At 43.0% G+C, this 253,897-nt stretch overlaps 2 protein-coding genes, 2 long non-coding RNA genes and 1 pseudogene across 10 annotated transcripts; 2 read left to right on the top strand and 3 right to left on the bottom strand.

Annotated features, from left to right (window-relative positions):
- Positions 1–30,337: 30,337 nt before the first annotated feature.
- Positions 30,338–61,353, bottom strand: LANCL1 (LanC like glutathione S-transferase 1). 4 transcript variants are annotated; one of them, XR_014557918.1, is made up of 9 exons: positions 55,200–55,750; positions 51,212–51,329; positions 41,131–41,338; positions 37,106–37,241; positions 36,409–36,555; positions 35,739–35,921; positions 35,034–35,269; positions 33,100–34,012; positions 30,338–32,400 (listed from the first exon to the last, which is right to left on the bottom strand). XR_014557918.1 is itself a non-coding variant. In XM_083712411.1 (9 exons), exons 2-9 carry the CDS (start codon positions 51,270–51,272, stop codon positions 32,324–32,326), a joined length of 1,062 nt encoding a protein of 353 aa, XP_083568537.1. In that variant the 5' UTR covers positions 51,273–51,329; positions 61,256–61,353; the 3' UTR covers positions 30,338–32,323. The 4 variants fall into 4 exon arrangements, 3 of the variants coding, with proteins under 3 accessions (XP_083568537.1, XP_083568536.1, XP_083568538.1); XM_083712411.1 differs by lacking the exon at positions 55,200–55,750 and adding an exon at positions 61,256–61,353 and having other exon boundaries at positions 33,100–33,172; positions 35,093–35,269; XM_083712410.1 differs by having other exon boundaries at positions 33,100–33,172; positions 35,093–35,269; positions 55,200–55,751.
- Positions 54,224–249,752, top strand: CPS1 (carbamoyl-phosphate synthase 1). 3 transcript variants are annotated; one of them, XM_083703940.1, is made up of 38 exons: positions 54,224–54,825; positions 82,561–82,670; positions 110,211–110,355; positions 117,093–117,182; positions 118,903–118,959; positions 121,800–121,892; positions 132,208–132,297; positions 132,980–133,108; positions 133,642–133,748; positions 134,518–134,659; positions 137,203–137,280; positions 139,978–140,076; positions 142,946–143,041; positions 146,093–146,282; positions 147,567–147,724; positions 149,617–149,745; positions 154,500–154,644; positions 155,923–156,133; positions 156,799–156,997; positions 171,075–171,251; positions 173,738–173,856; positions 202,927–203,068; positions 207,305–207,370; positions 210,361–210,424; positions 211,335–211,516; positions 213,323–213,517; positions 214,638–214,705; positions 220,505–220,580; positions 222,425–222,502; positions 223,493–223,600; positions 224,168–224,257; positions 231,736–231,906; positions 233,618–233,692; positions 239,801–239,899; positions 245,444–245,503; positions 246,386–246,498; positions 247,417–247,546; positions 249,332–249,752. In XM_083703940.1, exons 2-38 carry the CDS (start codon positions 82,600–82,602, stop codon positions 249,428–249,430), a joined length of 4,341 nt encoding a protein of 1,446 aa, XP_083560066.1. In that variant the 5' UTR covers positions 54,224–54,825; positions 82,561–82,599; the 3' UTR covers positions 249,431–249,752. The 3 variants fall into 3 exon arrangements, with proteins under 3 accessions (XP_083560066.1, XP_083560064.1, XP_083560065.1); XM_083703938.1 differs by lacking the exon at positions 54,224–54,825 and adding an exon at positions 71,264–71,529; XM_083703939.1 differs by lacking the exons at positions 54,224–54,825; positions 117,093–117,182; positions 118,903–118,959.
- On the top strand, positions 83,181–83,641 carry LOC310837506 (anaphase-promoting complex subunit CDC26 pseudogene; annotated as a pseudogene). Its single transcript has one exon. The product of its transcript is annotated as an anaphase-promoting complex subunit CDC26 pseudogene (transcript).
- LOC310833710 lies at positions 134,864–135,924 on the bottom strand. Its single transcript, XR_014558891.1, has 2 exons — positions 135,305–135,924; positions 134,864–135,162 (listed from the first exon to the last, which is right to left on the bottom strand). It is a non-coding gene; the product is annotated as an uncharacterized lncRNA (long non-coding RNA).
- On the bottom strand, positions 164,347–166,277 carry LOC310852140. Its single transcript, XR_014567992.1, has 2 exons — positions 165,815–166,277; positions 164,347–164,670 (listed from the first exon to the last, which is right to left on the bottom strand). It is a non-coding gene; the product is annotated as an uncharacterized lncRNA (long non-coding RNA).
- Positions 249,753–253,897: the final 4,145 nt, after the last annotated feature.

The raw sequence follows: 253,897 nt of genomic DNA, 5'->3' as shown, positions 1-253,897 counted from the left end.
GATCCAGCAAAGAGTATGGTGGGGGGGGGGGTTAAAAATAAAGGCAGGCGTATATGGAAAACCCATCCTGCTTTAGCCTCTCTCTCCACTCTCTCATTCTCTCCAGTCCAAGATTCTTCCATCTGTTCTTATTAATCTTTTAATAAAGCTCAGAATCTACAATAAAGCTACTCTGAAAAGCCAGAAGCTCTCCGCTTAATCCAATTTCATGTATTTCATGTATTGTTGGCTGACATAACCAAGCCCAATTTATAAAGGAGACAGACATGCCAATTTGTAAAGGAGACAGACATGTATTTTCCCATAAAGGCAGGAGACTCCCTTCCCTCACATCATTTATAAAACCAAAATAGCTATCAATCAAGGATAGCAGTTGTGTTTATTGTTTCTAATTTAATTGCCAGTCTTCTGTCACGTATTTAGCTCTCTTCACTTCCAGCCTCACAGAGACATTTCCCCTTCTCATGCTCTCCCGTTCCTTTCCTGAGCAGACAAGTGTTCAAGCTCTTATTAATCACTTCTGTGTTGCTCAGAAGGGCTCTGCTCTCATTGTTAATTAAACCCATATTCGGTTACTATACTCTTAGATCCGAAGGATTTCTGACCTCTGCAGCCATCTCAACTGTTGCTTTGTTCAGCTTACTGTGTTGAAAATCATTTAGATAGATTTCAGGATCCTGGTATCTTTCCAATAATAAGCTCAAAGCTACCAATAAAAATCATTTATATCCTTGCAGATTACAAGTTGGGTTGTATTAAATGTAGAAAACAACCAAGATTCAAGTTAGTTACTTTCCATATTAATTACTGAACTTTCCCTCCCGCAGTAGTTTGGTCTTCTTGAAAGTGTGATCACCTGTTTATCTTCCTCAGAGGGGTTTACCACACATTAGAAGCAGATGTGGCAAAATGATCAATTATTTGGACTCATGGTAACCTTAAAACATACCCACTCTCTTCTTGGGCGGCAGCGGGGGGGGGGGATGTTTCTATATTTTAAGGAAAAGAACAGCTGGGAAATGGTCTGACATGGCTGCCAGCTGTATTTACTTAAAATATTGTCCACCCATGACTGGAACCGCCTATATGGAGTGCAAAAGGTCTTCATTTAATTTTGTTTTCTAGTTTTTGGTCACAATTAGGCCACACAATGTAGCCTAACATGGGGTCACACACACAAAACCTATTTGGTTTGTATCCAATGCTGCTGTTATGTTTGCAAAACAAGACTTCTTCTTGGACAATGGTACTGAGCCTTCTCTTTCCCGCAGCCCCCAACCCCTTCCAGGGTGTTGGAAGACCCTTTGGGCACACACAGGGAGAAAAGAGGAAGGGGAGGTATCCTGCTCCATGAGTTTAACTCTGCTCATGCAGTGTTAGATGCAACCCTTTCTGATGTTTTTATTTTTTTTATTTCTATCTTGTCCTTCCTTCCAAAGGAGCCAGGATTGCAGGAGGACTGTGCTAAACACTGCATTTGTCCCTGGTTTATTAAAGCTCTGTACATTTGCATAACATTTAGTTCACATTACTGTGAATCTACACCTTGCAGAACTGTGGTTTATAATTTGCGGCAAGCCAGTATTCTTCATAATGACTAAGGGTGATATTCAACTACATTTTTGCACAACTTGAGGGGGATTCTGATCTCTCCTTCCACCCCCCCCCCATGCCCAGTGCTATACCCAAAACTGCTCTGGAAGGTTGGGGGAACCCCAGGACAGATTTATGGAGTGCATTGGGGCAGGGAGGAAAGGGGGAAGTGATTCCATTGAAGCCACATGCCTAGCACTTCGCTGAATACCATCTATAAATGAGGTTTGCACATTGAAGTTAAAGCAACAATGTAATGGGATTATCACCTCCCAGTTTGACTCCACTTCTTAGGTAATTGCCTACTGTTAAGTAGTAGCCCAAGAAAACCAATCTGGAATAGCAGTTTAACACATTGAAATATCAAATGCTAATTAGAATGACCTATAACCAGCAAAATCCAAGAGGGAGGCAGCAGTAGCATAAGACTTTTATTAGAACCAGCTAGAAGTCACAAGGCAGTGAACTAGCTTTGAGTTTCACAAAATTCTTCCTCAGGCTGGATGTTGAACAAAAAATGGAAGTGGGGGAATGTTGTCTCAAAAGGGCAGAGCAAAGGCCCATCTGTAAAATGGGACCATCTTAAGATGGTGTCCCAGACATGCAACCTGATCCTTTGCAAGTTTACTCAGCAATAAACCCCACTAAGTTCAGTTACTCACAAAGTAGGTCAAAGAGCAGCACCAGTCTCGAGACAAATAAACATGTCAGAAACCATCCTCAAAGCCCATTTCATTTTCAGCTTTCTAAAAGCTATTGGCTTCTTGGATGTATACACAAACCAGACAAAAAGATATACGAACAAATGCTGCAAATCTGGGTTCCACAAAGAAGGAAGAGACTACTTTGCAGTATGCATTAGTGTTGTGTGTTAAGCAACTGAGGCACAGGTTTAGGTCCCACAAGGTTTATTTAGAAAACCAGAGCTTGTTTTATTTTATTGGGGGGGGGGCTTCACAGAGAGCAGTTTTTTAAAATATATAATATTTTATTAAGTTTTACAAGAGAAAAACGATACAAAAGAAAAACAATACATATTAAAACACCAACAAATACAAACAATTAAAGCACAACAAAAAGGAAAAATATAGCAAAACAGGAAAAAAGAGAAAGATATTAAAAAATTTAACAAAAAAGAAAAAAGAAGAGAAAAACCTCTTTTCAGATTCTTATCATTCATTACCTTATTTTCCTGACTTCCACCCGCCTCCCTTTCTTGTATTCCACTTTAAAATTGATCAGCAAATTCATTCTTATTAGTTTTATCCTTAAGTAATTTCCCTCATGTATTATACTTTGCCGATTTTCATCCAATATCTATCCCTTCTTTCATACTCTTGTTTCCCTTATTTACTAGAACCCCTTCATTTCATTTCAATGTCATCAGCATTCAAAATTTTTACAGTGTTTTTGTAAGTAGGTTTTAAACTTCCAATCCTCCTCCACCCGCTCTTCTCCTTGATCTCGTATTCTGCCGGTCATTTCTGCCATTTCCATGTAGTCCATTACTTGCATCTGCCATTCTTCCAAGGTGGGTAGATCTTGTGTCTTCCAATGCTTTGCAATAAGTATTCTTGCTGCTGCTGTGGTGTACATAAAGAAAGTCCTATCCTTCTTTGACACCAATTGGCCGACCATGCCCAGGAGAAAGGCCTCTGGTTTCTTCAGGAAGGTATACTTAAATACCTTTTTCATTTCATTATAAATCATCTCCCAGAAAGCCTTGATCCTTGGGCACGTCCACCAAAGGTGAAAAAATGTACCTTCAGTTTCTTTACATTTCCAGCATTTATTATCGGGCGAATGATAAATTTTTGCAAGCTTGACTGGAGTCATGTACCATCTGTACATCTTTTTCATAATATTCTCTCTTAAGGCATTACATGCCGTAAATTTAATTCCAGTGGTCCATAACTGTTCCCAGTCAGCAAACATAATATTATGTCCGACATCTTGTGCCCATTTTATCATAGCAGATTTTACCGTTTCATCCTCAGTATTCTATTTCAACAGCAAGTTATACATTCTTGACAATATCTTGGCATTGGGTTCTAACAGTTCTGTTTCTAATTTTGATTTTTCCACCTGGAAGCCAATTTTTTTGTCCAAGTTATAGGCTTCTCTTACTTGAAAGTAATGTAACCAATCTCGCACCTTATCTTTAAGTTTCTCACAACTCTGCAGTTTCAATTTATCACCCTCCTGCTCCAAAATTTCCCAATATTTTGGCCAATTAGTCTCCATGTTAAGTCTTTTCAGGGCCTTTGCTTCCATAGGCGATAACCACCTTGGAGTTTTATTCTCCAATAAATCTTTGTATTTAATCCAGACATTAAATAATGCTTTTCTGACAATATGATTTTTGAATGCCTTATGTGCTTTAACCTTACCGTACCACAAGTATGCATGCCACCCAAATACATTGTCATACCCTTCCAAATCTAGAATATCCGTGTTCTCAAGAAGTAGCCATTCCTTCAGCCAGCAAAAAGCTGCTGCTTCATAGTACAAAATAAAGTCCGGCAGGGCAAATCCCCCTCTATCTTTTGTATCCGTAAGTATCTTAAATTTTATTCTGGGCTTTTTGCCCTGCCAGACAAATCTAGAAATATCTCTTTGCCACCTCTTGAAACAATCCAACTTGTCTATGTTCTGCAACGATTGGAACAAAAACAACATTCTCGCCCCATATCCCTGCTTAATGTGGATTACAAAATTTTTGCTGATATCTTAGCGAAGAGATTGAAAAAAGTACAAGCTGGCTTTCTCCCTGGTAGACATCTATCAGACAATATGAGGAATATAATTAATATTTTGGAAAAGCTACAAGTGAATATTAATTCAAAAGCAGTTTTGATATTTATAGATGCAGAGAAAGTCTTTGACAATATTTATTGGAGTTTTATGAAGAAGAATCTTTTTTTTTAAAAAAGATATTTATTAAAGTTTTCAAAAAAATATATAAAATAGAAAAAACAAAAAAACAGAAAAAGCAATAAGACATACATACAAAACACATACAGTAACAAGTATAATTTCAATCCCTTATATTCATAAAACTTACTTTCCCGACCTCCTCATACCTCCCCTTTCTGTATTCCAGTCTCTAATTAAATCAATTCAGCAAATCCTTCCCCTAATTTCTGTTTAATTTTTGATCTTTCTTTTCTTAATTACATAATCATTACAGCTAAAAACCCCTTAATTTCCATGGGGTCACGAAGAGTCGGACACGACTAAATGACTAAACAACAACAAAATCAGGTGAAATGGAGGCACTGTCGGTGGGTGGTTTCCCAAGTCTGGGAAGTATGGAGACTGTTCTAGATGGGGTTGCATTTCCATGAAACAGCAGGTTTTATGTGAGGCTGCCATTGAAGATGTTCTAGAAGTTGCAGTTGGTAATGTATAGCGCCTCCAGAATGCTGCACAACTCACCCAATTCAATTCATATTGAATCTGTTTTCTGTGATCTGCATAGGCTGCTTATATACTTCCAGTTCAAAATGTAAATATTGACTTATAAATCGCTAAGTCATTTGGGGGCCAAATACTCTCGCTACAGCTGCTGTCCTAGGCCCTAAAGTTCTGCAGGGAAGGTCATTCTCATGGTTCCAGTGGGCATGGTCTTTGTGGTGGTGCCCTATCTTTGAACTTATTCCTTGAGCTATGTCAAACTTCTTTGATATAGAGTTTTCAGTGTCTATTAGAAGCACATTTTTACTTGTACTTATGAGGTTGTGCTAATGGGTGCTATATTGGTTTCATGAACTGGAAACTCTTGGTTTTTAACATTTTGATGTACCGTATTGTGGTTTTATTGGTGTCAAGTATATTATTCAGTTTTTAATATACTGCAAACCACTCTGGTTTTTCACGAAGGCATGTCTATAAATGGAACAACAACACCCAGTTTATCTGAGAAAGAGTGACTTGTGGTGCCTCACTCAAAGTATATGGCCACCTCTGGCCCTGAAGTTTCCATTAATAGTCTAAATCCTACAAAGGTAAGTTTGCTTAAGCCCCTTTAAATCAATTGGCTTAAACATGCCTACACTGTGTTGCATTTAAGCCAATGATCCCATATAACTTAAACCTCTCTCTTAGAAAGCTTTATACACCCAACCATGTATCATAAATTGGGCAACATGTGCCCCAGAGTGAATGATAGCTAAAAGGCCAGTGCACATGGATGTGAGAGCCACTTATCAAGCAAGACAGTCTGGTAGCAGTTCAACAGGTAGAGAGATACGTGCAAGCCTCAGTATTATGTATAGTTCAATAACTTTTGGCTCACTTAGTGAGGTGTTTCGAAGCAATCTTGGAAATGATGCAGAGGTGAAAGGAAGCAGGAGAAGAAGAAGAAGAGTGGGAAACATAGTGACAAACATTATTTTTTAAAAAACAGAGTCAGATGGCGAGGCAAGCCTTAAAGTGGGGAAAGACTTCATAATGAGGCATCTAATGAGGCATCTAATCATAAGCCTGCATTTTTTATCAGAGCTTATATATTTTGATCAGGGCCTGAATCTTAAAATGAGCTTAAAGATTTTCAAATGTTTCATGCCAGGCAGAAGACTAAAAAACCTTGGCAAAATGTTTTTCCTCCTAAGACAAGGGGGCCCCCTGATTTATAGCAGAAAACAATTCTCAAAGTCATAAAAAGGGAATTACAGGCTGAGAGCGAGGACACTGACCTTGCATGTTACAGAAGATAAAAAAAGCAGAGATAAACAAATTAAGGGTTGGTAAATAGTAAAATAATACCATGTGCCTCCCAGTAAAATGAGCCATATCTTCTTCCTAAGGTTAAAAAGGCCAAGAGCAGTGAAAAAGGCAACTGGCTTGGCTGGAGAAGAAGAAGCTTCTTTCTATTTTATTTTGAGGCTGGAAACTGTTCCTTCCTTTTCACTTTGAGAAGGTTTAATTCTTTTAAAAGGCTACCTATGATAATGTATGAAATATATTAGCTTAAATGTAATTATGCAAAGGATTTAAGAAATGCTAGATTCTTATTTCATAGAGTCATATTGCAATAGGAGACCAGAAGGGCAAATGAGCCCAGCCTCCTGCCAGACAGGAGACGCCATTGAGCACTCCTGATATATAGTTGTCAGGCCTTTTTGTTTAGACACCTTCAAATGAAGGAGATCTTTCAATGTTGATGTGAACTAAAGATCCTTGAAGATAAAAATTTAAGATTAACCATCTGTTTTGGAAGGCAATAGGGCAAGGAGGGCAAGAGGTGAGCTGGTAATTAAGATTCCTTGTTGAGACACATGTAAGATATATTACTACTTATTTGTCATTTATAGATGGAAGAATATATAGCTCTTTGTGTCCCATAAAAGGACAGAAGGAAATGGGTGTATCTTTTGTGATTGGTTCTAGCAAACAGCCAATAGGAATTTCAACCAGGCTGATTGGACAGAGGCAGCCAAAGGAGGAGCAAGGGGGCTGGATTAAGGAAATATAAGTGCTGGCCAGAATGGCAGGAGGCCAGGCCAGAGCTTGGTAACCATATACCACTGTGCCTCTCATTTATTTGTCTGACAAATAAATTACTATTTTAATTTCTCTATTGCTGCGTTGAATATTTCATTCCAGCTAAGCGTTAACCACAAGCAGGGTGCTACATTTTATGGTGCCCCTGTGACTCGGATAAGTGGTCTGCTGGAACGCAGCTCCTTCGCCCTACTGGGCAGGGTACAAGAGAGAGGATCTCTAAACTGCTTACCCAGCGCGCACTGGTAAATTTTTCCAGGGGGAACGCAGAAGTCTCGTCTGTCTCATACCCTGCTCACTGGCGGCGACGGACCGGGGGGAACCAGAGAAATAAACAGGGAACCAGCCAAGGGTAAGTGCACAAAGGGGTTTTTGGCCCTCCAATTAATTGGGAGGAAGAGAAGTCTTGATCAAACTTCTGCGTCTCAGTAAGGGGGAACTGAGTACGCTAGGTGGTTGGGTACATCAGATGTTGGTCTGGTGGAGGAAAAGGGAAAAATTGGGAGGTAGAGTGTGGTGAAGTATCCAGCGCATTGTATGTGTGAGAAAGTACAGAGCAATCTGTAGCTGACCTGAGTGTGGAGTGGGCAGTACTTCGGTTCCCAGTAAGGCGACTTCATCTGGGCAAGGAACCTCACAAAGCGCATGTTTGAGTGACTGAGTGGATACTTCACAGGGCCATACAATGGGAGTTGGGGGTTCAAAGGGGGGAAATACACCTCTTGAATGTATGTTAAATAATTTTAAGAAAGCCTTCTCAGGGGCATATGGAGTCAAAATGACGCCAGAGCGCTTGAGAACGTTATGTGAACTAGAATGGCCAAAACAAAATACTGGATGGCCATCTCAGGGAACCTTTGATATAAATTTAGTAAGCAAACTTTGGTCTAATATCGCCAAAGAAACTGGAGGGTGCCCAGAACAATTTTCATATATAGATTCTTGGCTGAGCACATTAAATAATAATCCTCCATGGATAAGGAAATGCAAAGTCAAACGATGCAAATTATTGGCTGTAAAAGCCGAAGCTAGGAAAGGAATCTTGCCAAATAAACTCAAACCCATTTTTGAGGGGCCAGAGGAAGAGGTGCTTTCACCTCCACCCTATGCGCCACGCCGAGGGGAGCCTAATCCAAACACTCCACCAGTTGTAACCCCAAGGCAAGAAACTGGAATGAATAATGGGGGTGGAGTCACAGAGCTTGATTCCTTGATAGATTATGATAAATATCTTCAGGAGGCATTGGAGTCCTATAATAAAGCCCAAGCAGAAGTGGTTATTCCACCTGTGACTCCTAATAGACCTCCATCTACAGTCTCCTTTAGTGGAACAACTGATTGCCCACCCCAAACCCCTGTACATCCAAGTCCCAGAGAAATATTACAGAAGTTACAGGGAGACCTTGATCGGTCAGCAAGCAATACAGCCAGGCGTATAAAGCTGCTAAAAGAACGCCTTGGGACAGATACCATCCCCTATGATTTGAGGCCCCTAGAGCAAAGTGAAGAGAAAGGTCACGTAGTAGCCCCTCTTAGAAGAGTATTTGATGCACTTGAGGAGCCTGTGCTGGTTAATGGGCAACCCGGACCACGGCCACCTCGAACTTCGACCCTGCAATATATTCCATTCACGACTACGGATCTGATGAATTGGAAAACACACACCCCATCTTTTGCAGAAAAACCTCAGGCTATGATGGACTTGGTGACTTCAATAGTAAATACTCATAGCCCTACTTGGACAGATTGTCGCCAGCTCCTAAATACTCTCTTCACCACTGAGGAAAGGAGAGACATAATTGAAAAGGCGCAGAGATATGCTGTCCAAATTGCAGGCCCAAATCACCTTCACTCCTCGAGGTCCAGAAATGAAACTGCCATCAAAAGCAGCAGGAATAATTACCCTCTCAGTACCTAAGGAACAATCATGGCGTCTAATGTCAGCCTTGCAAGTCCAACCCACATTGGATACAGAATTAAACAAGCTCCTCCGAACTCTACAGGTGCCACCAGGAGTATGGGCCGAAAATAGCCCACCAGGAATGGATAAGAATATAGCTCCAATTGTAGTAACCCTAAAACCTATGGCTACCCCTGTATCTGTAAAGCAATATCCCTTACCCCGGCGAGCAGCAGAGGGCATCCAGAAACATTTGGACCGCCTATTAAAATATGGTCTGCTTAAGCCCTGCCAATCAGAATGGAACACACCCCTTTTGCCTGTTCGAAAACCTGGGACAGATGAATACAGGCCAGTACAGGACTTGAGGCTCGTAAACCAGGCTATCGAGACCTTGCACCCAAATGTACCAAACCCATATACCTTGCTGAGTTTGATCCCACCAGAAGCAACATTTTTTACTGTATTGGACTTGAAAGATGCATTCTTCTGTTGCCGGCTGGCACCACAGAGCCAACCTATATTTGCCTTCCAGTGGGAAGACCCTTTGACAGGAACAAAAGGCCAGCTAACCTGGACAAGATTGCCCCAGGGATTCAAAAATTCCCCAACTTTATTTGGCACTGCCTTGGCGAGGGATCTAACAAGTTACCCCTCAATACCGGGAGAAAAGGTGGTTCTGCAATATGTGGATGATCTTATACTAGCGGCAAAGGATTTTGATACCTGTAAAGAAGGGACAGAGGAACTGCTCCACTTGCTCTGGGAAGCTGGCTACCGAGTTTCCCAGAAAAAGGCACAGTTATGTTTAGAAAAGGTCAAATATTTGGGCTTTGACATCTCACACCAACAACGAGCATTGAGACCAGAGAGGAAAGAAGCTATTTGCCTTATCAAGGAACCTACCACAAGAAAACAACTTAGAGGATTCCTGGGAACAGCAGGGTTTTGTAGACTATGGATACCTGATTTCAGCAGTCTGGCCAAGCCCTTACATGAAAGCACTCGAGGTGCAGAAAAGGACCCCTTCATATGGGGACCTGAGCAGAAACAAGCCTTTTTAGTTATCAAACAACGACTTATGGAGGCCCCAGCCCTTGGATTGCCTAATTCGGAAAAACCCTTTCAGCTGTATGTACATGAACAGAATGGGATTGCAGCGGCAGTCCTGACCCAGAGATTAGGAAGTTGGAACCGTCCAGTAGCTTATTTGTCTAAACAATTGGACTCAGTAGCAAAAGGATGGCCTCCATGCCTAAGGGCAGTAGCGGCCACTGCAAGCCTTGTCAAAGAAGCTGATAAAATTACCTTCGGCCAGACGATGTATGTGAATGTACCTCATGCTGTTCTGACACTCATGGAATATAAGGGTAGTTATTGGCTAACGAACCCAAGGATGGCTAGATACCAAGGCCTATTGTGTGAAAATCCCAGGATTCATCTACGAGTAGTGAATATGCTCAATCCAGCGACTTTGCTGCCCCTACCAGAGGTAGATGATGAAGAATCACATGATTGTCTCCAAATAATGGATGAAGTTTATTCCAGTAGACCTGATCTGAAAGATGAGCCATTGAAAAATCCAGATGTTGTATATTATACTGATGGTAGCAGTTACCTGCATGAAGGTGCCAGACGAGCAGGATATGCTGTGGTCACCAATGAGGAAGTTGTGGAAGCTGAAGCTTTGCCTGCTGGCACCTCAGCACAAAAAGCTGAACTTATAGGTTTAACTAGAGCTCTGCAATTGGCAGCCGGATGTAAGGCAAACATCTATACTGATTCTAAATATGCCTTCTTAACCCTGCATGCACATGGAGCTCTATGGAAAGAAAGAGGTCTAATCGGAGCCCACGGGAAGGCCTTGAAATATGGACCTGAAGTAGAAATCCTGTTGGAAGCAGTATGGGCTCCAGAACAGATTGCTGTAATGCACTGCAAAGGTCATGGACGAGGAAGGGATCCAATAACCAGAGGAAATCATGCTGCTGACAAAGCAGCCCGAGAGGCAGCCCAAAAGCCTGTGGGAGGATTTATAGCAGCCCTCATACCAGAGGTAGTTCCAGAAGAAGTCAAACCTCACTATACCCCAGAAGAGAGGAAGTGGGCTGAACAGGAAGGAGCGGTTGTGAAGGATGGTTGGATGATCCTGCCGGACAATAGGATTTATGTACCTCATCATCTAGCAGGCACAATTGTAAGAAATTATCATGAATCTACTCACCTTGGCGGTACTGCAACCAGAGAGAGTCTCAGTCGGAAGTTGTATATTATTAATCTATCACAATTAGCAACTTGCATTTCACAGAAATGTGTTCTTTGTGCTAAAAACAATCCCAGGCAGGGACCGGTACAACCTCCTGGAATTCAGCATGTGGGATACGTCCCCATGGAAAGCCTAATTGTGGACTTCACAGAGCTGGTCCCTTCTAAGGGATTCAAGTATCTCCTTGTGTTTGTAGATACTCTTACCGGATGGGTTGAAGCTTTTCCCACCCGAACTGAAAAAGCACGAAAGGTAACTAAGAGACTCCTCACTGAATTAATCCCGAGGTTTGGATTACCTAGATGCATTGGAAGTGATAATGGGCCAGCATTCATTGATCAAGTAGTACAAGAAGTATGTCGAGTCCTACAAGTGAAATGGAGACTGCATGCAGCATATAGGCCTCAGAGTTCAGGGAAAACTGAAAGAATGAATCGGACTCTGAAAACCCAATTGGCAAAATTAACCCAGGAAACGGGATTGGGATGGGTAGATGTGTTACCCATAACACTGTTTCGTGTTCGGTGTGCACCCACAAAAAGACTTAAGTTGTCACCTTTTGAGCTCCTGTATGGGAGGCCGCCCTCCTTTGTTCAGGATATTCCAGCTGACCTTAAACAAATAGGAGACCATGTGACACAGGGACAAGTGCAATCTCTCTCCCGTGTTTTTGTTTCTCTTAACAAGTGGACCCTCGAACGCACGCCGTGCAGCATTGCCGAGCCGATTCATCAGTTCCAGGCTGGCGATAGCGTATGGGTGAAAGAGTGGAAACGCGATCCACTTGCACCTAAGTGGCGTGGACCTTACACCGTCTTGCTCTCTACTCCAACAGCGGTGAAGGTAGCTGAGGTGACCCCCTGGATTCATCACTCCCGTTTGAAGAAGTCCGAAGGCAGTTGGACGTGCAAAGGTGACCCCTCTAATCCTTTAAAACTGACTCTCTCCAAAAACCCCTGTATCTAGCCCTACCGGGAACGGGCTAGGTCACGGGCAACATTTAGACGACCGGCCTGCTGCAGCCACAACCTGGAAGCTGGCTGACCTGCGCACGCCTGAAGCTTGAGGAGCATCTGAACCAGCGACTGTGAACGGGAAGATTCTCTTATACAATTGATTGACTGCCCCCTTGTGGAACAATTATAAGGGATATTACTCATTGGGGATCCTCGGGATATATGTTTTGGTCTTGGTGGTTCCCCATTTCTGTCACTGGGGGAATTATATTGGGGCTAATATTTATTTGCTATCACAATAAGGTAATCTTTTGTGGAAGGAATGCATATGCTAGACATCAACATGATTTTATTATTAATCCTGATCCCTTGGGAAGGGGAAGGGTCCTTGAATCTGACCAAATTTGCTAAATATGGATTCCGCCATGACCACAATATGTGGGTAGGCTTAGCTGAGATGGTAGCCAATGTTGCAAATAGGACTAATTGCCTTGTTTGCTCTCTTGGGCCAGATGATTCAGAGGGAGGTATGCCCCTATTACCAATACCATTAAGTGCCATTGGTATGGTAAGCGAAATGCCACACCAAACAGAAGTACAGAATTTCCCCGGATGGAACTCAACTAAACCAATACGAGTTATACCTGTGCAAGGGGAAATCTGTGTGCATAAATCATCAGATGCAGCTGATCCTACCATGATAGGCTCTTCTCATTGCCACTATACTTGGGATTATATTAAGAATAGTCAAACCTGGGCAAACGGTACTACGTATCGAACTCGGAATACCTTGCCCTGTGCACCTCCTTTTATTCATGCATGGAAAGTGGTATGGAACATAACTGTGACAGAAAAAGGCAATCTAACATACTGCACAGTGAATTCTGTACCCCTTTTGATATTTCGCCTTATGCACTCCACGTACCAAAAACCTCAGACCCGATGGCTGTGGTGGATATGTGGAGAATGGGCATACAAGAAACTCCCTTCCAAATGGAGTGGGACTTGTTTCTTGGGATGGGTATTACCACCAATGTGGATTATGCCCACTAGTTCGGCCAAGCGTACACGAAGAAACGCTGATATTTCTCATATAGCAGGAGGAAGTACCCAAAGTTGGAGCGATACTGATGATTGGCCACCAGAGCGCATTATAGCCTATTATGATCCTGCCTCCTGGAATCCTGGTGAGCTCATACAAGGGGCACGGGATCCTATTTATAATCTAAACAGAATAATTCGATTGCAAGCAGTAGTGGAACTTGTAACCAATGCAACGGCCCAGAGTTTGAGACTTATTGCACAACAGTTGGATGAAAGTAGAGCCGCCATTTTGCAGCTGAAAATGGGAATGGATTATGTACTTGCCAGGCAGGGAGGCCTATGTGGAGTCTTGAACTTGACAGGGAATGCCTGTTGCTTTAACATTTCTGATAACGGTGAGGCAATCCGTGTGTTGGCCACAAAGATGGAGAACATAGCACATGTCCCAGTACAAACATAGAAAGGATGGGATATGGGATGGCTCACCAATTGGTTACCTAATGTCGCAGGACTCAAAGGGATACTATTGTCTTGCTTGTTTTTCTTGACAGTAGTAGTAATGGTTTTATGTATGATGCCATGTATCATTTCGTGTTTTAGAAGTACAATTAGCAAGATGATTTCAAATGAAACTTTACCTCATATCATGGCCCTATACAGAGCTTTACCTCAGGAATATGATGAAGGTCAAGCTATCAAGGACACTTGGGATGAAGGTCCTTGAGCTTGAAAGGGGGGAATGAGGCATCTAATGAGGCATCTAATCATAAGCCTGCATTTTTTATCAGAGCTTATATATTTTGATCAGGGCCTGAATCTTAAAATGAGCTTAAAGATTTTCAAATGTTTCATGCCAGGCAGAAGACTAAAAAACCTTGGCAAAATGTTTTTCCTCCTAAGACAAGGGGGCCCCCTGATTTATAGCAGAAAACAATTCTCAAAGTCATAAAAAGGGAATTACAGGCTGAGAGCGAGGACACTGACCTTGCATGTTACAGAAGATAAAAAAGCAGAGATAAACAAATTAAGGGTTGGTAAATAGTAAAATAACACCATGTGCCTCCCAGTAAAATGAGCCATATCTTCTTCCTAAGGTTAAAAAGGCCAAGAGCAGTGAAAAAGGCAACTGGCTTGGCTGGAGAAGAAGAAGCTTCTTTCTATTTTATTTTGAGGCTGGAAACTGTTCCTTCCTTTTCACTTTGAGAAGGTTTAATTCTTTTAAAAGGCTACCTATGATAATGTATGAAATATATTAGCTTAAATGTAATTATGCAAAGGATTTAAGAAATGCTAGATTCTTATTTCATAGAGTCATATTGCAATAGGAGACCAGAAGGGCAAATGAGCCCAGCCTCCTGCCAGACAGGAGACGCCATCGAGCACTCCTGATATATAGTTGTCAGGCCTTTTTGTTTAGACACCTTCAAATGAAGGAGATCTTTCAATGTTGATGTGAACTAAAGATCCTTGAAGATAAAAATTTAAGATTAACCATCTGTTTTGGAAGGCAATAGGGCAAGGAGGGCAAGAGGTGAGCTGGTAATTAAGATTCCTTGTTGAGACACATGTAAGATATATTACTACTTATTTGTCATTTATAGATGGAAGAATATATAGCTCTTTGTGTCCCATAAAAGGACAGAAGGAAATGGGTGTATCTTTTGTGACTGGTTCTAGCAAACAGCCAATAGGAATTTCAACCAGGCTGATTGGACAGAGGCAGCCAAAGGAGGAGCAAGGGGGCTGGATTAAGGAAATATAAGTGCTGGCCAGAATGGCAGGAGGCCAGGCCAGAGCTTGGTAACCATATACCACTGTGCCTCTCATTTATTTGTCTGACAAATAAATTACTATTTTAATTTCTCTATTGCTGCGTTGAATATTTCATTCCAGCTAAGCGTTAACCACAAGCAGGGTGCTACAATAACACAACTAGTGTGTCATTATTATTCATATTATAAAGAAATAGAAAGCGGAAAAACACACGTTTGCCCAACCCAACTCCGATCACTGTTTTTCTTATTTTACAATTGAGAACTTGGGATAAGAAAATATTTGGATGTTTTTATAAAGGATGTCCCAAGTTTGTACATCACAAGGGATCCTCCACACACGCTGCAGATGTCATTCTCAGCATGGCAACTGAGGGGGGCAGGAAGAGCAGCACAACTCCAGGGCAGGGCTAAATGGCGAGCTTTGCAGCCTATTTCACCACGCTTGCCATCTGTATGTGAGTAACATGTGAAGGTGGCATAAGGATTGGATTAGAATGATGTTAGTTGCTGCCAGACTTGTCATAACACAGCTGTGGAAATCACTGTTGTGGAGAAGCTTATGCATCAACTCTGTGCCGTCAAGGGACAAGCAAAACAGAATACTGTACTTTTTTGCTGAATGCAGTAGTTTGGGCCCCCCACCCCGAACACTAAGACTGACAGTTCAAGGATACTCCCAGCCCAATATGCAACAATTTGGAAAAAATAATTAATGATTCAAGTGTCCAGGGAATTATAATCAACTGATGTTGTTTATGGTGCCTTAAGTTTCTGCGACTTTAAATATGTGCGCTCCACTTAACATAGCCATGTGGACTGTGCTGGGGAGTAACAGTGGGATGTGAGGCACACAGATATAATATACATGTAGATCTCAGTAAAATAAGAGAACGTGGTGGTGTCTGTGTAAGAGACTGTGCAATGAGGCTGGGGAGGGGCAAACATTGGAGGTGCAATCCATTGATTGGGTCAGTGGGCTGTGTGGAGAGGTGGGGGGGGGGAGAGAAAGCAGGAGCTGGAAAAGTTAACTTAAAAACAAGCAAATTACGTACAGCTTGTTTCTTTTTGCTGCTGCTCTGAGGCCAATTCATCTTCAGGAAGAGAAGGGCTGTGAACTAGCCCGGTTCTGCCAGGTAACAGAGGGTTAGAAATCAGCATAAAGCTTTTCTTGCCTAGCTTTCACACCTAGTAATAGGCACATATCAATTTGCTGCTGAAGTTTCAAGCGCTGGCATGGGAGGCAGAGACAAGCTGTGGACTGCTAGCTGCCTTGTTCAATCAACATACCAAGCTCAATCGTCATAATCAGCAACAGCCAGCAAACACTATTGGACAATAAGACCTACCTTCCTTTTCCAACTCACCATTGCCCTAGACTTCATGTAGGAGAGTCAGTTTTCTGTGACTAACTTCTTGGGTGCCTAGGACAAAGTTTAAGTACTTTAACCATGCGGACAGGAGCTGACCACAGAACTGGAGAGCTCCACCAAGATCTACTTTAAGAAGCCCTGGCTTAGAGGTGCTTTGTACTTTTCAAAGCCCCTGAAAGAAATTGGAACACATTGAGGAATTCACACCAATTGTTTAGTATGTAAAGCTTAAGATGAACAGCTGTGGATTTAGATGCTTTCCCTTATGATGGCATGAAACAGAAGCATTGAGTGGCATTTGGGAAGCTGGCTAGCGCTCCACTTTGCACTGGGAAAAGACATGGGAAACTGCTTAACACTGACAGTCCAATGTGAACAGTGACAGAGGCTTATCTGTTTCCAGGTGTTACAGAAACAGAGTTTCTCTTCTGCTTTTAACATAGCAAATAACTAAATATGATCACTGTTTCACTCTGTCATCCCTGGCAGTGTGACTTGACAAACTTCACTTGTAATGGAAAGCAAAGGCAACAGCTGAGGATTCGGGTGTTCCATAGCAGCTGGCTTTTTATATGTTCTGCTCCTAGACAATAGACTCCTTCACTTCATCATAGGGCTTGCTGCTAAACTCTCTGAACTGGGGCAAAGGAACTTTGCTTATTAGAAGCATTGCATACTTGCTTTGGAGTTAAAATTGTTATAGTATTTCCACAGAAGCTAGAAAGCTGAAAATTGTCCAAAACACTATTACTGTACTAGAAGAGTCTGGAAACTGAACATCTGTACTTGTCCTCAAAAATGGAGAATATGAAGTGCTCCCAAGAACAGACAAGGCACTTCCACGCCACCTAGAAGCCTGACTTGAACATCTTTCCTTCAAAACAGGGCATGTTCAGAACTGTTTAAGGACTTTTACACTGGCTAAAACGCTACTTTCAATACATATATTTATAAATAATAATTAGTTGCTTTGAATAAGAGTTTTAAGCTACAACAGTAAGAGCTGTTCGACAGTGGAATTTGCTGCCAAGGAGTGTGGTGGAGTCTCCTTCTTCGGAGGTCTTTAAGCAGAGGCTTGACAACCATATGTCAGGAGTGCTCTGATGGTGTTTCCTGCTTGGCAGGGGGTTGGATTCGATGGCCCTTGTGGTCTCTTCCAACTCTATGATTCTATGATTCTAACCCCATACACACTTATCTGGGAGTACCGGTAAGTCACACTGAGGTCACTTGAGTATACTCTGAGTGGAAATGAAGAGGATTTTGCTATGAGTCATTGATGGAGAATTTTGAAAATATTTGCATCTGACATCCTCAAAAGCTGTTTGTGTGAGGCTGCAATTCTGTACACATCCAACTGGGAATAAGCCCCATTGATGACAATGATGAAGCTTCCTTCTGAGAAAACATGACATGGGCTTAGATTATGAGGGTGCTTCCACACAAGCAGTTGATCATTGTTGGGGTTATGCTGTACTGTTACCATGAGGTTATGCTGTACTGTTTCCCCATGAGGAGAGACAGCCCTCCAGACAGAGAACTGTCCTCTGTAAAGTAGGACATTACATGGAAAAGTAATTATGAAACATTCTAATGAGCTCTTGCTCCTGCATCTTTTAATTGCAACCTGTTCTGCAAATAACTGCAGGTGCTAATGTTTACTTCCATGCTGCTGGTTTCTGTTAAAAGCACATTATTTTGAAGGTAGAGCTTGGATTTTCAGAACTATGTTTTCCATTGCAGCAGTTGTGTTATTCCACGCGAGAACCTAGCTGAATTACAATTCCATCATGGGTTGGCTTTCTTATCATAAAATCATAGAACTGTAGAGTTGGAAAGCAACGTGGGGGTCATCTAGTCCAGGCCCCTGCAATGCAGGAATTTCTTGCCCTGAGACTGAGCTATTCTGCAGCATCACAGACAATGAGAAAAACACCCATTCATGATAAACTGGATGAATCTGAGACATGGAACAGAAGAGTGGCTATTGAAGTCTGACCGTGATTTACAGATACAAACTGAATTGTTAAGTATTGGCACTGATGTATCGTTAAAAGAATAAGAGAAGTAGCCCCAAAGAAAGTGATTTTATACTTAAAAGCAGAGAGGGTGAGAAAAAAGAAGGAAAAGATTCAGTTAGAAGTGTATAAAAAGCAAATAGAAAAGCAAACCGCGAGAAGAAAGTACCTCTTTTCTCTCTTATAGTTTGGGATATGTGTTTTTCCTTTGTGTGACGTGGGGCTGGTGTGGCTGCGTCCAATCGCTAAGAGGAGGAACGCCAACTGCTGTGCTGCATATAGCGGATGGCTGACTTTGCAGTTGTGCCTCATTGCCCTCTCACTCAAGGTTTTCTAATTCTGTCTCAAAGCAATATCAGTGTCTCTAAGCGATCAGCCCTGAGGAATGCAAATTATTCCTTCTAGAACTCTCCAGCACCTCAGCCTCTCTCAAGGGGACATAGCATGCCCAAAGAGAAATGCCTTCCTACCACGGCAGTTGTTTACTAGACACCAGAGCAGCACCCAGATTCAGATGCAAAGAAACTAGTATTCGGCGTTCTTTTCTTTAATTAAGGTTTTCTACTCAGGGTGGGGGGAATTACAGAAAATTTGAAAGAATTGATTAGTATGCATTGTGCTGAAGTTAATACCTGAGGTACTTTAAAGACTAGGGTTTGTGTTCTAGGATTACTTCCCAGCAATACAAATTAGAAATTTGTTTTAAATTAAAAATGGGGAGTGCTGGGAATCTTAAGTGCTTTGCTCAGATACCAGCTTACATGAAGAATTTCAAAAGAAGCATATCCATGTATACACAGCTTTTTCTCTGAAGAAATGTGCATGCTTGTGGATGGCCAGGGATATGTTTTTCCTTCATTTTCAACAATCCTGAAAACTTTCTCCCTTTCCTCTGTTTTCGTTAAAAAACTGACCTCCTCAAAGCATCCTTGGTTTATTGGTAATCCTGGTACCGCTGGGACTATCAAATGTAAGCAAGCACTATAATGTAACAGGAAAATTTGTGGCAGCCACTTTGCCAGCACCTGTTCACAGCTTCTTTTGAGATATCCGCAGTCAACACAAAACACATATAATAATGATTCACATTATGCAGAACCCTTCACAGGGGAAAGAGTTTAGCTGACAGGCCCAGTGGGGTAGTTCTCACTGGATAGTTTAAAATGTGAAGATTAAGCTCTGCGCAAGATGCTAATTCCAGCATTGCTTGCACTGCGCGTGTTAAAAATAAAATCTCTCTGGTAATTCTTTGGACAATTTGAATTCTTGCAGCTTCAAGGCCCCTACAGTCCGTGCATTTACTGTAAAAAGTTTCCACTTCAGACTATTCCCTGGAATGCTGAACAAACAATTCTATTGTATTAATTCTCATTTAAATGAACTGTGTCTTCCTTGAGTCTCATTCAATATTTGCCTTCAGTGACTTCCGGGTTAGAATGAGCATTATAGGATGGAGAAGTAAATAGTGCATGGACCCTCAGAAGTTCTGTATTTCCATATAAATGTTCCATATTTTCTTTCTGATATGTCACGTCCAAGCTACACTCCCCATCTCTCTCTCCTGACATAGAGAACATACAGGGCATAGGGCAGGGGTAGGCAACCTAAGGCCTGTGGGCTAGATCCGGCCCAATCGCCTTCTCAATCTGGCCCACGGACAGTTCGGGAATCAGCGTGTTTTTACATGTGCAGAATGTGTTCTTTTATTTAAAATGCATCTCTGCGTTAATTATGAGGCATAGGAATTCGTTCATTCCCCCCCAATATAGTCCGGCCCCCCCACATGGTCTGAGGGACAGTGGACCGGCCCATGGCTGAAAAAGGTTGCTGACCCCTGGCATAGGATGACCAAGACAGTCTCCATGCTTAAACTGGGGTGAAATCCTAATTAAAATTGTTCTATAAAATAATTTTGCTCCAGGAGTGCCTGAATCTGGTCAGCCACCACCCACCTTGTTCAGGAAAATATTCTGTGTCGAAGGCAGGGTTTCCTTTCACAACTGTAATTCTGCAGCCTCTGTTTAACATTTCTAGCCTTCAGTGGCCTCCTATCTCTGCAGCCTAGATAAGTAGGGATTTTAAATTTAAAATAAATCTAAAACTAATTTTAATATATATATATATTTAGAGTTTTCCCAGTACTTGTCCATTTATCACTCTGCAAGACCATGGTTTATCATCATGTTTATAGGTAGTGGTGATGTCTCCTACCGCATCACAAAGAGCTTGGGTGCCTGTTGGTTTAGTATTTTAACCTCTGCTGCTTTGAAATTTATATACATTATGCCACTGTTTTGTTCTCATTTTGTTTTCTTTCTGAGTAAAGGCAGGATGAAAGTGTATCATTATGCAAATTTATGTTCCACTTTTATTCCCTGATGGGACTCAAAGCAACTTACAGGTAAAAACAAGAATTGCTAAAATATAGAATAAGCAATCATTAAAAACCAATTAAACATGGATAGGATGAAATCTCTCTCTCTATCAACCATCTGTTTAAACCAGGCATAGGCAAACTCCGGCCCTCCAGATGTTTTGAGACTACAGTTCCCATCATCCCTGACCACTGGTCCTGTTAGCTAGGGATGATGGGAATTGTAGTTCCAAAACATCTGGAGGGCTGGAGTTTGCCTATGCCTGGTTTAAACCATGCATCTATCATCTGCTTATAGAGGTGGGCTGGCCATCCGTCATGGATGCTTTCGTTGAGATTCCTGCATTACAGGGGGCTGGACTAGATGACCCTCAGGATCCCTTCCAACTCGAGAATTCTTTGATTCTGTGAAATAATTACAATAAAAACAGCACAACACCAGCCCTTTAATTAAAAGCAGTCAGTTCCCAAAGGCCTGTTGGAACAAAAAGGAGGGAGCCAGTCTAACTTCTCCAGGGAGGGAATTCTTGAGTCTGGGAGCAGAAATCTTAACCAGATCATAGGGAAGCAGGTGTTTGGCTCCCGTCTTCTTTGAGAAAGAGCAGAATGGAAAGTAGTGGTGCTTCACCTCCTGCCCCAAATGCGTTACAGAAGAATAGGAGCTTGCCTCTCCCACATTATTTTATCTACTTGTTGATTATCTACAATTCTTTTAAAAATGCATTGATTACGTTGGAAAGATGTAGGATGAAATGCAGCTATTGTTTTTATCAAAAATATTCCAAGAAGCCCCCTTCATTTCTTAAGGCAGCCCTATTCCAAGGCAGATCTTTTAACCTTCCTTAAACACCCATTGCCACCCCCTCAATACCCTATTTAGCAATAGAGGCAAGCGGCATGTAGCTAAAGAATGTTGTTCTACTTCTCATATATCTTACGTGATCAGAGATTGTTAAGAAGGAAACTAACAACAGCTTAGACTGAAATATAGATCTATAAATCTTAAAGAATAAGACAGCAATTCAGAACAGGGTGAAGTCAGACTCCAGAGACTGGATCCAAAGAACACACAGAGTGTGTGTGTGTGTGTGTGTGTGTGTGTGTGTGTGAGAGAGAGAGAGAGAGAGAGAGAGAGAGAGAGAGAGAGAAGCAAAGGCAAGAAGTTCAGATTATCCCAAAAAAGTTTTGTTGTTTAAAAGTATAAACTGATAAGAACAAATTAATTCAAGAGGATTTTTTTTTGTTATCATAGAAGCTCGACTGGACTGTTTACTAAAGATCAGGAAGCGTACCATGAGAGCCAAGAGGATTCTGGTGTTCTCAAAGAGCAGAGTCAAAGAAGCTATTACAGGTGAGAAGGCTTAATTCAAAACATAGAAGTCTTGTCCAAATGCAGAAAACGAAAAGCGTAGTGGCCAGATACAAAACTGGACAGGGCTAGTTGTGCAGAAGAGGAAATTCCAACAGGTGCTGCTGCTACACTTGCTGAGATTCCCTCTGCTGTTAAAGGTACGGGAGTCCACTCCCCTCTAAGCTAGGCTTAACTTTAATATATTGGTCTCTGGCAGAAAGGAATTTTGCATTTTAAAATGGCTGTGAACATATGGTGCTGCTGTAAAAAAGTACATAAATAAGTTATTTATTATATTTTACATGTATTATGCTAACAACGGTGTAGAGGGCCAGTATGTGGAAGCTTTTGAGAGCTGTGCAATTCAAAAGCTGTGTAATGTGCACCTGTACCATTTGTTTTAGGGACGTGGGTGGCGCTGTGGGTTAAACCACAGAGCCTAGGACTTGCCGATCAGAAGGTCGGCGGTTCGAATCCCCACAACGGGGTGAACTCCCGTTGTTCGGTCCCAGCTCCTGCCAACCTAGCAGTTCGAAAGCACTTCAAAAGTTGCAAGTACTGCTCTGGCAGGAAGGTAAATGGCGTTTCTATGCGCTGCTCTGGTTCGCCAGAAGCAGCTTAGTCATGCTGGCCAGATGACCCGGAAGCTGTACGCCGGCTCCCTCAGCCAGTAAAGCAAGAAGAGCTCCACAACCCCAGAGTCAGCCACAACTGGACCTAATGGTCAGGGGTCCCTTTACCTTTACCATTTGTTTATTTGCTTAATTTAGAGCATTTCTACCTTGTACAGTCAAAAAGGCTCCCAGAGCAGCTAACAGGCTAACATGAAATCAAAACAAGTCACTGCCTACACGCACGCCTATATTCAAACAAACAACCAACCAACCAACACACAAAGGAAAGGGGACATGGAGGGAAGAGGAAAATACAACTCAAAACTCAGGCCTCAGTTTCTAGACCATTGTCCTTTCAGCTGATTCCCTGGTGGCCCGCTGGAATGCGGAGTTAACCAGGGCTATTGACTGTTTGGCTCCGAAGCGCCCTCTCCGATTGCATGGAGCCCGGAGAGCCCCGTGGTTTTCCACGGATCTGAGGGCAATGAAACAATCGTTGAGACGGCTAGAGTGCCGGTGGCGGATAACTCATTCCGAATCTGATCGGACACAGGTTAGAGCTCAATGTCGAGCCTACCAAGTGGCGATAGCGACGGCGAAGAAGAATTTCTTCATCGCCTCTATTGCATCTGCAGAAAACAGCAGCAGGAGACTTTTTCAGGTGGTTCACAATTTAGCGGAACCATCTGTAACATCGGGGCCCAGTACGGGCCACATATTCTCCTGCAATGATTTTGCAAATTTTTTTGCAGATAAAATCGCTCAGATTCGGGAAGAAGTAGACTCCACCGTGGGAGCAGGGCCAGGGCGGGAGAGTGCTAGAGTTCTGTCTAGTCAAGTTGAGTGGGATCAATTCCAATCTGTTACCTCCGAGGATGTGGACAGGCTGCTTGGACGAGTGAAACCAACCACCTGTCTCCTGGATCCTTGCCCATCCTGGCTTATAAAAGCTAGCCGGGAAGGACTGGGCGATGGGCTTCGTGGGGTGGTGAATGCTTCCCTCCGTGAGGGAGCCTTCCCAGACCCGCTGAAAGAGGCGGTTATCAAACCTCTTCTTAAAAAACCATCTTTAGATGCGGCCACAATGGCCAACTATCGCCCAGTCTCAAATCTTCCATTCTTGGGCAAGGTGATTGAGCGAGTGGTTGCTGAACAACTCCAGGCACGCCTGGAAGAAGCGGACCATTTGGATCCCTTCCAGTCGGGATTCAGGCCTCATCATGGGACTGAAACTGCCTTGGTCGCACTGGTTGATGATCTCCGGCGGGCTAGGGACAAAGGTGAGAGCTGTTTCCTAGTTCTGCTGGATCTCTCAGCGGCGTTTGATACCATCGACCATAACATCCTTCTGGACCGTCTTGAGGGGCTGGGAGTTGGGGGCACTGTCATACAGTGGTTCCGCTCCTTCCTCCGGGGCCGTGTTCAGAAAGTGGTGGTGAGTGATGAGTGTTCAGACCCCTGGGCTCTCACTTGTGGGGTGCCTCAGGGTTCTGTCCTCTCCCCCATGCTTTTCAACATCTACATGCAGCCGCTGGGAGAGATCATCAGGAGGTTTGGGCTGGGTGTTCATCAGTATGCAGATGATACCCAGCTCTACCTCTCTTTTAAATCAGAACCAGTGAGGGCAGTGAAGGTCCTGTGTGAGTGTCTGGAGGCGGTTGGAGGATGGATGGCGGCTAACAGATTGAGGTTGAATCCTGACAAGACAGAAGTACTGTTTCTGGGGGACAGGAGGCGGGCAGGTGTGGAGGATTCCCTGGTCCTGAATGGGGTAACTGTGCCCCTGAAGGACCAGGTGCGCAGCCTGGGAGTCATTTTGGACTCACAGCTGTCCATGGAGGCACAGGTCAAATCTGTTTACCAGCTCCATCTGGTACGTAGGCTGAGACCCTATCTGCCTGCGGACTGTCTCGCCAGAGTGGTGCATGCTCTGGTTATCTCCCGCTTGGACTACTGCAATGCACTCTACGTGGGGCTACCTTTGAAGGTAACTCGGAAACTACAACTAATCCAGAATGCGGCAGCTAGACTGGTGACTGGGAGCGGCCGCCGAGACCATATAACACCGGTCTTGAAAGACCTACATTGGCTCCCAGTATGTTTCCAAGCACAATTCAAAGTGTTGGTGCTGACCTTTAAAGCCCTAAATGGCCTCGGTCCAGTATACCTGAAGGAGCGTCTCCTCCCCCATCATTCTGCCTGGACGCTGAGGTCCAGCGCCGAGGGCCTTCTGGCGGTTCCCTCATTGCGAGAAGCAAAGCTACAGGGAACCAGGCAGAGGGCCTTCTCGGTAGTGGCGCCCACCCTGTGGAACGCCCTTCCAGCAGATGTCAAAGCAATAAACAACTACCTGACATTCAGAAGACATCTTAAGGCAGCCCTGTTCAGGGAAGTTTTTAACGTGTGATTTTACTGTATTTTTTGTTTTTATGGAAGCCGCCCAGAGTGGCTGGGGAGGCCCAGCCAGATGGGCGGGGTATAAATAATAAATTATTATTATTATAAAATTATTATTGTTCCTATACTGATCGGCTGGCATAGTTCAGTGGCAGGAGGTGCCCAGTGGCTAAGTATATGTATATATTAATTTCAAGTGGGAGCAACTGAGGTCATGTTGGCTCTTCTCAACTCATAAAACATCTCTTCTTTCTAAGAGCATGGTAGTACTTAATTTCTAAAATGAGACGAATGTACTCAAGCATGCCAGGAAGACCTACTTTTGATATGTGAGCGCAAGCATCCTAATCCTAGAAGTGGGGATTGGTGTGGTGATGGAAATGCACTCTGCACATGCTCATAGGAACCTGTTGTTGGTTCGGAAGGCTAAGCTTATACCGAGCGCTCAGAATACAAGAAGGCATATTAATGAATGATACAGTGGATTGTGAGGAGGGTAAATAGGTTGCAGCCAATGCAGGAAGAGAAGCAAATAGTAAAAGTAATCACACTGCTCTGTCTGGGATGAACCCTAATAAAATAAAAACACCTGAGGGGAATTGGTGCAGAAAGCCATGTGCAGATACGATTGTTCTCCTCCTCCCATGATTACTTGAGGGAAGGGGTTTGGCACTTATAATAAAATGACGGCCGATACAGTGGATGCTCGGGTTGCGAACATGATCCGTGCAGGAGGCACATTCACAACCCACAGTGTTCACAACCCGCAGCACCATGCCTGTGCATGCGCGGGTCACGATTTGGCGCTTCTGCGCATGCGTGAGCGCCGAAACACGGAAGTAACCCGTTCTGGTACTTCCAGGTTCGGCGCAGAACCCGAAAACACACAACCCGAAGCGTCTGTACCCCGAGGTCTGACTGTACTGGAAATTTGATCAACTCAAATAATCCTATTAGAGCAACAGTCGTGAAACATTTGTTCCAGTTCTGTTCACTGTTGCATGCTGAAGGGTAACTATTTATGCGTCTGTCTCCAAATGGATTTACAGATGATGAGGAATCGCCCCTGGTTTCAGTTACAGTCACTGAAAAAAAATGCAACAAATTGTGGCTGCTGTGAACACCTCTAGCACAAACACGTGTACCTGTTTCCGGAAATTTCTGAGCCATGTGGAAATGCTTTGGGAGAAGAGCTAGTTCATATTTCTTTGCCAGCCTCAAATACCATCCTTGTTTTCTCGAGCAGGCGTCTCCTAGACACCATGTCACCATTTTTACAGACTCTTTACAGACTCTTAAGATGAATCAAGGTCTGAGCAGCCACCTCTTGCTGTGGACCTACTTCATAATTCGTTTCCTCCCAACTCAGTGGCTGCCTTCTATGTAACCAGCTGGAGCAGGAGACTGTAAATCAGCCTAGCAACAGTTGGGTAAATGAATGCACAGTGCACAATCTTTTCCAGCTAACCTAAATATTTAAAAAGCTCCCAGTTCATGTGCATGTAAAGAAGAACCTTAGCACTGAATTTGATGTACCCTTACTTTAGAGGAACACACAAAAAAGCCAGTAGAACATGCATAGAAATGGACTGGATTCCGCTGCACAAATTGAAGAGCGTGTTGCTGCTTGCTTGAGATTAGATGTGTGGGTCTTCTGAGGGAGAGGATCCCACCCCCCACAACAGCATTTCATGTATCCTATAATAGTTGACACACATATAATGGTCAGCGGTTCAAATCCCCGCAACGGGGTGAGCTCCCGTTGCTCAGTCCCTGCTCCTGCCAACCTAGCAGTTCGAAAGCAAACCCAAAAGTGCAAGTAGATAGATAGGTACCGCTTGGGCGGGGAGGTAAATGTCGTTTCTGTGCACTGCTCTGATTTCACCAGAAGCGGCTCAGTCATGCTGGCCACATGACCCGGAAAAACTGTCTGCGGACAAATGGCGGCTCCCTCGGCCAGTAAAGTGAGATGAGCGCCGCAACCCCTGAGTCGTTCGCGACTGGACTTAATTGTCAGGGGTCCTTTCCTTCTTTTATAATAGTTGACACACATATAATGTAGCATATCGAGATCATAGATTTTAGCATGAGCTTTCTGGATTGTAACTGACAATATAGGTCATTCTTCTCTAGTCACTAAAATTGTAGATGGTGCAGATTTGTTTTACACAGGGCTTTTTTTCAGCCAGAACTGGGTGCCATTGCCATTATAAGAGGCAAGGGTGACATTCATAGTGAGCTCCAGCACCTATTTTTCTAGAAAATTAGCTCTGGTTTCACATATCTGGACATGCAGAAAGGAGGACTAGTTAAGCAATCTCCAAAATTTCTCACACTGGAGATGGATACATATATGTTTAAATTTTTATCTTTAAACAATTTGCAGAACTGCAAACTATCCAAAGAAAGAATGGTAAAGTTCCCCAAATAATTTAGATTATCTTTCTCACCTCAGTGCATATAAACCTACAGATAACAAACTTGTCTCTGTCAGCCAGCTACCATCTAATTTTGAAATAATCCATTGTACCTTTAAGGAAATTCTGAAACAGGTATATCTATCTCCAGTTGAATAGCATAAAGGGCAGTACAAGCACACCAAGTCTTTGATCTAGCCTGATCGGCATACTGAAATGCAGTAATTTGTTGGCCCTATAAAAAAATACCAGCTAGATATTCTGCGGACATAGTTTGAAACCTAAGTTACGTAAACATTAACAGGGGGTGGCATCCACAGATAAACGTTGTTGTCTGACGTAACTTTAACATATCAAGCCAAAGACTTTGAATTATGCATGTATTTGGTTTACTTTGGCATTTTTAGCAAAAATTACACCACAGATCTCTTGACCCCCAAAAAGCCCTATTCAGGCATCCATTGTGTGAGCGGGGGCCTGTTCCCTGGCCTTAGATTCCACCTAAACATTAGGAAGAACATCCTGACAGTAAGAGCTGTTCGACAGTGGAATTTGCTGCTAAGGAGTGTGGTGGAGTCTCCTTCTTTGGAGGTCTTTAAGCAGAGGCTTGACAACCATATGTCAGGAGTGCTCTGATGGTGTTTCCTGCTTGGCAGGGGGTTGGACTCGATGGCCCTTGTGGTCTCTTCCAACTCTGATTCTATTCTATGCTGCACCCCTCCACATATTGGGGGGCTTTATGTACGCTTTAGAACCCCTTAAGGGGAGGATGAGGTTAAATCACGTGGAGGGCCTACAATGAGTAGAAAAAGTTTCCCACTGTAGACATTCAGCCTGCAATATATAGAGGCTTGTTTGAAAATGGCACCATGTAGGGTCAGGGAGCGCAGCCCCCCATTCTGCCCATCATGTGATGGCAGATGTGTGAGGGGAAATGTCCGAAAAGCCCTAAAGAAGAAAGGGGTACCCACAGATACCAGTGTTATCGGAGGTGCCTTGAGATGCAGGCGATACCAAGTCTCTGTGCTCGAAGCTGTGGTCTGCTAGCCTCCTACTAGTCTGATATAAATCCATTTTGCCTAAAAAAAGATGCCAGTGATCTCTTAGGTGTTTGCCATATAAGGAAAAGTGCTGCCATTTTTTCCTTGTGTTTGCAGCTGTTGCTAATAAGCACTTATAGCATGCATGGAATGTGGAATGCGGCTCAGCCATTCAGTCTGTCTCAAGGGGGGTGGGACGTAGAAGAATTTTCAAGAAGTCGTCTGAGCAGAATGTTAGACGTAGCAGCTGCTATGAAGCAAAGGGTTAACGTTGGTCATCTGACATATCTGAAGATTTATCAGTCTTGCTTATCTCTGCATGCCTCTTGCAGAGTATTCCTTTCCCAGGGGTCATCTAGTCCAATAAAGCGAGATGAGCACCTCAACCCCAGAGTCGGTCATGACTGGACCTAATGGACTCTTTACCTTTACATAAGCTTTATTCCTAGGAGCTTTTCTGGCTAAAGGATGGGGTGTAAATAACTGGAATAAATGACCCACACAACTATGGAAATGTGTGATGCAACCACTGTTTGCCTTCTCCTTTATGTAGGATTCCATGATAGAGGTTGAGGGGACGCTTAGTATGGATGATAGTTCCTCAGAACAGGCTCTCACACTCCCCACCCCCCAATGATTCTGTTTCAATACCTTTAAAAGGACCCTGTTACACATAAATTTAGCAGGGGTTTTCCTAGCACAGAGAGAAAAGGCTCACACGCTAAACTTCTGCAACCATGCTGCTGTTAAAATCAGATGACCTGCCCATTTAAAATCAGCAGCAGTAAATCCTAAGAGCCAAGGAACACTGACACTCTGAAAGGGGGCAGAATCATGCAGCACTTGAAAGCCTAAGCATTGAATTGTTGCATGACTGAACAGCTTTTATACTTCACAAGATGCTCTCAGGGGGGGGGGGGAGGCACAGGGCTCCACAGTTTTGACTTAAACAGCCTAACAGATTTTTGAATCTGGTGACTTTAATGGTTTACATTATCCTTAAGACAGCGTCCCAGTGTTTGCTCATGAGAGGGAGGAACCCACCAGATGGCAGCACCACCTGCTGGAGAAGCAGCAGCCCATTAAGCGCACACACATATACATGGGCATGTGAAAGATGAAAAATAAGAGTCTATTCTTCAGGGTTGAACTTTATTAAATGTCTCACAGCTTCCAGCCAATGAGCCATTTCCCCCTGCAGTTTCAAAAACATTCAAATATAAGCTGGTACAAATGTTTCTAAATTAAAAGCTGTAGCCATGGTGACTCTGTGGCACACAGGTTCCCCCAAGCTGTCGTGGTGAACCTCCTTGGTTAAAATAAAGTTGTAGCTGAGGACATAGGCAAGCACTAGGCACTGCCTGCTCTCATCTTGGCTCTGGCGTCAAATAGAGGGAAGCAGTTCTCAAAGCAGGAACCCATAAAAGGGCTTAACAACCAACTTCGTGAGTGCACGTGGGTGCAGCTACTGATTTTGAGAGGGGTATGTGTACCTCTGTGCTCTATCAATGCATGTTGGGCTGGAAGAGAGAAACTGTGCCACTCTTGACAATTGCTTGTGTCCTTTTGGGGAGACTCACTGCATACTCTGAGGGCCAGGGAATCTATAGTTAACGGGAAGATGCAAGTTCAGCGCAGGCTGTAATCTCTATCCTTGGAAGTGCAATTTTAACTTATTCACAACATAGCTGATGTTCAGAAAGAATATAAGACAAGATACTGGTCCAAAGCGGTTTTAATTGTGACAACTGTGACATCTGGCAACAGGCAAATTAGCTTTATTGTGTTTAAAAGGCTTCAATTTAATTGTCCACACCAGTGTGGAAATGCTTTGCCTGAAAGTCAAGGAGATGGCAACGTCTTCAGAACAACTGGTCTAAAACAGGACAGGGTAAACTTCAGGTTTTTCAGATCTACTTTGTATTTTTGCTAGATCCCGAAAAATCTACAACCCAGAGGCAGACACAAAAGATCTGTCCTTAAAGTTAGCTCATAGTCTTTTAATGCTCCTGGTTAGCTTTCTTCATTTCAGCATATTAAGTTAGATGGGAAAAGTTGTTTTGTTTTGTTGCTACTATTAAAACTTATCTACTTACTTATCTACAGCAAATCTACTAGCAGATCCCAATCAACCTTTGGCTGCTGCTCCTCTGAAAGTATTTTTAAGCTGCTCCATTATAATATACACTGGAAAACCTAGTAATTTATGCTGACATGGGATGGGGAAGACTACAGAGTTGTCAGTCGCTTCCAACAATCAACTGGAAGGAGCCAAGCAGTCAGCTATCAGTGGCACTTACCAGGCTGACTCCAGGATTTTGGGGCTCTCAGGCAAGTCCCCCTCAGTGGGTCCCCCTAACCTCGGAGAATCGGGACGTGCAAACCTAGAAATGCTTTAGGCTAAATCTGATCATATATTGGATACACTGGACAAAGGGAACATAGTAGCAGCAATAGAGCAGCAGGCACTCTGGGCATTTTCCAGAACCCCGAGACCAACTATCTCGTCATCCTCTGAAGCAGAACCTGAATTTGAGCTTTCCATATCACTTACACAGCCCCAGATCAGTTGAGGTTTGCTGCCTACCTGACTTCATACGGGTACTTTCCACTTTTAAGAATACTTTGAGAATCTACTATTAAGTCAAGCTTATGCCACGTTGCAGTCTGACACCAAATTGCGGTTTAGATAGCCCTTTTCACAGAGATCTGGTAGCACACTGATGCGCTATAGAGGATGCAAATTAGTTCCAATCTGTTGCAGATTGAAAAATACATGAGGTAACACATGCAAATGCACAATGTCTCTGTTAGACTAGTTTGCCACAGATCTCAAAGCATTCACTGAAGAAACTGCATTATCACTTCAAGGGGTTATAAGCTTATGTACTGGGTGCTGATGCAGCAAGCAGCAATAAACAGAACGACAAGACTTTGGTACATTCCTGTCATAGCTACAAGCCTTTGCAGAGATATTGAAGAACGTCATAAGCAAGCACTGCTGCTATTCAAGAACAACCTGTCCTGTAGCTGTAGCTACTTAAAAGCCCCCACCAAGGTTCCAGCTTGAAAATGAGAGTATCATAAGACCCTGAGGACAATACCTCTTAACACAAGGGGGGGGCAGGAAATAAATGTTATTACCCTTCAATATTAATAATTATTCTTGAAGATTATGAATGCAATAACCCCAATTTACACCTCCTTTTTTCTCTGTATGTTTAATTCCAACTGTATTTTCCCCTCCTTATTTCTTACATGTTATGTAATTTGAAAGATAGAAGGGATAACACACACACACAACAAACAACTGGGCTCCATATATTTTATCCCTTCTATATTTCCAAAACATTAACCAAGTTGCACCCTTATCATTAAAACTGAGAAAGATATATTCATAATGGGAAAAGCCTCCCTTCCTCAAAATAAGATACATAAAATAGCAAGGTTTTTTAAAAAAAATACTCCAACAAAATATAGTGCATTTGCCAGCTTTAAAACCCTGTTCCTTACCTGTAAACCTAAACAATGCACATAATAAAATGGCTAGTAACTTTTAAAAGCAGATTGGACACTGAAAAGAATGTAAAATACTGATAAACCCCAAAGATTTTCCCATGTTAGCCAAGATATGAGATGAAATCTATTTAATCTGCCTTTTCCAAAGATATGAAGTGCAACAAGCTTCATGCTGGGATGGAATTTACAGTTCAAAAGCTGGGAACCTGGCCTTGGCTGGTACCAGCAGGTCAGCAAGAAAATATATTGTTCCAGCCATTCCTGAGGAGACAAAAGACAGAGAATAGCAATTACTTATAGCATAAGGAATGTGGTGTTTCCTTAGCTCTAGAGCAGCATACGCAACGGAACTTGCAGAATTGGTTTCGGTGGTTCTTTACTGAGCCTGGTGGCAGCCAAACAATCCCTGCAAAGTCTTTAGAAGTTTGTTTGGATCCTGGAGAGTTAGCCGATCAATGGTTCTGAAAGCCAACGCGAGTGGGAATCCAATTGGAGCAGGATCCCAGATCCCTGGATGTTAAGGACAACCCGCAGATCCAGCTGAGCTATGGGGGGCTTCAGCCTAAAGTACTGGAACAAGGGAGGCCAAGCCTACCACAGCTAGACGTGACAAACTTAACTTCCTCTACAGCAGGCACCCCCAACCTGTGGCCCTCCAGATGTTTTGGCCTACAACTCCCATGATCCCTAGCTAACAGGACCAGTGGTCAGGGATGATGGGAATTGTAGTCCAAAACATCTGGAGGGCCGAAGGTTGGGGATGCCTGCTCTACAGTGTTTTCCTTTTCAGTATAAGCTTCGAATGACAGTGCTTCAGCTGATTTGAGCAGGCCCCACATGTGCTTAATTTCAACCACATGCTCTAGTGAGCTGATGCCAAATTCTGGGCTGGGAGAACTGTGCAGTAGATACATTCACATCTGAAAATCGTTAAGGAGGAACAAGCTTAACAATGATTACCTTCAAAGAGAGAAAATGGAGTGTCTGGTGTCCGACAACCATGCTGCCCATAACTCAAGCACCATTCTGCAAACTAAGAAAAGAAAGAAGTTAAGAAGACTAAGGCATAATACTGTATTAAAGATCCCCTATATAATCAGGGGTTATATAATCACCAGAATGCCTCTGATACGCCAGTGGGCCCTGGGACAAATTAAATACTGGGACTGAAAGATGTGAGGCAGAGTAGCATTAGACATAGATCACCACAGATCTGCCATAGGTGGCAGGAAGAGAAACATGGAACAGGGACATCGTATTTTTCACACAGCTACCACTACACTTTAAGTATCATCATATCAAGCATTTTAGAAAAACAGGTCATGCACTTTTAATTACTGTGACCTGTATATGAGTGACTCATTAATAGAAGCACCTTGCGCACAGAAGTTTTGCAACATGTGAAGGCCAGCTTTCCAATTATTATCACATTTCATGATTTCCTAAGTCTGGGGAAAACCCCGAAGCAGAGACGGGCCGCTCAGAGCTCATGATCCAGAGGCAACAAATAATCTTCATTTGGGGCAGCCTGTGAGCTCCTTTCAAAATGCAGACAAGCCTTTAAAAAAAGAAAAGTATTCCACATCCCAGGAGTAATATCAAACATCTGTCATACTCAGAATAGATTCACTGAAATCAAGGGACTTAAGTACATTGATTTTAATGGATCTATTCCAAGTATGACTAAAGTTGAGGATCTCCCCGAGTCCTTAGCAGGCTGGCATATGAAGGCTGATCACATACGATTTTGTCATGTGCTAGGATCAACCTTCAGTTAGTGGATACAGCTTAGTTTCTTCTCAGGATGTTAGCATGCCCTTTTCTTTATCCAAAAATTGCTTTTGACGACTACCTCAAAAGAAAACATGCTCGACTGGCTGCATTATTTCCAGATCAATGACATGTTTAGGAAAGATACTAAAGATAAAGGATATGCCGATAAAAATTCCAGATTCCAAAATGAGATATTGAACAATAATATAAAAACCTTGTCTAAAATGTACAATCAGTTACTGGATTGGAATTTAATTGACGAGGAAGTTAAGTCAGTAATGACATACTGGGCAAGAGATTTAGGCCGTAACATCTACTTTGAAGAATGGGGAAAACTCTGGAAACACCATCTTAAGTTCACTGCCTGTGTGACATTGAAGGAAAACTTAATGAAAATGTTCTACCGTTGGTATATGACCCCTGTAAAACTAGCTAGGATGTATGGATCCTGTAATAAGTGCTGGAAGTGCAAGAAAAGGGAGGGGACCTTCTACCATATGTGGTGGGAGTGCCAGAAGGTTAAAGGGTTCTGGGAGAGTATATATAACGAAATGAAGAAAATTTTGAGATACACCTTTGTTAAAAAACCAGAGGCCTTTCTGTTGGGATTGGTAGGAAGGGAGATAAAGAGGGAAGATCACAAGCTGTTCCAGTACGCAACAACGGCAGCAAGAGTCTTATTGGCTAAAAACTGGAAATCAGAGGGTCTACCGACAATCAAGGATTGGAGATCAAAACTATTAGAATATGCGGAGATGGGTAGGATGACAGGGAAAATCAGATATTTAAAGGATCAGAGGTTTACTAAAGATTGGGAAAATTTCACGAACTATCTGGAAGATCTAAGCGATGGACAGATAACTCTAGTGGGTTTTAAAGGAGCTCGGTAAAAAGTAAAGGGTACTGTCTAAAGAGAAACGGGAGAACTAGGATGAATAATGGCATTACAAACTAAGAACTGCGAAATTACAAAAAAGATTAGTATGGATGATTTGTGGAAAGGTTGAAGGAAGTCACATTTAAAAATCTGTGAAAGTAATAATTGAATCTGTATATTTTAATTTTGTATTTTGAATTATGTAAACTAATAAAAATTATGCATTGAAAAAAAGAAAACATGCTCATCCCAAACAAAGTTCGTGTGTGTGTGTGTGTGTGTGTGTGTGTGTGTGTGTCACACCTTGCAGGCTCTGTAGAGATATTTCATGTCTTGAGTGAGGTTGTAAAGAGTCAGGAACGCATATGCATTGCCAGCTGTACCGTGACACAGCCCGTAACCTTTCTTCAGCAACCCCCACTGCCAAATCACTTCAGCACACTGCAAGGCATCGCTGAGGTACTTCTGTTCGCCAAACACCTGCGGAGACAAGAAGCGTTTTGCCCTGCGGCGTCATCATCCGAGACTGGAACAGGGAGGACTCGGGCATACTTTTGCCAATTAGCTCTTTTATCAAGGAGTGGCCTCTCTCTCACACACACACAAACTTGGACAAGAACACAGTGACTTTGCCTTACCTTCAAAGACTTTTGGAGTGATAAATGGAAGGAGCATGGCCATTATTTAAGTCACAACTGGCTGTCACCATTAGTCAATCGCCACAGAACAGGACACATGGCCAACTCTGAGCAATAGGAATGTCCCGCATTCAGGATGCATGACAAGGACGTCTTCAGGAATCATTTGTAAAAGTCTAATTTCCATTTCAGAAGGGGGCAGAGGAGTTATTGCATTTAAATATTATAATCTCCTTGTAAGCAGGGGTGAAAACGTGTTAGGTTTCCTTACTGTTATCGCCCATCTCTCTTTGGCAAAGCCTCCTGCTTACCTTATAGGCCTGAAGGAGCATGTAGATAACACCAGGAGCACCGTGGCACCAATGGACCAGCAGGTCTCTCTTATCTTCAATGCATGGCGGGTAATTGCCCGATGGGAACTTCAGCTGGCAGACATAATCCACACTGGGCTTGACCACATTGTGCAGCTTTGCCTGACTCACTCCAAGGCCAGGCTGAGAGATAAAAGACAAGCACCATGTTAAATAACAGATGAAGAACTGCTTCAGCCAGCTTTCAATGCATCAAATATGCTAGCTTTGTGTCTTTTCTCATTTTCTGTCTCTGGGGCTGGAGGGTAGCAACATGAAAATGCTCCCCACCCCCCCGTGGCTCCCTATTTGGGGAATGCTCTCCCCAGGGAGGCTCACATGACACCTTCAAGGCACCAGCAGAAAATGTTCCTCTTCAACTAGGCCTTTAGCTGATAAACATCCTAGGTCCATTTAAATGTGGGGCTTGGGGGGGGGTTATGGTTTTCTTTTGTTTTTATTATGTCTTTCGTGTTTCTATTTTGTATTTTTATGTAGTGAACTGCCCTGTGATCTTCAGATGAAGGGTGGTATACAAATCAATCAATCAATCAATCAATCAATCAATCAATCAGAAGTTTCATACAGTACAGACAAGTGGACCTCCTCCACTCTGAAGGATGCCTCTCACCTGCATGAGATAGTAATAGATCCCTGCTAGGCCATGAGCAGCTCCTACATAATATTCCTGGTACCATTCATACATCAGGGGGCTCTTAGCTGTGAAGTTCCGTCTCTTGGCTAGGTTCTCGCCAGATGCCATGACTGCCTCACAGACCTGCAGGAAAATCAGAAATAAATGGTGGATGACAAAAACAAACAAACAAACTGAAGTGGCCAATGGCAACCTTCTGAAGCTTTCAGTTTAGAAAAGCAGTCAATTATTTCTGCTTTTCTCAAGTGGCTACTGTTCTGAAATGGATGCTTTGAAATTTTGTTTGTCACGGTCAAACTTAGGGCTTATCCACACTCCCTCAGGCTCCAGCACTTTCTCGGGGTGGGAACACTCTTTAGCAGTCAGCTGGAGCAAACAGCAATCATGTCTTCCACACACTGGTGTTTGTTCTGATTTAGAGCTAAGGAGTGGATTTTCTCTGGCAAGGGGGAAACCGCTTGGACCTGTGTTTTCCAGGCACGGGGAACCCAAAAGTGCGGACAAGCCCCTATAAAATAATAATCATGGACTAAGTGTGCATAGCATTCAACTACCGCATCCCATCAGATGCACAAGGATTTCTGCTTGTACAACAGGACCCCCCCCCCTCCAGAAGGCAGAGAAGATGAATAGTTTAAATGGTTTAAGGTGGAAGAGGAAATGGGCACAGTACCTGTTGAATATGGTTCTGAGGAATCTTTTCCTCTCCAAATTGTTTGTTCACAAATAGCAAAGCATACAAGTACCCCATACGTCCATAGAGCATCTCGTCAGGGACCCGAGGGTCAAGTTTGGGCAGATGAAGCAAGCTTGAAAGATAAAACATGAGACTTATACATCTTAAAACACACACACACACCATGTACAAATTCAGTGATATACACATTTTTCAATTTGTGGGTACAATTCTAAACAACAAAGTTTGTTACTCCTCTTGGTTTGTAAATCTGGAATTCTACCCACTAAACACTGATACTGTTTGCATGATAATTTCTCCCCAAATCACAAGTGAATAAAGTATAAAATCAAAACTTCAGGGCTATTTTTGACTTTAGTTTCTGGAGGATAGCTGTGCTCCCAATGACAAAGCCAGCAGATATTTTTTTTGGTGTGGGGATAGCTTTGCTGCCTGCCATTTGGCATTATGAAATAGAATAAGGCTAGGAGATCACTCCTAGCTACAGCTGCACAGTAAGGGAGCAGGGCCTGAAAACAGACCCCCCCAAAAAAACCTTCTTAAAAGTTGAGCCAAGACAGAGAATACCTCTGCAGCCTTAAGTTTAACTTTCCAGCTCTGTAGCCCAATCCTTCAAGATGCAAATTAATTCTCAAAGTATTGCTTCTTCCTGTTGTCCCTGACAGCGAGATATAAAGAAAAGTGATCCTCCCTCCTTACTCAGAGACAACAGCCGTTGTTCCAAAAAAGTGGTTGCAGCACTTCGTATTTTCCCTTCTTGGTGCTGCTTCAGCAGATTTAAGAGAAAGCTGGAAAGGAACCTTAGTGAAAATGGTTCAGCAAAGCAGGGCAAAGGGCACATGGAGAACATCTGTCCTTTGACAATCAGCATGATTCTGTTTTTACCAGCTCTGATTTCCACTGCACTCCTTGATGGTGGTGGTTTTAACCTACCACCTGCTGGCTCAGACCAACAGTCCACCTAGTCCAGTCTTTTCTTCCCAAAATGCTTCTAGGGAGGCATGAAGGAAACAAATCTTTCTCTACCCCTATTTATTCCCTTAGCATATAGTAGTCAGAGGAACATTTTGCGTAGTTGTAGCAACAGAAGGTGTGGGGGGAAACAAGCATCCCTTCATCAGCTTGGCTGGGACCAATGGTTACTGGAAACTGAAAATGGTGATGATAATCTGCTTAGGTTAAGGATAAGAACCACTACGGGCTCTCTGGCCAAAGACGAGTAAACCCATGTCTGGGCTATATCACTTCAGACTAAATGACTTCCTTTAAAAAAAAAAAAGGCACACCACAAAGTTTATCACCCTTTTTCTGACACAGTTGTTTTCTATGCACACTGATATTTTTGTCTAGAGGAGCATTCAGTCATGTGAACCCCCCCAATGCAACCTGAAGTGGTACAGTGTGCACACAAATTTACTACCTCAGTGAGAACAAGGCCTGTGTTATGACTAGTTTGTACAAAGGGGTGGGGAGGGAGGGGAATGTAATGCTCCTCAGTGTCTCTGAAAATTCCTGGTTGGGGAAGGCGGGTGTAAATGTTAGTGCTAGTCCTAGTAACTTGAAGAGGAAACAGAACTGCAATATACATGAAATTATCAGGAGGATAAAAGCGATTCCCCACGGAGAGAGCTTTCAAAAACAAACAGAACTCTTCAACTGACAAAATAAGCAATGAGAAAAGAAATCTTCTAAGTTAACAGCTGTTTTTGATCATAAGGCCTAAATCTTAATCACCATGCTAATCTTGACCAAGTAAATGTGCATTACTTGTATGCCAATTACATGTGAAACATCACTCTGACATGTATGGCTATACTAACTAAAAGTCAAATCTGAAGTGGCCTTTAGTGTAGATATAAGGGGAAAGGGCAAATGCACACAAACAAACAAGGGACTCCTTCAAGTAGACCTTCTGGAACTGTTTTTGACCAAAAGACAGGCTTCCCCATTGACTGCTCAATATGGCCTAGTGGCAAGAGAACCGACCAGTGAAAGCACATGAATTTATCATAGTTTCCAACATACTTCTTTTTATAGCATCTCAATACATTTCAGGAAAAAATGAAATTCCAGCAAGATTAATGTAAACTAGGCCTTAAAATGAAGAGACAAAAATCCCACTGTCTATTTTTAAAAGAGGCAAATGTGCACATGGATTCCATCTAACAAAATAATTATGTGCTAGGTGTGAGAAGTATTTCCTAACAATATACTTGGCACTAGCTGGTGGCTCAACTGGAGCACATGCTAGATGTTATGGTCACATCCACACCAGTAAGGATTGAGAGAAGAAATGAGTCAAAATCATGTATGAGGATGGCATAAAGTGGATTGTAATGGACCATGGTAGCAGTTTTCTGACACAAAATAGAACAACCACTAACAGGAGCAAAACTCCAGAGGGTTGGGAGAAGATGGAGACAGGACAAGCTGCAAAAAGACTCATGATGAATAAAGATGCTTAGGATCGAAAGCAAGAAAGCAAGTCAAAGCATCACACATCCAGATGTTCCTTTGAGGTTTTAATCTCCTGCTATAGAGCAGCTATATAAAAGCATTAAAAGTAAATAAAGAGAATGCATATTTGACAACTGCCAGTTCAGGATGCTTTAGACATCCTTTTCCCAAAGGGACTCTTATGCTCCCTTCCCAACACTATGATATAAGGCTGCTTACCCTCACGATACCATAAGATGGCAGTGTGGGATTATACTAAATTCCCACTCTGCAGCACAACTGAGGTTAAGTGTGGAAGGAACAAAGGAGTACCGGTATTTTCCAAAATGAAACAAAAAGTGGGATTGCGTTGGAGTGAATATTCTTATTATGGAGAATGTGTTTCTATCTCTAGTGATAACAGGCCCATGCCTTTTGTAAACGCCAGAGCCACATCAGGAAAACAACATGAAATATGCAGAATCACAACATGACAAATGGGAAACAGCAGGGAATATTGAAATCCATGTGGATAAGAATAAAACAGGAAATACAAACATAGGGAATATATAAAGATGACATGCAATGCACATCATATGTTGCCCAAACGGAAAAAAGTTTAAAGTAGCTTTAATTACAAAATGAACTATAATACCGGTCAAAGTCAGTAGCATAACTGATGAAGAATAGCAAGAGTGTATTTTCTATTCATATCAATGGCTTTTATGCAAGTCCTAATAGTATGACGGAGTGTTGTGCCCTATTAGGTGGGCTGTGGCCAAGATGTGTAGCCAACACCAAGGCTCTTCTTCTCATACTCCTGATTCACCTGAAGTGATACATACATTTATACCAGTAAAACACATAATAAACTATCTAAGATGCAGAGACGAGGCAGCAACGTCCATCTGGGACCAGCTGCCTAAACTGTCTCTAAGTGCTCATTCCACCCAGTCATAAACATTTATGTAACATGATTTAAGAACCAGTGGGTGAATTTGCTTATTGTCTCTCCAGCCTTTTTTCTTCTCATGTTGTGTCTGTTAGATTGCATGCCACTATTAAAACTGTACACTTCACTGAATGCATTAGCAGAAACACAGCATACAAGTACGGCAAGTAAATAAAAATATACCTGATGGAACACACCTAGGACAGAGATGCTTTGGGCTGCAATACTATACACTTACTTGGGAGTAAAATCCCAGTAAACTGCAAAGTTAGACATGGATATGATTTGTGACTTTTGCAACACTTCCCTGACAAACCATTTGGTCAAAATAAATAATGCAAAATGTTTCGCAGTGTATTAGCAGCCCTTTCCAAATTTACGTCAATATCAGTTACAGTGGCAACAGAAAACACTGGCTTTTATTGAGGCTGAAGTAATGGGTATTGCATACTGAATGGAGAACTCCCTAAACGTTATTGCGTTTTCATGGAAACGGTATGTGAGTGACCTCTTTGACTGCCTTCTCCTTTCTAGATATTACAGTTTACCCTGGCTGAGATGATAAATCCTAGTGTGGTGAGGAATATCAGCTGAAATACCCTTCAGGCATTACCGGGCAATGCAATCTTCTGCTTGCTTCTCGTTCTGCAGCTTGTGGAATACCACAGCAGCCACTGCCAGAGGTCCAGCATCCCCACATAAGAAGGTGATGGATCGCTTTGTCAGGCAGCTCAGGCTCTTCTTGACATATTCCTGGGCCATCTGGAGGAAGGATGGGTCTCCATAGACATTATACAGATGTAAGTATAGCAAAGCAATGCCTGCAAAGAGATTAAAGAAGTTAACCCAAGTTAACTCTGATGTTGTGTAACATTTTAATATCTATTTCAGCAATTATGCGCTGGTGCAGATCAGAAATGCAGCAATTGTTGACACCCACATGGGCATGCTGACAATTGCAGATTTATTCAGAGAGTGTCTGGAAATACAGAAATGCATTTAGGTGAATGCGAGCGTTGTCCAGTGAGACTGTAAACATTTGCTGCCATGTCTTTAAAAATATATATATATATATATAAATGGAGAAATAGATATGCATTTTGTGGTAATTCCCTAGTGTAATGCCTACAGCTGTTTCATTTCTGACATTCCTTGTGCATGTAGTTTTTGTGGAAACTGACAATTGCTGAGGTTCTCAGAACATTACTTTAGATGCAACCACTTTTCTACTTTGAACTGGAACCTCAGTCTCCTGCACCATCACCACACACACTTTTGAAGCTTCCCATCAGTTTCAAACTTCAGCTTCATCAAGTAGTCACATTTCTAGCTCCTGTTCTGCACTGTAGGACAAGAAACCACCATCAAAAGACTAGCTCATAAGACTGTGGCAAGGATAAGGAGACGCAGGACCTTGAAGCTGTCCCAGAAACTCCAGCGGGTGCAGAATGCTGCAGCGAGGCTCCTCACGGGGTCTCTGCCATGGGAGCAGATTCACCCAGTGCTTTTCAAGCTGCACTGGCTCCCGGTGGAGTACAGGGTCAGATTTAAGGTGCTGGTTTTGACCTTTAAAGCCCTTCACGGCCTAGGACCCTCGTACCTACGGGACCGCCTCTCCTGGTATGCCCCACGGAGAGCCTCAAGCTCCATAAATAGCAACACCCTAGTGGTCCCGGCCCTAAGGAAGTTAGATTGGGTTCAACCAGAGCCAGGGCCTTTTCACCTCTGGCTCCGGCCTGGTGGAACGCTCTGCCTCATGAGACCAGGGCCCTGCAGGATCTGATTTCTTTCCGCAGGGCCTGTAAGACAGAGTTGTTCCGCCTGGCCTTTGGCTTGGAGCCAATTTGATTCCCTCCCCCCCCCTCTCTCTTTTTCCTCCTCTTTCTTTCTTTTCCTTCTCCTGCGATGAGGCTACATTTTAATATTTTAATGTTCCATTATTTTAATGTTGTATTTTATTTTTGTTTTTAAGTTGTAATCATTCATCTTGTTTTTATTATTGCTTGTAAGCCGCTCTGAGCCCGGCCTTGGCTGGGGAGGGCGGGGTATAAATAAAAAATTATTATTATTATTATTATAAAAAGAGCTGGTTTGGTAAAGTGGACAAAGACTGAGCTGAATCAGGAAGCCTACAGTTCAAGTATTACTTCTTCCAGGAACTCACCATGGCCTGGTTCACACATAATGCTGTACTATAGTTCATTATACCATGGCTCAGCATTATGTATGAACTCTGCCTAGTTGCTTAATTGTGGTTTGCCTATTGCAAGCAAATCTCAATCTGAAGCTGAGGTTTGTTGTTGGCTTACTAAACTGTGCTTGTTTTAACGATGTCGGCATCACACATGAACACATCCAATGTACAGGACTGTTGCAAGGATTACAGTAATATTAACATACTGGAAGGCCTTTGAATACCTTTAGAATGCTTCATAAGCACTTAGTTTTCTTATTAGGCACAAAGCAATTATGAAAGTGCTATATACGTTATAAATGGAAATAGTTAACAAGGCAGTATTTCTGAGGGTGTCCAGGCAACAATCCTCTTTTGACAGCAGCCATACTGGAGCAGGAGGAGCTGCTGAGGCCCCAAATAAGCTAAGCTCCTTTAGTTATTTAAATAGTAATGTAGAAATCTAAAAACAAATTCAAGCAGTGCTTGGACCAGTGTGGTTTAATCATGAGCTGAACATACAGTGAACCACCCTCAGTGAATCCAGTAAGAGCCAGCGGCTTGCATCAACTCCAGAATTCTCATTTTATCCCTAGCAGCGTGCTTTCCATCTCATTAACCATTTTTAAGATGACAGAGGTCTCTGTATTTAAGCCTAAATTAATAGAGCCAATGTCTTCAGATTTCAGTGCAGAAAAGAAAAAGGAAAAAGAAGAACAGCCTTCAAAATTACCTTTCAATATACAGGGGATCGTTTTAAATTTAGATCATTTTCTCATTTTGCATGGGTAATCTCCAAAGCTTCACACCACAGACAATTCAATTCAGCATGTATATTAAGGGCAAATTTCCATTTCTTGCTAAAGCTAATAACCTTGTCTGCTCTGTAGGCAGCTTCAGTGTTAGTATTTCCAATGAGGGCAGCTCAGATGTATGCTACTATCAGTCATGTCTGCAAAGGTGTGCACCTGAAGCTGTTTTTAAGAAGGGAAAACCTTATGCTGGCAGCCAGCCCGCCACTTTTCTAGAGTTTGCTAAAGCAAAACACTGCAGCACCGAGTCCTTGACAGACAGAAGGTCCACCTACAGCTGAGTAGTTGCTTCCCCTGGCAGCACAAAATTGCCACTGAGGAAAGTATCTCAACAGTCAGTACTTTTTTCTTGCGCCTAAAGGAAGACCTGGCGATAATGTCATTGCAATTCCTCATCTTTTAAAGACTGGGGGAACTGGTGACAATAACTTCCTTCCCTAGAAGCATTGGAGCTGCCCCTCTGGACTCTTAAAAATTTTCTTTGCTGATAATGCTCTGCTGATCTTTATATCAGTTAGTGAGGCTTGAGGATGTGGACAAGGTGCTTGGATCAGTCAGGTCAACCACTTGTGTTTTGGATGCTTGCTCTTCTTGGCTGACAAAAGCTAACAGGGAGGGAACAGCTGGCTGAGCCAGGGAGGCAATTAATGCCTGTCTATGAGAGGGGATGGTCTCTGGCTGCTTGAAGGAGGCAGTGATAAAACCACTCCTCAAGAAACCCTCCCTGGATTCAAAAAATCCAAGTAACTACCAGCCAGTTGCTAATCTTCCCTTCTTGGGCAAGCTTCTTGAGGAGGTGGTTATGGACCAGATCCAGGTACCCTTGGAGGAAACGGATTATCAAGATCCATTTCAATTGGGGTTTAGGACCAGTTTTAGCATAGAAACTGCTTTGGTTGCCCTGCATGACAACCTCTATCAGGAGAGAGACAGGGGAAATGTGTCCCTTTAATTCTCCATGGCCTCTCAGCTGCTTTCGATACCTTCAACCATGGTATCCTTCTGGAGCAGCTGTCCAAGTGGGAGGTGGATGGCTCTGCTCTGTGGTGGTTCCAGTCCTACTTGTGTGGGCGTTCCCAGAGGGTGATGCTTGGGGAGTGCTCTTCGGCCCCAAGGAACCTGCAAGGTGGGTTTCTCAGGGTTCAATTTTATCCCCTGTGCTGTTTAACACCTACATGAAACTGCTGAGTGGGGTCATCTGGAGTTTTGGAGTATGATGTCAGTAATATGCTCTCCTTCTGAGGCAGTGGATGTGGTGGACCTTTGTCTTGCCCCAGTAATGGACTGAACGAGAGCCAACAAACTGAAGCTCAGTCCAGATAAGACTGAGGCACTGTTAGTGGGCGGTTCACTAGACCAGATGGATGGGAGTTCGCCTGCTCTTGATGGGGTTACACTTCCTCTGAACGTGCTCCTCTCTTGTATTTAAACAGGCCAGACTCCCTGTCAAACACTGGCATGGAACATAACATGCAGAAGGAACTCCACTAGATGTTTCCACACAGTAAGAGCTTCACAAAAGGATTTGCCCAACTGTGACATCGTTTTTTGTGTATAGTTGTTTTAATAAAAAGCTTTTAAACCAAAACATAACAAATACAAAAAGAATGTACAAAATAACTCAATACCAAAACAATACAACCATAATTTAATATTATGCCAAAAGAAGTTGTGCTGCGGATAAAGATATCCACTTAAATAAGACACCAAACAGATTTTCATTTAAGATGCAAATAGGATTTGCCACCTGCAATCTTATTTTGGCAGCAGACACTGCATAAGAAACAACTTGGCATGTAAATATTTAGATTGCTTTAAGTAGCTGTTCAGTTTGTTGCTTTACAGATAAAAAGTGATCCAGTCCAATATTGGATTCAAGAACTAATTCCTGATCTTCACAGAAAGTATGCTGCTGCCAACGAAATGCCAGGATCAGACACAATCCTTTTTAAAACAACAATTTTGTACCATAGTCAACATGCTTTTAAATTTCAGGTATTTCAAGCATCTGTATCAAGGCAAGATATGAGATGAAGGGGAAGAGCATGGGAAATTAGCATCAAAGGACAAAGGAACGAAACAATAAATGAATTCACTGGTCCAGTTTTCCCTACCTGTTGGGAAGGAAGCTTTCTAGCCAATATTCTAAACAAGCAGCGTCTCATGTGGCAAGATGGGCCTACTTTCAATCCCACTTCTCTGCAGATTTAATTAGCTTCTTTATGATGCCGGCTCACCTGGTTAACTGAGATCAACCCAGGTTCGGTGCACCTTGGTTTGATGCCAAATGCAAGCAAGCTAGACTCTCTCTCTGTTGTATCTACAACAGATATAAATCTTCTGGAGCTGAAACTCTCCCCCCAGAGTACTTGCAGGCCAAAATTGCTTACAAACAGGCGCAGAAGTCAGCCAAGCACGAGTGGCAGCTAAGACGCTGGCAAGCGCTGATTGCTGCCTCTAAGCCTCGCAGCTCTCGCGGTTTTTGGAATTTAATCAACAAAAGATCGAGGAAATACCCATTGACTGTTATCCCAGCCCCGACATGGGAACAATTTCTAAGAAAATATTTCTCCCAGACAGATATCTCTAACACTCAATCTGATACTCTTTCAAGTCACTTGCCCATATGGCCAGATACTGACCCGGAGGAAATAGTAGATTTAATTGCTAAACTGAAAACTGATAAAGCCCCAGGGCCCGATCTGATCCCGGCGGAAGCTATTAAACAACACCCAACATGGTGGGCTAAAATTCTTGCAAAAATCTTTGATGCAATCAATGCCACGGGCCAGATTCCTAGATCATGGAAGGAGTCCATCATAATTCCTATATATATAAAAGGACCACCAGAGGACGCAGGAAACTATCGTAACATCAGTTTATTATCAATCATCGGGAAAATCTATACTCGCTTCCTGCTAACCAGACTAACCCAATGGGCCGAAGATTCCAATCTGATAGGTCATGAACAGGTCGGGTTTAGACCAAATCGCGCTTCTATTGACCATGCTACAATTCTATATCATTTGGCGCGGAAGTATTCTTTCCCTCCTCATGGTCTTCTATGTGCCGCTTTTATAGACCTGAAGGCGGCTTTTGACAGTATCTCTAGAGAGCTGTTATGGGAAAAACTGGCAAAGTGGGGCATAGATAAAAGGCTGTTGTGGCTTATGATTAAATTACATGAAGGGACGGCCGCTAGGGTGAGGTTAACACCTGAGGGCGATCTCACAAACTCTGTACCAATAAATAAGGGGGTACGACAAGGGTGCATCCTTGTCCCCTATCTTTTTAACCTCTATATTAGTGACATGAGAACGCCCCTAGCTGAGGCCAAAACCTCCGTTCATGCACCCAGCCTTGCAGACTATCACTGCCCCTTATTATTGTACGCTGACGATGCGGTGATCCTCTCTTATTCTCGAATCGGTTTGAGGGCCCTTAAGATTTTTGCGTTATACTGCCAAACAAATTTACTTACTATTAACCATTCCAAATCTAAAGTCGTAATTTTTTCCAGGAGTCGTAAACTGTATAGATGGGAACTCGAGGGGAAGCCAATTGAACAAGTTTACAAATTTCAATATCTAGGAATTTACTTCCAGTATAATATGGGATGGAAAGCGCATATCACATATTTACAAAATAAGGTTAAAGCCCTTATCTATGCTCTATTACGCTTCTTCTTTACTGAGGGGGCTATGCATGTCCCATCCGCCTTAAAAGTTTATAGTGCGAAAGTGGTTGCAACTATGGCCTATGCGGTCCCTTTATGGGGCGCCTTTGTAAACCTCTTGCCTCTGGTGACATTGCAAAATCTTTTTCTAAGACGCCTTTTGAAACTACCCTCCTGTGTAAGCAACTCTGCCATTCGCCTAGAACTTAAGATCCCCTCCCTAGAGATTCTGATGTGGAGACATGCATTTAATTATTGGCTGTCCCTTTGGCATAAATTGCCAAACTACCATCTTATTCCGTGCCTTTGGAGAGATGAATTCACCAGCCCATGGGCAACAAAAATCCATTCCAAACTGTTGTCTTATGGAATCTCTCCTTCCGATATACTTAATTTAGATCTAATTACAGCAAAAAAGGTCATCAAACAAAGATTGGAGGAGGTAGATTTGCAACAAAATCTTACTACAGGTGGAGGTACATGTTCCCCGATAAATCAGGGCATTACATCTATGTCCCAGATACCTCAATATCTGTCTACTTTATCGGCTGCGTCGCATAGATTCGCATTTGTTAGAGCCAGTTTTAATGTGTTCCCCTCAAATGTGCTGAGCAATAGATTTTCTAACGGTAAAACCTCTGTTTTATGCGCATGTGACAACAAATCAATAGAATCCCTCTATCATATCTTGTTTAATTGCCCCTTATACATTGTTCCCCGATCAAGGATCCTGAGTTCAATCATTCTGGAAATTGCTGCTAAACCACCTGAATTACATCTAGCTTATCTACTCCAGGACATTGACTCCTATAGAACATTACAGGTTGCTAGATTCCTGATTTCAGTTCTTTCATATAAAAGACTTCATGGAATGCTGCATGACTATTAAAAATCCAGTAAACTCTATGCACCATCTTGATCTTCAAGGCCATAACACGGTTCATCTAGAGATTGTAAATAATGTGAAGGAGATTATGCGTTGAAATATTTTAGTTGATATTTTAGATTGTAAAATGCTATTTTATCCCTTGATTTGTTTTACTTTGTGGGCTTATAGCCGAATAAAGTATTATCTATCTATCTATCGGGGACGCAGGTGGCGCTGTGGGTTAAAGCCTCAGCGCCTAGGACTTGCCGATCGAAAGGTCGGCGGTTCGAATCCCTGCGGCGGGGTGCGCTCCCGCTGCTCGGTCCCAGCGCCTGCCAACCTAGCAGTTCGAAAGCACCTCCGGGTGCAAGTAGATAAATAGGGACCGCTTACTGGCGGGAAGGTAAACGGCGTTTCCGTGTGCGGCTCTGGCTCGCCAGATGCAGCTTTGTCACACTGGCCACGTGACCCGGAAGTGTCTCCGGACAGCGCTGGCCCCTGGCCTCTTGAGTGAGATGGGCGCACAACCCCAGAGTCTGTCAAGACTGGCCCGTACGGGCAGGGGTACCTTTACCTTTTTATCTATCTATCTATCTCATGTGGCAAATATAGCGTGCAAGCCAGGCACTTTTAACAGGTGAAAACCATTCCCACAACACTCTATAACAGCACCACCTTCTGCTGTGCCAGTTAAGGGGCTGAAGGCAGAAAGCCAAGGCCCTCAGTACAGACCAGGTGATGCAAGTTGCTCCCATCCACCTTTGGTCTGTCAACTGCTCTTTTCCAACACATGCAGTGCATGCTGGGACTTGGGAGCAGGGAGGAATACCTGATCGGTGCCTCTGCCATCCATCAGAGGATGGGAGAGCAGTAGCGTGTGATCAGTGGACTAAGGTGACTTGGCTAGTCTCCTAAATGTTCCTGGTAAATTAGAGTATTAAAAGCCTGGTGCCTCCTTCCCAAAGCCCAGAAAGCTTCTGCCCAGCTTAGGGGAGGAGGCGTGATGCTCACATGTGCCCTCACATGCCAGTGCCTCTGGCCCTAACTGTTCCCTACAAAAAAAATCATGCCACGCCACTGTGGGATAGGATCCCAGAAGAGGCTAAGGAACATCCATCCACTGAAAGGATGGTAACAGAAACCGTATCTGTGAAGGAAAGGGGGAAATAGATGCCTGGTGGCACCGGGTAGCAGCCTAATGACAAGACTCAATCAGAGGAAAACTTGCTTCCGAAGCCCAGCGCCAGCATATGCCAAATCACTGCCACCATGTCTCAGCCAGTTCCCTTTTACAGAGGAGGAATTGTGAGGAAAAGAGCCATGACCATTCCTTCCCAACATCTCTTATTAGCTGCCACACAAGCGCCAATTGATTTCGGATTGCCAGGAGATTATCTACATGAGGAGATGCTCAACAAGCCTTTTCCACAGAAGCAATTAAGATGGAATGCTGTTGCCTTGGCCCGATTAATTTCTTATAACCTGAAACCACACTGAATAAATTAACAAAAATAGGATTGGGTGGGGTGTGTGGAGAGCAAGCAAGCCCTGGAACAGCAACACATTCCAGTTCCCTGGCTGTGACCCAGAGGAAATCCTTCAGAGACTCACTCTCAATTCCAAACATGTTAGGCAAACCTGTGAGTTCAGAATTCACAAGCAGAGAATCAAGCAGCAGCAGAAGCAGAAGCAGCAGCAGCGTTGAGGCACTTCTCTGCCCCATTCAAGTTCAATTCTGCCTCTCTGGTGGCAAAGCCACTTCTCCCACTACAAGTGATGCCTGCAGAAAGTTTAAAAATTCCACAGTAAATAAATGCCTCCTCAATCACACATTTGCTTCTCCTGATAAGACATGGATTAATGATCCAGGAAGCTGCAATTAAGCTCAGTTTCAAAAGACGTCAAGGCAGGATCGTGGTTTGTTTCTGCATAACAAGTCAAGATTCCTACCCAGCCCTAAACCAAGGTTTGCAGTTGACTTTTGGACCTTGGCTTATTAGCTATCAACAAATCACAATCCTGAATTCATACATCACAGGAAGCCAAACTTAACTGCTCACAGGAGGAGGAGCAAAGTCAGAGTGATTGGGCACCGTGTCCCCCACTAAACCAGATTCACACTAAACCACAATAAACCAGAAGGCTGCACATTTTTGTCTACTGATCAGTTTAATTTATTTAAAAAAACCCAGATTTTTAAAAATGCCTGGCAGATGACTGTTTTTAAAAGAAAAAAAATAGTACATATATTTACAAATCTCCCCCAACTACGGTTTTATTTATAACTAGCAGCCTTGTAGTCAGCATTGCTCAGGAATCCTAAGACACATCCCCCACCCCCAAAAAACTATATAGTTTTGAAACCAGTGAGTAAAATCAGGGCAGTTTGAAAAGGTTCAGTCCACCACCTTGATTCAAAATGGCATCCAACTGTATTCATAGGCAAAAAAAAAAAAAAAGGCTCATGAATCTCGAGAACCATCTAGGCAAAATGTGGTCATGATATCATAAGAGATGTCCAAATGCTCTGTGAACAAACAACTCTTCCCAAATACATAGTCAATTAAACAATTATAGCTGCATAAATTTGCATGTACTGAGTTATCTTTAACTGAGCAATAGCTCCAATTCCTAGGCTTTATTAGCACCTTGATATGAATGCCAATCTTTTTGTTACAAGGCCAATCCAAGACACCTGATTCACACAAAGCTAAGCCAGGTTTTATAAAGTTGTGCTTTATTAAGCTATGGGCTGTTGGTGTGTGTGAACCCTGCCCTGCAGATTAAATATGATTTGTTTCCTAACAGTTATTGGCTTAAAAACCTTCGCAACAAAAGGTGCATGCTTGAGCTGCAATCCTAGGCACAGTTTCCTGAGGGTAAGAAAGCCGCTCTGCACACAGAAGTACAGTGAGGGGGATCAAATACTTTCCCCCCTCACTGTATAGAAATGAAATAAATCTTGGGGGGGGGAGAGATGGCACCTAGACATTCTGTTGTGGCGACCGTAACATAGTTTTATAGTGCCATATGGCAATTACCTTATAAATCTGAGTTTCTTACCCTGCAGGATGTGTCCCTCAGCTGCTCTTTAGCCTAATATCACGTTTTTCTCTGAGTGGCAAATGTATTTCATTCACACGTTTTCAGGTGCCACCATCCTACCTGCCCAGCCGGTGTAGCCAGTGCAGTCCCTGGGGTCCGCAGACTTCAGGCCCCTTTCCATCTGCTGCAGAAGCTCCCTGATCTTATTGTTCAGGTGCTGAGTGAACTCAGGAGTCAGCTGTGAGTGTTAAGAGAAATACTGTTGTTATGTCTCAGCAGACACACTGTGGCTTATCAAGTTGCAGCAAAACAGCATAGCGGGATAAGTGCTTTAAAGCGCTCAGCACTTTTTAAAGAAAACTGGATCTCTTTCAGCAACCTCGAGAAAATAAAGAGCTTATTACTCAGGCAGCAATAATTAGAGAGAGACCGAGAAAAGCCCTACTCACGATCACTCCATACCTAAACTCATTCACTTGGGAGTAAAGCCCCACTGATTTCAATGAAGCTTTTGTCCAAATAACTATGATTAAGAACCCAGACATAAATATTGAAAGCCATATTCTCTCCCCCAATGGTAACCTGCTTATCCATGCCTTTATTACCTTTAGGCTATAGCACTGCTGTGCTATACCCTCAGGGAACCCTCTAGCCTACTCAAATTCTAAACAGTAGATTCTGCTAGTTGACTGCAGTTTGACAAAAAAGTATGGGAATGGTACATTACAATGCTGTTTGACGGTCTGCGCTGACTCGCCACATATCTACTGCAAGTTAAGTTGCTGCGTGGGACATTGTGGGATACACCAGTGTTTGCTGTCGTAAGCATAGTCAAGGGTGCCAGGGGGCGTCAGCCAAGCCCTATGCCAAGTCCACTGCATTTCCCTAACTGTATCAGGATATGTGCCTCCCCTGCACACTTTAAATGTTCACTGTAGCAAAAAATGACGTCTCTGTGCTGCTGTGTCTAATGGTTCTGATACTCAGGGCCCTGGAAAGTGATTGCTACACCGCAAAACTTTGAAAGACAAGAACCGCATATATGGTGGCGTTTACATGCCAAGGAAGCAATGGCCAAGGTTCTGTGGCTCCTTCCTTCACTGCTTAGGATCACTGGAATCTCCAACTTCCAGGAAACAGCAATGATGGAGTTCCCACACTGCTGAACTTAACACAGAAAGGAACTCCTGAAAGATTAGTCGCTACGGCCAAACTAGATATGATGGGACAGTTTGTTCCTTTTTCTTTTTCCACATATAAAGCTGGGAGTGGGAGGGCTCTACTTTATACTTGTGGAAGAGGATGGCTGATCTTTCTCCCACATGGCTCCCAGTTTGGTTCAGTTCTGGCACTGGAGGCAGGGAGTGCTTGAAGTGATGGGAGTTGGAGGAGGCATGGCAGGGGAGAATTCATCTCCACTCACCCACATGTAGTTTTTGAGACAAGGATTCCCCTGTTTTATAAGAGCAGATATGTGGTGAAACACAGCCGACCCATCACATCCATATCACAATTTTTTGAACATCTGTACTCAGTTATTCTGCTTTTAATCATACTTTCTGAAAATGTGCTAAGTAATGATTTCACTTTTGAATAAGCCAAGCATTAATCAAGATATTATTATTATTCTTTTGCTGTAGTTTGTCGAGCTGCAAAAGTTTACTACTCGAACCATAACATTTTGTTTATTCCTTTTCGCTTTAACAAAATATAAATAAATTCTGACTTTGCAGAATTTTACAGAATGACTTTGCAGGCCATGGTAAAACTCCTTAAGAACAATCTGTCCCAATGGAGTGATCCTCTCAGCCCTTCCCCACTGAAGCATCTATGTATCTGTTGCCAAAGGCGAAAGTGGTGTCAATTAAATAATACTGATGAGAAATTTGAAGATTGGATGGGTCACTGCTGTAGCTCTTGCCTGCTAGAGACCCGAGCTAACAGTTCCAAAAATCTTTGGCGAGTCCATTCGGTTTAACACTCCCCGCCCCCCCCACCCCAAGCACTAAACTTATGATGCAACCACTGAGCAGTCTCAGCAAGTCCTGCGTAATGCCATCAGTTGGAAGGCGTTACTGACACAGGAGAAAGTTTGCACTATGTTTGTGTGTGCGTGTTTGAACAGGACTTTTATTAGGGATCATATGCAGGCAACCTGTAAGAAGCCTCAAATTCAGCTAGTATGGATTTCAAATTAATGGCTGGTCCATGGACAAAAGGCCTAAAAATAAATGCTTGCATTACATTGCATTTTTTGCAATAATCCTGATAATATCATAATATAGAGTAGACTACCTCACTGTTGTGACAACAGAATGTCCTAAAAGTTATTATCTTGAGAGATATGATATTAAAAAGGAAGAAGTGCCATTCTGAACAGCAGAGCAATGCTGTAAAAAGAAATATATTATTCTCTTTACATTCGGATTCATGAGAATCACAGGCACTCAGCACAGCACATTTTCCCCCCAAGTGATGTTATAAACATTCACTACCCTGGCCAAAAATCCTATGGCATTTTTTTTCCTCTATGGGAAATTTGAAGCGGTGATGCAGAGTGTCATGCCCAGAGGCAGTGACGGAACAATTACAATTTCTAGCTTATTGAACAAGTTCTCATGCCACACCCTTCTCTGAAGGTAATTCATTCTTTTCATCTTAGCTTTTCAGCAGTTGTAGTAAAATGGAAACCATGTTCCTAATCTCAAATTCATTAAGGAATAAGCAATATATGTAGGCAGGCCTCTTTATTCTCAAGATTAATGCTTAGTGTGAAGCTAAATGATTATATGACCTTTCCACTGAACTTGTATGGTGGCTTGTTCTAAAACCGGCTTGGCTTAGATCAGGCTTCCTCAACCTCGGCCTCATGTTTTGAGACTACAGTTCCCAGCATCCCTGACCACTGGTGCTGCTAGCTAGGGTCATGGGAGTTGTAGGCCAAAAAACATTTGGAGGTTGAGGAAGCCTGGCTTAGATAAAGGGGCTTTGAACACTTCACTGGGAAACCAGAACTTTCCCTTTGACTCCTCCTTTTCGTTGTAAGCAAACACGTGCACACATACAGGTTGGCACATGCCGACATACTTACGGGGCAGGAGGAATAGTTGAAACCCACCACTCCTAGTCTTTATTAATTTCACCCCTTTAGAACTATTAAAGCACACCATTTCTCTGATCCAGGAGCCAAGGCTAAGATTTAGCTTCATTAGTCAAAGAGGTCTTTTGAGCTTAACACATGCATCTGACAGAGCCTTTCTTCTTGACGTGCAAAACCTCCTAGCAGCTTGAAAACTCTTGCCTGCCAGTCCCTAAGGGACACACATTTCCCCCTCACTAGTGGATCCGTAATGGAGTGATCAGCACCGGTACTTTTGAGAGAGGAACCGAATGGTGGTGGTGGACAGGCAGGACCAGCTCAAGACATGATGGCACCTGAGGAAAACCAGAAAATGGCACCCCTTCCCAGCGACAAGGAAGAAGAGGGGAGTGAAAATCTACCCTGGGAACGAGGGTGGAGGGAGACAAGCAGCTCCTCCTATTCGCCAGGAGGCCAGCATGGCGGATGCTCAGAAGAGCCAGCCTCCAAGGTGCCAGGGCGGCAGCCGCAGCACCAGCAGGCATTCCCGGGAGGCTGGATCTGCTGCCCTCGTGGGTCCTGCCGCCTGAGGCAGTCACCTCATCTTGCCTCACGCGTGGGTTGGCCCTGAGGACAGGGCAGATGGTTCTGGAAGGTAAAGTAACAGGTTTCCATTTCTAGTTAGAAACCAAGCACCTTGTGACTCTGTTGATGAAACAAAAAGTGAGGTGGTTAGAAATTACTATCTGAGGCGGCAGTATTCAAAATAAGACAAGAAAAGAGGCTTCAGGATTAGATCAGGTCGATTATTTCTAATCCTGAATCGAAGTGTTGCAAATAGCTCAGTGGGCACCACGTTGGGCAAGATCCTCCTGCATTGCAGGGGCTGGACTAGAGGACCCTTGGGGTCCCTTCCAACTTTACCATTCTATGACCTTCTCAAGCATCACACAAACCACTTCTTCCGCCTTGTTCCCCCGCCACAGATTACTGTAAGAAGCGAAGCTTTAAAGCACCACCAAAACTCACCCTCCCCGCAGAGTCAAAGTATCCCGCGGCCAAGGATTTGTCATAGTCTGCGAAGGGATTCGGGAAGGCCCTCTGGGCCATGGTGGAACCAGCAAACCTGCCAGGAAAGAGAGAGAGACACACACACACACACACACGGGCATGCACAGATCTATGCGCAGCAGGGAGACCACGGCGGCGGCGGCGGCGGCGCAGCAGCGCTGCCACGGGAAGGGGGCAGGGGCAGGGGGGTCCGGAGGCAGCGCCGCCCCTCCCGCCGGAGCCCAGCGCCCAAGCGCCTCTCCGGCCCCTTCCTGCCACGCCGACCAATCGCCGCGCCGACCCGGCCTCTTAAAGCGACAGGCGCCGCGCAAACGGAAGCTGGCAGGAAGGAGCGCAGCAGGCGCGCAGCTGCTCTGCTTCGGGGCTTCGCTGGGAGGCTGCGGTGGTTGGTCGCAGGCCCTGAAGCCTCCCCGCCCCTGGCTCGGAAGCCCGAGGCCCAGCGAAGCCCGCCAGGCGTCACCCGAGCAGGAGAGGCTCGGCCCGCTGCCCCGGGTCAAAGGCTGGGTCCTCTAAGTGGGGTGGAGTCTCCTTCCTTGGAGGTCTTGAAGCAGAGGCTTGACAACCATATGTCAGGAGTGCTCTGATGGTGTTTCCTGCTTGGCAGGGGGCTGGACTCGATGGCCCTTGGGGTCTCTTCCAACTCTTCTAGGATTCCATGAGAGCGCTGCAGAGTACCTGCAGTCTCTTACTCTCATAGCTTGTGAAATGCCATCCTGGGCTGAGCTCAGTGATATGGGCTGTTACTGTATTTGAATGGATTTATGCAGCAAGTAAAATTCCTGCTGGTGATTTTTTCCTCAAACCATGACAGTTTTACAGAAAACTAAAATAAAACCTGGTAACCAATCCAAAAGTATGGCTTTTACACACAGTTTTCTGACAAGTGACCAGGAGGTAAAAAAACCAAACCCCTAAAACTGGCCCACCCCTGGTTGACTGGCAGGCCCTGTGGGCTACCTGGGGATTGCTCAGAAAATAATTCAACTGGATTTTTTTCCATCTCAGGCCCGAAGGTTGAAGTAGTATTTAGCTTATATTGTTTCCTCAGCACACATCAGAGATCTATCAGATCTGAGGAATAGCATGCCAAGTGGAAGGAGAGCTCTTCCTTTGGCCTGGTCTGAAGAAACTGAAGAAAACAGGCTGTAGGATTGTTGTTTTCTAAGAATCACTCCTTCAGTACACACAAGGAACTCAGGTAAATAAAGGCTGCCCTGTTCTTTTCTCCTTCAGGGAATATTCTACTTGCAATGGATAATTCCCATTGCCTGTATGTGTTCAGCAGTGTTTTCTCTCAGAGAAACAGGAAGGAGGGAATGGTTTCATGTGTAGATTGGTGTGACTCTGTGTACATTGGAGCCTCATGCAGTCTGACGTGTTGGCTACTGGTGTTTCATGAGCTGTAGAATTGGAGAGAATGTCTGAAAATTGATTTGGTGGTGAGGATCATTGTTTCTGTGCCCTGTGCAGCTATGTGCCACATTTTCATGATCTCTGCTCAGAGATATATATACACTTACCTCGTGCATATATTCACAGTTTCTTACTATATTACACAGTTTCTCCCTTCGCCACTTCTCTGGAGCAAATTTCACAAAAGCTCAATTATTCTGGCAGAAATAAAAGAAGATGACTGAACCAGTTTAGGAGCACATAACTGTAGACTCTCCTTCACTGGAGGTTAGAGGTTGGCTGGCTATCTGCCATTGATGCTTTAGTTGAGATTTCTGCATTGCGGGGGGGGTGTGGACTAGATGACCCTCAGGGGCTCTTCTTGCTCTTCAGTTCTATGATTCTATATTATTAACTAGCATCACTTTATTTTGAGTGCTGCTATTTGGATCACCCTGGTTTAGAACCTCAACTGCTGTGGCTGAGGTTAAAAATGTCCTGGGCATTTGCTCTTCTGCAGATGTTGAGCTCAGATCACTATACTTCAGCTCTGCTGCTGATTTATACAAATAACCTTCCATGTCATATACTTGGATTAAAGCTGGATGTGCATTATTGGTATTTTCAAAGAGATTGCATACGTACTTCCTGGAGCGGATCCAGTGTAGCTGCCTGAAATTGGGACAGCTGCCAGAACCTCGGTGCCAAGATAAGACTGCTGTGCTAGCTATTAAGGGGCACTCAGAATGATGTCTGTCAGAGGGTTCTCAGTCATGTGTGAGGTGGTAGAATCATAGAACCATAGAACTGTAGAGTTGGAAGGAACTCCAAAGGTCATCTAGTCCAACCCCCTGCAATGCGGGAATCTGAACTAGATCATACATGACAGATGGCCATCCAACCTCCATTAAAGGAGAGCACATTTATGGCACCAAGAACTGGACACAGTATTCCAGATGTGATCAGACGAAAGCAGAATAAATCAACTGATTCTGGATTGTATCCAACTAAGTTCTACTCAGAGTAAACCCATTGAAATAAATGCACCTGTTAGTCCAATACAGTAGTACCTCTGGTTACGAACTTAATTCATTCCAGAGGTCCGTTCTGAACTCGAAACCGTTCTTAACCTGAGGCTCGCTTTTGTAATGGGGCCTCCCGCTGCGCGTGCACCTCCAACACGCGACTTCTGCTCGCATCTCGAGGCAAAGTTTGCAAACAGGAGCATCTACGTCCGGGTTAGCAGAGCTCATAACCCGAAATGTGCGTAAGGAGTACGGTTCGTAACCAGAGGTATTACTGTAGTTAAATTAGGGGAAAGACTGTAACATCTGCTTTGCGCGTTGGAAGGTATCGAGTTTGATCCCTAGTGTTTCCAGGTGGGGCTGGGAAAAGACTCCTGTCTGAAACCCTAGACAGCCACTACCAGTTTGAGTAGAATCATAGAATCAAAGAATGGTAGAGTTGGAAGGGACCCTGAGGGTCATCTAGTCCAACCCCCTCTAATGCAGGAATCTCAACACACGGTACCCCCATCCAATCTGAAACCATACCAAACCCTGCTTAGCTTTGCAAATGTGCTAGCAGTGGATAACAGTGGGCTAGATGGACCGTTGCTCTGGCTTGGTATAAGGCAGGTGCCAATGTTCCTAATTTCAATGACTCAGCTCCAAGTATGAGTAACTTGGAATGCAACCCTCTGTTTCAAGTGGTGGTGTATTCAGCACTGAAGCTCTTCTGAATTGTCTTGGTTTTGAAGCATTAGATATGGGGAAAATTGTGCCGCCTCAAGCCATTTATGCCCTACATGTCTCTTTTTTCACTCATTCCCTTTTTTATCTAATATTTCAACTCAGCTGAGTGTGATATCCAGGTATTAAGAGACAGCTGGCTCCTAGCAGTACCCAGACATTGTTGTTCTGTAAGCTGCAACCAGAATTACAAGTGACTTTCCACACATATTTTTCAAGTATAGTACTTTTTCACAATGCCTTGTTCTGTTGCACTTGTGGGTATAACATGGCTATATGGATGGGAAAGTTAAAATTCTCTGAGCGCACTATTTCTCATCCCATTTTTAAAAATCAATCATTGTAAGAAAAGAAGAACCAATGATGTCATTATTTAACAACAATGAGTAAATACTTGCCTTTAGAGTGCCAAACACTTTAAAATGTTAAAACAAAAAAATTCCTTCCAGTAGCACCTTAATGACCAACTAAGTTAGTTCTTGGTATGAGCTTTCGTGTGCATGCACACTTCTTCAGATACCAGTCAAAACAAAAAAATTCCTTCCAGTAGCACCTTAAAGACCAACTAAGTTAGTTCTTGGTATGAGCTTTCATGTGCATGCACACGAAAGCTCATACCAAGAACTAACTTAGTTGGTCTTTAAGGTGCTACTAGAAGGAATTTTTTTGTTTTGACTATGGCAGACCAACACGGCTACCTATGTGTAACTTTAAAATGTTAGAAAGACTTTTAGGGGCAAACAAACAATGCTGCAACAATGGTCGTGACCAGAAGGTCAGGGTTTTGTTTCTTGAAAACAATATATTAAAAAAAAATTATTACTTCTACACAGTATTTCACAAACGTGTTTGTTTAAAAATCCCATCTAGCATTAATTGCTAGAAAACAAGAATACAGAGATAAAATGACACTCACTGGAAAGGTCAAAGTGTAGGTGTGGCAAAATGATGATAGTGGCAGGGAGTGGAGATGGCACAAAAAAAGTGGAAGGAGGTGGGAGAAGAAAACAAACAGGCAATTTGAGATAGAACCCAGGGAGGTGCAGAATTCAGGAAACACCTATAAAAAGCTAAAAGGACACGAGAGAGCTAAAAGGACTAAAGAGTGCAAAGAAGGAGGTTTGGGCAGTTCTGGGTGAAAAGGCCCAATGGCACACCAGCAAAAGAGAATAAGATTATTAACAGAGCTAAAGCCTGTGGTGAGAGGGATCCCTAAATCTTTCAGAGATTAGGAATCTTCTAGGCAGACTTGGAAGTAAGAAAGTGCTCTGGGGCTTTGAGGGATCCCCTAAAAAGAACATTTGACACTTGACAATACATCACAGCACACTTCAAAAACACACCTGCTTTAAAAGACCAAAGAGTAGAGCTAGGGCATTTTATATCTGCCGGTTTTGTGCCACAATGCTGTTCTTTCACAACAGATGACAAGAACACAAGGAAAGCACAGGTGGTCAACAGTTTGATGATGGCACCATATACCTGCCCAGTAAATGGCGAGTGAACAAAGTGCAACAATTCCACACTAAATGTGTAATGTGGAAGCACCCCCCACCCCTCCCCTCACACACAAAGGGAGGGAGCTGTAATATATTTATCTTTTGTGAGTAACAGTACTGACTGCACCTGTGCAGTTCCAAAATTCAATACTTTCTCCAGCTGTTTGGGCCCATTGTGGCTAAGGCAGAATTTCTTTTCCTATCCATTGTAAAATATGTGCATGCAAGTGATGTGGCACGTATTGCATTTAGTTGATCTCATTTAAAACCAGGTGAACTGATATCACATCATGACATGACTAACTAAAATCCATTGATTTAAGTAGAAATCAATGCCAAGTATGACATAGTTGGATATAACCCTTAATCTTCATCTTTACCAAATCTTAAACGGATCAGCTGTCTTCACATGGTACAAGGGCTGGGGACTTCCGGGTTAGCGCCAAATGGCGGAGTTCCTCCGACTGGAGGAACGGGCTCCGTGGAAACTGGGTCTTCCCGCCGCGGCGAAGGTGGGGACCCGCTAGAAATCCCAGGTGGAGGAAGCCTGGGAACGTGGGGTTCGGCAAGGCACCAGGAGCGCCTCCCCTACTCGCAGGGAACCCCATTTTGGGGCTCCGGAACGAAGTGGGGTGAGCGGCGCGATGCTGCGAACTGATTGCTACTTTCACGGAGGGAAGCCGCATAGCCATTGCCGGAGAGTGCTGACTTTTTCCTGTCGACAATTGGACTCTAAACAAGTACCCGCGAGTAAAAATGGAAAATTGGATCAAGAAACATCCTAATTTGGCACTGAAGCAGGAAGGTTCAAAACAGGAAGTCCGCCCTCCGCTTTTTGTAAATAGACTGAAGCAAAAACCTTGTAAGCTAATAGCCTGGAAAGTTGTTTGTAAAGGTCAAAATTTCCTTCATCTATAACCACTAAAACCCCCTTGGAAGCAGGAGAAAAGGGGGGGGGGGAATTTGACTGTTTAAGCCTGCAGGAGAGGGAGTAAAAAAACACACATGGTACAAGGGCTTTATCCTCACATACCCCAATGTAAATCCACACACCTCCCCTTTTTTCCAAGTCTTTCTTATTTGCTTCTCAAGTATACCAAACTGGTGAAAATGCTACTTCAAATTTTCTTCTTTCTCTCCAACCCACTCACCATATGTATGGTGATCTCATAATTTTTCCCTGGACTAATTCATCCACAATCAAAATGAACCCATCTTGGTTCTCACCCTTAACCAGTAGGGATTAGCACTCCACACCTTAAAATAGATGCTGAAAGAGCAAGAGAAAAATCCAACCTTATGTTGTGGGGACAAGGGTGGTTAAACTGCATTGAGGGTCAGCCACTTTCATTCACAGTATGTTGTCACTTACCTATTTCTTGGTGTTGATGCAGCAGTAGCCAGTTGAAAAAGATCTTGGCAAAGGAGCCATTGACCACACCTAGCCAGCATGACCCAACTGCCATGGAATGCTGGCCAATTTGCTCTTCGCTTGTCAGCCTTTTCATGGAGATAGTTTCTGTTCTGTTACATCTACCCAATGGAGCCTACAAATCATAATTCTCCTTTAAAACCTCAGTTGCTATATTTTTCCAATATTTATATTTTTCAAATAGGCACGAGAGAAGATAAGAACATAAGAAGAGCCTGATTAGTCAAGTATTATGTGGCCAACCAGTTGCCTATGGGAAGCCTGAAAGCTGATGAAGATACATATTTTTTATTTTGTTTGTTATTAAACTCATTATTTTTTAATTTTGGGGAAAGTTTATTATATCTATATGATATCTAAACACTGCAAACAATAGACCAAAGTGAAAAAACACAAGAAAAATAAAAGCTGAAGAACCCCAGTGAACCATTTAAAATAGAAAGTTCAGAACAGATAAAGTCAAATATTGTGCGGATATGATAGCAAAATACTAATAAACAAAAGTGGATTACTATTTTACAGTCTGAAAAATAGCTCCAGAAGAGTTATTGACAAACTAAAAATGAGTCATAAGTATTATTTTTGGTGTCCAGCTACTTTACAATGATGTGTAATTTCCTAAGCAATCAAGAACATCTATTATTTCCTATACAAAGATATCTCTATATATTCCGTCAGTAAAAAGACCAACACAGCTTTCAAACTGTTTTATCTTAAAAAGACAACAATCACAATTTAAAATTATGCCAATGTTTGTAACTAATGCTATTAGCAAACAGAGAGTTGTCCCAATAGCCTCTGGATAAAATATATGGTGCAGGTGAGAAAGGACAATGCCTTCCTACTTACCTTTGCTACAAACAAGTAAACTCACAAGGAAGTTTCAAAACTGAGAGCTAAGTCCAGTGCATGACCTACCCTCCTACATTCCTCAGATGAAAATAGATACATTATATTCTACATCAGTATCACTGTTAGTTGACTGCTATTTATTGATTTGGGGTTTCCTTTTCCCCTCAAGCTTCCCTAAAAGCAATACATAAGCTCAATGATTTCTGTGCTTAAAATACAGCAGTTTCACATGTTTCCTCTAATAATTTTTGTACTTGACCAGCAGGAAATGCTGCAGCCGTGGTATCGTATGATTGTCTCCGCAAGGTGGTGTTTGGTGAATGTTGTTCAGACCTAAGGTGCCTCAGGATCGGCTCCTCAGCCGTATGCTGCCCAGTAGCTCAGCAAAATGTGCATTTCCTTTCAGTCAGTACAGTTCCCCAGGGCTGGCCCACCCATGAGGTGACTGCCCCAGGCAGCAGAGTCCACAGGGGTGGCAGATCCGGCCTTCAAGGAACGTTTCACCTGCTGCTGCCTCCGCTGCCGTGGTGTCAGTAACAGCTGCCGCATGCGCCTTGGAGGCCGGATCTGCTGCCACCTCAGCGGCCCCCACCATGCTGCCTCTGCAGCAGCCTCTTGGTGAATAGGAGGCGCTGCTGGTCTCTTTCCACTCTTGCTCCCTTATTCCTGATATAGATATTCTCTCGCCCCTTCTTTCCTGGCCAAGGGTGGTAGTGCCATTATATGGTTCTCCTCAGGTGCCGAAATGCATTGGGCCAGCCCTGAAATTAATACATGCGTAGCCCCCTATGGTACCAGGGCAAGTCCTTGCTTGCTACCCTCTGCTGTGAGGGATATTTCTCAAAGATGGGTAGGTTTTAAACTCCTTGAGAAGCCATTTAAACTCTATGCTATTTTCCTGCAAAAGCAAGGGAGTCTCAAATATATATATATATGCACTTCTTCATGCCAGGATCCAAGTCAGACTATTAATCTACTTCCATATATGCAGATTTTTGAAGTCCTGACAATGGAGGGCGCTGTAGCTCCATGCCTTTAAAAGACCTAGTAAATGTTTTGAAGAAGGATATGATAGTCACATGAATACATCCTCACACACAAGGTTGCTTCACGTACTGTGTTAAAGCTCCTCAGAGAGAGGACAAAGATAAATTTCTCAGGCTAAAAATCGGAGCAGCCATTTGGCTGAGTTAGTAGATTTGTTACATTTCCCCCCTGAGAATGTTTTACTGGCCGATGAAAATTCACCTCCTTTCTTGGTAAACAGCAGTGTAATGGAATGTATGCAGCAGGAATTTGCTGTCCAATTTAAACAATTGTCCATGCCCCGAGGCACATCTTTGCCTACTGTGTATTTATGTGTAAGTTAAACCAACAAGCTGGATGTATGCACACTGAACCTCAGCTGCAGCTTGTTATCAGCTTTTTCTGGGGCAACCAAAGAAAGCAAACAAAATGTTGTAATTTTTGCCTCTTCTGGGGCAAAAGGAATGAAGCTTTGGGTGAGGTGATAATTGAACAGTCTTGATGCATAGACAATGGGGAGGGGAGATATTCAACCCACAAAATGCTCCTTCCCTCAGACATGTGGGAAATTACCCTGTGGTGGGCTGTTCTAAGCCTTAACACTTGGAGAGCAACCACCTGCAGCCCATCATTTTGTGAGGAGAGAAGCATTAGTAAATGGCACAGTGGTGGGCAACCAACTCTATGGTGAGAAAGTTATTGGTGTCTGAGTTGGAACTGCCATTTTTACTATGTCACCATTCAGGAAATTTCCCATTGAGCACTGCAGGCTGGTCCATTGAGGCTTAGCCTTGAAGCTGTGCTAATTGGAGTGGCGGAAAACATATCCGTTTATAGAACATAGATGTTACTCTGATTGAAGGAAATAAAATTTGACGCTTACAATACAAGCACTAAGTCTGCCTTTTCAGTCATGTTAAGGACTCCTACTTCTTCACATCAGCCAAGTGAGGTAGGCCGAGTGGCCACAAGGCAGTAAGTGAGGAAAAGTAATGATGGGTAAAGACAGTTTTTAAAATGTGGAACTGTACATGCTCAGAGTATTTTTGATGTTGTTTATCAAGGCATTGTGTGTGTGTGTTTATTACCAGTTTCCCATCACCTTTTTTCTGCTTGTGAATGTTCTATTTTATACAGTCACAGATGCTTGTTTTCTCTATTTTAGAATTTAAAACGGCAGCCAGCTTTCAGCCAGCCTGCCCAAAATGGATCCCAGTCTCCCTTCTTTTTCTCCTCCTCCTTCTTTTTCGCCTTCTTCCCAGTACACCTTGCTCTAAAGACTCTCTTTTCCTGTGTGGATGTTCGAATCCACATCCCATCACAATGGCAACCTCTGTCTGCCAGGTCCAGGCTCTCTGATGGGCCACAAACTCCTTTTATAATGTTAATGCCTCTATCCCAGGTGAGACCCTGGCTTGGACAGAAAGCTTAGTCTGTACTTTCCCACTGGCCTCCAATCTTCCCTTCAGTACTCCAAGTAATCAAAATCCTATCATTTATTAATTTCCAGGGTTTAGCCCCCACCTCAACTGATAACAGTATTCTGTGTGTGATCTTGCTTAAAAGTTATATAGATATCCTTTTACTGATCCTTTAACACATCTTTTTTATATTCTTTATTTCAGAGGTTTCCTAAACATTTTCACCGGTGCGGTTTGCAGGGGTCAGCAATTTTTTCCGGCAGGGGGCTGGTCCACTGTCCCTCAGACCTTGTGGGGGGCTGGACTATATTTTGAAAAAAAATATATGCCCCACAAACAACCCAGAGGTGCATTTTAAATAAAAGCACACATTCTACTCATGTAAAAACACGCTGATTCCTGGACTGTCCGTGGGCCAGATTGAGAAGGCGATTGGGCCGGATCCGGCCCCCGGGCCTTAGTTTGCCTACCCATGGTTTAGGGACATCCAGAAAGCCTGCTTTTCTCCTTTGGTCTGTCCTTATCCAAGGAATAGAAAGCCATTGCAGGAAAATTGCTTGCCATGTACGAAGGACAGTAGTCGGTTTCTTGAACTTGTTCTCCCAGCTAGGCTTCTTAGGAGAAATACTGGCTGATATGAATAAACTATTCATGGCTGGGCCTCCAATATAGGTAAATACTCATTTATTTAAAGTCTAGTCAAGGACAGGATTATATTGTTTCTGCATGCTACAGCAAACAAGCCAAGGAGATCCCTTATTACAGCCTTCCAGACTTAAGAAAAGGAAATAAAATAGACCTTGAACAGGATGTGGAAGGACACATTATTCTTAAAGCGTAAAAGGAATGCGTAGCTTCAGGGCAGACATCTCTCTCCTTTTAAATGCTGCATACGGAATGCCTCCCAATCTCCCAGTTTCTTATTTGAGCAAAGTCCTTGCTTCCAAGATAAGCCAGTATCAGGAGAAAAAGGTCATGCAAACTATTAAAGCAGAATGCACTTTGTTTTAAATTAATCAGTGCTATAATCACAAATTGTCATTATTGTGATTGTCTATTTATGTATAAATGAGTTTCCACTTGGAAGAAAGGCTTCAATGGGCTGCTGGGAAAGATATATAGTTGGAGCAAGGGAATTAAAGGTTAACGTTCTGCTACAATGAATGGCAAAGGATCTGATGTGAGAGTGTTGGGGCAAAGGAGGAGCCTTATCACTTGTCACCATATCTATGACTAGTAAGAAATTTTACCAGGATGAGATAGCTGCTGATTCTGCTGGCTTTCTGTGAAAAATAGATTACGATCTGTTTGCTTAAGTATATTTTACCAATAGCTTCCCAGATTGCAGGAAACATACATTATTGCTGCTCATGTTTAAAATTCCTGTTATGTTTTTAAATAAAAAATTATTAATTGTACCCTGCCCATCTGAATGGAGACAGCAATTGTTGACTGTCTTACATGTCACATGCATTCAATATGGTAACTGCTTTGAGGTTTTATTACCATCAAATAGTATATAAATGAAATAAATAATTGTGGGTGCCATTGTAGTTGGTAGCCTATGTTGGAGAATATATTTGCCAGGGGCAATTGGGCATGGTTTTATTTCAGGCCGTTGAACTAGATAGATTTTGAAGCTCAGTTATATACCAAGCCATAAGGCTGAGAATAATAAATGGTTGAGCTAACAAAGTTTTGGCAGCCTTGTGAGGTGCCTTCCTATGTGTGGTTTGCTATAGACTTTCAAAGATCACCACACAGAAACAATCACTCAAGTATTTCATTGAATGTTCATTCACGCAACCCACAGACTCAATGTGCCAGTTTGACCACACTGGACGCTCGCTTGCTCCAGTTCTCTGCTATGGCTGTTCTTGAAGGAAGATGAAGTTTGGGGGTTGTTAAGCCATTTTGAAATCCTTACCTACTTAAGTGTTCTTTGAATATTAGGAAGGTATTTCATGTATCGTCTGTGTCATCTGACTCTGCTAATCCTATTGGCAATGGAGTTTGACCTATTTCTGGGACCTTGGTTCCTTCTCTTATGATGAAGATAAGAAAAGAGTCTTATCTCGCTTGCGTTTGGAAAGACCACAGGTCTCATGTGCATGGAGGAGCAATTGGCTTAGGCCCCTAATACCAAAAGCACTGCAAACAAACACCCTGGTCATATTTGAAAACAGATTTTGCTAACTTGGGGAAGAAACACAGCCACAAACACAACTGTGATGGTTCCAGCTAGGTGGTCTGTGATTTCAAATTCATCTACAAGTAGCAATAAGCTAAATCTTAAATGTAGAGCTTTCCTCTGTGTTTACACATGCTAAGAAGCTGAAAGTTGCTGAAGTTTCTTAGCATGTGTAAATTACATGTTCACACAGCAAAATCAACCCCATGTGCAAAACGGTGGGATCATCAGGCTAATCCCTACAACAAAGTTTTTCTTCTTAAAGTGGGTGAAGTGAACGAAAAAGAAGAATATAGGTGCAGAGAGGGGGAGAATAGGAGCTCTGAGTACACCCAGTGCCCATACTATATTTATTTAATATTTGTTAGCAGAGGATAGTAGAGCTGAAGTCTTTGGTGGTGGCATAGGAATACTATATTCAGCTGTAAGCTTTCAGAACAAGTTTGGGATTTTGCTCTCATAACATTGTGAGGGAAGGTGTTCTGATAGACACACCCTCCTTCCTTGGCTCTCTCTGTTTAGCAACACTCCTTCATCTTTGGCCCTAACCCTTCTTTAAATAAACTGTATATGAGGTAACATCATATACTCAACAAATGTACCCCTGAGCATGTGCAGAATGCTTTATCCCCACTCAAAGAGTGCTTAACTTTTAAAAAATAGAAACAGGAGGGCTAATTGGAGCTTTTCCCATCTTCACTGGGAGTCCTACACCTTCTTTCTGAGTGGAAATACACCTGCAGTTGTAAAGTCTGCACATTCTCAAAGGTACATTTATTTGTTATGTATTGTTAATAATAATACAATTTTATTTCCTATATAGTTTCTTTTAAAAGGCGGCATGGCTACACTGGAGAGCCAGTGTGGTGCAGTGGTTAAGAGCGTTAGATTTGTAATCTGGGGAACTGGGTTCGCGTCTCCGCTCCTCCACATGCAGCTGCTGGGTGAACTTGGGCCAGTCACACTTCTCTGAAGTCTCTCCAGCCTCCCTCACCTCACAGAGTGTTTGTTGTGGGGGAAGAAGGGAAAGGAGAATGTGAGCTGCTTTGAGACTCCTTCGGGTAGTGATAAAGCGGGATATCAAATCCAAACTCCTCCTCCTCTTCTTCTTCTTCTTCTTCATTGCCAAAAATGGGAGAAAATGGTGCTAAATGGAAGTTCCCAAAATCTGCAGGACCCAAGAGCAACAAAGAGATTTTTCTCCTACTTCAAGTGATTCTCTTGCATGAGATTTTCTTTCAATGTACACCATTATTTATAAGTGTAGACTAAAACTGGAGCAGATCACTAATTGTCACATGAATGTAAAATGCATTAGCATCATCATATGTTTAAAAGAGAATAGTGGCCCAATTAAAAAAAAAAATTCAGAGAAGACTTGGGGGGGGGGTCAAAACAAGAAACCAGAAGCACCAATTCATGAACGTTATTACTGATCCACAGTAGCTCTAACTAGCATGTCATTTTAGTACCAGAATATTTATGAGAGTCATTTTTCTTGTTACTAGACCAGAAAATATGCCTTCTGATTTAAATTTATGTTACATAAGAATATGGTATTTCGTGAGTGACCTTTTAATTAATGTTTTAGAGGAACATATCTACTATTCCCACATCTCCTGTATGAAAATTACACTAATATTCCTTGTATCATGCATATTGTATACTGCTTGCAATATCAGTGTTTCATTCTACTACTGTTATATGCATATATGCTCTCCACTTAAACTTCTAAACTGTTTGCGTGAATTTGGTTGGATTTTGTCCCCTCTTTAGTCACTTCCATACAACCGGTTTATTGAGCTTTCATCCTGATTTGCTGGCACAAATGTCGCTAAGAGGTTAGATGATTTTGATTCCATACCTCCACCCATAGCTGTCAACTTTCCCCTTTTCTTGCGAGGAATCCTATTTGGAATAAGGGAATTTCCCTTAAAAAAAGGGAAACGTTGACAGCTATGCCTCAACCCCACCCCCAGTTCTGTTCTGCCGCCTTACTTGTTCAACATTCTGTGTCATTGATTTCTTTTGGGGCTGTTTCTGGAGGTCCCCCCATGTTGTTGTTTTTAATGGAATTCATACTGTGCCCTGGAACAATCTAAAGTTTTTTTAGTGCCTACAAATCTTGATTCAGGGTGTGTGTGTCACTCGCGGTGTCAGTGGCTTTCCTGCGCCGGGTGTTGGCAACCCACACTATGTCGCTGTTCCTTGTCCCCCACCCCAGCCAGTGTTCCATGTCCAATGAACACACCCAGTTCTCAATTGGCCTGTTTTTGGTACCCCTTCCATTTTATTCTTTATTTTTTTATTTGTCAGTGGGGAGAAGGTGGGGGGGAGTTCTGAAGCAGATGTTTCTAGACTGAAGCACAAAGGGGGAGGCTGGGAAGCAAGTGCAGAAGTCCTTAAATTTAAAAAAGGGGGTGGGGGGAGAGAGCTTTGAAAATATATTGCCCCCTTCTCCACAATTCTGGAGTTGCAGAATAGGAAGGAGAGCCATGGTGCACCCGTTGTGGTTGCTATGCTACTCACTGGGTTAGCGATCTGGTCTTGCCCCTAAGTATGACTCTCCTTGCTCCACTTGTAGGAATTCTGATGTACCAATATGTTGCCTCCAGAAGTTGTAGGCCACAACTCCCATCATTCCTGCCCCAAGGCCACGCTAGTTGGAGTGGATGGAAGTTGAAGTCTAACTCAGTTCCAGTTCCAATAACATGTTAGCTGTTATTATAATACATATTTCCCCCTTTCTTGTATGTGAAAAAAACATGAGCTTGAGGTCTGTCAAGTGGACTTATTTAATTTCACTGTTAGGAAAGTGTTGATGTTGCTCAAAATGCAATGCGTGCCATTGCTCTCTGCAATTGATGGGCAGTGTAGGAATATGTATCTCTTTTGCCTCCCAATTCTGAGTGGACCGGAGTGTGTTGTTGAAGATACAGCTTTTCCCCCTCAAATACTCAATTTCTGAAGAAGCTATTAGTTTCTTAAGAGGAGATCTCCTTGGTCAATCTTTGAAATTCCTACCTATTTATTGGCAAATTCAAATAAGAACATTATCAGATCTATGACTGGCTCCATATTAACTGTATGCAGAAGCTGCCAAAGTGTTTGGGCTGCGGATGCTTGTACTCTTGATTATATTGGGTGTGTTTGTGTGATGACCTTTTATTTGTGAGGATGTTTTCACTTTTGCATTGCTGTGCTCTTTATTTCTAATGACTTTTATTTACAAATGACTTGCAGGAGGGGAAAACCAGAGGATTCCTCAACCCTAAAGAGAGGCTTTTGGGGGGAGCACAAGGGAATATATTCAGGGTGGTGCAGAAAAGGCCCGCTGCGTGGAGTTCTGCTTGTCTATCTCTGGATCCAGATATACCAATATAATATAAAATTGGTATATTTGCACAGATTTATTTGATGTGCCCAATAAAAGCATATTTACCTAGAGAAATATCTACCTAGGTTTGAGAAGGTACAGGAATGCACTTAGGGAAACTGTTGGTATTGGTGATCTCAGATTGTGGAATGAGGCAATGGGGAAGGGCCATAGTTCAGTGGTAGAGCATCTGCTTTGCATGCCAAGGTTCCAGGTTGAATCCTTGCCATCTCCAGGTAGGGCTGGGAGAAACCTTGCAGAGCCGCTGCCAGTTAGTGTAGACAGTACTGAGGCTTAGATGAACTAATGGTCTAACTTGGTATAGGGCATCTTCATAGTTTTTGTATATTCAGCTGTGTACCAGATTGCAGGTTGTATACATTGTCCCACAGAATTTAATGGGAACCCATGTGGTTCTGTTTCTTCATCACAGCAGAACAAAGGTATGCAGAAAGTAGACTGTGGTCCACCAGTGGACAACTGGTCAGCTTCCACAAGATGATGTATTGGGCAGCTGGGATCTTTGCAAAAATGTTGGAAAAGGTTCTTCTTGGTATACACCAGCAATACAATTTTAATTCTCTTAGCCAAAGAATGCATGCTCAAGACACAAATGAGCTCTGCCTTAACGATTCTGTCTATGCACTCTTACTTTGCTGACTTAACACACATTGTTGAAGGATGTGGACTCTAGTAAAACAATAAAAGAAAAAGTAGACCTTGCTATGTAATGCTGTAGCCAGACAGACTCTTTGGAACTAGCCAATATAGCAAAATGTTTTCTATCTAACATAATCTACAGTCTGTAGTAAGTGCCAGTTGTAAATTGTCTCTAATCAGCATGACTAACATTAAGTGGAACTTCCTTGTCTTCTGATTTCACAAATTTACACAGCTAGCCTAATCCAAAGCAGCGGGACAGATAGTCCCTTGCAGTTCCCTGGTGCTTTCCAGCAGGAGTGTTGCTTCTGCTTGGCCTAGGACGCATCTTCAGGATACCCTTTTATCTCTCCAAGAACTGTGTCAGACACTCCTCTAAGGAGGAGCAGAGAGGGTGGAGTCAAGCTGAAACCTTTTAATGGAAGAATGAATGAAAATGCAAAGCAAAAGCTGCCAGCTGAGTCAATAGACCAACCGCCCATAAAACTTTGCCTCCATATACATGGTGGGTAGTCTCTATCCACCTTAAGAAGATCATTTTTATTTTGCCACTTTCCCCAAGATGACAAGAATTTTGACAACTTGCAAAATGGTGAAAATGGTGAGAGGGGGATTTGGTGTTTTCCATAGGAATGCTCAGCATAGCCGATATTTTTCAAGAATTGGTATCCGATCACTGAGTATGAAGGTAATTACAACTTCACATCATCTAATTGATTAATTCTCTCTCTCTCTTTACCTGAGTCTGTAACTAACATGCTAAGAAATAACTGACCAGATAACCTTGTGTATGTCCAAACAAATCTTTGAGCAAAAGTAGGGTTCCAAGTTCCAATTTATTAGAGCCTGTTGACTGCAAAATTGTTGACATAGCAGATATTTCTTGTGTGTACCCTGATTTATAGGATAAATTATGCAGGACTGTGAAGGTTCACAAACCTTGTTAAATATGCAGAGGTCTCCAAATAACCCTGGGAAGTCTTTGGGTGAACTAGCAGGCTGTTGCTACAGAAGCACAAAAATACCCGCTTGTTTAATCTGAAGCCACTTCTTAAGAACAATACAGGAATACTGGACATCAGGGGTAGCAATTCCTTTTTCACACACAGGTCTTCAGCAGTAACTTTTGTGATGCATTTACACACTGTGCCATCAATTGGCGCATGGAAGAATGCCTGCTTCTATAGGCTCTGTGTTTCTCTGGTTGCACTATTTATTATTTTTTAATTTCATTTATTAAAAAATAACTAGAGACCACAGGGTGATTTAGAATGTGCTAAAAATATAATATACTTTGTAATATACTTACAAAGATACCTCAAAACCATTTTTTGAATCATCACAACCAGTATAGCAGTTGGCTACCTAAATGCATAAGCATAGCACAGCATTTAGGAGGACTTTAATCCTGTTTGATTAAACCAGCCAAAGCAGAGTTAAAGGGACAGCACAGATGGTTCCAGCATCCAAAGTCTACTGGGCAGTGGCCAAGCCATCCTCCTTGCATACTGCTTCCTTTCTGTGCACTTACCGGTACCTTATATGACGGCATATGATTCAGCCATCTTCAATCTGAATTGGTGAAGGGCTTGAACTTCCCAAAACTAATGGTCCCAGTGTGCTGGTAGCAATTAAAAGATGCAATATTAAAAATAGTTTAAAACAAATAGGGTGGGCTATATAAGCAATTAGCCTATGAAATCATATGCAGAGACCATCAATCATATAGTCATGAAAGCCTGGGAGAAAGATGAATCTTCACATATTTTCTTTTTAAAATCCCCATTATTGGAGGAAGATGTACATCAGGAACCAGGGGCCAGGCGTAAGAGTTGTTGCGGAGGTGTTGATATAAGGGTGCTTCCCAGATTTATTTATCTAGTACAGACTGAATTCAGAGGAAGGGCAAGTGGCTTGGTTTTAGGGATTGAGGGAAAGTGTGCAGACTTTCCATGGCTGCTTATTCCTCGGGTCTTTGTGTTATTTTGCGGTTAGCCTCTGTTGGCTGTTCCTGCTATCTGCTGCTGTATGAACATAGAACTGGCGTGTCTTCTGTTTTTCCTATCCTCTTAGTATAAAGCAACAACCAACACCATTAGTTAACTGTGGGTAATGAGTGGGGACAAGTTGGAATGTGGTAATTTGCAGTGATAGGGAGGATGCCAATGAATGGAACTGTAACTTCCCCTGTCCACTGACCATGAACAACACACACACAAACACACATGTACTTGAACATATGGTCTCATATACACCTGTGCTAAACACTCTTCTATCATCATTACATATGTGCTGCTTTTCCATGGTAAACCATGGTCAAAGTGGCAACAGCATCTAAAGTTTACATAAGACAACCTAATTCACTATCAGTAATTAGAAGGCATAACAGAATTTAAATAGTTACATAAACAACAGGCTGATGAAAACATTTAATATTAATAAATGTAGAATATTAAACAATCCACTGATGATTCAAAATTAAGTCCCAACAGTGAAAAATAAGAAAGAAAATAATGCAGGTAACAGCAAAAATAGTGCATCCCTGAAACTAAATCTTGACACCATCAACAATTCCTTAAAAACACCCCACCTCGATGATCTCTAGGCACTTTAAACAACAGGAACCGTCTTTACAGCTGGAGTCAGGCAGGGCCTCACCCCACCAGGAGATGTGGGAATAGATCAGACAGAGAATAGAGACCCAGTCCTGCTGGAATGCATTTATGCACACCATGTATTGCACATTTAAAAAATACTGGTGAAGGGAAATAGATCAGAAGCAGGGCACCTCTTTGCCCTTCCTCTCTACATGCCTGTTGCTCGGTCCCAGCTCCTGCGAACCTAGCAGTTTGAAAGCACACCAAAAAAAGTGCAAGTAGATTAATAGGTTCCGCTCTGGCGGGAAGGTAAATAGTATTTCCATGCTCTGCTCTGGTGTTGGTGTTCCATTGTGCCAGAAGCGGCTCAGTCATGCTGGCCACATGACACGGAAAAACTGTCTGCGGACAAACGGCGGCTCCCTCGGCCAGTAAAGTGAGATGAGCGCCGCAACCCCAGAGTCGTTCGCAACTCGATTTAACTGTCAGGGGTCCCTTTACCTTTACCTTTACACACACTTGTGGAAATAGGACAGAAGGATATCCTTCACCTACATATGAGTAGTGCAACACAGGAGCTGCAAACTTACGCAAGATTGTGGCTCCACTTCCACTGTGATTTTTTTCCAGCTCACAGCAGAGAAGGGGGCAATCTTGCGTACTAGCTGTTCTAACATTGCACTGCTCACATGTCAGCTGCTTGCATGATCAGTTTTCTTCCACAAAAAGTATAGCCAGAAGTTACTCTCAGTTTCTAACACTGCCTGCTGCAATTGCGTTTGCCTCACTGGGTCCATATTCATAATACACGATGGTCTCTTCTATTATTTAGACTGCCTTGCTCCTTTCTAACCTTTTGGAATATCAGAAGAGATAGAAACGATGGATGGTGACACCAAGGGGGCTGTGAGCTGCGTGGGAATAGGATTACAAAGGCTGATCAAGCTGAGCTATGATTTCCTGGCTGAAAGAAAAAGTGCTGAGCACTGTAACAAGTTCCTAAATGTGTTGTGACAGGTCGTTTGCAATTGTAGTCATGTCTTCTACACAGCCTGCATCTGGATCTACTTCACAGATCCGCTTTAGTGTCTCTCCAGCTAGCATGTCAAGAAATATACGAGCTGAAGGAGAGGTGTCATTGCAAGCACGCCTCATGAATAGTAAGGGCTACTAATGTGCGCTTTCATAGAATCATAGAACTGTAGAGTTGGAAGGGACCCCGAGGATCATCTAGTCCAACCCCTGCAATGCAGGAATACACAGCTGTCCCATGCGGGATCAAACCTGCAACCTTGGCATTATCAGCAACACCCTGAAACCAGCTGAGAGCAGCAGGGGGACAGCCAACTCCAGCCTGGAGCTTTTGTCAAAGATCAAAAGCCAACTGTGTCCTTTTAATCCTCTGCCCATAAACTCCCTCTCCCAGACTCAACTCCCTTGTGGAGAACTTAAAGGGCCGACCCTCTTGCCTGAAGATGGAGACTGTAGCCTCATGCCCCGTGCAATCCCTGCAGTGCTGGACCACTGAGGTGTGGTGGGAGACATTTGGTTCCTCAGAGGAGGGTACCTTTGAGGGTCCTGGTGCTACAGGAGGCTGTTCTGTAGGCAATGTCAGCCAGCCCCAGGCTCACTGGTCTTCTGATCTCTAGTAGCAAGTTCAGAGCCCTGAACCTGGTCTCGCCTCTCAGCTTGTGACGCTGCAGCCTCAGAAATTGTGTCTTCATCATTGCAGGAACTCCAGGGTCATGACACGTGCTAAGAATTTCCTGTGATATCCTCTTGACCACCAGCCCCCATGAAAATGACACAGTACAGTTAAATCTGTGGCGTTTGCCCAGATTACTTCTCCAGGCCTATGTGTTTTCTACCTTGTCTTCCCTTAGGTTCCTGTATCTCAGGCTGTTGCTGATTTTTTCAAATAAAAGATTGTTATTGATTTTCTACAAAGGCCATTGCTGATTTAAAGTCTCTTTTGCCCCTCCCCCTTCCAACCTCTGGACTTCCTGCCCATTGAGGCCAAGCTACATGGTAAGTGGAGAAACGTACTTAAAATGCAGCCAGGTTGTTCTTTTGGATTGAAGCTGGCTTGGGAGAAAACACAGCTTCTCCTAAGAATCTACAGGATAGACATGGTTTGTGGCTAATGTTGTGTGTACACTGCTCCCCAAACCCTCGGTAGGAGTGCACTGAATGCGGAGTAAAAATGAGTATGTACACAAGCTCAGCGTGTTTCTCTTCCCCAACCTTCTTTTACTTTCGGTGGAGATGGGAAATGGTCCCACGATGGCACCACATGATGCTTTTCACCCCTCTGTCCCCAACCACTGTTCCCAGGGAGTCATGGGATGTATAGATGCAGATCAGGAGGGCCTACTTGTCTTCCTATAATGGGCTGATTTGGGTCTTGGCTTCCCTGACTCTTTTCACTTGGCCTATCTTGGCAACTCAGCCCCTCCTGCCTCCTAGAACCCATGTGGTGTTTTAGTTCCAGCAAAATCCCCTTGCTGGAGAACATTTCATACTTCCCAGCCTAATTTTCAAGCGAGGTGGGCAAATAGTAACTGAACTTAAGTTTACAAGTGGAGGCTCACATGACAGAAACGCACCTCCATGCAAAATAAATAAATAATTCCTGCACATAGATGTTTCAATACAAAGGAGGAAAGTCTAGGCTTTATCTTGATGTACTGTACGCAATTAGTCTAGCCCAATTAGTATATTTTCATTTATCTGTTTACATTTTGCTTTGGATCAAGACTGTGAGAAACTCATGCAATAATACCTGAATAATAGAAAATGGTAGCATTCTCTTCTGTCAAACAAAAATGTCAATGCTAAGATATGTTTCCTGCTTAACAAGACCCATCAAAATTCAAGATAATGACTGCTCCCCGCATAAAACGGGGGGCTCCCTTTGTGTGGATGTGCACAGCCCCTGGATCTAGAGCGGCTCCATTAGCACAGGCATGGCTTCACCTTCCCCCAGGTGGGATACCTGGAGGTCTCTGCCTACCTCAGTCAGTTGTCCAATCCTGCTTGGGGGAAGCATTGCCAAGGAGACCAGGCCAAGTAGGGGAGGGACTACCTGCCCACCCAACAGAGGGAGGATCTTACCTGGGAATCCTCACTTGGCTCCAGAGCTTCTCCCACCCTACCCACCCTCAGTTAAGTCTTATTTTGCAGGTTAGCTTTTCTTCACAGGTATGCGGGCGCTGCTACGTCAAGGTCACTATTGAAGGGCCAGAAAGGAATTCCCCTGCATTGGCAGGTTTTGCCTTTCCCGTAGCAAAACGTCACAACTTTGGCAGTATCAGGCCTTGGGCAGAATCCTTTAGTCTATCTTCCTCTTTGCAGCGGCGATACCAGGGTTCCCCGTTAAAGGGGTTTCTGAGGGGAGGCTTTGACCGTACGCCGAGAGGTCGTCATTGCTGTCCCCTGTGACGGCGGCATAATGGGGGCGGCTATCTCTGCTTGAACATATGTTCTCCAGAGCTGCCCCCCCCCCCCACTGGATAACCCTGATGTTTCCTAGGTCCCCAGCTGGGGACTGGGGAGGGATAACGCCCAATGCCTGAGCCAAGGTCTACCCACATCTGAAATATAATAAAGTTGTGGCCAATTTAATCCCATAGCACGTTGTCTTGAGTTGTTATTCCACATGACGGGGGGCGCCTAGGGTCTGGGGGACCCCACCTGTCCACGCAATGCTCTGATACTGTATTCCTATGACCACCAGAGGGTGGAAGTCAGCTACATTTTTATTGGCAGAAAGAAGAGAGGGTCAGTACCAAAAAGAATGTCCCCTGCAAACCTCAGAATGGTGTTATTTGTAAAATAATTATTTACTGTATTTATATGGGCTACCCAATAACATGTTATCTGAGCAGCTCACAAGACATAAAAAAATGAAATGATTTCCAGAGGGATAGCAGGGTAGATTGCTGCAGGAAAAACAACAAAGAGTCTAAAATTACAAGAGCGAGACAAATAAAGAGCAGCATAAAAATATTTGATGTGACCAACAGGTTTCAACATGTTGCAATGTAATTTAGCTGACATTTTTTATTTTCTGAAAAACACACAATAAGTTGTTAGCAATCCAGTCTTTTTTTGGGAGGTCATTAGTTGACTCATCTGTCGTAGTGTGGTAACAAAGAGATGGTTTTGGTTCTATGGCTTGTGCCTTTCCAAACATAAGTGCCCCTGACATGTGTTGAAATGAGATGGATTGTGTTTATCAAATGTCGCAAATCATGTCTATTTATGAGCACTAAGCCAAGGTAGCAGCTCATTTGGGGAGGAGGGAGCTGACATTTTTGTTAGGCTAGTGGATACTTCTATGTATTTGTGTCAGGAATTTATCATTTCATGATCTGAATCAAAAGCTAGGTTTCCACGGGAGACACTATTCTGAACTCAGTGTGATCAATTGATTGTAGCCTGCTATGACACCTTCCCCGTTAGCTTTTGTCATAGACCTAGTAAGAATTGTGCCTGTGACCTGTGTTGTGAGAAAGGGAAGGAGCTCACGTCAAGCATCAGCCATTTTGTCAGCAAATTCAACCACTGGCAGCTATGCAAGTAGCTAGCGAGTTAGCCCTGAAGAGTAGCAAAGATGGTGCCCTTCAGGTGTTTTGGATCACAACTGTTATCAGCCCCAGCCAGCATGGCCAGTGGTCAAGGATGATGGGAGCTGTAGCCCAACCAATATCTGAAAGGAACCTTGTTGGCTACCCTTGCTAAAGATGATCCAGCCCTTCTGATTTTGTATGTTGTTAATATGATGACTATGGATAACTGCACTTTAATCCCACCTTAAGCCCTAGATATTCAGTTCTCTATCTTGAAGGGTGCTATAACAAAACTGGGCCCTTCTCCATTCTCCAGCATTACCAAATACCTTGGGAAGGAGGTACTTTTAATAAAGCACAATATTCATTTCAACAGGGGTTCTTTAGGAAAGTGACAGTTGCTGTAAAATTTCACTGCATTTTAGGAACGTGCAGAAGCCTGTTAAAGCTGATATCGTTGACCCTGAATTTAAGGGGTGAGGGATGTAAAGAGCTGTATGAGCAAAGCAATAAACAGGGAGCTTGTAACAAAACAGCCCAACTGGGCAAAGGAAAAGGATTTGGAGATCCATAAAACCCCTAGGAGCAAACTAAAAAATGTAATTAAAGGAAGAGAAAAATATTGAATGCTGGCTTTAAAGACTATTTCTGTCAACGATAAAGGGGCTCTTTCAATAAATTTGAAGGATGCAGGCAGAAGATTGTTTCATTAAAAGCAGAGAGGCAATGCAGATGGAAACAGCATTCTCAGTAATCCTTGTAGTTTTCAGTGACCCCAAGTGGAAGAATTATTTTGAAAGAATATGTAGGAGGGCTACATGCCTGCACAGACGGTATCCTGCAAGAAGCCCCACTGAAAGAAACAAGAGCTGAGCAAAAGCACTCTCATTGGATAGTCATGTCAACATGCAGCCACTGCAAAACTTTTTATTCCCTTGAATGTACGTTGTGGGAAATAGATTAACATGCAGGGGAGCTGGAATGCTTCATTAAAATAACAATATCAAATTATGTGTTTGGAATCGAATATGTTTGCTTCAGAGGTTGAATTTTGAATGATCAAAAAAGGAAAGGTACACACTTTCTTATATTTGGGGAAAGGATATGTCTGTAAGCAGGGTGTAATGCAAGGGACAAGTGATGAAATAGAGAAGCCCCCATCCAGGCCATAGGAATTCCCTGTCTCTGTTTGTAGATAGGGCGCAAGGTTACCTTTGCAAACAGAGCTGGCCCACTGATGAGGCAGGGTGAAGCACTCACCTCAGGCAGTAGAAGCATGAGAGGTGGCATCTTGCTTTCCCCACCACTGGTGAGAGGGAGAAGACGAGTGGAAACGCCTCCTGGAGCACCCCATAGAGGCGGTTTTCCTCTGGCATGATGATTGCTGGAAGAGCCATTGAAAATACATGGATTTCAAGTGCAAATTGAAACCTCACCAAAGTGATGAGTTTTTAAAGTCTGGGTATCACCTACTAGTTTTAAAATAAAATCTAAAAACATTTTTTTTTGTAGGGGTTATCCTTTCATAATTGGATTGGATTGTGGGTTGGCGCCTCTATGTGCTCTTATTTGTTCTGAGGGCCACAATGTCTGACCTGAAGTATGTGAAAGTGGCCTGTATTTGGGAACCCAAGAATAGACAAACAAGTCTAGTTGCAAGACAGTGTGTGGGGTCTCCTCATCCCCCACAAAATTATAATCGGGTGAAAACTCATCTCCATGAATGCTGCTCTGGGTTTCCTAGGCTATACCATAAATGGTCTGCTATTTCTCCACATCCAAAAGGTTTCTATGATCTTAAGAACAAGGAAGATATCAAACTACTATAGTGGTCATCTCAGGGACACAGATGTTGGGGAGGACAATGCGACTAGGTACATGGGACCTCCAGGAAGGTACACAGACTTACGGTATATGTTGCTAGTGAATATCATCGTACAGTCTCTGCACAGCCCAATTACTGGAGAAATCTGCTGCTGCTACTACAACTTGGTTTTGATCAGGTGTTTTAAAAACTCATCTTGTTTATCTGTGATGCTTTATATGATTTCAGTAAAGCAAAAGGCAGGTTGTAAATATGTTTAATATTTATAATCCAGAGGTGTGTATTACATCATGAATAAAAGCAGTATGTTTATTAGGTCCATACCCAAGAGCTTATTTACAGTTTCTGGGGTAAAGAATTGCTGTTGGAGCAGGGTGTGCAATTCAGCAAGCAAGACCCCAAAAGCAAAAAGAGACTTGTTTAAGTTGGGGGCTCTAAGGGATATTTGCATTTAGGAGATGGATCAAGGGATTTTTAATTCCATTTCAAACTGAAATCTTTCACACAGGGAACTGATTAGCCCAAATGGCATTTTCTAATGGTTTGTAAAACTCCCCCACCTTTCCTTTCCTTTCCTTATTTGCTTTAGAAAGGAGCAGCATATCAGAAGAGGGATGTGTGATAATGTCCACACTTGCAAGTTAAGTAAAAATAATTGCTTCAGGAGTGCTGCATAAACAAATCTGTTCTTATATAATGATGATGATAAATCAAACACAGGAAAATATTTATCGGTCTGGAAATATACAGGGTACTGTTTACCTGTGCTACGCAGGACCCTTGGGGCAGTATAATAAGTAAGATCAAATAATTCAACTTTGTGCTTGCAAATACTACTAAGCAGCTTTATAACATCTTGAGCGTAGCAGCCATGTTTACTCAGAAATAAGTCCCGCTGAATTCAATGGGACTTCAATCCCTTGTACCCTGTTAATCTGTAATATTTATTGTGTTCTGTCTACTCAACAACTCAGGGCATTGAAGGCAGATGAGGCAGTCACCTTTCTGAAGCTAAGCTGGTTTGGGTCTGATCAGTGCCTACATATGACACCATCTGGGAGCTCCATGTATGCTGCTGTCATGGAATAAAAATTAGGATATAAATGTGCTAAATAACTTACAGAAGGCAACAATCAGTAGGAGAGATGAACTGAAATCCCCTTACAGTGGAACCCTAGCTCTTTGGGATCTTGTGATAACAGAACAACTTCATCAGCAATTAAAAGTTGCCACAAAGCAGAATAAATTAGAGGACTTTCTCTCAGCACGGCTCTTTTTGATCCGTGGGTTGACAGTAAGCCAGAAAGTGGGTAGCATGGACACTTACTTTTCTGACTGTATTTATCCATACAGTTCCTTTACTGGTTGTATTGTATGCTGGTATTAATATGTGGTGTCTGGTGTCAATTGGGACTGGTGGGGCAGGGAGCTTAGCAGAAGATGCAGCCAGAGCCAGTAGGAGGCAGCGTCACCCAAGATGGCAGGCAGGAGGAGCTGGTTAAGGGCAGACTGAGCTTCGTGGGGGCAGTGTCCTATTCGTTCTAATGGACAGTCTCCACTGTCCTTTACTGGTTATAATAACAGAGAATTCAGCTGTGGAGGAGAGCTGACAAGATGGTTGCCAAAATGGGGCCACTGAGAAATAGGTGTCTATTGGTGTGTTTAGGGAACCCCAAGCTTTTTAGAAGTAAAGAAGGTTGGGGGAGAATTAAGGGAGAACCTCCCTAGTGACATACCTAGGGCTTGGTGTGGTTGGCCCCCGCCAGGGGTGCAGGCCCTCCGCCCCTGCAAAAACATGCCTCCACTCTGGCTCAGAGTTGCTAGAAGGCTGTCCATGCACTCCGCTGCTCGGGGGGGGGGGTGGTGGTGGCCAGGCTTCAAAGGCGCAATGAAAGGGGGAGGGGGTGATACAGCTCCTTGCCAAGGGCACAAGGGAGCCTAGGTACAACTCTGAACCTCCCTTCCTAACAATCCAGTGAAGACTGAGCATATTCAGTGGATACTTAAAAAAAAGAAGTGTAGGATTGCATAGACGATCTCCGGCACCATAGGAACCATATAGGTTACAATTATGCCACACAAGTCAGAAGAAAAATCACCACTCTATTCCCTGCCCACTGTCTGCTTCCAACCTCTCCACATATAAATTGATCTAGAAGGGCCCTGCATATTTGTTGAATTGGAACTGGTGTTAAGGACTGTTCAAGACAGGAAAACTGGCATTCACTGCTGTGGGGTTATGAGTGAGAAAGAAGTACATGATCTGGACCACTGGCTAGTGAAATAGGCCACATAATTGGCTACAGGAAGGTTACATATTATTAACCAGGGCCGGCCCACTAGTGAGGCAATTGCCTCAGGTGGCAGGATTCACTGGTGCAGCAGATCCTGATGTACATCTTCCTTCCCTGCTTGTTCTTCACCCACTCCTTCTTTGCTGGTGGGGAGGGGGCCCTATTTGGTGACCACTTCAGGTGCCAAAATGTTTTGTGCCGGCCCTGCTATTAGCTGAATAATCTTTGGTCTACTGTAGGAGAATCTTACCTATCACTTTATCCCTATTACCAGGGTAAGTACAGGAACAGCCTTTCATACCGATAAATGTACAGATGATGGGCGTTTTAAAGGTAGAAGAAAGGCATTTTGGGGCTGGAAATTGTTGGTCTAGGGTGGCATTATGTAGAAGGAAATATAAATGATGAGTTTCATTGATATTTTTTTTCTAGGCACAGACAGCCAACTTAGTGCTGGAAGATGGAACCAAGATGATGGGCTACTCTTTTGGTCATCCATCCTCTACAGCTGGGGAAGTTGTATTCAATACCGGCCTGGCTGGGTAAGGGGGAGATTTTTTAAAACCTATTTATTATATCTAGGAATCTACTTCCATATTGCCATGATAATAAAATAAAAACCCACCATTATTCAATGGAAAAAGCTGTTGGTTGCCCATATTTTAAAGGTAGATCTTTAAAATATGCCCTTCTAAGTTGCTTCCAAGTTCCCCTCTTCTTTTAGCAGAGAAAGAAACCACATGTTTGGTAAGTTAAAAATGGTTTACTTACAAACACTTCAAAGGTCAGATTCATGTACTTTTCCATACAGCAGCAATAAAAGACAGCAGAGGCATCTTTCCCATTTGGTTGAGTGGCGACATGCACCACAGCGCCTGCCCAGCAGGGGCACCCAGTAGCAGGTCCGCCACCCTCCACCAACTTGGGAGTCTCCTTGGGTCTCCTCAGAGGAGGAGGCGCCATGCCGAAAGCCCCACAGAGCAATGTCTGGCGCCAGACACTGCTCTGTGGGGCTTTCGGTGGCGGAGGGTGGAGGACCCACTTCTGGGCGCCCTTGCTCCCTCAACTCAGGACCCGGTGCACGTGCGCGAGAGCCGCAGGCGAAAGGTATGCTTGCAAGATGCTGTGGCGGAAACCGATGCAGCTTGAACGGAAGCTGGATGACATCGAGGAGTTTGACAGCGCCCACAAGGAACTCGAGAGTCAGGAGGGGGATGTGGTGGGAGCCAATGATAGTGAGGGTGCACTGGGACTCAGCACTGATCATAAGAGCCGGGAGCAGATGATACATGACCGGATTGGCTACAAACCCCAGCCCAAACCAAATAATTGTTTATCTCTTTTTGGGAACTTTGAGTTCTAGAGCCCAAAGAGTGGACAGTGGCATGCCTGGTACCTGGGAGCTTTGGAAGAAAGCAGGAATTTGTGTCATGAGCCCAACAAACTCTGTTTAGAAATAGTAGAAGAGACTGAGCTGCTCTCCTCTAGAAATGGAATTCTTCCTTCAAGCAGAGCAAGTCTTGCTTTCCCTGCAAAGATGGGATCTCTGCCTTTGTTAAGTTGTGGGTAACATATCAGATGACACAGCGATTCTTCAAACAGCTCTTGTCTATTCACAGGGCAGAACAGAACTGAAGGGTTCAGTCAGCCTGCTTATATAGAGCTCCAGTACAACGTAACTGTAACAACTTTCTAAAACTATCCAATCACTGAACGTCACTTTCGATCCCTTATTTGCATAACTATCTACAGTATCCCCCTGCTGGCCCAGGGTTAGAACTTCAGTACATAACACCCCTCCCCACCGAGATAAGGCATTAGTTATAATTGTAATGGTTTCCTTATATACAGCACTACACGTAATGGTTCAATTAGGCACAAAAGCATATCGGTTACATTTCACATACTTCCACATACTTAGACCAACAGTGTTACATGTCCAACAACATAGTCCTTTAAATAAGTTGGGCACTTGGAAACTCTGCCAGACCGCAGGGGACCGGTACCCAAGTCCAGGGGACCACCCAATTCTTGCTGAGGCTGTGGCGCGACCCTAGGTGGTGTTGAAACCACAAGTGGAGTTGGCAGAATGTCAGGCACGGCAGTGGTCTGAGTCTGTGGGAAGTCTGGCAGACCCTCTGAAGTGACTTGGTTCGGCTCCACGCCCGCAGTTTGCGAGAGAGGTGTAGGTGGAGCCTCACCATCTGTAAGTGTCTGTTCTGGAGCCACGAGCGCAGCTGGGGGCACCACGGTAGTGTCTAAGTCCCCAACCCTGCGCCTAAGCTAATCTATGTGCCGGCACCACAAGCGCCTGTCTTCGAGTGCCACCAGGTACGAGCGAAGTCCAGTGATTCCCACTACTGTGGCTGGCACCCAAGGAATGTCTCCCACAAACTTCCGGGCAAAGACCTGGTTTCCTGGAACAAATGACCATGGCGCGTTAGCACAGCCACGGCAAAGTCTGGGTGCAGCCTGTCGAGCGGGGACCTGAGGCGGTGGCCTATAAGCAGTTCGGCAGGACTCCGCCCTGTGGCCGCATGAGGGGTGATGTGTTGCATGAACATGTATTCAGCGACCCGCTCGTGCCAGTCTCCCCGGTCCAGGCGCGCCAGTGCCTCTTTTGCCGAGCGCACCATTCTCTCTGCTTGCCCGTTGCTGGATGGATGAAATGATGCCGTTAGGGCATGGCGGATGCCCAGTCCCAAAAGATACCGCTCAAAAGTGCTTGATGTGAACTGCGGTCCGTTGTCGGAGACAAGGACATCAGGACACCCATGCGTCGCAAAGAGGCCTCGCAGCACCCGGATGACGGCCTCGGTAGTGGTGGAGGGCATCAGGGCCACCTCCAGCCATTTGGAATAGGCGTCCACCACTACCATAAAGGTCCGGCCGTGAAAGGGGCCGGCCAGATCGATGTGCACCCTCGACCAGGGTGTCTTGGGCGTCTCCCAGGTGTATCCCTCAGCTGCTGGTGGCGCAGGCCTCGTTTCTTGGCATGCTTGACAGGCGGAAACCCAGGCAGTGATGGCATCGTCCATGTTAGGCCACCAGACGTAACACCGAGTCTGACCTTAGCGATGTGGCCCTTTCTGAAACACTTCCGACAGATGGCGTCTCTGAATCAACACTTGGCACGGGAATGGTTGCCTCCGCAGCCGGAACATTCCAATTGGCCCTTGGACTTCTGTTGGAACTTCCTTTTTTTAAAAAAAATAAACATATTTTTTTATTGAGTTCTTTTTAAAACAAAACCATAAAAAGTAAATAAACCAAAAACATACAAACGGTCAAAAGGGAAAAAAAGAGAAAAAAACAAAACAAAACAGCACATACAGTGAGAAAAGACAAACGCAAAACAAACCAACATCAATTCATGACATAACAATGATTGACTTCCCTCCATCTCGGTTTTGGGCTATATAACCACAATATCTTTCTGCAGTGTAATTTTACAACATCAACACATCGCAGACTTTAAGTTAGACCTACTGTGATTTTAATATTTCCTAAATATGCTTCTATGTATGTTATGAATTTGTTCCAATCGTTAATAAATTTTACACTTTTTTGATGCCTGATTTTTTGTGTCAACTTGGCTAATTCTATATACTCGCATAATTTAATTTGCCATTCTCTAACAGTTGGGATATTAGGTGTTTTCCAATTTTGCGCTAGCAATATCCTGGCGGCTACCGTTGCGTATTGGAACATTGTTTGGTCTTCCTTCTTGATCTTCTCTCCGACCATTCCCAGGAGGAAGGCTTCGGGTTTTTTGGGGAAGGTATATTTCAATATTTTTTTAAATTCATCATAAATAATTCCCCAAAACCTTTTAACTTCTTCACAAGTCCACCACATATGGTGGAAGTTACCCTCTTTGGTTTTGCATTTCCAGCATGTCTTGTCTCCGGTCTTATACATTTTTTCCAATTTCACAGGGGTGATGTACCATCGATACATCATTTTTTCCATATTTTCTCGGAGTCCAACACATGCTGTGAATTTCATGTTCTTGTTCCAAAGTTTCACCCACCTGTCATATTCTAGATTGTATCCAAGATCTATAGCCCATTTGACCATAACTTCCTTTATCTCTTCGTCCTTCGTATCCCAATCTAATAATTGGTTATACATTTTGGATAAGAGTTTGGAGTTACCTTCCAATATTTCCACCTGGTATCTGGACTTTTTCTCATTCATCCCAGTTTTTTTATGTTCGTTCCATAAGGCATTAATTTGGTGAAATTGTAGCCATCCTGCCAATTTATCCTTTAAGTCTTCATATGTTCTAATTTTCCATCCTTTATCTGATCTTACCAGGAGGTCTTCATAAGTCCATCTTTCACTTTCCATGTTTAGTTTTTTTATTGTTAAAATGTCAATTGGTGATAGCCACCAGGGGGTATCTTTTTCTATAAGTCTTTTATTTCTGTCCCATACCTCACGCAACGCTCCTCTGATGATATGGTTAGAGAAGCCTTTGTGTACCCCCTCTTTATTGTGCCACAGATAAGCGTGCCATCCGAATCTGGTGTTGAAACCCTCTAAATCTAACAAATCTGTGTTTTTCAAGATGATCCATTCTTTGACCCAACACAAGCACGAGGCCTCATAATATAGTTTCAAGTTCGGGACAGCGAACCCTCCTCTATCCCTTCGATCTGTAAGTAATTTGAATTTAATTCTTGCTCTTTTACCCTGCCAAATAAATCTGGAAAGGGTTTTCTGCCAATCTTTAAACATTGTCGTACCTCTAATCACCGGGATGTTCTGGAATAAAAACAGCAGTCTTGGGAGAATACTCATCTTAATTGCGGCCATTCTTCCTGACCAGGAAAGTTTTATCCTACTCCAGGTATCTAAATCTTTTTTTATCTCTCTCCAGGCCTTAATATAATTATCTTCTACTAGGTTTTTCGTGGAGATCCAAATACCCAAATATTTCACCTTTTTCACCACCTTGATTCCCGTTTTCAACTCTAGCTGGCTTCTTGCTTCTTCGGCCAGGTACTTTGTCAGCATCTTGGTTTTAAATTTATTTAACTTAAAGTCGGATAATTTTCCAAATTCTTCTAATAGCTCTAGGACTTTACTGATACCTTTTACTGGATCTTCTAGCAATATTACTAAGTCATCGGCGTAGGCCTTTAATTTATACTCTTGTTCCAATTCTGATTCCTCTTATTTCTGGTGTTTTCCTTATTTTATTTGTAATTACTTCTAGCACCATTATAAATAAAAGAGGGGACAAAGGGCACCCCTGTCTTGTACCCTTCAAAATCACAAACGAATTAGTTAGATTATTGTTAATAATTAGTTTAGCCCTTTGGCTTGAGTAGATCTCTTTTATGCCTTCCATGAACTTCTATCCCTACCCTCTCCAGACATTTTAATAAAAACCACCAGGATACATTGTCAAAAGCCTTTTCGGCGTCAATTAAAATTAATGCCACGGGGATGTCATTCATGAATTCCAAATATTCAATAATATTTATTATGTGCCTTACGTTATCTTTTAATTGCCTGTTAGGGAGGAATCCGGCTTGATCTTTATGGATAGATTTTATTAAGTATTTCTGGCCAAATGGCCGAAATATTGGGAGATTTTGGAACAAGAAGGCGATAAATTGAAATTGCAGAGCTTTGAAAAACTAAAAGACAAAGTGCGAGATTGGCTTCATTATTATCAAATAAGGGAGGCCTACAATCTAGACAAGAAAATTGACTTCCAGGTGGAAAAATCAAAATTGGAAACAGAACTGTTAGATCCCAAAACTAAGATACTATCAAGAATGTGTAACTTGCTGTTGAAATGGAATACTCAGGATGAAATGGTGAAATCTGCTATGATAAAATGGGCACAAGATGTTGGACATAACGTTATGCTGGCTGACTGGGAACAGTTATGGACCACAGGTATGAAATTTACGGCATGTAATGCCTTAAGAGAGAATATTATGAAAATGATATACAGGTGGTACATGACACCAGTCAAGCTTGCAAAAAATTACCATTTGCCCGATAACAAATGTTGGAAATGTAAAGAAAATGAAGGTACATTCTTTCACCTTTGGTGGACGTGCCCAAAGATTAAGGCTTTCTGGGAGATGATCTATAATGAAATGAAAAAGGTGTTTAAATATACCTTTCTGAAGAAACCAGAGGCCTTTCTCCTGGGCATGGTCGGCCAATTGGTGTTAAAGAAGGATAGAACTTTTTTATGTATGCCACAACAGCAGCAAGAATACTCTTCGCAAAGTATTGGAAGACACAAGATCTACCCACCCTGGAAGAATGGCAGATGAAGGTTATGGACTATGTGGAACTGGCAGAAATGACTGGCAGAATCCGAGACCAGGGAGAAGAGTTGGTGGAAGAAGATTGGAAGAAATCTAAAGACTACTTAGATAAATACTGCAAAATTAATGAATGTTAGAATGATGTTGGAATGAAGTTAAGTGGTTTTGGCAGCAATGTTATAAAGGAGTATGTAAAAATGGATTGTTATTAGGTGAGAATGTAAAGTTATAATACATTAAGGTAAAGGGTTAAGATAAAAACAAGGAGGGAAAGGATTTGCTGAATTAACTAATTGAACTGAAATACAAAAAAAGGAGGTGTGAGGAGGTCAGGGAAACAAGCAAATGAAATATAAGACATGAAAAGATTGATTTGTTTTTAACTGTTTTTTATTTTTTTGTATTTTGTATTTTTCTCTGTATTTTTGAATTTTTCTTTTCTTCTTTTTTCTTTTCTTTTCTTTTCTTTCCTATTTTGTAACCTTTTTTTGTAACCTTCTTTGAAACTTTAATAAATATCTTTTAAAAAAAATTATTAAGTATTTCTTAAGTCTATTCGCCATTATTTCTGTGAAGATTTTATAGTCGTTATTAAGAAGTGATATCGGTCTATAATTTCTTATATCCAATTTGTCGGAGTCTACATTAGGTATTAATGTAATGTGTGCCTCTTTCCAGTAATCAGGTATCCTCTCTCCTCATAAAATATTGTTCATTACATCATATAGTATCAGGACCAGATACTCCTCTAAAACTTTGTAGTACTTTGATGACAAACCATCTGGACCTGGTGCTTTCCCCGGTTTCATCTTCTTAATTGCCTCCTTGATCTCGTCTGCTGTTATTAGTTTGTTTAATTGAATTTTTTCTTCATCCATCAGGTGTTCTCCTCCATTTCTTTCCAGATATTTTTCTATTTCAGCTATGTTTTCATCTTCCTTTTTATACAGATTTTCATAGAATTGAAGAAACTTTCCCTTTATCTCATTGGGATCTTCTACTATTTGCTCTTCTGATTTTATTTTGTTGATCACATTTTGTTTTTTTCCTTTTTCTTAATTGCCACGCCAGTAGTCCCCCCGTTTTATTTGCGGATTCAAAATATTTTTGCTTCATTAATTTGATTCTCCATACTACGTCTTGACTTATTAATGTTGAATATTGTGTTTGCAACATTTTAGAGATTTGTTTAATCCTTTCATCCCTGGGTTTTATTATTAATTTTTTCCCACACTCTTTTAATTGGTTAATGATTTCTTCTTTCTTTAATTATCTTAGTTTCCTTCTATAACTATTTTCTTGAATTAAGAATCCTCTTAAAACTGCCTTACTGGCGTCCCAAACTATATCATTTTTTGTTTCTTTATTTACATTTAAATCAAAGTAATCTTTCAGGGTACTTTTAGCCTTCTCAATTATCTCGTCGTTTTCGAATAGGTATTCATTCATTCTCCACCTGTATGGCCCAGATGATTTACATTTTATTTCCAACACAATTGGGCTATGATCAGAAAGGGTTCTGGGCTGTATTTCGCATTTTGTTCTTATGGATAGTTCTCTTTTTTTAAAAGTAATATTTATTAAAATTTCAAAAAGTTACAAAAGTAAGAAAAAGATAATAAAACAAAAAATTACAAAAAACTGAAAAAATAAAAACATTTAAAAACAAATCAATTTTTCCATAACTTATCTTTCATTTACTTGTTTCCTTGACCTCCTCACACCTCCTTTTTTTGTATTCTAGTTCAATTAGTTAATTCAGCAAATCCTTTCAATCTTTGTTTTTATCTTAGTCATTTATCTTAATATATTGTACCTTTACATTCTCACCTGTTGACAACCCATTTTTACATACTCCTTTATAACATTACTTTTAAAACCACATAACTTCATTCCAGCATCCTTCTAACATTCCTTAATTCTACAATGTTTCTGTAGATAGTTTTAAATTTCTTCCAGCCTTCTTCTACCGATTCTTCTCCCTGGTCTCGGATTCTGCCAGTCATTTCCGCCAGTTCCATATAGTCCATTACCTTCATCTGCCATTCTTCCTTGGTGGGTAAATCTTGTGTCTTCCAATACTTTGCGTTGAGTATTCTTGCTGCTGCTGTAGCATACATAAAAAAGGTTCTGTCCCTCTTTGGCACCAATTGGCCAACCATGCCCAGGAGAAAGGCCTCTGGTTTCTTCAGAAAGGTATATTTAAATACCTTTTCATTTCATTATAGATCATCTCCCAGAAAGCCTTAATCCTTGGGCACGTCCACCAAAAGTGAAAGAATGTACCTTCGGTCTCTTTACATTTCCAGCATTTATTATCAGGCAAGTGATATATTTTTGCAAGCTTGGCTGGTGTCATGTACCACCGGTATATCATTTTCATAATATTCTCTCTTAAGGCATTACATGCTGTAAACCTCATACCTGTGGTCCATAACTGTTCCCAGTCAGCCAACATAATGTTATGTCCAACATCTTGTGTCCATTTAATCATAGCAGATTTCACCATTTCATCCTGAGTGTTCCATTTCAACAGCAAGTTATACATTCTTGACAGAATCTTAGTTTTGGGATCTAACAGTTCTGTTTCCAATTTTGATTTTTCCACCTGGAAGCCAATTTTCTTGTCCAAATTGTATGCCTCCCTTATTTGATAATAATGAAGCCAATCTCGCACTTTGTCTTTTAGTTTTTCAAAGCTCTGCAATTTCAATTTATCGCCTTCTTGTTCCAGAATTTCCCAATATTTCGGCCATTTAGCCTCCATATTGAGCTTTTTCTGAGCCTTCGCTTCCATCGGTGACAATCACTTTGGGGTTTTATTTTCAAGTAGGTCTTTATATCTTGTCCAGACATTAAACAATGCTTTCCTGACAATATGGTTTTTAAATGCTTTATGTGCTTTGACCTTTTCATACCACAGATATGCATGCCACTCAAATACATTGTTGAAACCTTCTAAGTCCAAAATGTCTGTGTTTTCAAGAAGCAGCCATTCTCTCAGCCAGCAAAATGCGGCTGATTCATAATAAAGTTTAAGGTCTGGCAGGGCAAATCCACCTCTTTCTTTTGCATCCGTTAGTATTTTAAATTTTATTCTGGGCTTCTTGCCCTGCCAGACGAATCTAGAAATATCTCTCTGCCACTTCTTGAAACAGTCCATTTTATCCAAAATTTGCAATGTTTGAAACAAAAAATCTTTGAATAAATTCACATTCTTGGCAGTCATACCCCCAGGTATTTCACTTTCTTAACCAATGTTAATCCTGTCTCCTGAAACCTCTCTCTCTCAATCTCTGTTAGATTTTTCTCTAGAACCTTAGTTTTCAACTTGTTCAACTTAAATCCCGCGACCTGACCAAATTCTTGAATCAGTTCCAATACTCTTTTAGTACTAGATTCTGACTCCTGTAATGTCAATACTAGATCATCAGCAAATGCTTTCAATTTGTACTGTATGGCTCCGACTTGTATTCCTTTAACCACTTGGTCCCTTCTAATCATATTTAAAAGAACCTCCAGGACCAATATAAAAAGCAGTGGGGAAATTGGTCAACCTTGTCGTGTTCCTTTCTCTATCTTAAATTCCTCCGTCACTACAATTCCTCCGTCACTGACAATTAATTTAGCCTTTTGTTCTGAATATATTGCACCTATACCATTTCCAAAACCTTGACCAACCCCCATCCCCTGTAGGTTCTTCTTCATGAAGCTCCAAGAAATATTGTCAAAAGCTTTCTCCGCATCTACAAAAATCAAAACTGTTTTGGTATTAATATTCACTTGTAGTTTTTCTAAAATATTAATTATGTTTCTCGTATTATCAGACAAGTGTCTGCCCGGGAGAAAGCCTGCTTGATCTTTATGTATCTCTTCTGCTAGTACTTTTTTAAATCTTTTAGCTAAAATATCTGCAAAAATTTTGTAATCCACATTGAGCAGAGATATGGGGCGGTAATTCTTAAGCTGTGTCTTCTCAGACTCTGTTTTCAGTATAAGTGTAATATAGGCTTACTTCCACGACTCTGGTGCTTTTTTCCCTTCCAAAATTTCATTACAAACTTCCTTTAATGGTGTATTAACCATTCCTTCAGGGATCTATAGTATCTTGAAGTTAAACCATCCAGCCCTGGAGATTTACCCAATTGCATGTTCTGAATGGCACCTTCTACCTCCTGCTCGGTTATTTTATAATTCAACATTAGCTTGTTTTCTTGAGAGATTTTTTGCAATCCATTTATTTCCAAAAATCGATCAATGTCAATTTCTTTTTGTGTCCCTTGTGTATATAGTTGTTTAAAGTACCTCTGGAAGCACGTTCTAATCTCCACTGGATTCTGTATATTCTTTCCTTCCACTTCCAAATTTGTAATAGTATTGAGTTTTTGTCTTTTTTTCATTTGCCACGCCAGCAATTTCCCACATTTGTTTGCCGACTCAAATGTTTTCTGTCTCATCTGTTTAATTTTCCATTCTATTTCCTGGTTCATCATTTTCATATACTGTACTTGATGTAACTTTCTTTCTCTCAAAATCTCCTGCGACTTTGGTTTTGCTCTCAGTTTCTTCTCACCTTCCTTTATTTTCTCCAAAATTTTATCTTTTTTCTCATTTTGAGCTCAGTTTATTGCATTCTGTTGTATCAAAAACCCTCTCATAACTGCTTTGCTTGCGTCCCAGATTACTCTTTTTTCAACGGTAGTATTCATATTTATCTCAAAATAATCTCTCAAGGTTTTTTGGGCCTTCTTGGGATCTCATTCTTATTCTAAAAGCATTCTCTATCATATATGCCACTTCTTCCTTCAGTTCCAGCCATTTAGTTAACTCCTTAGTCATTTTCTCTTTTATATTCTCCTTCGCTTCTTCTCCCACACCTCTGAATTTTAAATGAAGCTGTTTCTGTCGCATTTCTGTCATCACTAAGTTATCCCATATTTGATCCTGCATTTTATTCACCTCTCTCATTTCTTCCTTTATTTTTTCTGTCTCCTTTTTCTGTTCTCTCATCTCTTTTTGGATTCTCTTATTAGCTTCTTCAATTGTTTTTGCCTTGGCTGATAAGTCCTGAATTTTAGTGGAAAGTTCTCCTACTGCTCCTTCTATCTTTCTGTCTATCATCTCCTGCACTTCTCCTAATTTATTTTCCATGTGTATTTCACTTTGTTTAAATTCCTCCTAAATTTTTAACCACAAAAAATCTAGATCTTTGATTTCTTCTTGTCGGGATGTCTTCCTTTCCCCTGGAGTCCCTCCCACCTTTTTCCCATTTCCCCCCGACATTGTATCCTTATTTTCACGTTTTCTATTTTGCACCTAAATTTCTCCCTTAAAGGGCTCACAATCTCTTTCTTCCTTTTTCAAAAAAATCTTTCTTATTTATTTATTTATTTATTTATAAGGCTCGGAAGACCCTTCTGTGGAAATTGTTAAATTATACTCCTCAACCACATCCAAAAATATCTAGAGTCTTATAGAGTGTCTCCGTCCAATATCTGGACTATATCTGCGGGTGTAACTTCTGAGCCTAATTTACTACACATTCAAATTATTCATGAATCATTTATAGGTCAGAAGAAGAATAACCTCATTAGATGAGCCCTTTAGGTTCTCCCTTCCACTCCCTCAATCCCAAAATAGATTCAGAGCGTTTCTTCCAGTTAGTTACTTCAGGTATCCTGCTGTGTTCAGTCAGATAGTCCCATCACACAAAATTATAGATATTTTCCAAAGGTAGTAAGAATATAAACCCAGCGGTAAAGAAGATTAACCCAATATTCAACAGTGAATATATCGAGCTAACCCAACAGTAGAAATTTCCCTTCAGTTCAAAGTAGTTAACTGGGCTAGATCAGGTCAACAGTCTTCTTAAAATACGCAGAAAAAGATATGATCTAATTTGGAGATGTTTCCAAAATGTTCCAAAATATTTCACAATAATTAGTCCAACCAAATTTGAGCAGCCCTAGCCTCTTCAGCCACTTGGCGGCCTAATCCAGCATCAATAACATATGAAAAGAAATATAATCCGACCCACTTGACATTCATAAAAAGAAGGGGGAAAAACCAAAAAGAGAAAAAAGATCACCCCTTATTCTGCAGCTTTCTTGTTCGTTTAAGTTGTTGTAGAGATGTCCAATATAATCCAAAGGTAGGTGATAAGTATATGTCCAACATGAACTTGAATGAGTCTGTTACATTCAGAGTCAACTCTGGCTGGTTAGAAACACAGACCTCTTATAATAAGGTGGGGTCTAATGCTCAAATTTATTATCAAGTTGTGCTCAGACACCAAAGGGGATAAAGGTCAAGTCACTATAGTTATTAAACAAGTGAAAAGGAAACTAATCCCGCACGTCGGAGTGAAAGAGGAGAAAGGGGAAATTCCGGAAAGAGGACACATGGGGGGTTGTAAATCTCCTTAGAAAAACTTTGCGCTCCCCACTATATTTTAACTCACTATTCAAATTTCAAAAGCGTCCATTGTGGATTTCCTTTTGTCTTTTCCTTTCTGTCTCTTAATATTTTGTCCTTTCGGCTCCACTCACAGTAAACTCTTACAGCCTCTCTCTTTATCCTCCTCCGACCGCTGGATTTGGTTAGTTATTAGAGACTATGTCCCAAAAGTAGGAAACAAAGTACGCGGGGGGGGGGGGGTGTAAAAGAAACAAAATTCAAACAGGCGTCTTCTTTGCTACTTTGTGTTTAACAGTTAATTTGCCTTGGCAAAGTTGCCATAAATGTTCTATACTCAGTCAGGCAAGCAGCTACTTCCTTTTTTACTCCTGCGATTCTGTAACCTGCGCCATTTTCTGTCCTCAACCGGATAGATTCCTTGCCAAAATCTTAAGGCATCCAGGATTCTCCTTGCTTAATCTCCAATTTTTAAAGATGTTTTAAATCATGACACGCAGGGGAATCCATTTTTATATTTGTGGAGGTTCGTCGCCTTTCTCAGCAGAAGCTAGAGGCATCACAACACGGAGTCGGTGCTCTCCCATTTGCGCTCATGGTCTCGTCGTCCCCGAGTTTCTTCTGAACCCCCCCCCTGAAAAAACGGCGAAACCGCTCCCACGCTGCTGGGTAGCCTATCCCCCAAGGGTCCCCCCCTGGGATTTTTTGGGGGGGCGCAGTGCCCAAGCCTCCGTGTTGCTCAGAAAACCCTAACAAATGCTTTCTGCGCTTCCTCGCTGTCCGCGACCCAAACCGGAAGTCCGGACTTCTGTTGGAACTTCCTGCGCTCCCGCTTTGTCTGGTGCATGTCATCGTCTTCACTGGAGGATGCCTCATTACTGCTGGCCTCTTTGTGATGCACTGGAACTGGCTTCCTAGCAAAACGCGCGCTGCTGGCCTTGCGGATCTCCTGGGCAGAGCATTCAGCAGCTTCCAAGGTCACGGCCTCCTCAGTGGCTTTCTGCAGCATGAGGTCTGGCTTGGCGAGGAGACACCGTTGCAGACGGATGTCCTGGACCCCGCAGACGATTCGATCCATAAGGGCATCGTCTAAGTCTCAGAACTTGCAGTGCATTGCAGCCTGTCGGAGGGCGGCAGTGTAGTTGTTAATTGACCCCCCTCTGCCTGGTTCCAGTGGTAGAATGCATGGTGGGCCGCAATCTTGGATGGCTTTGGCGTGTAGTGGTTGTGGAGCTTCTCTTGAATCGTGTCCCATGGTGTTGTCTGGACTGCTTCAGGCACAACCAATGCTCGGGCCGTCTCGAACACCTCAGGCCCACAGAGGCTGAGGAATAGGCCCCGCTTCCGATCCTTTGATACTTTCGTCAGCTCGTTGGCTTGGAGGTAGCAGTCGAACCGAGCGAGGTAGGAGTCCCATGATTCAGAGGCTGGCACAAACGGCAGTAGAGGCACAAGTGAAGCCATGGTTCCGATGCCGATGTGGAGGCGATGGATGGAACACAGTGCTCTAGCCAGAACAGTCAGCTCTGAATTGGTTCTGTTCAGTGATTTCACTCAGTGTTTCAGCTCAGCGATTCAGCTCTGCTCAGAGGGTGGCTGCATCTGGCTGTGCTCTGTTGTCCATCCATCCCACCTTCGTCGCCAGTGTTAAGTTGTGGGTGAACATATCAGACGACACAGCGATTCTTCAAACAGCTCTTGTCTATTCACAGGCCAGAACAGAACTGAACTGTAACAAGTTTCTAAAACTATCCAATCACTGAATGTCACTTTTGATCCCTTATTTGCATAACTACAGTATCCCCCTGCTGGGCCAGGGTGAGAACTTCAGTACCTAACAGCCTTACTTGATGGTTTCTTTTGTGCAACCTATCTAGGCTGCCGTGTTTAATAAAATATTTGTTTTTAACTTGTATGCTTCATTGTATAAACATAGATGGACATTTTTACTTGTGAAAGAGACCTTGAGCCTTGTAGACGGGTGCAGCAACTGTAGTGAAATTGAGCATTTTTTATTTTTTACTTTGAGGTTGTTGTAGAGTGGGTTTATTTACAACTGAGAGGCCCTGGATTATTAGTGGAAGAGCAGAAGGTCCCAGGCTGAACTGCTGACATCGCCAGTTAAAAATGCTTCTGAGTTGCCAGCCTGGGAAATGACCATTTTCTGAATCATAGCTCTCATCCTCCCCGACCACTGACATAGGTTGGCTGAGGTTGATAGGAACTAGGAGTTCACCATTGTCTGGTGGACAGTGGTAGAATTTCACCTGCTTTAGAGTGGACTGTACTGAGTTAGGTGGATGAAAAGTCTGACTTCGAAGCAAAATGGATTTGGGGGGCAACCACACTATATGCCTCATCTTTCTCACACGGTTATGATCAATATGCTTTTATTTGGGGTGGGGTGAAACAAGATGCCAAGATCTACTTGTTAGAGATGCTCCAACGGTGCAGGAGATGTTACTTAGTGTTTGAGGATCTCCCCCCCTTTTTTTTGCTCCCCAGATGTAGAATTGATGGCAGTTACATGTCGGCCATTTTATCTGCCTTTTTAACTGTCATAATTATTATAGCTGTTTATATTCCATCTGATGCTAATGTCAGTGCGACACTTTCTAAGCTATATGACGTCATCTCTAAGCAGCAGCAAATCCACCCAGAAGGCGCCCTTGTTGTGGCAGGGGACTTCAATCAAGCCTGCCTAAAGACAGTTTTTCCTAAGTTTGAACAGTTTGTGAAATTTCCCACTAGAGGACAGAATATTCTAGATCTCACGTATTCCAATTTGAAACAGGCATACAGGCAGTCCCCTTCCCCCACTTAGGCTCATCTGACCATTCTTCAGTTTTTCTATGTCCGAAGTACATCCCTCTCAGGAGAAGAATTCAGCCGTTTATAAAAACAGTTAGAATTTGGCCAGAGGGTGCTCTTAGTCAGCTCCAGGATTGTTTTGAGAGCACTGATTGGAGTGTGTTTGAACATCAAGATATGCATAGATACACAGATACTATACTTTCCTATATTAAAGTGTGCACTGACAAGGTAACATCGCAGAGATGCATTAGAGTCTATGGGAACTGTAAACCATGGCTGACTGCTGAAGTAACAACACTCCTGAAAATCCAGGATTCTGCCTTTAAGACAGGGAATATAGACATATACAGAGAGGCGAGAACAAATCTCAAAAAAGGCATTAAGGCAGCAAAACAACAGCATAAGCTTAAGGTGGAAAATTATTTAGCCGATAACAACATGAAACAAGTGTGGCAACGACTGCAGCACCTAACCAGCTACAAGGGCAATACGAGGAACATGGTTAAGGCTGATGATTCATTGGCAGAGGAGCTGAACATCTTCTTTGCTCAGGGTGCAGTTGGTTGGGTTTTATCCCTATTGAACTTTCACCTCTTCCCCATACCATTCTGACCCAGGAGTCCTGGCCCAGGGATGACTTGTTAGTGAGGGGATCTTACCCCTCTATTGGGGAGGCTAGTATGGGGTCTGAGATTCCCACTATTGAAGGGCTAGGGAAGAATGGTGGTGGGGCTAGATATCACTATCGGCGAAGGGTTTTGAGATGCAGTGATGCTCAAACCCATTCAAATCTACGCCCCTGAAATATACTCAGAGTCGCAAAGTGATTTCATGCTCTTTATTCAGCTCATAGTGGTGAGGAGGAATGAATGAAAGTCCCCTCAAAGTATCTGCTTTATATACATTATTTACACAATGGGCTGCACATGATTGGCTAATTCCGGAATTCTACTGTAAGCCAATCAGGTTGTGGATTCACTTCTATCTGGAGCATGATTGGGTGGTTCCTGCTAACCAATCATACTGCTGCATTGTTCTAGGACCAATCAGACTGCTGCATTCTGAATCCTATTGTTCTAGGACCAATCAGACTGCTGCCTTTTGGAGCCTATTGTTCTAGGACCAATCAGACTGCTGCAGTTTGGATCCTATTCAACTCAGTACATAACATCCCTCGCCTCTAAGTTCCAGTCCTGCCCGGGAGGTTGCATTCATAGTCCTCAAGGTACGCCGGCGGCCTACGTGTGCGTTGCGGCCTGGGGTGTTCCCTGGTCCGGGGTTCAGGTTCTGGCTCGTGTTCCAAGGATGCTGGCTGTGATGGGGCTGTTTGGTCTGGCGCAACCGGCTCGCTCAGTCGTGGTTCTGGTTCCGGTGTCCTTTTGGCCTCACGGGTCCTCTCTGTATTTACTGATTCTGCCTCTCCTGCTTGCCCCTGCTGCTCTATGGGCCTCACTGCCCCACTGTTCCCTTGGGACTCCTCTGACCTGTCCTCCTCCTCCTGGTTTTCTCCCGGGAATCGTCGCCGTATCTGGTCGCAGTGGCGGCGCCAGCATTGCCCCCCATCTGTTAGCACCTTGTACGACACAGGGCCAGTGACCCTGGTGACTGTGGCGGGTACCCATGCAGGGCCTGCCCCAAAATTCTTTGCGTACACTGGGTCCTGGGCCTCGAAGGTCCGGGGGTTCCTGCCTTCCCCCACCACTACCTCATCCTGAGCTCTATCGGGGTGAAGGCGGTCCAATCTGATTGCAAGGCGCCGACCCATTAGTAGTTCAGCGGGGCTCCTGCCAGTCGTTGAGCTGGGGGTGCTGTGCTGTGCTAGAAGGAATGTGGCAAGGCGGTACTTCCAATCCCCTTGCGTCATGCAGCGAAGGGTGTCCTTGGTGGTCCGCACCATGCGTTCTGCTTGGCCATTGGTGGCCGGGTGGAATGGCGCCGAATGGATGTGGCGGGTGCCGTTCTGCACTGTGAAGGTTTGAAATTCTCCTGATGTAAATGCAGTCCCATTGTCTGAGACGAGAGTGTCAGGGAGCCCGTGGGTTGCAAACAGCCTGCGTAGTACCCGGATGGCTGCGGACGTAGAAGTTGGACGGTACCAGTGCGACTTCCAGCCATTTGGTGTAGGAGTCCACCACTATGAAGAATGTTTTCCCCTGAAAGGGGAAAGCGAAGTCCACATGCAGGCGTGACCATGGTGCTCGGGCGGACTCCCAGGACTGGACTGGGGCCCTTGGGGGATCTGGGCGGGATTCTTGGCAGGCCTAGCAGTGTTTGACCCAGGCCTCTATCTCTCCGTCGATCCCCAGCCACCACACATAACTCCTGGCAAGGGCCTTCATTCTTACTACCCCTGGGTGAGTCTCGTGTAGGGCTGTGAGGACCCTTTTGCGGAGGGGCTGGGGAACAACGACCCTGCTTCCCCATAACAGGCACCCCTTGTGGGCCGACAGTTCATGTTTGCGGGTTGTGTAGCCGGCGAATTCTGGCCCGGGGCTGCTGCTGGGCCATTCCCTCCACACCCAGTCCAGGACCTGGAAGATGACCCTATCTTTCTTGGAATGGTGTGCAACTTCTTGTGCCTGAATGGGGCAGTCGGGAAGCAGCTCCAGGCTCATAACCTCTTGTGCAGGTGCTGGGTCGGGGCCTGTTTCCGGTAGTGGTAGCCTGCTGAGGGCGTCCGCATGGCCTTTCCAGGGCGGTGAATCAGTGCATACTGGTAGCTGGCAAGGAAAATTGACCACCTGAGGACGCGAGGAGACAGCACTTGGGGGGGTCTGCTTTTCGGGGGCAAACAAGCCAAGCAACGGCTTGTGGTCAGTCACCACGGTGAAGGGCCGCCCGTACAAGAAATCATGGAATTTTTTTACTCCCTTCACGATTGCCAGACCCTCCTTGTCGATTTGCGAGTAGTTCCGCTCGGTTTCGTTGAGTGTCTGGGAAAAGTATGCTACCGGTACCTCTCTTCCATCTGGGAGTTGGTGTCCCAGGACAGCGCCGATGCCATAGGGCGAGGCGTTGCATGCTAGCACCACCGGCAGCCTCTCGTCAAAGTGTGCCAAGACCGAGTTTGAGACAAGCAAGTCTTTGACTGCCTGGAATGCGGCCTCCTGGCGCTGGCCCCACACCCAAGGGGCCCGCTTGTCCAGGAGTCTGTGTAGGGGCTCCGCTACCGCCGCCTTGTGGGGAAGGAAGGAATGGTAAAAGTTCAATAGTACCAAGAAGGCCTGAAGTTCAGTCTTGTTCTTGGGCGCTGGGGCATCACAAATGGCCCGTACCCTGTCCCCAGTCGGGTGGACCCCTTCTGCGTCCACCACAAATCCCAGAAAGTCCACTTTAGGCACTCCTAGTAGACATTTTTCCCACTTCACCTTGAGACCTGCCATCTGGAAACGGTGCAGAACGGTGCGGAGGCGGTCCTCAAACTCCTCTGGTGTGGGCCCGGCAATCAACACATCATCGAAGAAGGGGGTGACACCAGGAATCCCTTTAAGGAGAGAGTCCATTAGATTCTGGAATATGCCTGGTGCCACGCTGACACCAAATTGCAGCCGCTTTACCTTGAACGCTCCTCTGTGCGTCACAATCGTCTGTGCCTCTGCTGTGGCCTCATCTACTGGCAGCTGTTGATATGCTTGGGCCAAGTCCAGCTTGCCAAAAATTTTCGACCCAGCCAGGGTGGCAAGGACATGGCTGACCACTGGCACTGGCTTTGCATGGGCCGTGAGGGCCTTGTTTATGGTACATTTGTAGTCTGCGCAGATGCGGACCGAACCATTAGGCTTGACGGGTGTGACGATTGGGGTTTCCCAGGGGGCATTAGGCACCTGCTCCAGCACTCCTTGCTCCACGAGTCGGTCCAATTCCTCATCTATACGGGGTTTCAGGGCGAACGGGACCCGACGGGCCTTTAGCCTGACCGGTCGTACTGCGGGGTCAAGCTGTAGAGCAATGGGGGGGCCCGTATACTGTCCCAATTTCCCATCAAAAAACCCCGGAAATTCCTTGCATATGGCGTCCATGTCCACTTGTAAGCTCATGTTGTTCACCCCGGTGACGGCTAGCCCGTGGTCCAAACCAGGCCAATCCCAGTAAGCTAATGTAGGGGCCCTTGACCACAAGCAAGTCCAGTTGCCGCGTCCGCCCTCGGTATTGCACCCTGAAGGTCCCCACCCCCATTGTGGGGACCTTACGTTTCTGGAAGTCCCGGAGGGTGAATGGGGCCGGCCTGAGTTTGGGACCCCCAGTAGGACACAGTTTCCTTAAGGTCCTTGCCGAGATTATGGATAGAGTTGAACCCGTGTCAAGCTCCATGCGGCATGGGGCCCCTCTATCTGTACCTCTACATATATTTTCTCTACGTTCAGGTGGGGCAACTGGTATACCTGGAAGTCCGTGAGCTCCGTTGAGTTGCCTTGGTGCGTTGGGCCCTGGGACCTGGGGTTCTTGGATTGGTCATCTGATGCCTGGCGTCGGGTGGGCCGAGCCCGACACACCCGGGCGATGTGTCCCAATTTTCTGCACTGCCTGCACTCTGCGTTGCGGAAATGGCAGGTCCTCCTCTCGTGACTTTCTCCACAGCTTGCGCAGTTCCCTCCTTCTCGTCGAGGCAGCTGTGGTATGTGGGCTGCTTGAGTGCGCTGCTGTACTCGGTGCACCTCCTCCCTGTTGGATCCTGAGTCGGTGAGGTCTTCGTGGTGGACCCTCAGTTGGGACAGCTGGCTCGGCCGTGCCTCTTGCGTCGACCTCTTGACAGCTTCCGTTGCCAGGGCCTCCTCCAGAGCGACCTGGAACGTTAGGTTCTTCTTAGCGTAGAGGCGTCGTTGCAGCTTCTCATCCTTCAGGCCACCGACGAGGCGGTCACGAAGCATGTTTTCCAGCTCTGAGAAGTTGCAGAACTGGGCAGCTTGGCGGAGAGAGGTCACAAACCCAGTTATGGTTTCCCCAGGGGCTTGCCGCTTTGCGTAGAAGGCATTTCGACGAGCCACCACTGAGGGCTGTGGCGAAAAGTGCCCCTTCAGCTGTTCCATTATTGTTTTGTATGGAACAGTAGCGACGTCTTCAGGTGCAAGGAATCTTGGATAATTGGCGTGACGTTGCTAATTGTTTCACGAACCCAATTAGCCCAGCTGCTTTGCAGCGATCTCTGGTCCGGCACGTTTCCTTCTCTGCTGCGCCGATCCTTCCGTCCGCCACTATGTGCAGAGTAAAACACAGCGGAGCTATTGTGTCCCGGTGTAAAAGATGCAGACACACCCAATCTCTAGTGTGTTTATTTATCAGTCTTTTATTACAGCAGAAAATAACAAATCAACATTTCTCAGATTCTCCTGGGCTGCTAGCATTCATGGCTGCCGTCTCTTTTCAGAGACAAAGAGACAGTGAGGAAAAACTCCTCCCTCCTTCCAAATCACACGTCAGGAATTGAGGGACGTCACACAGAACTCTTTAAACCTGTGAGTTCTGAAAACATCCACAAGGAGAGCCCGGGCGATTTCAAACGTCTCCTCTCCACAGACGCTGAAGAATATTGCCCTCTTCTTGGCATCTTCTTCATCGGTGATCCCTTTGGCTTCTAGGAGGAAGGTGAAACAGGAGGCGTACGCTTCCCAGTCTCCAGATGCTGGGTTGAACGGCAAGAAGCTGCTGTCGGTTGCCATTCTGAGTTCCTTGTGTCCCGGAGCTGAAGCCTGGATACACGGTGCGAGGCAGCGGTGCGGCAGGTGGTGGTGCTGCGGTGCTGTGTGTGGCAGTCAGCTCAGCGGGATCCCACCTTCGTCGCCAGTGAAATATACTCAGAGTCACAAAGTGATTTCATGCTCTTTATTCAGCTCATAGTGGTGAGGAGGAATGAATGAAAGTCCCCTCAAAGTATCTGCTTTATATACATTATTTACACAATGGGCTGCACATGATTGGCTAATTCCGGAATTCTACTGTAAGCCAATCAGGTTGTGGATTCACTTCTATCTGGAGCATGATTGGGTGGTTCCTGCTAACCAATCATACTGCTGCATTGTTCTAGGACCAATCAGACTGCTGCATTCTGAATCCTATTGTTCTAGGACCAATCAGACTGCTGCCTTTTGGAGCCTATTGTTCTAGGACCAATCAGACTGCTGCAGTTTGGATCCTATTCAACTCAGTACATAACAGCCCCATCCCAAGGGACAAGGGTAGGGCGAGCAGGGATTACCCACCTCCATCATTGGTGTTGTGCAATGCCAGGTCCATAGGCAATAAAACTGCATGACTTTTTTTGTCTCTCAGGGGATTGACCTGGCTTGTGTGACAGAGACCTGGGCATGGGAAGGCGAAGTAGTCTCCCTACGTGAGATAACACCTTCAGGTTTCTCTGTCCTCCACCAATCGCGGACTGTGGGTTGGGGGGGAGGAGTAGCGTTGTTAATCCGGGAGGATTGCTCTTTCAGGGCTCTACCACGACCGTTGATCTCTGACATTGAATGTGTTGGTCTCATGTGGGGCACCAAGGAGAGCTTGGCTGTCTGGCTGGTATACTGACCACCCAGCGCACCGGCAGCCACCCTGTCAGACCTGCTGAAGGTGGTGGCGGGCCGGGTCTTGGAGTTCCCAAACCTACTGGTTTTGGGAGACTTCAACGTCCATGCCGATGCCGCTCCCTCCTCACAGGCTCTGGACCTAGTGACTTCCATGGCAACACTGGGGCTCTCCCAGTTTGTTTGGAGCCCCACCCATCAAGCAGGCCACACGCTGGATTTGATCTCTGGTGCTGGCATAGATGTGATCATGCTCCCCCCTGTGGAAGTGCCATGGTCTCATCACTACACTCTGAAAGCCAAGATTGACTTCCCGCTCCTCCCCTGCTCGGGTGACGAGCCTATTTGGGCTTGCCTGCGAAGGTTGATGGATCCTGATAGAGATGGCTATGAAAGCTGCTAAGAAATCTTACTTCGCAGCTTCCATTGCATCTGCTAGCTTTCGCCCGGCACAACTTTTTAGAATAATTAGGTTGATAACGTCCTTAGGAGGACAACCAAATTTAAGCACAAATTTGACCCACAGCTATGAGGCATTTGCGAGCTTTTTTTTTTTTAATGAATATTTATTGGTATTTTCAGCATACATATAAAAATCAAAAACAAAAATAAAGAAAATAAAAATCACACAAAAATACAAAAAATTCAAAACTTAACAACAATTAAAAACACATAAAGTTTCGATTACTTATTTTCTTTAACCTTATTTCTCAGACCTCCTCGCACCTCCCCTTCTTGTATTCCAATTTAGATTGTCAATTCAGCAAGTCCTTAACTTATATCTCCACTTTAACTTAATAATTTGTTTTAACATACTGTTATTATTCTTTTCTTCTTTCTTCCATTTCCTCAATTTACTTTTACAAACCTTATTTCTATTTAATTTAAAAAAAACCAATTTTAGCTTATCCAAATTTACATCACTATTTATACCTCCTTCATTATTCTTAAACCTTTTTCCTAAAGTCGACCAAAATTTCCCTTCCACGGTTTTCCCAATTTCCATACCACTAGCAAAAATATAAAAAACAAAACAGATTGTATTTGTATACCCTTTGGATTCCCAAACTCCACCCACCCTTTTCCCGGTTCCAGTCCCTAACCAGTATCCATCAGTCTTTATATGTTATTTAGCCTGGAGATCTCACGTCCGAGGCCCTTATATCTCTCTCAATTCCTCTCTGCTGGTCTTTTTGATAGTCTTTAATATTAAACCCCAAAACTCAGAGAGGCTCCGGCCCAACAGGATCCATGTTGCTTCCAGCCAGACCTCCATATTTGGAAACAAAGCCTATGGGGTACTCCAACACTTGTTTCATATTCCTTTCAAATCCAAAAGTCCCCAAGGCTCCAACTTTCACCTTCTTTCACCTTCAGCAAATTTATAACCCTCAGGTCTTCAGATCTCCACAAAAGGAGATCTCTCCATTTTTCAGTCACCAATTCAGGCCAGGCTTTCCACATCAAATTTTTATTTTCCTCTTTTGTCATCATGTCAGGCCTCAAATTGCATCTCTCCTTTGACATCTGCAGAATTCCTGCTCCTCCTTCATTTCCTTCTAAGGCGACATGTTGCTCCATCTTGTCAAAACTTTCAGTTTCATCTGTTTGTTCAGTTTCATCTATTGGTTCAGTTGAATGGGCTTCCTGTTTCAAATCCTTATCAGACTCAACACTGTTATTTACTGTCAAGCGTAGTGCTGAAACCTCTGAAGCCAAAACATTGTATTGGTCTTGTAACTTTCCCAAGAGAACAAATGCTCTGTCCAATTCTGCTTGAATTTTCCATCCTCCGGCCATTCCTGTAATGTCACTAGAACCCCTCTAGGGGGAATTTTAGTTCCTTAATATTCCTTTCAGCTCAAAACCGAAAGTCCAGTTATTTTGTGTCAGCCCTTCCTTATTTTCAACAAGTTGAAACAAATAAACCAGCAGAGGCAACAAAAACAAAGTTCTCTTTTTCCATTAACAGCTAACTGTCTGACAGCTAACTTGACAGCTGTCAAACTCTTCAATATTACATCAGCAGTCTTTCTCGCAGGACGCTCCCGGGTCTGGGTGTGTGTGTGAAATTTCAGCTCCCAAAATTTATCTTTTATCCTCCAGTGAATCTTCTTACAATGTCAGAACCGTGAAGTTAAGATCTTATAGTAAAAACAAAGAAAAATTCTCTCGACCTCAGCTGACAGGTCCTTTGCTTTAGATTGTATACAAAGAGGGGGGGTGGACTTCCTTTTTAACCCTTCCCCGCTCGTTCCTGATCCAAAAAAGAATTTTAAGGTTCAAATCTCCGTATTACTCAGGGGTTGATGTTTTAAAGTCCGATTGATCCAAGGAAAAAGTCAGCGCTCTCCGTCAATGGCTTGCGGCTTCACTCCGTAGGCGAGGGAGTACTCTCAGCACCACGCCTCACCCTGTCCCCGTTCCGAAGCCTTTAGAAAGGCTCCTTCACGGATTGGGGGGGTGCAAATGGTGCCCGCCAAGTCTCTGTGTTCACAGGCTTTCGCGCCTGTGATTTTAAGGGTCCCCGCTTCACCGCAGCGGCCAGACCCAAGCTCTACGGAGCCGATTCCCCATTAAACGATGGCGCCAACCCGGAAGTTCCTCATTTGCGAGCTTTTTTGTGGAGAAAGTCCTGTTGCTCCGCCGTGACCTCCCTGCCAATTTAGATACAGTGACTGAACTGGAGGCCCCTCAACTGACTTCGGGTCCAATGTTAGACCATTTCGATCAGATACTCCCTGCTGATGTGGATAGCTTCCTCCAAGCTGGTAGGCCCACCACCTGCCTCCTCAATCCGTGCCTGTCTTGGCTGATTAGGGCATGCCCAGATATCGCGCAGACCCCCCTGGTTGAAATTATCAATTTGTCCCTTGGCACGGGGACATTCCCAGGGGAGCTGAAGGAAGCAATGGTGCATCCACTCTTAAAGAAAACTTCACTAGATCCTTTAGATCTATCCAATTATCGCCCAGTTTCAAATCTCCCATATCTGGGTAAAGTAATTGAGAGAGCGGTTGCTGAACAGCTTGGTAGGTTTCTGGAGGAAACATCGGCTTTATGTCTAACACTTGTCTTTCTTTCATCTTCTCCCTTCTTACATCAGCCAATTTATGAGTTCTAAAATTTGCTTGGAGGAACTATGTCTCTTACTGTAACTGAAAAGTGCTCTAATAAATTAATTATCAGAGTGTGTTTTATTGTATTTTGATAAGAATGACGGTTCCTGAGATTCCTCAGAGGTGAAGTAAGGTCTTGGAATGGAGAAAGTGAAAATGTTCATGAAGAAGTGAGGGAGGGAAGGAAGGATATACTCCTCAAGAGGGAACACAGACTTGGGTCAACAGTTTGGACCTCTAAATGTCAGCCCTGGCTAACATAGTAACATGCTGCAGATCCTCCATCTGCAACAGAACATTTATAGGATCCCAACTTAACAAAGCTCAAGATCTTAGGTCAAGACCTACAGCTTTCACACAGTTGCAAGATGCTGTACAAACTGCGTTCTCTATATGCATGTATAGAGACAAGATGGACTCTTCAGTGGTTTCTATTATGTGAATCACCACAAGACAAGATGGAATCTTAAGCGGCAAGTTTTTGAATCTGAAGGCAATCAGTTATGCTTTTTGAAAGCACTAATTGCTATCTGTGTTAATATACCTGCCAACAAACAACTGTTTAATATAGATCAGAATGATTGAGGGCATCAAAGTTTTCTTCCCTGTGACAGATTATGGGCAATAAATCTTGTCACATCACTAAAGCCATGCAGCAGCTGATGGATTAACTCCCCTTCAACAACCTGCCTCAGTAGCAGAAACAAGTTTTGTTTTTTTTGGCAGACCATTCTTTGAGCTTGTTTTTGCATGGCATGGCTCCTGTTTCCATAAAGATGCACCCCTTTCATGTTGCTTTTATTCATGCACCAGCCAGCGTATCTCATGAGCCTTCACACAAACTCTGTCTCTCTTGGGATAAGAGCACACCAGGACCTTATTCCTTTTGTGCACTTGCTCAGCTTTGACAAAGATGAGGCTGAAGGTGGGGTCAACAGATGCTCCTTGCACAGGTGGTCCTGAGCCACCACTGGCAACAAAGGTCATCTCCGTAGCAAAACCAAGCATAATGAGTCATGCAGGACCTGGGCAGGATGGAGGCAAAGGAATGGAGTGGAAGATGGTTCAGTCACAGATCATCAAAACACCTTTTATTGTCGGAGATAAGACTCCTACCTGATTTTCCCAAGAGTTCCTTGTTTTGTATACTTCTTTCACTGACTTACCTGTTGGCTTGCAGCCAAGACCACTGGACTGAAATAACTCCACCATGGTTATTTGTCTGAGTCTGAATGCCTGAATCTGATGATGGACGTGCCAGGATCCGGTTTGCATGGTTGGTGTTGCCATGCACTCCAAGGCATTGCATTTTTCTTACAAACTTCTCTCACTGCATATAAAAGGTGTTTTTTGCAGTTAAAAAGAGTTAATTGATATTAAAGGTTCTTGAAGCATGAGGTGCAAAATTTGGCTGATTGTAACGACTAAACGACCAAACAACAACAACATTATTACAATTATTATTAGCTATGCCATATTTTGGGCCAATATCCACTGTAGTGAAGGACTTTTGTACAGTACAAAATCAGGCTGAAGATGCACTTGTGTATCTTTAGATTTATATCACTACAGCAATAGCCATATTTATCTGTAAAAGAATTTACACTTAGCAAGAGACCAGGGGTGTAATTCATAACTGACTTATTTCAGAGCCCAGCTAATTTTAATAGGATTACTCTGTAATAATTGTAGCCTGATTGTGCATATTTATGTATTCTCCAGGCTTACGAAAATCATGCATTAAAACTAAGGACCTAATTCATTTTAGTCGGTGGCAGCACATACATATTCAAAGAGTAGAACATCGCAACCTGGAATATTTCATACCAATTGTTTAATTTGACACATAATTTCTCTCAATTGGCCTGCACACTCATTCGTTGATATCATTCTGTAACCATTCTGGATTATTTAAAGAGTTTTCCAGTCTGTGACAATCCATCTTTTCACAAGGATGTCAGCATTCCATAAAAATGCCTCTTGCAACTTGCTGATATCTGAAAAACTGTATGACTATTCAATTATATATAATTTAAATAACAACAACAAAATAAATTAGTTTTAGCTTGTGTAAATCATTCTGAAGAATCCCAATGTACTTGCAAACCACACATTGGGCATATTTTATCCTCTTGCAGCATGATATATACCCACTGCTGAAGTGAAACTCATCAGTTCAAGTTACAGATAGGTAGCCGTGTTGGTCTGCCATAGTCAAAACAAAAAAAGCTCATACCAAGAACTAACTTAGTTGGTCTTTAAGGTGCTACTGGAAGGAATTTTTTTTGTTTCATGAGTTCAAGAATACCTCTCAACTGGGCAAAATACTTTATCTAACTGAAGAGGAATTTTAGTACCACTGGAAGAATATCACCCTATACTACTAATCCTCTGTCTCCCCCACCCCTTTTAAGATACCCTTCAGACAGAGGGCCCCCTCTCCTTTACAGATGGTGACAAACTTCATGACAGTGTACTTTACAAAGCCATTCAGCACCCATGACTTCAGATCATAGGTTGCCACTGTCAACAAAGTAACAGCAAACTATAACCGTGGAGCTCATGCATGAGAAGCTCGGGAGCCTACAGTGGACATTCCTGGTCACCGAACCATGGCTTGGCACTTTGTATGAATTAAACCATTGTTTTATATTTCCATGCAGCTATTTACCTACTGGTATGTTGTTCTTTTAAAAGCATAGCTGCTAACGGAATTTGTTTCTAAAAAACAATTATGGGATGAGCTTCCAATATAAGTAGTCCATAAAAATTATAAACTGGTAAGAACCCGACACACTTTTCTACTGCATCACTTTAAGCCTGTCCAGTATCTATGCTTGCTGCTTTGATAGGGAGCTTTAATCTTGACTCACTTTTTATTCCTCCCTCATGAAAATGATTTTCTGTTGTGTTCAACTCAGGAATACAGAAACCCTGACGGATCCAAGCTACCATGGACAGATCCTCACACTGGTTAACCCCATAATAGGGAATGGTGGTGTCCCAGATACTGCTGCTTTGGATGAAATGGGCCTCAGCAGGTTCTTCGAGTCTGAAGGCATTAAGGTAAGCAGCAGCGATATCAGAAAAGTCTCTCTCTCTCTGTTGTGGGGCAAGATTCTCGATTGTTTTGCTAGTAAGTATATTGGTGGGACACGGGTGGCGCTGTGGGTTAAACCACAGAGCCTAGGACTTGCCGATCAGAAGGTCGGCGGTTCGAATCCCCGCGACGGGGTGAGCTCCCATTGCTCAGTCCCTGCTCCTGCCAACCTAGCAGTTCGAAAGCATGTCAAAGTGCAAGTAGATAAATAGGTACCGCTCCGGACTTCCGGAGGCGGCGCGAACGGCAATGGCTGCCCTCTTCTAACTGGGAGAGGGAAGCTCCGCTGAGAACGGGTCGTCCGCTGCGGTGAAGCGGAGACCCACTTTGAAAAACCACAGGCGGCAGAAGCCTGTGGCCTCGGGACCCGGCGGGCGCCAGGAGCGGCCCCCGAAACGTTGAAGGGACCCCGTAAGGGGCTCCAGATCGCGGAGGGGGTAGCGGCGCTGTGGGTCATCACGCAATCAGCGGAGCGAAGCCGCGTTGCTGCTGCCGGTGAGCGCTGACCTTTCTTCCTTGAAACTTCTGATTCGGAAAACAACAACCCGTGAGTAACAAGGACTATACAAAACCTTAAGATTTAAGAATATTGAATTTGGCCGAAAGCGGAGTGACGAAAAACAGGAAGTCCGTCTTCCGCTGACACTGAACTTCAAAGTAAAGAGCTGGAGAAGTGGAGGCAAAGAGCGAACTTTCAATTTAACTGATCTGGGCACCCACTGAAATTAATTTTAAGCAGATTAAGGACTCTAAGTAATTGATTTCATGACTTCTATGGGATTGTGATACCTTTCTTCTATTTGGATTACAATTTAAGCAAGAAACCCAGGTGCTGGAACTGCCTGAGTAGCTGAGCACTCAGCCTGCAGATTTGGATACTTTGAACTGAAACTTTGAAATAATCTGAGGGAGTCTGGACTTGCTATTTTGAAGCACCTTTCGGAATTCCAGTAAGCACTGTCTGAAACATTGTGGCTTTTTAAATACTAACTCTGCCAAAATCTATCTTAGTGAGGGTTCCTGGATATTGAATTAGATTTTATTTTATTGGAATTGATCTCTTCCCTAAAGACATTTTAAGCTCCCCCTAGAGGATTTGGGACTCACAGCAGTGACATTGTTTTACTTTCCTTTTCCCGGCCTCCTGTTTGACTGTTACCATCTGGGCCGTTGCTTTCTCATGGGAACAACTCAGCTTGACCTTGACTTTTAGATAACTTTGGAATGAGTGGCGCAAAAAGAAAGGGACCAAAAACCAGACAAACAACTCTAACAACTTTAACCGCAGCCTCACAGGCACGCAGATCATCTGTGCCTACTTTGCCTTCTGAGGAAGAAGCTGCTTCTTTGCCACGGGCAGGGGAGGGAGAAACTGAGGAATTACAATTGGAAGATATGGCCTCAGGAACAACTGGCTCCATTTTAGAGAGAATTCTTGAAAAATTGGAGTCTTTGGATGGAAAAGTTGATCAGCAAACAGCCAAAATTGATCAAAATACAGAATGTTTAAATAGATTAACTGGACAAGTTGCACAGAATGCTCAAGCAATTGGAGAACTGAAGGAGGCGGCAGGTGAAAATCAGAAATTGGCTGAGGATACCAGCCAAAGACTGGGAGAGTTAGAAAAAGAGGTAAGACCACTCAGTAAACAAGTAGGTGAACATCAGACCTATCTTTCTATGATAGAACTTCGGAACAGGGAGACCAATTTAAGGATAAGGTCGATACCAGAAGTGGAAGAAGGCAACCTAGCTGAGTTTCTGACTAAAGAATTTTCCAAGTTTTGGAACCTAGAGGAAAAATACTTTAAAATTGTATCAGCTTTCAGGCTTGGAAGACTTATAAAAAAAGAGAAGCCCAGAGACTGTTTGATAACGTTGAGATCAAAGGAGGAAAGGGACAAGATTTTGGGCCTGCATTACGGAAAGTCACTGGACATTTCGGACAAAAGAATTGAAATTTACAGGGACATCCCTAAACAACTGTTGGACCTTAGATCTGACTATTTGGAACTAGTAAAATTGTTGAGGAGCAACTCAATCATCTTCAGGTGGGACTTTCCCCAAGGATTATCTTTCACTTTCAGAGGGAAGAAGATCAAAATTAGAACATTGGAAGATAGAGATAAGTTTCTGACTGCATACAGAGAGGACCTTCATAAAGGACTTGAACTACCCGCGGGGCCTGAACCACCAGGGGTACCTGCACCATTGGACCCTAAAGACCCGGAGAACAAAGTACCACCCCAAGGAAAATAACCAGATTTATTCAGGATGTCTCTGCAACTTTTAAGCTGGAATATAAATGGCTGTAACATTCCGGAAAAAAGGAGGAAAATTTTTCACATATTAAAAAAGGAACAATTGGACATTATTTGTTTACAAGAAACACATGTGACTAGGCTCCACAGAAAAGTATTAATAAATAAAAGGCTCGGCCAGGAATTCATATCTTCAGACACAATAAAGAAGAGAGGTGTGGTGATATATGCAAAAGAGAGCCTTTCACCCAAATTTCTATTTAAAGATGAACATGGAAGAATTTTGGCAATCGAAATACAACATCAAGGAGAGAAAATCCTGATATTAGGAATTTATGCTCCAAATGAAGGTAAATCGGAATTTTATAAGAAGTTGCATGAGATTATGCTGGATTATCTGGACTATAACAACATCATTATGATGGGAGACATGAATGGGGTCGTATCAACTAACATGGATAAGTCACAAAGCCAAAACGTCACAAAAGACGGAAGACTACCAAAGACCTTTTTTGAAATGACAGACAATATGGATTGGATTGATATCTGGAGAGTGAGAAACCCCTTGGGAAGAGAAGGACCATTTTTCTCTGAAGCCCAGCTGACTTGGACAAGAATCGACCAAATATGGATAACTAGAGGTCTGGCACCCAAGGTCAGAAAGGTGGAAATCTGCCCAAAAACCTGCTCCGACCATAATGCACTGAAAATGGATATGACACTATTACCAACCGGTTCCTTTAGATGGAAGATGAATGACAATTTGTTTAGAGATCAGGAGATCATTAAGAAGGCCCAAAAAACTTTGAAGGACTACTTTGAGATAAATATGAACACTACGGTGGAAAAAAGAACTATTTGGGACGCAAGCAAAGCCGTGATGAGGGGGTTCTTGATACAACAGAATGCTGTAAAGAAAAGGACACAAAACGAGAGGAAAGACAAGATTTTGGAGAAAATCAAAGAATTAGAGAAGAAGTTAAGATTAAATCCGAAGTCACAGCCGATTCTGAGAGAAATCAAACTTCATCAAGCACAATATTCTAAACTGATAAATCAGGAAATAGAGTGGAAGATTAAACTAATGAAACAAAAAACCTTTGAATCGGCAAACAAATGTGGGAAACTGCTAGCGTGGCAGTTGAAGAAGAGACAAAAATTAAATACAGTTACAAATTTGGAAATTGAAGGAAGAAACATTCAGAACCCCGTGGAGATTAGAAAATGTTTTCAGAAATATTTCAAAAAATTATATACTCAAGGGCCGCAGGATGAGGTAGAGATTAAACAATTTTTGGGAAAAAATGGACTTAAAAAACTCTCACAAGAAAATAGATCACTCCTGAATAGTAAAATAACACGACAAGAGATTGAACAAGCCATTCAGAACATGCAATTGGGCAAATCTCCAGGACCAGACGGGTTGACCTCCAAGTATTACAAGACATTAAAAGACTATTTGATACAACCACTGATGGAGGTCAGCAATGAAATTATAGAGGGGAAGAGGGCGCCGGAATCGTGGAAGGAAGCTTTCATCACATTGATACCCAAATCGGAATCTGAAAAGACACAACTCAAGAACTATCGTCCCATCTCCCTTTTAAATGTGGATTACAAAATATTTGCAGACGTTTTGGCAAGAAGATTTTAAAAAGTTCTAAATGAAGTAATCCATAAAGACCAGGCAGGCTTTCTCCCAGGTAGACACATGTTTGCTAATACAAGAAACATTACTGACATCTTGGAACTTTTGCAAACAGACATAAACATAAAAGCAGTGTTAATTTTCATAGATGCGGAGAAGGCCTTTGATAATATCTCTTGGAAATTTATGAAGGGAAATTTAAAAGAAATGGGAGTGGGACGGGGTTTTGAAAATGGGATTGAAGCAATATATTCAGAACAAAAGGCTAAATTGATAGTTAACAATGTGGTTACAGAAGAGTTTAAAATTGAAAAAGGAACACGACAAGGCTGCCCGATTTCCCCTTTGTTATTCATTTCGGTTCTGGAGGTGCTCTTGAATATGATCAGAGGGGACCGGTTGGTGCAAGGGATTCAGGTCGGAGCGAAACAATATAAACTTAAAGCTTTTGCAGATGACCTAGTTTTGACCCTGCAGGAGCCAGAATCTAGTACGAAAAGAGTATTACAATTGATTCAAGATTTTGGTCGGGTGGCGGGATTTAAACTAAATAAACAGAAAACTAAGGTGTTGGGGAAAAACTTGACAGATACAGAGTCAGAACAGTTTCAGAGAGAAACAGAACTAACGGTGGTAAAAAAAGTAAAGTACCTAGGGGTAAATATAACAGTAAAAAATCTGAGTCTATTTAAGGACAATTATGAAAAATGTTGGTCTGAAATTAAGAGAGACTTGGATAGTTGGACAAAATTGAAGCTTTCTTTGTTAGGCCGAATTGCTGCTATTAAGATGAATGTATTGCCAAAGATGTTGTTTTTGTTTCAAACACTACAGATTGTGGACAAGACGGAGTGCTTCCGGAAGTGGCAGAGAGATATCTCTAAATTTGTCTGGCAGGGCAAAAAGCCCAGAATTAAGTTTAAGATATTAACTGATGCGAAAGAAAGAGGGGGCTTTGCCCTGCCAGACTTAAAGTTGTACTATGAAGCCGCAACTTTCTGCTGGCTAAAAGACTGGCTACTTCTCGAAGACACTGATGTACTGGATCTGGAAGGTTTTAACAATGCTTTTGGTTGGCATGCATACTTATGGTATGACAAGGTTAAGATCAATAAGGCCTTTAAGAACCATATTGTCAGGAAAGCAGTATTTAATGTCTGGACAAAATACAAAGACTTATTGGAAAATAAGACTCCGAGGTGGCTCTCGCCTCTGGAAGCTAAGGCCCGAAAAAGACCCAATATGGAGGCCAAATGGCCAAAATATTGGGAAATATTAGAAAAAGATGGAGACAATTGGAAATTGCAGAGTTTGGAGAAAATGAAGGATAAAGTGCGAGACTGGTTACATTACGCTCAGATTAAAGAAGTTTTTAAAAATGACAGAAAGTTAGGGTTCCAGGTGGAGAAATTGAAGTTGGAAACAGAATTGTTAGAACCAAAGACTAAGGTACTATCTAGAATGTATAACTTGCTGTTAAAATGGAACACACAAGACGAAATGGTTAAATCGGCTATGATAAAGTGGGCACAGGACATTGGGCATAACATTATGTTTGAGGACTGGGAAAGGTTGTGGACCACTGGGCTGAACTTCACCGCATGTAATGCTCTGAAGGAAAATGTAATGAAAATGATATATAGGTGGTACATGACCCCAGTTAAACTTGCCAAAATATACCATTCGTCTGATAATAAATGTTGGAAATGTAAGGAAAATGAAGGAACATTCTTTCATCTCTGGTGGACTTGCCCTAAAGTGAAGGCCTTCTGGGAAATGATATATAATGAGTTGAAAAAGGTATTTAAGTATACCTTCACTAAGAAACCAGAGGCCTTCCTTCTGGGTATTGTCGGCCAGAAGGTGTTAAAGAAGGACCGAACATTTTTTCTGTATGCAACAACGGCAGCAAGGATACTCATCGCTAAGAACTGGAAAACGCAAGATCTACCCACACTGGAAGAGTGGCAGATGCAGCTGATGGACTATATGCAACTGGCTGAGATGACTGGCAGAATCCGAGACCTGGGAGAAGAGAGGATCGAGGAAGACTGGAAGAAATTTAAGACGTATTTACAAAAACATTGTAATTTGGTTGAATGTTAAGAAGGATGCTAGATTATAAATAACCGGCCACCACTAAATTAGATTTGAATTTGATGATAAGTGAGATTAAAGAAAACACAAACCTTTTGGAGAATTGCTAGATTGTATTTAAATGAGTGGATATAAGATTGTAAACAAGTTGATAATTTGCTTGGAAAAACTTTTTAACGATGTAAGTGGGAGCGGGAGACGTGAGGGAGTCCAAAGAAGTGATGAAATCACGTTTTGATATAAGTAATGTTGTTTATTATTTGTGCATTTGTATCAAAAATTTTTAATAAATATTTATTAAAAAAAAAAAGGTACCGCTCCGGTGGGAAGGTAAACGGCGTTTCCGTGCGCTGCTCTGGTTCTCCAGAAGCGGCTTAGTCATGCTGGCCACGTGACCCAGAAGCTGTACCCCGGCTCCCTCGGCCAATAAAATGAGATGAGCGCCGCAACCCCAGAGTCGGCCATGACTGGACCTAATGGTCAGGGGTCCCTTTACCTTTACCTATATTGGTATCCCTCATAGTCTTTCTGTAAGGTATATGAGATCATCTAGAAATGTATCCTTTGCATCCTTCTGATACAAACTCAAAGTGAAAATGTTTCTGATTGTCAAATTCTTTTGGTTCGTTGTAAGACAGACTTCAGGTTATAATTTAAAATTACATTTTACAGTCAGATTTGCTGTCATTCTTCACAGGTTTCAGGCTTGCTGGTGTTGGATTATAGCAATGAGTACAGTCACTGGCGAGCTGTCAAGACCCTCGCAGAATGGCTGAAAGAGGAAAAGGTGAGGAATATTTTTTTGGATAACCAAGAGCAAATCACTTGCTGTAGTGGAACTAGTTTTTAAAACCATTTGGCATTGAATGGCTTGAGCATCGTTATTCAAAATTATTGTTCAGTTGTTGCTTTTTTTGAGATGCCTACCTGTTACACTAAAACAGGGGTCAGCAAACTTTTTCAGCAGAGGGCCTGTCCACGGTCCCTCAGACCTTGTGGGGTGTTGGACTATATTTTCAAGGAAAAAAATGAACGAATTCCTATGCCCCACAAATAACCCAGAGATGCATTTTAAATAAAAGTAAACATTCTACTCATGTAAAAACACGCTGATTCCCGGACCATCCGCGGGCTGGATTTAGAAGGCGACTGGGCCGGATTCGGCCCCCGGGACTTAGGTTGCCTACCCATGCACTAAAACAACTCTAGAAATCTTTGTCTTCAGCAGGATTTTGCAAAACTTGTAACAAAAGTTGCATTTTCACTCCCTCCCACTCTGGTTCATTGATTAGTACATTTGGAATGTCAGGTTATATTTTAAAATGGTTGAGCTGTTGGCCTGTCCCAAGCCCTGTAACCTGTGATTTTTTTGAAAGAGAATTCTCTCAAGGAGCACTACAGATTTAAACTGGTTTAATCTATATGTTCCCTCCCCACCAAGGAACCTTGGGAATTGCTTAGATGGAGCACATAGGGGGAGCTAGCTTTCACAAGAGAAGTTTCTCTCTAAACATATTGCCAAATTCAGTTTCCAAGATGCTTTGGTAGAAGATATGGAAGTTAGTACTTTAAAGTCAATTTAATGTTGTAATGTGGACACGCCCAATAGGAAGCATGACGGTTAAGCACAATGTTTTCCCTACGTAGAAGTTATCCCACACAAGAATAAAGTAAACATAATATTCAACGTGTAATACTGGCATGGCAAAACTATCACATGGTGACTGTTGCAAAAACAACGTAAGAACTGGACTTTAGAGAGCATGATTCGTAGACTCTGCTAAAATGTTGCTTCTGTTTGAGATCACTGCTAGTTTTAACGGGAGCTTTTCTGAACATCGAGCACTACATCTTTACACTAATGCAAGGATTAGCACTTATCCTCCATGCCCCCTTGTATATACCACCCCTAAATTGGGATGGTTTGACGAGGGCCTGCTCGTCATAAAATAATCAGTCTCACGCCAGAATGGATTGAAAGGGCCTAACCAGCCTCAAAGCTTAACTTAACTGCTAAAAAGCTGCTGCAGCCCAACATTTATTATGAACAGTAAAAAACTTGCAACATTGTATCAACTCTGCAGATAAGTACAATACCATACATGGAGATCACCCCATTATCAGGCTACACTATATGGACCAATCACTGGCCTAGCATGAGGTGTTCACGCGCTGATCATGCCCAGCACAGCCTGCCCTGCCAAAAGGTCAGGCTGCAGTAAATTTCCACCCATGCACCCATTTTACCACATAGGCATAAACAACCATTTTCCTACAATGGTTGGAAGAACAGATCTAGAGGGAGTGGGGGGCAGAGAGGAGGAAAACAATCTGTTGCACAAGAAGAAATCGTACTGATGGAACATTCCCCTTTAGTGTTGCATTGAATATAACTTAGGATTTCCAGGATGGTCTTCCACAAAGGGAGCTAGTTTCAATATTCTGTTGGGAATGTAACTGACTTAGGTTTCTAAATTCTAATCTGCCTGTATCTGTCTTTTTTTCAGGTCCCGGCACTTTATGGTATTGATACCAGGATGCTTTCTAAAATAATTCGGAACAAGGTAGATGAAAAACACAAATAGCTGTGCTGGTCCATTATAAAACAACAACAACACCACCACACTGGGCTACCACAATAAACCCTGTATCAGAACCAACTATAAATCACAAACTACTGTGCAAGCCTCTGAATTCCACAGAACTCTTCCTCTTGTTAGATATTAAGAAAAAGAAAGGGGAGCAGTTCAGGTTTGCTAGCTGATTATAGAGCATACAAAGCTTTCTTATGTCCTAAATGGACCTTGATTTTCCATTAATTTGCTTTATTTCTTTGTGGCCAAGCAGGCCACAATATACCCTTGAATTCCCATATTTCTCTCTCCTTCCTCCCTTCTTTCCTTTATTTCAAAGGGAAACCTGAGTGCATGTTTAAATCTCTTCTGTTGAAATTCAGTGTTTCAATAGTGCTTTCTTACTAAAACAGCTAGCTAAAAATGTGAATAATATCTGCAGAATTGCAAGAAATAGGAAATTTCTAAGGAGCTGAAGTGACCGTTTACAATGAGTAGAATTGCTGAGGGCCTTGTCAAACCACTAAAAGGCTCCTGGGAGGCTGGAGGGGCATTGCTGCAGCCTGAGTGCTGGAAGAAAGACCTGCTCCCTGCGGAGCCATAGCTGGGTGATGTTGCACCCCTGGCAGAACCATCCAGATTGCGCCCCCTAGCCATGGACAAGTTAGCTCTTCTTTCTGCCTCTCCTCTTTCTTGCAATGAGGATGTTAGTGGGAGTGGGAGTGGCGGGGGGGGGGGGGGCTCCACAGCAGTGGGACCGAGTTTGGTAGAAGCTCCACAGCAGCAGGACTAAGCTGCCCTACCCACCCCTTTGGTCTCTTCAGTGGTGGCGGTGTGCTGGGTCCCCTCACTCTTTGGAGACGCCTCGCTCCCTAGCAATGTGGGTTGAGATGGAGGAGAATGCTTGGGGTGAGCAGAAGGAATATCTGCAGGGGCAGCAGGTCGTGTGATGGGGGAAAATATGAGGGGCAACACACACACAAGAGACATGGCTCCTTCCGCCACGGCGAGAGGTCCCGAGGCTGCCAGGTGGTGGGGAGCCACACACATCCCCTCACCGCCCCCTTTGCCCTGGATGAAACCGTTCACTCTCCTCCTAAAGCCCAGTGCCACCCTTAACAGAACTGGCATTCCATTAAGAGTCATACGCCAATATGCTGATAGACATTATCAGAAATGCACAGTGTCCACATAATGGACATCCATAAAATGGCAGAATGACAAAACCTCAAACAAACAACTTGGTGTGAATCAGGCAAAAGTGTGGAAAATTCTTGGGGCAGGGAGTTCAGATGGATCAAGATTAAAAGATTAGTATTGAGAGCTGAATCATGTAAAAAATTGGTTCATTTATAGTTGGATATATATTTTTTAACAGTACCTTATTGCTACTCCTTAGTCAGGTTGGTGCATTATAACTCAAAAAAGAGCAGATTTTGCTGTTGGAATTTAGAGATGTGAAACCCTCAGTTGTCTTCATTCTCTCTTCTTTACTCAGTTTAGGCTGTCTAATTTTAAAAAGTTATAAAGTTGTTGGGTAACTGTTATGTACTGAAATTCTCACCCTGGGCCAGCAGGGGGATACTGTAGATAGTTAATGAAGGATCGAAAGTGACATTCAGTGATTGGATAGTTTTTATGCAAATGAAGGATCGAAAGTGACGTTCAGTGATTGGATAGTTTTAGAATGACCGCTCCCCGCTTAAAACGGGGGGCGCCCTTTGCGTGGACGCATGCAACCCTAGATCTGGAGCGGCTCCAACAGCATAGGCTTGGCTTTGCCTTCCCTCAGGTGGGATACCTGGAGGTCTCCGCCTACCTCAGTCAGTTGTCCAATCCCACCTGGGGGAAGCGTTGCCAAGGAGACCAGGCCAGAGGGAGGATCTTACCTGGGAATCCTCTCTTGGCTGTGATTGGATAGTTTTTATGCAAATGAAGGATCGAAAGTGACGTTCAGTGATTGGATAGTTTTAGAAAGTTGCTACAGTAACGTTGTACTGGAGCTCTATATAAGCAGGCTGACTGAGCCCTTCAGTCAGTTCTGTTCTGGCCTCTGAATAAACAAGAGCTGTTTGAAGAATCACTGTGTCGTCTGATATGTTCACCCACAACTTAACAGTAACTATTTCAGTTCCTAAGAAATTTTCTCCCCCATTACCTGATGCCACTCTCCTTTCTTGTGTGCACTCATCTGTTGCTGGAGGCGCTGGAATGCATTTCAGCTTGCATTAAGGCTGGTAGGTTTGCATGGGGAGAAAGTAGATAGAGAGTGGAACCTCCAAATTTCCTAGGCAGTCTTTCTGACCTAACCTGTGCTGACCTTCCTTCTGATATTAGATTGAAACTCTCAGGGTAGCTGACATAACTTTGTATTCATCCTCCTTCTCAATCTCACTTCAGGAGAAGGGACGTTTTTCTTTTGTCTCTTTCTCTTTGTTCCTCCAAGTTAGATAGATCTAGGATCTTTATTATCCAACATGTATTTCTTAATAGCTTTTTATTTTATACTAAAAGTCTCTGTGTAATTACATCCAGGGTAAAATGTGTTCCTCTAAGCAGGGGTTTGGGGCAGTGCTCAGTTCAAGCTTCTACTGATGCACATAAATAACCTATGCTCATCATATGAGGCCTTGAATCATGTGCCTCCTCTGCAAGAGATCCAGGCCTTTTCTGTGGTGGCTCCCAGTTTGTTGTCATGTTATATATTTTGTGTTTTTATTTTATGTTTTATGTTGTAAACCAACCTGTGATCTTGGGATGAAGGGCAATTTATAAATTTAATAATGATAAAATATAAAATGCTATCATTTGTTTTATTTTTTTCTCAACAGGGAACTATTCTTGGGAAGATTGAATTTGAGGGTCAACCTGTGCAATTTTTGGATTCAAACAAGAGAAACTTGATAGCTGAAATTTCAACAAAGGTAAACATTCCACTTTTAGTGTGCTAGTCGCATTTCCTACAAATTTCATGACGAGTTTGAGTAATGTGTATCTGCTAGAAACAGGCTTGGCTGGAGAAAGAGCAGGTCAGGTATGTTCAGCGTGTCTTCAAAGGACAGGGGCAACTTCTGGATGGAATTGCTAACTGAGTTGCTTCCAGTTAACTTGTTTTGGGGAGAGCTAGAATTGACTCCTGTGCTTAGGATTGAAGGAAGGGCAGTGCAATGGAGACTCTCCCTTCTCCTCATCTACCCTTTGTGGATTATTTCCATTTAGTTTTCCTAAATAAAATTCAATTAGCTGACATATTATCAAGTAACATTTCCTAATTGTCAGAACTGGTCAGCTCTGGAATGAAGTATGCCATCTATCCGGAATAACTAAGGTCCAGAGAATCTTGAAATTGCGAGGAGTAGGATGAGCTGACTCTTATGGTGGATATTGGGTATGATGAAGAACACAGGACTGTCACAAAGATCAGGAAACACTGGTGAAGTCTCTGGCCACAGTGGCCTTAATGAAAATTGCCTCCTCCAAGTGCCTCCTTCATGCATTAATCGGATTTGAGAATTTTGTTTTTTGTTATAATATTTTTTATTGGTTTTACATAATTTTATACATTTTAGCTTTAACCATTTCAAGCATTACAATAAAAGGTTCTTTTGAACCTTCGGACCTCCTTCTCTCCCTCCATGGGTTCCATATTTAAAATAAAATTTTCTGCAACTTTTACCATCACCCATCTGTTATATATCCGCAGTTATTGTAGTTAATTCCACATTACAAGTGTCATTGCATCCCTGCCAATGATTTTAACTGTTTACAGTGGTCTTTTAAATGAATTAAGAATTTACTCCAGTCTTTTAAAAATATTTCATCGTCCTGGTTTCTGATCTTCCTGTTATGGGATTAGGGGGGCTACTCTGACACTTCCCTGACACTTCCCCATCAGTTTCACCATATCTGCATACTCCATCAGTTTTGTCTGCCATTCTTCTCTAGTTGGTAATTCTCCTTCCTTCCATCTCCGAGCTAGTAGCATTCTCGCTGCCATCATTGTATACATTAAAAGTCTTTTATCCTCTTTTGGTATCTCTTCACCTATAAACAAATGTACAGTGGTACCTCTGGATGCGAACGGGATCTGTTCCAGAGTCCCGTTCGCATCCAGAGCAGAATGCAACCCATGTCGGCATGTGTGTGGGTCGCGACTCGCCACTTCTGCGCATGCACAAGCGGTGAAACCCAGAAGTAACGCGTACTGTTACTTCTGGGTCGCCGCAGAGCGTAACGTGAAAACGCTCAACCTGAAGCGACTTTAACCCAAGGTATGACTGTAGTTTTAAACATTTTCTTTAATTCATTATATATCATTTCCCAGAAAGCTTTTACCAGTGTACATGTCCACTACATTTGGGAAAAAGTACCCTCCTTCCCTTTACATTTCCAGCACAGATTTGAACTAGTTTGTACATTTTTGCAGTTTTACTTGGTGTTAGATGCCAACAATAAATCATTTTCATATAATTTTCTTTCAATGAACAGCACGGATTTGAGCATTTTGGTTACAGAGGCTGGTTATCCCACAGAATGTGAGGTTTACCTTTTTTATGGTCTGGTTTGTATTATTAGATGTCAAGTTTAAGCTTGAATTTTGCTATAAGAAGCTGATGGTCTGAGCCACAGTCAGCTCCAGGTCTTGTTTTTACTAACTGTATAGAGCTTCTCCATCTTTGGCTGCAGAGAATATAATCAATCTGATTTTGATGCTGCCCATCTGGTGATGTCCATGAGTCGTCTCTTGTGTTGTTGGAAAAGCGTGTTTGTGATGACCAGCTTGTTCTCTTGACAGAACTCTATTAGCCTTTGCCCTGCTTCGTTTTGATCTCCAAGGCCAAACTTGCCAGTTGTTCCTTTTATCTCTTGACTCCCTACTTTAGCATTCCAATCCCCTATAATGAGAAGAACATCCTTCTTTGGTGTCACTTCTATAAGGTGTTGTAAGTCTTCATAGAATTGGTCAATTTCTGTTTCTTCAGCACCAGTAGTTGGTGCATAAACTTGGATTACTGTGATGTTAAAAGGTCTGCCTTGGATTCGTATCGAGATCATTCTATCATTTTTGAGATTGCATCCCAGTACAGCTTTCGCCACTCTTTTGTTGACTATGAGGGCCACTCCATTTCTTTTATGGGATTCTTGCCCACAGTAGTAGATATGATAATCATCCGAACTGAATTCGCCCATTCCCGTCCATTTTAGTTCACTGATGCCCAGGATGTCAATATTTATTCTTGCCATCTCATTTTTGACCACCTCCAACTTACCCAGGTTCATGGTTCTTACATTCCAGGTTCCTATGCAATATTCTTCTTTACAGCATTGGACTTTCCTTTCGCTTCCAGGCATATCCGCAACTGAGCGTCCTTTCGGCTTTGGCCCAGCCGCTTCATCAGCTCTGGATCTACTTGTACTTGTCCTCCGCTCTTCCCCAGTAGCATGTTGGACGCCTTCCGACCTGAGGGGCTCATCTTCCAGCGTCATAACTTTTATATGCCTGTTGTCTTTGTCCATGGAGTTTTCTTGGCAGGGATACTGGAGTGGCTTGCCGGTTCCTCCTCCAGGTGGATCATGTTTGGTCAAAACTCTCCACTATGACCTGTTCATCTTGGGTGCCCTGCTCGGCATAGTTCATAGCTTCTCTGAGTTATTCAAGCCCTTCGCCACGGCAAGGCAGTGGTCCATGAAGGGGATTCGATCAAAACATGGTGGAATTGACCCCTTAATTTGATAAGAAATAATTTTGTGAAGTGGACCTGCCCCCAACTTTTCTTCTCCAAATGATTCTGCTGATTCTTCAATATGTTTACTGAGTAAGTCCCATTAAGCTCAATGGAACCTTGGATATTTAATTTAATAATAATAATAATAATAATAATAATAATAATAATAATAATAATAATTTATTTATACCCCACCCATCTGGCTGGCCTTCCCCAGCCACTCTGGGCGGCTTCCAAAAAATATTAAAATACCGTAATACATCAAACATTAAAAGCTTCCCTAACAGGGCTGCCTTCAGATGTCTTCTAAAAGTCTGGTAGTTGTTCTCTTTGACATCTGGTGGGAGGGCGTTCCACAGGGCAGTCACCACTACCAAGAAGGCCCTCTGCCTGGTTCCCTGTAACTTAGCTTCTCTCAGGGAGGGAACTGCCAGAAGGCCCTTGGAGCTGGACCGGAGGTCATCGACCACTGCGACCAAGGCAGTTTCAGTCCCATGATGAGGCCTGAATCCCGACTGGAAGGGATCCAAATTTATTTTTCCCCTCCCCCCCAAAAAAAGCCATGAAATGAGTGCCTTCTCATTTTGCTTCGTAATTCTCAGTCAAAAAGGGAAAAAAAGACTTTGGTTGTTTTTTAAAAAATGAAACCTGAGAGTCTGGGCTACTTGCTGACCCTGGGCTTGGTACAGTAGTCCTGTCTGTACCATTTCTTTGTGGACCTATTTGCCAGCCTTCTTCAATCAGTTCTTTTGGTTGGAGGAGTACTTAATATTGCACTACTTGAACAAAATGTGCTTCTGGGGAAAAAGATCCACCTGTTTTGTAAAGTGTTTCTTTTTCTTTTGGGTAGAGATTCTGCTGCAGTCCACTATGTAGTGGTCCCAAGTGAGTAGCTTAGGAGGGGTGGACTTCTTGACTGTGTGGAAGCCATCAAATTCAAATAAGACCTAAGAATGGAGTTTTCTAGGAAAAACAAAATGGTGGCCATTCTGATTCTGTTCCCCTCAGCCAAAATAATTTCATGTCACCCTCAAAATGTAACTGAAGTAAAACAGCTGATTCAGACCCCACCAAGTGTCCCTATTTTCCAGGGAAAGTCCAGGACTTACAGAAGCTGTCCCAGTTTCTGAGTTGATCCCGGAATACCCCGCTTTTCCTTAGGGCGTCCCTATTTTCATTGGAGAAATGTTGGAGGGTATGCTGATTTCAAGGTGTGTGAAAGGTCTAAGAAATGGCTTCTGTCAATTCAGTCCAGCCCTAGTGGAATGCCTGATATCTAAAGCTATTTTATAGAATAAATAAGCAGCAGGAGTAGGTGCTGTTGATTGTCTGTGCCATTAACAAGAAGGGTTTGCTATAAAGATGCTGAAAATAGCATACATAAATGAGATATAAAAAGATTAACAGAACTCCCGTGATCTCATTATCTTTATAACTTTATTTTATAGGCTTATAAAGTAACATCACAAATAAAGCTGACAATTAACTAAGCTCTTCAATGGTGGTAATTATGGGACATGATAATCTATGTCCTAGCAGGCAACTGTTTCCATGTAAATCAAAATGTGGTAGCATTTTAAGAGTTTTCTTATCAACGGTAGGTTAGAAAGGATTTTTTTTTTAATTTATGCCTTTGAAACTACAATAGGCTACATCTTGTAGAATATATTAATTCAGTTGGAAGCTTCTCAGCTTTGTCTTCAAGAAGTTTGCTATTGACTTAGGAGAGTTACATTCGGGTTCCCACAAAAAGATAACCAAAATTGTGTACAGTGGTACCTCCGATTAAGTACTTAATTCGTTCCGGAGGTCTGTACTTAACCTGAAACTGTTCTTAACCTGAAGCACCACTTCAGCTAATGGGGCCGCCTGCTGCTGCCGTGCCGCTGGAGCACAATTTCTGTTCTTATCCTGAAGCAAAGTTCTTAACCTGAAGCACTATTTCTGGGTTAGTGGAGTCTGTAACCTGAAGCGTATGTAACCCGAGGTACCACTGTATTTCTGAAGATATAATATATTATTTCCATACAATATTAATTAGGAGCCAGATTATTTCCTTATGTTTTGGTCCTGCCTTTCTTCCATCATGGAACCCCAAGTGGCATAAACCTACTTCTCCGGTGGTCAGCCATCCAGGCACTGACGAGACCAAGGCCTGCTTAGCTTCAGCAAATCGATGGCTTCATGTACCTTCAGACCATATCCTGCAACCACATCTCATTATTCTGGCCTTTCTTCACATCTGTCCAGTTCACGTACATGTATAAAACAAAGGGTAGAAGTTTGATGTTTACATTAAATAGTTTGCACTGTCGAGGATTGCTGAATCAACATACAATCCATAACATGTGGAGAGCTGGACACCATGGACCATATGTGTCTATAGTTCTTGGCTGGGGAATGAATCACTAGAACTCTTTCTTCCAGTAACAGCAGCGCTGCTAGGCTCAGGCAGGGCAGCTGGGCCATGCAATGATAGGATTCCCATATGCCTGCAGTTTGGTAGGAAGCTACGTAGAATGAGGAAGCTAGAATGTGTCCGCTCAGCAGCTTTGAGTGCTGTGTGATGCAACAGTGTTGAAGCTCAGGCTCTATATTTAGATTTGCACGAAGGACTTGTGTTTTAATAGCATCTGTGTACCCTTCAAATAAGACTTTCCTGAGCGAAGCTTCTGTTTTCCTCCTGAATAGTGGGAGCTCACCTGTGAAATGATTCAGTTAGGAGATTATCATCTTATCATGAAGCCTTCCAGCTGTGAAATATCTGCATGCCAAAAGAGCCTGATTAAAAGGGGGTTATTAAAAGAATAAAAATAGTTTGCTCAGCAGTAGATCAGACATGGACTTTGGAAAGTGTGCATTTTAAAATAGCAGCTGTCTCAGGTTCAGTGGGTTTGATGAGGAAGAAGAATGCTGAGTTGCTCATTGCTGGAAAACATTCTTGGTTACCCAGGAGTAGGCGCAAGGGTGCAAAAGGCATTAAAAAATAGGCATCTAAGAATCCACAGGTTGGTCAAATGGTCTGTACCAATGTGGGGCAATAAATGGTGAACAGCAAGCTTATGAAGCTAATTTCCCACAAAGTCTGCTGAAAAAGAAAACATAAATCATGATAGAAGTATATAAAATCATGAATGGTATGGCTGTGGAGAAAATGGTATAGAGAATTTTCTTGTAATACTAGGGTCACTCAATGAAATTAATGGGCAGTAGATTCAGAAGAGCCCCAAAAGTTCTGCTATACACAACACATAATTCACTTGAAGTTCACGGTCTCAGTTTGTGATGAATAGTGTGGGATGGGTTTTAATGGATAGGAGAGGATATATTAATTGCAGTTCATCTCCAGGTGCCCACATTCAGGGGTTGAACAGAGTTTCAAAATCCCATCCTTGGCAGCAAAATTAAAAGCATAGGAATTAGGCTATAAAAACTTGTTATAGTTTTTATATACCAGCTATGAAGTAAGTTGGCTCTCTCTTTCTTCCCATGGATAACAAAATCAGTCAACAACTTGGAAAGCAAGTTTAAATATATAATTTACTTACTTCTAATCTTGAATTAGAGGGATGTGGGTGGCGCTGTGGTCTAATCCACTGAGCCTAGGGCTTGCCGATCAGAAGGTCAGCAGTTCGAATCTCCGCGACGGGGTGAGCTCCCGTTGCTCGGTCCCTGCTCCTGCCAACCTAGCAGTTCAAAAGCACGTCATGAGCAAGTAGATAAATAGGTGCCGCTCCGGCGGGAAGGTAAATGGCATTTCCGTGCACTGCCTGGTTCTCCAGAAGCGTCTTAGTCCTGCTGGCCACATGACCTGTATGCTGGCTCCCTCAGCCAATAAAGCGAGATGAGTGCTGCAACCCCAGAGTCAACTGCGACTGGATCTAACTGTCAGGGGTCCTTTACCTTTAGGCATGTGCCTAAAGCTGGAGCAGACAGAGGCATGTCTGCACCCAATGCTGGTCAAAGGGAGAAAGAGGGCAAACAGGAAGTACAATATGCACCTTCAGGAGAGGAAATGACATCACACAGAGCCCCCTCTATCAATTGTATTTCTGTGGTCTGAGTATCTGCCTATCAGCAAAAAAGCTCTGTGGACTCAGCCCCTTCTCATGCTAAGTAGCAAGAATACAGTGGGGCCCCGCAAGACGAATGCCTCGCAAGACGAAAAACCCACTAGATGAAAGGGTTTTCCGTTTTTCGATGCACTTCGCAAGACGAATTTCTCTATGGGCTTGCGAGTCTTGCAATTTTTTTTGCTTCCCCCCCTTTTTCTAAGCCGCTAAGCCACTAATAGCCTTTTGGCCGCTAAGCCGCTAAGCCTTTAATAGCCGCTAAGCCGCTAATAGGGTTGCTTCGCAAGACGAAAAAACCGCTAGACGAAGAGACTCGCGGAACGGATTATTTTTGTCTTGCGAGGCACCACTGTGGCTGCTAATCTCCCACAAATAGGTAACCACCAGCTTAGATGTTTAAAGGGTGATTAGAAATATTTTATGGCAGATAGGTTTATTAAGAGATGCATATATATATTATTAGTGGCTAAAACATTTCTCCCTCTCATTTTATTTTCCATTAGTTTAGCCTTTTGTTAAATCAGATATAAACCCTTTTGTATTATTGGTGGTAACACACCATAGAATATTAATAATAATAATAATAAATAATAATAATAATAATAATAGTCAGCCATATGGTACTTCCATCTTCAAAGATGGTATATCTCAGAGTATCAGTTTCTGATGATAACAGTGGGGAAGAGCTACTGCCTTCACATTCTACCTGGGTGGCCACTGCTGGAAATAGGTCAGATGGGTCCTGGATCAAATACAACACGGTTCACACACTACGTATTTGCTGAGAAGGAACTAAAGATTCCTTCATCTTTTTCTTAAACAGAAAATTAAAGGAGAACTTCTCAGGACTTCATTCCCCATTATTGCAGTATGTTATTAGGTCAGTTTATGTATATTTCATGAAATGAACCACAAGACTGTTAGAATGGGGGAAAAGGCCCAAAATAATAATAAAGAGAATCTAATGGCAAATGTATGAATTTGAACACTAGAATAAACTTTAATTAATAGTTGTAAAGGGTTACAAGCACCCTGTCACCATTATGTATGTGTTTATTTGTTGCTTTTTAAACTGAAGTGTCTCAAATTGACTTGTATAACAAGAATAGATATAATGAAAAAACCCATCTAAATCAAATATAAAAAGCAGCAATAAAGCAAGACCTAAAGTTCTCTCTCTCTCTCTCTCTCTCTCTCTCTCTCTCTCTCTCTCTCACACACACACACACACACACACACACACACACACACACTGCACTGAGTAAATAATGTTATTAGTGGCTAAAAACAAGTAATGATTTTGCCATAGCTGCTTCCATGGGGAGAGCATTCTTTAAGTAGGGAACCACCGCTGAAAAGGCCTATTCTTGTGCCTTCACACTCCACACCTCCCTTGGGATGATGAGCACATGTTGGAGAAAGACAGTCTTTTTGGCATTGGGATTCTGAACCACATAATGTCAAAACTGCACTTTGAATTGAGCCCAGAAACTATTGAGGCAAAACACAGAAATTCTGATTGGTAAACCATGGAAACAACCAATTTATCAGGCACGACTGTTGTTATGGAAAATACGAACTAAAATTAGTTTTAAACTTTGCCTACAATATAATAAATATTTGGGGACCCACAAAATCATGAACACACTTTAAATATGTTAACATTTACCAATGATGAAAAACATTAAAAAAAATATTGAAAGAAGGTCAAAGACACTCATCTCTTGGATGAGTAGAGTATTGCCAAAATTTTCTTCCAAATTCTGCCTGTATGTAGTTCAGCAAAGACCCCCAATAAATTTCAAAAAAATTCATTCACCAAGGCAAGAGACTTAAACTTCAACTGACTGTATTGTATCAACATTCCCAGAGAGGGAAAAATGAGCCTACCACATTTGCAAAGATACCATGATGCAGCCCATATAGAAAATGTCTTTAGCATGATAAACAATTTAAAAAAGATCTGGATAGAATTGGAATTTGATAAACCTCTGCAACACAGAATACCAGGCATCCCAGTTTTGATTCATAACAAAACTATCTTAGAAATGATAACAAACCCATTTGCCAAATGGAAGGAAAAAGTATTGTACAGATAGATTCACTTTTATGAAATTGATATTTCACCCACAGCAGGGCAAATCATGGGAAGAATGGGGGGATGCAGGGTGAATTGGCTGTTAATTCTATCAGGTGATACATTCAATCTCAGATTCAGTGTTTATATCTCAAGCAATTAGACCATTGGCACAATTTGAAAAACTGATTCTGAACATGGCTGAACAATGGACAATGCTTGGCTAGTAAAGAAAATTGAGAAAAGGACCTATGCTTAGAAATCGAAGAAGCAGATTGGAACAATCTATGGACAGCCCCCACCCCCCCAATCCCCATCCACATCCCACATCAGATAAAAATATTTATACATAGATATCATCTAACACCTGTAAGACTCAGCTATATTGATAAACCAATATAGCTGGAAAGGCTGCAAGGAAACTGGTACAACTTTATATGTGAATTAATGCAAGTATTTTGGGAAAGAGTATTTACAGAAATAAACAAAAACACGAACCAGGATGTACAATGTAGCCCATGTCTAGGTTTATTAACAATCTTTAAAAATACTCAAATTACTACACAAGGAAGTTATCACTTTAATTTTGGTAGCAGAGCAGCATGATTACTTATAGCAGAGAGCTGGGAAGGACTTGATCATGCAATGGAAACAGAAGATAATTGCTTTATCTGAGAAACTAACTAAAAGAGTACAAGCCCTGAATGATGTATCCCGTATGGATGGTTTTGTTGAAATATGACACCCCTTTATAAAATATTCATTTTTAATTTTTTTAAAAAATTAACTCTTTAATAAAATATTCAAATGAACACACTGAGGATTGGCACCCACCAACTCTGGACATAGATTTATGGGAAAATTTGACACCTTAGTCTTTTGTTTTGGGGGTGGCGTGGGAAGGGGAAAACCAATTGTGTTGATAATGTTTATGTTCATGTTTATATTTTTCTTGAAAAAATAATAAAATATTTATAAAATCCAAAATGGTTCTTATGGATGCCTGTATTATATGCATACAAAAACGTATGCATTTTAGATTTATACCTCATCTTTCAATATTTGATTAAGCATGCTAAATCAGATTAAGCTTTTTTCAGGGCTTAATAGAGTTCCTTGCTTTTTAACTAACTGCAGAGGAATAAGTCTGTAGAATTAACTAAGCCCACGACATAGCCAGTAGAAACATGACGCAGCAAACTTACAGTGCGTCTAGTTCTAGCCTAGTTCTCGTTAGTGCCTCTATCAGAGACCACGTGAGACTCTATCAGCTGCTTACATTCCATAATGGAAGAAAGGTAGGATATGCATATAACAAATAAGTTGCCAATAACAATGTCTTTTTTTCTAAATGTATCAACAGGAAGTCAAAGTATATGGAAAAGGTAATCCAATCAAAATTGTGGCTGTGGATTGCGGAATAAAGCACAATGCTATTCGTTTGCTTGTGAAGGTAAATCATACATTTTTAAAATGGCTTTCTCTTCTATGGAACTGGTTTTATAATTTTGATTTGCTCATGACCAACAAACTGGACAATTGTTTAATTGCTTGAGTTTTCACAGATATTCTGGCAGTTTCAAGTTCTGTACTCTGTACACATCTTTAGCATGTGTGAGGCTAAAGATGGACTGTCATGTCCATTCTAGTTTCTCATTGGGTCTGATAGATTTGTTTTTCAAACTGGGGAAACCTCTGAACATGTGCGAAGTGCGCCCATTCGTTCTGTCCATGTAGGCCAAACTGAGAAAGCCAGGGGACCTGGATTAGGAGTGTGCAGTGGATCTGCAGGTGCTTCAGAGGGATTCTAGGCTTCTTCAAGGCAAAGTGAGATAGGAGGATTCAGACACCCAAAAAACAAAACTACAGAACAGTGTTGGCTGAAACTGAAACTAAAGCGTCTAAGTATGCCATATAAAGAAAATGTCAGAGTGGGAGTGAGGGAGAGCAAATGCCAGGTTGAGAGACGGAGGACAGTGAGCTCCATTGTGATTGATAGGTCAAATCCTTTTAAAGTTGGCTTTTTCATATTCAGACTCTACTGTATCATGTTAGGCTGTACTGTTCAGCATCACGGAGTTACATGCCATTCTATAGTAAACTTTTTCATACTTTCCCTTTTGTTTCCTTCCCAGAGAGGTGCCGAGGTGCATCTGGTTCCTTGGGATCATGATTTTACCAGGCTGGAGTATGATGGGCTTTTGCTTTCTGGCGGTCCTGGCGATCCAACCCAAGCCCAAGAACTAATTGAGAATGTCAGGAAGGTAGAGAACATGCACTAGAATTGATATTTTGCTCAAAGCACTGTTGTCCTCAATTCCCCATGTTGCACAGTGGCAGCTCACAACCTTGGGATGTGTGCATTCCTTAAACCTCAGCTCTCCAACATTTTACCTTGTTAGGGGGAAAAAAGGAGGGGCTGCTTTAACTTGACTTGCTGTGCTACTTCCAGAAACTCCTTTGCCTTTAATGTGAGAAACTGTGAGATGGAAAAGTAGATTGTCTATGGTGACATGATAGAAGTTTACGAAATTATACTTGGCTTTGAGAAAGTGGAAAGACACTAGAACTCATGGGTACCCAATGAGGCTGAATAATGACTATCAGTGGCTACTAGCCATGATGACTATGGAGGCAGTAATGCTTCTGAATATCAGGACGGGAGAGGGGTCTTGTGCTCAGATCCTGCTTACAGAGTTCCCACAGGAATCTGGTTGGCCACTGGGAAAACAGGATGCTGGCCATTGGCCTGATCCAGCAGGCTCTTCTTATGTTGATATAAGTCTTTCCCATCCAGGTGCTACAGAGTGATCGTCAGGAACCTTTGTTTGGAATCAGTTTGGGGAATCTAATCATTGGTCTGGCAGCTGGGGCTTCATCCTACAAAATGCCCATGGCCAACAGGTATGGTGACAAATCTACATCTGCGACAACAGCATATTCAAGATACGTATTTATCCTGCCTTCACCCCACACCAATCAGTTTGGGTTGTAAACTGCCCAAATATGGCATCCTGGCTTTGTAATGTTACTATCTATAGATCTATATCTTAAAGCTAGGAGTGGCTGGGGTGGTGCTGCAAGGCTGCCCCCTCCCCAACACCAGTGGTGTTGCTTTAAGGACGGGGCTTGCACAAGTGCATTGCTGGGCTTTGCCACTGCCCCTCTGCAGCCAGGAACTCATAGCTGCCTTGCCCTCTGCCCTGTCCCCATCAGCAACAGTGATGCCAGTGTCAGGAGGCCAGCTCCATGGCATTGACTTTGGCCATTCCAGTTTAAAGCTGGTGCAGATTATTAGTTAAATCTCTCCACTGATTGTTTCTGAGCCCTTTTTCAAAACCTTTGTGGGATTATTGTAGCTCCTTTTGTGTGTTTTTGTTTGGTATTATTATTATTATTATTATTATTATTATTATTATTATTATTATTATTTTCCCCCAATAGAGGATTAGGCATTTATGGGTAAATAATAAATGCAAATAAATAAATATGGCAGAAAGCAGAGTTGTTATCCTCCTAATGGATAATGGTAATGGGTGCTACAGTGTGTTCCTTTCTGCTTGCCCCTGCATGTTATTAATTGTGGCCTTCTTCTCCTGCCCTTCACACGCACACCCTCCCCTCCCCAAACTATTCCTTCCCCACTTCTCTCTCTTTGTGTGTGTCCCTTTAGAGGACAGAATCAACCAGTTGTGAACATGATGAATGGACAGGCTTTCATTACTGCTCAGAATCATGGCTACGCGATTGACAGCAACTCCCTCCCTCCTGGCTGGAAGCCTCTATTTGTGAATGCGAATGATCAAACAAATGAGGTAAAGCTCCCTCTCTCTGGGTATCTGTGAAGAATTTCATGAGACAGGGAAGATGAGCTGTACTCTGCTCAGGTGCACCCAAGAACATGCTCGCCTCTGATTTACCTAGAATGCCAATTTCATGGTGTGTGTTTTTGCTCCTCGATGAATAGTTTCTTTTTGGTTAATTACTGGATAATATACTGGATTTATTCCATTCAGGGATAGCAGGAAGATTCCTTTAATAGAACGAGCCAGAAATCACACAGTAGTGTCCAAGGTTTTTGAGTTCAGGCTGGATGTTCAGAAAAACAGGAAATATGACTGAAGGTGATGGAAACCCAGACTGGTAGATTGAATGGAGAAGTCTGCAGACCCTAATTAGGGATGACTGTTCCTCATGGAAAGAGAAATTGAAGCCAAGGCACAATGAAACAAAGAAGAAATGACTCTTCTCCTCTTGAAAATATAAAAGCTAGCAGTTATTCAGGTTTGCTTCCAGCATTAATTGGAACTCGGGGGTCCTTTGTATGGAAGAGAATAGAAGTAAAGAAAAAAAAGTTATATTAGCAAAGATTGAGATTATTTTTAGTAGTGGAAGACGTAGGCATAGCATTCTATATCGGCAGGGCCCAGATTGGGTAGTATAGCACCCTCGCTGCTCACCAAAGGATGATACTTCATGATGTTCCCCAATCATCTGTCAAGGCAGATTCAACATTGTAACGTTCACATCATGATCCCTTGGTCATCTACACAGTGTTCCAATATTATCTGCCTTGCAGTGCATGTGGTGTGCAGCAGATGTGACAGGGGCAGTTTCTTGTGGAGATATCTTCTGATAGACCCAAGAGAAACTTTCATAGCTGCATGAGTTTATGCCCTCCCTCGATGATGTCAGCAGTACAAACAATCTCATGTTGAGAGCATCCTTGGACTGATCAGGATCAGACATCTGCAGACAGAAATAGATAGGAGCATCACTGGCTTGATAAAATCGAGAAGTCAACTTTTTAAATAACTAAAAAAGAGAAAAGGTTGGCATTGCCGTTATTTCACAGAAAATTCCTTAATGGAGGCACTTGTACTGAGACTACCCTTTTTTGTGTAGCTGCACACCAAATTTCTGGATGCTGTGGAACCACCACTCCATCACCCCCAGCATATCTTTAAGTACAGGCCTTGAGTCTGGCTTGGTAGCAAACAGGCTACCAGTGAAGTCCTTTAAACACAGGGGTGATGGATCCCATGCAGTTTGCGCTACTATATTTTTGCACCAGTTGAGGTTCCTGTACCGTTTCCCATGGCAACCCTGCACAATGGCCAGACTCTCACTGTTCTAAGACTGGCAGCAAGCATTCTGGACTGTGGAGACCACCTCAGCCTCCAACAACAGTAGTGGATCTAGGAGCCCCCCACCCCTGCTACACACCCATTCCTTTTAGAGATAGTGCGATGCCTTCCAGAATGGGCAAGGCAAGGCAGACGGGGAAGCAATATGCAGTGACATGTACTTAGCTTTGGTTACTGCCTGTGTTGCAGTAGGGCATGGGGTTAGGCAGATGTGCCAAATGCTTCACAGAGAAGAGGGTTTCGAGGAGGGGTTTGGACCAAATAAGAGAGGTGGCATCACACAGGAGTTCTGGGAGGCTGTTGCAAAGCACACATGAAGCAAAGACGGAATTGTCTGAGGACCAGGAGACCTTCAAGCAGCTGAGGATGGCGGGTGTTGGAGGAGCAAAGCTCGAGGGTGGAACGAGGGGGCCAATTCAGTGAATGGGAGTGGATAAGATGCCAGTGTAGAGATTTGGGTGGGGGTTACATAATCGGAGCAACCACAGAGTGATTTTGACAGGCTAGAAGTGCTGGATTGGCATGAGAGGAGATCAAGGTGAGACAGCAGAAGACAAGAAAGTCTAGTTAAGGCAAGAGATGGCTGGGGCTTGAAAAATATTTCCTTTTTTTCTCTTTTTCTTTTACCCAGTGGAAAGAAGGGAAATGCCATGTCTCTGCAGTGTTATAACGGGAGATGTGGCACTGCTGAGCATTGAACTGAATGTGGGGGACAAAGGAGCAACAGGAGTCAAAGATAAAGGCAAAGTTTAATGTCTGTTCAAGCAGGAAGAAGGCGTCTGTCACTAAAGAGAGTACTTGAAGGGAGGAAGGCTTGGGAGGTAGTTTAGTTTTGGACACAATGAATTTGAGATGGCGATGAAACAACCTATGTGGAAATATTAGGGAGGCAGTTGGAGAGGGATAGCGTGCTGCTTTTTTCTTTCTTTCTTTTTTAAAAAAGGTGCTTGGAATTCAACAAGCACTATGTCAAAGCATGTACACTAGCCAGTGCATTACAGAGATGCTATTGTGAGCTGCTCAGCAGTTTAGTGGATAAAACATCGTTTGAAGACCTGGAGTGTAATGAATTTCAGCTGTTGTTGCTAAGTCGTCCTGGGCCTTTAAACCTGACTGCAGGGTTTGTCAACAGTAGCATTTTGATAACTCTCCTGTTTACAGAAGGGAAATTAAGGTAACCCTTTCTACCTTTTTTTGAAAAACCCATGCAGGGAATTATGCATGAGACCAAGCCGATATTCACAGCACAGTTTTACCCAGAAGCCAATCCTGGACCAACAGACACAGAGGTACTGTGAAGGGATGAATCTGACAAAAGGTGCTTAGATTTAAGACTTGTTGGAGGAAAGCATGTGGAGTGCGAGACTGGCCAAGACTTGGAACGCTACAGAAATATCCTGCCAATTGTTTCCCATTGAGACCAGGCATTATCCTGTCTTCTGTACATTTGGCCATGCCACGAATTAAGGCCTGGGACCCCTGTATGCCCTTGGTACTGCCAACCATAAGAGAGCAGTCCAATCTTGGTGCCAGTTCAAAGGTGTCCCACACAGCGCAGCAGCTTGTTAAAACCAAAACAAATTTTGTGTAGCATCCTTCCTTTTTCTTTTCAATCTGAGAGCTCTGCGAGACCTATTGTTTTAAACATGTATTTATTTTTGAGCAATGTGACTTGCCGATACCATGTAGGGAAGATCATAAGAGCAGAGGAACATTTTTCACCATGTCTTCACTGGAAAACTTGGCCAGAGGGGGAAATGGGGTGGCACAATGGATTTGACCCACAATAGGCTGCCTTCCTGGGATGCAGGTGGCGCTGTGGGTTAAACCGCAGAACCTAGGACTTGCTGATCAGAAGGTCGGTGGTTCGAATCCCCACGATGGGGTGAGCTCCTGTTGCTTGGTCCCTGCTCGTGCCAACCTGGCAGTTTGAAAGTACGTCAAAGTGCAAGTAGATAAATAGGTACCGCTCCGGCAGGAAGGTAAACAGCGTTTCCATGTGCTGCTCTGGTTCGCCAGAAGCGGCTTAGTCATGCTGGCCACATGACCTGGAAGCTGTACGCCAGCTCCCTCGGCCAGTAAAGCGAGATGAGCGCCGCAACCCCAGAGTCGTTTGTGAATGGGGTTTTTTTACATCCTCTTCCCCATGTGCAAGAAACATTATTACTGTTCAAGTAGACATTCCAGCCAGTCACCTGTGAGGGGCGTGATTGAGACAGGATATGGCCAAAGGAGAGGGTGTGACTTGGGGAGAGTCCTGAGGTCCAGATAGAAAGGCTTGGGAGGGCCATATCTAAGGCTTCAGGTTCCCCATCCTGATCAGATTAAAGACCTTTCTTCCAGCAGTGGCCAGCCAGATGTTAGATGCTTCAAGGAAACCCACAAGCAGTCCTTGAAAGCAGTAGATCTCACTGAATTACAGTATATGCTCAGGCCTTGCTGTGCTTTGATCTAAGTGTGATATATTGTTTTAAACTAAGCAGCACAATTTGCATAGGTAGGATTAGGGCCCAAACCTCATATACAGTGATACCTCAGGTTAAATACTTAATTCATTCCAGAGGTCCGTTCTTAACCTGAAACTGTTCTTAACCTGAAGCACCACTTTAGCTAATGGGGCCTCCTGCCGCTGCTGCGCCGCTGGAGCACGATTTCTGTTCTTATCCTGAAGCAAAGTTCTTAACCTGAAGCACTATTTCTGGGTTAGCAGAGTCTGTAACCTGAAGCATATGTAACCCGAGGTACCACTGTCCATGATTTATGTAAATGAAAGCAGTTTATGTCACTGAAAGGCAGATAGGTTTTTTCCTTTCCTTTCCTTTCCTTCCCTTTATTTTAAAACAAGACCTATTATATTTCAAATACATTTTGAATACTTTCGCATTATTGAAGTTGTAGAGCTATTTAAATGGATTCATATGCACACTTCCTTGTTCTCACGTCTAAATATGAGGCTTAATCCCCTGTCTGTGATCTCCCATGACAATCCCTCCAGCAATAGGTTGAGTAGGTGGGAGATTGTGATTAAACAGCATAAGGATGTGAAGCGAGGGAAAAGAGGACATGCCTGCCCATATTTAGCATTCATTGGAGATAAACAGCAACAAAAAATGCTTAAGGGGGTGCATTTTAATCATTATTTATTTGGGGATTTTTGGTTAACTAAACATAGACCAGAAGATGGAGTACTATTATTCCCAATTTAATAGGCTAGGGAACTGAAACAGAGCAAGAGTGACTCGTTGAAGATTGCTTAATGGAATTGCAGACTGTGTTTAAATCCAGGTCTCTCAATAAAACCCTGAGGTACTGTCCATTGGAACACACAAGCATAATCCAGTTTGAACAGAAGTGATATATACAGCAGCTTCCTTGTTGATCCATGCTAAGATTTTCCTGCAGATTGGATTAGATGGATGTCTTAAACTTCTTAAGCGCTTGCGTGCTTGGTTGGTTTGGGACACAATACAATGAGTGCATCTATTAATTAGGTTAATTATTAATTAAGTGAATTAGACTCACAACCTAATTAGAGAGAGTTCTAATGATACTAAACAGGGAAATTCCAGAGAGGGTAATCATGTTAGCTTGTTGCACTAAAACCCTTCAAATTCTGTGCTTATGATAGTAATTCTGTAGAACTTATGCTAACTTCCAAAAAATACAGATTTTATGCAAAACACAGTATTTACGGCTTTATGTGATGAGCTGATTTTGTATCAATTATTTTGGTTAAAGGTTAGTAAGAGTAGACTGGGTCAAGTGGCTTAGTAGTGAAAATGATTGAAGACCCTGCTTGTGTACAGGAGCATGTTCAATACCCTTTTTCAACTTGAAAAATATGTGGTAGATGGACTCAGCGTGGTAACATTGATAGCCATAGAGCTACATTACAAACATGGTTTTCCCTTGTTCTTTCTGTCTTTTTATAATATAAATGTGGTCTTCTTTTGAATGCTGATATGCATTTTGTTTACTTTCCCTAGTTCTTATTTGATTCATTTATTTCGCTGATCAAGAAGGGAAAAGGTACCAGCATCGCTTCAGTGCTGCCCAAGGCCACAGCTGCAACTTCGAGAGTGGAGGTCAGTTTATTAATGTGTTTTGTGTTTAGCCATCAGTCATACAGTGACTGGTACCATTACTGAAAAAGGTGGGCAGACTTGCTGACCAGAACATAGAGATTTGCACAACCAAAAGTACCCTGTGAAAAATGTCCTGATTTTGTTACTTATTATAGTTATATTAACTCTCATTTTGCTTTGAAATAATTGTTGATACATAGGAATTTGAGCTGTGTGCCTTGCAAGTGCAGAATTTTTGGACATGGACGAGGAAGTGAGGCAGAGATGGAGTGACCTGCCCCAAATCACCAGTGAGCCTGTGGAGGAGGAGTGGTTTGAATCCAAAGCCCACTGCTGGCATATTCTTGGGAAGCTGAATGTTGTGGGTCCTTATATGCTGTTAGCTGTAAATAAAACTTGGCTGGTTCCATTTTTAGATTGCACTCCCCCCATATGACTCTATATCCTCCCACAAAGCATCTGGGCGCAAAACAAATAATACAACACAAGAACTATGATCAGCCATATTGAAGCACACTTGCCTGTAAGTTAATGTGGCAATAAACAAATGAGTTGCACATTTTGCACAGTCATTCTAGCTTGCTACCAAATAAAGCTGAAATAGAATTGCGTTTCAGTTTATTTAAAACTCTAAGACCGTTAACTTGTATAAAAAAAAAACTAACAAAAAAACTTATTGCTCACAACTTTTATGACACCGAATTTCCTTCTCTCAAGTGGTTCTGCTTCCTGGGATAAATATAGTGGGCTGTCAAGCCATTCAATTCTCCTGCACCTTAGGCCTAGGGCTACTTAGACCTGGGGATACTGGTCCCTGGTCTTACCTCTCTTTCTGTTGATTCCAGGCTCATATTCTGCCCTATACACGAAAGGGCAGTCTCCAGGCATTTCCAGGAATTTTTGTTTGAATCAGTGTGAAATGCAAATGTAAAACTCATACTGGTCAGAATGCTAATTTTCATTACAAATGTCTCTGCATTTATTTTGCAGTAACAGCAATTGGGCATTCATATAAACAGCATGAGAGTCTCAAAGGTTATTGAAAATTCCTAATATGTATTGCATTGCTGGATTTTCTATAAAGCTCCTCCTTTTTGTGGCAAAGTTATTCCTTCCTTCGGAAAGCTGAATTTAATGCAAAGACAACTTCAGAGTCAACTCATTGCACAAACCAGTGTGTGCAATATAGGACTGGTTCAGTCTTATATTGAGTTGCTGTGTTAGAATCCTTTGTTCTAAATATTTGAATTTTTGCTTTTATACAAAGGACAGGATATTGTAGTTTTGAACAGAAAGGAGGTGTGACAGTTTCCATGAAGCTGTTCTTTAGTTTTTCCAGAGAAAGGGCTGAGAATGTGTTGGATTTGGATTCATAAATAGATCCTGTTAGCCAGGATTGCCCATAAGACATGTATAGGAAGTGTCATTGGCTTGGATTTTTCATGGATGAATGAAAGGGAGACAGGAAATGGTTGCCAAAGCAACAGCTGAAGGGAAACATATTGGGGAAAGACAGAATTGTGTGTGTGTGTGTGTTAAGGGTGGATTTTGATCCCCTGCAATTTCTACTTTTGAGGTAGAAATCAAAACTTGAAAATATTTAGCTCAGCATCAGTATGATGCAGGAAGATAAGCAAACAGAAGACCAATACATTTATTTCAGGAGGAACATGAATATGATGACACTGATGTCTTACCAAATTTATATCCTGGCTTTCTGTAAAAGTACACAAGGCAGCTGGCATTGAAAATGAATCAGTACAAAATAAGATATACAACCCAAAACCCCAGAGCCAGCTAACAAACCAACCAATGGCACTTAAAACCAAGCAACAGATTTAAAAGCAGGAAAACGAACGTGGGGTGATGGATCCTGATCATGTGTAATGTGTATCAATAACCTTTAGCATATTCTAAACTCATATGCATGGAAGTTGAGATGCAGTGCCAAAGGAAAAAAAGAGGTACTTTCCACTAGATATGCTTCAGGAACATATGGGGATGGATGGGGCTCTGGAACTAGGTTTTGCCCCTGGGTCGAGAGTAGCCATTAAAGAAATCCTCAAGATGTCTGGGTATGCAAAAATCTTATTTGAGGTTTTTAATCCCATCCATGGCGTGGGTGGCACTATGGTCTAAACCACTGAGCCTAGGGCTTGCCGATCGGAAGGTTGGCGGTTCGAATCCCCGCGACGGGGTGAGCTCCCATTGCTTGGTCCCTGCTCCTGCCAACCTAGCAGTTCGAAAGCATGCCAGTGCAAGTACATCAATAGGTACCACTCCGGCGGGAAGGTAAATGGCGTTTCCGTGCGCTTCTTTGGTTCGCCAGAAGTGGCTTAGTCATGCTGGCCATATGATCCGGAAAAACTGTCTGTGGACAAACATCGGCTCCCTTGGCCAGTAAAATAAGATGAGCGTCGCAATCCCAGAGTCATTTGTGACTGGACCTAACTGTCAGGGGTCCTTTGCCTTTTTAATCCTATCCATGATAAGACGCTGGGGATGAACACATGAGCCCCACCCCTCATTTCCATCCCATCGCCATGTTGGAGGAATGCCTTCTGCTGCAGGAAGCCTTTATGCTTGTGCAGACTGAGGTTCCCTGCATGATTTAGGATCCTTGATTTAGAACTTCTCCATGGAACAGCCTCACAAATGCAGAAGTCCAGCCCCCAAGTCAAGGAGAGCTGTAGTACAGCAGCCGTAATGCAAGGGAGGAGCTGGGGGTGAGGGACTACTCTGCCATTGTCCCTCACTTGCGACCAAAGGTTCCCAACCCCTGTAGTAGGAGAACAGTAGACCCTTTGTTGTCTTGGGGCCAACAGCGCATGTGCTGATATAGCTCTACTGACCTATTGCTTGTCTTCAGGTTTCCAAAGTTCTAATCCTGGGATCTGGTGGTTTGTGCATCGGTCAAGCAGGAGAATTTGATTATTCTGGATCACAGGCTGTCAAGGCCATGAAGGTGAGAATGTGGGAGGCAAAGTAAAGTGTTTCTTACAAGAGTGGGGGACCTGTGTCCCTCCAGATGTGGCTGGACTCCAAATCCCATCAGCCCCAGCCAGTATGGCCAGTGCCCAAGGACTATGGGAGCTGTAGTCCAACAACATTTGGAGGGCCACAGTTTCCCCACACCTTGCGTAGCGTGCTCCACATCCATCCTTGCTCCTTCATGTAGTAGTTATGTAATTATTTGCTCTGCCTTGTTTACATTTTTGATAGCATATGGAAATATAGGCAGAACTGGCTGCATTATTCAGTGAGCATAAAAACTCTGTTTATCATTCCTGTGAACAGGTTGTGATCAAATTCTGTTATTAATATGTGCGCAATGAAATAAGTTCACATAAATGGTTGTGCAAAAGAAATGTCAGCCTTGCTGGTTTATTGTAGAAAAAGCATTCATTATTTGTCATGTATAGCTTGGTATCAAGTTCTGTCTGTTCCCTGGTTGGGAGACCAAGATAGGTTTAAAATGACAGATCACTGGTACTTGTGTGAACCAGATCACAACACATCATATGTGTTAAAATAATTGAGGCGTCCTGGGTTTATGTATATCCTCCCAATATACTGCTTGTCACGCAGGTGACCTGACATTGTTTTTGTTGTTTTTTTGCAAAAAAATGTAAATGGGAACATTTCTGAGGCAGTAAGAGGCTTTGAAAGAGGCCTTACATTATTCACAAAACAGTTTGTCTGGACATATGTCTGTAGCTGACATACATATAGGGTTTCTATAGTAAATGGAACTGGGTGAGTGGGGGGGCTTCCAATGCACTCCTATACATGTCTACTCAGAAGTAAGCTCCATTGGGTTAAATGGATTTACTCCCTGTCCCAGGTAAGTGAGCATAGGATTGCAGCCTAAGAAATCTTGTCCAATAACTCACAGTCTTGCCCAATAACTCAAGCGGACACGGAGCAATGGTTCCAAACTACAAGAAAGAAGATTCCACCTAAACATTAGGAAGAACTTCCTGACAGTAAGAGCTGTTCGACAGTGGAATTTGCTGCCAAGGAATGTGGTGGAGTCTCCTTCTTTGGAGGTCTTTAAGCAGAGGCTTGACAACCATATGTCAGGAGTGCTCTGATGGTGTTTCCTGCTTGGCAGGGGGTTGGACTCGATGGCCCTTGTGGTCGCTTCCAACTCTATGATTCTATGATTCTACATGTTACAGCTGTTTCTTAGGTTTTCTTTTGCAACATGGAGGTTAAAATAGCAATAGAATCTTATGAGGTAAGAGAACAAAATGTATTCATTCATTCATTCATTCATTCATTCTTAGAGAGACAGAGCATTTACATGGTTCCTAATCATGAAAATCAAGGCATAACTGTCCTGAGAAAAGATGAATTGACTTTTCCCAGCCAAAGTTTTTATGTCCCATTGATTTCACATGTTTTAATTCACTTCCATTGAAATGAATGACACTTAAGGTTTGTTTCTGTAAAACACTGAATTCTCCAAGCAAAATTCTTTAGCTGTTTGGCTGTCCCAGAAAGGAGACCACCCATTCCCCTGGAGTTGTCAAGCAGATTCATTGCGCTTTTCTGCAGCCTGGATGTAGACTGCAGTCAGGCTGTGAGGAAGCTCTGCTGGCTTGTGAGACTGCTTGGAAAAATCAAATTATCAGAGAAATGAATTGGAGGCACCTTCCCTCTACAAAGATCATCTTGATTTCTAAAGAAAAGCATTTCTTCTCAAACTGACACTCTCCTGTTCTCTGCTTCGCTTGCCCTCTGCTTTCACATTTAAGAAAAGTTACATTTCCCAGTAAATCTTGCTAGCTTGACCTTCCTGGGCTCACCAACAGCCAGCCGTCTTGATCTTGCTGCTAATCAGCCATTCCAGAAGCGACACTTGCTCTTGGTGACCTTGCCTCTGGCAACGTGATTTACAACAGCATGTGAAGCCAAGGCAGTTTGTGCGAGTGTAGCACTGCAAGACGTGCCTAAGTGTTCACATCATTATTCGCCTTCCATTGTGTTGATGCAAGACTAGCCTTAAGCTGCTGTTTATTAGGCAGCTCGACACCATGAATGATTAACATGAGGCCAAACGTAAATAGGCAACATATGCGAGCAAGTGTTAATTCACAAGGACAGCCAGGGGAAGAATGGAAAGTAGAAATATATTGAAGTAGCACATGCATTTAAAACACTCCCATAGAGTGGTAGCATGTGCTGGTGTCCTGCTTGCAGAACTCGTGTGGTGGTTGCAGATTTGCAGCTGGAATAATGCACATTAGACCACGGTCCCGGGCGATAACAGGCCACAAATTTATTTGCTTATACAGCAGGTATGCAGGATTGGCATGACAATAGTCGGGCAAGAATCAGATCATTCCACTCCGACCTTGCTGTTGGAATGGAATTCCGTTTGATGGCAGGCACCATTGAGAGTTGGCCAGTGTTGGATCCCTGCATGGTGCAGGCCAAGCATCCGGGATCCCACTGGGCAACTGGGAGAGGGCTTTAGGCAAGGCTGGGCCACACCTGAGCTAGGGGTGTCCCTTGCCCGTATCCTCCCCTAGAGCCATTTTGCCTCCCTTCTGCTTTGATCCTTCCCAATGCCATTTCTGTCACAAGAGAAGCAGCCCAAATCCCAGCAACTCCACCTACTGCTACAACCAAAATAAGGCCAGAGCATAGGTCACCAAGCAAGGCTTTGCCCATGTTGGATAGGTACACACCATCCAGTTGAAAGAGGCCCATCCTAATCAATCTAATCTAATCAATGCCAGAATCGCTGCTCCACCGGAGGTGCAACTTGAAACACTTCATCCCTGCCTGGAGAGCCAGAATGTTTGTGCCCATGGATGGTGGCTGAGTTGATTTGTCCACAGCATTGACCTTGTAAGCTGTTCCTCCCAGTGCATGGTGTTGTGCTCACAAATCTACACATACTTCTGGTCTGCAATAGTTAAAAAAATTACTGGCACTAGGTTGTTCCCGTGAGATGTGAATGTAGCTCTTGAATGAATAGTTACTGTGTTTTAAAAAATTTTTCTAGGAAGAAAATGTGAAAACGGTCCTGATGAACCCCAATATTGCCTCAGTTCAGACCAATGAGGTTGGCCTAAAGCAAGCTGATACAGTTTACTTTCTCCCAATCACCCCACAGTTTGTTACAGAGGTCATCAAAGCAGAACGGCCAGATGGCTTAATTCTTGGTATGGGTGGGCAGACCGCTCTCAACTGTGGTAAGTTTGTTGTGGGAATGCATTTCTCTCTTCTTACCATTGAAAGCTATCCTCATGAACTTAGCATGCTGTAAACTAAGTGAAATGTAGTAATCTTTTATATAAATAAGGACAATTATTATAGCAAATGAACTACGGTCCTATCTTCTATTTGGGTTTTTTTTTTAATGTAAGAATATGCATGGTTTCAAGATTTGCAGAATGTTTCATGAGGTAAATTGAAAAGCCAAGGTATTTACCAAGTTTCAAGCTGCAGCTGTCAGTGTGTGTGTGTGTGTGTGTGTGTGTGTGTGTGTGTGTGACACATTTGCTTCCTTAACAGTACCATGCTATGATAACTCCTCCAGGCTACACAGTCAGATATGTACATAATGAGAGAACACAGATGTCTCTCTATCCTGCACACATACATGCCTGCTGATGAGGTAAATTCAGACCAGGAGGCTTTTTAGAGGCAATGATTTTAGCCACATTAAGAAGGATAGTGGCTTTACCACTTTTAGCTCTTTGAACCAACAACTTACAGACAATTGTGACTAGAGCTAATCACAATACTGAGATATTGAGTCATTGGAACAACAGATTGTAATCTTATTGGTCAATTCCTTGCTTTCAAATGTTGCATCTTGAACTTTGTCACACTTTTTGCATCAGAATCATAGAATCATAGAGTTGGAAGCAACCCAAGGGCCATCTAGTCCAAACCCCTGCAATGCAGAGTACATTACACCATAAAAATCATAATCAGCCTCTTTGGTTTGAAATGAGGGAGAATATCTTCTAGATTTGGGGAAGGATGGTGTCAGTCAATATGAGATCCAGATATAACCCACATTTTTCATTTTAGAAATTCACTGACAAAGTCCCACAAAAGCAAACAAGAAATAATAGCAGCAGAACATGCTAAAAGCTGTGAGGAGTTCTGGCCTTCAAGGAAACAGCTCTGAGCATACTCAAAACAGGTGTATGATTTTGATAGGCTGCTACACATGGCAGTGCTGTTCTTCAAGCAGTCTTCCCTAATTTGATCTGAGGCTCCTGGATCGCCTGCATTACATCAGAGAGAGTAGAAACTTGCCCAGCAGGGGTTGAAAAACTGGCAGTCCTCCTAATATTCAAATGTCAGACAAATGGTTTTCTGCCCGGAGAGACATGTGAAGGTCCTTTCTGTCAAAGTTACTCTTTTGGGTTGGATCTGACTGAGTGGTGCAGACAGCTGATTGACAGAAATCTTCCTAGAGAGCAGTTGTATAATACTGACCATGCCATTCATTCTCTGTGCAGGAGTGGAGCTGTTCAAACGTGGCATTCTGCAGGAATACGGTGTGAAGGTCCTTGGAACTTCAGTTGAATCTATCATGACCACAGAGGACAGGCAGATGTTTTTGGACAAACTGAATGAAATCAATGAGAAGATTGCGCCCAGCTTTGCTGTAGAATCGGTACATCAGCTGAGTTCAAATATATTTGGTTGCATCTTGAAACAGTTGAAACAGAGAGATGGATATATTTGGAGGATGTTGTTGTCCTAATTTCAGCCTAGCGCTACCTGTTCAGGGTTTCCACAAATGCATGTGAGACAGGCAGGAGAAATCAGCAGTAGGGACAGAACTTCAAGGAAGGGAATATAGAACAACCCATTGACAGGCAGGTCTATGCTATATTAGCACATGCCCCCTTTTCCCTAGAGAAACATCAGAGCCTTCCCCTCCTCTCTGCCATTCATTCTCTCTCTCTCTCTTGCTTCACACAGTCTTTGCATCTGCATCCCAGCCTTTGCACATTTATTGTGAGTCTGAAAAGATCCCTTCCTCAACATAATTGTAGAAACTTTGAAGGTATCAGTCATATCTGACCTCTTTGCCAAAAGATAGGGTCACCCAGCCCACAACCCCATTTACAGATTTAGTCTACACCAACCTTCACCAGCTGGCTAGGGGCGATGAGACTTGTAGTCTAATACCTTTGGAGGACTCTAAGTTAGTGAAGGCTGGTTTACATAAGTCTGAATGTGTTGTGTTGCAAGCAGAGAAGGTGCATGGGCAGAGGTACCAGGACAAATATCCTATTTCCACAGGAAATAGCTCAAGTGAGTAAGCACAGAATTTCCAACAGAGGTGGAGCCTCAGAAGGTAGGCAATGCAGAGGGGCTGAGATGCAAAAGATCAGTGCTTGTTTCTTAGAGTGATACACTGAGATGGTGACCTTGTTTGCATCTATTGCTAAGCCAAACTAGACCATAGCTAAGCATGAAGAAGCACTGGGTCACAGTTAGAAGATGGCAGTCACATTGCTCCTTCCCCACTGGCTGCACTAAGCCATTGCAAGGGAGCAGGGAAGAAAGGAAGTGGCGGCTGTTTTCTCCCTGCACCAGTAGGCCTGCTTCCTCCTCATGTTTAGCCATGGTTTGGTTTACATGCTGCCCAGCCCAGTGAGTAAGTCAATAACCGGAGTCACTTGATTAAGAAAGCAACTTCAAGTTCCTTTTAAAAATTGTCTTACATGAATATTAGTGCAGAATAGCTTTTAGCTCAATGGGATCCATAAAGTAATATGGTAATAATTAATAGGTCTATAGAGTGTGCATTTTGATGAGCGTTGAAAATTTTGGCTGTGAATTTTGGCCAGATGGATGGCCAGATGGACCTCTGCAGTCCATACCTCAAAATATTTCTCTCCTTACACACCCGCTGGCATCAGAAAGCTAAAACAATTCTTTTCAGTGCCTTAATATTGTTCATTGTACAGTCACCCTCTGTGTCTGTGGTGTTACCAGAAAAAGGGGACGGGGACATACAGAGCTTTTCTGAAACACTTAATTACTAAAAAGAAAAGAAAAAGACTTAAGTTTAAACTTGATTTTGATTTGTGGTGATTTCTCATTTCTACAGCTCTTCCCAACCGCTGCTAGTAATAATTTACAGGTGAACATATCAGAGTTGAAAAAGTGATGTGCAGTCAGTCGCCTTCACCCTTTAGTTCTGCAGAAGCAGGATTCCTTGGGTTGGTGAGGAGGGGTTGTAGTCAAAGCCACATCTTTACTATAGATTAAATGTTTAGCTGTCATTCTCTCTCCTCAGGAAATATTGGGAACTGAGCTGTGTGTGTGTGTGTGTTTGTATGTTTGGGACAGGATTCTTTCATCACCCTCAACAAAAATGTAATTCCCAGGATTTTTTTGAGGAAGCCAACCTACCTAGTATACGCTCCACAGAACATTGAGCACAATCCTGACCATGATTCTGTCTGTGTCACATTGTGTTGTAATGTAGACAATACTGACAGGTTTTCATGATTGTTTTGGTCTTTTCTACCTGTTCTTCTTTTATTATAGACAGACGATGCTTTGGAAGCAGCAGAAAAGATTGGCTACCCAGTCATGATACGCTCTGCTTATGCCTTGGGTGGACTAGGATCAGGGTTATGTCATGACAAGGAGCAACTGCTAGATCTCAGTACCAAGGTATTACTGTGGGAGCTGTGTCAACATCTGTGGCCCACAAGGGGAGCCATTCCCTGGGGGTGGGAAAATCCAAGCAGGGAAGAGGTGCAGGTCTTGGTGGATGGGGAGGCAAGACAGTAGAACCTTCAGGCCAAGTCCAGAGTCAGCTGGTTTGGTCAATGTGCTGTGGGCACGACAGATAAGATGACTTAACCATTATGGCCTCAAATCAGCAAGGCAGTAACTTGAAATACTGTATTGCTCTAGCACTAGCCTGTTGCTTACTGGCGGCTGAAATAATCCTGCGTAAAGATGGGTGTCCCAGACCTCCTCAGAGCTGCTCAGTCCCCAGGCTCTTGGCTGAAGAGGCTCTATCCCGTGGGATGTTGTTTTTTTAACAGTAACTTTTTTATTCAGGAAAAATACAATGCCCCTCCCCATAAATAGGAATATATATCTGAAATTTAACACTGCAATTATTCTAAAATAAAATAAACAAAGATCATAGAATCATAGAATCATAGAAGAGTTGGAAGAGACCTGAAGGGCCATCGAGTCCAACCCCCTGCCAAGCAGGAAACACCATCAGAGCACTCCTGACATATGGGGGTCAAGCCTCTGCTTAAAGACCTCCAAAGAAGGAGACTCCACCACACTCCTTGGCAGCAAATTCCACTGTCGAACAGCTCTTACTGTCAGGAAGTTCTTCCTAATGTTTAGGTGGAATCTTCTTTCTTGTAGTTTGGATCCATTGCTCTGTGTCCGCTTCTCTGGAGCAGCAGAAAACAACCTTTCTGCCTCCTCTATGTGACATCCTTTTATATATTTGAACATGGCTATCATATCACCCCTTAACCTCCTCTTCTCCAGGCTAAACATGCCCAGCTCCCTTAGCCGTTCCTCATAAGGCATCGTTTCCAGGCCTTTGACCATTTTGGTTGCCCTCCTCTGGACACGTTCCAGTTTGTCAGTGTCCTTCTTGAACTGTGGTGCCCAGAACTGGACACAGTACTCCAGGTGAGGTCTGACCAGAGCAGAATACAGTGGCACTATTACTTCCCTTGATCTAGATGCTATACTCCTATTGATGCAGCCCAGAATTGCATTGGCTTTTTTAGCTGCCGCGTCACACTGTTGGCTCATGTCAAGTTTGTGGTCAACCAAGACTCCTAGATCCTTTTCACATGTACTGCTCTCAAGCCAGGTGTCACCCATCTTGTATTTGTGCCTCTCATTTTTTTTGCCCAAGTGCAATACTTTACATTTCTCCCTGTTAAAACTCCCAGATAATCTCTGAATAAACGTATCTGCTGGTTTTCTAAAGTAATTTGTAGAAAAACAGGTTGTTAGCAATGCAACATCACATATCATTTTAATCCAGTCTGGTCTACCCCCAGCATGCTGTTATAGACCATTTAACCACCATTAGCAAATTCAGCACCAAATGGAGATTGTCCATTTCCATATTGTCTTGTAAAGGACTCAGTGATTTTTCTTGGGGGGTGGTGGTGGTATCAGCAGGCAATCAATATACAGAGATTTTGCAAATCTTAACTAGAATTTATTTGCAGTATTCCTGAATGTTAGGGCAAGACCATAAAATATCCAGATGGTCTGGAACTTCAACTGAATTAATAACACCATTGATTACTAACACTGTGTTCTTGAGATATGTTATTTGCTGGGGCTGTAAGATCTGCTGCTGCCTCTGGGACCAGTGAAGGTTGAATCCTCTGAGATGAGGGAATATATGGGGGAGGGGAATATATTGGTGTCTGAGGATGTGAGCAAGGAGACCTTCTCAGCAGCAGGTGATGGCTGTAGTATTGTGGCCCCTTTTCTCCCTTCATCTTCCATCTGTGAAAATCTTTGTGTCAATGGCAGAAATCCTCCATGGAGGGGAACTTGACTATCCTTAATATCTCATCACAATGCTATTGTAAAGTTTACGGGTCCTGAACCGTGACACAACCTGGCTGCCAGTGCAGCGAATAGTAAAAGCTGATATTTGTGGTGTCATTCCTTCTATTCCATCCATCTGGGTCTCGGATCCAGAGGCCATTGGTCTGAACTTTAATCTAGCCACAGCTGGGCTGGAATACGTAGGGCATGTTCCAAAACAAAAAATAGGAGCCTTCTAACCCCTATTTAGGGAGGTGAAAAATTATGTTACTACTGCAATAGCAGACTATTCTAAATAATTGCTGCCGAGTATTTCCTGTTCCTTGTCACAGTATTGACAATACTGCCTGCTTTTCCTCTCTCGTAATTTATTTATTCTAGACATTTGCATCTCGTTCTTCAGTGAACAAGTCTCCTAGAACAGCTTACATAAAAAATAGTATTCAAAAAACAACAAAGCAGATCAGCTGGTCGTAGTAGAATGAAGCATCACAGCAAAGAACTGTAAAAGGTTTTCTTAAGCATAAAATCCTACTTAATGGTTAAAAGCCCTGGGCATTTTTTTTTAATTGAGCTGAAAAGAAAATACAGATGGTGCAAGATGGGTTGGTGGGATGGAGTGCTGCAACTGAAAAGACCCCGTCTAGTCACCACGTCACAGACACCGACACTGGAGCTGGCAGAGGGGCAGGCGAAGGAGAAGAAAGGGTCTTGTAAAGTTTCAACAGCATGAAATGCTTAATGAACATAGAAAGCAAATATATTTTGCATCTGGATTCAGGAAGGAAAGCACAGCATAGATCTAGCTCACCAAGAAACACCCCCAAACTATCTTATCAATAAAACTACCCAGTCTTAGCCAAGTCAACAGCATATGAAGATGACACTGTTTCAAGATTCTACAGCCTGTGGCTTTTTCTCTTCTAAGAGGGAAGAACAAACCTCCTGAGGCTCTTTAATGCTCCATCTTCATGTTGCTTCCTCTGGAGTTTGGTAATGTGAATGATTAAAGTGAGATAGTCAGAAATGGACCTTAATTTGTGGAAATAGTTCAGTGACTTGGGTCAAAGAGAGATACAATAGTGTAAATTTTATTCTGTTTTCGAAAGATAAGTCAGGGAGGGAGAAAATGGAGCATGGTTCAGTGCTGCCTTGAACTGAGAGATAGCAATGCACCAAGAGTAGGACAGAATAAAGCACAGAAGTGGCATCTGGAGACTGGGCAGTAAGGTGAGGCTTTGTCTTCAGCACCTGTTCTCCAGAGGTATCCTGTCCATGAATAGTGAGGCTCTATTTAGCTCTTACGCCTGGTTGCTCACAATATAGACCGCACCTCCCTGATTTTTTCACCCCTTGTTTAAAGCACATCTACGTTAGTAGCTATCTCCATATCTTGCAGGAGTGAATTTTAATTTCCAAATTTACTTTCAGGTTCCTAATGCTGTGCCTGAAAAACAGAGAGCAATGCTGAGCTTAACAAAATCCAGCAGACGCAGCTTAACGTCTGTTCTCAGAATCTTCTTTTTAGGATGGTATATGTTTAGGGGACGCAGGTGGCGCTGTGGGTTAAAGCCTCAGCGCCTAGGACTTGCCGATCAAAAGGTCGGCGGTTCGAATCCCTGCGGCGGGGTGCGCTCCCGCTGCTCGGTCCCAGCGCCTGCCAACCTAGCAGTTCGAAAGCACCTCCGGGTGCAAGTAGATAAATAGGGACCGCTTACCAGCGGGAAGGTAAACGGCGTTTCCGTGTGCGGATCTGGCTCGCCAGATGCAGCTTTGTCACGCTGGCCACGTGACCCGGAAGTGTCTCCGGACAGCGCTGGCCCCTGGCCTCTTAAGTGAGATGGGCGCACAACCCCAGAGTCTGTCAAGACTGGCCCGTACGGGCAGGGGTACCTTTACCTTTACCTTTTTATGTTGCTTTTGCTTCACTGATATCAGTGGATCTCTTGTGGACATATGGCCAATTATCACTTTAATAGGAAGCAATTATGCTCTTTACTAAGCCAGTGTGCTATATAGCCATATGTTCCATTAAAAAAATCTAAATTTAGGATCCAATAATGCAAGGGACAGAAATCCCCCCCCACACCATATGCATCACAGTCTTCCCACTTGGCTATTCCTTTCCCAGTGTCCCTCAAAATTTCCTCTTCATCATAATGAGATAGCAAATGATGACTAATATATGCTTGGTAATTATTTTAGTAGAGTAGTTGGTTCACTTGTTTAGGCCATAAATTTTTGCACAATTACCGTTTTGGAAAAATGACAAACACAGATGCACATTAATTTCTCATTAAAACAATCCACTACATCAGTTTCAACACATTTATGCTGTACACATGCTGCCACAAAAGCAAAAGTAGCAACTTTTCCTATGACATCGCACTCCAAATTAGCAAGAGAAAATTCAGTTCTTTGCTGAGTTGATCAAGGAGTAATAGTCTCTTCAAGTTATACCTCTTCTCCTTTGCAATGAAACAGCTCAGCAGACATTGGGGAGGGTGTCCTTTATAATGTCCGTCTACAAATATAATCTTATGAAATTTCTCTTAAATCAGCCATTCAGAATGACCAATGGCATCTGCTTGAAGACCTTATTGGAGGAGGTCAGGGTGTTCCTAATACTGAACCAAGTAATATTTATTAAATCACTCTCATAACATTTACACAAGGGGAAGATTTTACTCTTTTAAGCAGAGACAAATCTTTTTGCACTGACAATTTTTTACTTTGTCTTTAATTGTCACTGTGGCAGGAACTACTATTATACCAGCAAAATACTGCTGTACAAATATCAGTCTCCTGATAGTTCAGTATACACACTTAACAAACATTTCCTTTTTAAAATCTGTCATCCTGTAATAATCAAGGCATTTTCAATGACCAATCAAATTCTTGTGGAGAAATCTGTGGCAGGATGGAAAGAAATTGAGTATGAAGTTGTGAGAGATGCAGCTGACAACTGTATCACCGTCTGCAATATGGAAAATGTCGATGCAATGGGAGTCCATACAGGTAGGTTCACCATTTTCCATGAACTAAATAGTTTTTTGGGGGGGGGGGAATTGTTTGATGCAATCATAGAGCTGTAGAGTTATGTGGGACCAAGGGGTCCACCCCCCTGCTCAAAGGGAGGTATTCACACCATTGCCTCCAGCCAACACAGTTCAGTTACAATGCATTATAAGTTAAGAGAAGTTGCAGTCAGAGTCCAGATGATTTATGCAACTGAGCCAGTCATATTAAGGTCATTGTATAAAGTAGTCCCATCACGACACTCCTGCTAATAAGTTCTTATGATGACCCCATGCATTATGTGACTATGTGAAGTTGGGTCTGGTATGCTCAGGGGCGTAGTGTGGGGGTGCCAGCGGAGCCGTGGCCCTGGGTGCACAATTTTGAGGGGCACAAGCCAGTGGTCCCCATGCAAATAAATTAAAGACCAACTGATAGTCCAAACCTGTGCACATTTACTCAGAAGAAGGTTTCATTGAGTTCAATGGGACTTACTCCCATCTAAACACACATAGGAATATGGCCTGAGTTGTTCAGGTTCCTGTGAGTTATAGGACATGTCTAATGATCCACAAGAGGTACAACATCTTGTTCAGAACTTGCAATGTGGGAGATTCCACAACCTTTATAGACAGTGTGTATCATAGCAGAAAGTCATATTTGAGATGTTTCTGGGGTTTATAACATGAAATAACCTAGCATATCTATACAAAATGAATTAAACATTGGTCTGCTGCTCAAGCACAATTGTCAGACCAATAAAGAATGCAGCTGCTTGTGATGCACAAATGTTGGAAAATATGTGGAATTCAATATAGGCTGAAAACCATTACAGGCTTGAAAGTATGCCTGTCTTTCAAATAAGGCAAATTTCAGCATTTCTGCTTGAAATTTTATTATCGTATTTATCTTAGATTTAATTAAATTTTATACAATGGGTAATTCAGCATGCAGTCCTAAGCATACTTACCAGAGTGAAGCCTAGTGGCTTATGGATATATGGGTTGGATTGGGTTCTCGGTCTAATTACAATATATATGATCACTTATTTATAACGCCCTTTCATGCCCTGTAATTTGTACTCTACTCAGTGCAGTGGATGAGCTGTGTCTCTGTACTGTAGCATCTCCAGGTAGGGATGGAAAAGACCCTCGCCTGAAACTCTGGAGAGTCGCTGCGAGGCAGTGCCAGAGGAACCAATTGTTTTGACTCAGCACAAGACAGCTTCCTGTGCTGCTATAACTTGAGACCATTGACGCTTTCTACTTTGACTTGCAGGTGATTCTATAGTAGTGGCTCCCAGCCAAACACTCTCAAATGAAGAGTTGCAGATGTTACGGGAATCGACCATCAAGGTTGTCCGCCACTTGAACATTGTAGGGGAGTGTAACATTCAGTATGCCTTGCATCCTGCCTCTCTGGAGTACTGCATAATTGAAGTGAATGCTAGGCTTTCTAGAAGCTCTGCTTTGGCATCTAAGGCCACAGGGTAAGGCAAGAAACAGTCCTGGGAGAAGAGCTAAACTGGGTGCCTGATGCAAGAGAAACATTTGGAAATACAAAAAGTTGTTGGTTAGATAAGCCCAAAAGCTCTTCTTCAGAGAATACCTCCAACTTACGTTTGTTATTGCAAATACTGAGGGGTTTTTTTTATGAACTCTTCACGGTTTTGAAGAAAATGGTAGTGCTAGTTACCTTTGACCTGTTGGATAAATCATAGTTCACCAGCACCCTGAGTTAGCTCTTTTCAGTGGTGATAAATAGCAGAAGCACCTCCGCATAATTTACCGTGTATGAAGTGTATTCTTTAAAAATGCTTTTAATTGTATTCATACTAGCTCAACTATATTCGTAAGCTGCTTTATGAAGCCCCCCCCCCGCAACCTTGTAAAGTATAAATCCTATCCTAAAATAAAAGTAACAGGGCCCAGCCCATCATTTTATAGCTGTGCTGTGCTCAATTGTTAAGCCACAGGATGAGGTGGAATGGGGATCCTTTCTCAGTCAGCTCTACACCGCTTCTGTACCGTATGAATGACTGATGGCTTCCTAATGTCTCTTCAGGGCAGGCTTCCCGAGGATTAAGCATGTTCTCATGATTTGCAGGTTTTCCTTTGCCAGTTTGAAAATGTCTCACTTTGCTCTTGATGCTAGGTACCCTTTGGCATTTATTGCTGCCAAAATAGCTCTTGGGATCCCCTTACTAGAAATCGAGAACGCAGTATCAGGAAAGACAACGGCCTGCTTTGAGCCGAGCCTGGACTACATAGTTACCAAGGTGCCCCGCTGGGACCTCGACCGCTTTCAGGGCGCTTCCCGCCAGATCGGTAGCTCAATGAAGAGTGTGGGTGAGGTAAGTCTGAGGATTATCCCCCCCAAAAAATGCCCTTAAACCCATAAACGATTCAATCTACATGTACTGGGATGATGAAGTTGATTATCATACTTTGCATTTATATTGCAATTCAGAGCATTTTCCTTGCATCTTCCTGTTGCAAAGTAGTCAGTATTATCCTCACCATATTTTTGACGGGGGGCTGAGGCTCAGGGAGAGTGGCATGCCTAAGGCCACCTAGGGAGCTCAAGGCAGAGGTAAGGTAAGGTTGGGGTTTCCTGTTTCATAGCTCAGCTTCTTTGCCACTATACCTTGCCAATACTCCCAATACCTTTTATATACATCGCACCATCTGCATTGTATGTATGTTATCCCTCCAAAGAATCTGCTGAGGGTAATGAGAATTATCTTCCAGAGATCTATGGATAGTCCCTTCTAAGAGTTACCTTTCCAGATTCCCTAGGAATAAGGTTTTAGCATATACAGTGGTACCTCAGGTTACATACGCTTCAGGTTACATACGCTTCAGGTTAGACACTCCTCTAACCCATAAATAGTGCTTCAGGTTAAGAACTTTGCTTCAGGATGAGAACAGAAATCGGGCACCGGCGGCGCGGCAACAGTGGGAGGCCCCATTAGCTAAAGTGGTGCTTCAGGTTAAGAACAGTTTCAGGTTAAGTACGGACCTCCGGAACGAATTAAGTACTTAACCTGAGGTACCACTGTAATATAGATATGCTTTTGAAGTATGGTGCTGGAGGAGACTCTTGAGAGTCCCATGAACTGCAAGAAGATCAAACCGATCCATTCTGAAGGAAATCAGCCCTGATTGCTCACTGGAAGGACAGATCCTGAAGCTGAGGCTCCAAGATTTGGCCATCTCATGAGAAGAGAAGACTCCCTGGAAAAGACCCTGGTGTTGGGAAAGATGGAGGGCACAAGGAGAAGGGGACGACGGAGGACAAGATGGTGGGACAGTGTTCTCGAAGATACCAGCATGAGTCTGACCAAACTGCGGGAGGCAGTGGAAGACAGGAGTGCCTGGCGTGCTCTGGTCCAGGGGGTCACAAAGAGTCGGAAACGACTAAACGACTAAACAACAACAATAGATATTGTGTCAAATAGTACCTTTGAGCATCTGTAGTTCTGTTTCTACTGTGTTGTTAACGCATGGTACAAAGCAGAAGAGAAATGATAGTTTATACAGTTGCATCACAGAGCAATTTTAGGGGGAAGCCAGTTTAAGCTTTGCGTGGACAGGCGGAGTCCCCAGATCCCGAGTGGTCCCCCCCCCCGTCATGTGGAATAACGACTCAAGACAACATGCTATGGGATTAAATTGGCCACAACTTTATTAAATTTCAAATGTGGGTAGACCTTGGCTCAGGCATTGGGCGTTTTCCCTCCCCAGTCCCCAGCCAGGGACCTAGGGAGCATCAGGGTTATCCAGTGTTTGTGTGTGGGATGGGCCGGCTCTGGAGAAAATATGTTCAAGGAGAGATAGCCGCCCCTGTTACGCCGCCGCCGCCGCCGGGGAGAGCAATGATGACCTTTCGGCATACGGTCAATGCCACCCTTCAGAAACCCCTTTAAGGGGGAACCCTGGTATCGCCGCCGCAAAGAGGAAGATGGACTAAAGGATTCTGCCCAAGGCTTGATACCGCCAAAGTTGTGATGTTTTGCTATGGGAAAGGCGAAACCTGCCAATGCAGGGAAATTCCTTTCCGGCCCTTTAACAGCGACCTTAATGTAGCAGCGCTCGCATACCCGTGAAGAAAAGTTAACCTGCAAAACCTGTGAAGAAAAGTTAACCTGCAAAATAAGACATTAACTGAGGGTGGGTAGGGTGGGAGAAGCTCTGGAGCCAAGTGAGAATTCCCAGGTAAGATCCTCCCTCCTTTGTGTGGGCAGGTAATCCCTCCCCTACCTGGCCTGGTCTCCTTGGCAACGCTTCCCCCAGGTGGGATTGGACAACTGACTGAGGTAGGCGGAGACCTCCAGGTATCCCACCTGAGGGAAGGCAAAGCCAAGCCTATGCTGATGGAGCCGCTCCAGATCCAGGGGCTGCGTGCGTCCACGCAAAGGTCGCCCCCGTTTTATATTATTTATAGAACTGTAATAGAACTGTATAGAATTGGTTCTGTCATGGCGTATGGTGAGATGGCAGAGACAGGAGAAGGAATGTCTCTTGTGGTCTGTTTCACCCTGGATGCCACATAAGCATCTTAAAATCTTAGGGCATGTACTTTCCACAGTGTCTAATTTCAGTGCAAAGGACAGTGCACCTACAGGAAAACTACATTTCCCAGGATAACCAGCACCTGCAGCAATTCTCCTCAGCACCCCAGATGGCAATATAGCCTTCTGCTGCTGCAACCATGCAAGAGAGAGGAGGGAGCAGTGGGGATTAAAGGCATTCCCAGGCGGGGACTTCCGGTGGAGCGCGATCCTGCCCCAAGTGAGGATTTTTCCGTGAGGAGAATCCTGCACTATTTCGGGTGATAAGGGGAGCTACAGGGCGCAGTAGCCCCCAAATTTAATCTCTGGGGGGATATCCGGAGTGACAGGTTCCCAGCGAAGCCAGGAGCAGCCCACCCAGCCGTCAGGTAACTCCAAAAGGAGTAAAGAGAATGGCGGAGCGGGGCTGCGGGCTACGGGAAGCCATTTTCTACACCCGAGTAGTGAAGCCCCGACCTTGCAAGAGAAGCGCTCCATTCTCAAATAGAAGAAATTCGGATCAAATTGGATTATAATTTTATAGCAACAAAATAAGGAAGGATTTGAAGCATAAAGAGAAAAGTTGGAGTTCAGCTGTCATCTGGAATCAGGACAGAAGCAACGCAGCGCACAGAGCTGGAAAGGGAAAGTGAGTTGCCACTGGCGGTTACTGTTTTCTTTCTCTCCTAGAACTTTATTTATAAAGTAACTCTTTAAGAAGCTACAAAGTATTAAGGCTGCTAAACCTAGAAAGGTATTGGATTAATTTGGGAAGCAATTTTTTTCCGGAGGAATAGCCTAATTGGTGGCAAGAAGATTGTTTTGTTCCGGTTTCTGCTTTGATCTCATACTCCTCATCATCCCCAAATTTCGTCTAAATTATATGTTATAATTATAAACTGGAATGTTATAATTATAAACTGGAAAATTGATAAAGTGTAAAAATCGGCTTTAATTAATATTTGAAGACTGTTAGAATATTTAATAAAGATGACACACCAGCAAAAGAAGGGGGCAGATGGGGGGACACCAGCAGAGAGGAAAGGGTCTAAACAAGAAACAGAGTTTAAAGCAGAAATTTTGAAGATGTTTGCTGAAATAAAACAAAGTGAAAAGCATTTAGAATCAAAATTAGAATCAGTAGATAATAAGATTGGGAAAATAGATAAAAAAAATTGATGAGACAGTTAATGAACTTAAAGGGCAATTAAAAGAGGTATCTAAGAGAACTCAATCGCTGGAGGAGGGATTTAAGAGGATGAAACAAGAAATGAAGGAAGTGAAGTGAGAAGAAGAGAGGATCAGAGTGCAGATGTTGGAATTAAATAAATCACAAGAAGAAATTAAAGATTTGATTGCTATGAATGAACTGCAAAAGAGGGCAATCAAACTGAAGCTAAGAGCCGTTCCGGAAATTCAGTATGAAAATATCAAAGAGAAATTGATATCGGAATTAGCCCAATGGATGGAATTACCAATAGAAGAGGTAGCTAAAACAGTACAAAATGCATTCAGAATGAGAGTAAGAACATCTAAAACAAGAAAATTCCCAGGAGACTGTTTAATCACTTTTAAGGATAGGGAAATGAGAAATTTGATACTACAGAAGAACAGAGAGAAAAGACTGTATATAGATGGAAGTTACATAATCATCTTTAAAGACATACCAATAAGACTATTGAAACGAAGAGACCCATACAAACCATTGGTACAGGTCCTTAAGAAAAACAACTTTGAATTCAGGTGGGAATTTCCGGAGGGAATTTCATTTTTTTACAAAACTAAAAAGCGCAGATTGACGAGTCCAGAAGAAACAGGGAAGTTTCTGAGAAGGCATAAGGAACTAAAAGCAGAAGATGGAGAAACTGGAGAAGTCAAAGGAGCAAAAAAGGAGCAGGTGCCAAGGATGAATCAGAATTGGGAGAAGAAGAGAATGGGAAAAAGTCAGAAGAAGAAAAAGAAGAGGAAGAAGATAAATTATAAAGAGAAAAAATTAAACTAAATTTATTTAATTGGAAATTACCATGGCACTAAAATTATGGAATTGGAATATTAATGTGATGAATGAGAAAAAAAAGGAATAAAATTGAACAATTCTTTAAAAAGAAAAATCTGGACATTATATGTTTACAAGAGACACACGTCGCAAGGAAACACAGAAAAATTTTGATTAACAAAAGATTAGGAAACGAATTTGTATCTTCAGATAAAGAGAAAAAAGAGGGGTAGTTCTATATATATTGTTGAATCACAACAAATCTTCAAAGATGAAGAAGGAATGATGATAGCAGTACGGATCAAATGGCAGGGCGAAAATTTGATAATTGTCGGGATCTATGCACCTAATGGAAATAAGACAGACTTCTATAAAACCTTAGAAGAACAATTGTTTGAGTATATGGACCAGAAAATTATAGTAATGGGAGACATGAATGGAGTGGTCTCATTGGAAATGGATAGACTAAGAGATGGATCAAGCAAAGAAGGAAAACTGCCTAATACTTTTTTTTCAATGGTCAAGAATTACAATTTGATCGATATTTGGAGACTCAGATATCCATTCGAAAAACAATTCACTTATTTTTCTGAACCGAATCAGTCAATGTCAAGAATAGATCAAATATGGGTCTCGAACGAATTGACCCCAATAATTCTTCAAATTGAGATCCAACCAAGAATAATTTCAGATCACAATCCAATAAAAATGGAATTGAAAGGATTCGAGGAAAGAACTTTTAGATGGAGAATTAATGATTACCTCTTCAACGATCAAAAAATTATTGAAAAAGCACAAAAGAAATTAACTGAGTATTTTGTGGATAACAGTAATAAAGGAACGAAGATGAGCGTAATATGGGATGCAAGCAAGGCAGTGATGAGAGGCTTTTTTATCCAACAGTATTCATTGAAGAATAAGAACAGAGAAAAAGGGGGAAAAGAAATTCTAAAGCAGATAATGGACAATGAACAAAAATTAATCAAGAAACCAAATAATTCAAAAATAAAACAAGAGATTAAGACTCTACAAACACAATTTGCAATGATTATAAATAAAGAAATAGAATTGAATATTAAAAGGTTAAGACAGAAAAATTTTGAATTCGCGAACAAATCTGGTAAATGGCTTGCGTGGCAAACCAAAAAGAGAAAGGAGCAAAATACAATTAATAAAATTATCATAAACGGAAAAGAGGTTGACAATCCGAAAGGAATTAGAAAAGGATTCTTGGACTTTTACAGACAACTATATAAAAATAGAGAAAGAAATAATATGAGGAAAATAGAACGATTTTTGAAAGAAAAAAAAGGTGCAGAAGATCCCGGCAGAAAAGAAAGACCAACTGAATGCCCCAATAGGAAATGAGGAGATAAAAGAGGCTATAAAGGAACTGAAAAGGGGGAAAGCCCCTGGACCAGATGGATTCACATCAGGCTACTATAAAGAACTGAGAGATGCTTTAATGACACCATTGAAAGAAGCCATGAATAATATTTTAAAAGAAAGAGACATCCCGGAAACATGGAAAGAAGCATTTATTACACTTATGCCTAAACAGGACTCAGACCTAACACAAGTCAAAAACTACAGGCCTATCTCACTGCTCAATACAGATTACAAGATATTTGCAGGGATTTTAGTGAACAGACTGAAAAAGATATTGCAAGAAATTATTCACAAAGATCAAGCGGGTTTCCTTCCAGGCAGGCAGATGAAAGATAATATAAGAAATGTAATCAATATTTTGGAATATCTGACTGCCAGGAATGAGAAACAAGCTATATTAATGTTTGTAGATGCGGAAAAGGCCTTTGACAATATTGCTTGGGATTTTATGTTGAAGAATTTGGAGTATATGGATGTAGGGATAGAGTTTTTTAATGGGATAAAGGCAATCTATACAGAGCAGAAAGCAAAATTAATTGTTAATAATGTGACTACAGAAGATATCAAAATAACAAAAGGAACCAGACAGGGATGTCCACTTTCACCACTACTATTTATAATGGTCCTAGAAGTTTTTTTAAGGTCTATGAGACAAAATGAATTAATAAAAGGGGTAACAGTTGGTCAGAACGAGTACAAAGTGAAAGCCTTTGCAGATGATCTAGTAATTACAATTGAAGAACCATTAGAAAGTGTAAAAGAGGTATTGGATGAGATTGAGAAATTTGGAAATGTGGCAGGGTTCAGACTAAACAAGAAGAAAACTAAAATAATTGTCAAAAATATGGATCAAAGTATGGTAGAAATAATGCAACAAAGAACAGAGATAGAGGTGGTGAAAAAGGTAAAATATTTAGGAGTTTGGTTAACTCCTAAAAACATTGATTTGTTTCAGAACAACTATATCTGGAATGGAATAAGGAAAGATTTAGAGATGTGGGGAAGAATGAAGTTATCTTTTGGGGGTAGAACCTCTATGGTAAAAATGAGTGTCCTTCCAAAGATGTTATTCTTGTTTCAGACTATCCCCATAATAAAGGGGGTAGTAATTTTTAAAGAGTGGCAAAGAGCGCTTTCAAGGTATATCTGGCAGGGCAAGAAGCCGAGAATTAAATTTAAGTTATTAACAGATGCAAAGGAAAGAGGAGGCTTCGCCCTGCCGGACTTGAAACTATACGACGAAGCAGCATGCCTTTGCTGGTTGAAAGAATGGATAAAGCTAGAGAATAAGGATTTACTAGATTTAGAAGGATTTGATGGATGGCACGCGTATCTATGGTGTGAAAAGAACAAAATTCATAAAGGTTTTGGGAACCACATATTTCGGAGTCCACTAATAGAAATATGGGATAGGTATAAAAACCTATTAGAACATAGAGTTCCACACTGCTTGTCTCCACTAGAGGTTATGAGTGTAAAGAAAATAAATATGAGAGGTAATTGGATTACATATGGTGAATTGATAACCAAAGAAGGAGGAAAATGGAAACTAAAGCCATATGAACAAGTTAGAGAACATGTTTATGATTGGTTGCATTACTTTCAGGTAAATGAAATGTTTAAAAAAGACATTAAAGAAAGGGGTTATGTAGAAAAAGATTCAAAGTTCCAGACAGATGTGATAAATAACGATTGTAAAATTTTGTAAAAAATGTATAAAATATTGTTGGAATGGAATATGAAAGACGAGGAAGTTAAATTGGTAATGGTACAATGGGCCAAAGATTTTGGTTACAATATACAGTTTGAGGATTGGGAAAAACTGTGGAAGGAGAACTTAAGATTCACTGCTTGTATGGCACTAAAAGAAAATGTTATGAAAATGTTTTACAGATGGTATATCACACCGGTAAAATTAGCAAAAATGTATAAGACGTGCAATAAGTGTTGGAAATGTAAAGAAAAAGAAGGAACGTTTTATCACATGTGGTGGGAGTGTAAGAAAGTGAAGGAATTCTGGGAGATGATATACAATGAAATGAAAAAGATGTTAAAATATACATTTGTAAAGAAACCTAAGAAGAAAGGACTGTTAACTCTTTTTTTTAAAGAAGAATTTATTAAAGATTTTATTAGTACAGTAGAAAAGATAACAGAAAAAACAGAGAACAAAACAAGAAAAAAAAATAGAATTAACATCTTTTAGTAACCATATTTTCTTCGCTTTTTGGACTTCCTCACATCTCTCGCTCCTGCGTTCCAAATTTATACAACTTTAACCAGCAATTTATCACCTTGTTTCAATTCTTATTCTGTAAATTTCCAATATTGTGTCCCTAACTTTGAATACTTTTATCTAAGTCTTAAGTCCCTGATTTGGGCATGATATTTATTCAAAATTTATCTTTCTCTTAAAATTCACTCATTCTCATATTCTTTTCAACTAGCTTAATGGTGCCGTAATATTTTCAATCTCGCATCCTTCTTAGCACTCATACAATTTGCAATGTTTTTGTAAATAGTCCTTAAATTTCTTCCAATCCTCTTCCACTACTTCCTCTCCCAGGTCTTGGATTCTGCCGGTCATTTCTGCTAGTTCCATATAGTCCATCAGTTGCATCTGCCATTCTTCCAGCGTGGGCAAATCTTGGGTTTTCCAGTATTTGGCGACAAGTATCCTTGCTGCTGTTGTTGCATACATAAAGAATGTTCGGTCCTTCTTTAACACCCTCTGGCCAACAATGCCCAAAAGAAAGGCCTCTGGTTTCTTAGGGAAGGTATACTTAAATACCTTTTTCAGCTCATTATATATCATTTCCCAGAAAGCCTTAACCCTGGGGCAGGTCCACCAGAGGTGAAAGAACGTTCCTTCAGTTTCCTTACATTTCCAACACTTATTATCAGACAGGTGATATATTTTTGCAAGCTTGACTGGGGTCATGTACCACCTATATATCATTTTCATAATATTCTCTTTCAAGACATTGCATGCCGTGAACTTCATACCGGTGGTCCATAACCTTTCCCAGTCAGCAAACATGATATTGTACCCAATATCCTGTGCCCAAGTTTTTTTCCAATACCTTAGTTTTTTGTTTGTTTAATTTAAATCCCGCCACCCGACCAAACTCATGAATCAATTGTAATGCCCTTTTCGTACTAGATTCTGGCTCTTGTAAGGTCCAAACTAGGTCATCTGCAAAAGCTTTAAGTTTATACTGTTTCGCTCCGACCAGAAAGGACTGTTAACTCTTTCAGTATGCAGTTACGGCAGCAAGAATTCTACTGGCCCAGAAATGGAAACAAGAGGAAATACCGACGGTAGAAGAATGGAGACTGAAGCTGACAGACTATGCAGAACTGGACAGACTAACTGGGAAAATTAGATATCTTCGAGACCAAAAGTTCATTGAGTACTGGGGAAAATTTGTCAAATATCTGAAAAGAACGTGTGATGTGCAAACAACGCTAGTGGGGTTTCAAGAAGCACTGTGAAAGTATATATTGTTAAAAAGAAATAGAAGTGGGAGGGAAGTTTAATGGCAATATAAACAGAAGAAATGCGTAACTGAGAGGTATATATGGATGATTGTCAGAGAAGCTGAAGGAAGTCCAAATAGAACTAAATTTGTGGAAATTTTGATATGATTGTTTACTTGTGTTGGAAAACTAATAAAAAATATTTTTTAAAAAAAAAAAAAGAAAGGCATTCCCAGGCTGCATGGTGCTCTTGGTCATGACATTAGGAATGTATTAGCATCCAAATTGGACTCAAAATAAACCAAGCCATTTTTGAATCTTTTTTGGACATTGCTTGGCTTGTTACACCTAGTTCCTAAGTGAATTTGGGTGGATGTCCTGAGCTAACCATATACCAGCTTTCTGTCTCTTTGTGTAGTTTGTTGATTTTAATACCCCTCCTGAGCGAGTCAGTGAGGCGCAGGTTTCTGCATATATTTTCTCCTTTTAAATTACTGTTTACAGCTGTGAGATGCATGCATAGGGAATGCTCTAAATATTAATAACTGAACTGAAAAATCAAAAGCTGGCATCTGCAGTTCTCTGTAATACATCAAGTTGCATTTCCACAGACAATTTTTCTTTTGGAATTAATAGGATAATTTTGGACAGGTCTTTGTATTATAAAGGTGGTGAAAAAGAGCCTGACATTTAAAATCTTAATTTAAGACTGTCTGGAACAGTATTGACACCTTCATCTCCTAAGTTTCAAGAGGAATGGAATGAGGCAAAATGGGTAAATCATGCAGCTAATTAGCTAATTACCCATTAGCTACCCAAAGTACAATAATTAACAATATATTTGCTGCTTGTCTTGCTTTTTTCCAAATGTTTTCCAAATATCTCTTTGGCTAAATTATTTTGACACCTGAGACCGTATTCAGAGCATCAGTTATTTTTCCTCCTCTTTCTTTCCTCCCTCTGTAGCAGATTATAATCTTTATCATTCCTTTATTTATTTATGAGTTTATTTTATTTAACAATTTTTTTATACTGTTTGATTAAAAGAAACCCGCTAAATATTTAACAAGGAAAGCAATTTATCTAAGCAGTTATAGAACTCTTGAATAATTGTTTATCCTAAAAATCACTATTTTGATCATTGTTGAGTTTTAAAACCTAAGGTTTGTAGCCATCTAAGCTATATTTTGGGTTGACCCGCGGAAATTAATGATCCTAAATTACCCACATCCATTCATTTTAATGGATCTTCTGTGAGTGTAACTTAGTTGGCGACGGGCCAGAGGCATGCATATCACGTGTGAGAAGTTGTGTGAGCGACCTGTATCATGTGCGCGCGTGCACAACGTCATGTGAGCCCCTTTCCAACAACAACAACAATTATTTATTATTTATATCCCGCCCATCTGGCTGGGTTTCCTCAGCCACTCTAGGTAGCTTCCAACTGAATATTAAAAACAATACAGCACCAAACATTAAAAACTTCCCTAAACAGGGCCGCCTTCAGTTGTCTTTTAAAAGTAAAATAGTCACTTATTGCCTTGACATCTGCTAGGAGGGCATTCCACAGGGCAGGCGCCACTACTGAGAAGGCCCTCTGCCTGGTTCCTTGTAACTTGGCTTCTCGCAGGGAGGGAACTGCCAGAAGGCCCTCGGCGCTGGACCTCAGTGTCCGGGCAGAACGATGGAGTTGGAGACACTCCTTCAGATTTACTGGGCTGAGGCCATTTAGAGCTTTCAAGGTCAGCACCAACACTTTGAATTGTGCTTGGAAGCGTACTGGGAGCCAATGTAGGTCTTTCAAGACCGGTGTTATATGGTCTCGGCGGCCGATCCCAGTCACCAGTTTAGCTGCCGCATTCTGGATTAATTGCAGTTTCCGAGTCACCTTCAAATGTAGAGCGCGTTGCAGTAGTTCAAGTGGGAGATAACCAGAGCATGCACCACTCTGGCAAGACAGATTGAGGGGGCCAGAGATATGCCGGGCCCCTAAGTTGATGTGATTGCTACAAGCCTAGGTATGAATAACATGTATGGATTCAAAAAGAGAGTGGTTTCACAAGTTTGTTTGTTTGTTTGTTTGTTTATTTGTTTATTTATTTATTTAATAGGTTTATATCTGCTTTTTTAGAAACCTCCACAAAGCAGCTTAGAACTGTATCTAAAATCACAATATTACAAAGATAAAAACTCATCCCATAATTAATCTATCTAGAAAACCCGACAAAACAACAGTAAAACCCAAGGGGCGCGCGCGCGCGCACACACACACACACACTTCTTTCTCATAAGCTCAAACAGCTTTACAGTGGATTAGAATCATAGAATCATAGAATCATAGAGTTGTAAGAGACCACAAGGGCCATCGAGTCCAACCCCCTGCCAAGCAGGAAACACCATCAGAGCACTCCTGACATATGGTTGTCAAGCCTCTGCTTAAAGACCTCCAAAGAAGGAGACTCCACCACCCTCCTTGGCAGCAAATTCCACTGTCGAACAGCTCTTACTGTCAGGAAGTTCTTCCTAATGTTTAGGTGGAATCTTCTTTCTTGTAGTTTGGATCCATTGCTCCGTGTCCGCTTCTCTGGAGCAGCAGAAAACAACCTTTCTCCCTCCTCTATGTGACATCCTTTTATATATTTGAACATGGCTATCATATCACCCCTTAACCTCCTCTTCTCCAGGCTAAACATGCCCAGCTCCCTTAGCCGTTCCTCATAAGGCATCGTTTCCAGGCCTTTGACCATTAAGTGACATTAAATGTCACTTAAAAGAGCTTTCAACTCTAAAAACAAAAAGTTAACAAATCTATTCAAGCAGCATCATCTGGCTTCTTTTCCTACCATAGCTGTGGTTGCCAGTTCCTGAAAGACAAATTTTTGATGCGTTGTTAGCAGTGGAGGCTGCTCCATAGGGGAAATGGGGGAACTGCCCAACCAGTCTTGATTCCTCCAATGCCCAGGACTGAGCTAGCCAGGGCCCACATGGCTATTCTGGTTCACATGCTATAGAAAAATAGTGTCATCAGCATCCTCAAATGTCCTAAGGACCACTTTCAGCAGCTTCATATAGATATCAAATAGCGTTGGAAATAAAGGCGTGCCCTGAAGCAGCCCAAAGCATAACCACCAGAGGGCCAAAAAAAGCACTTTTCTAGTGTTTGTCTCTGAACTTGGCCATGTGGATAGGATCCGACCCACTGTAGCACAATGCCCTCAGTTGGTGTCCCACAGAGCCGGTCCAGGAGGATACCATGGCCAATGATATTGAAAGCAACAGAGAAGTTGAAGAGCAGGAGCAAGGTCACACTCCCCTTGGCCTGCTCTCATTGGGGCAACCAAGGGTCAGGGGCGGAGCAAGCCGATTGGGCGCCTGGGGTGGCGTGCGGGCCCTGCGCCCAGGGGTGGGGCAGGACGCTCTGCGGGGCCTCCGAGGAGTCTGCCTGCCTCCTCCCACTCAGCCACCCTACAGCTGAGGGGGAGGCAGTGGGCAGACCATTTGGGCAGCGCCTAAGGAGAGATGTGTGACTCGGGCGTGCTGCAGGCCCCGCGGTGAGTGCTGCCTGGCATTTTGTCAGCCCCCTCAGTGGTGATACCCGGGACGGGCTCCCCGTACTGCACCCCCTTCCTCCGCCCCTGCCAAGGGTCACCTAGTCCCATGCCCCAGATTGAACCCAGATTGGAATGGAGTTGGGCAGACTGTACCATCCACGACCTGGACTCTTTTTTGGTCCTCCATTTTATTACAGCTCTCTTACAGCTGCAGTAAGATGGATCCATGTTAAGACAATTCACTTAATGAACATTTAAATAAACCTAAAATAATGCTTTCTAGGAACAGAAAAAGCTCACTGTTGCTTTCCAGGTTGAATTTTGATCGAGTGCCACTGGTGAAATCTACACACACATAAAAAAACACTGTGAAAATGCTTTTTAGAAAAATGTTTTGAAAAATACGTTGAATTTTGCATAGCTCATTGTGGCCATATAGTGTCACATTTGTATATTGCACTTTACAACACATTTATAACGTTTTATTTGCAGCTGTGTAGATGAGTCAACTGAATATGCAAACAAATTTAGCATTATCAACAGTACATCTCCAGAAAATTTTAGGAAACAGACAGATTTTTCTGATATATGCATGGATCCACTGATGTATAAGATTTTTGTTGCAGAGAGCTCCTTTTTAGCTTTAGGGGTCAGGGAATGTACAGTTCAGGATTAAAAAGCAAGGCAATTTATGCATAGTCTGCTGTGATTTTAATTATTTCAGTACTGGTTTTTTTAAAATGTTTGGATTGTTTCATTGGGGTTTGTAAGCTGCCTCAACCAGAGAATGAGTAAGGATATGTATAATTGAATGAATACAGCATGCAACATGCAGAAGAGACAGGAGTACAGTTGACAGTGGAGCTGCTCTTTTGTGTGTGGAAGTGTTTCGTTTATACATTAAACAGTGATCTACTTTTTAAAGCATGTGTAGGGAACCTTTGGGCCTCCAGATGTCCCTGAACTACAACTCCCATCAATCTTGGACATTGACCCTTGGTTGCTGGTGGCTTATGGGAGTTGTGGTTCAGCAACATCTGGAGGCCCAAAGTTCCTCACACCTGTTTTAAAGCAAGGGTGGGTAATCTGTGGCCCTCCAGATGTTGTTGGAGTCCAACTCCCATCAGCCCCAGCCACTGCAGCCAACAGTCTGCTTGATGGGGGTTGTAGTTTAGCAGCATCTGGAGAGCTGCAGGTTCCCCCATTCCTGTGACAAAAGGTAGACGTTCCATGGCTCCCTCTTGTGGCTTTACATCCTGCTGTGATCTCCTGTTGCACAGATTTCTTCTGTGCTCTGAACTCTTTTCCATGGAAGTTTCAGCCTGATGTTTTTCCTTATGGCATTCTTGTAGCGGGAGCCCAAATGGTCCTCTTCTTGCCTTGATGGAGGAGTCTGGGAAATTCTGGGGCAGAGAGATGGCATCTTCTGTGCAGACCAGTCAAATAAATTTCCTTACCACAGGTTATGGCTATTGGACGAACGTTCGAAGAGAGCTTTCAGAAGGCCTTAAGGATGTGCCACCCCTCCGTCGATGGCTTTGCAGCAAGTCTGCCAGTGAACCAAGAGTGGCCTGCCAACGTGGACCTCAGGAAAGAGCTGTCCGAAGCCTCCAGCACACGGGTGTTTGCTATGGCCAAGGTATTGTTGTAGAAAGATTGGATCTCATCTGCCCTGTAGATACTGCCCCCCTCCCATCCTTACTCATGATTGGTGATTTTGCAGTGATCAGCTTACCTCATTATTATCAGCCAGTTTTTCTCATCAAATTACAAATTAATAAAAGAGATCAGCACTTGGTGCTTCCATGCCATGTGGTCCTTAAGTTTGGGGTGGTGGATAATAAGTACTGTTGGAGCAAAAATAGAAGTGCCTGGTGAGCCCTCTGACAAAATTACCTTGAAATTCTCTGTGGTGACATATCCCACCACATTGTTCTCAAATTTGCTGTGTAAGAAAGAGGGTCATTGCCATAAGTAGTCATTGTGGCAGCCTTACATGAAATCTTCCCTATTAAGAGGTAGGATCTAATTGCTAATTTTCCATCACAGAATTGGCAATCATTTCTCTCAGATTCCCTACTTTATTGCACAAGTATTTTTCTGGTCTCATTCCTAATATTCTTCAGTATGAGAAGGTTAGATATTGATTATTCTAGAATACATAATTATATAAATCAGTATCTTAGTTCCATAATAATAATAATAATCATCATCATCATCATCCACCTTTCTTCACTTGTTAAAATATAGTTCAGACAGCTGGCAGTGTGCTGATCAGTAGTCCCTAAACATTGTTCTGACACCTGGAGCATGAACAATCTATCCCTATTAGTGCAAACCCTCATTAAGTCATGTTGCAGGTCCTGTCAAAAGTCCTTATTTAAACCTCCATTCCCCTCCTCAAGAAGTGTCATTTATTTTTGTTGGATTGAAAAGTATTATGACTGTTTGCATTTGAAAACCAAATGCAATGAAGAAATCCAGACAAGGACCCCTTGAGTCTGTATCCAGAAAGGCCGAGCAGTGCTGCTTGAAGTAGCAGTTCAAGGGGGAGGCCAAGCACTCAAGGCTCACGCCAAAGAGATTGTGCAGGGCTGCCTGGCACATATTTTCAGCAAACCAGATAACCACGAACAAACTGTTTCTTTGTCCATGAATTGCACCTGCCTTCTCAACTATGGAGACTAATGTTGGACAAAAGACGTTTGGTATAAATGATTTTCTTTACTTCAGAAGGAAACTGAAGCCTGCATTAAGTATAGAAGCCTTCATCTGAATAAACATACCAATGTCAGCTGCAGGTATCAAGAGGAATGTTGTAAATATTCTACAATAGATAGTAAGGTTCTACAGAGCCCTGTGCAAATATAGCAGCAGGGTGTTCAAACTTTCTGTTTGCAAGCAGACTCCTCTGCCAACCCACTGACTAGGAGAACCCCTGCCTGCTCTACTACAGAATGGCAGAGGAACCAATCAGGGAACAGCTGAGGGAAGCTCTTGAGCATTCATAGGCAAACTCGGCCCTCCAGATGTTTTGGGACTACAACTCCCACCATTCCTAGGTAACAGGACCTGTGGTCAGAGATGATGGGAATTGTAGTCCCAAAACATCTAGAGGGCCGAGTTTGCCTATGCCTGCTCTTGAGCTTTGGGAACAAGAGAAATGTGTAATCTGCCCCCATATGGCCTGAAGGCACAGGAGCCAACCTCCTTGTTCAGCAAGCCCAGGCCTAGAATCCTAGAACTGTAGAGTTGGAGGGGACCTGGAGGGTTACTTAGTCCAACCCCCTGCTATGCAGGAATCTTCTGCCCAGTGTGGGACTTGAATCCATGATCCTGAGATCAAGAGTCTCATGCTCTACCACCTGAGCTATCTGCCCTGTCAGTGTCTGAATGGAGAGACTGCCTGGGAACACCAGGACCACTGCTTTGGCTTCTGTGGTGGAGGAAAGGCAAAATATAAATGTAAGAAGAAAAAATAAATAATCTCTGGCCAAGTATGGAGACGCTCACTTAGAGCTGACTCTGTTGAAGCTTAGAGAGAATCCCTTCACATTATTTTTTAATCCCCTCTGAGCCCCTGTAACTGGTAAAAGCGATGCCCATGCCCACGCCTGGCTCTGCATACAGTCATACGGACTTGTGTGTAGCTTCCCACTTTCAAAATAATTTGTAGGGGACTGTAAACAGTTTGTTCTGGTGTCCAGGACAGCCACAATTTCAAAGAGGCACTCAAAAGTGGTATCTGAAGAAGTATGCATGCACATGAAAGCTCATATCAATAACAAGCTTAGTTGGTCTCTAAGGTGCTACTAGAAGGATTTTTTTTATTTTGTTTCAACTATGGCAAACCCACACGGCTACCTACTTGTAACTCAAAAGGACGTTAAGCATAAAAGTGTTTTTCAGTAAGTGAAAACAACAGCAAAATTCAGAGCATTGTTTCAGTTTGTGGCTTACAGAGCCCATCCAAACTGCTGTTGGAAGCCACACTCTATTAACCCCTTCTCAGATGGGCCCAAGGTGGAGAATATACCTAGCATATATTTTCAACTAATCATATACTCATGAACAAACCAGTTCTTTGTCCATGAACTGTGACTGATCAATACCTCTTTCCGGCAGGCTTTGAATGACAACAACCCTGTAGACTATATCCATAAACTTACAGCTATTGATAAATGGTTCATCTATAAAATGCATAATATTGTGAAAATGGAGAAGAGCTTGAAAAGTCTTAATAGGTAAGACTGCCAAATTCCTTTCTCTTAAAGCTCACTTAGCATATTATTCACATGCTTATCCCAACTCTTCAGTGCTTGCTTCACCATATGCATATGCAGATGCAACAAAGGTTTCCATACTCATACTCATTTTTTAAATGTTTGAACTAGCAAGATGCGCACCAGTGCTGGGCATGTATACCAGAATAAGGTAATAGAGGCAGTCTGTAGCTTTGAAGATCGTCTGAGTTACATCCTGTCTCTTCCCAGCTTGCTGCTCCCTATCTTTCCATCCCCCTTGGCGCCAACTTCTTTCCTCCTCCTGCCTCATCTTCTGCTTCATTTCCTCCACTGCCTCATCTGAACTCTGGCTTGCATTCATTTGTGTTCTCAGACAGTACCTGCGCTGGCCACCCTTAGGGTTGGCATCGTTGGGCACTGGTTGAGGTCTGCACCTCAGGACGGACCCCAGTGTAGGTCCTCAGAATCTCCTGGACCTGCTTCTCCTCTTCTTCTTTGCTATGTTCCAGCAGCATCCCCCACTTCTCTTGCCCTCACCATCCAGGCAGTGTCCCCCCCCCCCCCAAATCTGGAACTTACCCTGTTGGTTCTTTATATCCACCTTGATTCTGAACCTATTCCTTGTTTCCATGTCAACCTTTGCACCTTTATTTAGGGTGAACCGTGTTGGTTGCTAACAAGCAAATAGGTTTGAGATGCACTGTGAATGGGTAAAATGAATACTTTGAAGGTTTTGCAAAATGAAAAATGGGGGAAGTAAATATGTTTAATAAATAATACCATCACATATGCCAATCTAATAAATATTTATTGCTTGTAGCCATAGGCCATTGCAAATATAGTAAAATGCCTATTAGCACAGACATAAAACATGGATACATTCCATTTAAAATGCAATCAAAATTGAAATTTAGCTTGCTCAAATTATAAAAAGCCACTTTTACAAACCATTGAACATTTGGTTCAAGATTCTCACTCGGATTTTCTTCACTTCAGTTGCAAACTGTGCAGCTTAATAGGATATATACTTATATTCGTCAGATAAAAAATAATACTGAATTGCCCCATCCGCCACATTGTGACACAAGGTAAGGTAGCCTTTTCCTTCTAAGACAGCCATACAGTGGGCAGTGCAATAAATAATGTACTAAATTGTTAGCGCACCTCTGGAAATGGTTGTATTATCTTTTTCTTATAGGGATAGGATGGCACCTGTCATTCGAAGAAGCAGATGGCATCTGTTGAGATCTTACCGTATTGGCCCGAATATAAGCCTCACCCGCAAATAAGCCACATCTTTAAAATTCAAGGCTTCTTGGGGGGGGGGGCGAGTGCAGCTTATATTCGGGCCAATACGGTAATTCTGTGAATGCTTTTCTCACTTGTGTATAGGTAACATTAGACAAATTCCTTGGAATTCAGTTACAGATAGGTAGCCGTGTTGGTCTGCCATAGTCAAAACAAAAAAAATTCCTTCCAGTAGCACCTTAAAGACCAACTAAGTTAGTTCTTGGTATGAGCTTTCGTGTGCATGCACACTTCTTCAGATACACTGTGTATCTGAAGTGGGTGTATCTGAAGAAGTAGGTGGGTGTATCTGAAGTGGGTGTATCTGAAGAAGTGTGCATGCACACGAAAGCTCATACCAAGAACTAACTTAGTTGGTCTTTAAGGTGCTACTGGAAGGAATTTTTTTTGTTTTGACCTTGGAATTCAGTTCCAATTCCATAGGCAACAAAACCGCCACCATGCGTGACTTTTTTGTCTCGCAGGGGATTGACCTGGCTTGCGTGACGGAGACCTGGGTACGGGAAGGCGAAGTAGTCTCCCTACATGAGATAACACCCCCAGGTTTCTCTGTCCTCCATAAACCGCGGACTATGGGTCGGGGGGGAGGAGTAGCGGTATTATTCCGGGAGGATTGCTCTTTCAGAGCTCTGCCATCACCGGCGATCTCCGGCATTGAATGTGTTGGTCTCGTGTGGGGCACCAAGGAGAGCTTGGCTGTCTGGCTGGTGTACCGACCACCCAGAGCACCTGCAGCCACCCTGTCAGACCTGCTGGAGGTGGTGGCGGGCTGGGCCTTGGAGTTCCCAAACCTACTGGTTTTGGGAGACTTCAACGTCCATGCCGATGCCGCTCCCTCCTCACAGGCTCTGGACCTAGTGACTTCCATGGCAACACTAGGGCTCTCCCAGGTTGTTTTGGGCCCCACTCATCAAGCAGGCCACACGCTGGATCTGATCTTTGGGGCTGGCATAGATGTGATCATGCTCCCTGCTGTGGAAGTGCCATGGTCTGATCACTACGCCCTGAAAGCCAAGATTGACTTCCCGCTCCTCCCCGGCTCGGGTGGTGAACCTATTTGGGCTCGTCCGCGAAAACTGATGGATCCTGATAGATTCCGACAAGCCTTGCGGAACCCTGCTCCTCCTGGCGACTCATTAGATGACCTTGTTGAGGACTGGAATAACCGGCTCTTGGCAGCCATTGATGAGATCGCGCCTAAGCGCCCTCTGCGACCCCGTCGAAACCGGGCCCCTTGGTTTACTGAGGAGCTCCGGAAAATGAAGCGGGATCTCAGACGGCTAGAGCGAGTATGGCGACGGACTCGTGACGGAGCCTCAAGAACATCTTATAGGACACTTATGAAAGCCTATGAGTCGGCTATGAAAGCTGCTAAGAAATCTTACTTTGCAGCTTCCATTGCATCCGCTAGCTCTCGCCCGGCACAACTTTTTAGAATAATTAGGTCAATAACGTCCTTAGGAGGACAACCAAATTTAAGCACAAATTCGACCCACAGCTGTGGGGCATTCGCGAGTTTTTTTGCGGAGAAAGTCCTGTTGCTCCGCCGTGACCTCCCTGCCAATTTAGATACAGTGACTGAACTGGAGGCCCCTCGACTGACTTCAGGTCCAGTGTTGGTCCATTTCGATCGGATACTCCCTACTGATGTGGATAGATTCCTCCAAGTTGGTAGGCCCACCACCTGTCTCCTCGATCCGTGCCCGTCTTGGCTGATTAGGGAGTGTCCAGATGTTGTGCGGACCCCCCTGGTTGAAATTATCAATTTGTCCCTTGACACGGGGACATTCCCAGGGGAACTGAAGGAAGCAGTGGTGTGTCCACTCTTAAAAAAAAAACTTCATTAGATCCCTTAGACCTATCCAATTACCGCCCAGTTTCAAATCTTCCATACCTGGGTAAGGTAATTGAGAGAGCGGTTGCTGAACAGCTTGGTAGGTTTCTGAGGAAACATCGGCATTAGATCCATTTCAGTCCGGTTTCCGTCCTGGTTTTGGGACGGAGACGGCTCTGGTTGCCCTAACAGATGATCTCCATAGACAACTGGATCAAGGCGGGTCAGGACTGCTGATCCTTTTAGATTTGTCAGCAGCCTTTGACATGGTCGATCATGATCTTCTGGACCACCGCCTCGCAGACGTGGGGATACAGGGCTTAGCCCATAACTGGTTGTGCTCTTTTATCTCTGGTCGGGGACAGGGTGGCACTAGGGAGGGAAATGACGTCGCGCCACTCCTTGGTGTGTGGAGTGCCGCAGGGCGCAATTCTCTCCCCGATGCTTTTTAACATCTTTATGCGCCCCCTTGCCCAGATTATCCAGAGCTTTGGGCTGGGCTGTCACCAATATGTTGATGACACTCAGCTCTATCTGCTGATGGATGGCCACACTGACTCGACCCTGAACATACTGACCAGATGCTTGGAAGCTGTGGCTGGATGGTTTCGTGGGAGCCGATTGAAACTAAATCCTTCGAAGACAGAGGTCCTATGGCTAGGTCGGGATGGCATGGGGATGAGGGACCAACTCCCTTCTCTTGCGGGGGCCCAATTAGTGCCATTGCCTTCCGTTAAGAGTTTGGGTGTAATCCTTGACGCCTCCCTTTCCATGGAGGCGCAGGTTACAGCAACAGCCAAGGCGACATTTTTCCACCTTTGCCGCATCAAGCAGTTGGTCCCTTACCTTTCCCGCCCTGACTTGGCCACAGTGATCCATGCGACAGTCATCTCCAGGCTTGACTACTGTAATTCGCTCTATGCGGGTCTGCCCTTGAAGCTGTCCCAGAAACTCCAGCGGGTACAGAATGCTGCAGCGAGGCTCCTCACGGGGTCTCTGCCATGGGAGCATATTCACCCAGTGCTTTTCAAGCTGCACTGGCTCCCGGTGGAGTACAGGGTCAGGTTTAAGGTGCTGCTTTTGACCTTTAAAGCCCTTCACGGCCTAGGACCCTCGTACCTACGGGACCGCCTCTCCCGGTCTGCCCCACGGAGAGCCTCAAGCTCCATAAATAGCAACACCCTAGTGGTCCCGGGCCCTAAGGAAGTTAGATTGGGTTCAACCAGAGCCAGGGCCTTTTCAGTGATGGCTCCGGCCTGGTGGAACGCTCTGCCTCATGAGACCAGGGCCCTGCAGGATCTGATTTCTTTCCGCAGGGCCTGTAAGACAGAGTTGTTCCGCCTGCCCTTTGGCTTGGAGCCAATTTGATTCCCTCCCTCTCTCTCTCTCTCTCTCTCTCTCTCTCTTTTGTTTTCTTTTCCTTCTCCTCCTGTGACGAGGCTACATTTTAATATTTTAATGTTCCATTATTTTAATGTTGTATTTTATTTTTGTTTTTAAGTTGTAATCATTCTTATTGTTTTTATTATTGTTTGTAAGCTGCTCTGAGCCCGGCCTTGGCTGGGGAAGGCGGGGTATAAATAAAAAATTATTATTATTATTATTTAGTTATCTTTTTTAATGGCAGCCTACCACTGAATATTATCAATCCCTTCCGTATCAGGAGATAAGCGGACTTTCCCAATCTGCTGATTAAAAATGGGTTGAAAGCCAAGCATGGCCACATACTCTGTAGGAAAAGAATACAGATTCATTTCGTCCTGGCAGATTTTCATCCATTCCCCCAATCTCAGTTGTTCATGCCAACACTTCTCTGGGAGTGTCAAGTTGGCCATTTAATGGAGCCTGCACCGACACTGGACCATGCTTTTGTTAACTCACAATTCAGTAGAGAGCAAACCTTTCTCTGCTCTCAGCAAACCTGCTGGTGTACCTGGATAGCAAGCAAGTAATTGCCTTAAGAACCCATTATGGAGTTTTTCCAATGAAGTGACATTGCCGTCACCCCAGTCCTCAGGCTCATAGCACATTTCGGTGAATGCTTTCCTAAGAAATATTTTTAGAACAGCCTGTGGCATTTGGCTGCCTTCAGAAAAGAAAAACTTTAGTTCTGGATACCATTTTGACAGCTTCACAAAGTGTTTCCCACTGAAGTGTGTCCTTAAAGGCACTATGCTATTCAGTGGGATGGCCACCCATTGTCCACTTGTGCTTTCTGTGTCCTTTCTTGATTATTATTTTTTAACTTTGGAGTAATTATTGCTGAGATGCTCTTTATTGCAAAAAGATCTAAACAGTTATAATGAGATCCATAGCCAGAACCTTTCACTCCTGAAAGCCGGATGAAGGAAGAACTACAGGAGTGGCTGTTCAAGAATAGCAGTGAATTAAAGTGATTGAATGTTCTTCTTTGGTTCAGGGAACGGGAGTTACAGTCAGAGGCAGAAATCTCCGCAAAAATGGAGACACACCCCATTTTTAAAAACCCTGCCTTTGATTAGCTGCCAGCATTAGCCACATGGAGCTTCTGATTGAGATCACTGTCAGCAGATTGGTAGCTTTCTGAATCAAATGTTTATCATACAACTGTGGGAAAGAAAATTTAACTTTCTTTTAAAAAATGATAATTTTCTGGGAATGAAGATCTCTCCTTAGGATGGAGAGAAATGCTGTGATGGCTGCTGGATCCCCACGTGCTCCTTCTCCTCCCCACCAGCCTTTTGAAATCTTAGTCCCAGCTAGGGATGTTGGAGAATTCCAACAAAAACAGAAAAGAAAGTGGAAATTTGTGTAGTTTGTGTTTGCCTGTGGTCAGGAATGGAAATCACAGAAGCAAATAGCCACATAACCTACATAGCACACTTTCTATTAAAGGCAGAGAGGCAAACAAGGCTGCTGTGTCTCTTCAGTCCGTGCTGGGCTTTTCTCCCCATTGTCAAGCACCAGGGATGTGAGTTGGATAGCTCTTTGCAGAGTTTCCTGCTGCTGTGTGTACTGTGCATGTACTCATTACTCAAGGTGATATAGACATTTTATGAATAAATATTAGAACCTCAAGGTGCAATGCCCTTTCTGCTTCCTTCACCTCTGTGTTTTGGTGTACTGTTTAAATACGTACCAGAATAGAACATTCTGCACCTGATGGAACCTTAGGCAGATCATGGGTGGATTCTGAAGCAGCCCTAAGGAGAGACCTCTGTCAGTTCAATCATTTCTGCTTGCCTGATGGAAGGATCTCCCCTCTCCTTCCCCCACATGCTGTTCTGGGGGGTTCTCCCGCTGCCCCAGAGCCATTTTTCTGTGTGGGGACACATAGAGGAAGGAGAGGGAGGAAAGCTATTTTGTTCTGGCTCCTGCTTGGGCAATTATTTAGTTGAAAGTGTGTGTGTGTTTGAAAAGGTAGAGTGAAATAAGTGTATGGGAAACAATCAAAGCAGGTATCTGGGCTGTATTTCTTTTCCCTTTAAATATTATATAATGTTCAATTGTTTGCTCTCACAAGTCAGTTGATTTAATTGCTTATATGCTGAGTCCTATAGAGACTTTAGTGACATTGATGGAATTGTTGTTTTTTCTGGAAATGGTCATGAGGGGCTTTGACCCACTGGAGAGCAAAGGTCAGAAGCAGCACTAATTTGCATAAAGGTGCATTCATTTGTATGTGCAGAATTGGAGGCTTCTGACCTTCTTTTAGTGCAAAATTCCAGCAGTCAATCTCCCCACTTTTTATGCCATAATATGCCCATATATCCAGTATGACTCACTTCTCTCCTCTCTTCAGAAAGCTATGATCGTGGAGGCATTTCACTCTATTATGTGACTGTATAAAACAAAGTGCAACCGACGGCAGTAAATTGAGGACCAAGGCTGTTTATTGGTCTCCATCCTTTGCTGACGTGGCCATTCTCTTTGTATTTTATGAGGCCCAGAGAGCCTCCTTGATGAATTAGTGCCTAAACCAGTAGTCCGTTTTTCCTTCGTGATGCTTCTGGCTCTCTGAGGTTCAGCCACAAGAGGGTGCCAGAAACTCACAATACATGCTGTTCAGGGAAGTAGCTTGGCAGAAAGCTTCCAGTTATTGTTATGAAAAAGGCTTTCAGCTAATATTTGTTCTGTTGCTCCTTTGACAATATGTAAATTTTTAATTATATAGTTATTTCACCCAGAAAGTCAGCTGCAGTTTTAGTGCCTATGGAAGGAGGGGCGAAAGTTTGCAGTAGGTTATTTACTGTTTCACATATAATCATAGAATTGTAGTGTTGGACGGGTCCCCCAAGGGTTATCTAGTCAACCCTTGCAATGCTCAGCTCAAGCATCCCTGACAGATGACCACCCATCCTCTGCTTGAAAGCCACCAAGGAAGGAGAGCTCACCACCTTCCACTGCCAAACAGCTCTTAATGTCTCTGATGTTTAATGTCTGATGTTTAGTCGGAATCTTTTTTCTTGTAACTTGAATCCATTGCTTCAGGTCCTACCCTCTGGAGCTGGGAAAAAAGGAGCTTGCTCCATCTTTCATGTGACAGCCTTTTAGATATTTGAAGATGGCTGTCATATCTCCTCTCAGTCTCCTCTTTTCCAGGCTAAACATGCCCAGCTCCCTCACCGTTCTTCATAAGGCTTGGTTTCCAGGCCCTTGTTCATCTTGGTCACATGTTCCAGCTTGTCAATACCCTTCTTAAACTGTGGTGCCCAGAAGTGGACACAGTACTCGAGGTCTAACCAAGGCAGAATAGAATGGTACTATTACTTCCCTTGATCTGGAGTAACTTCGAATCTATCTTCCATGTCATGATTTATTATCTTTCTGATTTCACTTATGCATTCATAGTTACTGTGGTTGAAATGAGCCAGAATTTCCCACCATTTGCATTGAGTCCATTTGCATTGCATTTGTTCAGACTGCTAAGAAATTCAAGCTATTTTACTATGTGTGGATTTGTGTAGTACTTTTTCTTTTAAGGCACATGAGAGTTGACTCTCATGAAAGCATCTTGGATATTTTCACAGATCCGACTTAATTGGTTGTTTATGGACATAAATCAGAACATAATTAAGAATTGGAAGGGATAATTATTTGAATTTTGTGATGTGCACAATATGTGTATTTTACAGGGGAAATACTTACAACATGCATATTTTAATGGAGAAATAGAATGGGTCATGTGTATTTATGGGGGTGAGTAAAGTGTGTATGGTATGCATATAAAACACATATTTCATGCAAAATGCATATTGAATAAAATATGTGCAATTTCAGTGCAAGTTTTTCAAACAGTTTTTTTATTAAAAAATCTGCAGAAGGTTGGACAGAAGTGATTTATGTCTGAAAGCATGTGAAGCTGGCATGGAGTGGAAATGAGGCTGATCTGTCCCTCTCTAAGTTAGGGAAGAGTTGTGATAGTATTTCACGTGTGTCTCATGGCACTGATTTAACAGAAGCACATGTGCGTCCACATACCAAAACGTGTGCTTTTACGCATTTCATAGTTCAAACAACAATTGTTCTTACTAAGACCTCTCTAGGTGAAAGGCCTTCGTCCTGGAGAGAAAAACTTCTCTTCAAGCTTGCAGTTTTCCACTTCAGGGAGATTCAGGTCTTGCTAGTAGAGGATGGGGCCAGAAATCTGTTCAATTCACATTTTTAATGTGAACCTACACGGTTCACATTTCCCAAGTGAACTGAAACATTGCTGTCCTTCAAAATGTGGACATCTCTGAATTTTGTGACATAGTCTTCCAACCAAAAGAATGCTTACAAAAAGAGAACGACCCTGCGTTAGGCAAAAGTGCACAGAATAATGCTTGTATTGGTGATAATGAGGTACAGAGTGCACTTTATTTGGGGAAATAGTTAGCACAAAATGCACATATTTCTTTAAATGCACTCAAGTTGTCCATGAATGTTCACAGAATCACAGAATTCATAGAAGCATAGAAATGTAGAGTTGGAAGGGTCTCCTGAGGGTCATCTTGTGGAACCCCCTCCAATGAAGGAATCTCAACATACTCTTTTAAAAGTGCACAAACTAACATGGAAATGGAGAGGGCTGAATTTAAGGTCGAGGAGAGAGAGAGAGAAGCCAAGGTGCACACATTCACTTTCCGTAGTTTCCAGAGAACGGAGTCAGTGTGCGTCCTCTGCGTGTTCAGCACAGAATGCGAGGGATATTTATTGATTAATATACCTGTCCTAAATATTTTTTTAAAAAAACAACAACATGCACTGATATCAGAGGGAATGTTAGGGAGGCAAGGGAATGAAAGTCAGGACAGAAACTGGCCCCATCTTGGTACTTCACACTAGTTTATATACTAATAGAAAATGATAATGTATTGTGACTTCAACTAAGGGTAGAGTCCTATATACCACATCAGGCAGCACTTCTAAATGACGGCCAGAGGAAAGTTAATGTCATGATAGAAATGGGATTTGGCATTTTATGCTCCCCCTGAAGCCTGCGGTTTCCAATCACCGTTCCACTCCCCCTGCCCCCTGTGTAGATTTTGTTCTACCTTCACTGTAAAACTGTTTCCAGCTTGAAAGTAACCCGCTGTGACACAAGCTTCACTTTAGATCCCTCAGCAATGTTTAAATATGACCAAGTGCTCATTGGCAACTTCCCAGCTGCTTGCCATGCATCTCTGCTGCCTGCAAGGTGGCTCTTCTATTACCATTATTATTAATTGTTTGCATTATAAAAGTGCCTAGAGGCCCAGCCATGAATTGTTCTGATGGAACATAGAATCCTTTTGAAAAGCAGATGCTTTATTTGGCTTGATCTGTTAGACAGATAAATAGACTAGAGAGTGATTAAACCCTGTGAAATGAATTACATTTAGAAGAAGGAAATGCTGTGATTATTACCAGTCCATAGTTCCTGCTATATCCATGATATACCCATATTATCTCAGTTAACCGTCTGCAGCTCTTCACACATTAGGATGGTCAGCTGGTGTTCCCTGGGCCAGATCCAGCCTTCTTCCAAGGCTAAGTTTTTCAATGCAATTGTATCTTTCCACCATTAGGCCCTACCAAAGTTTAATAAAGGTCTGGTAGAAAGTTTACTCTCCATTTCAAGCTGTTGGAAGGTTACACTATCTAGCTCAGTGTTTCTCAAACTTGGATTTCCGCCTGTTGTTGCACTACAACTCCCATCATCCCTAGATACCAGGACCAATGTTCAGGGGTGATGGGAATTGTAGTCCAAAAACAGCTGGAGACCCAAGTTTGAGAAACCCTGATCCAGTGTATATTTAGGGATGGAAAGATCAGTCTATTTCTGGTCCAGATCAAATTCACACTTGTTCAGTCAGAAGTCATTTCTGCATTGATTTGTGACTTTATAAATTTTTGTATCAATGTTTTTATACACATTTTATCTCAATGCACACATTTCTGATTGTATTTTATCCCCAAATGCACTATTTTTTAATCATTTTGATATTTTTAAAATCTGAGATGTGTATTTCCCAATAATCATATTCTGTGTTTTAGGTGTGAATTAGGTCAGTTCACTTAGAAATGTGCCCCCAAAGAAATTATCTTCAAATCCTTGTGCATATTCCCAATTCTCCATCGGCGTCTGGGTTTAATAATGGATATATTGCTGAGTAATTGTCCCCCCCACCCACCCGGCTCTAGAGCCATAACCATTTCGCAGCCCCTGTGGCCTGCTGGGTAATTCCATTTCCTTTTCTTCTGGCTTGGCAATAGTGGACGCCAGGGCAGTACCCTGCAGAGGGGCAAATTTCACATGGAGCCCACCAACTGCTGATTGGTAATTTACTGGATTCAAATAATACAAAGGGAGCAAGGGAAAGAAATATTTCTTGCTTCACCGATACAGATAGCTTCTGTGATTGGACTATTCACTTCATCTCTGCTTTTTCTACTTCTCCTTAACTGTCCTGTAAATCATCCTGATTGCTCGATGGCAGGGGGTTAGTTGCTGCCATTGGTTTATGGAGGGGAGACTTAATGTACTTGTAATTCTTGTTAAAAGGCTTTGTACGGCTTCTGTACAAGCTGCTTGTAGCTGATGTTTCCACAGCCCTTTGTGAATCTGAACTCTTAGACCCTCCCTATAACTCACTTTATAAAGAAGGAAATTGTCCTTTTCTGAAGGACATGTCAAGGATGGCCCTTCTCCTCTTTATGTTTGCATTAGCTATGGAATCTTTTGCTCAAAGATTAGAAGTAATGAAAGACTAAAAGGTATACCTGCAGGAGCCTGTGAACATAAGAGAGTTATGCTGGTGCCATTATTCTTCCAGCCTCAAAATCATTAAACTCGCATACAGTTATCATGGAAACGATAGGAAAGTGTAGCTGTGTCTCAGGGTGTGAAATAAATTATAGTAATCGGAGAATTTTCTGTTATGGTGACAACAGCAAAAAAGAGGTAGGGTTTATAAAAAAAAATATTTTCATGCATGGGGAAACTGTAATGAAGTGTAGAAAAAAAAATGATTGTAAGGCGGCAAACAATAGTGAAGTACCTCCTGTGAATTGTCTTGCCCCAACCAAATGGAAAACACATACACAAGTTATTCAATTACCGTAATAGGGGAACTGTTCAGATTATGGTTACGTATGTTTTAGAATCTATGGTGCACCCTTACAGGAAGAAAAGCCCAGTAAAAACCTTTTCTTTATGAGTCCATTTGAAGTAGCTGGGAGGGGGAATGCTATGAATAGGAGGAACTCAGTGGTACGGATAGAGATGTAATCCAGCAGCTCCTAGAACACACTCATGTTAATACCACTTTAATGTCAGACTCTATGGTCGGCCGGTAGACTAATCAATAGATTCGAATCCTCTCTCTCCCCCCTCCCGGCTACTTCAAACAAACCTGTAAAGGAAATGTTTTGTAGAGGGCTTTCCTTCTTCTGAGGAAAGCATCCTTGGTTCCAAAGGTGCAAAAACAGCTGATCCTGCAAATGTGTTTCAGATATATATTTGCTCTGTGTCCAGGGACTTGAGCGGGAGGTGGCAGAGGTGACACAAAATCCATCTCCAGGTAAACAACTGAGACCAGCCATTTAAAACGGCGGCTTTCCTGAGAGATTTTGCACAGGCCTTGCTGTGCAGGTGAAGGGGCAGAGGACCGCAAGGGCAAGGCCGTTGCTTTTAATTCACGCTTCCTTCATCTCTTCACTATGCCGAACATTTATTGAAAAATAATTGCCGGTTGTATTTTTAAAAATAGGTATTTTGCTGTGTTAGTCTAGAGATATGAGAGGTACAAAACAAGGATGTTTCTGTGTTCATTCTATATTTTTGCATTTAGCAAACTCATGTTATATGTTATATATTAGGGTTGCACTAATGTTCGGAGGAAAAAAACCAAGAACTGCTCTAAGCTCTGGTGGATTTTCTCTGCCACTCTCCTATGTACTACGGGAGTGCAGGGAATCCTTCATTTCAGGCAGGGCAGTCCAAACCCTGAGGTGGAGGCAGACCCCCCTCCCTGCAGTCTTGTGTTCCTTTGCTAAGGGGGGAGTTCTAGCAGCAGTGAGGAGAGGGTCTGCCCCTGAGCAGCACCCTGGTACGTCTGTTGCCCAAATGACATTTGATTATTTCCATAATCTTGGGAAGGGGCCAAAAATGTAGTCAATGTAGGAATATATGCATGATGACATAATTTCAGGGCATATATATTAGGAGGCGGAGCAACATGGTTCCAGTAATACAAATGTTTTAGAGGTGGGGAGGGGGCAGAGCTGGCAGAGGGATGGACTAGATGACCCTCAGGATTCTTCCCAACTCTACAATTCCATGGTCATGTGATGGCAGTGAGCCTGCTCCACATCTCTTTGAGGTGCCAGCCTGGGAGCTGCCATGGCAAAGAGGCATTTCCTTCTCCTCACCCTCTGATGTGGGTGCGGTGGTGGTTATGCTGCTCCAATAAACCCCTCATTGCTAGTCTCAGGTTTGGAATTTCATTTCTTCATTCCTAGCATGGCCCCTCTGGCTTTCATATGGCACAGGCCAAGCACATTGGAGAGAAGGCTAAGCTTAGAAATCTTTTCCCTTACATGCTAGATTTCCATATCCAGTGAAGGTTTTATAAAACACCCCCCCCACACACACACACAAATATGGGAGACCATTCAGTCATGCTGGACCATCCCTCACCAGCAGCCAGAAGTCCTGGAACAGTTTTGTTACCTTCTTTGCTGTAAAATAGTTGAACAAAGAGTGGAGCTGAAAAGCTCTGGAACTGCTTATTCATTTGTTGTTCAACCCTAATATGACGCTTTCAAATCTAGATACAGTCATACCTCGGGTTAAAGATGCTTCAGGTTAAATCTTTTCAGGTTGTGTCCCATGGTGACCCAGTAGTACCGGAAAGGGTTACTTCTGGGTTTCGCCGCTCACGCATACACAGACACTCAAAATGATATCACGCGCATGTGCAGAAGCGGTGAATTGCGACATGTGCAGACACGGGTTGCGTTCTGCTCAGGTTGCGAATGGGGCTCTGGAACGGATCCTGTTCGTAACCAGAGGTACCGCTGTACTATGAAGTAAGATTGGTGGCCCTGCTCGTTCCTTGACTCAATCAAGACTTTCTAGCCAAGTCCTTTCAAGCCCTGATGCTTTCAACTGTCAAGGCCAAGCAGGTCCAAGCGATCTTGTTTGTAGCAAAAGTTCTGTTGTACACTAGCTTCTGGAAATAGAGGGAAACACTTTTTTTGAGGGGGCGGCATTCTTTGTGCCCATATATCTTGAAAGAGCACAAAGGTGTACTTTGAAAATAGATTTTTGCTTTCTGGAAATAGGAGTTCAGTATGCAGAGATATAAGAACTGGAAGGAAAACCTTAGATCGAGACTTTGCAAGCTGAAAACAGTGGACTGGAATGAAAGAAAGATCAAAGGATCATCAATAGACCATTGTCTTTTCTGTTGAGTGTCACACACGCTTTGCAAAAGAAAAGTTTAAAAGATATAAACTCCAAATCTCCATATAGGGAACTAATGTGCATGATTCATCCAGAGAGACCAATACTCCTGTATAGATTAACTCCCCATGGGTGGAAATGGCTGAAATGCACAGGAAGTGCACTCATCAGGGGCGAAACTACACTTTCCTACACCCAGGTCAAAGGCTCAGTTTGGCAACCCCATGCATCTTATTAATATTAATGTCCTCCCAGATTTCTCTCTCACACATAGTTGTAACAGCACACAGGGAAAGGGGAAGGGGGACTGTTGCTTTTGCCTCTTCAGGTTTTCCTGCTTCCCCTTGAAAATTAAGCATCCCTCCAGTCAGGGGTAGTCAACCTTTTTATACCAACTGCCCACTAATGCATCTTTCTTGATGGTAAAATTTCCTTACCACCATCCAGTGCTCGATGGAAGGAGGATTCAGCTTGTGCCGTAGAACCCCCAGCCGCCCACCTAGAATCCTGAAACGCCCACGAGTGGGCAGGAGGGGCCAGGTGGACAAGCCCTGCCTCCGGTGCTCAGCAGCTCGAGATCCAAGAGGCAAACGCTGAGATTAGAGCTGCCAAAGGACGCTTTTAGACTCTGGAGCTGCAAGGAGGGGCCAAGGCCGGAGGAAGCCCAGGCAGGCTGGGAGCCTCCATGGTGCCCCTCTGGAGGCTTCACCTGGGCAAACCCCCAGCTAGCCCCCCCAGCTACTCATGGCCCTGGCGCTTATTATGCTTGTTGAAGGTTTTGCTCTGCAATTTGGTCTGTTTTACATGTTTGCAAGCTAATAGGAATTATCCTTTTTCTTTTATTTCATCTGAAGAAAAGGAAAACATGGGAAAAAAGAATTACATAAGGACCTGAGTTAGATGGTTTTACAGTGGGCCTGCTCACTCAGGGTGTGTCTGTGTGTGTGTGTGTGAAATCTCAACCTAGTAAAAGTCACAGGTCCACAAGCACTCCCTTATGTTCTTTTTTTTCTGCATTGAAAATAAAAAAATTAAAAATTAAAAAAACAAACAAAAAGCACTCCCTTATGTTCAGTTTTTAAAATGAAGAAAGTAGGAAAAACCCCTGGGCCGGTAAGATACAATCTAAGTCAAATCCCTTATGAATACACAGTGGAAGTGAGGAACAGGTTTAAGGATTTAGATTTGGTGGACAGAGTGCCTGAAGAACTATGGATGGAGGCTCGCAACATTATACAGGAGGCAGCAACGAAAACCATCCCAATGAAAAGGAAATGCAAGAAAGCAAAGTGGCTGTCCAGTGAGGCCTTACAAATAGCGGGGGAGAGAAGGCAAGCAAAATGCGAGGGAGATGGTGAAAGATACAGGAAATTGAATGCAGATTTCCAAAGAATAGCAAGGAGAGACAAGAAGACCTTCTTAAACGAGCAATGCAAAGAAATAGAGGAAAGCAATAGAATGGGAAGAACCAGAGATCTGTTCAAGAAAATTGGAGATATGAAAGGAACATTTCGTACAAAGATTTCCATAATAAAGGACAAAAGTGGAAAGGACCTAACAGAAGCAGAAGACATCAAGAAGAGGTGGCAAGAATACACAGAGGAATTATACCAGAAAGAAATGGATGTCTCGTATACCCCAGGTAGTGTGGTTGCTGACCTTGAGCCAGACATCCTGGAAAGTGAAGTCAAATGGGCCTTAGAAAGCACTGCAAATAACAAGGCCAGTGGAAGTGATGGTATTCCAGCTGAACTATTTAAAATTTTAAAAGATGATGCTGTTAAGGTGCTGCACTCAATATGCCAGCAAGTTTGGAAAACTCAGCAGTGGCCAGAATATTGGAGAAGATCAGTCTACATCCCAATCCCAAAGAAGGGCAGTGCCAAAGAATGCTCCAACTACCGGACAATTGCACTCATTTCACACGCTAGCAAGGTTATGCTTAAAATTCTACAAGGAAGGCTCAAGCAGTATGTGGACCGAGAACTCCCAGAAGTGCAAGCTGGATTTAGAAGAGGCAGAGGAACCAGAGACCAAATTGCAAACATGCGCTGGATTATGGAGAAAGCTAGAGAGTTCCAGAAAGACATCTACTTCTGCTTCATTGACTATGCAAAAGCCTTTGACTGTGTCGACCAGGGCAAACTATGGCAAGTTCTTAAAGAAATGGGAGTGCCAGATCACCTCATCTGTCTCCTGAGAAATCTCTATGTGGGACAAGAAGCTACAGTTAGAACTGGATATGGAACAACTGATTGGTTCAAAATTGGGAAAGGAGTACGACAAGGCTGTATTTTGTCTCCCTGCTTATTTAACTTATATGCAGAATTCATCATGCGAAAGGCTGGGCTGGATGAATCCCTAGCCGGAATTAAGATTGCCGGAAGAAATATCAACAACCTCAGATATGCAGATGACACAACCTTGATGGCAGAAAGTGAGGAGGAATTAAAGAACCTTTTAATGAGGGTGAAAGAGGAGAGCGCAAAATATGGTCTGAAGCTCAACATCAAAAAAACGAAGATCATGGCCACTGGTCCCATCACCTCCTGGCAAATAGAAGGGGAAGAAATGGAGGTAGTGAGAGATTTTACTTTCTTGGGCTCAATGATCACTGCAGATGGCGACAGCAGCCACAAAATTAAAAGACGCCTGCTTCTTGGGAGAAGGGCAATGACAGGCCTAGACAGCATCTTGAGAAGTAGAGACATCACCTTGCCAACAAAGGTTCGTATAGTTAAAGCTATGGTTTTCCCAGTAGTGATGTATGGAAGTGAGAGCTGGACCATAAAGAAGGCTGATCGCCGAAGAATTGATGCTTTTGAATTATGGTGCTGGAGGAGGCTCTTGAGAGTCCCATGGACTGCAAGAAGATCAAACCTCTCCATACTGAAGGAAATCAACCCTGAGTGCTCACTGGAAGGACAGATTGTGAAGCTGAGGCTCCAGTACTTTGGCCACCCCATGAGAAGAGAAGACTCCCTGGAGAAGACCCTGATGTTGGGAAAGATGGAGGGCACAAGGAGAAGGGGACGGCAGAGGACGAGATGGTTGGATAGTGTTTCCAATGTTACCAGCATGAGTTTGACCAAACTGTGGGAGGCAGTGGAGGACAGAGGTGCCTGGCGTTCTCTGGTCCATGGGGTCACGAAGTGTCGGACACGACTAAACGACTAAACAACAAACAACAACATGTTCAGTTTTGTTCAGATACTATTTCCCCATGTTGCTTTTTGATTTAAATTGGGGGGGGGGGGAATCACATTTTTATGCATGAGTAAGATTGTCCAAAGCATCGGTTGTCTTAAAATATAATAGCTAATCATGTTTCACTAACTCACAACATTAGGATATTTACCTAACTAAAATTAGCTCCATATTTGTCAATTATGAGTCATTGTCTAAAACCCAAATGCCATATGATAATTAATTGCAATGTGCACAACATATAGATCTAGATACTGAATCAGTCAACATGGGAGGCTGTTTGGGGGTGAGCACTTGCACACGTCTTTTGATGCTTCTCTTCTGCATACACGTGAAACACCCGTCATGATTCCCATGTACCACTTCCATTTTTCAAAGTGCATACAAATGTTGTGATCTATGCAGGCAGCACAGCCCTCCATAAATATGAGAAGCACAAAGCTTCTAGAACATTGGAAAATATCCCTGCGAGAGCTAGAGGGGGCCATTACACATTCAGGGCTCGTCATGCCACTTTCGCCCAGGGAAACTGGATCCTTACTGCTGAATTGGAGCAAACGTTAACCGGGTTTTCTATGGATTGACGTTTGCTCCAAGTCAGTGGCAAAAAGCAAGTTTTCCTGGGGAAGGTATGATACGATACAGGACGATACTCTTTATTGTCATTGTCCCATATAGAACAACAAAATTGAAAAATCTACATAAGACATTCAAAAACCAACAAGCCTGCCATCCCAGCTATCCCAAGCTCGTTAGCCCCCTAAAAACTCTGATACCCCTTTTTTAAATACAATAAACTCCCATAGAGACTCCTTAAGGTAAAGGTAAAGGTACCTCTGCCCGTACGGGCCAGTCGTGACCGACTCTGGGGTTGCGCACCCATCTCGCTTAAGAGGCCGGGGGCCAGCGCTGTCCGGAGACACTTCCGGGTCACGTGGCCAGCGTGACGAAGCTGCTCTGGCGAGCCTGCACCAGCGCAGCACACGGAAACGCCGTTTACCTTCCCACTATAAAGCGGTACCTATTTATCTACTTGCACTTTCGAACTGCTAGGTGGGCAGGAGCTGGGACCGAAAGACGGGAGCTTACCTCGCCGCGGGGATTCGAACCGCCGACCATACGATCGGCAAGTCCTAGTCACTGAGGTTTTACCCACAGCGCCACCCGCGTGGGTAAGAGACTCCTTACAATTCGTTTAAAACCAAAATTGCATTTGGGTAGAAACTGTTTCTCAGGAGGCTGGAACAAATGGAAAACCACTCGGACTCATGCTTTCTAGGCGCGGGAAAAGTGAAATGCGGACAAGCCCTAAGCCAAGGTATTTATGTACCTTTGCAGAAACTTGCGGTATCTGAAAGCAGGGCATTGAGAAAAGCAGCCTTTTAATGTATTTTTGCCCCAAACTAGTGCATATTCAGCGTCATAGGGAGAGCGTTCCCATAAAGAGTGAAGTAATATCATGGAATTGCTTCCCCACTGAACTAATCAGAGAATGTTGTGTTGGAAACCCCTTCTTGCATGTAGGTCCCAGCTCTCCAGTACAGGAACAGAACTGTAAAACTAGGTGGGGGCATTTGCATAGCTTTGCCTCATTAACCATATTCATCCCTCTCAGGGTGTCTTTGCATGGTTTAGATGAAGGAAATGCAGCTGATGTGCTTCCTCTTTTTGTACTTCTGGATCTACATAAGAGATCCATGTTAATGCAAAAGAGGTCCATGTATAGTTCCCATGGTAAGACGTCCAGCTCTAGTTACAGATATGGGTCATAGATCTTACTGGGAAGTGTGGTGCATGTGAGTTCTCCCTTCACACCAGGGCTGAATTATATTACTGTTCCATAGTTTGGCTGTACTCCACTTCACCTGCCTTCCAATTTAACGTGAGCTCAGTTGATACAGCCTCTGTGTGTGTATTGAATAGATTTGCCTCTCTCTCTCTCGTATATGCATTTGTGTGTTTGGGGATCCTTGTGTCAGACCCCACTTTGTACTATGCATATGTGGTAGACTATTAGAATATACCAGTTTGCATATAAACTGTGCACATGGACTCTGTATGCACAGTCAGGGACCCTGGGGGGGGGGGGACAGGTCCACTGACTGTGTAGCCAAGCTTACACTGTTTGCACGCACTTTAATGAAGGGATAGCAAACATTGTGCCCAACAGATTTTGTTGAACTCTACTTCCCATCAGCTCCAGCCTGCATGACCAGTGGGAGCTGGAGTTTACCAACATTTGGAAGGCACCACAATAACGACACCTCATCTGTTGCATGCAGGTGGGATCTCCAGCTGTAGCGCTACTCCCGTGTGGACTTTATAGATGCACATTAGTCACACGAATAGGAGAATTTTAAAAATACTTTTCAGAATTGGCCCAGGAACAGTTTCCTGTACAGTTTTCAGTTCATAGATTTTCCCCTTCTAAGTTTACTTGTATGTACAAGCACACATTGATGAAAATGCCGCTCAAACAGAATCTTGTTCTGGTCATGTGATTGCATCCCAATTGCATCCCAATGTGCACAGGAACTCAGGTGCATCAGTAACCTGTAAGATACAAAGGACATGACTGAAGACTAGCAATCTGTTCATGTGCAGTAATCTAAACAAAATATGAAATTAAAAATGGGAAAATTTCAGAAGTGCCACTTGGCACATAAGATCAGGTAACTTGGGACCCAAATATCTAGGGAGAACTTCGGCTGGGGAGAACTTTATAAGCGTCTAAACATAATACATTTTCGCAGAAGTGCAAAAAAGCAAGTATTAAATGCCCTCAGAAGCATAATGTGAGATATTTATTTGCTGTTCTTTATATTACTCCCACAGATCACCAGTTCCACCTTATTTATGTGCTGTTTGGCTCCAATGTATTATTTCAACTTCTTTAAATGTTTACGTGGCCCAGACATAAGAAGTTATAGCTATGTGTGCTGCAAGAGACGAGAGTGAGAATTGTTGTTGGTTTACATCTCCCACCATTTTAATGGCTCCTGACATATCCTGACAAGTCATCTTTTGAATGAGGTTCCTCCAGACGAAAGCAGTTATAACCTGTCTCCTTGAGGCAAGGAGACAAACAATATTTGCCCCGATCTCATTACTGTAATTGCAGCTTATTCTAGAGCTTGTGAAACGTCAGAACCAATCGAGTGAACCAACATGAGCCTCCAAAGAGCAAACTTGGCAGGAAGAAGAAAGGAGAGGGAATGCTCCCCCCCTGCTCCCCCCTTCCTGTGAGCTATTCTAGTTTAAAAATCAAACTGGACTGATAAGCATTGAGCAACCTCAGTCCAACTGCCATTGTTCTGTGGTTTTTGTCTCTACATCCACACCCTGAGAACATTTGTATTACTGGAACCATGTTGCTCCGCCTCCTAATATATATGCCCTGAAATTATGTCATCATGCATATATTCCTACATTGACTACATTTTTGGCCCCTTCCCAAGATTTTGTAACTCAAGGGATAAAAGGAAGTTCTATTTCAGAGGTATGTATAGGAAGTGGTACTACAGTGGTACCTTGGGTTACAGACGCTTCAGGTTACAGACTCCGCTAGTCCAGAAATAGTACCTCGGGTTAAGAGCTTTGCTTCAGGATGAGAACTGAAATTGTACTCCGGCGGCGCGGAGCTAAAGTGGTGCTTCAGGTTAAGAACAGTTTCAGGTTAAGAACGGACCTCTGGAACGAATTAAGTACTTAACCCGAGGTACCACTGTATATGGGTCAATAGATCACACCGATTGGGGCTTATCCACACTTCCCTTTTGCCCTGCTCTTTCCAGGCAGAAGTCTGCACTTTAATGCGGTAAGTCTGAGTGCTTTTTGATTTTTTTTGCCCTGAGTTTTCCCTGCAAAAACCTGCTCTTTAAAGTGGAATTGGAGCAAACATCAGTTTGGGTTTTCTGCAGATTAACGTTTGCTTTGATTGAGGTTTAAGAGGAAAGGTAGATGTGGCTTGGCCCTGACTGAACCCAAGGGAAGACAGTTCTCTGATGGGCTCCACTCACAAATGAAGTTTTTGCGTTTTCCATGCACACTCCCTGCTTCACATTTATTACTCTTCCACCTAACTGGAACCCAAGGAGCTCAGGAGGAGCAGCAGGAAGAGTCAGGTAGACGGGCAGAATTGTACCGAAGGAGGCAGCGTCCATGTGCCACAGGTAGGTTCTGTTTTAGATCCTTTAGGCTAGGGATGGGGTACCTCAAGCCCTGGGCCAAATGTGGTTTTCTGGGCCTCTCTATCTGACCCCCAAGGCACACACCCCTGACATTGCCTGCTTTACACCCTCCTTGTGTAAGTTTGCCTGGCTCGAATGTGCAGTTGCTTCTTACTTGCCTGGAGAGAGGGCAGAGGTGGATATGTGGCCCCTGGAGAATTCCCAGAAGGGAATTCAGGCTGAATACAGTTCCCCACCCCTGCTTTGGGCCCTGCCTGTACCACCACCTCCAGTTGCACCAGTTCAGCTGTCATGATAAATCTGTGAATGGTAGTTTGGCACAGATTCTGCAGGAGAGGGAATGGCTGTTGAACTGCAGCGTCAACCAGTGAAATACGTCCCTGTGAGAAGAGCAGGTGCCCCATATGTCCAAGCAGCATCTTTCATATTATATGCCTTCTGTGGTGTTTGCTTGTCCCTGTGGTGGCCTAGAGGTGCTGCATTCCTATTTGCTAAAGGGGGTGCGTGGACTTGACTGCCTGATGGTGTGCCTGTTTCTGCAGTGCCTCCTCCCTTACGTGGTAATAACTTTGCAAAGCCCTTCAGTTAGCAGACTGCTCAGTTGCATATTAGAGAGGGTGCTTTCCAAAGACACGCTAGTTTAGTATTACTCACGAGCCAGTAGATCAGATGAAAGCCAGTCAAGTGGAAGAGAGGACCGTACTGAAGCGTTCTGGCTCCCCGGGTAATTGCAATGCTGCAGGCATTCCTTGAGTCAGTTAATAGATTTCCCCAGTTCCTCTGTGCCAGGTGAAAATTTCCTCATTAAGGGGAATTTATTCCATTTCCTTTTATCATTTATTATTGAAAAAGAAGCGTCAGTGGATGGAGTTTCAGAGATGACAGGGTAGAATTTTAAACAACAAAAAAAAGAAAAAACCCCACAGCAACAAAAATCTACACTAGAAGCAGCTGAAAACGGAGGGAGGGAATGCACAGGGGGAATAGTTTATATTGTTTATAAACAGGAAAACACGAGAGACTTCATTTTGTTAGGAAGTGAGCGGCACTGCCTAACCATTAAATGATTATGGCAGTGCGTAAAAAGGTTGATTGTCTAGCTGGAAGACAATTTTTCTCCTGCTCGAAAACTTCAAACTGTCATTTTGTGCAGGCAAATATTGGGAATAGAACTGTATAAAAGACGTTAATCACTGCCTCTTAGAATGTCAGGGCTTTGAATTTAGTTATGGGTTGGAATTAAGTGAATTTAACCTTATGAGGCTTTTTGAAGGGTATTTGTGTGTGTTTATAAAATTTAAGAGAAGGTACTCAGGAGGCCAGAGAATGTAGGAGGTGGGGGGGGGGGAGAGACCACAGTGAAACTGGAACAGGAAGAATCTCTCTCCCTGCCCTTCCCACTTTGAGCAGTTGGTTGAGTAAGTAAACCCATCCTGTTGAAGAGCATCGATTGAGAGGGGCCACAGCTCAGTGCGTGGAGCACATGCTGTAGATACAAATTATTCTAGTCCCTGGCATCTCCAGTGCAAAAGAGAATGTTAAACCAGGCAGGATGGCCATGGGGACAGGGGGGCTGAGTCCATCTGCCTCCCTAGTTCCATGGCAGCTTTACCAGCCTGAGCATTGGTGCAGGACTGTTGGGAAGAACTTTGAGGTGTGCCTGCGGACACGTCTGGGACATCTGGTCTATAGAAGGCCTGAAAGGCAGCCAAAGGCAGCCAGGGTGGGTGTGGGCTGTTGCCGACAGACACATATCTGTGTGGCGAGCGTGCGGGAGATTGGGTGCTTGCTCTGGTGTGGTGGTTCTGGTAGGCATTTTTGTTGGATCAAGGTCCTCTTACGGAATAGGGATATAGGTGGCGCTATGGTCTAAACCACTGAACCTCTTGGGCTTGCCAAATGGAAGGTTGGCAGTTCAAATCCCTGTGACAGGGTGAGCTCCCGTTGCTCTGTCCCAGCTCCTGCTAACTTGGCAGTTCAAAAGCACACCAGTGCAAGTGGATAAATAGGTACCACTGTGGCGGGAAGGTAAACGGTGTTTCCGTGTGCCCTGGTTTCCGTCACGGTGTCCCATTGAACCTGAATCGGTTTAGTCCTGCTGGCCATATGACCCAGAAAGCTGTCTGTGGACCAATGTTGGCTCCCTCGGCCTGTAAGCAAGATGAGCGCTGCAACCCCAGAGTCACCTTTGACTGGACTTAACCATCCAGGGGTCCTTTATCATTACCTCTTAAGGAAGTGTTGGGCAGTGTGCTTTAAAGAATAGTGAACGTGATATTGAGGCAATGGGTGTAGATGCATGCGGTAACCATGCAGCCTATTTTTTTGCTGCTGTCTTGTTAGCATTGTTTTATATACTACAGGAAGCAGGGTATGAAAAGACACTTGCCTGAGATCCCAGAGAGTCATTGCCTATAGGCAATTCTGAGTGAGAGATGGACAAATGATCTGACTCCGCATAGGGCAGCTTATGCCTCGTTTCTCAATGGCAAAAACAGATGCAATAATACCACCTTGACTGTTATGAAAGACCAATGTTAGAAACTGAGATAGGAAAGCTAGGAGCTAAATGGCACCTTAACACTAGGTGGTGCTGCAACGGAGTGTCTAGGCACGCTTTTTATATACAAAGCTGAAAATGAAGGAACTGCAGCTAAAATCTTATGTTCATTTTTCACATGGTCTAGTCCTCATCTGTAGACTGCAAAAAACAAAGCCACACTTTCCCTGCCCCCTCCCTAATATTCTTCAGAGGGTCTCTTCTCCAGTCTTCAGAGAGTGGCTGGAAGTGGGGAGGCAGAAAAGGTCCTTCTTTCCTTCCAGAAGTAGCAGTTTTAATCCGATATTTTTGGCACAGTATTGTGCCCAGAGCTCAGAAACTGCTCACATTAATGAAATTCCTTGTTGCAAAATGCGCCTAGAACAATGGGAGTTTCAAACTCTGTGAAAGACATGCCCCAAAGTACATTTGTCATAGACATGTCTGAGATGAGGGTGAGATCATAGAAGTCAGCTTTCATGGAAACTCTGTGAATGTTGAACTTAGGCATTTTAGGTGGTGCAGGTTAGGACTCAGTTCCAGCACCTCTCAGGTGGGCACCATTGCCATTATACAAGGCAATGGTGTTCATGGTGAATTTCAACATCTATTTTTCTAGAAAAATAGCACTGGTTGTATTAAGTGCTCTGCAAGCAAAGCTCCACTCATGCGATAGTGCTTCCCTGTCTCATCTTCCTGCTGGAGTGCCACCCTCTGGAGCAGATTTTGAGGGCATGAGTAAGGTTGTAGGGGAGACAAGAAAGTTTTGTTCTGCAAATAAACCAAATAAATCATTTATTTATATGTAGTCTGTTTCCTGTTCTTTTAACCAGTTAGTGATCTGTAAGAGATGCAAGACTTTATCCAAAGCTATTCAAAGTCCAGATAAATGATGCCTCGAGGAGTAGGTTTGTTGGTGAAGTTTGCTATTTTTAATGTAGTCATAGTCCAGTTTGGTGACCCCATCCTCTTGCCCATTGACACTCCAAAGAACTCTGAAAGGTTAGTGAGGCAGTGCTTACTTTTCTGGAAGCCATATTTCTCAGCAAGATTTGTCCTTAATAATTTTGCCTTTTGTAATACTTTCTACCAGTTTACCTGGGACAGACATTACGCTCTGTGGCCTACCATTTCCTGGTTTCCACCAGATGGCACATTTTAAAAATTGGCATTATATTGGCCAGTTTCCAACCCCCTGGTATAAGTTAAATATTTTTGATAGAAGATCAGCAATTTCACATGTGGGATCTTTAAGCACTCCCTGATCAATGCCAGCTGGACTCTTAATCTCTTATCACCGCTGTTTGCCTTAGTTCCTCTGCCCCCCTTCCTGAAAATGCCAGTTGAGGCACAGCTGCCTGCACTCTGCCTTCTGCTGAAAAGACAGGCACTTTTCTGCAATTTCTTTATACTCTTATAGCACACCTTTCACTTCCTTGACATGCAATGATCCAACTGCTTCCCAGCTGGTTTCCTGCTTCTTTAATCATTTTAAGAATTCTGTCCTTTTTTACTTGCCCTGTGCTTCAAGGACAGAGCATAGTATACAGCGGCAAGTATAGTTTGTAATCATCAAATAGGAGATTTCTCTTCTTCATTATAGGTGTTTCCTTAACCCTGTAGATACAATGTGCTTGATGAAGGTTTACCCTGGTCTGGTCTCCTCCTCTGCTGGAAGGCAGACTTCAGAAAAAAAAAGGTTCCCCATCTCTGCTCTAAACTATATTCAGTTTAATTTTTATTCCTACCTTCTTTCCCTTTGTCTTCTTTTTTGTAGCTACTTGCTGTCTAACAAGCAAGTTTAATATGTTATTTTAATTGTACACTTCATTTTGGTGTGTGAGAGCACAAGAAAGAGTTGGGCAAATAATCATTCACTTAGAATCAGAGGATCTTACCAAGTGTCATCTATCCCAACCCCCCGCACTGCCGGAATCTCAGCTCAAGCATCCAGGACAGAGGACCCTCCAAGCTCTGCTTAAAAACCTCCAGGGAAGGAGAGTCCACCGCTTCTCGTGGGAGTCTCTTCCACTGCTGAACGGCACTTACTGCCAGAAAGTTTTCCCCGCAGGTTTAGTCAGAATCTCCTTTTCTGTAGCTTGAAGTCATTGGTTCGAGTCCTGCCCTGCAGAGTAGGAGGAGCGGGGGAAGCATGTTTTCATGTGACAGCCCTTAAGGTATTTGAAGACGGCTATCATATTCCTTCTCAGTCTTCTCTTTTCCAGGCTAAACATACCCAGCTCCTTCAAGTGCTCCTCATAAAGCTTGTTCAGATAAACAATATCTGGGGCTGTTCCCAGGGCTGCTGCATTTCAAACGGCAGGAGAAGGGATTTGAATATATCCCCACATATTATTATTATTTTTAAAAAAAACCTGCCTCCAGAAAACTAGCATCTCAGGAAAAAGGAGAACCTTGGGGTGCTAATTTTCAGGGGCTGTGCAAAACCTTTTTTCTTGAAGATGCTCATTTACTCCAGGCAGGCAGTTCCTTACATTTCAGCTGCAGCCTGAAATGGTACAGCCCCACATTCAACAACCACACTCTCTTCAACTAAACTCCATTTGTAGCAACTGCATCTCCATTCTGTTGAACCTAATATTCCAAGACACTCTCTAAGAAGTGCAAGTAGAGCTTGGCCCTGCTTAGCCTCCCAAGATCAAGGTTAACCAAGACCAACACCGGTTTTATCATAGTATATTCCATAGACTTCCAGTAGCCCTTTGATGCTTTTACAAAGGAACACAATGCTGTTGCTTCTGGATGCCCAGAGCAAGGAACTCCTAGCCTTCATTTTCCAACCTTCTGACTTGGTTCATTAAAGTCCGGCCATTCCAGATTGCAAAAGGTTGGCCTGAGCATCTCCTGCAGGCACTTTGGCACACCTTTGTTTCATTTGGCAAATTTCCCTATATTGCCATTTTAAAAACGTTCCCTGACATTTTCATTCCCACTCCAGTGTGCAAGGAATATGCTTCTTGGAGGTATTTGGTCGGCCTCTGTGGGATTCTGGGCTGCATGGAACTTTGGCCTGACCAAGGGAGCTTTTCTTCTCCTTGTAGCATAATAAATTCAAAGGTCCTCTTTCAGAAAACAGTGTTTTTGTCAAATTCTCCTTCCAGAGCCAGTGCTTGCTTATACATAAAGATATTGATGCATTAGGCAAGCTAACCAATAATGCTCTTAACCATGAGATCCAAAAGCAGTTTGTGTTTGTGCAGAGGGGTGGGGGCTTGTTGTGGTTTCACTAAAGCTGAGCTGCCAATAAACTGAACAGAGGCAGAAGGTTTATCAGAGTGATGGGTAGAGGCCATAGAAGAAATAGGTATGTGTGGTGTGTGGTTTGCACAAGGGAAACGGGAACTGAGGAGATGAAAAATGCATAAGGAGAGCTGGAGGAAAGCACTTAGTTCAGCAGAAGGCCAAAGATGGCAAGGCAGCAAGCTGATGAGAAGAGAGACCAAAATTTAGATTGACAAGGTAAAGTGAAAAAAAATATAATAGGAACCCTTCCAAGTATTTGCACCTGTTGCTTGCATTTGGAAGTAACTAGAGAGAGTAACAGATTCTAGTCATTGGTCCACCAACAGGTTGCAACCTGAGGCTGTGTTCAGTGTGGGAATGCCACCTATTTGTATGCACATTTTTAGTGGAGAATTGGCCTTAAGCTTTAAATCTTTGTAACAAGCCCAATTAGAAGGTTAAATAACAAAAACCCTCCATTCTGAAAAGGTGGGGTGTGTTTGATGGAGGTGTGTGTGTGGGGGAGAGAAGTAAAGCACAATTCAGCCAGAATTAAGCACTTCTAATACATTTCACAAGTATGTATCTAATGTATTTCACAAGTTAGCACTGAACCCGTTCATATCCATCTTTCACATCCAATCCCTTAGCTTACTGACAGTGACACACTGACTCTTGTGGGTTTATACAGCCAGCCGCACAGCTGTGCATGGTTTGTGTTGGAAAATTTAAAATGGCAGTGGGCTAACTGGAGGTTGAAACCTTCATAGGCACCAAGACGATGGGGGCTTTGCCTGGCACAATATGCTTCCTCAGCAAAATACTTGTGTAATTCACACACAGGCCCACTTCATACATAACCTGATGGGGCAGGCATGTAGTGTGTCACATGACCACACAAAGCTTGCGCATGTCCTCAGGAGCTGTATGGGAGCAGCTGCAGGTGTTTGGCAACCATGCCCAAATGGGTGGTGTCTGAAGGTGGACACAGCCATGCAGTGAAGGTTGCTGCAGAGAGAACCTCTTTACATGTGTCTGGAAGATGATGCATGTTGGGGATGGGGGGGGGAGAAATATGGAAAATACTAGGATAATGGATATGTTTTGCTAGTATTGGAATAGATTCAACCATCTCAGAGGACATAGCTGGGTCAAAGTCATGCATAGTTAAAGATGTCAGGGGTGTTTTGAAGCTGCTAGGTAAATATAGTGTTTGTACTCTTGTTTTATATATATATGAATTGGATTTTTGTATGTTGTGATGTTTTATGAATGTTTTTCTTTATTATTTTACAAAGTTTGTTTATATTGTTAATAAATAATAATAAAATGTTTCAGGAGAGTAACATGAGTGGTAATTATAATCGCTGTGTACTCTCTGTGGAGAGTATAACATTGCAATCTAATGACTCTTTGTGACAATTAAGTGTTTGTGGCAAGTAGCTGGGGAGTTTTGATGGGTCTGTTGGCAAGGCTGAATGTCAGATTTGACCTCAAAAGACAAATGTTTGCGATTTTGGTGCCAGGTAAGTCCATTATCACCAGCCAATTATTTTTATTTTTATTTTGTACTCCACACTTTCATGGAGTACTTTAAATTCACAATAGTTTATGGGGAGCCAGAGTTGTATTACTAAGAGGTCCTTGCCTCCTGCTACCCCAGGGGATTTATAGGTAAATGTGGGGTTTGAACTTTGGGTTCCTACACTTAACATTTAAACTGTGTACTAGCACTGAGTACTTTCGTCCCTCTCCAATCTGCCCCCTCTTTAAATGCAGACAATACTCAAGAACATGAAATATGTGGTATTCATAACAATTCTTTTTGTGTTCATCCTAGTGAATCGATTCCAGAGGAGAGCCTGAGGAGAGCAAAGCAGATCGGCTTCTCAGATAAGCAGATTGGGAAATGTCTTGGAGTGACTGAAGCGCAGAGCAGGGAACTGAGACTCAGGAAGAACGTCACACCTTGGGTGAAACAGGTATAACTTGCGAATCGAGAGTTCAGTCTGTCTCTGGGTTTGTGTCAGTTTCACAGGTGGTCATTTATAAGTCCATTTCACCGTGTTGCTGCATAAAGGTGATTTCTTTAAAAGGTTCATGTGGAAATTTGTATTTAAACACATATTCTGTATGCTTTTCTAAATGTGTTTTAGAACTTTAAAATTTATCTTTGGATTATCATTTATTTTTAGCTGCGTCACAAACTTTTGAAAAGCATAGGATCCCCTCCCCAGGATAGCTGTATTCCAATGGCATGTTAATCTGGGAGGGGCAAAAGAGCTCGGTTTGCATCAAAATTCACAGAAATCAAATTCCTCAAGCATCCCTAGTATAATTACTGACACAGCTGTTTCATAATCATGGAAGCATCCCTAGTATAATTACACACACATCTGCTTCATCATTGTGGAAATTAATCTTTTGAGATAGGGAGGCAACATTGTTTCCATTCTACAGATGAGAAACTGAGATTCTGACTACACAAACTGCTCATCACTTGGAAAAGTAGTCCCATGTTAGCTGTGTCTGTGGAGAATCCTGATGACTTCCTTGGAGACAAGCAAGGAAAATTTGAGGCTATAGAATCAATGGTTACCTTTTTCACTAGTCGTTTATGCTTACCATAGTTCTCTCTCATGTGTTCATTTTGTCTGAGGGTTTGGAGAAGCAGTCGGCAGGCATTGGTGGAAGGTGCCCTGAGGCTCCAGCACCTCCATTTCTTTGCCTATTAACACAGCTATTTTATTTCTTGCCTGCAGAATTCATAACAGAGCAGGGAGGTGAACTGGGTCTAGCTAGCTGTCCAGATCTTTTCTTCTCCTCACCCCACAGGCCACCTCTGACTGACGGACCCTTTCAGCACTGGTCAGTTGATATGTGCTGAAGGGGAGCCCTTCTTGCTGAGGAACATTAGGCAGTGCCTTTGTTCCTTTGCAGCCATATCTTCACCTGTCCCACATCTGACATCAGGTGTGAGGCAGGTGGGCGTGGTTTGGGGGAATTAGGTCTCTTGGGTGGAAGTTTAAGCTTACATCAGGCATGGCCAAACCTGGCCCTCCAGGTGTTTTGGGACTACAGTTCCCATCATCCCCGACCACTGGTCCTGTTAGCTAGGGAGGATGGGAGTTGTAGTCCCAAAACATCTGGAGGGCCAAGTTTGGCCATGCCTGGCTTACATCCTTCCTAAGACATCCTTACATCCTTCCTATGAGGTAGATATGAACAAGAGGCAGTGGTTTTCCTGAGACCACAAGAGAAATTCCTTGGTCTTAATTCATAGCACCACAGCATCATAGAATTGCAGAGTTGGGAGAGACCCTGAGGGTCACCTAATGCAGACCCCTGCAATGCGAGAATCAAAACTAAAGAATCTTTGGCAGATGACCAGCTGGGATCTAAACCACAATGTAAGTGCTTAGCAATGCCTGCCTATGAATGTTGAGGCTGCCGGTTTCTTCTGTGACTTTGTCCACTTTGGCTCTGACTGGGAGTTTTTGAAGCTGACCCTGCCGCAGCAGAAAAGTTTCACACACCCCATTCCCTAGTTAGCTGGAGGGCAGCTTTGCACTTTGAGCACTTTGAGGAAACAGTGGGCTCTCTTTGTTTAGCGGCCAGGGATGCAGTGGTATTTCTTTGGCGTAGACAAGGCAACACTTGAGCCCCGGGGAAGTCTCTTCAGTGCTGCTAAATAGTGCAGGAGGCAGCAGTTGCGAGCCACCAGTCTCTGCAGCCACAGCAGCCGCAGCAGTTTGACTTCACCAAGAGAAATGCTTTAAGTTTCTTAGATGTAACTTTCTCATTTTATTCCTCCCAAATTGTTAAGAGTTAATCCTAGTGTAACATACATAGCAGAAACTCATTGCTGTATTTCCACCCTCATCCACACTTAACATCCTTGGGAAGTTGTGCAAGTCAGCCTTCCTTCTCCAACTTGCATTGGATTAAACCACCTGCCTTTGCTTCGGTTTCAAGCAGGAAAATATAGAAGGTTGGAAACAGTTGGTGTTGACCCTTTGTGCTGTGTGACCGTGAAACGTGTGGCTCCTTTTGTCTCCCTGCAATAAATTTTTATAGGATAATACTTTATTTTAAGTGTCCCATCATTGCAAGTTCATTTGGTATTCATTGTGATAGCGCTGAGCATAATACGTTCATCTGGTATTCATGGCAATGTCACAATTGCTTCCATAGGTGTTCCATAGTCGTTTTCACATTTTGGTGTTCAATTAAGGGAAATTGATATGAACGTTCTGCCAGCTGTCCCCCACCCTCACCCCCAATTCTTTCAAAAAGATCATTGAATTACTTGAAGAGCCCTTTGCACCCTAAATCGCTGTTGTCCAAGTTTAGTTGCCCTTTCTCCTGGCTTTCTCCTGGCTTTCTTAATGCATTCTGAACTAGTTTAGGCAGGTGTGTCAATTTTGTGCTGCTTTGCCTTGCAGAAGGGGGGACGCGGGTGGCGCTGTGGGTAAAAGCCTCAGCGCCTAGGGCTTGCCGATCGAAAGGTCGGCGGTTCGAATCCCCGTGGCGGGGTGCGCTCCCGTTGCTCGGTCCCAGCGCCTGCCAACCTAGCAGTTCGAAAGCACCTCTGGGTGCAAGTAGATAAATAGGGACCGCTTACCAGCGGGATGGTAAACGGCGTTTCCGTGTGCGGCTCTGGCTCGCCAGAGCAGCGATGTCACGCTGGCCACGTGACCCGGAAGTGTCTCCGGACAGCGCTGGCCCCTGGCCTCTTGAGTGAGATGGGCGCACAACCCCAGAGTCTGTCAAGACTGGCCTGTACGGGCAGGGGTACCTTTACCTTTACCTTTACCTTGCCTTGCAGAATGCATGAGTGCCACCTGTCCTTTAGTTGAATGACCAGTGGAAATCTATCCTTCATAAAGTGATTCTGCTTGTGACAGAAAAGGGTTCACTCTTCTTAGACACTCTTAGCTTAGTTCACTCTTAGCTTCCCATGCTGCTGATGTGAGGGACTGCCTCTCCCTCCCTTGGTACTGTGTTTTTACAAGGACCTGCAATTATGCTTTGCCCTCTCTAGAGCAGGTAAGAAGGGGTTTGCTTGGTCAGATATTGCCTACAGTGTGGGGCTAACAGCCCAAACTAATTCAAGGAGCAAAGGCTGCAAGCCATGGAACTGCAGAGTAAATATGGATAGAATTAGACTGCATGTGGCCCAAAGGCTCACCGGCATTTGGAAGCTGCATAATGGTTATTTTAGGCAGTACTTAGGTGCTTCCAGGGACCTGGCTACGCCCAGGTGGATTTTTTACTTTGGACATCAGACCTCCATGTTGTATTACAAACAGCTTTTGAAAGTCCTCTTAGTTTTTAAGGCAAATTTCTATGTGAAATGTGTGGTTACTGTTTGAGAACTACAAGCAAAAAGATTTCCTGGCTCTGCGAAACTAGTTGTGTGAGATCCTGCCCCCGTGAATACCACTGCCCACAGTGAACTAAATAACCAACAATTCCAGTGATGATGACAAGTAGTTAGTTGCACATCTCTTTGTGCCAAAATGCAATATAGCAGCTTAAAAAACTAACACATGGAAGCTACAATCAAGTGTTGCAGTATGGTTGTGCTCCTGTCCAGGGGTCCAACCTGTCAGACATGCCCTCTTCCTGAGGTCCCATGCTTCTGTTTCTGCCTCTCCAATGGTCATTCAACTTTTTGTACCAGATGAGCATGCTTGGTCTCCTTTGGGCTATTTCCCCTCCTTTGGGTTCCGCTCCTTAGGATATTTTATACTTTAGCTATCTTTGGGGTCCCTGGAGGTTGCTTGTGTGTGGATGGTGTCATTTTGGTGACATAAGGGTTGGCAGTTGGAAAATACATTCCATATCCCTAAAGGGTAAAGGGGGCCCCAACCATTAGTTCCTGTCGTGGCTGACTCTGGGGTTGCGGCGCTCATCTCGCTTTATTGGCCGAGGGAGCTGACGTACAGCTTCCGGGCCATGTGGCCAGCATGACTAAGCCGCTTCTGGCGAACCAGCGAACCAGATCCCTCTATATGGGATTAAAAAGTAAGATGAATAATGCTCAATGGCTGATTGCTGGTGTATTGTCTATATAATTACCTGAGCAGGGAGGAGAGAGAAAGCAGTGAGCCTGGAGACTCACTGAGTGGAAAGCAAGAAAAAGTGAAGCATGAAATCCTAGCCTGGAAAATAGTTTTGTGTTCACATTTACCATTTCTTCCCTTCCTCTGCAGATTGACACACTTGCAGGAGAATACCCTGCTGTAACTAATTACCTCTATGTCACATATAATGGTCAGGTAAGTGCTATCGTTTACTTCTGTATAGCTGCAGAGTATTATGATGCATTTTCTCCCATTACTATCTATTGACCTTGCAACTCAAATTCACTCACTCCAGGGATAGCTCAGGGAAGGGTTAGAACAGCTGGCAGAGGCATAATCCCACTGGAGTACGGGTGGAAATGTTTGCCTACTATTGTTATTGAGAAAGTAAAAGTGTAGCTGGGAGCGTTATAGTCCTTTTGAGCAGACATTGCAGGGATACAAGCAATGAAAAATCTTACCCACAGAGCCACAGTTTTGTTCTTTAAGCTCCAACGTCTATAAACAACAAACAGGGAGCCTTTGCTCTTTGCTCTGGACTACCAATGAGAGAGCAATTGATGCAAGTTTTGCTTGTGAGACGGGAGCTCCCCCCCCCCCCCACTTCTTCTTGCAAAGTTGAACCTCTCCCTACCAAATTCAATTTACGTGGTGCAATGCGTTTTGAGCACAGTGGGTAGCTCTGTCCCATCCCATTTCACACCACTTACTGACAATGAATTGCATAATGAAAATGCTAACTCCCTGGCAATTTGTAAAAATGAATGCGAAGTAGGTGATTACTTGGAGCAGCTTTATGGGCATTGGGGCAATGCATTAGAAATAGCTTTTGGGATGTGAGTTACAAGAAAGAAAGAAAGAAAGAAAGAAAGAAAGAAAGAAAGAAAGAAAGAAAGAGAGGCTTGGTTAGGACAGAGGGTGAGGCTGACCTCTTGAATGCCACTGAAGCATGAGGCACAAACCAAAAGGGCCAGAGAGCCAGTGCAGTAATGCCAAATCAGTTTGGTGCATATCTCTGCAAGAGTTGAAGATCAGAACACAAGCTGTTAGGAATCAAAGTCACTTAGTACATAGTGAAAGCAATAAGAAGAATGAGGACAATGCTTAGCTGAGGCGGTTGGGAAAGTAGCTGGGTAGATTCCCAGACAGGCGTAGCAATACAACTCTTATACACAAAACTCCTAAAGCCTATTAGCCTGAGTTGAGGCCAGGCAAAATGACCATGTTACATAACCTTTATAATGGACATTTTCCTGGGCTAGCATAATGTGAATAACAGATGAGCTATCAAAGGCCCAAAGACTCATCTGCATTGCCAGCAGAAGGACCTGGGTTCACAGACCCCAACATCTCCGGTTAAAAAGGTTTGTGGGGGAAGCAGGCGCTTGGAAAGGGCTTGATTGTAGGAGTGGACTGTGCTGAGACTGTGAGATAATTTAGTTTGACACATAATGTGGCAGCTTCAGGTGCTCCTTCCTAGACAGAAGCATTACTCAACTATTGATACAAATAATCAAATCAAGCTATCTGTTTAGTCCTTCTGTAGTCGCCCTTTTCAACTTGTTATATGACTTGGCTGTTGGTTATAGATCGATAGATCGATAGAAGTGAGCCTGGCTGGAGCAAAAATGCTTGGAGGGAGGTGGGGCTGCAGGGAGTAAACAGAGACAAGTGATGGTCTCTGCACTCTTCATCTATACAGCCCTTTTGCTCTTTAAATCATACCTCTATCCTCCACTTTCTATGAAACAGTGGTCCTGAGTCAATTGAGCCACTCTTCATAAATGGGACTCTTTAGTCATAGCTCTTGCTTATGGACTCTAAACTCAGTAGCATAATGGATAAGGGCACTGTGACCTCACTGGTGTGAGTCTGTACCTTCAATGGTGTCCTTTAATTACAAGCATTCATTATGGCTACAATATTCTGTAAGCCAACATTAATCGTTGGTAAGATTAGAAGGCTACTTTAAATTGGTGTATTCCTTCCTGTATTGTGTGATTATTCGTGCCACTACCTTTCAGCAAGACACAGAATACATCTCACAGGAGTGTATCAGAATCTTTAAATTGAGAGAAACCACTCTCTAAAATGTATAGACGACTCCTGTACTGGGAAGTCAAAGAGGAGGAATTTAAATCGGAAATGGCTTTGGCTATAATATTCCAATGGAAGCCTGGGGAAAACTGTGGAGGGAAGACTTGAAGTGTACTGCATGTTATACCCTGAAAGAGAACTTCATGAAAATGCTTTAACAGTGGTATTTAACACCATCAAAATTGGCAAAAAATGTATAGAACCAGGCATTTGTTGGAGATGTAGAGAGGCAGAGGGTACGATGATTTACATGTGAATTGTAAGAAAATAAGGGAATTTTGGGATATAATATACAATGAGCTCAAAAAGAGGTTTAAAATCTCCTTTGCAACCCCCCCCCCGAAGCCTTTCTACTGGGTATAATAGGTATAGACATGCCAAAAAAATCTGAGGGAGATGTTCTTGTACACAACAGTGGCAGCAAGAATCTTAATAGCCAAAAAATGGAAAGGAGATTCCACCCTGACCGAAGTGGACTAGCAGACGAAATTATTAGAATACACAGAATTAGCAAGGATGACAGGAAGAATTAGAGATAATACAAAACAAACATTCACTAGAGAGTGGGACATTTACAGAAAATATCTTAAAGAGCATTGTAAAATTGTGAATTCTCTGGCAGGCTTAAAATGACCCCTTTATTAACTCAGAAAACTTTCTGAAAATAAGAATTTGGGAGAAGTCTGGAGTGATAATTAAAAGTGCGCTACTCAAAAGAAACCTGGGACTCTGGATGGGGTGAATAGAAGTCATAATAGAAGTTGTGTTGTAAGAAATTTATTTTTTGTAATTTGTAATATCCTTTGGGTTTTTTCTTTGTTGACTCTTTTTTTCTTTTTTTATAATCAATAAAGCAATTATTAAAAAAAGAATATTTAAATTGGTCCTACAATTAAGGTAAATCTGAGTTTCCAAAAATCTGTTTAATTCAGTGGCATTCAAGTAAACTAAATGAGGTCAAAGTTAAGTCCCAGTAATAAAAATTTTAAAATAAAGAACTGCGAGGCATAAATGGTTTCTTCTCATGGGCGCAGTGGATGCTGCTGAGAACAATACTGGATGACTTTGCGTACTGTGTTCTATTTTAGGAGCATGATGTAAAATTTGATGACCATGGAACGATGGTGCTGGGTTGTGGACCATATCACATAGGTAAATCTTGTTTTTAGTATCTCTGCCTTTCCAGACTAGAAGACCCTGTAAAAGTGTGTTAGGTGTGTTAGGCACCCTCTTCTGCAATAAAGTTTCACATTGTCCTAGAATTCCACATGCAAATTATACGTTGTGTCGTTGCTAGAACATTGCATTTTGTCCATGTAGAACCAAAGCCATTTCTATTTTTGCCAAAGATTTTAGACTAATTCTAAAAATACAAATTAAAAACCTGGAAAGTGCTGGTATAGATGTAAGCACAATTAAGAGATGGTGAATGAGATTCTCCCTTCTGCTTTGGAATACTGGCCCCCCAGTCAGACCCATGAACTGCTGAACTAGTTCCAGGAAGGTGCTATTTAGTACAAGGATGGCAAAGGGGCCTGGAGACCTGGAGTCCTGCGGAGAAGGGGTGAAAGAGTTGGGTGTGTTTCGTCTGGGGAAAAGAGAATTAATCTGAAGGGTTGTCATGGAGTTGAGGGAGCAGACTTCTGTTCTCTTGCTCCAGAGGTCTGGGACAGTGGCTTCAAATGACAAGAAAAGGATTCAAAAACAGTAGTGAAAACTTGGTACAGATGGTACAGACAATAGTTCCTCCCTCAGAAGGTGATAGAACTGTCCTTCATTAGAGGTTTTGTAAGCAGAGATTGGATGGCACCTCCCAGAAGTACCTTAGCAGTGGATATCCTGCTTTGCCAGTTGGTTGGAGAAGCTGGCATTGGAGGCTTCTTCCAACTCTATGATTCTATGAACTCAGTTGTTCACAGGTATTGCTGATGTTTGCACAGGTTTTGAGTTACTGGGAGGCTTACATGGAGGCAGTGGGAATCTTTGCTCCTGATGTTTTAAAACCTGCCTGCACCATGATCTCCTTTCAAAACTTCACTTGGTTTTGCTCTTTCATTGGCAGGGAGCAGCGTGGAGTTTGACTGGTGTGCCGTGTCTTGCATCCGCACATTGCGACAGCTCTGTAAGAAAACAGTTGTCGTGAACTGCAACCCGGAGACAGTGAGCACGGATTTTGATGAGTGTGACAGGCTCTACTTCGATGAACTGTCCCTGGAGAGAATCTTGGACATCTACCAACAGGAGGTATTTTATTTATTTTTTAATCCAAAATCCAAACAGCCTCAAAAAAAGATCAAGGCCAAGGTTTCCTAAACCGTGCCAAACAGTTTGCAAAGTCAGTCTCATTGTCCCCTTGGGGTGGGCACTACTTTTTTTAAAAAAAAGACCCTGGCATTATATTTTGCATGGAATTGCAGTTCCTAACCAACTGCTCCATAATGACTGCCAAATAAATATAGAATTATTTTCCAAAGATGACATATTGCACAGTATTTACAAGCAGATTTAATTTATTTCAGTTATTTATGGATCAAATTGTCCTGCCCTTGCTGAGCTTAGTTTTAACCTGTGATTGTGAAAGCAATTACACACATGCTTAATTTTATGCATGAGGACAATGCCGTTGAAGCTAACATGATTTTTCAAATGCCAAACACAGCTTTCAAAAAGTTGCTCTGATAGATGTGCAGCAGTTTTTGAAGGTCTCTGTGCTGCCTCAGCCTGCTCATCATCTTGGACACCTCCCAACAGGAGGTAAAAAACCCAAATAGTCTCAGAGAATATAAACCAAGGTTTCCTAAACCTTCCATTTTGTAAAGTCAGTCTCATTGTCACCTTTGGCTCAGCAAAGTGCTTAAGCAGAATACTTAAAAATGTATTTTCTTTGCAACTCTGTTCCTAAAATGCTTGAATTCTTGACCCTGTCTCCTACTAGGGCAGCATGAGCTGCAATCCAATTAATACCACCTGTCAAGTACCTTTCTCCTTGCTCTTGCTCTCTCTTTTTTATGGGGGGGGGCAGGTGAAAAGCCTCCAGGCTTGAGACACAAGAACACTCCTTTTGTTAGCAACAAGGCCAAGTGCCCTTTCGAGGTCAGAGACCAGGTCGCCCATTAGCAGTCAGGGTTCATGATGTGACTCCTTTGGAATTCTGTTTTTAAAACTGGCCCACCTGACTTAGCCCAGACAAAAGTCGTGCTAGTGGTGTCGGACTAGAGGAGGGAGGGAGGGTTCTTTCATATTGTCCTGGAGCTTACTGGGAGGAGAGAATGGTTAACTGGGGCTTTGGCAGACAGAGCTGCAAACAACCCTTGGGACTGGTGCACCCCACAGGGTGCTGCTCTGGACAACACCCCTTTTTTACAGAGAGTTGTTTTGGGGGTGTCAAAGTGGGAAGCTTAAAATTCCATGTATGAGAAAGTAAAACAATCATAGAATTATAGAAGCAACCCTGAGGGTCATCTAGTCCAACCCCCTGCAATGCAGGAAACACAGCTAAAACTTCCCTAACAGGTGACCACCCAACCTCTGCTTAAAAACCTCCAAGGAAGGAGAGTCCACCACCTCCCAAAGGAGAGCTCTAACCATCAGAAAGTACTTCTCTTCTTGTAACTTGAAGCTATTGGAGCAGGAGAAAACAAGCTTGCTCCTTCTTTCATGTGACAGCCCTTTAGATAGTTGAAGATGGCTATCATATCTCCTCTCAGTCTCCTCTTATCCAGGCTAAACATACCCAGCTCCTTCAACCATTCCTCATAAGGCTTGGTTTCCATCATCTTGGTTGCCCTCCTCTGCATACGTTCCAGCTTGTCAACATCCTTCTTAAATTGTGGCCGAGAACTGGATACAGGACTCCAGGTGTGTCTAACCAAGGCAGAATAGAGCAAGACAATTACTGGAATCTCATCCTTCTCTGGATCCAAGCTGTTCTCTACCTTGCTTCTGATTGTGATAATAGATGGTTTAGTTTGGCAAGGAGCTGCACATAATCAACTTGTGGTGTGTGTTTTTTTGTGTGTCTAAGTTTCTCTCTGTTCTCATTTTCTATAGGAATGCGATGGCTGCATCATCTCTGTAGGAGGGCAGATTCCAAACAACCTGGCTGTGCCACTTTACCGGAATGGAGTTAGAATTATGGGCACTAACCCGCTGCAGATTGACCGGGCAGAGGATCGATCTACATTCTCTGCTGTTCTTGATGAGCTGCAAATAGCTCAAGCACCCTGGAAAGCAGTTAATTCCTTGGTATGTAGACATACATCTAATCTGTGTTTAGTAATTTAAGGAGCAGCAGTTGAAGGCTTAAGCCACTGTTCACAATTAATTTTCTTTGTTCGTATTTAGAAGGGTGCATTCATCCTGCAGCATGGATGTAGGAGCAAGCAAGCTTGTCTCCTAGCTGGATCGTAATCCTTTCCTTGGGTTTATTCCTTGCTATACATGTGAGGGCTTTGAAGATGAGTTTCCTCCTATCCCACTGTGTTCTGTTCATGTTTCTGAGGCATTGAATTTTTTAGGAAGCACTTTTGGTGTCCAGGAATTTTGAGTGGGGGGTTGTTTTTGCTCTGCCATGCCTGTCCAGAGAGCCCAGGAGAACCTTGCATGCTCTCCCTCCCCTCTCTCTTTCTGTGTGACCATTTTTAATTACCCACAACATTGTTTCATCTGGCCTGAGAAACTAGCATGAATTGTAGTTGACTTGTTTCAAACAAGCCATAGCTATTGTTAACCATGGTTTGGCTGAAATGGCAAACATGGTTAAGCAGAAGTATCCACATGGAAGAGTGGAAGGAGGCACAAGACCTCAAGCTTTGGCAGGAGCAGACAGAGAGGTGGGGGCTGCACCTGGCCTCCCTGCATACCAGGGTGGAGTGGGGAAGCATGGGGTAGGTGCGGTACAAAGACCTTGGCAGAAACACCAGGTGGGCTCTGCTGTGGCACCTGCACTGTGCCAACCTCATCACCACCTCGTCTTCCCCCTCCTTGTCCTGATATGCAGCAGTGGCAGCCAGAGAGAGGTCAGATAAGTGGCCAAGCCCAACCCTGCCGCCTGCTGCTGAGCTTTGCCTCCTAGGGTTGTTTGCATCATGCAGAATGATGGTTCAAACACACCCAAAATGTTAAGCACCCCACTTTCATTTGCAAGGCTTCTTTTGTGACCTGCTGTGTGATATCACCATTCAGGGTGTTTAGGTTCCTTCTCTCTTCTAAAAACCTTTGAGAACACTCTTCCGCTCCTCCATATACAGATTAGCTTATTCAGGTCCACCAAAGACTGAGAATGTATCCAGATTTTACTTGTACAAACATGTCTAGGCATTCTCAGTATCTTATATATAAAAAACATCATTTCCCAACTTTTTAGGAGAATGCTGTTGAATTTGCTAACTTGGTTGGCTACCCATGCTTGCTGAGACCTTCCTATGTTTTGAGGTAAGCCTCTCCCCCGCCCTTGACAATGTCAATTGAACTTCCTACATTGTTTGCACTATCAGGATACCGCTGTGCTACCTATGGAAGCTGCTCAGTTTTTAGACCAAGAAGCTGAGGTCTGATAGGTACCGAGATAATGAAAAAGTATTAGACCTGCCTGGCACTGTTGCCTGGCACTGTTGCCTGGCAACAGAGTTGTTCCACCAGGCCTTTGGTCAGGGCGCAGCCTGACTCCCTCCTCTGGCAACCTGCATAGAATATTGCTTAATTGGTTGCCATTAATTTGATTTTAATTAATTTTTATAATGAATATTTTGAATGTGTGATTATTTGATTGTTTGATTATTTGATTATTGTTAGCCGCCCTGAGCCCGGCTTCGGCTGGGGAGGGCGGGATATAAATAAAATTTATTATTATTATTATTATTATTATTATTATTATTATTATTATTATTATATCTGAGCCAACAGCAGGCTCTCTCAACTTAATATTGTATTAAGAACTTCAATGTAGGGTTCTTAGTCATTTTGCCATTTGTCAGCATCGCATTGATTACAGAGTATTGACTTTGGACCGGCTGCACCAAACCAATGTTAGGGCTATTTGCTCCCCAGTTTCCAAATCAGAAGAGTCTCCTAACCTGGGGTCCCCTACATAGCAGCTGGCGGTTAACCTTGACTTTCCCATTCCCATATTGCCCATGTCCCTTCACTCAAAGCACTTGGGCGAATTCTCTGAGGAGTCCTGGTGGGTCAGACCAAGAAGCTATCTAGCTCAACCTCCTTTTCACAGTAGTGACCTACCACCTGCTTTGGAGAAGTCCCAAGCAGGGCATGAAGGCAACATTCACTCTCTGTTGCTTCTGTTTCTCTCCAGATCCCCTGCCCCACATCAGCAGCTGATATGAATGTTTCATTTGGCAGTCCTGGCTCACGGGTGGATTGACTGACTTTCCATGAATTTACCCCATCCTCTTTTTTCCAAAGCCATCCAAGCGAGTGACCATCTTCACGTATTTTCTTCCCTTCCCAGAGTACCCTGGGTTATCCTGCTCCTCAGCCTACATTCTTTTCAGCCGTCTCCTCCTAAGGCTTACTTCTTGGAAGCCACTCTAGTCTGGGCAGCAATTATTTCCCTTCGCTTTCTTGCTTCCTGCTTGCTTGCATCAGATCCGTCTGAGCAGAGACAATGATGACCGCTGCTGATGCTCAGGAGCACCTGATGATGGCAGGAGTGCTCCTGCCTTAAGATCTGTGATGGGCTTTTACAAAGCTGAAAAACACAATCAAATTGGATCATGTAAACAGTCTGAAAAGTCTCTTTCTCCAACACCATGAAAAAGTGATTTCTTAACTGGACAATTGGGTTTTGGCGCTTCAAATCCTAGAAGATAGTAGTGGTGATACTATTGTTTTCTGTGGATAATGCCCACTCAGATGCTCTTAACTGATATGTCTGTTTAGCAGCTCAGTTGATCCTTCATGCATCCATCTTTGACGGCTTCAGTACCAGCTATGAGGCGTATGTACAGTCACTGTCCTGCAGGTCTAAAAAGTCACATGGAAGTATTGGGAACAATATCTTGGCAAATGCTGCCCACACAAATGTGTTGGGACCTCCCCATGTATACCCTCTTCAAAAGAAGAAAAGATGTCACCTAATGTTTGTGTATACATGCTATACTGTCAGAAATGTAGATAAATTGACAGCCACTGGTAATATCTTAAGATTATAAAAGGTCCAGGAAGATGGGTCAAAAATTCTGACATGTACTGGGCAATATAAAAGTCAGTTGAATGCCCTTAGTAAATCACAGGATGTCATCCTTGCTAAAAAGAAAAATAATAATAACCCTTGTTTCTCTCATTTACTTTAGGAGTGGTGAAGTAGATCTAGCCATTTTATTCACTTTATTTTTTATTTTAAAAGATTTATATACCACCTGTCATGTAAATGCTTCTGGCAAGTGTACAAGAATAGAAGTAGTACAGTAATCTTAACATACAATGTAGTTAAAAACAGAGTAGCTGAGCAATCCTAATTCTGGGAAGCTGGTGAAACTTATGTCAGTTTAAGTCATGTGTAACTCCTGGCAGAACTAGGATGGAGTAACGATGGCATAGGGCCAAATTCATCCCAGCAGATCTTGGGTTTGAGCTGGGCTAAAGTTGAACAGAATCAGTTCCCGGGTTTTCAGCATGTGCTAAAACTGTAGCAAAGTTGGTGTCCGCTTTCTTTCTGGTGGAGCCATCCTGTTAGCACTGTCGCATTTGACATGCTGCCCACAGCAGGAAAGTCTGCACCCCATAGTCCATATCTCTAGCATCCAACACTGGTTTGATAAATAGAATTTGTCCTTTTGGAGTTGGATCCCACGTATTTTCCACTCCTATAGTGATCAGTAGAGAATTTCTTGTATAACAAAATGTAAGGCATATACCATATGAAACAACAATTACAAGAGAAAGGCTCCAAAGGGTGGTGACAACCCTCCTTACAAATAGACTAGTTTTGCTTAATTGAAGGTAAGTTGGAAACCTGGCAGCAGTGAGCAAAGCTAGCAGTTGGACCTGCAAGTGGACCTGGTCTGTCGGTAGCCCAGTTGGCCTCCTGGAACCTAACATCATTCTCATCATAATAATTATTTATACCCCGCCCATCTGGCTGGGTTACCCCAGCCACTCTGGGTGGCTTCCAACACAATATTAAAATACAATAATCTACTAAACATTAAAAGCTTCCCTAAACAGGGCTGCCTTCAGATGTCTAAAAGTCTGGTATTACCATTAAATGCCAGCATTGTTCAAATTTCTAACATTTATTGTTGCATATTATTCAATCATAAGATGGGGAGAGGAGCCCTCTGAGTAATGGTACATTACCCTAAGGATGTCATAACACGCATCTTGCCGGCCTCGTTTTTCAATTATTGAGAAATATAGGCATACCTATGTTGTGTTGACCATATCTACAGTTTCAATATGAAATTCTCTTTCACCTGTAACAGTTTTATGACAAGTATGTGCCATGGCAGCTGCTTTTCTTTCAGGATATGGCTGACAAAACAAAACAAGGAGAGCTGGGAATGAGCTGAATCAGTGCGCAGAGATGTTCTAAATACTCCCTCAACAAAGCTTAATGTGGCAAAGTGCTTATTCACAGATGAGAGGGTAGGAAGAGAAATAGAGTTTGCTGAACACAGTTCACACGTGCAGATGGAAATTGAGTTGAAGCCTTCTGATAATAGAAGAGAGGCAAACTATCCATCTGAGGGATGCAACCCTGGCACTGAAGGAAGCGGAAAGAATGTTTAAGCAGGGGGCGGGAATCTGATAAGTGCAAAAGGCCTTCGTGATATGATTAACTGTAAGTTACCGTTAAATAATTCAATTAAAACCTCTTTTGAATGGTTTTTTTAAAGCAATCCACAGGATTCTCAAGCTTAGAAGGAGTTCTTTGATCTGTCTGAAGTGCTGATCTTTTGTTTAGAAAGACAGGGACATCTTGCAAAAGGAGGTTTACTCTTCTTTTGAAGGTAATTGGCACATGGAATAACTTCCACATAGCTTTAATGGTTTCATCCTCATTAGTTCCAGTGGAATGTTTAATAAAAAATAACTAGAGATCCCATAATATGAAGTATTGTACAAGAACTGATGCAGCATAGTGGTTAAAATTTTGGTATGAAAGAGCAACAGTACCAACTACATAGACAAAACTGTATCGAATTCCAAAAGCATTTCAAACACCAATTTCTCTTAAGGGGAAAAGGTGTTTCACAAATAGGTTAGGCATTTGCCACCTTTGGGCTCTTCTGGACAGGGATTTTGCAGCACTTCTGTCTTTTTGGATTTTGCTGCGTGGTTCCACACAGTGGTGGTGGTGTTTTCTTCTGCTGGTATTCCAGAATAACATAGGCACCAGACTGCAATATTTCAAGGAAGATTCAGTATGATCCTGCTATATGTTCAGTAGTGTGGAAGGTATTGGGTGTATTCCTGCTGTTTCATATGGTGCCTGAGCAACACCTGTTTTGCGCCACTTCTGAGTCACTTCAGATGAGAGATCAGGCGGTATTGAAGCTGTTTAGGGAAATTTTTAATGATTGATGTTTTAATGTATTTTTTAACCTTCTGTTGGAAGCCACCCAGAGTGGCTGGGGAAATCCAACCAGATGGGTGGGGTAGAATTATTATTATTATTATTATTATTATTATTATTATTATTATTATTCCACCCTGAGGGAATATCTCAGTTGGTGGAGCATGAGACACTTAATCTCAGGATCATGGGTTCAAGCAATGGTTCTCGTGGTCCCTTCCAACTCTATGATTCTTTGAAATTCTGGGGTTAAGCATCAAGGCAGAGGGTGGGCACTAGCAAGAGTCAGATTTTTACTGACAGAAGAATTTAAAGAATTTCAGAATGCAGAGGGTGAAATGGTTAAAAACAAAAACAAAAAAAACCCCACCTACATACACACACTCATAACCCAATTTTTATAGGCAGAACAATTAGACAATTCTGGAATATCAAGGGTAAAATTATTTTTAAAAAAGGCACCTGGACATAAGTCAGATTTTTACTGGTTGAATACCAAAACAGCGAAGGGAGGTTTTGTGATGTTTCAGGAGCAGAAGATCTTTAGATGGTGCAGATGACAAAATCTGGTCTCATTCTTCAAAAAGAGTAGGAATCATTCTGATGGTGTGGAAGAAATTTTTAAAAAGACAAGAGCATACTCTATAAACAATTCACCTAGACAGACTCTTAGTTGATGACCTTGTTCACACATTGCATTGAACCATAGTTTGAAACAAACCTGGGCATCTCTTTCAGGCCAAACCTCAAGATCTATGGGTTTGTGAAAATCAAAAATATTTCTGGGTTGGCCCCAGGCAATGTGTGAGAATACCATACAATGTCATAGAGATTGTATGATTTAGCTAGATAACTCAGGATAGAGCATGAATTGTTTCTGAACAGGAAGTTCATATCCTCTTTACAAGGCTATTTTCAAGGTGGAATTTCATGATGACTTTTTCCATAAAAAATATTCTTCTTCTGAAGGCACCCCATGTGGCGAGAGTGCAAACCATGAGCTGAAAATCACCATGTTGAGGATTTTAGAAAATAGCAAAGCAACTACATAAAGAGAATGCATACATGGCTTGTGGGGTGGTGTGGGGGGAGGGGGAACTGAATCCCCACCTACCTGTTTTTTCCAGTGTACCTAAACTACTGTATCTCACAGATATTATAGCTGACCAAACCCCAAATTCAGAAATAACAAACCTTGAGAAAACTGTGAACATTTGTGTTGGCATTGTATTTTGATATGACAAACAATAGGTCCACTCATTCTCAACTTTCTCTGACATGATTCTTGTGATTCCAAAATGGAATTGTTTGGGCTTTGTGTGAAATAACCCGCTATGAAAGAAGATCAAATATGGATGACAAACCAAGCTGAAAACTTACTGTCCCAGAATTAGCATTTTACACACTGCTGTTTTCAGCAATGCCAAGTTACCTGTGAAACCATTGCAAATGATTGAGCAAGCGTAGATCTTGGGGAGAACCAGACTTTTTACACAATACCCCTGATTTGGTATATTCTTGGGGGCACTCACCTTTTTAGGGGTAAGTTCAATATTGTTTACCTTTGGTGAAGTGTTTCTTTATCCTTTCAGCTTAAGAAAGAACTGGGAGGATGAGTTGAATGGAAGACAGTTTCCGAAGATGAAAAGTGTGATATGACAGTATCTTTAACCTTTCCCTACCCTCTTCCTTCATAGTGGCTCAGCAATGAATGTAGTCCATACAGAAAAAGAGATGAAAAAGTTCTTGGCAGAGGCAACCAGAGTTTCACAGGTATTATGCAACACTGTCCTCATTTCCCTCCTCTCATTTGATTTTTATTTGTTTTAGGAAACTTGAATATGATTAAATTTGCTTATCCACATGAAGTCTTGCATGTTCCGACACTCTTAATTTGGGAACTTGTTTGATACTTGGAACATTCCTTCTTACAAAGGTGCCTTTGATTTCTCATAGTAACAGTAAAAGATTAAGGCATTTGTAAATTCGTAGTAGTAGTGTGTATGCACATGGATGTTGAAATATACTCAGAATCGCAAAGTGATTTCATGCTCTTTATTCAGCTCATAGTGGTGAGGAGGAATGAAAGTCCCCTCAAACTATCTGCTTTATATACATTATTTACACAACGGGCTGCACGTGATTGGCTAATTCCGGAATTCTCCTGTAGACCAATCAGGTTGTGGATTCACTTCTATCTGGAGCTGGATTGGGTGGCTACTGCCGACCAATCATACTGCTGCATTGTTCTAGGACCGATCAGACTGCTGCATTCTGAATCCTATTGTTCTAGGACCAATCAGACTGCTGCATTTTGGATCCTATTGTTCTAGGACCAATCAGACTGCTGCATTTTGGATCCTATTGTTCTAGGACCAATCAGACTGCTGCAGTTTGGATCCTATTCAACTCAGTACATAACAGATGTGTATTGTCTTCTTCATCTTCATTATTATTATTATTATTATTATTATTATTATTATTAAATTTCCAGATCAGGTGAACTTTGCTTATACCCTTATTAGTTAATTGAATTTCATGGCTTTGTTTTTAAAAAAATGAAAATAAATAAAACTTTTAACTACATTGCTTTGTGCCGCCTGTGTTTCCTTTGGCCCAAGGAAGAGAACCATTCCATTTAGCATTAACCTGCTGTCATTATTGGCCTAAAGAGATTGCAGTGTGAATGATGATAGTCACAATTTTCCAGTGAAAGTATTTCAGAAGATCCAGGACAAAATGGTGTTGGTTGTTTTTATTTTGTACTTTTCATGGGAAATAAGTTTGATTGGTGTGCCGGGTGATGTTCAGTTGGAGTAAGAAAAGTGTAGTCTGTAATTTTAAGGAGAATTAATAGCATACGGCAATGCCCAGGAAACAGATCCTGAGCAATCGTTATGTGCAGTATTAAACAATTATACGTTCTGCTGACTTGCGTCTGTAACTGCCATTGGTAGTGATGTACAGTATAGGATGAAGCTGTAGAAGAGGCGTGAAGAAAGGAAGATTAAAGAGTTTGTTTTCAGACAACATATTGAAATTACATGAAAGTTCTTAAGCCAGTCTGTGAATCTTTCCTGCTAATGTTCTTTAATTGCACATGATTCCCGAGTAATAATAACTCATTTTGCGTATGTGTAAGCAGCAGCCGCCATTACTCACACTCCCCAGAATGTGCTTGTTGGAGGGCCACAACTTTATTAAACTTTTCTCAGCTACAAATAATTGCAACAACTTTAACCCCACCCCATCGGTGCTGGTTTCCTAATGCTTAAGCTGAGATAGAACTCATGTTTTTACATTTAGAGATGCTTCCATTTTCTGGACTGGATTTTCACATTCTCAGAAGAAGCTCGGTTTTCAAAGAGCTCAGCTCTTATGCCATGTAGGCTGAAAATCATTATGGCAATTTTCAGTTCATTTCCAAACGTCCACTCCATAGCCAAGAGGGGGCTGCAAACTTGCTAAGTCTGATTCTGTTACAATGATTCCCCCCCCCCCAATCCTTTCTTTCTACTGAAATATTTCAAATACTAGAATTCATGCCAGTTACTAACACAGTGCCAAATAATAGTCATACAGGATGTATATTTTTTTCTTCCTTGTGATATCAATAGGAACACCCTGTTGTGCTGACAAAATTCATTGAAGGAGCTCGGGAAGTGGAAATGGATGCTGTTGCAAAGAATGGAAAGGTACAAACTTCTTCCTTAAATAATGCTTTAAAAAAATACTTCCCGGGATTTACAGATGGAATATTAAAGCAGCTTAACAAATGTTTTATTCCAAGTTCTAGATCAGGGATGTGGAGCCCGCTTCACAATGGGGGCAACATTCTCTTCTGGGAAACCTTTCGGGGAACACATGCCAGAGGTGGGCGGGGCCAGCGGCAAAAGTGTGTGGAGCAATGCATGGACAATAGGCTCGTTACTAAGCACAACTGCACCTGCCTCCATCTACGCAAGCAAAATGCGTTATCAGAATTCAAGGACCCATTCCAACCAGGCCAAAGCGTGAAACAAGATACAGTATAGCAGACTCATCAGTTCACACATAGCAGAGGATATCTTAGATTGCCCCTGAGAGTTTGAAAAATGTTAGCTGAATTCTGTGATGGATCTGGAATGGCTCTCCATTATGCCATGGTACAGTAATTGTGCACAGAGATCTCTAATTCCCGGCATCCACTGCAAGCATCACCAAAGTGTTAAACAGCCTGGCATAACAAATAGAAGTAAATAAAAATAGTAAGTAAGCATTCATATGCTGTGTTTGAGGTAGTTTGTAGTCCTTACAAAAACCCTATAAAATAGGGCAGGAGTGAGGACCCAACATTCTAGGTAAGTTCATATGAGGGAATTCAATCTTTCAGATAGCTTGGACCTAAGTAAAACAAAATGTTTAGAACGATAATAGGCTTCAGCACTATGCATACATACCTGGCTGTAAGTCCTATGGAATTCAGCAGGTTTGCTTTTGAGTAGAAATGTATAGAATTGGACTGTTAAATTAGAAGAAGGCTGGTAAGTGAAGAGAGAAGATATTTGGGGATAACAGTCGTTAGCAGATAACAAGGTTTAAACATTGTACAGCTTATTTAACCACGAAGCACTGGCTCACAGCCATTTTAGCTACCACAGTTTGCTATTACATACTAACACTTTTACTGGCTCTTTTTTGAGCAGGTTATCTGTCATGCTGTTTCTGAGCATGTGGAAGATGCTGGTGTTCACTCTGGAGATGCTACGTTGATGTTCCCTGCACAAACGATTAGCCAAGGAGCCTTGGAGAAGGTCAGCGTGGTTTTGTTTTGTTTTAATGATAACGGGCAGCATTAGACCGTGGACACTATTAACTATACTAATAAACTCTTTAGAGACACACTGAAAACAATTATGGCCACCAGAGTGGAATTGGGTAGCTCTCACAGAGTTTGTTTTAAAAAGAGAGGAAAAGGCTAGTGTATGTTCTGTGCCAAGGCACTACAGCAATCCAATATGTGTTCTGCCTCAGGGCAAGCAAGTTAACTCAGAGATACATTATTTGCATCGTCTTGATCCATAAGTAATAGAGAGACCCACTGGTCCTCCATGTTGTAGATCTGGCTGCTTCCTTTATTTGCTGTGTTAGGGGGAGTTAGGGAGCGATGAAGCAAGCCTGGAAACGCAACTTGGAGCTCATTCTCAGGCGTAATTTGGGACAGTTCTGACAGTGAAGAGCCAGCACTTATCTGCAAGATGTTTAAGGGAGTGGTGGCTGTCCAATTCCAGGTTCTCAGGTTGTTGCTGTGGTGGTAGTTGTTTTACTTTGGGGAGCAGGAGGTTGTCTGAGTAAATACATGCTTTCTTCTGTTCTCTCAGGTGAAAATTGCAACCAGGAAGATTGCAGATGCCTTTGCTATCTCTGGACCATTCAATGTTCAGTTTCTCATCCGGGGAAATGAAGTCTTGGTGAGACCCATTTTAGCTCAATGTACAAAGTGGCTCATCATCATAATAAAGAGGGAGCTCTCCTTCAAAAGCCCTCTTTTTCTTTTTCTTGATACCCATGGGGCTGTCCCTGAATAAGTCTGGCCCAACCCATAGCTGCGGACATGCCTTGGACCTGGTGTTTACCTCTATGGATGTTGGTGATGTGATGTGACACTAAGTAAAAGCGAAACGAAAGAAGTGCCATGGTCAGATCACTTCCTGGTGCAACTGGACTTCTCTGTGACCCTTCCCCTCTGCAGGGAGGTGGGACCGATTTGGATGGTCCGCCCCCGCCCCTTAATGGATCCAAATGGTTTCCAGAGAGTGGTAGGGGATGCTTTATCCCATGTTGATGGCCTTTCAGCCGATTCCCTGGTGGCCCGCTGGAATGTGTAGTTAACCAGAACAATTGACTGTTTGGCTCCGAAGCACCCTCTCCGATTGCATGGAGCCCGGGCAGCCCCGTGGTTTTCCACGGATCTGAGGGCAATGAAACAATTGTTGAGACGGCTAGAGCGCCGATGGCGGATATCTCATTCCGAATCTGACCGGACACAGGTTAGAGCTCAACGTTGAGCCTACCAAGTGGCGATAGCGACGGTGAAGAAGACTCTATTGCATCTGCAGAAAACAGCAGCAGGAGACTTTTTCAGGTGGTTCACAATTTAGCGGAACCACCTGCGACATCGGGGCCCAGTACGGGCCACATGATCTCCTGCAATGATTTTGCAAAGATTTTTGCAGATAAAATCGCTCAGATTCGGGAAGAAGTAGACTCCACCGTGGGAGCAGGGCCAGGGCGGAAGAGTGCTAGAGTCCTGTCTAGTCAAGTTGTGTGGGATCAATTCCAATCTGTTACCTCCGAGGATGTGGACAGGCTGCTTGGACGAGTGAAGCCAACCACCTGTCTCCTGGATCCTTTTTTTAAAAAAAAGATATTTATTAGAAGTTTCCAAAATTACAGAAAAAAGAAAAGAAGAAAACAACATAAAATTTAACAAAACATACAAAACAATACATCAAAAAAGGAAAAAAGAAACAAACAAACATAAAAACTAATACAACAATAACAATAAAAAACACACATCCAATATTCCATATCTTTATCTTTCATTTACTTGTTTCATCGACCTCCTCACACCTCCCTTTTTGTATTCTAGTTTAGTTATTTTGTTTCAGCAAATTCTTTCCATCTTTCTCAATTTTTATTGAGTAATTTGTCTTAACAGTCTAACCTATTAATTAACTCAGCAAATCCTTTCCATCTTTCACTATATTCTGTCATTAAATTTACCTTAATTTATTTTGACCTTATCTTACCATAAAATACCTTAAAGCTTAAAACTTAATATTTATTTGTACATACAGTGGTGCCCCGCAAGATGAACGCCTCGCAAGACAAAAAACCCGCTAGACGAAAGGGTTTTCCGTTTTGGAGGCGCTTCGCAAAACGAATTTCCCTATGGGCTTGCTTCACAAGAAGAAAGCCCATAGGGAAATCTCCGGGGACCTCTTTTAAATGCTGGCGTTGGGGAGCAAAGCCTTCCCCCCCCTCCGGCCTTCAGAAGAGGTCTAGGAAGGCCAGCGGGGGCCGAAAGGCTTTGCTCCCCAACGCCAGCATTTTAAAAGCAGTCCGAGATAGCAGGGAAGCGCTTCCCGCTATCCCGGATGGCTTTTGAAGGCAGGCGGGGGGGAGCAAAGACCCCCTGAAGCGCTGCGTTTCTCCGCTCTTCCGGGAAGGCAGCCAGGGGGGACAAAGACTTTTGCCTCCCGCCAGCCTTCAAGTGAGGTCCAGGACCCCGGGGTCCGCTGTCCCGGGGTTTTTAAAATGCTGGCGGGCGGGGTTTTTAAAATGCTGGCCTGCCTACCTTCCCGGGGGCTTTTAAAAATTCCTCCGCTGTCCCGGGGCGATTTTAAAATGCTGGCGGGCGGCAGCACTGCCGCCCGCCAGCATTTTAAGATCGCCCCGGACAGTGGAGAAGTCCTCCGCTGTCCCAGGGTTTTTAAAATGCTGGCGGGCGGCAGCGAAGGATTCGCTGCCGCCCGCCAGCATTTTAAAATTGCCCCGCGACAGCGGAGAAGTCTCCACTGTCCCGGGAAGGCAGGCGGGTGGGGGGAGCAAAGACTTTCGCCCCCCACCGGCCTTCAGAAGAGGTCAGGGGACAGACTGTCCCCGGACCTGGTCTGAAGGCGGTTTCCATAGGAACGCATTAATTGATTTTTAATGCATTCCTATGGGAAACCGTGCTTCGCAAGACGAAAAACTCGCAAGACGAAAAGACTTGCAGAACGAATTAATTTCGTCTTGCGAGGCACCACTGTAATTCCTTATATCATTTCTACCAAAGCCAAATATTTTCATTCCAACATTTTTCCTAATGCTCATTAATTTTACACTAATTCCCAAAATATTTTTATTTATTTTTTTTCTTCCAATCTTCCTCCAACGTCTCTTCTTCCTGGTCTCGGGTTATGTCAGTCCTTACTGTCCATTCCATCTAGTCCATCAACCTGGTAATCTTATGTCCGAGGTTCTTAAGTCTTTTCCATGTCCCTTCTGCAGATCTTCTTCTTGTTTGTACCTGCACTTTACCTTGTCTTTTGTTGATCTCTTTCTTAATTTCTTTTCTTTCTCGTTGAGGAGTAGGTCTCGGGGATACTCCAACTCAAAAATATCTCTCCTCAGCAGATCAGCCCATTCCCCACAGTCCCATTCCCCACATTCGGCAGTGTAGTCCAGAAAATATTTAAAAGCATGTTTCAAAGTCCTTCCAAAATTAAGGCCCCCCACATCTCCAGACTCCCCCTGGCCCACTCCAAATTCAGTCTTCAAGGACAGCGGTTTATGCTCCTGCAGGGCCTCGGGTCTCTCCATTTGTGTTACTTGAGGTTCAACAGCAACCTCCTCCATTATCTTCTGCATTTGCACTTGCCCTGTCAAAACAGGTTCCTGCGTTGGCTCCTGAATGGTTTCTGTATAAATATTCACTGTTTGTCCAAAATCTTTGACTGCAACAGTCATCAAATCCATCTTCTCATGCATCTGCTCCAACAAAGCACTTGTCTTGCAAAAAGCAAGCACCAAAACTTCTTCCAAACACATTTTTATTCAAGGTCAGAGTCTGGTCCCACGATCTTAATCTCCACAGCTGTGAAATCCCCAGATCGACTCCAGCAACAATTTAACAAGCTCCCTCTAGAGGGAACAATTTCCATTTGTATCCATCTTTTGAAAGCAGGTCCAACAAAAGAGAATTACTTTCACTTTTCAAATTCTTTGTTTCTTTTAAATACAAAAGGCAACATTGGAATCAATTTGTTTCTCTTCTTTAACTATCTGTCAAAAGGCGTTCCATTCACAGTCAATGAACTTCCCCAAAAATCTCTGTCTCTGACACCCCATTCCCAGGTTTGAGACGGTGGAAATTTATCTTTCTTTACTCTCTCTCCTGCAGGCTTGAACAATCAAAATTCCCCCTCTTTACTCCTGCTTCCAAGAGGGGTTTAAAACTGGAGGAATTTTAAACCTTTATATACGACTTTCCTGACTTTAGCTTGCACAATTTTTGCTTCAGTCTATTTACAAAAGCGGAAGGTGGACTTCCTGTTTAGAACCTTCCCGCTTCAGTGCCAAATTAAAATGTTTCTTAATCCAATTTTCCGTTCTACTCACGGGTACTTGTTTAGAGTCCAATTGTCCACAGGAAAAAGTCAGCGCTCTCCGGCAACGGCTGTGTGGCTTCACTCCGTAAAAATAGCGGTTGATTCAAAACACCGCGCCGCTCACCCCACGTCGCTTTGGATCCCCGAAAAAGGGGTTTCCTTGCGAGTAGGGGAGGCGCTCCTGGTGTCAACCGAATCCCACGTTCCCAGGCTTCCTCTGCCTGGGATTTTTGAAGGGTCTCCGCCTTCGCCGCGGCGGCAAGACCCGATTTTCGCAGAGCGGGTTCCTCTTGATCAGAGGAATTCCGCCATTGCCGATGGCACTAACCCGGAAGTCTCCCTGTCTCCTGGATCCTTGCCCATCCTGGCTTATAAAAGCTAGCCGGGAAGGACTGGGCGATGGGCTTCGTGGGGTGGTGAATGCTTCCCTCCGTGAGGGAGCCTTCCCAGACCCGCTGAAAGAGGCAGTTATTAAACCGCTTCTTAAAAAAACATCTTTAGATGCGTCCACGATGGCCAATTATCGCCCAGTCTCAAATCTTCCATTCTTGGGCAAGGTGATTGAGCGAGTGGTTGCTGAACAACTCCAGGCACGCCTGGAAGAAGCAGACCATTTGGATCCCTTCCAGTCGGGATTCAGGCCTCATCATGGGACTGAAACTGCCTTGGTCGCACTGGTTGATGATCTCCGGTGGGCTAGGGACAAAGGTGAGAGCTGTTTCCTAGTTCTGCTGGATCTCTCAGCGGCGTTTGATACCATCGACCATAACATCCTTCTGGACCGTCTTGAGGGGCTGGGAGTTGGGGGCACTGTCATACAGTGGTTCCGCTCCTTCCTCCGGGGCCGTGTTCAGAAAGTGGGGAGGGGATGAGTGTTCAGACCCCTGGGCTCTCACTTGTGGGGTGCCTCAGGGTTCTGTCCTCTCCCCCATGCTTTTTAACATTTACATGCAGCCACTGGGAGAGATCATCAGGAGGTTTGGGCTGGGTGTTCATCAGTATGCGGATGATACCCAGCTCTACCTCTCTTTTAAATCAGAACCAGTGAAGGTGGTGAAGGTCCTGTGTGAGTGTCTGGAGGCGGTTGGAGTATAGATGGCGGCTAACAGATTGAGGTTGAATCCTGACAAGACAGAAGTACTGTTTTGGGGGGACAGGAGGCGGGCAGGTGTGGAGGATTCCCTGGTCCTGAATGGGGTAACTGTGCCCCTGAAGGACCAGGTGCGCAGCCTGGGAGTCATTTTGGACTCACAGCTGTCCATGGAGGCACAGGTCAAATCTGTATCCAGGGCAGCTGTTTACCAGCTCCATCTGGTACGTAGGCTGAGACCCTATCTGCCTGCAGACTGTCTCGCTAGAGTGATACATGCTCTGTTTATCTCCCGCTTGGACTACTGCAATGCGCTTGGACTACTGCAATGGGGCTACCTTTGAAGGTGACCCGGAAACTACAACTAATCCAGAATGCGGCAGCTAGACTGGTGACTGGGAGCGGCCGCCGAGACCATATAACACCGGTCTTCAAAGACCTACATTGGCTCCCAGTACTGTACGTTTCCAAGCACAATTCAAAGTGTTGGTGCTGACCTTTAAAGCCCTAAACGGCCTCGGTCCAGTATATCTGAAGGAGCGTCTCCTCCCCCATCGTTCTGCCCAGACACTGAGGTCCAGCTCTGAGGGCCATCTGGCGGTTCCCTCACTGCAAGAGGCCAAGTTACAGGGAACCAGGCAGAGGGCCTTCTCGGTAGTGGCGCCCGCCCTGTGGAACGCCCTCCCATCAGATGTCAAAGAGATAAACATCTACCTGACATTCAGAAGACATCTGAAGGCAGCCCTGTTCAGGGAAGTTTTTAATATGTGACATTTTAGTGTATCTTTCATCTTTGTTGGAAGCCGCCCAGAGTGGCTGGGGAAACCCAGCCAGATGGGCGGGGTACAAATAATAAATTATTATTATTATTATTATTATTATTATTATTATTATTATTATTATACCCACTGGGCGAAAAATCACCAAGGCTGTTGCCGCTGTTTGCTGCACCGCGTGGGACAGTGCTAGGCACATAATATCTGCCTTGTTTGCTGCTACATGGATCTTTGTACCACTGATACTCTGCCATTCACCACTTTATAAGGCGCCCTGTGATACAATTTTGAGAAAAGAACTCTGTCTGCCCACACAATGCAGTAATTTGAGGATAAAGCAAGCTCTGTAGAATTGCCGTCTCTCAGCAAGTGTGTTAGCTCAGCACTGGGCTTAAATCAGATCAGCACTAAATAAGATTGGTAAGAATGTTATACGAGACTCATCCTATTAGCACAGCACAAGTTTAACTCTACAATACATACCTATTTTGCTTTCTACGGTCATTATGGATAGCTAGAGAGCAAAACGGAAGGCAGAGGGGTAGAAGAAAACATAGGAAGATGGTGTGCCTTCAAAGCAGTTTTACTGAAAGGGCGACATTTTCATAGAGCTCTCACCCCCATGTAAAAAAAATCTAGTGCCTACACTTACTCCTAGCCCTCAGGTCCAGCTATTGCAGCACTTCAGGACCAAACTAAGAAAGACATTAATTGCATGAATGCAATTAGCATGGACAGCTAAAAAAAATATTAATTGTAGATGGCAATGGGGGATGGAGAGCAATATTTGGACAGCAGGAGGTGGGAGTGAGAGTTTAACCCTTTTCCTTCTTGGTCCATTGTTGAAAACCCTCCCTCCTTCAGGAAGCTACTATTTGCACCAGGAGGGAAAACTCATTTGAGGCCAGTGGAGACAGCATTGTAGGGAAGGGACTTGAGTTGGGACCACTGTGGAGCAGAGCAAGGGAGAAGATCAAATGTTCTCTCCTGATCTTCTACAGGGGCCCCTGAAGCTGCTATATACATTTTTTTTAATTTATTGTTTGTCCCCCCCCTCCCAGTCCAAGCAATTATCAAAGTCTTCTCTCAAGGCTAGAAGGGCAACTCAACCTCAGTTTGTGCTCCTCAAAGACTCACACTATGGATGGCCCCAAATCCTACAAGGTTAAAAAAAAAGTCCCCTTCCCTCCTTATAACAGTAGCAGCATGGCACCATTTTCTTCATGCATGTGCTGTAATACAGCACACTGTTTTTAAGCCTGTATGCAACTTTCTTTCATATACTTACAATAAAGGAGCATAGCTACTCTCATGAAAGCCTATCCTGCTTCTCTGATGTGAGCTGGGAATTCAGAGTGAAAAGTGATGAGGCCCAATGTATCGTGAAACAATCCCCTTATGGTTTCAGTCTAATTCTTTCCTGTCTACAGATCCTTTGTTTCCCCTTCGCCATCCCTCCTGTATCGTTATTGCCCATTGGTAGTGCCCTGTCACACTCAAATGTGCCACGCTTGCCCTCTTGACTCTTACATACACTTCTCTTGTGGCTCCCCCTGAAAGTGCCCGCAGAATAAGACGATTTAGCTTTATGAGCCTGCAGTGTTCAGTTATGGGAAATGTTGCCCATCCTACAAAACATGAACTGAAGGAAATGATTAACCATTTGGGGATACAGGTTGTCTGACTTTAAAATATGTGATCTCAGAAAGTGTTGAGACTCTACTAGGCCTTTCCTCTTGCTATTGCCTATATCTGCTTTGAGTGTAGCAGGTGGTCATTTCTATTCACTCTCAGATGGTGGGAAATGAGGTCTAACTTCCAAAGACGTTTTGAGTGTTGGCAGTGGCTAACACTGCAAGGAAGGCATTTGTCTTTCCTCACAATGAGGGCGCGGGGGTTTAAAGGTGCTTTCCCTGCCTCATCCTCAGGTGATAGAGTGCAACCTGCGAGCTTCACGCTCTTTCCCATTTGTGTCCAAATCTCTTGGTCTTGATTTCATTGATGTGGCCACTAAAGTGATGACTGGGGAGCAAGTCCACGAGGACACCCTTCCTGCGCTGCCAAAACCCATGATTCCTTCAGACTACGTGGGCATTAAGGTAAGCCTGAAGCAGTTAAGTCTTCATGTGATAGGTTCAGCTCTGATTGCCCATTCATTTGATGGATAAGGGGGGAAAGGAGTTATATTGGTAAGAGAAATAGGTTAAATATCCCCACTTTTTGATGAGAATGCAATGGGCAAAAAGTGTGTGTGTGTGTGTGTGTGTGTGTGTGTGTGTGTGTGTGTGTGTAAAGGTTGGAATTAAAAACTAGAAACATCAAAAGTGGATGACTCTTGCATATTGGCAGTGTTATTGTATGCAGAGGCAGCTGGCGTGCTTAACCAAAAGGAGACAGGTGACACTGCTGTATCTAGAAGCGGTTAGCCCTGGATTTCATAGTTTCGGACCCTTTCTCTCTGGTTATTCCCACCCCAAAAGAAGCTTTGTTGTATATCTGTGTTTTGCTTTAGTTATTTGTATGGAAGTCACAACCACAGGATTTGTCTATCTAGGAGGCAACAAAATGCTTTTACGTGCCTATGGCATGTATGATTATTAAAATGTCAGAAATAATTAGAAGTATCTCAACAGGCACTTTGGGATTGACAGAACCTTTTAAATATTAAGTACATTATTATTAATTAGTTTTACCTTCTCCTGAAGTGCCCCAGACCAACACCCTGATACTGTCTTCCTTTGAACTTTTGCTCTCCCATTTAAAAAGCTAGCCCAAAACATCTGGCCACAAGCCAAACTTGTCAAAAGCCAAAGAGGGGGAGGCTTCCCTGCGTCTGTCTCACAGCCACAAGACAGGAGGGCCCATCACAACTGCTTCTCTGGGTTGGATTGTCTGTCCCCATCCATCTCTGTTTTCCACCCTGTCACTAAAGAAGGATAACTGGACAAGTTTAGGGGAATGAGGCTGCAAGAAAAAATTGTGGGTATTTGTATAAATGTCTTGGTGAACAGAGGAGGGTCCCTGGCTCTCCTTGAAGATGACTCATAAACTTCAGTTGGTCCAAAATGCAGCAGTCGGGTTACTGGCTGCTGTTCACTTCAGAGTCCATATAACTCATGCCTCATGGCTGCCAGTTCATTTCTGGGCTCCCTTCAAAATGCTTAGTGTTTAAAGCCCTAAATGACTCAGGCCTCCAAGACCTCAAAGGCTGCCTCCTTCCCCACAGACCCCTTTAGGTGCTAAGATCGGCAGAAGGGGTTCCTAGATGCCATAAGATGGCACACTTGCCCTCTGCAACTAGAGCAATTTTACCCTTAGGCTTAAATATTTATTACATAACTTACTGGAGAAATATTTTCAGATACCATATTTCAGCCTAGGGTTATAGAAGTACATGGCATTTCATTTCTTCCCACATTGAACAACCCACATGGTACTAAATGTTTTAAGCGTGTACGCATAATGTGAATAGTCTCCAAGAGCAGGTCTCAAAAATTTACAACCTACCAGTATAAATGCAGACCAAGGAAATATGAACCGTAGTCTGCCAGAGTACATGCGTTTCTTCCCCATGTTTTTGCTGGGGTGGCAGAGTGGTCAAGCACCTGGCTGGCCACACTGGAACACCCATGGGCTGCGCTTGGGTTGTTGGGTCACAGCATGTGCAAGCCTTAGAAAAATCATTACTATTTCTGCCACAAACCTAATTCTTGAGCACTTAATTCCGTACCTCTCATTGTAACAAGTTGGGCGAGGGCTGGTGTCAAAATTTTAGTGGAGCATCAATTTATTCTCTTTCTCTTTTTCTAGGCTCCAATGTTCTCCTGGCCCCGTCTGAGAGATGTTGACCCTATTCTCCGATGTGAAATGGCATCCACTGGGGAGGTACTAATTTTTAGATGTTATCTCATAACGTCAATACAGTGGTACCTCGGTTTAAGAACAGCCCTGTTTACGAATGATTCGGTTTACGAACACCGCAAACCTGGAAGTAGTGTTCCAGTTTGTGAACTTTACCTCGGTCTAAGAACAGAATCCGAACGGCGGAAGGGCACCGGCAGCGGGAGGCCTCCTTAGGGAAAGTGCACTTCGGCTTAAGAATGGCTTCAGTTTAAGAATGGACTTCCGGAACGGATTAAGTTCGTAAACCGAGGTACCACTGTACAGTTCTACTTCAAATATGACTTCAGATTGCAGTCTCTACTTCTAGCTCCTCAGCTGTTGTTCATTTAAGGCAGCTGACTCACTCTACTGGCCAGGATCCCTCTTGAGTCAGCGCTTCCACAATCTGATTCTTACTGGAGAGTAGGTCATTTTTAAAAGACACCTCACTAAAGGTATCTTTCTTGTACAGGTGACTCTCAACTTATGTGGGGTTACATTCTGGGGAGAGCACATAAAGCCAAAATTGCATATACTGTAGTCAAAACACATTGGGTGCAATGGCAGGTGGGCTTGCCAAGGCCCCTCCCCCCAATGCCTGCCTCCTTTTTAATTTTTGCTTTTTTTTGTTTAAAAGGTTTGCGAAGCGTGTAAAGCTGAATGCATAAAAGTTTAATGCACATAAGTTGCGAGTTACCTGTACTTAAATTGCTAGGTGTCTTCAGGATAGGGTAGAGGGGGCAAGCAATGTAGACCTTGGAAGCCATTTCCCCCCACCCAGTGCAAAGACATCTGACCTTTCTTAACCAAACTGATTATCTGCAGAAAGTAACTTTTTTTGACCACTGGATGTCCCTCTTCATTTGTGTCTGAGTCCTATCTATTTGCGATGATCATTGCAAAGGCCTGAACTCCCTGTTTGTTTTTCCTCACAGAGAGCTGTCAGGTTCTGGTAAATATTCCAGAGTGACAGAGAGTACATTTTATGAAATACCTAGCCAGCTCCTGACAGACAAATATATACAACCTTCAAAATCCTCATTAATGCAGCATCACAGAAACAACACTAGACTTCAAAACAGGAATATTTGGTCTTTTTTGGAACTGTGAAGTTACGTCAGGGTAACATACCTGGGGTGATATTTTATGGTTGCTTGGTTACCATCATGATGTGTAATGCAGAAAAAGAACTGCAGGTAGGACTCTTCAAACCCTGAATGGCTGCAGATATAATACCATTTCTGGATTGTTTCCATAACTTCACTCTAATTAGCATATCCCAGGAGAGGAAGGAATCCACTGCGTGTTCCTTTATTATGGATTTGTTTGTTAGGTGCCTTAAGGCTTTTATTCTATAGCACTAAGTATGTATTAGAGGGACGCGGGTGGCGCTGTGGGTTAAACCACAGAGCCTAGGACTTGTCGATCAGAAGGTTGGCGGTTTGAATCCCCGCAACGGGGTGAGCTCCCGTTGCTCTGTCCCTGCTCCTGCCAACCTAGCAGTTCGAAAGCACGTCAAGTGCAAGTAGATAAATAGGTACTGCTCCGGCGGGAAGGTAAACGGTGTTTCCGTGCACTGCTTTGGTTTGCCAGAAGCGGCTTAGTCATGCTGGCTCTCTTGGCCAATAAAGGAAGATGAGTGCTGCAACCCCAGAGTCGCCCGCGACTGGGGCTAATGGTCAAGGAGAGTTTCCATTTTACCCACTTTCATGTTACCCACACAGTTAAGCCTACCCATGGGTATGAGTAGGAGATGAGACAAGGGGACCTCAAGGTCCCTTCTATCTAGACTCATTCTAGATAGGGCAATTAAATGTACATGCATATTATAGCCAGTAGGCACTGCTGAGGTGTTAAAAATAAAGGAGAATTATATTTTAAATGGAAATGAAGGGGCTCCATGTAGACCTTTGTGATCCTAAACATTTGTATGCACAAGCACCTCAAATTATTCTGGGACATATGCAGCCCTATTCTATAACTCAGGAGTAAATCCCGATGAATGCAATGGATTTACTCCCAATAATTACAAAATAAATATGATGAATAGGATCATAAGTGTTCAATTTTGACATATAGTATCTATAGAGTATATGATATATTTCATGCAGAGTATTGCAAATATATTACTGGAATATTGTCAATTCTGCTCATTTCAGAGATTTTTAAAAATATATTATTCTACTCTTCCAATTGTAGTCCAATCCTTAGCTGCAGCAAATTGGATGAAATAGCCTGATTGTCCTTCTAACTTTCTGAAAGGAGTTGACATCTTGAGAAACAAAAAAAGAACAGTAGTTTAGCCAAGGGGTGAGGATTAGTTTTCTGCATGTTAGATGGAGAGAAAGAATATTTTAGTCATAAATGAGAGATTATTAACTTTTATGACTTTGAAAGATCCATATTCACAATTGCCATAAAACAGACGAGTAGAGAAGGTCTTTCTTACCAGTGAATGGAGGGTCATAACTCTAATGTTAAAACAGCCACTTATTCTCCAAATGCATTTTAAATACACACAGAACTTACTGCCCATGTGACTATGCTGTCACTATATAGCGAAGTATGTGGAATAAATTTTGATTTAAATTTGAATTTCCAACCGCTGATATGATTGCCGGTAAAAGAACCCTAATACTTTTGAGATGATGTTTCCCTTCCCCATGTGCACAATTTAGCTATTGCTATCTAGAATGATGGGTAGAAGAGAATGCAATTGTTAGGGTTAATTATATTCAGGCTCATAATATTGTTACATCCATGTTGATCTGCCTCTTTGGGGTTTTGCATACCCTACTAGCTGATAGTGAGTGACAGATTAATGGTTTACTAATGGGCCATTAAGCTCGTTTTTATCACTTTGAATTGAAGTCCTGTCCAAGGTGGAATTATTTTGCCTTGGCGGAGCCTGGGAGAGAAAGCGAATGTGCATGAGGGGGAAACTGGCAAGCATGTTTGCAAACATCATTCCTTAGGAGAAGCCTTTGCTCCATTGTTTGTTCCTTTGTTTGAAATCCTGAACTTAGTATTTCCTGTGTTGCTTCTGTTCCACCCCGTACTACTGCTTCAGCATCTGTATTTGTAATCATCATCATCATTATTATTATATTTATTATTATTCATTCCATTTCTGTACTGCTATATATTTCAAAAAAATAAACTCAAAGTGGTTTGAGTTTTAAAAAAATCAAATGAAACAATCCAGAAGAAAGTCAGATGTAAAGCATACCTTCAAATCAAAATAATTAACAGGAAACTAAAGTATTATCTTAAAGATTTCAAAACAAAAGATTATGAAGGCGGTCAACTTCAGAATGCATACTTAATGAAGCAACATTAACACACATACACACTGTCTCTCTCACTGTATATATAAAAAACATTACAAAAATAAAGCATTACTTAAGAAAATGCACATTTTAAACAGTGTAATTAAGAAGAGTACAATTATTATCATAAGCTTAGAACTCATCTGCTGCTGTTGCTGCCAATCCTGCCAATGATGGCTCATGGCTGTGGAAGCTGAGGCTTGGTGACCTGGAGCTTGATGATGTGTAACCCTAAATTTTGGATCCTCTCCAAACTAATGCCAAAGTTGTGTGCTTGTTTTGTGCTGTTTATGCCACAAAGCTTGTGTTTTGTGCTGCCCCCCAAACTAAGTAATTGATACGCAGCCCGGGGTTACAAGCTGGCACCCAAAAATCCAACTTTGTCCAATCCCCTTCAAACAGATGCCAAAGTTTTACGTTCATTTTGTGCCACAAACCCCACATTTTGTGCCTCTCCCCAAACTGATACTGATACCGGGGGCCATAGGTGTTGAATAGTGGTTAGACATAGCAGGCGAAGCAGCGATTTCTCCAGACCAGCTCTTTTTTTGTAAGCTGGAACAGAACTGAACAGCAAACAGCTCTGCCAGCCTGATTTTATAGGCAGCCGGCTGTCAATATTGTACAGTAGCAACAACAACCCAGGGTTTCCCGCCTAAAGTAACTGACGTGGACCTGATTGAAAACCACACACACACACACACACACACAAGTGAAAACTATATACACGATACTCCTGGTGGCCAGGGTGAGAACTTCAATACATAACACCCCTCCCCACCGAGATAAGGCATTAGTTACAACCATAGTGGTTCCATTACATACAGCAATACCCTTATTGGTTTCAGTAAGGCACATAAGCATATTAATTGACCCTATTCACCATACAGCTTTACACATGCAGTTTGCCCAGTGAACATAGTCTTTTAAATATGGGCTACTGGCCTTGCGGATTTCCTGGGCGGAGAGTTCAGCAGCTTCTGTGGCCACGGCCTCCTCAATGGCTTTCTGCAGCGTGAGGTCTGGCCTGGCGAGGAGATGCCGTTGCAGACGGATGTCCCGGACCCCGCAGACGAATCGATCCATCAGGGCATCGTCTAAGTCTCGGAACTCACAGTGCATTGCAGCCTGTCGGAGGGCAGTGGTGTAGTTGTTAATTGACTCCCCCTCTGCCTGGTTCCGGTGGTAGAATGCATGGCGGGCAGCAATCTTGGACAGCTTTGGCACGTAGTGGTTGCGTAGCTTCTCTTGAATCGTGTCCCACGGCTCTGCCTGGACTGCTAGAGGGGCAACCGATGCTCAGGGCCATCACGAACACTTCGGGGCCACAAAGGCTGAGAAAGAGGCCCCGCTTCTGCTCTACAGACCCTCTTGTTAGCTCATTTGCTTGGAGATAGCAGTCGAACCGAGCGAGGTAGGAGTCCCATGATTCAGAGGCTGGGGCAAACGGCGGTAGAGGCACAAGTGAAGCCATGGTTCCGATGCCGACATGGAGGCGATGGATGGAACACAGTGCCCTAGCCAGAACGGTCAGCTCTGAATTGATTCTGCTCTGTGATGCTCAGTGTTTCAGCTCCGTAATTCAGCTCAGCTCAGCTCAGAGGGTGGCCGCGTCTGATGTCCATCGATCCCATCCTCATCGCCAGTTAGGTGCCCCCCTGAACCCAGAATTCTGGGGCTGCCTCAAGCCTTTTCAGCAGCCACAGCTTTTGCAGCTGGAGTCTCGCCCTCTCAGGCCGGGGGGGGGGGGGGGAGGCCTGCAAGGCAGGGAGCAGGTCTTCCAGGGCTCACAGCCAGAACACCTCATGACAGAGACATTGTGAGGGCCCACATGTCCCTCCTGTAAAGGACAGAGTCTCCCACTGCTGGGAAGTCCTGAGCAGCACTCAAGAATGGGAAGCAGGCAGTTGTCTTGATAGAAGTGTTGCCAAACAGAGAAGAAATGCCAAACAAGTTAGAGAAATGCTTACTCATGATGACACCTAGGAGGTCTCTGAGACATTAAAATCTGGCCTTAAAGTGGACCACTTTACCTTTTGTTGCTCCCTGGTGCTTTCATCAGTGCAGGTTTGAAGGGAAAAGCCATACCCCTCGACCTTTGTTTTGTCCAGCAACTATCCATTCTACATTCATCACCCTCTGGGACCTGTATGGTCCTAGTTCTTAATCTGGCAGACTAATCCTTATCCCATGTTTTATCAACTTCTAGGAAACGGCCTGCAAAACTATATAGTATCCAGATGTTCCTTGCTGTGTGCTGTGTTCCAGTCAAAATCTGTGTACTTAAATACTCTGGTTTCACAAATCCTCAGGAAATGCCTAGAAACTCATGCTAAGCAACTGTGCGTTTCCACTGCAAGCTGTAGCATTCATTGATGGGCCCAGGGTAGCGTTTATAACCCTTGCTGTTATTTAAGCATTAAGTATTATGAACATTTTGCAGAACACATGCATACTGTGTGAACCAGAAGCTGTGTTTGGCATCCACATAATTCATAGCAGGATCCATTTATGTTGCTCCATGGTGTGCTATTTGAGAGTAAAGCATTGCTTATTCCTTCATTATTGCTTAATTAAAATATAAGATTTGTCTGTGCTGATCTGCCATTTCCCTGCTGGCTCCTGACAAAGAGAGGAAGAACTGATGAAGGAGGGGAGGCTAGGATTCCTAGGAGAAGAACATTTCTTCCCTTTTCTTCAAATGGGTACTCATTTTGTCCGTAATCCAGCAAGAATCCTCTTTTCACTTTCCTTCCTCCCCTCTAACCTTTCCACTGTCTAGGTGGCCTGCTTTGGGGAGAATATCCATTCTGCCTTCCTTAAAGCGATGCTGTCTACTGGGTTTAAGCTGCCACAGAAGGGAATTCTGCTTGGAATCCAGGTGAGTTTGATACTGCAGAAAAGGCATGGGAGCTCTCCAAGGTCATTTCTAGACTGTTGCTATTTTCTGGTGGAGTTCAGTTACGTGCTGGAAAATTCAGGTTGCACTATTCAAATGGACTTGCGCTTGCCCTCCCCACCTCCCCTGCCCCAATGCTTGTCCTGGTGGATCTTGGCATAGCGCTACGTTGAGTTCACTCCTTTGCTGCATTTGAAGTTCTAAATCAGGCCTTCATTTCAGGACAATAAAAGGAGCACAACCAAAAATAAAGAAATAAATTCAAGGAGACTTCCCTCCCCGCCACCCCCTCCTCCTGCAGTGCTCCTTAACTGCCTCGGGGTAATTACAAGCAGGAGACACAGAAGTATGATACGTTCATAAATCTCCACAAGGCCTGTGTGTCTGTTCCCCAAATGATCAGTCACTACATCTGAGATTAGAAAATGCTTGGGGTCTCATAAAAAAAAATTGATGGCCTTTTCGCAATTCCCCCGCTGTGCTTGTAATAAGCTTACGCCCTGCATAAAGTCAATAAGAAAATAATTAAAAACAATACCGACTTTTCAGGCTGTGAATGATTATTACAGATGCTGAGACCGGGTGTGGGAATTGGGCCCACAAGTTTCAACCTAAGGTCTTAGTCAAGAACTGCCATGCTGGGTGGGGGGAGGCAATACTGTCATGGCAGCGGGGGTGCCTTGAAGAGAATTGACACTACTAAGCTACTATTACACATGGAAAATGAATTCTACTGCCAGCTTTGATTACAAACGGGTATGTTCTTGGGGCAAAAATAGTTCTGGCTTTGTGTCTCTGTTCTTCGCTGTTTAGCACTTTAGAGTGGGGTAGATATTCATATCCCTACAAACTCTGGGCTGTGCCATATGTTGTAGTGTGCTCTGCTGAACAGATGTTATTGGCCTCTGCTAAATCCATGCTGTTTCCTTGCTCCCCTCTCAGTCTCCTTCTTGAACACATCCCAAAGAGCAGTAGTTCAGCTGTTGTAAATCTTGTGGTGATTTATTTATTTCCAGCCCTTCACCCCAAGGTGCCAGTGTTGGAAAACAACTTAGCCCAGGCCACGTGAACCCTCCGAGAACCCCCCTCCTCAAGAGCAGCCTGGGTGGGAAACACTCCCCAGGTCTTCCTTTGCTGGGTCAGGCACAGTGGTGGCTTCTGCAAATGCTTACTCAGGGCAAACCCACCAGGCTGCCCCTCCCCACTTCCCAATATGCTTGCAAATTCAGTTGCGTTCAATACAAATAGTGCCCTTGAATTATTGAACCGAAGTGGTCAGGGGCATCAGTATGTCTCATCAAATGACAATAATGGTGCTGATTTGCACCAGAAGGTTCTGATGATTCCATTTTGATGGTTTTGAGGTTGGGTGGGGGAAAGAGACCGACAATGCTAATGAAGTGATTTTTGGCTGGAACCTTGCATTTTCTATTAAACAACATTAGATGAATGGCTCTTTTAATTCCCTTTCCTGATTGGGCTATTTAGTAATGCTTGTGGGAAGAAGTGCATCTGTCTTACAGCTGCGGTGCAGAAATGCTGAGCATCACAAAATGCTGAGAGCATCCAAGGAGTGCTTTATTTTTAGGTCCAGATCACAGAGACCAATTCTTGGCAATCTCCTGCATGAGGCTGTGCGTATTCTGAGGGTGCTGTCTCTCTTCCTTGAGGGGTGGGATGTTCACAGTGGCCTTTGGACTAAGAGCAGCGCAGACTAAGCACCTGGTCCTTAAATACACTCAACACGTTAACATTCACGATGACTATGCAATCCTACCTGTGAACTGCTCACACATGGAACTGAGCAACTGCTCCTGTCCCCTCAGCATGCATGCTCTGAGCACATGACGGGCACCATCCTGCTATGTGTTTCCCAGGAACCGTCCTTCCATTGTGATGGGTTTTCAGAATAGCTGGCCGGTGTTCACTTGTACAGGTTATTCCGTAGCTGCTAGCATGGTGCCCAAGTAGTATTACTACAAAAACCTTTTCCCAAAACCTAGCCTGCTCCAGCTTACCTCTTTTAGCAACTTCTCAACTAAAACCCAGCAATCATTTACATGCAGTGAATTACGCCTGGTAGGAGAGTGCAACTTGCTGGGCACATGCTGTGAAGTGTAGGTATAATATAGTTAGTGTGTGTGTACATATGTACTGTCCCATTAAACTTTAATTAGTAAATGTCCAGTGCGCTTCCATCGTCACAAGTCCCATTGCAGCAGAGCATTTTGCGCAGCGGTTTAAGAAGGGCAGGAGAGGCAGTATCTTTTCAAAGAGGAATCTTGGAGCAAGCGGTTTGGAACTCAAAGAAAAGGTTTATTTACAAAAGGAAAAAAAACCCTGGCGACGAACCACACATATCAGCAAACACGCCCAAAAGGGGACAAACACATGGGTGAGCTGACTATTTATACAAACTCACATTCCTGGAAGCTTAATGACTTCCAGCTGCTCAGTGATTAGAGCGTCTTGCTACCTCTTAACCCTTTAATACCAACATGTACTGTCCAGAATTCTATAATGAAAGGTGGGATATAAACAGAATAGCTTGCATAAGACTGGAAGCTAGAATAGATTGAAATGCTAAGGAAATGTCCTATTTAATTTCCTTACGTTGAACTATGCATTTGAGAGTGGGAGCCTCAGTCCAGTGCTAAAGAGAAGGATCCAGACTGTGAACACTGTTATACTGTTGCAGAATTAGGCACCCAGAAAACAACTTTCTAGATTAAAAACAATGGCTGGTGAAGACGCCTTGGTTATAAATCCTTTCCCAGCATAATTTTCTTTATCTGAAAGCAGCTGTTGGAGCCCCAATTTGGGTCAGAGCTGCGGCATAGGAGTTGGATGGGGGTTGGCTCAGGATTTCTCCCCGTGACACGGCCTCTTTCCTTTAAAAAAAAAGTTTGGGGCCCTTCCAATGTCCCTTTATTCTTTTTTATTTTTTACTAGTGGGAAATGCAAATGTAAGCAAGAATCTCAATATTCATGCAAGCACTGGAAGTGGAAGAGAGGCTGAAAGGTGCTAATGTCAATATGAAAATGCAACCATATATTATGGGATGTGGCAGGTACACTTTGTGCTCTAGAGTCTTTGTGGTGTGCCTCTTTCCAAACCACTTATTCAGAGCCATATCGGCGTGTTTTCTTCTCCATAGCTAGCAGCCCTGCGGGGGAATTTGCATTGGGGACTGAAGCGCAGAAGAAATGAGTCAGCCCCCTCTTGCTTCTTCTGTGCCACGGCTCTGATCCAATCTGGGGCTCCAAAAGCTGCTTTTAAAAGAAGAAAATTAAATTGGGAGACCCAAACATTTGTTGCCTGTGTACCACATAGTTCAGCCCTTAAGACTCGCCAAAAACATTTAAATGATTTGAAAACAGATTCGTTCAGTGTGCATGTAGGCAGTTACTGGCTAATCTGTGTAGATTTATTCTGAGTGTAGAATCAGGACTTTCTTGCGTCAGAACTATCTGATCCCACATTCATCCTAGCTCAAAAATTGCTTTGTATTCTGAATCTAATAAAATTCTTAACCAATGCATCAGGGGAGATATTCTCTGCTACTTTTAGCTTGAATTGAACTGGCATTGGTCCATAAAAAATTAAAAATCATCTGAGGACGTGTGTCTGTTTTTAAAGGCTAATTATGTAACAGTGTGAAAAACATTTTGAAAGAAATGAGAAAATCCATTTCAAAACTGAACCCTGATAGCTTGCTGTAAATAAGCAAGCTTGTACATCGTGGTTTTTAGTAGCGAATGGTTTCTTGCTCAGGTACTTTCAATCAGCTTTTACATCTAGGGCAGCTCAGATGAAGGTTGACAGCTGTAATTTCTTTTCGAGGAGAGCCTGTTTTATGTGTCACAAGTGTTCAGTACATGTTTGATAGAAGTTTATAATACTGTTGTGAAAGCCAACACCCCTGACCAGAAGGCACAGCGATTCCATAGCAGGGAAGCTGCCAAGCCTGTCATGTTGGATATTTGTATTTTCCACTTAATGTAGAGAGCAGAAATGGTTTTTCCCATGAAGTTCTTTTCAGTGACTGTGGACCTTGAAGCTATGGCTTGACTCATTTTTCCACCACAAACTCCTTGCTCGACTCTTCAGGGTTGTTCAGTCAGTGTGACCTCTCCCAGAATCAAAGAATCCATAGCGCTAGCTTGAAAAAACAAATGGCTTTGTGAAATCCTGACTCTTTGTTGGTCAAAAGCCGTTGTAGACTAACACATGGAAAGTACTTTCCCCTTGAAGGAGAACATCTGTGAACTCCCCTGAGACCTCGGGTATAGGGAGGTATATAAATTCAATAAACATTAATAAATAAAAATTAATAATGATAACATCTGCTGCCTTTCAACTGGCCAATGCTAAATTTTCCACAGTATCAATATATTCTTATTGGAGTGTTATTTCTAAGCTGCAAGCTGAATTCATTGAATCATAACTAGGCTGTAAAATTATATCCTTCCTGTCTTCATTTTATTTTGAATGGAGGACTGTTGTGGAAGGTGGTCCCTCCAGGAAGCTGAGTACCTCCAGGAAGTTTGTACCGCACTTCTGGGGAAGAGAACAAACTAAATTTCTCGTCTTCTGTTGTCACTGGGCTTCATGCATTGTGACTGAAACTTTCTAAAGTCCATGAAGAAGAAATCCCTCAGAATATATTATTTTCTTTAGAAAACTGTTTCAAAAAGCTTTTCTACAATATAGCTTCCAATTCAGGACCGGGTTCATTCTACAGCCTCCTTTAGTTTTCAACTTTCATTTAAAAGAAAAAGCAAGTTTCCAGTTCCCATGATCATAGTATCTTAGAGTTGGAAGGTACCCAAGGGTCATATAGTCCAACCCCCTGCAATGAAGGTCGAGAGAATCCTGCCCAGGTTTGATGTCTGGGAGCTAGAAGAGGGTTTTTACTCAAGATGAGTCCCTGTTCTCATGCCCCTGCCCTCACACAACTAGCCTTCCTCCATTTCCCCAAATTACTGGTAAAAATCAGGATTAAAAATTCTAAATTGTGCACATACACACACAAAAATGTGACTAAGCAAAGCTTGTTAATAAACCTGTTCATGCAAACGTGCCCAAATCACATCAATTGCCCTGCTTGCAAGTTTTGTTTCTCTAGTTGCTGAATTTGACACTTCATAGTTCAGTAACCCTATTCCTCAGCTATAAAACCCTCAAAGGCAGTGTGCTGTGTTAAGACTCTGGGGAATCCAACTTATTGGCGAGATATGGACTTCAGTTCCATGGCAAACAGTGCCTTTGAAGCTTGTTAATCTACAAGAACTTGCCAACTGCAAGAAAGCTCATGCCCTTTATAGCTTTCTGTGACATTCACTTTTAAAAGACGGAGATGTCCAAGACTAACACAGAGCTTTATTACATGCCCCACTATAATAGCAGAGCTTTAATGCATCTTGTGAAACATCCACTCCGCAAACACTTTCACATCTGTGGGGAAGGAGATGTTACTGCGCAAAACATGGCTTTGAGACCCACTTTCTTCACTGTTCTTTCAGCCTTCCTTCCGTCCTAAATTCCTCCATGAAGCAGAGCAGCTCCATAGTCAAGGTTTTAAGGTATTGTCTGTCTGTGTGTGTGTGTGTGTGTGTGTGTGTGTGTGTGTGTATGAAAAGCTGAGACCTCTTGTGTTCAAGCAAACCTAAGACATGACCATGTATGGACAGACATGTTGCGTGTGTTGCTTTGTTTTTTACTGGCAATACATGCGTGCCAACCAGACCCTAATTTTCTAAGAGTAAAGGGGTCATATGGCTGAAAGCAACAACAGCCATACATCCTGTAATTCTCTGCCCCATAATAGTCTCATAAAATAAAATGTGTCCTTGCACATTTTTCAGTCCCTGCTGCACTTCTTTGGCTGGCATTCACAGGGTAGGAAGCTTGCAATGCAATTATGTTCTGTCAGACACATATAGGTTAGTTTACCAGATGCTACCTAGAGAGAAGGGAACCAAGTTCACAGAACAGGAGACACATGCCCTTGGTAACACCCCAGTTTCATTAATATTTTGAGACCCGTTATTTATTTTGAAAATGAGTCCAGCAGGTGAGGAGGAGGTCCATGAGGAGACCAAGTTTAGAATGGTCGAAAGTCTCCTGCTTGCTGCTGGCTCTTTAAGCTCCATGCAAAGCAGAGGTCACTAGGCATAAGTTACCAAGTTTCCCCACGGTGGTCAGTGCCCAATATACTGTACCAGACAGACTTAGGTCTGTGGCATCACCTTACAAGAATCTTCTTTTTTAACATGGGCATTTAAAGAGAGAAAACTGCAGTTCACATATACCTAAGTAAGTTTATTACCCCCCCCCCCCGTGATGTTACTGAAAGTCAGTAGGAAGCATTTTATTTATTTTAGTCAGCCACATACAGAACTGTTAAGATAAGATCTGTTTTTTTATTAATTATATAACACAAATGTCTTTTTATTGCTTTGCAGCTTTATGCTACAGAAGCAACTTCTCGGTGGCTCAATGCCAACAGCATTCCCGTGTCTCCAGTCGCGTGGCCATCACAGGAAAACACGGACCCCACACTCCTTCCAATCCAACAGTAAGACTTTCAGCAAATTTGCAGTAAGGGGAGTGGAATCTGAGAAAATAATCTTGGGCTTCTGGACATGTTATTTTTGGGCCTGCTGTCCCACTTTCAGCTGGGAAATTGACCTTCCCTCTGTTGTCTGACAGTAGTCCAGCTGGCTCACTGGCCTACCCAACCCAGGGTTCAACTGGTGTGAACTGTATACACATGGAAAAGCAAGTTTTTGTGACATCACAACTCTTCTTCCTCACAGCTTGTAGTTTCCTGTTTCATGGAAGACAAGTTTTAGTTTTGAGTGATGTGATGTTATTAACACAAGTGAGCAAGCTGGAATATAGCCTGGCTGTAATTCATTTGTCATATCAGGAAAATCTATTTTATCCACTGCACATAGACGGCAGAGGAGCACTGTTTCCAGATGAATGTATTACAGCCAGACATTGTGTGGGGTCCTGTGTAGTTTAAAGCCAAAAAAAATTAAGATGGAGAGAGCGGGATCAGGACCTGGAGGAATCTTGAACGCCTTCAGCTCCTGTTGGCTTTGCAGGCATATGAACTTCATCCTGATCATACGGATTAGTTTAGTTTAAGCTGCTGCTGAGCTGGTAGTGGCTGCGGAAGCACAATCCTGTGTGGAGCTGAATACGGCCCAGAAGACTCCATGCATCTTTTATATATTCCACTCACTGCTGTGCTTGTGTCTCACAGTGTTTGCTTTTAAGTTTGAACATCTTCATCAGAATGGTAGGCAGGTAGCTTCAAGGTGCTCTCACGCCTTTGGACCAAGCTTTAGAGATGCAAAATACCTACATAGTACAAAGTTTTGTGCTGATGGAATATTGGAGGGGGGCGGTGGAAATACCTTATTTTGCTTTGCTGGACTTCGTTATCTTTTATTTTTACACAAATATCTTGTGCCTTTCATTTCAGGCTCATAAAAGATGGGAGCATAGACTTGGTAATTAACCTTCCCAATAACAACACAAAGTTTGTCCATGACAATTATGTGATCCGCAGGACAGCTGTTGACAGTGGTCTCTCTCTCCTCACTAATTTGCAGGTATATTGCTCACCATTTCCCACAATCAGGTTGTTGATTTTTAGCATGACTGGGGTTAAGGCCCATTTTAAAGCCCTAATTAATGTTTGAAAGCCAACTATTTTAAGCTTCATCCAGCTCACTGATTTAAGACATTTCCTGTCATCTGTGTTGTACTTCATAGGCAGTGCCTCTTTCTTGTGTCTCTGTTGCAGTTCTAAGGCCAATTCTTTAATGAAAGCAGGGTTGCTGGTTTTCAGCAGATCCATATACATAAAAGCTAGTGCAGTCCAGAGGTTAGTAGTTCAGATCTAATCTCTTTGGTAATCTCGCTAGCTAGCTTTAGGCAAAAGCCTCTGTTCCTGAAACTCAGCCTGCTATGTAAAGATTAGAACAAGACAATTTTCTGGGAGGCGGTGGCAGAAGTAGCAGCAACAGCAGGAGCAGAGAGCAGGAAGCTTCCTCCTTCGCCTGACTTCCTTCTCTGTTGCTCTGATGTTCTCCTGAGCTCCTTGGGGAACTACATTTGCCATGCTGGGATTTTAATTTTAAGCTGAGCTGGAGAAGGTCTTTCGGGCTTGTAAAGCTCCCCTCTCACTCCCTCCTCCCTGCCTCTTGCTCCCCTGCAGCCGCTCATACTGCAGAAATGGCCCCCAAAAGTATGTGAATTTTCACGAGGATCTTTTTAGATTTATTTTTATTTTGCAAATTGCTGCAGAAATGTAGAGAACCAAATTTAAGATTAGTAAATAAGATGTTCAAAGCACCGAAACTGACCTATGCCTGACCTATACCCATTACCAGCCCTGCTGGTAAGGAAGATTCTTTGAGCCAAGCAGCAGTGAATGGAGGTATCTTGGGAGCTCCCCCATCATGCAAGCCTGCCCCTCATGAGTGGTTGGTTTTCATAACACGTGAACTAAAATATGATTAAATATGATAGGAGTGGGGAATTGAGAAATACAGTAGTTTTGGAAGGTGAGAATGCAGGATATAAATACCCAAAATATATAAGTATACGTTTTTTGTATTGTATAGTTCCATTTGCTCCCCTGTGATGCGTACTCTCCCTTATTTGTCCAACTGAACCTTTTGAGAAGCAGGAATTTGTCTTGTTGTTGTATGGACTTGATTTAACCGAGCTGAGCCCTTAACATGTGTTGCTTACAAATCACTACAGCAAAATACCCCCCCCCCCCCCCAGTTCAGCCTTGGTGATTGGACCGTAAATCTCTATAAGAAGTGTGTTTTTGAATGAGCAATAAAAAAAAAGTTGTTAAGATGATGTTTTTAAAATGGATAAACCTGCATAAAAGAACCTGTAGATGAGGCCTAGATGTAGCCTAATTCTCAGCAGCCTGCTTTGTTAAATTAATCCTTTAGAATCATAGAATCCTAGAGTTGGAAGAGACCACAAGGGCCATCGAGTCCAACCCCCTGCCAAGCAGGAAACACCATCAGAGCACTCCTGACATATGGTTGTCAAGCCTCTGCTTAAAGACCTCCAAAGAAGGAGACTCCACCACACTCCTTGGCAGCAAATTCCACTGTCGAACAGCTCTTACTGTCAGGAAGTTCTTCCTAATGTTTAGGTGGAATCTTCTTTCTTGTAGTTTGGATCCATTGCTCCGTGTCCCCTTCTCTGGAGCAGCAGAAAACAACCTTTCTCCCTCCTCTATGTGACATCCTTTTATATATTTGAACATGGCTATCATATCACCCCTTAACCTCCTCTTCTCCAGGCTAAACATGCCCTAAAAATGGTTTGTAAACATGTAAGCAGCGCCTTGATTTTTCTGGTTTCAGGTGGCAAAGCTCTTCACCGAAGCTCTCAAATACTCTGGAAAACTCGACTCTAAAAGCCTCTTCCACTACAGACAGTTCAATGCCAACACAGCAGTGTAGAATAACATCCTTCACTGATACTGAAAGGAGGAATGACATTCCCGACTGATGACATCTGCCCAGTTCTGTAGATAATGACCACAATGAATGCCTGTGTGTCAAAGATTTGTCTTCTACTTCGGAGACACTTTTGTACCCACATATTCTAAATGCTGGATATTTGTAAAGGTTGTACCCTTGGACTGTGTTTCTCTGAAGGCTTCCTTAGATATATTCCATTGAATAGAGTGGGACTTACTTCTAAGTACATTTGCATAGTGTTTGGGTGGTAAGTTGAAATCCCAAAGAATTCTGAAATTGATTAACATGTTAAAGTATGAAATCAGTGTCTGGTTTTAATTTTTGGTGTTGCATCTGAGCATCTCCAAGTTCATTTATGTTACAGATGGTAACTTTCTAGGAATCAGAGATTATGCATACGATGGAATGATTTCCCAGAAAAGACCATAAAAATATGAAATGTCATGAGATATAGCAGCATTACATACGTTTTAACCAACAAACCTCAGAAGTTGCTCGGAAATATTGTCTAAAGAGAATTTTTTTAACTGTCATGTAGTCTTAATCTATTTCCTTCCCACCACAGCTCTTTGTGAAGAATTTCCTGCCTTCTCCTTGGCAGTAATCAGCCTTCTCCTGCTTGATTTACCTCAGCAATACTGCAATCACTTGCTACTGAATATGATGAATGTGACAGGAACTCTTTCAAGTAAAGAGAACAGCAATTCACAGCTTTTCAGTGACAGCAGATGACAGTAATAATGCTGCTTCTTTTTGTTTGTTCTTAAGCCTCAATTGGCCTACTGTCTTCCTCTGCACATGGGGGGTGGGGTGGGCAGTTCTCACTCTGCCTTGTTATGTGATGCAGGAATGCCTCCACGAGTTGCTCTTATGATGACAAAAGATTTGTGGGGGAAGGTTTTTTCCCAGGACACCCTCACAATAACCTTGTGTTATGTCAGGGCTCAGGGAGAAAGTCTCCTTTGATAACTTGCAAAGATGTGGGAGGACCGACACTACTGATACAGTGCCAGGTTTTTCACACAGAAGGTCCCATTACACCAACAAATGGTTGTTGTATCGTTACTTGTGCTGCAAAAATGTGTAGAGGCCACAGTACAGAACAACAGGACACCCAATAGTCAGCCACATCTAGCAGAACGTCTGGCAGAGGCTTTTCATTAGCAAAGTGTTTTTTGGAATATGAGGAATGGCAATATAATGCTATTCAGTATCTGTCAGTGGGACCATGCATATTTATTCCAATTCTGCTTCCTTCCCCACCGCCTTTCATTCCTTTATTGGCCCTTACTCCTCCTGCACTGATAAGGAATGGCACAAATAGGCCAAGAGCATTGCCTGTGTAACTGCTACCTGTTATTACTGCAATCCTATAAAGACTAGAGAGCAGGCCCTGGTCGACTGACGCCTTATTCACACTGTGGCAATAAACTTACATCTGGGCTATAGCATTTCAGACTGCGTCCTGCACCATACAAATAAATATTCTTCCATAGGAAACTTGTAGGTGAGGGATCTTCTAGAACCCTTCTCCCTGGTATGTTACATTTTCTGTTCTGCTTTTTTGCACACACAAAGCTTCATGTGCAATGATTCCTTCAGAGTGGAAGCTGCCTCCAGACTTGTCAATGTTTTGCAGGAGGAATTATTGAAGTGCACACCAGAATTTTAGGCCTGCACAATTAAAGCGGATTCAAGTAGATTAAAGCTCTTTTGCTCTAGTACAACAAATCCACTTAAAAAACAACACTTTTTGTTTGTCTGAAAAGTGATGAGGATATGCAGTGGGGGGGTGAACAAATTGATTTTGTGGAAACACCACACAACTAAATTAAGATGAATGCTAATTATCATTAAAATGGCCCAGAAATAAATCAGAATGAGTTTTCAATAAAGACTGAATGTAAGCTACTGTAGCCTTATTGGAATTCACCGATTGGGTCAGCGTTGCTCCGGGACAGGAGGAAGGAAGTCAAACGACACCTGAGTTTGATTAAAAGAAATAGTTTATTCTGCCCTCCGGATAGCAGAAGGCACTTGTGTGATCAAGTCCACAGCAAGTCCAAAGAAATGACAAGTTTCATGCAGTATATATATCCACCAGGCACCCTCTCCCTCCTTCCAACCACGTCAGCTTGTATACGTAGGTTGACATCACATATGTTCCTGCTCCGGCACTCTTAACCATAAAAGGGATTTCCTTCCTGCACTCCTGACCATGAAAGGTTATTCCTGTTCCTACCCCTGTCTTGGAGCAAGAGGTCACTACTTCCGAGAACATGCTCTGGCGTTAGTCCCAGACTTGGGTCTCTGCGTCATTTGTGGTCAGGACAAAAGATATGTCTGTGTCTGTTCTACTGCTAAAGTCAAGGCCAGTCTTGCCGTCAAACTGATAAGGGAGAGAGCTGTGTTCTTGTTTTGCATTTGCTCAACGGCTAAAGTTTATGCATTTTAGCTAAGGAGAAATGGGGATTTTGGTGCAGTTTAAAAACTGCCTGCACAGTCAGTTTTGGGTTTTGGAAACCCATTCCTTCACTACCGCGTAAACTTCCTGCAAGCAAATATGGATGAATAAGCAGGTCGAGTAGAGGAGCCCTCAACAAACAAAGGATTGGGCTATAAATGTGTGCAGTGCCAGTTGAACCAGGAAATTCTTCCTACATCTCTAAATTCTTACACAAAAACCTTAGACATTGCCTTCTATGTCTGTGATTTCCACAATTAATGTATAGGGGACTTTACAGTCCCTTTAATATACCTTTTGCATATGTCACATACATCAAACCTAAACCGAGATGTTTTCCTGGTGTTCATTCTGCTTGTGGCAGCTCCCTTCCTGCACAGGAAGGAAAAGAATGGGGAGCCCTACTCTGACTTGAACGTTCATTTACCTCAACAGCTGCAGGTACTTGAACCACACTTTCTGCAGCGTCCATAGCCTCTCATACAATGGATGAGGAAATTAGCTGAGAAACAAACCAGGATTGAATGCATGCTAAATGCTAGTTAATTGCATACCAGTATTTCCATTTTGCAGCGAGTGCCAAGCTTCCCGCAAGCACAGGTGCTATCAATGCACCATCCTTCTGCAATCACCCCTTTAATTACACGCTGCACCAAAGGCCTCTCAAATGGCAAAGATCTTCTTACTCACGGTGACCATCGCTCTGCTTTTTGTTCTGACTAAACAAAAAAGGTTTGTTCCCTCCCTCGCCCTGCTGCGCCCAGTTCCTTATGCCAAATGATACAATGCACTTTTGCAAAAATGCTCACTTCTGTTTTGATATGTATCCTGGGCATGCAAGCTCTGATTGTATCTGCATCCCAGGGCCCTCTTATCCAGGAGGAAGGGTATAACCTTAAAGCATTCTGGGAGAAGGCTTCAAGTGCTTGCAGCTGCTGTTGGGATCAATGCAGATTTCAAAAAAAAAAAAAAAGCCTTTGCCTGCTGTGAAACAATTTTGACTTCTAAATTTTCAGTCTTTATTATTCTGCATCAGAAAGTTGATGTAGCAAATATAAGCAGCGGCCATTTGCTAATTTATAAAGAGCCAAGTCAACTGTTTGTTTTAATGAAGGTTGAGGACCGAAAAGGGGATGAGGAGGCAGTAAAGAATAGAAGTTTTATTACTGCACAAGCTAGGAAGCATGAGTCTCTTATGATAAGCACAAGCTGGGGAAAGAGGAGGGCCCAGTTTCCGGTAACAAACCGTGTTCTGCAGGAGGCTTTTACTACTTGATAGCATGTTCTTGCAATGCTATCAGGCCTAGTTCTCACTGGGGTGCTGGGCCTGTTTCTGGGCTCCTGGCCTCAGACTGCAGGCAGAATCTCATGACTGAATGCTCCTTCTTGTTAACGCCACTTCCCTCTATGTCAAAAACCAGCATGCCGGGGAGAAAAGTTCTTTTCTAAGCTTCTTCCCAACATTCTAATTTTCTGGGTCACCTTGGAGTCCTGCATCCAACACCCTAGTGCTGACAGAAAGTTCTGCCCTTCACCCATATCTGTCCTGACTCTGATTCCTAGTGTATTTGTTGACATTTTACAAAATGATAAAAACCTGGGTTGTGCCTCGAGACAGAGCAGTAAATGGTGCTGTAGAGGGCCCACCACTTAATACCACCAATTAATAATGTGGCGGATCACTCCTCTAACTGCCCACTTTTAAATGTAGTGCACCCATAGCTGTCAACTGTCCCTTATTTGGCGGGAAGCTCCCTTATCCCAGCATCGTGTCCCGCTGCTGTCCTGTAAATTTCCTGGGTTTCAAAGGAAGCAGCTCCTCTCCCTCCCTCCCTGAGTCCGGCTCAGCCTCTCCGACCCTTCTCGCCGCCGCCGGTGGCAGCAACAACTACACCCCTCAGCCATGTGCTGCTTGGCAGCATCCGTCTCCCCCCTAAGCCTGGGCCCGCCAGGCAACAGCCCCCTGTGGCCCAAGGCCCCGT

Source organism: Podarcis gaigeae, assembly GCF_964106915.1.
Source record: "Podarcis gaigeae genome assembly, chromosome: 1".
NCBI classification, from domain to species: domain Eukaryota; kingdom Metazoa; phylum Chordata; class Lepidosauria; order Squamata; family Lacertidae; genus Podarcis; species Podarcis gaigeae.
The sequence above is the reverse complement of the archived record's forward strand: the minus strand, read 5'-3'. Positions and strand labels throughout refer to the sequence as shown.

Coding starts and splice junctions, on each gene's coding strand:
- LANCL1 (XM_083712410.1), bottom strand. CDS start 55,280: ATGGCCCAGAGGGCCTTCCCGAATCCCTTCGCAGACTATGACAAATCC. Junction 36,556..37,105: donor CTCAGAACCATATTCAACAG/GTACTGTGCCCA, acceptor ATTTTCCTGCAG/GTCTGTGAGGCAGTCATGGC. Junction 33,173..35,092: donor ATCTCTACAGAGCCTGCAAG/GTGTGACACACA, acceptor TTCTTTTCTTAG/TTTGCAGAATGGTGCTTGAG.
- CPS1 (XM_083703938.1), top strand. CDS start 71,404: ATGACAAGAATTTTGACAACTTGCAAAATGGTGAAAATGGTGAGAGGG. Junction 71,530..82,560: donor TCCGATCACTGAGTATGAAG/GTAATTACAACT, acceptor TTTTTTTTCTAG/GCACAGACAGCCAACTTAGT. Junction 118,960..121,799: donor CTAAAATAATTCGGAACAAG/GTAGATGAAAAA, acceptor TTTTCTCAACAG/GGAACTATTCTTGGGAAGAT.